The sequence below is a fragment of the Schistocerca americana genome, chromosome 5 (genome assembly GCF_021461395.2).
Source record: "Schistocerca americana isolate TAMUIC-IGC-003095 chromosome 5, iqSchAmer2.1, whole genome shotgun sequence".
NCBI lineage: Eukaryota > Metazoa > Arthropoda > Insecta > Orthoptera > Acrididae > Schistocerca > Schistocerca americana.
Window position 1 is genome coordinate 58,966,408 of NC_060123.1, and position 281,986 is coordinate 59,248,393.

A 281,986-nucleotide genomic window follows, 5' to 3' on the forward strand; every position below is an offset into this window, starting at 1 on the left:
ATATCAGTGTATCCCGCGACCAAGTTAAAATGTCGCAGCCGTCGCAATGCTTGCCTATATGCTGCAAATGATCTAAAGATTACAACATTCGAACATGTCATTTTACCACTCAGCCTCGGACTGCGACATACCTTTGAGTAGCTGTTTACTGTACAGATGTATCACATCCCTTACTAGGAGCAGACTTCCTGGCGTTCTACGATCTGATACCGAACCTAAGTCGTCAACAATTACGCGACAGAACAACGAATATGACTGCACAATGTAAGGTGAACTATACTGCTACAACGACAGTCAGAGTGACCACTGGAAACATGCAATATACACGACTAATAAACAATTTCCCATAGATCATGAGACAGTCAGTAACATCAGCACCTGTCAAACACTCGACGGTTCATCATATCCTCACTATCCCAGGCCCATCAACTTATGGAAGCTCTCGAAGTTGAGCACCAGATAAATTACAAATTATCGAACGAGAGTTTGGTAGCATGTTAGCTCAAGGTATCTGCCACTCTTGAAGCAGCAGTTGAGCAGCCCCTCTTCATGTGATACCTTAAAAGAAGAACGGTTGGCGCCCCTGCAGTGATTATCAGCAATTATATGCGAGAACCATTCTGGACAGATATCCTGTGCCACATATAGAAGATTTCTCTACCAGGATATAAAGCCAAACAGATTTTTCAACAATAGATTTGTGCAGAGAATGCTATAAAATTCTGGCTGCTGCTGAAGACGTTCCAAAGACAGCAGTCACCACGCCGTTTGGTTAATTCGAGTTTATGTGAATGCCATTCAGGCTCTGTAATGCAGTGAAGACTATTCAGTGACTCATGGACGAGATGATGCACGATATAGACATTTGTTATGTATGTACAGACGATGTACTCTTTATGTCTGCACCTGTAGAGGAAAATATGCACCATTTCACTAAGTTGTTTGGACGTTTGTGTGCACAAGGACCAATAATGAACCCATCAAAATGTATTTTTGGCGTCGAGGAAGTCCAGTTTCTTGGCTACATAGTGGATGCCTGTGGCATCCAAACACCGCAAGGCAAGGTGGAAGCCATTTGTGTGCACCCACACCCAGTTACAACTTGGCAGTTGTGGCGATATCTTGGTGTAATATATTTCTTTCAGTCGTTTGTGTTATATCATCCATCTATAACACCACCAGTGAATGAACTCTTGAAAGGTGCACACAGGCCAATAGATAGACTGCGAAGGACACGCGAGACAGACTCTGGTTTCAATGCTATCAAAACAGCAATAGCGGATGCAGCACTACTAGCACAGCAAGTACCAGATGCACCACTAGCATTGATAGTCACTGGATATACTAATGCATTTGGAGCGTTGTTGCAGCAGAGGATAAACCAGTGTTGGCAACTGCTTGGTTTCTGTACCCAAAAGCTTTCACCCTTACAACAGAAGTGCGCGACATACGATCGCGAGCTGTATACAGCCCATGCTGCAGTAAAAAAGTTCAAGTATTTTTTGGAAGGCCACCATTTCAGTATCTTTAGGGACCACAAACAGTTAACTTGCACCTTCAAAGTGAAGTCAAGCAAGGCATCGCCAAGACACCAGAGGCGTATTGTCTAGATCGGCCAATTTACAACAAATATCATACACGTTCAAGGCAAACTTAATATATACCTACTAACGCATTCTTTCAGATTGAGTCAATGGATGAGATCGAGCATACGTCACTGCACGTAAAGGCCATAGCTGCAGCTATTGGTTTTGATGTCATGAGGTGGGTACAACAAGACGATGAGGAGCTGCATACACCACTTGTGTAACAATCAGTGACACTACTGTGCACAAACATGGAATTATACTTTGATGTCACCAAGCTAAAGCCTGAGCCGTTTGATCTACAGAAATTTCGAGCCCAGGCAATGCCTGAGTCTGAGGAATCATGAAGCAGGTTAAACAATGTTTCATTTGGCTTTGCATGAACGTCGACTGTAAATTGTATGTCTGACAGAACAAAATCACACAACAGGTCAAGGCATCACTAGGTACATTTATACCACATAACCAGCGATCTGACCATGCCCACATGTACACTGTAGGCCCACTATCAACGTCTGAAGGCTGCAGCTACTGCCTTACGATCACAGACAGACACTAGAGATGGCCAGAAGCATTACCTATGGAAGACATCACTACAAAGACTGTGGCGAAAACGGTTTTCAGAGGATGGATTGCGAGTTTTGGGGTACTGTTTAGAATAGCGACAGATCAAGGACGTCAGTTTCAGGCATACCTCTTTAAGGCCCTTGCCACATTGTTATGTATCAAGCGAATAAGGACCACTGCTTATCATCCCTCAGTGAATGGCATGGTAGAACACCTGCAGTGACAGTCGAAATCAGCCCTTTGATGTCATGCAACAGACGAGCGAACAGAAACTCTATCTATTGTTTTACTAGGATTGTGAACAGCTTTCAAGCCTGACTTCCAATAAATAGTGGGAGAGTTTGTGCATGGCCAGTCATTATGTCTGCCTGGAGAATTCATCAATGATATGGGAGATGAAACCATCGCAGCATCACACTTCACTGTTAAGTCCCACATACATCAGTTTCAGCCTCCAGCACAGCCTTGGGAACGAACCAGACACCGCACGCTTGTCTTTGCAGATTTAGTCACCTGTTCACATGTGTTATTACGTAATGATGCAGTGCACAGACCACTGCAACCTTCGTACAAAGGTCCTCGTACAGTAATTAGTCGAGGCGACAGCAATTTCGAGGTCAACATCCAGGGTGTACCTGCCACAGTTGCACTTGACTCTATCAAACTGTCATTTCAAGGTTCACAGTTAACAGAAAAAGACCTAGCATGGAGAAACTTGAAGAAGGGAGGGGCAGCAACTGAAGATGCTCCCACATAGCAAGCTATAGAGAATCCTTGATGAACATTGGATGTTACCATGCAGAAAACATCAGCAGGTGCTACCATCCCGCTGCTAGAAGAACACACAAGTCCTAAGGAGAAGCCCCCGGATTTCAAGAAAGGCGTGATGTCGCCATCTGGGTGGCATGTCAAATGTAACGAGAAGTATCGCTGACATTAAGGGGGGGAGGGGGGAATTGTGTAGCGACACCCGCTGCATACGTTCCACAGTACAGAGGTGCAGATTGTACGAGAGTTCCAAGGTTCTGTGCCATATTGTTTATTCTTTGTTTTTGATTATATACACTCCTGCAAATGGAAAAAAGAACACATTGACACCGGTGTGTCAGACCCACCACACTTGCTCCGGACACTGCGAGAGGGCTGTACAAGCAATGATCACACGCACGGCACAGCGGACACACCAGGAACCGCGGTGTTGGCCGTCGAATGGCGCTAGCTGCGCAGCATTTGTGCACCGCCGCCGTCAGTGTCAGCCAGTTTGCCGTGGCATACGGAGCTCCATCGCAGTCTTTAACACTGGTAGCATGCCGCGACAGCGTGGACGTGAACCGTATGTGCAGTTGACGGACTTTGAGCGAGGGCGTATAGTGGGCATGCGGGAGGCCGGGTGGACGTACTGCCGAATTGCTCAACACGTGGGGCGTGAGGTCTCCACAGTACATCGATGTTGTCGCCAGTGGTCGGCGGAAGGTGCACGTGCCCGTCGACCTGGGACCGGACCGCAGCGACGCACGGATGCACGCCAAGACCGTAGGATCCTACGCAGTGCCGTAGGGGACCGCACCGCCACTTCCCAGCAAATTAGGGCACTGTTGCTCCTGGGGTATCGGCGAGGACCATTCACAACCGTCTCCATGAAGCTGGGCTACGGTCCCGCACACCGTTAGGCCGTCTTCCGCTCACGCCCCAACATCGTGCAGCCCGCCTCCAGTGGTGTCGCGACAGGCGTGAATGGAGGGACGAATGGAGACGTGTCGTCTTCAGCGATGAGAGTCGCTTCTGCCTTGGTGCCAATGATGGTCGTATGCGTGTTTGGCGCCGTGCAGGTGAGCGCCACAATCAGGACTGCATACGACCGAGGCACACAGGGCCAACACCCAGCATCATGGTGTGGGGAGCGATCTCCTACACTGGCCGTACACCACTGGTGATCGTCGAGGGGACACTGAATAGTGCACGGTACATCCAAACCGTCATCGAACCCATCGTTCTACCATTCCTAGACCGGCAAGGGAACTTGCTGTTCCAACAGGACAATGCACGTCCGCATGTATCCCGTGCCACCCAACGTGCTCTAGAAGGTGTAAGTCAACTACCCTGGCCAGCAAGATCTCCGGATCTGTCCCCCATTGAGCATGTTTGGGACTGGATGAAGCGTCGTCTCACGCGGTCTGCACGTCCAGCACGAACGCTGGTCCAACTGAGGCGCCAGGTGGAAATGGCATGGCAAGCCGTTCCACAGGACTACATCCAGCATCTCTACGATCGTCTCCATGGGAGAATAGCAGCCTGCATTGCTGCGAAAGGTGGATATACACTGTACTAGTGCCGACATTGTGCATGCTCTGTTGCCTGTGTCTATGTACCTGTGGTTCTGTCAGTGTGATCATGTGATGTATCTGACCCCAGAAATGTGTCAATAAAGTTTCCCCTTCCTGGGACAATGAATTCATGGTGTTCTTATTTCAATTTCCAGGAGTGTAGTTATTCCTTGTTTTGTCTCATTGACACTGATTGCCATGCAAACCTTCTACTTCTGTGAAATTAATTTATATGTGGAAATAAATCTTTTCGCAAGCTAACTACAAACCATTAAAGGGCGCACTTTGACATAAAAGGGGGATACGTTATACGAGCTCCAAGTAGTGTCCCACAAAGTTCTATTTTCAGGCACAATATACTCACGACTTTTCATCACAAACATTATCAGATGCCAAGTTCGTTTTGTTTGCAGTTGATGTAAACATTGCAATTAATAGCAAATCAACTATAAATTCAGGAAATTGGTTAATGAAATTTTCGTGGACTTTAATACCTGGTTCCTAGCCAGTGTACAGTGGTGTTTTGATGTTCAGTGATGGCGCCTATATGTTCAGTGGTTCAGTAAACCCACACAAAAATGAGACTGTGCAAATTATAAATTTATACATTCAAACAATCATTATTCATTTCTTCCTTGTATTAGATAATGTTATCTGCATTTTAAAAGTATTGTCATAGAACAGAAAACTTTTCATTCGTTTAGATAGTACACAAACTTGCCAGAGCATTACCCATTCACTGCTGAGGTTCAATTTCTCTCCTGAACCTCTGTGAGTAAGATCACGGACGTTCCTTCAGCAGGGAGAGGCGACAGGAAACTTTGTTACTGATACATATATTTCACTGGTGGAAGAACCAACTCAAATGCGATTTGGACTCTGATGGAAATGCACAAATTGACCTGAACTGAAAGGCTGCCGCCCACAACTGAAGCATTTGGGTCTTTTCTGTGATGGAGTGATTTTCTAACAATACTGTAATAGTATATTCAGTTATTTATTGTGATTTAGTGTGTGTTCATATGCATTTTCATTCGTTCTTGAAGTTTGTTTTTAAAGGAGAATGAACAGTGTTCAATATCTTTTAGAAACAGTCTCTTCTTTGATGGCCTTCAGCTCCTTCTGCAGCTGCTGCTGCTAGTGGTGAACTTTTTTTAGCTTCTGCCACCAAGGCAGCCCTCTCTGGGTTAAAACAACAGTAGAGATAAAAATTTATTAATGACCAGTTTCAATCTCATGTAGAAGTCATCTTCAGAAAATGAGCACCAAAAGAACAAAAATAGCAGATTTACAGAAAGTTTGATGAGTATAGAGTCAGAAGAAAGTATAATGAAGTAGTGTAGCATTCACCCGTCTGGCTGCTGCTGGTAGCTCCTTAGATGCTCACGGGGCAACACAATAATAAACTACTGACTGATGGCTATAGAGCCACAGGCCAAATAATGTAAGAATGTTTTGCTGAAAATGCATCATGTCAGCTTCAACTAATGTCAAACGTTTCACAAAATACGAGGTATTGATGTTATATGGAATTAATGAAATATGTTATCGCAAACTAAATAGAAATGTGTAAATGGGTAAATAGTTACAGATCCTCAGAGAAGTAGTCTTTCCTATGCTAAGATAAGTGAGCTTACAGGTTGAGGGAAGATGGAGTGCCACCTAGTGGCAATGGAACAAGTTACAAACACGTCGTTCTCATCGTTTACAGCCGATATGAAAAATAACAGAAAAATATTTTACTTTTTATATATGTGCTAGCATAGTGTGATATACAACTAGCAGTTAATCGCATTAAATCATGAAAATACTGAAACGTATAGATGTCACCGTGTAACTGCTAAGAAATGCCCTCTAGTGTGTACTAGAGGTGGCACTGTTGTCAAGGTAATGCAGAGACCAAGATGGCAGCTAAGAAGTCAGAGAAGTACACATAGAAACGCCGACTATAGTCATGGTAATGGCAAAAGTCGATATCTTCGAAGAACTTTGTGTGGATGACCCATGAGGCTGGAAAACTGAAAAGTTCATGTTAGACATCTGTAAGCTCAACACCGATGTTGTCTACTCTGTGGCGCTTTGGACTGATTTCACTTGTTGCTACATGCACTGAAGATGATTATGTAATAGGTGGAATCTATATCTGCTATAGTAAAACGACGGATTTCGTGATCGATTGCTGTTCTTTTCTCTATTATCTATATTCAGCAACCACTGCATACAATGGGATCACATGGGTTCCCATCTGATTAAAACTGAAAACCATCGTTAGCACATGACGGCGTTATCATGGGGCTGACAGAACCTTGTTCAGCGGGAAATTTGCGTACTATTTAACCTATGCCTCTGGAGTCATCAATCAGCAATTTATGACCATGCTGCAGCATGAGCATCTGAGGAGTCACCAGCACAGCCATATGGGTAAATGTTACATTGCCAATTCATTATACTTTTCTCCGATGCCATACTCATAAAACTTTCTGTGATTCTACTATTCTTGTTCTTAAAGTGCTCATTTTCAGAAGATAACTTCTACATAACTGGTCATTAAAAAATATTATGCAGTAGTACAAGTTTATATGCCAACTAGCTCTGCAGATAATGAATAAATTGAAGAAATGTATGATGAAATAGAAGAAATTATTCAAATAGTGAAGAGTGACGAAAATTTAATGGTCATGGGTGACTGGAATTCGGTAGTAGGAAAAGGCAGAGAAGGAAACGTAGTAGGTGAATATGGATTGGGGATAAGAAATGAAAGAGGAAGCCGCCTGGTAAAATTTTGCACAGAACACAACTTAATCATAACTAACACTTGGTTTAAGAATCATGAAAGAAATTTGTATACATGGAAGAACCCTGGAGATACTAAAAGGTATCAGATAGATTATATAATGGTAAGATAGAGATTTAGGAACCAGGTTTGAAATTGTAAGACATTTCCAGGGGCAGATGTGGACTCTGACCACAATCTATTGGTTATGACCTGTAGATTAAAATTGAAGAAACTGCAAAAAGGTGGGAATTTAAGGAGATGGGAACTGGATATACTGACAGAACCAGAGGTTGTACGGAGTTTCAGGGAGAGCATAAGGGAACAATTGACAGGAATGGGGGGAAAGAAATACAGTAGAAGAAGAATGGGTAGCTCTGAGGGATGAAGTAGTGAAGGCAGCAGAGGATCAAGTAGGTAAAAAGACGAGAGCTAGAAGAAATCCTTGGGTAACAGAAGAAATATTGAATTTAATTGATGAAAGGAGAAAATATAAAAATGCAGTAAATGAAGCAGGCAAAAAGGAACACAAACATCTCAAAAATGAGATCGACAGGAAGTGCAAAATGGCTAAGCAGGGATGGCTAGAGGACAAATGTAAGGATGTAGAGGCTTATCTCACTAGGGGTAAGATAGATACTGCCTACAGGAAAATTAAAGAGACCTTTGGAGATAAGAGAACAATTACATGCAGATTTAGACTGTTGTATGAACATCAAGAGCTCAGATGGAAACCCAGTTCTAAGCAAAGAAGGGTAAGCAGAAAGGTGGAAGGAATATATAGAGGGTCTATACAAGGGCGATGTACTTGAGGACAATATTATGGATGTGGGAGAGGATGTAAATGAAGACGAAATGGGAGATACGATACTGCGTGAAGAGTTTGACAGAGCACTGAAAGACCTGAGTCGAAACAAGGCCCCCGGAGTAACAACATTCCATTGGAACTACTGACGGCCTTGAGAGAGCCAGTCCTGACAAAACTCTACCATCTGGTGAGCAAGATGTATGACACAGGCGAAATACCCTCAGACTTCAAGAAGAATATAATAATTCCAATCCCAAAGAAAGCAGGTGTTGACAGGTGTGAAAATTACGGAACAATCAGTTTAATAAGCCACAGCTGTAAAATATTAATACGAATTCTTTACAGACGAATGGAAAAACTAGTAGAAGCCGACCTCGGGGAAGATCAGTTTGGATTCCGTAAAAATACTGGAACACGTGAGGCAATACTGACCCTACGACTTATCTTAGAAGAAAGATTAAGGAAAGGCAAACCTACGTTTCTAGCATTTGTAGACTTAGAGAAAGCTTTTGACAATGTTGACTGGAATACTCTCTTTCAAATTCTAAAGGTGGCAGGGGTAAAATACAGGGAGCGAAAGTATATTTACAATTTGTACAGAAACCAGATGGCAGTTATAAGAGTCGAGAGGCATGAAAGGGAAGCAGTGGTTGGGAAGGGAGTAAGACAGGGTTGTAGCCTCTCCCTGATGTTATTCAATCTGTATATTGAGCAAGCGGTAAAGGAAACAAACGAAAAATTCGGAGTAGGTATTAAAATCCATGGAGAAGAAATAAAAACTTTGAGGTTCGCCGATGACATTGTAATTCTGTCAGAGACAGCAAAGGACTTGGAAGAGCAGTTGAATGGAATGGACAGTGTCTTGAAAGGAGGCTACAAGATGAACATCAACAAAAGCAAATCGAGTATAATGGAATGTAGTCGGATTAAGTCGGGTGATGCTGAGGGAATTAGATTAGGAAATGAGACACTTAAAGCAGTAAAGGAGTTTTGCTATTTGGAAAGCAAAACAACTGATGATGGTCGAAGTAGAGAGGATATAAAATGTAGACTGGCAATGGCAAGGAAAGCGTTTCTGAAGAAGAGAAATTTGTTAACATCGAGTATAGATTTAAGTTTCAGGAAGTCATTTCTGACAGTATTTGTATGGAGTGTAGCCATGTATGGAAGTGAAACATGGACGATAAATAGTTTGGACAAGAAGAGAATAGAAGCTTTCGAAATGTGGTGCTACAGAAGAATGCTGAAGATTAGATGGGTAGATCATGGAACTAATGAGGAGTTAATAAATAGAATTGGGGAGAAGCGGACTTTGTGGCACAACGTGACTAGAAGAAGGGAGCAGTTGGCAGGACATGTTCTGAGGCATCAAGGGATCACCAATTTAGTATTGCAGGACAGTGTGGAGGGTAAAAATCATAGAGGGAGACCAAGAGATGAATACACTAAGCAGATTCAGAAGGTTGTAGGTTGCAATAGGTACTGGGAGATGAAGAAGCTTGCACAGGGTAGAGTAGCATGGAGAGCTGCATCAAACCAGTCTCAGGACTGAAGACCACAACAACAACATGTCGATTTAGACTGTTGTTTTACCCCAGTTGTATCACCAGATCGCTGTTACTCCCTTGGACTATGTTGTCCAAATTTATGTACAGCTCTCTCTGCCATCTTGGTGACTTTGTGTGTGGTCACTGGATCATTGGTGGCAGTATGTAACATGTCAGCTGTGTCAGCTGCCACATCTTTGCAGCAGCACAGACTGCTTCCCCCTCTTGAGTGGTGGAGCCGGCAGCTGCCACCTCTTCCTGCTCAGTGCTGTTGGCAGCCACCTAATGCTGACTGGCAACCTTGTGTGCCGGTCTTCTTCTTTGTTTTCTATTCTTATTGCAGCTCCAGCTCACAATATATCTGCAGTCACAGTTACATAGAACGCCGTGGAGTCGCATGTCCTCATACAGGCATGTGTGTTGTGCACTTCATAGACATTACATCATCTTTGCTGTACTTGGTAACGTGGCCAAGCCTCTGGTACTGGTAGCACTGCTCCTTCTTCTTCTTTTTGTCACAGTCTGCAGTGCCAACCAACTCGATTATCTCGCCTGCCAGGTGCTCCATGATGGTGGCAAGTAAGTGGGACGTCTTCCTCTTGGCTTCGCCCTCCTTTCCACGTCCAGACACGTTCGGGTGCATAGGCGTCGAGGAGAGTGACAGAAACGATGCGAGTTCATCAGCAGAATGCACCTACAACAGCGTGACACTGCAGGAAACATGTCTCACAGGTGCGGACTGAGTACAGAATACCAGGAGACGACTGTCACTAAAGGAGTCAGCCACAGCGAGCGCAGACGGAATAGGGAACCCCTGGAGCTGTGCAGCAGTGCATCTCGCAGGCTTGGACTGAATATGGGACACCAGGACATAGATACTGCCGCAAGACACAACTATAAGGGGCATGGACAGCATAGAGAATGCCTATAGTGGTGCGAGACTGCAAAGAACTTACCTTATGGGTGCGGACTGAATACAGAATACCATGATATGGCCACCGCCATGGGAGATTCTACAACAGGTGCAGATGGAATGAGGAACTCCTGCAGTAGCATGGAAGCGTGCCTCGCGAGTGTGAACTGAAGAGCAAACACCAATCTGGAGTGGACAGCAGATGGAACTCTAGGCACTGCCCAGACATATAGGACCCAGTCAGTCATGCAGCCATTCTCAGAGAACACCTGATGAAGACGTCAAGTTACGGCATCGAATATTCTGGAAAGACATGGCCCGCTGACAGAACAATTTATCTCAACGAGATGACATAGTTATAACTGCTTACCTGGCTGTGTCTTACAAAATCTAATCTTTCTGCTTATCCCCAAAAGAGTGGAAAAATTGTGCATTTTGCTTAGAACTCTGGGCTTAAGTCACTACCATGCTTAGTGGACGAAACACATTCTTAAGACATTCTGAAAGGATCCACTTCGAGTGTTTATACATATTTTCGCAAACATTATTTCAGCCCAAATACCAGCTATTACAGGAGGTTTTGCATGGCACCAACGGAGTAACTTACCAGACATTCAGCGAAAGCAGTCATATCCCACCACTTGAAAAAGCAAAGCCTAACAGCACGTTCGTATTTGACGACGGAAATATTTTGCTTTTTTCCACCATATGATGACTGATGTTTATTATTTGAGCCTAACATATTCCAGGATACCAAAGCACTAGATACTAGATAATGTGAACTTTATTACCACTTCCAAGTATCACAATATGAATTTAAAACATATTTACCAATCACATGTAGGAACTAACATGACATTCAATGAATTTATTGATGTATGTGGTGATCGCTGGAATCAGTTGCTGCTTAAAAGATAATATACCAGTATATACCTGTGTTATAATGTTTTAGCTTACTTATTAATTAGTATGCATGTCATGCATTCATTCTGAGAAAGTGAAGCACAGGCCAAACATGTGTTTATTAGTCGATATAAAAAATTGAAGTAATAAATACAGGTTTTAAAAGATTTACTACAGAGATTGAAAATATCAACGAGAGTCTTAATTTTCATGCTTCAGAACCCCAGATCTTGGGAGATGCTGTGTAAGTGGTAACTGTGACCTGCCATGAAACTGGAAAAACACTAGAGAATACACAAAAAAACCTCCTCATGTAAATATCGCAGAAAGAAAAGCTCAGGAAGAAGCCAATGAAAACTTTCTGTGGTGAGTTAATGAAATAAAAGCAAAGAGTGATGAGATTCAAAGAGAAAACGTACGAAGAGACGACTCTGTATAAGACTATAGAAAATGTGTGCTATCTCCAAATTGGTTTTGCATGCAGCAACACGCAACCAAATCAAATTCATATAGAAATGGAACACTATTCATCAGAAATTACCACTGCTAAAGTTAGGGCAGCTGGAGTGAGAACAGTCTCTCAGAAAGGTTTTAAGCCACAACAGAAAGTATTACACAGGTCTCATACATGGCGAATGCCTGCAGAAGAAGAGGAGCGACAGCAGAAGGAGAAGGATAAACTGTTACCAAGTTCGTTAACCATCACAGTGAAATAGATGCAACCAATGGGGTCAGCTGGGATCAACCTATTCTTTCTCCTAGTGAAGTTGTGCCACAAATTCCTCTTCTCCCCAATTCCATTCAGCAGCTCTACATTAGCTATGTGATCTACCTATTTAATCTTCAACATTGTTTTGTAGCACCACATTTCGAAAGCTTCTATTCTCTTCTAGTCTAAACTATTTATCGTCCATGTTCCACTTATGTACATGGCTACACTCCATACAAAAACTTTCAGAAAATATTTCCTGAGACTTAAATCTATACTCGATATTAACAAATTTTCTTCTTCACAAACACTTTTCTTGCCATTGCCAGTCTACATTTTATATCCTCTCTACCTCGACCATCATCAGTTATTTTGCTCCCCAAATAGCAAAGCTCATCTACTACTTTAAGTGTCTCATTTCCTAATCTAATTCCCTCAGCATCACCCGCCTTAATTAAACTGCATTCCATTATCCTCGTTTTGCTTTTATTGATGTTCATCTTATATCCTCCTTTCAAGACGCTGTCCATTCTGTTCGACTGCTTTTCCAGGTCCTTTGCTGTCTCTGACAGAATTGGAATGTCATCGGCAAACCTCAAAGCTTTTATTTCTTCACTATGGATTTTAATTCTTATTCAAAATTTTTCCTTTTGTTTCCTTTACTGCTTGCTCAATATACAGATTGAATAACATCGTGGATCGGCTACAACCCTGTCACACCTCCTTTCCAATAAGTGCTCTCCTTTCGTGTCCTTGGCTCTTATAACTGCAACTGCCCATATGGACGGATAAAACACAAAAAGATTAGGTAATATATTAATATTCTTAGATCTTCATTAGCTGGTGCATGTAGCACAGTCAAAGGCACTGACATTCAGCATAAAAAATCGTACAATTTATCACTGGAGTGACTGCAATGACCTGACAAAAATAAAAAAAATGACTATGACTGCTCACAGCATCAGCTGTCACAGGGAATACAGCTCACATGAATGAAATAATATCAGTCACTTTGGAGCTGCAAGAAAGGCACATTATTGAAAAATAATATGTTTAGACTGTGATCTGAGAACTCCACAAGCCAGCCCACAAAACAGTCATGCTTAGATGTGTCATGATACCCAGTTTGGATGATTCGTAGCAGGTTAATCTTATAGGTATGGAACAATACTCAAGAATGAATAATTGTTTCCAATATATTTTAATGGCTATAGATATGTATTCCAAATTTTCCTGGGCTCTACCTGTGGAAGCAAAGACTGAGGAAGAAGATGTGTAGGTTTTTAACCAATTGCTGCAGATGGGGACAAATTGTTGGCCTGATAATTTTCATATCGACAATGTGAGCGAATTGTACAATTTCAAGTTGGTAATGAAACGATACAGGATAAACCACTACTCAACATTCTCTCACATGAAAGCGAGTATAATGGAACATTTAAACAGAACAATAGAGAGCTATATGTAGATGCGATTTAACCTTTGTAATTCATATAAAAAGCTAGCCATTCACTCACAAATTATAGCAGCGTACAGCCAAGCTGAACGTCAAATGACTAAGATGAGGCCTGTCGATGTTAGTGATAATGAGCTTCTGAATACCGTTTACAATCGTACTACAATGGTTGCTCTATACAAACAGAAATTCAGTGTAGGTGATTTAGTGCACAATTAAAAATTAAAAAAAACTGCGTTTGAAACACACTGCATGCTGAACTGGACAGTAGAGAAGGTTGCAGTTTCAACGTACAACGAACAAACCTTAGAACTTGCTTCTTAAGGGGCAGCGAAGGTGAAGAAATTTCTGGGAGTTTTTATCCAGAAGAATTAGAGAAAAGCTCTGAACCAGACATACTTCTCACAGAGCGTTCGTAAGACAACAAGGGAACAAAACTAAAGTTAAAATGTTTCGATTTCCATCATAGTGCAACAGTTCGGTGAATCCTACTGATTAGGTATACAACAGGGTGCGTGACCCTCAGATGGCGTAGTAGCATAATATGAATGGTAGGAAGCGCATGAGAGGTGGTGGTGGTATTCTTGATAAGTTATCAGCAGAATTGCATATTCCTGAACATAACTATACAACTACTGTGATCCTCAACCGAAAATTTAAAAAAAAATCTAGTTTGCAGTGATAAGGTGATTGGTCTATTAAGGAGGCCTGCAAGGAATACGATTTATCATAGATCGTAAATCAAGGTTTGACAGAACGACACCCTGCTGACCGAATCTTAGCTGACAAAGCTAAAAATGCCAAGAAAAGGACATAGGCATAGGGCAACATATTGTGGCATTCACGGAGTCAAATTTAAATCGAGTGCTGGGATAAATTTCTGACAAATTATCTAGGAAGCCACACACTAAAGAAGTAGAAGAGAAAACGCGTAGGACGTTTGAAAAATGCATCCAATCTGTGGTGTCGGTGGCAAAAAGTGCCTTGTAGAAGAAGGAAGTGAGAAGAAGAAGATGATGATGACATGTTAAATCACCTACAGTTCTACCAATAGCTAAGACATCTGGTGGAACTATTCCAGTTCTAGTTCAAGCACTCACAGGAATATCAGCAGTTGGCTCATTAGCAGGAGAAGTGGCGGCCATAACCCGTATGGTAAAGAATGGACGATTCTCAGAGGAGCAAGTGCGGGATGCTACCAGGCATAATTGGATGACTGAGGCCATCGCTGTCGGTTAAGGACTATACTTAAAACCACGTGAGATAGTACCTGGTCCGTTTATATATATAAATAAAAGGTTTTCTAACTATAGCTTACTCTCTTACAACCTGGTTACAAATACATACCTGCTTAAAATCGTCAAAAAATTCAAAATCCCAAGATATCGTGGAGTAATTACGCTAACACTTTGTCAAAGACGATGTGGATATCCATTAATGTGGGATTGTAAGTTCAGCTTCTGCAGAAGGCTCTGGAACCCATTGTGTTTCGTATGTTAAGAAAAACTGAAATAATGAGTTCTGCTTTAATTCGTGAGGGTATTCAAGCCCCCCTAAAGAATTCCGCCATTACTTTGCCAACAGCCACGTTTTCTACAATTTTCGATGCCACCAAGACTTCGGTTCATATCTCTGAGGACCTACCCATAAAATGACCTTCCTGGTGGTTGTATAGAAACAAGCAGCATGTACATCACTATGTCATTTGAGATTTAAATGGGATTTTGTACTCTCTAATGCTAAAAGAACGATCGTCAGTATTAAGTGCGAATTTATTTCCACCAACAGATCCAAGCAAGGGCGATTGAAACATTCCATTGATCAGTCTGGAAACATATAACAGCATTCCTAATATCATGAAGTGAAACAATAACCTACATCTAGGAAACGGCAAAAGTTGTGGAAAAAAACTCCAGGCACATGCAATACTGGTGAATCGAAAGGGATTATAAAATGATCTGTAAAAGGGTTTGAGTTCTGTGAAAACATCAACACATTTAAGACAAAAATGAAAACGACAGAACAGCCAATAGTCTTTAGCTAGGAATTGTTAGTAGCAACACTACTGAGAGCCAAGTTTTGGACAATGATACTGATAAAAGTTGGATTAACCAGTGAATTTTCTGCCAGTTAGCACAGTCCATTGCGAGAGTAATAACGCAATGGATTCAAATCTTAAGGATAGATTAATTCATACAATCTATGGATTCTTCCCTACAGTGAGACCAGTATACAAAGCTGTTGAGATGCTGAAGCAGCCCAGTATATCACCCAGTGACTGTTCAGATATTACACCATCTTGAGTTGAACATTGTGGACCAGGATGGAAATCTAGTAGATTTTTGAGGAGAGGAAAACGTAATACAACTGCACTTGAAACAGCAGTATGGAGATAAACTGTAAAAACGATGAACACAGCCATCAATACACCACTTCGCACTGGAAGCACAACATAATAACACATGAGAATTACAAGTTCCTTAAATTGACGAGACTGAAAGTGTGAAATGCCATCACTTGATATAACAACCTCAGTTCAGTATGATAAGGAATCATTTATCAGGAATATTTCTCCTACAAATCTTTTACTTTGGTGGCATTCAATAATAATGATGAGATGTCGTCTCTCATTGGCTCCAAAATGATTTAACAGTTACATGCAACAGTTTCCTATAGATGGAAGGCACATTTATGAAGAACAACAAAAGCTCTGCAGCAATATTGTAGCTTAAATGTAATGCATTTGTCTTTCTCGTTCAAGAAATAAAATACGAACTTAATTGCATGGAGATCGACTGCACACGAAATGTTGGAATGTCATCAACCTACAAAGCAAATGTTTCCACATCATCATCGAACCTGAATGCTTTACAAAATGCAGTGCGGTTCGTAGGTAGATCGATGAGTAACTTCTTTAGTGTGTGTATTTCACTCCAAAATGTTTATGGGTTCTTTGACAGTAAGAGGCACATTGTCATGAATGCTAAACAGGAGTGATGGATAATAATTCATACAATCATGGAAAGTAAGAAGCGAAGAAAACTGTGTTGAATGAACTGGTGTGGAAAATGCCCCATATATCTGTATCAGAGAACGAGCACCTGAAACTTTTACATGTGCTGAGTGCAGGTGTTCAACTACCACTAAGTTTCCATTGATGGGAGCTTTATGAATATCATATCCTACCGACGACATCCAGACAGACATGAAGTATCAGTTCTACTCAAATGCCTAAATTGACTCTCCTGGCACTGCAAACAAATAGAAAGGGAAATCCATAAAAGAATTATTCCAGCATATTCGATACTTGTAATGTAACGAATGCGAGAGTTTACCCATATGATAATCTACAGTTTGTCTGTGACGCTAACAAAATTGGGCTACTCTACAACGTTTATAGAGGTTTCGCTCTTCTTACAATGTTGGTTATGAATTTGGATGCACACTAAGCCCACAGCAGTTTGGAGAACTAGTGCTAGTTGTTGTGATAGATTGCTTGCAGGAAAATGAAAGCATTCAATCAGAATCTACAGATATCCATACTAAATTTCATTCATCAGAGAATTTCTCCCCAAGCACCACTGCATACACATTATTGTTCCATGACCGCTTAATTAATTTTGGTAAACATTTTTGGAATACAGTGATCAATTAATTGTTATATTTAGATTAAAGTTCAGTCTTGATCACGTTATGTCTGTTTTAATGAGTAACCGATTTCGGTTTTTTCTATAAAACCATCATCAGACCCAAGGGAGCCAATGGGTCTGATGATGGTTTTATAGAAAAAACCGAAACCGGTTACTCATTAAAACAGACATAACGTGATCAAGACTGAACTTTTATCTAAATATACCGCTTAATTAATTATTCACCTCTCACTGGGATTATACAATGACATTATAAATCTAGAAATGCTCTATCGCACCTGAGACAGTCTACAGTGACATCTGAAAATGCAAACATCATAGTGGATTGCAGATAGTCTTTATTTAAGGATATTGTATGTTAGTGATGTTGTTAGTGTGCTGCCATCATGGAAAATGGTAGGATAATCGTGGAATGACATACAAAGATATGGAGATATCACTCTGAAACTATGACGTTACAGACAACTTAGTTTAGATCAAAGACAGTGGAAAGGTGTCATAGTTGCGTCAAGTCTTCAAGATCGCATGTGTTCAGAATCTTGTAGCCTACAACTGACCATATACTTGAGGACTCAGGAAAATGTAAGGTCAAGAGAAAAGTGGTTTTATGTGTACTTTAGATGATGTACAAATACTTTTATGGTGGGTTATCAACAAATGATACTGTCTTGTATAAAAAAATCTTTGCATTTTATTCCACTCTTCCTCATCGCATACCTCTTATGAGGGGCGGTCGAATAGTTTCCAGCCCGAAACAGTTACCATAATGTCTCACGCAAAAAACACCACCTAGTTTTACGATGACCCCTTGTGATTATGCAAGTCAAATTTTGCTGCTCCAACTTACTAGTTTTGTCGCTAGAATCAAGAACTGTGTTGTGACTGAATATCTTCATTTGAAAGGAATTTGAAGGGAATGATGCCCAAGGAAATTGCGGAGGACACGCGGAATACACTTAGTGACAGTGCTCCGTCTTATGCAACAGAAGCCAACTTCAAACGTGGAAGATGCGCCATAGAGCAGAATGCCTGTCACCATTGCCACTTATGAAATAGGGACGGCAATTCATGATACGATTTTGCAGGATCGTCGAACACCGTTGCAGCACATTGAAACCAAATTTGGAATTTCCCATGGGTGTGCTCCTGAGATTGTTGTAGATATTTTGGGAACGCAGAAAGTTTCATCTTGGTGGGTCACGAAAGACTTGAATGCAGTTCAAAGGCAGGGGCATGTGCAGTGTTGTGAAGAAACTGTCCACCAACTTGGAGCGGATGAAGACATCTTTCTTGCAAGGTATGTGACAAAGGACGAAATTTGGGTTCACAACTTTGATCCTGAGACAAAGTAATAGCCACAACTACGGAAACATCCTTCATCCCCTACCCCAAAAAAAATTCCAGGTGCAAAAATCAGCCAGCACTGGGATGCAGAGGGGTATCATGGTGGATTACTTGCAAAAGGGTGTAACTATCAATGTATCATACTATTGCACCCATCTAAGCCGTTTGAGAGAAGAGATAAAGAAGATGCGGACAGTTGGCACATGGGGTTCTTTTGCATCACGACAATGCACTGGCGCACAAAGCCCTCCCAACACTGGAAACTCTTTGTGACTGCGGGTTAGAATTGTTACGCCATCCACCATATTCTCCAGATTTGGCTCTATCAGACTTTTCTCTTTTCCCAAATCTAAAATTAGGCCTTAAAGGACGACGATTTGACAATGATGATGCAGTGATTGTTGCGGTGTATGTTGGAGTCGAAATCGAAGACATATTATTTCAATAGTTTGCAGAAGTTATCTGAGCATGCTCACTAGTGTACTAGTGTACACGGATATTATATTGAAAAATAAAGAGGTATTGTGAAATTTCTGTCATTCTTTATTTCTGAGGCTAGAAACTTTTTGACCCCCTCCTACAATCTTTGCAGGCAAATATTTATTACATGTTGTCTATGCAGTTCGTTGGGGACTGGAGATATAATTTTAGAACTCTGTTCCATATAGGACTGAAAACGACAGTGTTATATAGCCACCAGCTGCAATAGGCCTATCTGATCCTCTAAATATACAGAAAAATCCCAATCATTTAATGTGTAAACTGAGGTACATGCCTTAACTGGAAAGTTTAATTTCTCTTCTCCTCCTCCATCACAGTTTTTATGTTCAACAAAAAAACTACCTGACATGTATGTCCTAGCATTTTTTTATGCTAACAGAGACATGCCAGTTCCCTGCAGAGTGCACTGACAGATGACAGACCAGCACTGACTTTATCTACTTTGGTAGCTGCATCTGTGACCAGGTCTTCCTTGGTGGCTGAGGCAGAGACTTTCCTCCAGTAGCAGACTCACAGGTTGCTGCTGCAAAGTAAAGCAATATGCCAGTCCAGGCCTCTACATGTTGCTAAATAAATAATACTATATTCTTCGATAAGCAGAAGCTCAGCCTGATAACTGCATTTCATTGACTAAGTGTGCCCTGACAATCGAGTAAGATAACTTTTCCATCAACCACCTGCATTGATTTGTTATGATACATAATATCATATTCTTTGAATAGAGCCAGCAGTGGGGGAGCTGGGTTATATAGCGCCAATGGCCAGTGCCTATGAGCCGCCTTGCAGCAAAAGTCTGCAGGTATGGACTTGACAATGCTCATATAATGGGAGTGAACCATACTTGTTTCCTAGTGATTCAAATCCATCATAGAATCTAGATGCAACTGGTCTCCATCTACAAATAAGAGGTGTTTTTCCACGAAAAGTCACTTCTGTCAGAGAGCATCAGCATCAGCATCAGCATCAGCAGCAGCATCAGCGGTGCCAGTAGCAACAGATATGAAGCATCATAACAGGAAGTAATGACGGTGGTCCATCAGGGGCTAATAAGTGCCCTCAATTAGATTCTGGTGATACTGCAGGTAAGAAATTAAGATGATTTTTTCATACTTGTGTGTGTGTGTGCGTGTGTGTGTGTGTGTGTGTGTTTGTTTGTTGCATATATAACTGCACTCTGAGGGTGAAATATTTCTTTTGTTGCAGATGGGACTGTGCTGTCTCATTTAATGTAAGATATTTCACTAGAGGATCTGAAGGGACTAACTGGCGTTTCAGAGGATGGCAGATGATTTGGTCCTGATCGATCAGAAGCTGTATCAGGCGAATTTAGCAATTGTTTATTTGTAAGTAATCGTTTTTTTATGTTTCTCCTCCCCTCTCTCCCTCTGAATTTGTATGTGTGAATAATATAGTTATCTAATGTAATGCTGCTTCCTGCTTCTTTTAGACTTTTCCAACAAGTGTGCAGCAACGTGAATGAGTGACATCCTGTCCAGTTATATAACTGTACATTTTCATACTATATCTACCTCGCAATCTGAGATTGAAACTGACACAACACCTACTCCATCTACATCAGAGATACAACTAATAGAGCTAGTAACCTTCTCTGGCACGAGCTCATAGGGAATGATGCCACTCCGTGTGGATCAGATTCATGAGTAATACGTAGTTCATTTTCTCTGCTACAATAATAATAATTTTTCCACATACTTGCGTGCGTTATTCACTGGACATTCTTGTTCCTTTGTAGATACACTCAGTGAGGCTGTGGCCATGGGGGATGGTTTGACGCTGAAGATACTGAGATACAATTGAATAACCCATCTGAACTCAAGACTTCATTCTCCAGTGTTAGTTCATGGGAATGGCATCAATTCTTGAAGGTTAAATACATAAGCCATTCACTGTTTCTCTCTTCTTCACTAATAATTTCACACTTGCATGGATTATTTGTGTTCTTGTTTCTAGGTGCACTCAAAGACAGTTTGGCAATGGATTGATTTCACAGTTGTGGAGATGCAATTGAATGATGCATCCAACCCATGACTCCATTGTCTAATGTTACCTTGTGGGGGATGACACCAATCATTGAAGGGAAAATACGTGAGTTTTTCATATCTCCTCTCTTGTGTTACACCACCAATTTTACGCTTGGACCCATTGCTTATAAGATTTTGTTTGTTTGTTTATAGGTGCACTCGATAATAACATTGCAATGTGTGAGATGGATGTAGATCCCTGCACAGAAATACACTCCTGGAAATGGAAAAAAGAACACATTGACACCGGTGTGTTAGACCCACCATACTTGCTCCGGACACTGCGAGAGGGCTGTACAAGCAATGATCACACGCACGGCACAGCGGACACACCAGGAACCGCGGTGTTGGCCGTCGATTGGCGCTAGCTGCGCAGCATTTGTGCACCGCCGCCGTCAGTGTCAGCCAGTTTGCCGTGGCATACGGAGCTCCATCGCAGTCTTTAACACTGGTAGCATGCCGCGACAGCGTGGACGTGAACCGTATGTGCAGTTGACGGACTTTGAGCGAGGGCGTATAGTGGGCATGCGGGAGGCTGGGTGGACGTACCGCCGAATTGCTCAACACGTGGGGCGTGAGGTCTCCACAGTACATCGATGTTGTCGCCAGTGGTCGGCGGAAGGTGCACGTGCCCGTCGACCTGGGACCGGTCCGCAGCGACGCACGGATGCACGCCAAGACCGTAGGATCCTACGCAGTGCCGTAGGGGACCGCACCGCCACTTCCCAGCAAATTAGGGACACTGTTGCTTCTGGGGTATCGGCGAGGACCATTCACAACCGTCTCCATGAAGCTGGGCTACGGTCCCGCACACCGTTAGGCCGTCTTCCGCTCACGCCCCAACATCGTGCAGCCCGCCTCCAGTGGTGTCGCGACAGGCGTGAATGGAGGGACGAATGGAGACGTGTCGTCTTCAGCGATGAGAGTCGCTTCTGCCTTGGTGCCAATGATGGTCGTATGCGTGTTTGGCGCCGTGCAGGTGAGCACCACAATCGGGACTGCATACGACCGAGGCACACAGGGCCAACACCCGGCATCATGGTGTGGGGAGCGATCTCCTACACTGGCCGTACACCACTGGTGATCGTCAAGGGGACACTGAATAGTGCACGGTACATCCAAACCGTCATCGAACCCATCGTTCTACCATTCCTAGACCGGCAAGGGAACTTGCTGTTCCAACAGGACAATGCACGTCCGCATGTATCCCGTGCCACCCAACGTGCTCTAGAAGGTGTAAGTCAACTACCCTGGCCAGCAAGATCTCCGGATCTGTCCCCCATTGAGCATGTTTGGGACTGGATGAAGCGTCGTCTCACGCGGTCTGCACGTCCAGCACAAACGCTGGTCCAACTGAGGCGCCAGGTGGAAATGGCATGGCAAGCCGTTCCACAGGACTACACCCAGCATCTCTACGATCGTCTCCATGGGAGAATAGCAGCCTGCATTGCTGCGAAAGGTGGATATACACTGTACTAGTGCCGACATTGTGCATGCTCTGTTGCCTGTGTCTATGTGCCTGTGGTTCTGTCAGTGTGATCATGTGATGTATCTGACCCCAGAAATGTGTCAATAAAGTTTCCCCTTCCTGGGACAATGAATTCACGGTGTTCTTATTTCAATTTCCAGGAGTGTAGATGAAATATTAGGAAATATAATTGCCAATGATGATGATGAGGTGCTGAAATTCTGTTGGAATAATTAAGATACCTCTGATTTTCTACTTACAGACTGCAGTTTATTATTACAGACAACTGCATATATCTCCTACACACACAAATGACTTATGAATCTCACTCTTTCTCCCTTTGTAAGAGTGCGGAGGCGGCCTTTTCCGAACAGCTCGATGGCTCCCAGAAGGAGGTACTGATTCAGTGGAAAAAGCATTGTCTACATCTGAATGACTAGTGGTGTGATATTGCGGGTTGAGTCAACTGCAGATTCGTTCAGAACTTTTACCATAGGTGTCAAATACTGGGTCATTTTCCCAAAATGTAGGAAGGGGATCCGGCAAGTAGCTCTGCCATGTACTCTTCCTCAGTGTGTACTTGCATGTTATGATCCAGTAAATGGAGTTTTCAGTTTCATTTATCTTCTGAAAGACATTGTCGCTAAATGTGCCTGCATTAATGTCCAGAATACAGATAAGGGAGATGAATTTCGCTTCGCATAGTTGCTTCTGACTTGCAGTAGAAATTAACAGACAAATGCAAATTATACTAATATGTAACAGACATCTAACGATTGTGATTATTATAACTAGATTGACATTTCATTTCCGATTAAACTACAGGATCTACAAAAACCTAAGGGGAGACAGAAGACAATTTATATCCCAGTTCTGCCAATGCTATTTTACCCTTCCAATAGGTACACCTTTCAAAAGATAAAGCAATGAAATTTTTACTGCATATACACTCCTGGAAATGGAAAAAAGAACACATTGACACCGGTGTGTCAGACCCACCATACTTGCTCCGGACACTGCGAGAGGGCTGTACAAGCAATGATCACACGCACGGCACAGCGGACACACCAGGAACCGCGGTGTTGGCCGTCGATTGGCGCTAGCTGCGCAGCATTTGTGCACCGCCGCCGTCAGTGTCAGCCAGTTTGCCGTGGCATACGGAGCTCCATCGCAGTCTTTAACACTGGTAGCATGCCGCGACAGCGTGGACGTGAACCGTATGTGCAGTTGACGGACTTTGAGCGAGGGCGTATAGTGGGCATGCGGGAGGCCGGGTGGACGTACCGCCGAATTGCTCAACACGTGGGGCGTGAGGTCTCCACAGTACATCGATGTTGTCGCCAGTGGTCGGCGGAAGGTGCACGTGCCCGTCGACCTGGGACCGGTCCGCAGCGACGCACGGATGCAGGACTACATCCAGCATCTCTACAATCGTCTCCATGGGAGAATAGCAGCCTGCATTGCTGCGAAAGGTGGATATACACTGTACTAGTGCCGACATTGTGCATGCTCTGTTGCCTGTGTCTATGTGCCTGTGGTTCTGTCAGTGTGATCATGTGATGTATCTGACCCCAGGAATGTGTCAATAAAGTTTCCCCTTCCTGGGACAATGAATTCACGGTGTTCTTATTTCAATTTCCAGGAGTGTATATAATATATATGCCCCAGTTTACAAGTAAAATGAACTTAATACCTCTTATGGTTTCGAAGAAAAAAATTTATTCTTTCACTAGTAAAATTTAACTTTTTTGTACATTAATTATTATAAAACGGTTTCAGATGAACCATGCACCTTGCCATTGGTGGGCAAACTTGCGTGCTTCAGTGATACAGATAGCCATACTATAGTTGCAACCACAACAGAGAGGTAACTGTTGACAGGCCAGACAAACGTGTGGTTCCTGAGGAGGGCAGCTGCCTTTCAGTAGTTTCAGGGACAACAGTGGATGATTGACTGATCTGGCCTTGTAACACTAACCAAAACGGCCTTGCTGTGCTGGTATTGCAACCAGCTGAAAGCAAGGGGAAACTGAAGCCATAATTTTTCCCAAGGTCATGCAGCTTTACTGTGTGGTTAAATGATGATGGCGTCCTCTTGGGTAAAATATTCTGGAGGGTAAAATAGTCCCCCATTCGGATCTCTGGGCGGGGACTACTCAAGAGGACGTCGTTATTAGGGGAAAAAAACTGGCATTCTATGGACTGGAGCGTGGAATGTCAAATCCCTTAATCGGGCAGGTAGGTTGGAAACTTTAAAAAGGGAAATGGATAGGTTAAAGTTAAATATAGTGGGAATTAGTGAAATTTTGTGGCAGGAGGAACAAGACTTTTATACAAAATCAAATAGGGGTAATGGAGGAGTAGGTTTAATAATGGATAAAAAAATTTGGTGTACGGGTAAGCTACTACAAACAGCACAGTGAATGCATTATTGTGGCCAAGATATATACGAAGCCCATGCCTACCACAGTAGTACAAGTTTATAAGCCAACTAGCTTCGCAGATGACGAAGAAATTGATGAAATGTATGATGAGATAAAAGAAATTATTCAGATAGTGAAGGGAGACGAAAATTTAATAGCCATGAGTGACTGGAATTCGATAGTAAAAAAGGGGAGGGAAGGAAACGAGGTAGGTGAATATAGATTGCGGGTAAGAAATGAAAGTGGAAGCCAACAGGCAGAATTTTGCACAGAGCATAACTTAATCATAGCTAACACTTGGTTCAAGAATCATGAAAGAAGGTTGTATACATGGAAGAAGCCTGGAGATACTAGAAGGTATCAGATAGATTATATAATGGTAAGACAGCGATATAGGAACCAGGTTTTAAATTTGTAAGACATTTCTAGGGGCAGCTGTGGACTCTGACCACAATCTATTGGTTATGAACTGTAGATTAAAACTAAAGAAACTGCAAAAAGTGTGAATTTAAGGAGATGGGAAATGGATATACTGACAGAACCAGAGGATGTAGAGAGTTTCAGGGAGAGCATTTGGTAACGACTGACAAGAATGGGGGAAAGAAATACAATAGAAGACGAATGGGTAGCTTTGAGGGATGAAATAGTGAAGGCATCAGATGATCAAGTAGGTAAAAAGACGGGGGCTAATAGAAATCCTTGGCTAACAGAAGAGATATTGAATTTAATTGCTGAAAGGAGAAAATATAAAAATGCAGTAAATGAAGCAAGGAAAAAGGAATACAAACGTCTAAAAAATGAGATCGACAGGAAGTGCAAAATGTCTAAGCAGGGATGGCTGGAGGACAAATGTAAGGATGTAGAGGCTTATCTCACTATGGGTAGGACAGACACTGCCTTCAGGAAAATTAAAGAGATCTTTTGAGAAAAGAGAACCACTTGTATGAATATCAAGAGCTCAGATGGAAACCCAGTTCTAAGCAAAGAAGGGAAAGCAGAAAGGTGGAAGGAGTATATAGAGGGTCTATACAAGGGCGATGAACTTGAGGACAATATTATGGAAATTTCATTCCATTAGAACTACTGACAGCATTGGGAGAGCCAGTCCTGACAAAACTCCGCCATCTGCTGAGCAAGATGTATGAGACAGGCAAAATACCCTCAGACTTCAAGAAGAATATAATAATTCCAATCCCAGAGAAAGCAGGTGTTGACAGATGTGAAAATTACCGAACTATCAGTTTAATAAGTCACCGCTGCAACATACTAACACGAATTCTTTACAGCCAAATGGAAAAACTGGTAGAGGCCGACCTCAGGGAAGTAAGTTTGGATTCTGTAGTAATATTGGAAAACGTGAGACAATACTGACCTTACGACTTATTTTAGAAGAAAGATTAAGGAAAGGCAAACTTGCGTTTCTAGCATTTGTAGACTTAGAGAAAGCTTTTGACAACGTTGACTGGAATACTCTTTCAAATTCTGAAGGTGGCAGGAGTAAAAACAGGGAGTGAAAGTATATTTACAATTTTTACAGAAACCAGATGGCAGTTAGAAGAACTGAGGGTCATGAAAGGGAAGCAGTGGTTGGGGAGGGAGTGAGACAGTGTTGTAGCCTCTCCCCAATGTTATTCAATCTGTATATTGAGCAAGCAGCAAAGGAAACAAAGGAAAAATTCGGAGTAGGTTTTAAAATCCATTTAGAAGAAATAAAAACTTTGAGGTTCGCCGATGAGATTGTAAGTCTGTCAGAGACAGCAAAAGACTTGGAAGAACAGTTGAATGGAATGGACAGTGTCTTGAAGGAGGATATAAGATGAACATCAACAAAAGCAAAACGAGGATAGTGGAATGTAGTCGAATTAAGTCAGGTGATGCGGAGGGAATTAGATTAGGAAATGAGACACTTAAAGTGGTAAAGGAGTTTTGCTATTTGCCGAGCAAAATAACTGATGATGGTCAAAGTAGAGAGGATATAAAATGTAGACTGGCAATGGCAAGGAAAGCGTTTCTGAAGAAGAGAAATTTGTTAACATCGAGTATAGATTTAAGTCTCAGGAAGTCGTTTCTCAAAGTATTTGTGTGGAGTGTAGCCATGTATGGAGGTGAAACATGGACGATAAATAGTTTGGACAAGAAGGGAATAGAAGCTTTCGAAATGTGGTGCTATAGAAGAATGCTGAAGACTAGTTGGGTAGGTGACATAACTAATGATGAGGTACTGAATAGAATTGGGGAGAAGAGAAGTTTGTGGCACAACTTGACTAGAAGAAGGGATCGGTTGGTAGGACATGTTCTGAGGCATCAAGGGATCACCAATTTAGTATTGGAGGGCAGCATGGAGGGTAAAAATCGTAGAGGGAGACCAAGAGATGACTACACTAAGCATATTCAGAAGGATGTAGGTTGCAGTAAGTACTGGGAGATGAAGAAGCTGGCACAGGATAGAATAGCATGGAGAGCTCCATCAAACCAGTCTCGGGACTGAAGACCACCACAACAACAACTCCATTAGTTTATCAAATAATGGTACCTGAAGGTAAAAAAATGTAGTTTTTAGAAAAATCAATTTAAAGATTAATATTGGAATTCTAGTATAGCTATTGATGAGAATTACTTACTACTAATATTTTCCTGCACCATACTGAGCATCATCTGATTCATACTGATCTTTTCTTCTCTTGGTCCCTCTTCTTTTCTGTCTGGCTTCTTTCTTGCATTTTAAATCAGCAGTATCTGCTTTGCAGATTCTCTCTTTATCTGTTTGCAATAAGGATTTTGCCGTATTTCCACTAGATTTTATGCCCAACAATTCCAAAACATCCAGTTTGAAACGTCCCCTTTGAAGATTAATAATGGCATTGCTGTAAAACTTCTACGTTTCATACAGCTGAGCAAAACTGAACGTACTCAGGCATTTCTCTCTTTACTTATTCTGATCATCACTAAACTGACACACAAAATTTTAGTGCAACGCAATCTGACTTTCAATAATCCCTACAAAAGAATGGCCCTAAATAACAATAACCCATACCTTTCATGAATTAATTACCTCAGAAAAATCTTCGTTACTCGCATTACTACAATATAGCGAGCGCCAATACTGCGAGCTAAATAAAAGATTCTAACTACTGAAGGCATTAACTACTGATAGGCATAGTTAGCAAATGAAAAATTTTTGATAGAGAACAAACAATGTATTTACCTTAATAATGTTCAAAAGTCATCATATATATATCTATCAATTCATGACATCCATCTTTACAAATTCCCTTTTTTTGGCGGACACACGTCCAGATCGTACGCTTATAGCAACCTCCCAAACCTCTGGCATTTCTCTCTCCACATCAACCACTGCTGGCGGCTCACCTCCAACTGCCCAATGCTATGCACAGTTCACATCCAACTACCCAACACTACACTAGCGAATATTCCAACAATGAGTCCAACCAGCCACAGACTGCATACAGCAAACTCAGCGGTTTTCATAGATAGCACTATGTGGCGTTACGAACATAAAAACCTAAACAGCCTAATTACAAGTTATCTAATTACATCATCATTGGAGCATAAAATAGCATTTTAGACATCAAATATGAGGGTTGTAAGCTGAAAAATACGTTTTTCAGTAACTGGTTCCCAATGACATAACTCATACATTCATTTAAATTTTGGGTTTTCCAATCAAGCCATTTCTTCAACAAGATATCTTTAGAAAGGTCTCTAAATATGGGTTTAATTTCATTCATTACGGATGCAGGTAAAGAATGTTTGTGGTCATATCTGGCACTTCTCCTGTACTTGCACCAAGGATCAGGATCATTTGGGTAAAGACCATGCACTAAATTTTCATTTGTGGAAAGCATATGGAAAAAGATAGCCCATATAGCTTTTTTCATATCTTCTAAATTCCCAAACTTTCTTCTTATGGCCAAGCCATAATAATTCTGTAATCTATCTATTTCAACATTTGTCAGCCGACCTTTACCATCTATCTTCTTACCATCTTCCAATACTGTTCTTTACTTTTCTTTCAATAATCTTCTCAACCTGGACTCCATTCTCTTCTGGACATGCCCAATGCACTCTAATTTAGAAATTGTGACATTAGGACCATAGGGTTGTTCTGCACATACCTGGTCATAAGCCTTGTTGTCACCGTCCTCTAAATACTGTGTGTATCTAACACCTCTGTTTGCCACTGGACGATTGAAAATCTTGAGAAATCCTGCTACTTCCATCCCACCACTTGGACCAGTATAATTCATCTGACAGTTACGTTCATGCTCTTTCTCAATTCCACTGCCACAAGTTTTACAGAACTTTCTAAGGATCTCTACATCAATTACCTTGCCGGTTTCAAATGATGTAGCTGTCATGACACCATTTAGTGAAGTGTGTCCACGTTTCTGCCAGCTGCCATCAAAACATGCACAAATATCACCACTTTCACTGTCATCACTTTCCTTGAGTGCTTCTTCAGCTGCTTCCTTTTTAAGATGTTACAAACTCAGCAACAGCAGTACCAAAACATTATTGTAAGTCATAATTTTGCAGGAGGATTTGGAATGTCAAGTAATGCACATAAGAGTTTGCCTGCCTCCATCCCTTTACCTATAGATCTGAGACCATAAACTAGCCTTATGTTGTTCTCATATAAATTATTATTTGCCATTTTTGATGTCATTGTTGTAGCAACTTCACCACATTTTGTACAACTCAATGTCGGGTTTGACACAATCCCTTTTCAAAGATGCTGATCTCACCCAAAGATACGTCACCACCACACATTCTGCACACAGTATTATTGGAAATTTAATCACAGAACATGCTAAGTGTTGGTAACATATATATTTTACTCTTTGACATGTTCTATGTATGGTAGTTTGTTTTCTCCTTGATCTTCGTTATGTACATCGCTGAATAAATGATCTCTAAAATGCGTGTTCCTGGCAATATGGTGTATTGCGTATTTGATTAAAAGGTCAACTTTATAATCTCACAGAGGACTAATTAGAGTCAATAGCTAATAGGTTATGGGCCCAGGAGAGATTAGTGAACTTTCCATACCAAAGAAATAAACTGACAAATCAAGGTTACATAATTTTCGCGTGTGCTCAACGTGTTGCTATCGTTTATTTTATTTTATTTTATTATTTTTTTTTTGCAGAGAAACTTTCAAGATTTATTTGTTTAGCTATCTAAACGTATTCAAGATGGCTTTGTGTGGACAATCACTGTTTACTTTTGAAAAGTTGACCTGTGTGACAAACTACAACGTCAGAAAATTCACGATGGAAATGTACCTGAAACATGAGGGATTATGGGACACAATTGCTGTCACTGGTGAAGATGAGAAGAATGTACAGAAAGCGTTATCTAAAGTATGTTATATGTAAATTCATCTGTGTATCCAAAGTTCGTGGAGCAATGACTGCTAAAGAAACATTGCAAAATTTACAATCTGCATTTGAAGATAAGAGTTTATCTAGTTATATTGGGCTGTTACAATGCTTAATGAATGTACGATTGGCTTCTGAAAAAAATATGGAGGCGTATTTGTCGAAAATTATGTCACTTGCTCAACAAATTCGAGGCATTGGTAAGGAAATGGACGATGATTTTGTAGCTGCAATTATGGTAAGTGGACTTCCAGCAGATTTCCAACCATTGATTATGGCAATAGAGAATTCGGGTGTCAAGATTACTAGTGATATAGTAAGTCAGCGATTAATTCAAGAATCGACGAAACGTCAGTTTGCATCCACAAATGAGATCACAGATTCGGCGTTGGCAGCTAGTAAGCAGGACAGTAAACACCAGAAGACGAATATCCAACGTGATGTGCGAAATATCAAGCCTTTTAAGTGTTATAAATGTCAGAAACCTGCCACAAGGCGAATGAGTGTAGAACAAAGAAGAAACCAAATAAATTTTCAAATTCTGCGATTGCACTGAGAACTGAAAACGAAACTGTGTTAATGACTCTAACTGAATCTTCGCATCATAGTGATGGCTGGTGTGTGGATTCCGGGTGTTCACAACACATGACGAATCAAAGAGACTCTTTCGACACTTTCCAATCGCCCACAGAGCGACAGTAGCAGATAATAGCAATCTTCAGGCTATTGGAGAAGGCGATGTTCATTTTCGAGTTACTTGTGACGACACGTATAAACAGATAACTACTAATGATGTTGCGTATGTTCCAAGCTTTGCTTACAACCCACTGTCGGTTAGTCAGATGACAAGACGTGGATTGTGTTTATTGTTTGACAATGTGCAGTGTGGTGTATACAATAAAAGAGATGTAATTGTTTCTGGAACACCAGTAGCAACTGCAACTGAAATAAATGGTATGTATCGATTAGATGAAGCGCATCATTACGCAGATGTTGTAGAAATTGACAGTTATGAATTGTGGCATCGAAGATTGGGACATATGAATCGAGTAAGCATGCATTTATTAAAAGAAAAAATGGCTGATGGACTGAACTGGACGAACGTCAATTTAGATCCGTGTATTCCCTGCATAAAACGTAAACAGTCTCGACAACTTTTTCCTAAAACATCAAATAGAAGAGCAAAAGATCTACTTGACATTGTTTAATCTGATGTTTGTGGACCAATCAGCATAGCTTCGTGGGGTGGACCACGATACCTTCTCACTTTTACGGATGATCTGGCAAGAAAATCTTTTGGTAATATTCTAAAATCAACAACAGAAGTCTGTGACACATTCATCGAATTCAGTGCACGAGTACAAAATGAAACTGGTCGAAAAATCAAAATACTCCGAACAGACAATGCAAGAATCGGCGCATGAAGTTATTTTTAAAGACGAATGGAATTCAACATGAAACAACAACTCCTTACACGCCAGAACAGAATGGTATTGCATAACGCTTAAATCGGACAATCATTGAAAAAGCAAGATCAATGTTAATAGATGCAGGTCTAAGTAGATAATTTTGGGCTGAAGCTGTAAACACAGCAATTTATTTGAAGAATCGATCTCCAACAAAAGCTGTTAAGAATGTCACTCCTGAGGAATTATGAAGTGATCGTCAGGTAAGTCTGAGTCATTTACGAATCTTTGGATGTCGAGCATTTGTACATATACCAAAAGAGAAAAGGACGAAATTAGAAGACAAATCTAAGGAACTTATCTTCGTTGGATATTGCGAAGATTCTAAAGCATATCGTCTGATTGATCCAAATTCACCAAAGACAATTTTGAAAGCCCGTGATGTGCAAGTCATCGAAAACTCAGAGTGCACTTGGAGAAACAGTATTCCAAACAGTAGCCCAATTGACGATAATCGTATAGACAGTCGTCAACTAGCGCCAGCACCTAACATCATTGAAGAGACAACTGAACTGACACAACCTACTGAACTTGACAGAAATGCAGTTTATCTTGAATTAGCAGAAAGTGACACTAAGAAAACAGTAAATAGCAATGTACATAGTCACACAGAAGTTGCGCAGCCAGCAATGCAACCAGAAATTAGAAAATCATCATGTGAAAGAAAACTAATTATTAAATATTTTAATGATGATTTTGCTTGCCTTGCTTGTATTTCTGAACCAAATTCGTATGAAGAAGCAATGAACTGAGATGACTGTGAAAAATAGAAGGAAGCCATAGATAATGAATATACTTGAAAATGAAACATGGATTTTGACTGCTTTACCACCTGGCAGAAGGTAATTAATTCGAAATGGGTTTTCAAGGTGAAAAAAACGTCAAATTGTGAAATTGAACGTTATAAGGCTCGTTTTGTAGCGAAAGGTTATTCCCAAATACCAGGAATAGACTCTGATGAAACGTGCTCGCCTGTTGTTCGTCATTCTTCACTTCAAACCCTGTTAGCTTTATCAGTTGAATTTGATCTTGACCTTGAATGTATGGGTGTTCAAACTGCATTCCTATATGGTGATCTCGATGAAGAAGTTTACATTCATCAATCTGAAGGCTACGTGAAGAAGGGGGAGGAGGTGAACGTTTGCAAGCTGAAGAAGGCAATTTGTGGTCTAAAACAGGCGTCACGCGTTTGGAATATGAAATTAGATGTGACATTACATAAAATGAACCTAAAGAAGCCAGAATATGATTCTTGCATTTACTTCAGAATTCAGTAGCAAAATATACTCATTATAGCTGTTCATGTAGACGACTTGATCATTTCCTCTAATAGAAATAATAGGTGGAAGAAAGAATTGAAGAAAGGATTAATAAACCAGTTTAAGCTGAGAGATGTTGGTGTACTTATTTGGTGTCTTGGCATGAGAATAAAACGAAACAGGAAACAAAGGACGATTAGTATTAAACAGAGCAAATATGCAGCCAACATACTCAAGAAATTTGGTATGGAACATTGTAATCCGGTTGCATATCCATTTAAACCTGGTTCAAAGCTGCAAAAATGTGAAAATAAATTGACATATGAGGAAAACCTTGTGTTACATCGCATTCCTTATCAGCAAGCCGTAGGATCACTACTGTATTCAGTTCAAAGCACAAGACCGGACATTGGATACGCTGTGGGGGTTCTAAGCATAATCAATTCTAATTTTCGGAAAATCCAATGGGAAGAGGTCAAATGAATTATGCGATACATTAAAGGCACAGTCAGTGTATGACTAACTTTCCGAAAAAATGGAACAACTGCAATTGAAGGTTTTTGTGATGCTGATTATGCATCAGACCTCCATCAGCGGCTGTCAACGAGTGAGTTACGCATAGTGAAAAACCAGTAAGTGTAAGCTGTGATAATAGAGGTGCCATTGCAATGAGTCACAATGGTGTGCATCAGACTCGAACAAAACACATTGATGTGGGGCACCACTATATTCGTGATTTAATTAAAACAGGAAAATTCAGTGTGAAACCTGTAAATACCGATAAGCAGCAAGCTGATTTTTTGACAAAGGCACTGCCTAAAGGGGATAAATTCTAGTGTCGGATGCCAACTGTCGGCTTTGACCAATGACGTCAACGTAAGGCAAAGATGCTGCAATAGACAATCTATAAATGGAACAGATCATACTCGTGAACAAATGCATGTTGCATGCCATAAAATAATACATTTAACGTGACAATTATTTACTGACGAATTTCATTTAAACGAGTTGAAGATGACTGAAATAAATAAGAACACGAGAGCAATTACGATTGCATATATTATATTACATTTTCCACACGTACTGTAAAAACGATCTAGATAATGTACCGTCGAATAATTGGAATCGGTAACTAGAAGCAACCTATGTAGGAGGTCATTTCTAGTTACCGATTGCAATATTACTGTTTGTTGTGCAAAAATCTTATATCAGAAACGTGCTTAAAAATGATCTTGTTAGTGAACTACAGAATACGACTAGACTTTCAAAAAATGAAAATCTTGACCCACATTATTGCAACACAAAGAAATAAAACGAAAAAATGACCAAATATTGCAATCGATAACTATACTACACGAAAGTTACACCGGCTACAGTAGCCCCAAATAACACTGAGTAAAATCGATACACCAGGAGTGACAGTAAAAATAAGATAGGTGTAGTAGAAACATGGAAAAGGAAAACATAAAAGTAGCTACATAAAAAGAAACTTAACGGATATGAACTTCAAAGGAGTCAAAGAACGAGGCTGACAATAACGAAACAAGGACATAAGAAGAAATAATAAAGTTAGAAGGTCAAACTGTAACGAAAGAAGCAAAATCCTGAGTAACTAATGAAAAAAATAATAAGAAACACAAATTGCCAGGCACGAATAAGGTACTACCCAAATCAGTTCTTCCCTACCACCTGCCCTCAATCAAACGCAAAATTTTCGAATAATAAAGAAAATAAACCACGAGTCAATCACACAAACCCTTCGGCAAAGACACAGTAATACCCCTTGGCCCTGCATTGTAACCAGAAAATATTAAAACGACAAAAAACCTCCCTCCATGAAAACCAAAAAGTAGCACTCGCACAATCTGCAAACATGATGGAGGAAAGTGTAAACTGCAAGTGAGTTAGCTCGACAAATATAAACGTAAATTGAACGAAAGAATCTGTGAATACTGCAGTCGCAAATGCATTGTGCGTGATATTATAACTCAAGTGTTCGGAAATTCGGTCTAGAAATAGTGAACTACTGGTACGTATATGAAGTCAAATAAAATGGCTCACGAGTGTGATGTGCGCAATGTTCTACCACGCGGAAATACAGCCATTGGAAGTGAAAATATTCCATTTAACAAATGTGTAACAGATATCGAACATTTAAAAGAGTGTATCATAAGCATGCAAACAGCGATTAACACTTTAAAGAATGATTTAACGAAACTTCGAAATGAAAATAACGAACTGTTAGTTTATCTGAAATCGAGTGCACCAATCAAAACAAAATGACAAAAACTCTAAATAGTGAGAAAGAAAAGCAGCATGAATCGAGCAGAAGCAAAAATGCTACAGCGAAGGACTAAAGTGTTTGTGTTATGAAGTCCCCTGACAAAACCAACGGCGTTAATACAAATGAAAACTGTAAAAAAAGCAATCGACCAGTGCTTCAAAAGATGATACACAGTGATAACAAGAGACGGAACGTATTAATTCTTTCTGACAGTCATGGTCGTCACTGTGCAAAAATTATGAACAGTTCTCAAAATCCAAAACACTACATCTCTTCTGTAATAAAACCAAACGCACAGTTAAAGGACGTGATTTGTAACATAGACGGGAAGACGAAAGAATATACGAAAAATGACAGTGTCATCATTCTAGGTGGAACAAACGACATCCTAAAGAAATTTCAGGATTTCAAATGTGCCTTAACAGATTCTCTTCATAAGACAATCCCCACAAAAGTTATCTTGTGCACGATTCCCTACAGATACGATGTACCAAAACTGAACAACAGAACCTATGCTGCAAACGAATTCTCAATGAAGACAGCAAAAAATTATGAGCATGTAATGGTAGTGGATGTCAATACATTCCTCAGTAGAAGCGATTATACAAAGCATGGACTTCACTTGCGAATGGAAAGCAAAGAGAAATTATGTTGACATTTGCAACTAGCAGTAAGTGCCAATTTGCAAATACCGGCTCTAACATACATACAATCTGAAGACCTTTCAGCAAATATGACAGCGAAAACACAAGAAAAATCAGCAACAGAAATGGACTTATCCAACTCGATAGTTATGAAAGATAAACAAGCAGGCGCAAGAAAGAACTGTACTACACCTTCATCACTCAAAGAAGACACAGCGAAACAAAACTACCATCGACTAAACCAGGCTGTGACACTGGCAAAAGCATCTAATCCAAAAAAAGCAGCAGAACCAAGTTCCACACCCGAAGATATTCAAGATAGAACAAGAAGAACTGGGCACTGGAAACCAGAAGCAGTACCTACAGGAGACCCACTAAGGACATCAATAGATCCAGTGAACACCAACAATCAACTACTACCACCCCAGCAACAGGAGGAAGTTCAGCAATTCTAGTGAGAAGACATGTAAGGCGACCATGTCATCTACAAGGTTTTTTATTCCCAAAAAGCTTCAAGACCAAATTAGGATAACTAGTGCACCTATCAACACCACCTCCAGTAGCAGTCCCTGTAGCAAAAACAGAAACCACCTCAACATCGACCACTCAAGTAAAATGACCAGAGAGATGAAGAACTGCCCCTTTTCACCATCAGGACATTTTCTTACGACCAATGGAGAAAACCAACTCACGCTTCTAGATGAGAACGAAGAATTCTCACACAATTTAAATTCAGGAATAAAGGTAAGTGGTCAACCAAGTACCATCAGAACAAACCTAAAATCTCATCAGGTCACTCTTCTTCATCAGAATATACAGTCACTTAGGAATAAAGTAAGAGAGCTTGAAATCTTGCTACCAAGTGAACTCAGATACGTTAATGCACTGTGCTTAACTGAACACTGGCTGAAAGTAAATGAGCTAAAGACAGTGAAAATAACGGATTATGTGTTAGCAGTACAAATTTGTAGAAATAAGTTTACACGTGGAGGGAACTGCATATACATAAAGAAAGATATCGAATTCAATAACTTAGACAAGGTTGAATCCTTAAACACTGAGAAAGATTTTGAAATATCAGGCATAGAAATTCCAGCATTCAAGTTAATTGTAATATGTTTATATAAATCTCCAGATAACCAACTAAAAAAATTCAATACTTGGCTTGATACTTTACTAAATAAAGTAGTAACAAATCGAAAAAACAGTTCTTATATGTGGAGACCTAAATGTAGACTTTAATAAGTGAATCAATTCAAAATTTGAGCTGATGAACATATTAACAGCCAATAATTTGGAGATTACAATCCACTCCCCTGCACGTGAAACGAATCATTCTAGCACTGCCATAGACCAAATAATAATAGGCTCCAAAACAAAATATAAATCAGTTGTAATAAAAGCTGGACTGACAGACCATCATGCACAGGCTATAAGCTTTTGTGTAAACACTAATCCATCCTATAATTATATGAGGAAGACTACACACATGGGCAGAACTTTCAGTAATACTGCAGTAAAAACATTCCAGAATTATCTCCAACAAGAATCATGGGAGATAGTGTATAGTACAGAAAACATTTCTGATAAGTTTCAGACATTCATGAATTTTTAAAATATTATTTTGATCTTTCTTTTCCATTGAAAGCCAAAACAACGCAAACCACTAAAAGCAACAAGTGGATTACTAGTGGTATAAGGAAATCTTCTCCTAGAAAATGGTACCTTCACAATATTGCAAGAAGCTACAACACAACTCAGGAGTTTGATAGTTACTTTAAAAAATATAAATCTATCTTAAACAAAATAATAAAGAAGGCAAAGAAACGAGACAATGCCAAGTACATAGAAGATGCTTCAAACAGAACCAAAGCAATCCGGCAAGTTGTAAGAAAAGAAACCAAATCTTACAAAAGTAGAGTTAATAATATAGTATTAAAGGCTGGCTTGGAAAACATTAATAACCCACAGGAAGTAGCTAATATGTGCAATAACTATTTTATAAATGTAACAGAGAAACTAGCACAACAGACTTCTAATAGAAAACAGCATACAGAAACAGGGAAAAAAGTCTCAAGCAGATCAATGTTTCTGTACCCAACAAATGTAGAAGAAGTTCAGGTTACAATAAAAAGTCTCAAAATGAAACACTCTGCAGGTGTAGATGATATACCTGATTTAATTATAAAGAACTGTGGGGACTTGATTACTGAGCCTGTAACCTCTCCCTCACTTATCGACCTTAATGATAGTGAAAAATTAAACCGTGTGTACCTAATGGAAATTTGGGAAAAGCAATCGTCACCGAAGTTAATATGACAGTAAAGAGGGAGGAAAGGGTTACATCTAAATGAAAGAAAAAATGCAAATGAAACTAGTGGAAATTAATTTTGAAAAGGGGTAAGTTAATAAAGAAAGTAAATGTGCGGCCGTTACGTTAACAATTAACTAGCGGTAATTAGATATTTGAGATTTGGGGGAAATTACAGTCGCCAGTCCTATGGACAACTACTATAGTAACTGAAAAAGAAGGGTTATTACACATATAATTAGCACTAGAAGCGTGGCAACTGAAGGTTGACACGTGTAGTGTGAAAACTGAAAGTTTGTCAGAAGTAATAAATTTCGCTACACTCTGACTTAATTTAGCAAAAGAATTAATAAAACCGGAAAATTGAAAGTTAATTTAGTGACTGAAATTAATAGTGAGCTTTGTTTCTGAAGCACATCGAAATTCAGTAAAATACGGTTAGTCTTGGGCTACCTCAACAATCATTTCAAAAGCTACTTGAATCTCCGCAATTTAGAAATAATAGATTTGACTTTGAACTTGAATTAAATGATTCTGAGCAATTAACAATAGTAAAATTTAGTACATACCAAGCTGAGCTGCAGTCACAGGTAAGCTAAAATATGGTAACAAAAACCGCACTCTTAATTTGTGCTTGTGTAATCTAAATATTGGAGCCAGGTATCAATACCTTAACTGAACTTTGAAATTAAAGCAGTGAAATCGAATGATGCTGGCGTTTGAATTTCAACAACACTCGGGTTCATTCCAGAAAAGGAAGGGACCCTGCTTGGTAATTCAATTGGGACGATGAGCAACAAAGGTTCATGCTACGTTGCTGTAATTTAGTTATGAAAATGGAACAGCTTGGAAAGCTGAGGTCTGCCATACAGTTCTAAAACTTTACGTGCTTCCAGTCTTCCATGTTGGTTGATTGACGGTTTGAAGCCGTCGATCGAGGAGGTGGCGACAGTCACTCATTGTCGGCCATCGCTGTTGCAGAAGCTGGATGTTGGCGCGCCTTCTTCTCGACACGGTCACCAGGCAAACAGGCTCTTGATGTGCGCCAGCTAATGCTTCCCGTCCCCGACACCGTGTCAGAAACTATCATAGCAAGTCAAGCGCAGTTACATGCTGCCCAACCCCGAAAGCGTGGCAACTCGCAGGAGTGTCACACAACACACCTGCTCCACTGCACCACCCCAGCCAGACTCCTCTCTGCCCGCGCTCCACGTGGCAGAGTTCACACTACCAAAGATCCTAAACACTTTGGTTCTCCACACGACCTATCGATGTATTCGTTCAATAGCATAGTTTTCCCTAGGCCAGACCCAGCATATAAATACAAATAATATTCACAAAACAAACCAATTATAAATCGACATAAATGCGTATATATATATATATATATATATATATATATATATATATATATATATATATATATATATATATGTGTGTGTGTGTGTGTGTGTGTGTGTGTGTATATATATATATATGTATATATGTATACATATACACAAATAGTAAAACAATTACAATATACAAAGACACAGAAATGTTATATCTTCAGGTAACAAAATAAGGAAAAAACTTTGCAGTGCAATAGATGGAAATAGGAGGATATGCATTTCCGACGTTACAAGCCCTTAACCCACATATGTAACCCATCTTTTGCTACAGGAACTTTTCCTTCATGTTTGAAAATAGCAAAAGTAAAGCCATTATACAACAAAAGAAACAAATATGATGTTTCCAACTACAGACCACCGGCACTTCTTTCTGTTTTCTCAAAAATATTAGAATGACTTTTCAATAAGAGGCTAACAGACTTATTAGAGGTAAATGGCATTCTGTCAAAATCTCAACATGGGTTTAGAGCCAACCACTCAACCGAATCTGCAGTTCACTCCTTTCTATTAGAGGCACTGATAGCATTAGACAACAAAAAACTTACCATAGGCATATATTTAGATTTGTCAAAGGCATTTCACACCATAAATCATGACAGATTGCTACATAAGCTAGAAAATCTTGGCATTAGGGGAACAGCTAACAACTGGCTCAGCTCTTATCTTAAAAACAGGGAACAGTATGTGGAAATAGATCAAGAAAGGGACACTGGCATTAGGAAATATAATTCCAAGCTACTGACTGTTAAATATGGAGTGCCACAAGGATCAGTAATGGGACCTGTTCTGTTCTTACTCTATGTAAATGACCTAAACATAAGGAATGACAGCAGTAAAATACTTCAATTTGCTGATGATACGAGTGGTCTAATTACAGGAAACTCAGAAGAAACTCTTGTAAAAAACATAAAAGAAACCACTGACAGGCTAGCATGTTACTTTGATGACAATGACTTAATAATAGACACTGAAAAAACTGTAGCTATCGATATACACACAGCACAAACAAAAAATCTGATATCATCCAATCTAGAGCTATACTGATAGACAATTGCCAAAACAGCCTGTACCAAATTTCTTGGACTTCATCTACAACATAACTTGAAATGGAGAGCACATATTGAGCAAATGAACAAAAAATTAAGTATTTCTTGTTTTGTGCTGCGTACATTACAAAATTGTACCAGCTACAACGCCCTTCAGTGTGTATATTATGCAGTTGTACACTGACACCTCCGGTATGGGATTATGTTCTGGGGAAATTCTGGAGATGCCATCAAAACATTCAAAATTTAAAAAAAAATTATAAGAATAATGGAAGGGGTAGATAATCGCAAATCATGTAGACCATTGTTTTAAAAAAAATGATCATGCCACTTCCTTGCATATATATATTTGAAAATATAATGTACTTAAAGCAAAACTTACATACAAAACGACCACTCATTACTCAAAATCACACAATACACAGCTATGATACAAGACAAAAATTGGATGTACATGTTCAATGCGCCAACACAAAGTTAGTTCAAAACAGCCTTATCCATCCTAGTATCAAACTATACAATGCCTTACCAGATACCATTAAACACATACAAAACATTGGTCACTTCAAATCTAAACTAAAGTCATACATGGTTGATCACTGCTTTTACACAGTAAATGAATACCTAAAAAACTAAATTTTTGTGTGTTTACCCAATGTAGTCTCATTCAGAAGAACATTTGTATTTTATCTCTCTGTATATAGCATAACAACATTTATTTAAGTATTCATCATTAATTGATATATTAATGTGTGTTATTATGTACAAAGGTATATTATATATAAAACTGTTAATATTAACAAAAACATCCAAATACCTCTTGCACATTGTGCAGCTGTAGATGAAAATGGATCAATAAATCAACAATACAGTAACATAAAAAACGTAAAATAACACAAGAAAAAAGTATCAGACCCATCAACACCTAACTAACAAAATGAGGCTTGTACATTTTGCTGATTACTTTCATAAATGCAAAAAATAAACAATAACCTTTAGGAATACTCTTCCTCCAACAGTTTTCATCTAAATGGCCTTGCAACACTGAAATCCTTCTCTTTCCCCTCCTGACAGCAGATTTTACACCCCCTCAATACCCCCTGATAATTAGTACATGCCTCCATCTTATAATCTTTGAACTGAATATTGAGATTCACAACCAGTTGATGATAACCCCTTTCACCCAACCCCTCATATGAAGCTTACCCATTCGACATGACTACAGAACATTCTTCCTCATATTCTACTAAAGATGTCAAGACTTCCTTTGTCCGATTTGGTACAACCCCAAATACAACATCAACACAATCTCCTCCAGAAACTACAACTCCAAACACCCAACGCCCATCAACCTCATGCCCTTTTTCATACTTTGTCTTTCCAAAGTGTGACTCATTTACTTCAACTATAGCCCCAGGCCCCCCAAATGACCCCTATACTTTATAAAATCCCCCAGACTTCTCTACAAAACGAGAACCAGTCGACTACAGTGCCACACGAAACCCCTGCTTCGTGCATGACAGATCTGCAAGAATATTACTTCTAAATTCAGCCTCGATCATTCGAACCACGTCCCCCTGCATATGGATCTCCACATATTATTTTTTGGAATACCTCCACATGTATTCGTCGGAAGTACGTGATAACGCAACATTCGTCAAAACCACATAATTTCCACAGACACTGCACTTGCAAAATTCAGCAATGACACCCAATGACTACAAAAATTTTGTAGATAATTTACGGTTACTCATTTTCTGAACCAGAATTTTCGCAGTAAAAACAACTGACTCATCCATAATGAACAGCATGAGAAATCAAGGCCTCATAAATCATGACCACTTACAAATCACGACTACTTTCATTAACAGAAGATACCGGAAACAAATTACGAGATGGAAACAAAACAATCTACATCGAATTTTTAATGTACGCGCATAACGAGGAAATTCAGAGAAATCATTTAACGTTCATTGACAGCAATCTGTGGCACAAACAAAATAACATCACACATTACGTCATTGGTCAAAGCCGACGGGTGGTATCGGACACTAGAATTGACCCCCTGAGAGTAAACATCAGTGGTGCTGTCAAGCTGTGGGACTTTCAGACTTCACGAATCGACATCTCGAGAACTTCTGAGGCTGTTGGGAACATTCATATCTTACTCTTTGATGTTTTATATGTATGGTAGTTTATGATTTCTCCTTGATCTTCGTTATGTACATCGCTGAATAATTGGTCTCTAAAATGTGTGGTCCTGGCAATATGGCGTATTGCGTATTTGATTAAAAGTTCAACTTTATAGTCACACAAAGGTTCTAATTAGAGTCAATATCTAATACTAAGGTTCACCATATTATTTCCAAACGAATGTTCAAGTCCACAAGCTGACTGCGAGGAAATGCCTTGAAGACACTGCAGTTTCTTTCTTGATGTGCTGATTTTGTTTTTGTCTAACATTCTTGGGTCCTTTGACCCACTAACCTCATTTACCTTTACATATTTATTTACTCTGAATTTTAATTTAGGCGAGAATTTCTTTATATGCGGCATTTTTATGAAAACACGCGGAACCAAAGAAAATGCAAATCAACACGTACTTCACTCACAACATATTTCACTAAGTACAACCAAGGTTACTAAATAATAAGGTTGGGCAGTAAGGGCTCTGCTCTGCCATTGGCTGGCCTAGTGACGTCAGCATGGAAGCTAGCGCTCACAAGCAGACGACACGGCATGCGCGTTTACGTCAAGTTTTTGGCGGAAGATTTTGTTTATACCAGAAATGAGATGTCTAAACTGCTTTTCTGCTGCTAAAATATTACAGTTAAAACTGATGAGTTATATTCATTCGCAGCTTATGCCTCACACATCGGTAAAATGTCAGATCGCAACCACACTGACACACACTTGAAATTCGAAACCTCGGCTCAAATAAATCAGAAACTATTCATTTAATAGCACTGAAATGAATTTACTTAAGGGCTCGAAGTTGCACACATTTGTTTGTGAGAACAACATTCCTTCTTTCTAAAGTCGCTATAGTATTCATCACAGTAACTTTATCTGTGTCTCAAAAAAAAAAAAAAAAAAAAAAAAAAACTGTCATCTGTACATGTGCTCTTATTATGATGTTTCTTATTTGGTGACAGCTTTTCCAGAGTTTCCAGAGATTTCATATGTAGTTCTCGTTTCTTATACCGTTTGGTTCTGTCTTCCGTTGTGGGTGACACATTGACAGTCGCACTACTGCACGGCAAATTGCGCGAAGGAACTGCATCTGGCTTGAGCATTCTTTTTCGGGGCAAATTAAGCAATTCAGACTGTAAATCCCTTATATAATCTGTTTCTGCGAAATGGCGAGAACATATTCTTGCATGCAACATTCGTCAAAACCACATAATTTCCACAGACACTGCACTTGCAAAATTCAGCAATGACACCCAATGATTACAAAAATTTTGTAGATAATTTACGGTTACTCATTTTCTGAACCAGAATTTTCGCAGTAAAAACAACTGACTCATCCGTAATGAACAGCATGAGAAATCAAGGCCTCATAAATCACGACCACACTGTCTTTCCCTCAACATTTCGACAACCATAGTTTTTGTAATGTTTCATTACGTGGGAAACTGTGATACATTACGTCAGTTCCCTTTGTGCTCCAGTTGTAGGAAAAACAGCCTGTTACAGCACAGCCTGGAATTGTAAAAATTATTTTTCTCACTCACTTGTAGATTCTCCAATAAGAATTTCACAGGACGAACCATAAACTATAGAGCTGGCGAACACAATGTTGATTCCACCTGTCCACTATCGCTAACTATTTCAGTTCCGAATCAAATATCAATTACAGCAAAAACCGTTAACACTCCCGAATTCCGAATGTTTCCGCTGATGACTGAGTACCTCAGAAGAAAGAACTCAATAAAAATACTCCTTCAAACACAAAACAACACAAGAAAAACAATCTCACACAATTCGAACTGTGTACTGTTTGGCATAGCTGCTTCCACCATGACGTCATGCGCACAACTGAGAAAACACGTTGCTTTCTGCACATAGCTTTCTGCGCCCCCCTGAGTACAACCATTAACGCTCGAAAACAATAACAAAAACGATTGGAAAAACTAGTATCGATAGTAGATACAGGGTAGAAAACACTGCAGCGATAAAACAATAGAAGCATGAAATAATATACAACACAGTCTAATATAACAGTCGCGACACTTCGCCTCGATTTTGTTGCCTACAGCGCCAGCAGCGCCCCAAGCGGCTGGTAGGTTACACTGTGAGTTCGGCGCGATCGTGAAGGAGAATAGTGGTTGTTTATTTTGATTTTTACAATGGCTTTTACTGGCGGGAGCGTTTGTAGCGCAATAAATTGCACCAACAACAGAAAGAAGACACCAAAGCTGTCTTTTTTTAGGTTTCCTAAGGATCCTGAGAGGTATAACCATCATGTTACTAAACTGTATCGTCAGGATTCACTTGCAAACTATATGTGTATAAATGATGAATGTTTCGTTTTAGGAGCAGAAAATGGCTTGTTAATAGCAGGCGAGAAGACCTCATGAAGAAAGACCCAGTGTACCTGTATAGTAATATTAGGTTTTGTTCGCTACATTTCGAACAAAACCAGTTCATGAACGCAGACAACAACAAACTCGTGTGGAATGCAGTACCCACCCTGTTTGACATTCCAAATAAGCCACCTCAGCTGACGATGAAGAGGAAACTGCCACAAAGATTCGACAGTCAATCTAAAGCAGTAAAACAGTCCTATGACACAGAAGCAGCTGGTTCAGCTCACCATGTATCAGTGCCAGATTCGTGTGAATCGTCAACACAGACCTGCTTTGACGATGAAGTGGTTAGATTAAGTGCAGCTGTTCGTGTCTTGCAAAAGCGTGTGAAGTGTCAGAATGTGCAAATCGCTAGACTTCGAGCGAAACTATTACGGGACAAGGAAAGTGCCTACAGACAGCGACAGAAATTGTATCAGAAGGAGCAAGTGAACAAGGACAAACGAATGTTAAAGACTATAGGATCCCGATATTTAAAAAAAGATGCCCTTGACTTGTTGTTAAGCCAGATTAGCATGCCATTGAAAGAGAAACGTGTGATGACATTATTTTGTCAGCACCTTCTTCACTGACAGATTGTTTGAAAATTATACAAATATTTGGTTTTTCGTGAAATGTAGTGTAATCAGCTCATTATAGTGTTTTCAGCATATTCTTCCCACTATTTGGCAGTTGCTTGTCCCACTTAGAATAATAAAAAGATGAAGGTCGTACTTGTGGCAACAGGCGAAAATGACAAACAAACGCAGTAGGCCTACAGAACGATAAACGAGCTGTCGATCGTTTTTGCAAGTAGAGGTACATGTCTGTGCTTCTGACATGTGAATCTGTGTGTTTATATTCTTTTGATATGAACGTGGTAAGCTGCAATTCTGTCCAATGTCACAAGTGTTTCTTCACGAATGTGTTGTAGCTTGCCACTCTATTCATGATTTTTGTCCGTGCTGGCGCTTATTTTAGAATCATTTTTAGAAACATATATGCCTTTTGATACCACACAAACCCTTGGAGGCAAGAAAATAACTCAAATAATGCGGAAATTACGTAGGAAATGGATGTAAACAAACATTATGCTTACGACGCGTCTGACGTTCACCTTACCTACCGCTTGGAGCGCTAGTGTCGCTCCATCTGTCAAACGGCAACAACTTTTACAGCAGTGAGTGTCGCGACTGTTATATTAGACTGTGATATACAAGGAGTAAAAGAATACTGTGCATTATCTCTGCATGGCGCAAAAAGGAAGGGGTGGCATTTAAATGGCAGATTGCGCAGAGCGCTCTCGAACAAATTGTAGTATTTATATGAAACAAAAACTTTTTCACACAGGAAAGACCAGGTATTTCAAATATGCTAAAATTTAAAAATCGAAATTTGGAAGCCCACTTCCCTTCCGTCTCCTCTTAAGAGGCAGAATTTGAAATATTCAGTTAACATTTAGGGGCTAAGGGTAGATTAAAGCAATACAGAATATGATGAAGAGTAGTTTGCGAGGAAACTTTTTCAAAATAGCCGATCACTCCAAACATGGAGATTTGTTGCTATTCTCTGAGCGTCAGATGCAACTGAGCACAAAAAGTGACACTGAAGTCTTTGTTGTAGAAGCATCAACTCTTTTACTGTGAGTGAGGTTCTAGAATAGCACCTAAGTGATTGCTCTAGCCAGGATCTTTTACGTGTGGAAATGCATACCATGGCAAACACATACTTGAAGTCTGAAAATGCTCACCATGAAATGCGCTGCCCCTTCGTAGTGTACACAGTTTCAAGTGCCTCATAGGTCACATAACATTGTGTGGGTGACTCCAATGTCTGTCAACTACCATCACACAATGGCACGTACCATATAGGTGGCATATATATTTATGTACTCTTGTGACTCTAATTTCAATCATTTTGATTCACACGTTGGGGATAAACATACAAGATGACTGCTCTTTGAGCTCGAAGAAGTTGAGTCTATATAGATTCTATTTTTTGTGGACTGGCAAGACAGCCAATCCACGAGGACGGGAGGCTGAAGGGCATGCGTTTAAGCTCACGCAGGATGGCGTGAGGTCTGGAAAATGACAAGGAATTGAGACTAGCAAAAATGGTACAAAGCTGCTGGAATACTTAACTTTAATCTTTAATTGGTGGACATTGGTCTGACGGTACATGCATCACAAGATAAATAGCAATTGATAATTGCGCCTTGCTAGGTCGTAGCAAATGACGTAGCTGAAAGCTATGCTAACTATCGTCTCGGCAAATGAGAGCGTAATTTGTCAGTGAACCATCGCTAGCAAAGTCGGCTCTACAACTAGGGCGAGTGCTAGGACGTCTCCCTAGACCTGCCGTGTGGCGGCGCTCGGTCTGCAATCACTGATAGTGGCGACACGCGGGTCCGAAGTATACCACTGGACCGCAGCCGATTTAAAGGCTACCGCCATGCAAGTGTGGTGTCTGGCGGTGACACCACACTATTTATGCAAAAACATTCCCATAACCAACTTGCAGAGGGATAATGCCTTTACATGAGCAGCCAGTTGGCCATCACATCTGAGGGCTGCTGCTTGATAGAAAAGTGGAAACTCCATGTACAGACCATTGTCATCTATATCCCAGTCCTTTCCATAAGATTAGCTTGGATTCAGTTTTTCTCCCATAGACCCAAAAATAAGATGAGTCTCCTGGGTGCAGAATAAGTCAGAAAGTATAACACAAAAAACAGAAAACATTTAAATATAACATCAACTTCCCTGATAAATTGTAAGAATACTGTCAAAAGATGTGAATAAATTACAGGAAACTGGAACGGCTAATATTTACTGAATTAGTACATTGTCAGAATGAAACATAGTTATGCACTTCTAATAAATTTACCATACACAAAATACATAACCTTGACTGCTGTGACCAATGCTGTCAAAACTTAAATCTAACAGACATTTTTACTTGAGCTGGTATAACATTCCCTGTTAAGATATTCGTCTATAGAGGAAAAGGAGATGCCTATCAAAAATCCTTTCATACTCTTTAAACTGTGCTTTATCAGAAACCAACTCTTTAATGGGTGCTAGGAATTTTTAGAAAATGTGTGTTCATGAATATTGGACCTTTTTTGGACTGACGTAAGTGATTTTAGGTCTTCATGTAGATTGTTCTTATTCCTAGTACTGATGCTATTGTAACCTCCTCAATGTTTGTTTCTGTATGAAATTTAACCCAAATTTACCTCCCACTCTATAAAAACTCCACATATTTACCAAATATATACACCTACAAACTGTTTCCATGTTGTGAGTATACTTGTACAATAATTTTGGAGCAAACAGAAAGTAATACATATGGAACTGTAACTGGTCTGAATTAAACTTGTCTTTATATTATTAGCAACTGAAGTAAAACAATTATCTGGCTCTAATAGAGATTTCCACTTTTCTCGTGTCTGGACAGCATTGTGCCAGATTTCTCGAATGCACAACAGGAAACAGGAGGCAGGCAGTAGCTAAGCTAGATTTCTAATTCTAAATAAACATCCGATCTGTTGCAAACCACATGGTGCAATGTGGCAACATGTAGTGATAAACCTTCCTTAAACAGTGGTATGGGGAGAGTAAGTGTTCCTATAAAACGATATTCCAAGATGACGATTTTAGAATGAAGTATGTATTAAAAAGGCAGAGTAAAACTTTGCGCTAACTTCACACATGACATTGGTGTCAACAATACCATGCTTAAAAAAGTGAACAATGATTTGAAAAGGGCTCAATGTTAACAGAGTATTTCTAAAAGAATCAAGGAACTTAATCAGTTGATATCACAATGCATGACTCAGGGAAATGTGGTGTTCTTTCTCTCAGCTCTGAGCAACTTAACAAGCTGAAAATAATTATTCTAACAAATTAGGCGCAAAGTGCTACAGTCTTACTGCAAACCTTTTCTCTTAGAAAAAAATAATAACTCTATTAAAAAATTATATTCCTTTCGCCTTTCCATGTGTGCATCATATTCACCCTTGCTGTCCTTTACAATAAATATTCCTTCATCTCACAGATATGATCACAAGTCAACACAGCACTGCTCAACATGTCTATCATCTAGCACACTTCAATTAAGAATGAATCACACTGCACAGAGACAACGACTGTGCCATAACAATAACAAAGATAGTTTAACAAAAACAGAACATTCTCTCTGTCTCTGGTGTGCGGATCGATAACTTATATAAAAAAAAACAAAATGACATGCTCACCTTACATATCCTCCATCTTCCCTAAGTAGGATTTTGCACAAGGGTCATTTCAGATAGGAATGGGACGAGGACAGGACAAAATTTTAAACATTATGGATAGGAACAAACAAAACATGTTAGACATACAAAGATAAATATTGCTTTACAAGAATATGAATAAAGAAACTACAAGTAAAAAATATTTACAAAATCAAGAACACGAGAATGAAGTACTCAATAGAATTCACCACAGCAAGCTTATCATGTTTCATGATGTCATTGAGAACATTCTGCTCAGGACTATTTTGAAAGTTTATATGTCACGTTTTATATCGTATTAAGTAGTATTGGTGACCTACACTATTTTTGTAGCACAAAGGAAGTAGATTATAGTGTCTATATCACACAAGGCCTACATTTCCGAAGCACAGTTACATGTGGCGGTAGTAATTTGCATGATGAAAGTGGGCACAAACGACTAAACCTTCTTCAGTTCATTGGAATTATGCCACTGTTGTGAGAAGTTGTATGGAACCAGACTCAGTGAAACATAGCACAGTTCTCGGCTGAGAACCCCACACATGTGCAAACTGTAAAATCCCTAGTAGTATCTCCCTGAAGACGACTTTGGATCTGTCAATAACTGCAAAGCCATCTTGTAGTAGCGAAGACTTCCTTGCAAGTCATTTACAGCTTGTGCCAGTGAAGTACGTCAACATTTGGCAGAAGATGTTTCAGTATGTGATCAGTAAATACATTTCATCTGCCCTGGCAAATCTGAATTTGTTGTGGTGAATGGCGGATTAATTACAATTTGTTACATTTACAATATACAGTTACCAATATTAAGACAGGAGTAATAAGATTTTACATTGTTATACATATAGACTGCACATGTAGTGCAATGGTAACAACAGATTTCTATGTCTATAAAAAAAATGAGAAAAAATGATGTGGTTTCACAATAACGAATTACAGAAACATTAGACAAGTAAATCATGTGAAACAGAGCACAGTAATAGGAATGATAAGAAACAATTATTATATGTGTACAGAATGACCTACAGAAAAATCCTAAATCAATCGAAATAAATGTGTATGCATGAAATCAGTAACACATGAGGATATTGGTCACACACACATATAAGGAAGACATAAACATGTAACTAGGAAATACATGAATTCGGTTCACATCAAAGAATAGTTCATACAGTCAGTCAAATGTCAGCCTATTATTATACCTAGCATGGGTAGTAATTAGCATGTTGTGAATTCTGATTTATCCTTTAGTTTGTGCACCTCTTAATCATTTTAGCCATGATTTAATCAAACTTTCAATAAATACAGCCATTTACATTACCTCATTTCTCGTTTCTGTCACATATCACACATATTTTTATAAGTTCATATTATTTAGCTCCATTGCTCTACCTAACCGTTTCTCATATTTGCCCTACCTAGCCATATTTTATCAGATATATACCCTATCTAATCATTTCATCTCAGATTCATCTTTGTAGCCAATTTCTTTCCTCTTGTATATGTTCCTTTCTTACCTTTCTCTCTATTCTTTCTCCTTACATATCTTTCATGACCTATGAGAGCTCACTACAGTGCTATACCTAACACAATTATTATACTAATGACGCCACACAATATAGTAACATACTACCTGCATGACCCTTTTCTTTTGGCTTTGTCCTTATCTATCCATGTCATTTTCGCCTCCAAAATTTCCTGAACACCTAGACTGATTGACAGTATTGTCATGACATTGTTTCATACATATGTAAAGTTTATCTGTTAGACAAAGATTAATTTTATAGAATTCAGTAGAAGTTAAATTTTGTGTGCATGTAGCTATATAAAAATCAGAAAAAGATCATTCATTAATACAAACAAGAAAATAGACACTTCCACAAAGACAAGTCACAAAAATTCAGTGAGGCACCATTTGGTAAAAGATTGCAGTGCAGTACAGAGTAGCAATCAATGCTGAGCCAAATCTTTGCAAAACATTTTCCCTACGCAAAAGATGACAAAAACGTACACTCCTCGAATTACTGTAAAGTTTGCATAACAGTTACATGTTGTGTTGTTCTGACGAAAAAAAAGACAGTATATGGTTAGTAAAAAGGTTCAATAATTTGCATGAGATAATTATAAACTCCACATTAAAGAAATAACAGTGTTGTCTCAAGTCATGTTACCTACATTCACTATTTTCAGGTAGCCAGATCGTTCCAGAAACTTAAATTTTATGCATGTAAACACAGAAAAAATCCATGTGGTATAAAAGTTGACTATAACAATAAAGAGCCATCACTGACTCACTCTTTCTCTACATTAATAATCATAATTATTGCTTCATTCTGTTACAGGGCCTATGCATCGAGTATCTCATGATTATCATCCCACGTATTCCAACCAACATAAATCTCAGTATTCTAATATAACATTAATCATATTCAATGTCTTTGTCTCAATATACATTTCAAATAACAGTTCTCTGGTCTGTTTCCGTTCACTTATTTCCATATAAACAACATCTCGCTGCTATAATTGTTAATATTTCACTACCTCACGATAGTGTCTGAAAAACTTTCTACATCAGAAATACCTATTACTCTTCGTTCAAGACAACAACACTATTACTATCCTAACAGTCTGTATATTTCATCAAAACTGGTAGAAAAATTATATGCCTCTTCATTATCTCACTGTGTATAGCCAAAGATATTCCTCAAGTGAACAACACATTGCTGATAACGTGTGTATCCTGTCAGACTGGTTTAAAAATACTGTCAGTATTCGTTCTATTAGAAATTATTTGTTCTTATTCGGATTCTAGGTGAAATTTCGAAGTTCGTATCAGGTTTTGTTTAGCGTACGCGTCGTGGTAGCAAATCGCTCTTTCTGTTACGTGATAAATTAAGTTTGTTGCGCAACGAAAGTCTTCCGATTCTAGTCAAAAGTTGCCTGTCGCGCGACGGGAGTCGCCTTGGCACATGGTGTCATAACATTGTTTATCGGTAACTGATGCTGCGCACCGTAATGCAAGAAATATTTTAAAAAGAGGTGACATGTATTTCTATCATTTGGGCACAACTTCAGCAAATATAATTAGTCTATATATGGTTTGACACGCGAAAAGTGGGAGTATTTAGAGGGTATAAACACGGGCGATGCACTTGAATGCAATATTATGGAAACGAAAGAAGACGTAGATGAAGATGAGATGGCATATATAATACTGCATGAAGAATCTGACAGTACTGAAAGATCTAAGTCGAAACAAAACCATGTGAATAGACAAATTACATTAGAACTACTGATAGCCTTAGGAGAGCTAGCTATTACGAAACTCTTCCATCCAGTGAGCAAGATGAGTGAGACAGGTGAAATGCATTTTGACTTCAAGAAGAATATAATAATTAAAATTTCAAAGAAAGCCAGTGTTGATAGGTGTGAAAATTACCGAACCATCAGCTTAATATGTCTCGGTTACAAAATACTAACACGAATCGTTACAACCGAATGGAAAAACTGGTAGGAGCCGACCTCAGGAAAACCAGTTTGGATTCCATAGAAATGTAGCAACACGTGAGGCATTACTGACCATACGACTTATCTTAGAAGATAGGTTAAGGAAAGGGAAACCAACGTTTATAGAATTTGAGCCTTAGAGAAAGCTTTTGACATTGTTAACTGGAATATTCTCAAATTCTGAAGGTGGCAGAGATAAAATACAGGGAGCGAAAGTCTATTTAAAAGATGTACAAAAACAGATGGCAATTATAAGAGTCGAGGGGCACGAAAGGGAAGCAGTAGTTGAGCAGGCACTCAGACAGGGTTGTAGTCTATCCCTGATGTTATTCAATCTGTATATTGAGCAAGCAGTGAAGGAAAAAAAGAAAAATTAAAAGTGAGAAATAAAATCCAAGGACAAGAAAGAAAAACCTAGGGGTTTGATGATAACATTGTAATTCTGTCAGAGACAGCAGAGCAGTTGAATGGAATGGAAGTGTCTTGTAAGGAGGATATAAGATGTACATCAACGAAAGCAAAACGAGGATCACGGAATGTGCTCGAATTAAATCATGTAATGCTGGGGGAATTAGATTAGGATATGAGACATTTAAAGTACTAGATGAGGTTTGCTATTTCGGGAGCAAAATAACTGATGATGTTCGAAGTAGAGAGGATTTAAAATGTGTACTGGTGATGCTAAGGAAGCCTTTCTCAAGAAGAGAAATGCAGAAGCTTAAATGGGTAGATCACGTAACTAATGAAGAGGTTGTTGTTGCTGTTGTGGTCTTCAGTCCTGAGACTGGTCCGATGCAGCTCTCCACGCTATTCTATCCTGTGCAAGCTTCTTCATCTCCCAGTACCTACTGCAACCTACATCCTTCTGAATCTGCTTGGTGTATTCATTTCTTGGTCTCCCTCTTCAATTTTTACCCTCCACACTGCCCTCCAATACTAAATTGGTGATCCCTCGATGTCTCAGGACATGTCCTACCAACCGATCCCTTCTTCTAGTCAAGTTGTGCCACGAACATCTCTTCTCCCCAATCCTATTCAACACCTCCTCATTAGTTATGTGATCTACCGATCTAATCTTCAGCATTCTTCTGTAGCACCACATTTTGAAAGCTTCTATTCTCTTCTTGTCTAAACTATTTATCGTCCATGTTTCACTTCCATACATGGCTACACTCCATACAAATACTTTCAGGAACGACTTCCTGACACTTAAATCTATACTCGATGTTAACAAATTTTTCTTCTTCAGAAACGCTTTCCTTCCCATTGCCAGTCTACATTTTATATCCTCTCTACTTCGACTATCATCAGTTATTTTGCTCCCCAAATAGCAAAACTCCTTTACTAATTTAAGTGTCTCATTTCCTAATTTAATTCCCTCAGCATCACCCGATTTAATTCGACTACATTCCATTATCCTCGTTTTGCCTTTGTTGATGTTCATCTTATATCCTCCTTTCAAGACACTGTCCATTTCGTTCAACTGTTCTTCCAAGTCTTTTGCTGTCTCTGACAGACCTACAATGTCATCGGCGAACCTCAAAGTTTTTATATCTTCTCCATGGATTTTAATACCTACTCCGAATTTTTCCTTTGCTGCTTGCTCAATATACAGATTGAATAACATTGGGGACAGGCTACAACCCTGTCTCACTCCCTTCCCAACCACTGCTTCCCTTTCATGTCCCTCGGTTCCTCTAACTGCCATTTGGTTTTTTATACAAATTGTAAATAGCCTTTCGCTCCCTGTGTTTTACCCCTGCCACCTTTAAAATGTGAAAGAGAGTATTCCAGCCAACATTGTCAAAAGCTTTCTCTAAGTCTACAAATGCTAGAAACGTAGGTTTGCATTTCCTTAATCTTTCTTCTAAGATAAGTCGTAAGGTCAGTATTGCCTCACGTGTTCCAGTTTGTCTACTGAATCCAAATTGATCTTCCCTGAGGTCGGCTTCTACTAGTTTTTCCATTCGTCTGCAAAGAATTCGTGTTAGTATTTTGTAGCTGTGACTTATTAAACTGATTGTTCGGTAATTTTCACATCTGTCAACACCTGCTTTCTTTGGGATTGGAATTATTATATTCTTCTTGAAGTCTGAGGGTATTTCGCCTGTTTCATACATCTTGCTCACTAGATGGTAGAGTTTTGTCAGGATTGGCTCTCCCAAGGCCGTCATTGGTTCCAATGGAATGTTGTCTACTCCCGGGGCCTTGTTTCGACTCAGGTCTTTCAGTGCTCTGTCAAACTCTTCACGCAGTATCGTATCTCCCATTTCATCTTCATCTACCTCCTCTTCCATTTCCAAAGTATTGTCCTCAAGTACATCGCCCTTGTATAGACCCTCTAATTACTCCTTCCACCTTTCTGCTTTCCCGTCTTTGCTTAGAACTGGGTTTCCATCTGAGCTCTTGATGTTCTTACGTGTGGTTCTCTTATCTCCAAAGGTCTCTTTAATTTTCCTGTAGGCAGTTTCTTTCTTATCCCTCATGAGATAAGCCTCTACATCCTTACATTTGTACTCTAGACATCCCTGCTTAGCCATTTTGCACTTCCTGTCGATCTCATTTTTGAGACGTTTGTATTCCTTTTTGCCTGCTTCATTTACTACATTTTTATATTTTCTCCTTTCATGAATTACATTCAATATTTATTCTGTTACCCAAGGATTTCTACTGGCCCTCGTCTTTTTACCTACTTCATCCTCTGCTGCCTTCACTGCTTCATCCCTAAAAGCTACCCATTCTTCTTCTACTGCATTTCTTTCCCCCATTCCCGTCAATTGTTCCCTTGTGCTCTCCCTGAAACTCCGTACAACCTCTGGTTCTTTCAGTTTATCCAGGTCCCATCTCCTTAAATTCCCACCTTTTAGCAGTTTCTTCAGTTTTAATCTACAGGTCAAACCAACAGATTGTGGTCAGAGTCCACATCTGCCCCTGGAAATGTCTTATAATTTAAAACCTGGTTCCTAAATCTCTGTCTTACCATTATATAATCTATCTGATACCTTTTAGTATCTCCAGGCTTCTTCCATGTATACAACCTTCTTTCATGATTCTTAAACCAAGTGTTAATTATGATTAAGTTGTGTTCTGTGCAAAATTCTACCAGGCGGCTTCCTCTTTCATTTCTTAGCCCCAATCCATATTCACCTACTACGTTTCCTTCTCTCCCTTTTCCTGCTACCGAATTCCAGTCACCCATGACTATTAAATTTTCGTCAACCTTCACTATCTTAATAATTTCTTTTATTTCATCATACATTTCTTCAATTTCTTCGTCATCTGCAGAGCTAGTTGGCGTACAAACTTGTACTACTGTAGTAGGTGTGAGCTTCATATCTATCTTGGCCACAATAATGCGTTCACTATGCTGTTTGTAGTAGGTGTGGGCTTCATATCTATCTTGGCCACAATAATGCGTTCACTATGCTGTTTGTAGTAGCTTACCTGCATTCCTATTTTCCTATTCATTATTAAACCTACTCCTGCATTACCCCTATTTGATTTTGTGTTTATAACTCTGTAGTCACCTGACCAGAAGTCTTGTTCCTCCTGCCACCGAACTTCACTAATTCCCACTATATCTAACTTTAACCTATCCATTTCCCTTTTTAAATTTTCTAACCTACCTCCCCAATTAAGTGATCTGACATTCCACGCTTCAATTCGTAGAACGCCAGTTTTCTTTCTCCTGATAACAACATCCTCTTGAATAGTCCCCACCCGGCGATCCGAATGGGGGACTATTTTACCTCCAGAATATTTTACCCAAGAGGACGCCATCATCATTTAATCATACAGTAAAGCTGCATGCCCTCGGGAAAAATTACGGCCGTACTTCCCCTTGCTTTCAGCCGTTCGCAGTACCAGCACAGCAAGGCCATTTTGGTTATTGTTACAAGGCCAGATCAGTCAATCATCCAGACTGTTGCCCTTGCAACTACTGAAAAGGCTGCTGCCCCTCTTCAGGAACCACACATTTGTCTGGCCTCTCAACAGATACCCCTCCGTTGTGGTTGCACCTACGGTACGGCGATCTGTATCGCTGAGGCACGCAAGCCTCTCCACCAATGGCAAGTTCCATGGTTCATGGGGGGAGGTATCTAGAAATATTCCCTGTTTCAGTGAGCTACTATATATGTGGCTGAGAAAATTACTTAACTGTTGGGAATAAGTTTTAAGTACTCTGTTGGAAATGCCATCAATTCCACGTGAGCTTTTACTTTTGAGTGAATTTATTATTTTCCTAATTTCAGTAGGAGAGGTGGGTTGAATTTCAGTTTTATCAAATTGTGTAGGTATTGCCTCTTCCACATACTGCCTTGCTTTTTCTGATGAATAGCTGGTAGCTATTTTCTATACAACTGTTAAAAAATGATTTTAAAACTGTTTTCTACTTCTGACTTCTTGTTAACATACTTTTCATTGTGTTTGATAGAAATAGTCTTCCTGTGCTGTCGGTTGCCCTGTTTTCCTTTTCACAATATTCCAGATTGTTTTAATTTTATTATCAGATGTGCTACTCTCAGACATAATGCACATACTTCTGGACTTCTTAATAACTTTTCTTAATACAGTGCAGTAGTTTTTATAATGTTTCACTGTTTCAGGATCGTTACTCCTTCTAGCTATAAGATACATTCCCTTTCCTGTTTACAAGATATTTTTATGACTTTAGTAAGCTATGGCTTTTTACATGGTTTCTTACAATTATATTTCACTGTTTTCTTACAGAAACTGTTTTCAAATATACTCACAAAGGTATCACGAAGTAGGTTTAATTTTAATTTAGCATCATGTTCCCTGTACACCTCAACCCAGCATAACTGTTGCAAGCTTTCGCTAAAATTTTGAAGTGTTAAATCGTTAACTGAATGCACTATTTTGGAGGACTGTTTTGCATTACTGTATGGATCTATATCATATACTGTAACTAGCTGTCCATGGTGATCAGACAGACCATTCTTAACAGGAAAAGTTTTTATTTGGTTGAATTTATCTTGGTCTATGAAAACGTTATCTATCAGTGTCCTGCTTTCCTGTACCACCCGAGTAGGAAAATCAATAACTGATGTCAAATTGAAAGAACCAAGTAATACTTCAAGGTCAAGTTTTCTATGACTCTTTCAGAAAATCTACGTTGAAATCTCCACAAACAATAACTTGCTTTCCTTTGTCTGACAGGTAGCCCAACAAAGAATCCAAGTTTTCCAAAAATAGTTGAAAATTTCCCAGTGGGGACCTATTCGTGGCTACAATTATAAAAGTGCCTTTAATTAGTTTAAGCTCACATGCACATGCTTCTATGTGTTATTCTACGAAAAAATTTTTAGTTTCCAAATTTTTCACACTATGATTGAGTTTAACAAGTATGGCAACTCCTCCTCTCTCCATAGAGGAGCGCACACGTTAGTACCAGTTGCCCCTATTCTTTATCTGACAATACTAACACCCAACACATAGCCACAACTGCATGTTACTTTACTAATGTTATGGCTTCATCATCATTATCGAGATACATTCGATAATGGTGACGAATCCTAGGAGACTCTGCTGACACATCCTATGAAGCCATTCTCCAGCATTAGTTCATGGTGCACGACGCCGATCATCGAGGAGCGAATACACAAGTAATAGTACTACTTCTTTTCTTCTTCTTCTTCTTCTTCTTCTTCTTCTCCTAACATTACTAACACCCAAAACACACACAATTGCTTGCATGGATTGCGAATGTGATGTGTTCTTGTTAGTTTCTAGCAGTACTCGATGTGCAGGTCGAGTTGGACCAAATATTACTGGAGATAGGGGCCAGTAGGAGCCTGCTGACTGATTCGGACTCTGAGATTTTTGAACGTTCAGAGAAATACTGTAAACACCTACATATATTTTTATTTCTTCAATATTACACATGATACTCAATATTTTTCCTCCTTCTGTCTGTGCAGGTGATATAGAGAAATACTGCCTGGCAGACTTGCACCTGCAGCAGCAGCAGCAGCAGCTGGCCCACTTGTGATGGCACAGCCACGGTCAGGTGAGCATCAACAGATCAATGGAGCATCTGTGCTAATATTTAATCAGCCCACTTCGCCACTCATGATGATGATGATGCAGCACAGTCCATCGCCCACGATGACGACGAAGATGCAGCTGCGTCTGTGGATTATGTACCATTTTCTGGCTACGCAGCAACCTGTTTCGCAGATTTGCCGCTGCTGGTCGCTCTTGTATGCATCAACAGCTGTACATGCAGCAGCCCAAGTCGCTGCTGCCCATGTGTACCCACAGGCAGCTGTGCAGAAGCCGCAGCAGCAGCCAGGTCCATCGATATCTCCAGTGCTGTCCAGGCCGTCGACGTCGCAGGCCCATCTGTGGCATGGCAGAATGAATACATCTCTTTTCCTATGGTGTGGCAACGCTCTGTGCCCTGAGTCATCATGTAAGCGTCGTCGAAGCACACCACAACATCAGGCTGGGTATAGCAGCAGCAGCGATCACGCTGTTTCAGATTGCCAAGTAAGTCCTGTGGCTGCACTGGATTGCCCAGTGGGCGCTGGCAGCTCACTGAGCATCCTGCAGAAAAGGTCGACATATGTAATCCCTCCACTGTATTAAATTTAGCCCAAATTTACCTCTCACACTATACAAAATCAGCGTATTACCAAAACTATGCACCCAAAAACATTTTTCCATCATCTGAGTAAACTGTTATGATATCCTTTCAACAAACAGAACCTAATTTGAATCGAACTGTAACTGGCCTGAACACAACGCAACTGAAGTAAAACAGTTATCTGGGCCCCATCAAATTTTCTTGGTAACATTGTTGCAGATTTCTCGAAAGTACAACAGCAAACAGCAAGCAAGATGCAGCTAAACTAGATTTCTATTTCTAAATAAACAGTCAAACTGTTGCATACCATATGGTGCAGTGTGGTGCGCATAATTGTAAACCTTCTTTAAACATTGGGATTGGGAGAGTAACTATTCCTACGAAATGATAATCCAAGACAACGATTTCAGAATGAAGTATGTATTCAAAAAGACAGAGTAAAATTTAATGTGATCTTCAGACCCAACATTGGTATGAAAAATACTATGCTTAACGAAACAGCTTAGTCAATTGATATCTCAATGTGTGACTCAGGGAAGTGTGGTGGCCTTTCTCTCTCCTCTGAGCAAGTTAACTAGCTGACAATAAGTATTCTAACAGATCAGGTGCACAGTACTGCAGTCTTACCTCAAACTTCTTCTCTTCAATAAAAACGTAGCGCTTTCCGATTGGCCTTCCAGTTCTGATTTTTCATTGGTCGCTTGGTTACAGCTGGGACGACGTGGTGGGGATAGTTCAAAACCTGTGTCGTTTCTGTTCTCGCCGCAGTCTGATACACTCTTGTCTTAAGTGTGGTATGTGGAGGAGGATATTAGTGTTTAACGTCCCGTCGACAACGAGGTCATTAGAGACGGAGCGCAAGCTCGGGTGAGGGAAGGATGGGGAAGGAAATCGGCCGTGCCCTTTCAAAGGAACCATCCCGGCATTTGCCTGAAGCGATTTAGGGAAATCACGGAAAACCTAAATCAGGATGGCCAGAGACGGGATTGAACCGTCGTCCTCCCGAATGCGAGTCCAGTGTGCTAACCACTGCGCCACCTCGCTCGGTGTGGTATGTGATGGATGCATTCAGTAGTGCTGTGTTGACTAGTGATCATATCTGTTGGATGAAAGACATTTATTGCAAATACAATTTTTTAAGCAAAGAAGTATGAGGTAAGACTGCAGCACTGCGCACCTAATCTGTTAGAATACTTATTGTCAGCTAGTTAACTTGCTCAGAGATGAGAGAAAGACCACCACATTTCCCTGAGTCATGTGTTAAAATCTCAACTGATTAAGTTGTTTGATTTGTGTAGAAATTCTCTGTCAATGCTGTACCAATTGATTCTAAAATCGCCGCGGTTTAAAGAAGGTTTACCATTATGCGTTACCAAATTGCATCATATGGTACCTATGCAACACTCTGAATATTCATTTAGAAATAGAAATCTGCTTGCTCTTTGCTGTTGTGCTTTCGGAAAATCTGCAACAATGTTGTTAAGACCCAAAAAAGCGAAAATTTTTATTAGACTCAGATAATTGATTTACTTCAGTTGCGAATTTATTATAAAGACACGTTGTATGCTGACCAGTTACAATTCGATTCAAATTAGGTTCTGTTTAGTCAAAGGTTATCACTCTAAATGAAACTTCCTGGCAGATTAAAACTGTGTGCCCGACCGAGACTCGAACTCGAGACCTTTGCCTTTCGCGGGCAAGTGCTCTACCATCTGAGCTACCGAAGCACGACTCACGCCCGGTGCTCACAGCTTTACTTCTGCCAGTATCTCGTCTCCTACCTTCCAAACTCATTCTGGAAACATCCCCCAGGCTGTGGCTAAGCCATGTCTCCGCTATATCCTTTCTTTCAGGAGTGCTAGTTCTGCAAGGTTCGCAGGAGAGCTTCTGTAAAGTTGGAAGGTAGGAGACGAGATACTGGCAGAAGTAAAGCTGTGAGCACCGGGCGTGAGTCGTGCTTCGGTAGCTCAGATGGTAGAACACTTGCCCGCGAAAGGCAAAGGTCTCGAGCTCGAGTCTCGGTCGGGCACACAGTTTTAATCTGCCAGGAAGTTTCATATCAGCGCGCACTCCGCTGCAGAGTGAAAATCTCATTCTGGAAACATCCCCCAGGCTGTGGCTAAGCCATGTCTCCGCTATATCCTTTCTTTCAGGAGTGCTAGTTCTGCAAGGTTCGCAGGAGAGTTTCTGTAAAGTTTGGAAGGTAGGAGACGAGATACTGGCAGAAGTAAAGCTGTGAGCACCGGGCGCGAGTCGTGCTTCGGTAGCTCAGATGGTAGAGCACTTGCCCGCGAAAGGCAAAGGTCTCGAGTTCGAGTCTCGGTCGGGCACACAGTTTTAATCTGCCAGGAAGTTTCATATCAGCGCACACTCCGCTGCAGAGTGAAAATCTCATTCTGTTATCACTCTAGTTTACTCAAAGATGGATATCAATTTGTGGGCAATTTGTGGGAGGTAAATCTGGGAAGAATTTTATACAGAAACACATAATGGGAAGCTTCCATATGTCGGCCTCTCTGCCAGGATAGTTCGTTTGTTATTTTGGTAATATATAGTCAGATAGGGTTGGATTTCATGAAAGCAAAAAATACCGATTCGCTAATTTTACTAATGTTGTACTTCTTTTTCAGGCAATTCATTTAAAATTTTGTGTTGAGTTTGTGAAATTTTGTATTGTGTGATGATTATAGTTTTTTAATTGCGTAAACAATTGGCATAATAGTAATGATTCTATGTGGATTTCGTGCGTTATTGAGTATTTCCTTGCATTATAGTGCAGGTCTTCTTTTGTTTGTTTGGTTACTGTAGCAATTTTGTTTTTTCCCATAGCGCAAGACGACAGCGGGTGCTGCAGAATAGTAACTTGGTACAGAGTGAATAAACCACACTGAGCAATTAGCAACTACCAATAGTTTACATGTCACTGCACGAAATAGCGTGGATCCACAATTATTAAGCAATTTAGAGAACAATTATGAGACGGCAAATTCTGAAACTGAATCCGTCGGCTATAAGTCGCCACAGTTCAGAGGAAGTTTATTAAAGTAGCCTCAGTAGTGCGAAATTTTATAACTGGTAACAGACACATAAGAATCAAGTCTCTGTAAGTCCATCTTTCCAGAGAGCGTTGCGTGACTCAGCTGTTCAGTACAGAAGCTCAGGTCAAATCAAACATCTTTCAGCTGTGTAACTTCCAAACTGTTGTATTATTAGGATACTAGTTTCGGAGATTTACTATGCCATCTTCAGGTCCCTTAACCATATCAGATCGTGAAGACGATTGAAACGATTGCTATATCTAGCAGGAATCTACAGATACCAGTCTTGGACTGCTGATCCCTATTTTGAACGGAACTGAGGTTGGAATCATCCTACACGTCCGTCAGGGGGCCTGCAGCCAAAATGGTAGCCAAATAAAATAACAGTTTGGATATTAGATGGCTTGAAGGTGTTTGATTTGATATGAGAGTCAGGTTTTGTGCCAGCACAACAGACATCACCTTCATTGAACAATTATATGGAACCACACTGCATGAATCCTACAAATTTTCTAGAGTCGATTCTACAGATGCTTAAACGTAAGATGAAATGAGTAAGAAAAACGAAAAATCACTGGAAGATAACAGGAAATCACAGGGAGAAAATAAAATATCACTTAAGGAAGAAATAAAAAATCACAGGAAGAAAATACTAAATTACTCATGGAAGAAATTAAAAATGATCTTCAACCCATAATCAACAGTTTAGCAACTAGAGTATGTGACCTTGAAACAGAACACGAAAACAAACTAGCATAATGACAAGGAGAATTGTTAGCAAAAACGAGCACTAGTTCCAAGTGCAATAGCAGCAGATAAAAGTAGGAAGTGGACAGCTTAACACAATGGTAATAGAAATTGGCGAACAAGTGGAAACTGTGACATTAAATTCTAAAGAACAAAAGAACAGTTAAGCACAATTAAAGAAAAAGTTGGTGACCAGACAATGAAAATGGCAAATTTGTCAACCAGTGCAGATAGAAATTCAAATGACATGACGCCATTACCATTTACAGACACAGCAGAATATCAGTCATTAATAAATTTTAAAGATAACTCGGAGAAAATCAATGGGGAAAACTAGCACTACAGGTATGCTATGAATGAAAATGTTGAAAGTATTGAAAGAAAGCTTAACCGTGAAAACCAAACGGATGAATTTGAATGTTTACAATTCGTATTCAGAAAACTTTGGTGACAATACAAATTTATGGCGTTTAAATAATTTTCCACCAGAATAGTACCACACATCCAGATATGACAATGAATCGCTGACGTGATGCTGTAGAGAATAATCTGGTTCACATGAAAATGGAAATTTCTTTTACAAACACTTTCTGACTGTCCGTAAATTTAAAGTTTTCAGCACTTACAGTAACTAAATTGACTCCTAAGCTTGGAATGATCAGTTCCTATATTCTTTACCACAAAATTGGACATTTGAATACGAATTAGAATTTCTCTGTGCTTACTTCGAAATTGAATCTGCAGCACGAGTGCGCTCAACAGTGAGAGGCCACCAAAGCGTAAATGATTTCTACTGAGCATTTTTGTCAACCTACTGATTTGCAGGCCACACAGGATCAGGTAAGACCAAACATTATAATGTTACAGAACTTTGAACAGTCTGACTTCTCTAGCCCAGCAAAATACTTTGAAGACATGGAGCGCATCTGGTGGCAAATATTCTTCCAATGGTTCATAGGAGTTTCCTATTAATGGCCACCCACTAATGTGCTGGCATCAAGCAGCTCGAGCAGACAATGGCTAGAGGATGAGAGCTGGCTGCATATAGGCTTGTGCCCATTCTAGTGTGATATCATCAGTTTGTTGAGTCTTGCCCATCCGAGATCTGACTATTATTGTTGACTACCACCCATACGACCGAGCTACATTGGTGACCATTGCAGATCTGCTGCTGGGAAACGACCTGGATCTTCCCATAGCCTCGCCAACTTTGGATCAATCACACTAGACATAGCGGACGCAGTGATAGCTAGAAGGAATTAAATGTTCTGGAAGAGATGTATACCTCAGTTCATGTATTAGACGCTTGGACAATTTCCATATACAGAGAGCCTAGTGTGTATTATTGGATGCAGATGGTTTTGAACAGCTGTCAGTTCCAGAAACGTATTGAGGAGGCTCCAAGAATTATATTTCTGGTACTCAGTGGACTGCTCAGGTAACATATAGTGAGTACTTACTAGAACGCTGTAAGTAGAGGAGGAGGAGGATGTGAGTGAATAAAACACAGTTTCAAAAGAAGACACTATCATTTACTGATAACCCATCATAAAAGTATTTCTACATTTTCTGAAGTACAGACATAATCATTCATGTGTCCATATTTTTTCCTGATTGTCTGAATAGCTGGACATTTATAATCTTCAAGGTTCCATATTGAAGCACTTTCCCAACTTTTTCACGACCTTCGGAGTAAATAATGTTGACTTCACTTCTTCATGCTGCAGTCCATCATTGTCATACCGCTTTGTGCATTAAGCAGATTGTTGACAGGTGAGTCTTGACACTCCGCACTGCTTTAAGCGGCTTGCGTGAAGCAACGATTGTTGAGAACATTTCAAATATTCATCAACTGTTTTCGAATGCAAGAAATGCAACATCTTTGAACACTAATTGTCCACATTCGTTGTAAAAACCTTGCACATCTGTGATGATGCTCACACGTTGAGGTGCCATCTTGGAATGCCTCTGGTGTTAAGCAATACCACCACACTTAAACTGTTCGCTCCGCATTTCCTGTGAGAGGTGAATGACTAATCATAAGGTCATGCAACAACGATGTGTACACCTGTGTTTAGTGAGAAATTATCTGATTATTCATACAAATTCTGGGTGGATACCTGTAGGACGTGCCTTGATACATCTGTTTTACTTCCAGTAATCAGTCACAGCAGCTGGGGCAAATTCCTTAAGCTTACGTGTACTGAGCATGCATCCAAATTCATCGCCCTCATAGTAAGAAGAAAACAAAATATCGAGTAAATATGATACAGTATGCTGATATTGTCACTGTTCCAGTCAACTTGTAGATTATTGTATGGGTAATATGCTGAATTCAGGAACACTTTTCCATTCGTTATGTCGCATTTGTCTAATACGCTGGAATCCTTAGTTACATTCTCTCACCTGTCTGCCTGAAACCCCAGAATAATGAATCGAAGCATTTATAGTTGAACAGATATCTTAATCACTATCTTAATCGACGACTTAATCTCTTGAAGTCGTCGGCAGAGCTGAATACTTGTAAAGCTCCCACGAATGGAAACTTAATGGTAGTTGAACTCCAGAGTTTAAGACACGTAAAAGTCTCCATGATGGCTCACTTATTGTCCTCAAACAACCTCATAAGCAATTTGAGAGGTATGCAGGTACTAAAATGATTACTTTTCGATTCATCAATGGACCATCCTGCGTTTTGTAGAATATTCAGGTCCGCATTTGATGTATTGATGTTTTTCAGATTTTACTTGTCCAGTCTCCTCTGCTGCCTTAAGAATACCGTCGTAACTCTTGAAACAGAAGGCGAATGCATTACACTAAGTCGCGATGTTTGTTGCTGGAATGCCTCCATCAATCTTCATGAATGTGCCTTTCGAGTATAGGAAACTGTTGCTCGGAACTGTTAAATTATCTTGATGCAGAATTAGTATTCGTATCTTGACGTTATTATTGAATGTTGTCAAAGCGAAAGGTCTGTGAGATATGTATTCCCGATGAGTGATTCGTTCATCGTATTGAACTGGAGTTGTTTAGAGTGACACCATTGTGAGATTCGAATCCTATAGACTTAACTCATAACTCTGATGTGTTATCGCCTTGTCCTGTTGCTGCAGAGTAGTGTACTGAATGGGATGTGGTTTATTTTATACTTTATTCCCACAGTGTTGCTGCTTCAAATGAAGATGAACCGCTATATCATCTCCTCAAAAAGCAACTAATTTCGCATCCTGGATAACGATGCTCAGCTCAAGATTCTCTAATGTCTGAACAGTCACTGAAAGATATTTTGGACAGCTGTGAACCTCAGTGAGTTTGTCGCGAAAACATACTTGACCTCTTTCCAACATATAATCCTGTGAAAATAGGGAGCATCAGGCTGATAAAGGGATTAGTGACCATAAGGTCATTGTAGCCAGACTAAATACTGTAACATCAAAACCCACAAGAAATAAATGCAAGATACATCAGTTCAAAAAAGCAGATATTAAGTTCGCCTGATACCTTCCTAAGAGACAGTCTCCACTCTTTCCAATCTGTCGCTGTAAGTATAGACCAGATATGGTTTAAATTCAGAAAATAGAATAGGTGGCAATTGAGAGATATATGCCAAATAAACTAACAAGAGGTGCTGCTGATCCACCATGATGCTCAAAACAAATCAGAACACTGTTGCAGAATCAACGAAAAAGGCAGTCATCTTTCAAAGAACGCAAAACACCTGAGACTGGCAACTTAGCGTGAACTTCAATGCAAGATGCTTTTAATAGTTTCCACAAAGAAACTCTGACTGGAAATCTGGCAGAAAATCCAATTCTGGTCGTATATAAAATACACCAGTGGAAAGACACAATAAATACCCTCACTGCGCGATAAAACTGTTGATGTTAGGGGTGACAGTGCCACTAAAGCAGTGTTACTAAACACAGTTTTCCGATATTCCTTCACCATAGGGTACGAAAGAAATGTTCTTAAATTCGAATCTGAAACAATAGCTGCCAACATGATAAACTTACAAGTAGATATCCTCGGTGTAGCAAATCAGCTTCAGTTACTTAATAAAGGGAAGGAATCTGGTCCAGATTGTATACCACTCAGGTTCGTTTCAGAGTAACCTGATACAATAGCTCCCTACTTAGCAGTCATAAGTGCACTGGCACAGGCACAGAGAGACGACGAAGAACTCCTTGCCTATGTTAAAGACACGGCTTCCGCATTGCAACTGAAACTCGTCGATGTTCCGGGGGAAGATACACAGCTATACTGCGACGTTTCTCGCGGCCGACCTCGTCCCTTTCTGACGCCGGCTTTTAGAAGACAAGCCTTTGATATAGTACATGGATTGTGCCATCCCGGGGTACGCCCGACATTCCGCCTAGTATGGCAACGTTTCGTGTGGCCAGGCATGCAAAAAGACTGCCGCGAGTGGGTCCAATCTTGTCTTCAGTGCCAACGCTGCAAGATTAACCGCCATGTACACGCACCGATCGGCGATTTTCCGGATACCACCGCCCACTTTGCCCACGTTCATTTAGATGTAGTCGGACCACTTCCACCTTCGAACGGGCAAAGATATCTCTTTACAATGATCGACCGTTTTACGCGTTGGCCGGAGGCAGTGCCGGTGGATAATATCACAGCAGACACATTAGCTTCCGCTTTTGCAATGACTTGGTTGGCAAGATTTGGATGCCCACTACATATTACCACTGACCGCGGACGGCAATTTGAATCAGACCTGTTCTCACAGCTGGCCAAGTTTTGTGGTTACACCCACCATAAGACCACAAGTTATCACCCAGCAAGTAACGGAATGATCGAACGCTGGCACCGTTGTTTGAAGGCCGCGCTGATGTGCCACGAAGAAACCTGGACAACCGCACTACCAGTGGTCTTGTTAGGCTTACGGACGACTTTCAAACCAGACCTGGGGTCGTCAGCGGCAGAACTGGTTTATGGAGAAACACTGCGCCTTCCTGGTGACTTTGTAGACGCTGATGCCACAGAGACAGTTGCTACTGGCCAGCCGGATTTCTTGCGACGATTGAGGGACCATGTATCAAAGATTCGCCCTCCGAAAGCCACATGTCATGGCAAGCCGCCCACTTTCGTGCACCAGGACCTGGAACAATGTCGTCACGTCATGCTCCGCACTGAGGGCGTTAAACCGCCTCTACAAGCTCCTTATTCTGGTCCATATGAAGTGCTACGGCGCAGTGCCCACACCATGGATATCCTAGTGAATGGCAAACCCACGACTGTTGCGTTGAATCGGGCTAAACCTGCGTATGTTTTTCCTGACACCCCACTAGCGGCACCTCGTCGTAGGCGTCCACCTACAGCTGTTCCAGACACTGACGCCACATCTCCGGCGCCGGCTCTTCAACATCCGCCGCCCAACGTAGCACAACATCCGCCTCCTGCCGTTGTTCCTGCTCCTCCGACGAGGACGACCCGTTCTGGACGTCGGGTGCACTTTCCGGCGCGGTATCTCGACGCCGACGCTCCGCTTCCGCCCGGGGGGCTGATGTAGCGACGCTCCCGCGCGCTAATTCAAGCTCGCTGGTGTGTGTGTGTGTTTGTGTGCTGTGCGGTCGTAATTACTGCACACGACGTCAGTGTAGTTCCGCGCTCAGCCTCTAGAGGCGCTGTGTTTTCTAGCTTTTATATACGTTCTGTTTATTGTTATTATTCCTTGTTTTTGGAGTTAGTGAGTAGTTCCGTGCCTCCTGACTTGTGTGGACGAGTACTGTTTCCTCTCCTAACTACGCAAGTTTCCGAGGATTAAGGATCCTCTGTATAGGCCGGAAGCAAAATTTATAGCTCCGATCTGTCCATGCATGCCGGGCGTCGTCAGGTACGCGCCCGCAATAAAGATATTGTTGCTCAACTGAAGGTCTTCATTCTTCTGAATCACGTTAAGCAAAGGTCGGACAGCCACCAGTTTAGCTGAACCCGACACACTGATCAGCCAGAACGTTATGACAACTGACCTACTATCGATATAAACCAAACCAGCCGACAGCAGTGTCACCTGGCGATGAATGACTGCTAGTCAGACACAGGCAAGGTGCATGTAGTATCAGTTATCATACTGTCTGTGTGCAGAATGGAGAAGGTTCATGATCTATCTGAGTTTGATCGAGGGCAGCTTGCCTGGAGGTATGGCTTCAGCGTTTCGAAAACTGCACAACTTGTCAGGTGTTCGAGGAGTGCAGTGATGAGTGCGTTCAAGACGTGGGAAAACCAAAGGTGAAACCACGTCCAGATGTCGTGGGGCTGGGTGGCCGCCACCCCTCATTATACAGATGTCGGACGTCGTAGGCTGGGTAGACTGGTAAAAAGTGACAGGCAGCGAACTGTTGTGGAACTAATATCAGACTTTAATGTAAAGTCCAAGTGTGTCTGAACACACAGTGCACGGAATGCTACAAATGATGGGCCTCTGTAGCTGAAGACCCACGCACACACCAATGTTAACATCACGACATAGGCAACTTTGACTGAGGTGGGGATGTGCCCATCGGCACTGGACATTGGCACAGTGGTAGAGCATTGCATGGTCTGATAAATCCCGATACCTTCTTCATCATCCCGATGGGAGGACGCGAATCCATCGTCTTGCAGGAGAACAACTCCTTGACACCAGTACTGCGGGATGGAGACATGCTGGCGTCGACTCCGTTATGCTCTGGTATATATTCACGTGGGAATCCATGGGTCCAGTGAAGCTTGAGGAAGCACATGACAACCAAGGAGTATTGTACAGTGGCTGCAGACAACGTATACCCCGTCATTGTGGCGAGTTTCAGTTGATGTGCTGGCCCTCCAGCTCGCCAGATCTGAACCCAATCAAACACATCTGGCATGTGATTGAAAGCTCATACCCCCTTCCCCGGAATACACAGGAATTGTGTGTGCAGATGTTGTGCCAACTATCTCCAGCGACCTACCAAGGCGTCGTTGCTTCGATGCCACGATGCGTCGCCGCTGTTATCCATGCCAAAGTCAGACACACCGGCTGTTAGGTAGATGGTCATAATGTTCAGTTGATCAGTGTACAATCACTCTCTTTTTGCAAGATCCGTACCTAAAGACTGTAAAGTTGCAGAAGTCACACCAGCACCCAAGAAAAGAAATAAGAGTAATCCACCAAATTACAGATGCGTAGCGCTGACGTCGATTTGAAATATATACTGAGTTCGAACATTATGATTTACCTCGCATAAAACGATTTATTGAGAAACAGCCAAGAAAGATACCGAAAATATCGTTCTTGTGAAACTCAACTAGCACTTTATTGTCACGAAATAATGAGTGTTATCAACAGGGGATGTCAAATTAATTCCATGTTTTTAGATTTCCAGAAGACTTTTGACGATGGCTGGGGCGGCCGAGCGGTTCTAGGCGCTAAAGTCTGGAACCGCGCGACCACTTCGGTCGCAGGTTCGAATCCTGCCTCGGGCATGGATGTGTGTGATGTCCTTACGCTAGTTAGGTTTAAGTAGTTCTAAGTTCTAGGGGACTGATGACCTCAGAAGTTAAGTCCCATATTGCTCAGAGCCATTTGAACCATTTTTGAAGACTTTTGACATCGTTCCTAGCAACTGGTTTCCTGTTGCGTGCCTATGGAGTAGGGTCTCAGTTGTGCAACTAGACACGATTTCAAATCGGAAAGGTTACAGTTCGTAGTAAATGATGGAAAGTATTCGAGTAAAAAAAAGTAATATCTGGCATTCCCCAAGGATGTGTTATAGGCCCTCTGCTCTCCTAATCTACATAAACGATTTAGGAGACAATCTCAGCAGTCATCTCAGATTTTTTGCAGATAATACAGTCAGTTCCGTCGATAAAGTCATCAGATGATCAAAGCAAATTGCAAAACGATTTGGAAACGAGATCTATATGACTTTAAATAATGAGAAGTGAGAAGTCATCCACATGAGTACTAAAAGGAATCCGCTAAATTTCGGTTACAGGATAAAACTCACAAAAGTGAAGGCTGTAAATGCAACTAAATAATGAGGGATTACAAATAAAAATAACTTAAACTAGAACGATCACATAGATAATATTGTGGCGAAAGCAAACCAAAGACTGCGATTTATTGGCAGAACAGACCCACTAATGAAACTCCTTACACTACGCTTGTCTACTTTCTTCTAGGCTCTTGCTTTGTTGCAGGGGATCCACATCACATAGGATTGACAGAGGACATCAAAAAAGTTCAAAGAAGGACAGCTTGTGTTGACCTATAACGAATTAGAGGAGACAGTGCCACAGATATGACACGCGAATTGAGGTGGCAATCATGGACGCTATTTTCGTTGCAGTAGGATCTTCTCACGAAATTTCAATCAACTTTGTCCTCAGAGAGTCAAAATAATTTGTTCCCGCCAATTTATAGAGGGAGGAATGATCATCATAATTAAATAAGAAAAATCAGAGCTCACACGGAAAGATTTAAGTGTTTGTTTTTCTTGCAGACTGTTCGTGATGGAACAGGAATAGCTTAGAGGTGGTTCGATGGACCCTATGCCACGCACTTAATTGTGCATTGCAGTGTAGTCTTGTGGATGTAGAGGTATCCCGGGCGCACTGTATGTAAGTACCCATAGATGGTATATATCGGTTGTTGATGTACATACATACATACATACATACATACATACATTAATCCTTGTTCCATAGATCATGAATACGACATTTCGCATCGATGTGGAATGTCTCACTTTAACAGAAGTTTCCTTTAGACAAAATAATTAATTAAATTTTTCTTCATTATTTTTTTTACAGTTACTATTTCATATCTAAGATTCATCTAATGAGTAGGAGGAGTTGGCATTCAGAAAATGTTTTAATTTGCTTTTAAATGTTGGTTGGCTATCTGTCAGACTTTTAATACTATTTGGCAAATGACCAAAGATTTTTGTGGCAGTATAATTCACCCCTTTCTGTGCCAAAGTGAGATTTAATCCAGAGTAGTGAAGATCATCCTTTCTTATAGTGTTGCAGCTATGCACTTCACTGTTATTTTTGAATTGGGATGGGTTAATAATAACAAATTTCATAAGTGAATATATGTATTGCAAAGGGACTGTGAATATCTTGAGTTCTTTAAATAAATGTCTGCAAAGTGATCTTGGGTGGGCTTCAGCTATTATTCTGATTACATGCTTTTGTGCAATGAATACTTTCTCTCTTAATGACGAATTGCCCCAAAATATTGTGCCATATGAAAGCAGTGAATGAAAATAGTCATCATAGGTTAATTTACTGAGATGTTTATCACCAAAATTTGCAATAAACCTAATAGCATAATTGGCTGAACCTAACTGTTTCAGCAGTTCATCTATGTGGTTCTCCCATATCAATTTCTCATCAATGCATCATTGTGTTTGATAGAAATACAGTCTTCCTGTTCTCTTGGTTGCCCTGTTTCCCTTTTCACAGTATTCCAAATTGTTTTAATTTTATTATCAGATGTACTAATCTCAGATATAATGCACATACGTCTGGTCTTTTTAGTAACTTTTCTTGATACAGTGTAGTAGTTTTTATAATGTGTCAATGTTTTGGGATCATTACTTCACCTGGCTATAAGACACATTTTCCTTTTCTGTTTACAAGATATTTTTATCCCTTTGGTAAGCCATGGCTTTTTACATGGTTTCTTAAAATTATTTTCCCTATTTTCTTAGGGAAACTGTTTTCAAATATACTCACAAAGGTATCCCAAAATTGGTTTAATTTTTATTTAGCATCATGTTCCCTGTGCAACCCATCCCAGTCTAACTTTTGAAAGCTTTCCCTAAAATTTTGATTTGTTAAATCGTTAATCGAATGCACTATTTTGGAGGACTGTTTTGCATTACTGTATGTAGCTATATCATATACTGTAACTAGCTGTGCATCACCATCAGACAGACCTTTCCCAACATGGAAAGTTATGATCTGATTAAATTTATCTTGGTCTATGAAAACATTTTCTATCAGTACACTGCTTTCCGGTACCACCTGAGTAGGAAAATCAATAACTGATGTCAAATTGAAAGAACCAAGTAATACTTCAGAGTTAAGCTTTCTATCGGACTCTTTCAGGAAATCTACATTGAAATCCCCACAAACAATAATTTGGTTTCCTCTGTCTGACAGCACAACAAAGAATCCAATTTTTTCAAAAATAGTTGTAAATTTCCCAATGGGGTCCTATACACAGCGACAATTATAAAAGTGCCATTATTTAGTTTAAGCTCACACGCACATGCTTCTATATGTCGCTCTACACAAAATTTTTTAGTTTCCAAATTTTTCACACTATGACAGATTTTAACATATATGGCAACTCCTCCTCTCTGCTTAGATGTGCTGAAAGCTTATATACACCTACATTTACCATTTCCATAGCTGTGACTATATTATGTTCAGACAGGCATAGTACATGTATTCCACCCTCAGTTTCTAAATCTTCTAAACAAACAAGAAGGTTATCTACTTTGTTTTATAATCCCCAGATATTCTGGTGCAATATTCTAACATTATTTTTCACTGTACTGTTATGAGAATCTTGTGATATTTTAACTTCTCTAGGACCTGCCTGTCTGGACTTCTCATTAAGAATAATTTCAATCAATGTAGAATGATTGGACACTCATCTTAGCGTGAAAAGTACTCCCATGAGTGCCCCCCCCCCCCACCCGCCCTATAGCTTTTGCTACAATCACAGCCATTTGCCCTTCCTTTTTCTATTGAGATACAGGCCATGTATTGTGAAGTCCCACCTAACAATACCATCAACTGGAACGAAACCTATCATAGAATCATAGTGATATTACACTCAACACAGATCGTACAAACAGGAAGACTATCTATCCACTGGTTGATCCGAATCGTAAATTTTCTCAGTATTATTAGCCAAAACTTGGCTCCCCGAAAAACCGAGTACTGATTGTACTGAGTGTTCTTGACTAAAGCCTATTTCTGTTTTTTCATTTTGTCTCTGTTTTAAATGAATTAACTTTTGAGCATAAGTAAAATACTTTTACAGATCGTCAGTTTTGTATGAGCCAAAATGAATCTCCACCACCTTACCACTTCCATGGTGATGGTTGGAATCCTGTTATAAGTTTACAGACCAATCAGTGACACACTCCATACATCCTTGCTTAGATCTTTTTGGGGCAAGTAGTAGGTACTTAACAAAGGAAAGTGCACTTTAAAAGATAGTGTGTATGACATGACACATGAGGTTTGATAGATGTGGTGATGTGCATGTTTCTTGTTTTTATTTACTTGTCAGGAGAAACATTAGACAGAAATGTCCACCCACGTATGAAGCAAAGTCTTCATGACACTGAAAATTATAAGCAGTTGGCGGCCATAAATCCCTGTGCGAGTCAGTACATTATTCTGTTTTGTCTTAACATGTACAACCTAGTGCATTCCAATTCTTCCTGCAACCTGTAGATTTGCGATCTTACATTCCTTGTATTTCAAAATCGTCTTCAGAAAAATATTCTACATAAACATGGCATGAACTCTTGGGATTTTAAGTTTCCTGATTAACTTAGGTGATCAGTTTTGGTAAGTGGTCTGTCAGGTGGTATAGTTAGGGTACATTTTGTTTTAATAAACAACTCATTACCTTTCTTTTATGATTTCAGATACAGTCATCGTAGTGATAGCCTCTATCATCCTTTTAGGCCATTTAGATTCCTGTAGCTGCACCTGATCGGTGTTCGTATTGTTTGCTGTTTGGGCTACAGCAGCAGCGCCACCACTAAGGACACAGTTGCCGATATCCCCGCTAATACTGTAATTAGAAGCGCTATAACTCAGGCAGATATCTTAGGCATTGGCAGAACCCTAGCTGTTTTGACACAGCATCTTTGTAACGTTACTGCATACATAAAAAAATATAAAATAATGATGTGTAACCTTCCCAAACAGAAAATAAAAATAAAATAATTAAATTTGGATAGTTAAATTCTGAAATATGATAAATTTTGACGTAAGCAGCGCTACGCCATGGCCCTGTGAAATCAATCTGAATCTGTCTGTGAGAAAAAAACTTAAAAAAAAATTCTTACCTCGTGATGGTGTCGCCAGATAACGCTGTCTATATATCTGCTCGTAAATGGCACAGCTTAGTGCAATGCTGTCCTATCTATTAATACTGGATAACATTTGTCTGAGATCTGAATTACTAGAAAAGCTGACTGTACTTAGTGACACAGCTGTACAGCTGGTCGTCTGATTACTAAAGAACACATCACTATGATCTGACAAAAAATCTAGAATATTTTAATTTAGATAAATGGCTGGGTTGGGACTGGTAATAACTTAATAGCTACTTTAGTAGTTGACTGATAAAAACAATTATATTCTGAAAGATTTTTTACATTATTAATAAAGATCTACAATCTATTACATGGGAAATTGAATATATTACAAATCAGGGTCAACTGGTGCTGATGAATCACAAAAGAAAAGATCGAAACAAATTCATATTAAAATCTCAGACAAGTGAGTAAACTAGCACATGCCAATAAAAATAATAAAATTTACCTTACAATAGATGGTTGACTTAATTACCTGTTGATTTTTCATTATATAAAAAATTATTCATTTGTTCATCATCATCTCATTCCATGGTATCATTTAGCTCTGTGGCTGATCAAAATTATCATTCAGTTCCATATAATAAAATTTTACAATTTCTTCTGCAGTGTGACTTTAACAACTACTAACTATAAACTGCACTGTACCAGTGACAGACTACAACTACTATGTAATAGCAAGTGACTGCAACTGCGGCAGAGACTTCTCTGACCTGCCGCTCTATTGCAGCTCTCTTTTAACAGGGGCAAAAATATTTTATGTCTCAGGCAGTGCATGTGAGCTGTCGTTCTAGCAAGTGAGCAATACATCGAGATTACATCTGCTCCAGCAGGGTGGTGAACCCCTTACATCTTCTTATTCGTTTTTTCATGATGCTCTTTGCCACTAACACTGCTGATTGCATACAATTTTCTAAACACCCAGTAGCTCTCTCCTCCTTCTTCTTCAGTTTGTGAGGGTCATGTTCATTATGTGTTCAAAATTTTTTCCAGTACTCAGTTCAAGTCTAGTATGCATTGCTTTACCAACGACAAATGCCGCAGTACGTTGTACTATGCCTATAACCCTCTATCGACCTGAAACTTCCTGGCAAATTAAAACTGTGTGCCGGACCGAGACTCGAACTTGGGGCCTTTGCCTTTCGCGGGCAAGTACTCTACCAACTGAGCTACCCAAGCACGACTCACGCCCCGTCCTCACACCTTTACTTCTACCTGTACGTCGTCTCCTACCTGACAAACTTTACAGAAGCTCTCCTGTGAACCTTGCAGAATTAGCACTCCTGAAAGAAAGGATATTGTGGAGACATGGCTTAGCCACAGCCTGGCGGATGTTTCTAGAATGAAATTTTCACTCTACAGCGGAGTGTGCACTGATATGAAACTTCCTGGCAGATTAAAACTGTGTGCCAGAGCGAGACTCGAACTCGGGACCTTTGCCTATCTTGGGCAAGTGCTCTACCAACTGAGCTACGCAAGCACGACTCACGCCCCGTCCTCACACCTTTACTTCTGCCAGTACCTCGTCTCCTATCTTCCAAACTTTACAGAAGCTCTCCTGCGAACCTTGCAGAACTAGCACTCCTGAAAGAAAGGATATTGTGGAGACATGGCTTAGCCACAGCCTGGGGGATGTTTCTAGAATGAAATTTTCACTCTACACTGCAGGAGAGCTTCTTTAAAGTTTGGAAGGTAGGAGACGAGGTACTGGCAGAAGTAAAGGTGTGAGGACAGGGCGTGGGTCGTGCCTGGGTAGCTCAGTTGGTAGAGCACTTGCCCGCGAAAGGCAAAGGTCCCGAGTTCGAGTCTCGGTCCGGCACACAGTTTTAATCTGCCAGGAAGTTTCATATCAGTGCACACTCCGCTGTGGAGTGAAAATTTCATTCTAGAGACTCGTTCGACCTATTTGCTTCGCTTTATCTGCTGAAAATGGATTTAAAGCTTGGCATTCTGGCAGACCTTGATTAGCAGTACACACTAACTCATGCTCCTTGCACACTTCATCAGGTGGATTAACCCATTTATCACCATAAACTATATATTTTTTCTCTTTTGTTCCAGGTCCACAGAAATTGTATTCATGGAGAGGAAGTTCAACTGATAGTTAATCGAGAATGCCACCACCAGTTGTTGCACTGATGCACTTCCTAGCACTGATGTTCAGTAGTAAGGCAATGGAGGTTCTGGTACAATTTATTAATGCAGGTTGCACACATTAAGGGGCAAAATTGATTGATTTATGATCCCCTTCCCTTAACCTGTTGTTATATTAATTGATGTATGGCCCCTGGGGATAATTCATATTTCTGAGAAGTCCCCCAACACCCCCTCCTCCTCCTCTACCTCCCTCACCTCTCTCTGATATACAAAACCCTCCCCCTCGCCGATAGAAACCCATTTTTATATAAAATTAATTGACTAATTAATGAAATTGACAAATTAATTATCCCCTACCCCTCTGGGAAATCCTCCTGCAACCTCCTCTCCCTCATTCCTCATCCCCTCCCCACCTGGAAATTGGCTGGAAAAAGACTCAGTCTGCGCTAGAGAGAAAAGATCTCATAACAGGAAATTCAAATCAATGTCTCTTACATGGCAAAGGGCATACTTTTTATTTGTAAATTTCAATTCACAGGGGTTGGATCTCTCCAATGTTTGGCATGAAAAGCTCACCATTCTCTACTGTTTTGGAAGATGCAAGTCTTGTAAAATACATCGAAAAGAAGATCAATTTTTTCCTGATCACACAAAGAATACCATCACAATATTGACATCTCCATAACTCACCACAGTAATTACACTGTCACAGATCGTTTTAAACATATATGGCGATCTGGGCTGCACCATATGCTGGTGCCCAAGCCAGCCAAGAGACTGCACTACGCAAGCTTGGGCACATGACCACTGTCAGCTCCTGCATCGCAACTGGCTGTTTAAGGCTATTAGAACCCCTCAAGTTGCTACTTCCAGTGGTGTGCCACTGCTTGGAAAAATACCGCCCAACCCGTCCAAACGGGCAGACCATGGTATCTCAGAATACTGTTCTCTTTTTTGTGCCCATCCAGTCGCCATATCACCCTGCAGCCAGGGTCCCATCCATTCCTAGTAGTGTCCTTTAACACCTCAAGTGGCTACTTCCTGTTTGTGGATGCATGAATCAACCTGCCAAAACTTTTGTACCAAGATGTCCCCAAAGACTCCATTCTGATAGTTCCCATCAAATTATTGGAGTCTATATTAACCCTACCACCTCCACTTCCGGCCTCATTCTTCTACTGTTCATGTTGGGTGAGCTTGATTTGTTTCATGCCTCATGTGTTACTAGTCTGTTTGCTTCGTCATCATCTTCTCTGTGCAAAATGAAGCAATCTGCAGTGACATCAGCAATAGCAGCAGCAATGCCAGTGGCAGGAAATGTCCAAGGCAGTCGCAGGAATGGGAATTACCTGTTAAATCAATATTCACATCGACAATTGTAACTTTTTCTTCTAGTAAGAATTTCGTATTAGCGATATCAAATATATTTCATCTTATTGTTTCAGCATACATCCACCAAATTGTGGATGAGTTGGAGGTGGAGAGGTTGCAGCGGCAGCTGCAGCAGCAACGCCATAATAAGTAGTATCTACATTCTTCTTCATATATGAAGGGCTTATTTCAATAACGGTACAAGTCCATTTTTGTTCATTCTGAGAAGTTAATAGAGCACTGAAAAATCTGCAGTTGAGATACCAGAAATATTCAAGTCTATATATTCAAGTATATATTCAAGTATATATTCAAGTATATATATTCAAGTATATATACTTGAATATCTCTGGTATCTCAACTGCAGATTTTTCAGTGCTCTATTAACTTAAGGACTCTGTATCACAGAATGAACAAAAACGGACTTGTACCACTATTGAAATAAGCCCTTCATATGTAATCTGCTGCTGTTATTTACTGGTCAGCGAGTCTTTGCTGTTGTACATGATTTCGAGGATCAAACTCGATAACTGTAACTTTTTCACTAAGTGTTGCGTAGTACTGATTACATGTTGTCTTATGTGTCAGTATATGTCCAGTGGACAAACTGACGACTTGGATGCTGAAATCCGGTAGTAGCAGTAGCCTTGTAGGTAGTATGTATTTTCTTCTTTATAGTATTATGCATAAACATAATATGTTGCTGCTAGACAAAAATTTCATCATATACATAAAATTTATTGCATGTTCTTTGTTATTCTAGACGATTTCAAGGAGCAGGAGCAGGGAGGGAAAGATGTTGTGATGCCATGGAGCCAGAGCGATACAGGTAATATATACTCACTCTGCTTACAAATAACAGTGCTCTTTCTTTCCTTAAAGCAGCAGGCGATGTATGGAACATGGTACTTAATTGTGTTTGTTATTTTTCCTCTACAGAACCATCGTCCATACAGGGAATCCTTCCGGCAACTGGTTCAGGCATGTGGTATCAGACATCTCTGCAGCCACAGCCTCAGCCAGGTTGCTCACATTGGGGCAATGCTCAATCTCCTCCTGCCTCACTTTCTTGTCTGAACCACAAGATACATGCACCTCCCTGCTTCTGTGCACAACAGTCATCATCAGCAGCATCACCATCAACCAGCTGTAGTTGTAGTAATGGTAGTAGTAATCTTGTGGCTAGTGGCAGTTACCTCTCCTGTCCCTTTAGTGAAGGACATCAGAATAGTAACACCATACAGCAACTGGAATACTCGATGGTTGCAGACGCCTTTGAGGAGCGAATATCGTTCATTAAGATCGAGATTCCAGGGTACCATTATCCTGCCGCCATGCTTTCCTGTTCTGTAAACAGAGCTTCTCAAGGTTCAAGGTTGTTAATGATTTTCGGCATCCAACCATTAAAAACAGCGCTGCGCCCCGCATCAAAGTTTTGCACCCTCCCCCCGCCCCCCCTCTCCGAAACAGGCCTCTGGCATTGAAGAGACAAGCCTTAACTATATTTGGGCTTAGGGTGGGGGGAGGATGAGGTGATAACGTGGGGCACATCAATCACTGCGTGGTTTTGCTAGTCCACCTTGCGTGCTATACTGGACCAGTGTTCTGAGATGGAAGTTACAGGGTCAGCTAAAGCACTCATCATCTGAATACTACAGCCTTAACATTTATATGCATGTCTGTTATCCAATAAATGGAGGGTCAGACTTCCTAAGGATATAGCTGACAAGAAGTCATGTATTAATGTCGAAAATAAAACGCATTATGCTCGTTTTGCATGGTTAATCCTGGTTTGCGAGAGAAATTACGAGAAAAATCCGCAGTGTACATCTCAATACGGTAGATACCTTGACATTCGTGGATGTTATAACTTTGATGGTGTTGAGTTTCCCCCCATCAAGAGATCCAGGTCATACCTAAATTTGATGCCCAGAATACCGGCAATATTGCTTAAAGTTTATGGACTGTAGAAAAGCAATTCAGATGAGCAGAACGAGCTCACAGCCGTCAGACCCCTCGATTTCTCAAAATTTGCCAGTGAGCTTAAGAAGCACACAAACTTGCTGTCATTCTCAGATGAGAAAAATGAAGAGAAAGGCAATTATCATTACGTTTGGATCAAAGACATGTCCTGACTCCTACTCTCTCAACTGAGTAAACATGAACATGCAAAAGCATATTTGCATAAAGTCCCTCAGTGTGTTTTCGACAAACCAGATTTTAGCAAAGCATCGAGAAAATTGGGATTCCAAGGATCCGGTATGCCTTATTATGACTGCTGAGGAAAACCAGTTTATAGAGTTTAAGAATGCTCACCATCAGGAGCGGTGCCCATTTTTGGTGTACGCAGACATTGATTGCCTCCTCGCTCCTGTGACCAGCTGAAAAGGTGACCCCAAAACCTCACAAAAAGGCGTGTACCATATGTGGCTGCATTCCAAATTGTTTTCAAGTCCTCACCACTATAAATCTTATGTTGAGGATAATCCTGCGATTTGGCTTCTCACTGAGCTTGAAAAACTTTCATGGAAGGTTGTTAAGCCTTACTGCAACACCGTTCCCATGAACAAATCGAAGGAGAATGAAGATTTGTACAATAACGCGGTTGACTGTCATATTTGTGGGCTGCCATTAGACAGAAAAGCGAATCTCCTCATAGAGACCACTGTCGTCTTACAGGAAAATTCCGTGGCGCAGCTCAGAATACATGCAACTTGAAGTATCAGTTACCGAGGCACGTACCTATTTCCTTCTATAATTTAAGCAGGTATGACGCAAACTGTCTTGTTGAGCACTTGGCTGATTTCGGCTGGGAGAAAAATCATGTCAGTGTCCTGCATGATAGCATTTAGAAATATATTTCATTCCCCAAACGAATGATGCCAAGAATATCCTCCACTTCCACGACTTGCTACGTTTCATGCAGGCAGCACTCCTCTAACTCGTTGAAACTCTATCTAGGGAGGATATGCATATCACTCTAGCTACAGTCCCTGACGAGGAAAGGGGGTTTTCCATACAAGTATGTGGATAGTATGCCAAACTCAACGAAACCAGACTATCCAACATAACTGTATGGTCCGGCAACCTTACAAGTGATGCCATAACGTATGCAGAGTATGAGCATGCTGTGAATGTCTGAAGGGAATTCAACATCTCCACCTTAGACGAGTACATACAGTTTTACATGGACACAGACGTATTCTTGCTTGTGGATGTTTTCGAGAAATTCTGGAGTCTATGCATGACCACATATTCTCTGGATCCTGCATTTTATTACATGGCACCTAGGTTGTCTTGGGACACTATGCTCAAGAAAACACAGCACAGCATCGAACTATTGACTGTTGCTGGCATGCTTCTTTTCTTTGAGCGAGGGATCTGTGGGCGACTTTGCCAATGTGTCCATAGGCACGTCAAGGCAAATAACCCACGTATAATTCGAGTTACATAGGATACTTCGGTGTCAATAGCTTATATGGGCACGCTATGCTAGTTTGGATGGGTGCCGAAAGACGAATGCAAGGTGTTAGGTGGAAAAATCGAGAATATGGCGGCTGAGTCTGATGCAGAGTATGTAGTTTAGGCAGAAGTCACATACCCTATTAGTTTGCTAGATGCGTACAGCGATTTGCTGCTGCCTGGAGCAACTAGTACTGTTCGGAGGCTACATCTCAAAACTATTGACAAGCTGGAGGACAAGTGAAGATACGTTATTCACTATCATAATCTCACACAGTGTCTCAGGTTAGGGATGGAGCTGGTTGCAACCACCTGAGGTATCCCCTTCAAGCAATCTGTAATGCTATTGTAAATACAATACTGCCAATAATCTGTATATTGTAAAATTTTTTGTTCCATAATAATTTTGAAAAATTAAGAAAATACTATAACAAGAGTAAGCTTTTGTTAAGTGTAGTTTATCTGTTTAAAATAACCTCTTTGACATAGGTGGAATAAGTGTATTAAAACATATTTTCTAAACAATTAGGTAATATGTCCAGTACAACTAATTAATTATGTCAGTTTTGTATGTATATGCTGTCATGCAACTGTAGATGGTTCATACTTAGGGTTTTTGTAAGCAGAAGTGTAAATTGAAAGGGTCTAGGGATCATAGGTAGAATGGAACTTCTGTTCTGTGGTGGAATGGAAAAGGTGGTGGGGCGCGCATGTGAGAATTGGCACGCAAGTGGCTCACAGTGGGTGGCTGCAATGCAAGTGGTGAACACGCATTACATTGGCCAAGCACTAGAGGCCCCAAATTTACCTGCAAGACTGGGCTTTGGCCTTGGTCGTGTTCTACATGATTGGCGCAGTACGGAAATAAATTAATAGCTCAGATATTTACAGTTTTATCGTCGCCACCAAGAGGAAGACAGCTATGTACATTAAGAGCCGTACCTGCACAGTCTTACTACGCAGCACCATCTCACGTCACCTTCAACATCAGTAACAGGCAAAGTACTTTTTTTAGAAGTGTATCACAGTATGAACCATCCACCTTCAATCAGTGGAATATAAATGTTAAATATATCTTTGTGTTTAACCGTGATCTTCCTATGTCATTTACCTCAGTAGGGTCCTTACCTAAACGAATTTATTACGAGTATCCTGATGTTTATTGAAGCTTGAATAATAGTAAATTACTGGCAGTAGTATTGTTTTGGTAGTAAATTCTGAAAATCATTATTAAATACTAAAGTTTGCACGTATCAGTTTAAGGGCCACCACTTTGCGTGACTATGAGAATAAGTTTTCAATAGCATTTCTGAAAGTAAAGTAACATAATTGTTTAACTGCAGCAATCTAAACAGTAATTGTTCGTGTTGCTTCTCCATGTCAAAGAAAGCCAGACAAATATTGGTGTTAGTAAAACGTTAACAAATAACAGTCCTAAAGAAATGAAATTTAGTTGTGTTAAATAATAGTTTTGGTCATATGAATGATAGATATAAGTTTAATATTTTTTGTATCCTTGTTAAAATATATGTGTGTCTTCTTTAAATAATTACTGAAGTATAGTGATAAATTCCACAAGTAACAGAAAGTGGGATTAATAGTACTTACTGCCAAGTGACCGTAGTAAGTGAAAGTAGTTATTTATTCAGTGTCGAAAATTGAGTTCACCTTGTTGTGTAGACACTGTGCTCGATTTGGGCTGGCGGCCGTTTTATTAAGCGAAACAGTTTATTGTTATAACACGCTTTGTCTAATACAAGGTTTCCAAAAGTAATTATTCTCACTGCTTTTCCCCCAAACTATATGATTCGGAGAAAAATAGTTCGATAGTTTACCATTGGGTTCAACCCGGTTAAAATCGCTCTCCGAGAGTCGATAGTTTGGAGTGTTAGTGCTGTGTGGTTTTGTGGTGGTGTTCCTTCCGCTACTTACTGCACAGTTCTGACATTCCGAATCGCGAATCTTCCATCTTTACAGTGGTAGAACTTAAAAACGTTCTGGTACCGCACTGACGAGAACTCGAAAGTACCGTTGCAGATCCCCCTAGCTGAAGGAGTATTTTATTCTGAATACGACGATGAGAGCTTCCATGGCATGTGACTTTGGCAAAATATTGTTTTTAATTATTGAATCATTGATTTTTGATAAATCAATGGGAAATTTGAGGTAACATCGAAAAATTTAGTGTCGAATGGGATGGATGTTTTGGCGTAAGAAAATGCAGCACCAGACCTACTTTGAAATGAGACAAAATATTCAGTAACAATATTGTTGCTGAGCAGATGGCGAAGGTTGCAGCAGAGTTCACGAAACCTGTCTGTATGGTGATGTGGATACAAGACCTATCCAAACTCCACATGTACCACTTTCATTATGAGTTTGCGAAACCCCATTTCGTTGATCCTAAATTACTTTATATGGATAGATGTGGCTTCATCTATTCGATGACGAACTGAGATCCATATAATGAAATGAGGTACCATTGTAATAAATTCGACACGTTCTCATACAGGGCTGATAATCCTTACAGTACTATTCTACAGGACAAGAAGGTTATCAGGCTTATGAATGATGAGGCGAATGGATTGCTAGTTGTGGAGTTTGTAGGTCTGTGATTAAAAATGTATGCCTATCACACTTTGGAAGGTGCCACCCAGATGTGGGCTAAGGGTGTGCGTTGTGTGGCATTGAGAGCCGTCTCTGTCTAAGACTATTCACAGTGTCTGTACAATGGTGTTCTCAGAACTCTGCTGCAGACACAGCACATGGTGCAGCAAACTAATACTCGATCGAGAGGACACGATGTGTACACCATGCTACAATCTAAATTCGTCTTCTCCCATCATGATGATAAAAGGATAATTTGTGATGACGGATTTGTAACTCTCTCATTCACATACTATTCACTTGTTGAGAGAGACGGGTGGAAGACTCATGGACTGAGAGGGAAGGAATGAAACTGGGTGTGCATGTGAGCAAATAGTATGCCACTTTCATCATATTTTAAGTAACTTTGTGTGTGTGTGTGTGTGTGTGTGTGCGTGGTGTAAATATTTATTTATGCACACAATATGTGCTTCGGTAGTTTGTGTACTGTGTACACATTCGTAAATATATATGCATACCATGTATGCTAAAAAAACTGTATACATATACGGGGTGTTACAAAAAGGTACGGCCAAACTTTCAGGAAACATTCCTCACACACAAAGAAAGAAAATATGTTATGTGGACATGTGTCCGGAAACGCTTACTTTCCATGTTAGAGCTAAGTACATTTGTAAACAGAATAGATTTTTATATATATGAAAGTTGTAAATATTTCAACCAGTGAGTTTTTGTTTGTTATTGTTAAAAAAGTATTATGTGAAAAAGATTCAAATTGTAATTTCAAGAATTGAATTGTCTCTTAAGAACTGAATAAATGAGAAAATTCGTTACTGTACATCTTCATTGTCATTTACAAAAAAAAGCCTACCCAATAGTACATATAAAGGATGTACAGGAAACAAACGACATTGATTTTGAACATGAAGGTGAAGTTTAACATGAAAGATAACAAAGTATATAGAATGGTTTGCATGGGATTATGCCTACTATATAGCACAAATTGGCTTATGGGAGCAGGAGGCACGTGACCATGTCTGCTTCCAAAGACATGTAGCAAACATGTCTGTAATTATATCCCCTGTGCTTCAAGAAAACCACAGACATAGTATCTGGGCAACATTACATTCTATAGAACTATCAAAGTGGGAACGGGTTGAAAACAGTAAAAAAAGTATACAAATATTATGAGGTAAATATTCATTTATTTCTCATCCAACTTAAAAGTAATTTTACTTTTTCATAACAGACACAACACTATTTTCACACATCTGTCTGAGTCAGTGGAGAGCAGGACACCCATAGAATTCCAAGTCTTTAATGACAGCAAACTTGAAGATTCGTCACATCGATGTTATCTTCTCCTTCACATAGATGACGGCATCTGTGTGGTCAAATACGCGAAGCGACCTCACTACATCTTTATAGGTTATGCCAAAATCATCCCAGTAAATTCCACAGTAGAAATGTGTTAACCTCTTTGCACTCCATGTTTTAGCACATTTCAAGGCTTTAAAACACCTTGGTGATGTAATGTTTTCTGAAAATATCTCTATTTTCTGGTAACTACGCTCATCGTCATAGAACCCCTGAGCATCTGCAATGATGTTCACATCCTGAGATACAGTTGTGGAATGCACTGGGTATTGTGCAGCACCTGTTCATTTGTACAGTTCGTTGCACAATATCAGTGAGCAGGCAGTAGTTATTTACACAGTCATGTAGAACTAGAGCACGCATTATAGTGTATTCCAGGAAATCTGCTGAAGATTCAAATTCAGTTCGTACATGTATAGGTCCAGATTTAACTATCTCGTTCTGTTTTGAGCAGTCTATTACAATGACTGGCGCAAGCTCTGTGAATTTCTGTGGACTGAGTAAGACATCCTCTTCACAGTATGAAACATGGAACCTTGCCTACATGTCATACGCTAGACTATATACATTTTCATTCCACTGCAGGTGTAAATTATCATATGAATAGAATTCGGAGTTCAGGTAGACGCTGGTATATGTCAACCGGCAATTATAAAATTTGGTTTAATCATTTCCTATATTCCCTCTTCTATTAGTCTGAATTGCAAGTGTGATGAAACTGGACGTCTCCAGTTGAGTAGAGGTTTTAATAGACCACGTTTATCTGCTTACAGTCAGTAGCAATGGGTACTCGAAAACCTCCCATGAATGGAAAATGGCTCTGAGCACTATGGGACTTAACATCTGAGGTCATCAGTCCTCTAGAACTTAGAACTACTTAAACCTAACTAACCTAAGGACATCACACACATCCATGTCCAAGGCAGGATTCGAACCTGCGACCGTAACGATCGCCCAGTTCCAGACTGAAGCGCCTAGAACCGCTCAGCCACACCGGCCAGCATGAATGGAAAGATAACGGTGGAAATACAATAGAATTCAGAACTTTTAAAAGCTTCATACACTGCTCATCCAAGTGCAGTGATGTATGGCATTTTACATATTATTTTATTGATGGTGATCTCGTTCTCCTCTTGAGCTCCTTGAATATATGAGTTGTTATCCGTTGCACTCCTGCACTCCATATCAGAATAAGTTCCTGTTTAGCATTCAGAATAATTTACATGCAGTAAATGTCCTGTACTCTTCCACTGTTCCATCCACAGGCTCGTTTATCAACATCCGGTATTTTCTAAATCTTTCAAATCCGAGGGAGAAGCAAAGACATATATTTTAAGAGTTGATGTGATGCCTGCATTGCGTGTATGGTCAGTCTCGACCCCGCTAAGCTCATACTGTATCTCATGAAACAGGAACATTAAAGCATTATGTGTAAGGTTTGATGCCACTGTAGCAGTACCTTCCCTTTTCGTAAATCATCCATAAAGATCTATGAAACTCTTTCCCCCAAGCTAGGGCTGAGTCTCAACAGATCGCAGCGTGGCAACTGCTCTACCGAGTACAACACCCCGCCCGGTACCTAAGTCGTCTACAGACGATTCCGAGTCCCGACATCGAAATATAGACACCCATGGTCGACCGGTAGGGGCAGGGCGGCGCCGGGAACAGATCCCAGACAGCGCCGCCCGAGTGCCCCGTCCGGCAAACAAGTAGGGCCCGTACGGCGCGGCGCCACGTGGGTCGACCGCGCCTCGTAAAGTCACGTATTTTCGAGCCTTTCGACCCTCGGGACTCCTTAGCGATATCGTTGCCACAATGGCTAGACGGGATTCGGCCTTAGAGGCGTTCAGGCTTAATCCCACGGATGGTAGCTTCGCACCACCGGCCGCTCGGCCGAGTGCGTGAACCAAATGTCCGAACCTGCGGTTCCTCTCGTACTGAGCAGGATTAGGTGTTGGATCACAATCTTAGTTTCATCGTTCTCGTTAAATGTGGTTGATGCAAAAGGTTTATGCGAGAAGTATTCCTAGCATATAACATACTCGTCATATTCCACCAGCCTACTTATATTGAACAATGTCATTACACAACTTCAGGCCTTCTGATTTAATAAACTCATAGTCAGCCTGCATTATCAGCTTGCTGTTCTGTTGTGAAGTACCGCACTGTGCATTGTGCATTTTAGTTTTATACCTTACAGCCATTCTCTCTTTGTTGACAATTCAGAGATGTTGGGATCCTTGACTGGTTGAAGCTCGCCACTGATGCTTCCTGTCCGGCAAGTTAAAGGTCGTTGCTGCCACCTCCAACAGGCCCCGGCTGGTTGAAGGCTGACATTGCTTCTGGGTCTCTGCATGTTCAATGTCACTGCTGGTCCTGCTTTAGATGTAGCCGTACAATGATTTTCTCTCCACGAATGTCGACAAGTTGATTATCCTGGTCTACAATACGCAGCCCCTGACAGTCGAAAGCCTGAACTATTACTCGGAGGTAAATAGCATTGGCAGGGGTCTCCACGACCTTATAACCTGTTCCCACTAATAGGAAGAATCCGTAAATTGTATGAATCAATCTGTTGATGAGATAAGGTTTTGTTGGTGTGTTACACTCGACACGGAAGACACAGGAAGTATATCCACTGACTGGTGGGATCTGTAGACTTTATTAGAACCCTTCTTCAGAACATGCCCATTTGTGAAACCTAGTAGCCATTCTAATGATTTGGTTAAAGTCAATCGTTGCACTCGTTGTCTTTATTCCAGATTTAAATGTATTGATATTTGCACATAACGCAATCCCTTTTCCAGACCTTTTTAAAACTTCTTTAAATCGTCAATATTGTATGCACCAGTACAGGAAGTATATCCACTGACTGGTGGGATCTGTAGAATTTATTAGAACCCTTCTTCAGAACATGCCCATTTGTGAAACCCAGTAGCCATTCTAATGATTTGGTTAAAGTCAATCATTTGTACTCGTTGTCTTTATTCCAGATTTAAATGAATTGATATTTGCACATAACGCAATCTCTTTTCCAGACCTTTTTAAAACTTCTTTTAAATCGTCAATATTGTATGCACCAGTTCTATTTCCAAAATTTCTTTTCCACTATTAATTTCCAGATGAAGTTCATTGTTAGCCTCTGTGATATTCGGAATGCTGCCGTCAGTCTCCAGTCCAATCAGCGCAATATTCCACTGCCTGTTGCTTGAATCAATCGGTCGGAAGTAATTCGCGCGTAACACTGACAATCGCTCTTTTAAAGTCAGAGTATACGACATTGCATCTGAACCTCAACTAACGCATCTTAATGCACCTTCTTATAAATATGTTTCTTCGTAAACGTTAGGTGGAACATGATCAAAGGTGTCGACATAAGTAGGTACTAAAGTCTTGATAGCAATGAAAATTGTAGAACATACGTCCTTTGTCGGTGAAGCATCGTTGTAACTATTCTGGCGGCTGTAAGTCTCTAAATGCGCCGAAATAGTAGACTAAATTTGTAGTTTTCTTAATATGCTCCACTCAGTGGTTTCCTGGTCACCCAGCAACATTTAAATAGACAATTCCACATTCTCCGAATTTCCACATAGTCTTCTGTAATGTATCCCGCATAAACACACCACGGAAACTTCGAACACTGAATATTTTCCTGACAAACTTGAGCACACCTGTATTAGTAAGCTGTCCCTCAGGTAGAATGGCTAACAGGCTTTTTTTTTATTTATGAAGAGATTTAGTCCTTTCTCATATGTCTCCGGGTATAATCCTTTTCCGATGCCTGCTGCTCCCACCATCAGGTTATGTCTTCTTGCTAGCTGCTCCTGGGAATTATAAGCGTTCTTGACTGTTCTGGCAATAGCCAGCTAGTGCACCTTTCGCTGAGAGACCTGCGAGGGCTGGGATGAGGAAGGGGATAAATCTACCCGATGTCTTGGGTATCGGCAGAACCCTGGGCTGTAAGCAGTCCTTTATGCTTCAGGTCACTTTTAGCAGCATACATCGCTGTTGTTTAAACAACCCTTCTTCCTCTTCATCGTTGTCTTCTTCTTCTTCTTCAGTGCATGACGTGTAGCGTTCATAATTTGCTTGAAATTCACACCCAAGTGAGAGTGAATTTTACCACACATGGTTTTATCAACTACAAATCCTACACCAGTATACTTTCTCGCACGTATTGCCTTGGCTTTACCAGCTAAAATTCGATCTGCAGCATGACGTCCTGTGAGATCTTTATGTTTTGTGCATGCAATGTCCTGTTCCAGACATGCTTTGTCAAGCAGGTTAATGCCCTTATTGACACGAGCCAAACGTTTTTGAAGTTTTGTACCAGATCCACATTAATTAGACGCCAGAATGAGCTATTCAACGCAAAGTTTGTCGAGAATACCACTAAATATCTCGGACCTTTCCATTTCACGTTTCAGCCAGTTCTCGGTCCCAACAATAATCTGAACACTAGAACTTTCCTGGAGGGCAGCAAATTCTGGAACTTTATTACAAATAATTCGGGAGTTTACTGATAAAATTATGACAGTCGATGTGCCTTTATTCTGAACGCCATTTTATTTCCCTCGCTGCATATCGACTGACTAGTGGTCATCAGAGCACCTCAAACTACTCTCTAGCCTAAAAAATCCTCATGTACGCTTCACAAGTACTCTGCTACCTCAGTAGCTGCTTCCTTTGTGTAGAGCACCCCTGACCTATCGAGAGGAGTCCTACATATCCCCACACAATATCGCAGGTCTAGAAATCTGCGGCCAAGACCATTACACAGTCGATGAAGCGTTTGGTTGAGACCCTCCATTCAGTTCCAAACCAAAGGACTCCAGTCAACTCTGGGAAAAATGCTACAAATGGCGAGCTCTGCTCGCATCTGATGCGCAAGGTCAGCAATCTTAACCGCCTCTGCCAGCCGACCTGTACGAAATGAGGATCGCCTCGGAACACATGTGACTGGCGTTATTGGTACCCACATGAGCCAGAACTTGCAGAAGACTGCACCCTGTACCCTCAATAGCCACAGGCAAGGCCGCCTCCACATATCGGATGAGGTCCCTTTGCAGACATACCGATTGCACATTGGCTTTCTTTCCAGCCCTGAATGCTATCTGCCTAAGGGGCTCCATAATGGGCCTAACATTGGAGCTCCCAACAACTAGTAAACCCCTCCCCCAGTGTGCCTGCTCAGACCCTGCTGAAGGAATGGCTACCTGTTCACTCTCAGGGAGATTGGGCGAAGCCACGTTGGCCAGCGTCCACATTGGCCCTCTGTCTCGAGTGACGCGAACGCATTACCACCCATCACTCACACAGCAGCGAGGGCGAATCCATCATGTAGGTACACTAGGAGGTGCCTCAGAAGCAGAGCCCACTGGCAAAACAAGTGACGTCTGAGGTGACCCATGGAATGCACCAGATTCTCTGCCACTGCTACACTCTGAGGCAGCAGCCTGAAGGTAATTGACTGTAGCCAAAAGCACATTCAGCTGTTTGTGAACGGCGATCAGTTACTCCTGCGTCTGCACACAGCATGGACACATCATAGCCATCCCAGCAAGACTAACTGATGAAGTAAACTATAAAATTAGTCAGAATTCCAGATATGCAACTTGCTACCCTCGTGATGTGTCACCAACGGCGCTGATGTGTTAATGAGTTATATAGCTGGCTGCTCAGTGAGCAACTACTGAGCTACAGACTGAATGACCTTACACTTACAAAAACGCGGAATTAAACTTCTCAAACAGAAAAATACTCATGAAATTTAATAAATATACTACTAGAGAAACACAGAAAAAGATAAACATTTAACTTGCCGCTCTGTAGTTGTGTATCAGCTGAGAGCTGGAGTCTGATTGTCTTTCTAAACGGACAGTTGGTTTCAGAACAAACCAGTGTCATTGCGCCTGACTGCCACTTTCCTTGCGACTACACAAGTGATGTGCAGACCACAGTAGGCACAACAGACTGCAATCATCATTCAAGCTGCTTCATCTCATGTAGCAAAGGACTGCCCCACGTTTCACCAATGTGAGACAACAGCATTCTCTGTATCCTGGATCATCTCGGACGTCAAGACTATTTAACTGATTCCAGCTCTGACATAGGTGCGGCACCTTTGACCTTTCTTGCCACAGTACACAGCAACAATATTATACAGCTCTGTGTAGCGAACGATTTATCAGTCACCATGTAACGCCGGAAATGCATATACTCCTATTTCCATCTATTGTACTATTATTTTTTTTCCTTGTTTTGTTACCTCAAGATATGACATTTCTGTCTCTTTATATATTGTAATTGTTTTACTGTTTGTATATATATATTTATGCACTCATGTCGATGTATAATTGGTTTGTTTCGTAAATATTATTTGTATTTTTACGCTGGGTCTTGCCTAGGGAAAACTGCTATCGAACGATTACGTCGATAGGTCGTGTGACGAATCAAAGTGTGTAGGATCTTTGGTAGTGTTAACTCTGCCGCGTGGAGCGCGGGCAGAGAGTGAGAGTCTGGCGGGAGTAGCGAGTGGAGCAGGTGTTGTGTGACGCTCCCGCGAGTTGCCGCGCTTTCGGGGTTTGGCAGCATGTAATTGCGCTCGACTCGCGATGATAGTTTCTGACATGGTGTCGCGGACGGGAAGCATTAGCTGGCGCACATCAAGAGCCCGTTTCGCCTGGTGACGGTGTCGAGAAGAAGGCGCGCCAACATCCAGCTTCTGCAACAGCGACGGCCGACAATGAGTGACTGTCGCCACCTCCTCGATCGACGGCTTCAAACCTTCAATCAACCAAAAAGGAAGACTAAAAGCACGTAAAGTTTCAGAACTGTATGGCAGACCTCAGCTTTTCAAATTGTTCCATTTGCCTCGCAAAATTACAGCAACTTAGCATGAACCTTTGTTGCTCATTGTCCCAATTGCATTGCCACGCAGGGTCCTTTCCTTTTCCGAAATGAACCCGAGTGTCGTTGAAATTCAAACGCCAGCATTAAAATAATATGATTAGATTTCACTGCTTTAATTTCAAAGTTCAGTAGCTGGCTACAATATTTAGGTTACACGAGCACAAATTTAGAGTGCGAGTTTTGCTAGCATATTTTAGCTTACCTGTGACTGCAGCTCAGCTTGGTACGTACTAAATTTTACTATTGTTAATAGTTCAGAATCATTTAATTCAAGTTCAAAGTTAAATATCTTGTTTCTAAATTGCGTAGAGTCAAGTTGCTTTTGAAATGATTGTCGAGGTAGTCCAAGACTAACCGTATTTTACTGGATTTCGATGTGCTTCAGAAAGAAAGCTCACTATTAACTTCAGTCACTAAATTAATTTTCGATTTTCCGGTTTTATTAATTCTTTTGCTAAATTAAGTCAGAGTGTAGCGAAATTTATTACTTCTGACAAACTTTCAATTTTCACACTACACGTGTCAACCTTCAGTTGCCACGCTTCTAGTGCTAATTATATGTGTAATAACCTTTCTTTTTCAGTTACTATAGTAATTGTCCATAGGACTGGCGACCCTGATTTCCCCCAAATCTCAAATATCTAATTACCGCTAGTTAATTGTTAACGTAACGGCCGCACATTTACTTTCTTTATTAACTTTACCCCTTTTCAAAATTGATTTCCACCAGTTTCATTTGCATTTTTCCTTTCATTTAGATGTAACCCTTTCCTCCCTCTTTACCGATAGATTAACTTCGGTGACGATTGCTTTTCCCAAATTTCCATTAGGTACACGCGGTTTAATTTCTCACTGTCATTAAGGTCGATAAGTGAGGGGGGAGGTTACACGTGGCGACCTCGTGACAGGACAATCTTGAAATTTGAGGTTGTTCTGGACACGAATTTTGCATTGTACAAATCTCGTAACAAAGTACTGGTTACGAAATGGTCGATACGTCAGCGATAATATTAGTGTGAGGAATCCTAATTAGATTTGAGATTTGGCATTTATATTGAAAATTATTAAAATGAGTGAAGGCAACAATTACCAAAATTTGGTAGGCTTGGATAAGGAACAATCGGTCGAACAGTGGGAAACGCGCACCGGGGTACCCATTGTTCAGGGGCAGGCGGCTAGCATGAAAGACGCGACCGGCGAAACGCAACAAAGAGCAGAAATGGAATTCCAAACTTTAGAAAATGTTTCGGAATCAGAAGTGAAAATCAAATCTGAATCCCTTGATGACGAATACGGGGGGACAATTAAAGAGGAAGCCGCTACGGAAGTAAAACCGGTAGTTTCCGGGAATTTAACTGATTTATTGAACGTTTTGATTAACGAAATCAAGAGTCAATCGGTCAAGCAAGAAGCTCAGTCTGAAAAATTTGAACGGATGCTAGACAATCAGAACAAAGCTATTAACGTTGTTAACAACAATGTTGGAGTTGTTAACACAAAAGTTGATAAAATCAAAGAAGATATTGTTGTAATTAATACCGAAATCGGTAATCTTAAACAGGAAATGATAGGCGTTCAGGCGGAAATTGCGAGCATAAATACTCGTTTTAATTCTGAAATTAGCAGAATCGAGAAAAGTGTAGGAGAATCAGTTGCTCCGATCATCGAGAATAAGGTGACGGAACAAATTCAATTAGTGAAAAAAGAGGATCAAAAGAAGGTGGAAACTTTAAAGGCTTTAGTATCCGAAGTAGATACCAAAGTGACGAAGCAGGCTAACACCTGCGAAGAGAAAAAGAGGGAAGTGGAAACGCTTGCGACAACCACTTGCCAAGTGATTACGAGGGTGTCGGAATTAGAAAGGAAACTTGACGAAAAACAGAGCTATGTGCCAATCTGTGCACATAGTTCGGAGTTGTTGACGAAAGAGGAGCGGTTCGACCCCTTGAAAAAAGGCGGTATACACCCGACGGATTTCATTAAAAATTGTGAAAGAGTTTTACCCAGATCATGGACTGATGAGAGAAAAATTAACGCGATTATTGATGTGTTGGCTGGTGATGCCAAGCGTTGGGGCTTAAACCTCAACATTACGAACCTGACTTTTGACGAATTTAAAAATTTGTTTCTGGCTGAATACTGGTCAGAGCAAAAACAGCAAAGTGTCTGGCGCGAATTTGTCGTATCGAGGCCTTTCGATGCGAATTCGCGCGGTTCGATGAAGGAGTTTTGTGAGGGCTGGATCCGCAAGTTGGAATATTTGCGTGACCGCCGCTCGGAATCCGAAATAGTCTGGGAACTCTACAAGAAGCTTCCAGATGATACAAAACGATACGTAGGAAGCAATTACAGGACAATCAATGATTTCCTGGAAAGAGTGGAGGACGAGGACAATTGGCGCAATAATCGCGACAGTGGCAGAGGCCGTGGTAACAACAACGGGTACCACAGCAACCACAACAACGATAACCACGGGAATAATGCATACCGCAACCATGGCAGCAATAACAATAATGGTTCGGATCGTAATAACAATCGGTACAATGCAAATAATAACAGGAATGACGGAAACCAGTATCATACTAACGTGATACGGGCTTCACAGAATAGTAATAACGCCAGAGGGTGTGATCAGCCGCCTCAGCAGCATCCGGGGACCGTATCTGCTGGGACGAGACAGGGAAACCATTAGCCGCGCCGGTGAGGGGCCGACCGGGCGTGGAGAAATTTTGGCGGCCCAATAGCAGGAGAAAACCCAGGTGTCGTCGGTACGAAAATTCCGTGTGGAATAATCAACGGCGGGAGAGTGTGCCAGTGTTAAGAGAAAGGAGTGCGCCCACAAGTAGTAGATCAGCTGTATACACGGCAGTAGAAGGTACATTCACTGTCTGTGAGAACAATTTAAGTAGTGTTCCGGAAATCGATTATAAGGTGCCAGCTGTAATACCCACAGCGGAACTGGAGATTGAGTTTAAGAATGATTCGCAATTGTTGAGAGAAGATCAGATGTCGGATAAAACGTCCGTCATCGAGCGAGGAGATGCAGAGAGGGATGAGGTCTGGTTAAGGCAGTTCGGTCGCTTATACGACGAACTAAGAGATTATAGGGGCCTGTACGGGAGAAGTATTTATGGAGAGCGCGGGCAGAATTTGCCGCGTCTCGTCTCACAGGAAGATAGTATTTGTAAAGTGTTGGAAAGTTCTGGCCCTAACCGGCAGACTTTACCAGAAATAGTTGATGTTAATGGGGAGCACGAGCAAGATTCGTCGTGTTTCGTCCCGCAGGAGTTGAATGTTGAAGTAGTAACGGAAAGTTCTGGCCCTAACCGGCAGACTTTACCGAAAGTTGTAATGGTAGAAGTAGCCGACCCATCCGGCGCGAACATCCAGTTTAAACATTGCGAGAGTATTAAGGAGAAAGATTACGAAAATTTTAGTGATAGCCGGACACGATTGGTAGAAAACCACGTAGATTACAGTGTGTATGAGGTTAGAGCTGACGTTATACGGTCAGACGATAGCAGTGTGGGTTGCGCAGATCCAGAGGAAGTAATTTCAGATGCGACTGGGCACATTCCTCCAGGTAGATTGGCAGATGAGATCAATCTGATTAAAGAGGAATCAACGAAGGTGACAATTAGTGAATTGATAGCAAAGCAACACTCACTAGTTGACGAGTTACAGGAAAAGGTTTCGGTATTGGAGGCGAAGCTAGAGACTAAGCCTCAGGACAAACGTGTTGAAATTAAAACTGTATGTGAACAGAGGCTGAAAAAGCCGCCAGATAAGCCGGATTTAGGATCAAAGCCGGATGGTTTTTTCTGGAATGACCTGGATATAGACGAGGATTTACTGTGGGAAAATAAAGAAACAGTCGAGGACAAGTGTAGACAGATAGTAGTGTCTGTTAATATGCACGACCTACAACTAAACGTGTTGATTGACACCGGTGCAGAATTGAGTGCTGTATCTGGGAAAATATTTGAGTTACTGAAAGACAGACCTGGCATCGTAGTTATGCCAGTAACAGGAGTGAAAATTATCGGTGCTACTGGGAAGGCCAGTAAACCGGTCACAAAACAGATTTTTGTCAACTTCGAGATATGTGGGGCACGATTTGAACAAGAGTTTGTCGTCGTGCCAGACTTAACTACGGAAGTAATTATCGGGTTAGATTGGCTGTTAAAGTACCGTGCAGTGATTAACTGCGAAAGCAAAATGTTGACATGTGCGTCCCAAGATAAAACAATAGTAGTTAGTTTTGACGAGGCAGGAGACGGTGTGCATAGGCAATACCAGCCTATACACATTGTTAACTGGCCGAATGGTATTGACGTAGGTATGAATTTGAACTACTGTAATGTGAGGAATCTCGGCATTGACAATAGTGTAGAAAGTGAATTGGAAAGTATTGTAGACGGTGTGTCAAACGTAACACACGAACAAAGACGAGGCCTGTATGAAGTAATAATGAGGAATAAGAGTGTGTTTTCAGACAAACCGGGTCTTGTGGAAGGATATAAATGCAAGTTGCATGTAATTCCGCACGAACCATTCTTCGTGAGACCGTATGCTATACCGCTGTCCAAAAAGGAAGCAGTGCAACGGGAGATAGATAAGATGATCGAATGGGGAGTGATTGAAAGAAGTACAAGTCCATACAATAACGGTTTGGTCATTGTAGCAAAACGGGATGGTAGTGTGCGTATTGTGACTGACGCACGCACGTTGAATAGGGTCGTTCAACGTGAAACAGACAGACCAGAGAGTATGGAGGAGATTTTGCAACGTTTTCATGACGTTAAGTTCATGACTAGCCTCGATCTGACAGCTAGTTACTGGCAAATAGAACTCGAAGAAGAATCTAGGCCATACACCGCCTTCTTGTTTGCGGGCAGGTGTTATCAGTATAGAGTACTGCCGTTTGGACTTAATATATCTGTGTCCGTGTTCATCAGGGCCCTAGATAAAGTGCTAGGACCGGCTTTGAGTTCAAGATTAACTGTATATGTTGACGACCTATTGTTGGCCAATGCCACTTGGCATGACCATTGTGACCTGTTAGATGAAGTTTTTAGAGCATTGCGCCGTGGCGGAATGACTCTAAAGCTAAAGAAATGCGAATTTGTGAAGCAGGAACTGAAATTTTTAGGGCATGTAATTACCACTGCTGGTATTACGAAAGACCCAGAGAAACTAGAGGCAATAAAGAATTGTCCTCCACCCAAGTCTAGGAAACAGTTAAAAAGTTTTCTAGGGCTCACAGGATTTTACCGTAAATTTGTAAAAGGACAAGTGTTTAATGATGAAAATTTGAATAACCTCTTGCGCAAAAATGTTCCGTTTGTGTGGACTGACGGGTGTCAGACCGCTTTCGAGAGATTAAAAGACGAGTTGTTAAGATCTAACATACTATTTCATCCTGATTTATCGCTACCCTTCCATCTGGGAACGGATTCGTCGAATTACGGGGTGGGGGTAGAAGTGTTCCAAGAAGTTGGTAAAGGAGAGGATAAGGAACACCGGACGATAGCGTTCGCGAGTCGAACTTTATCAAAAAGTGAGCGAAACTACACGATTTCTGAGAAAGAGTGTCTCGCTATCGTGTGGGGATTCAAGAAGTTCAAGGGTTACCTATGGGACCGTAAGGTGATTATTCATACGGACCATAAGGCGCTCACTTATCTGAAGGATTGTAAACTACTTCACGAAAGACTGACTAGGTGGTCGCTGTATTTACAGCAATTTAACTATGACATCTGTTACGTAAAAGGGACCGACAATTGCGTAGCGGATGCGCTGTCGCGGTTGCCCGAGTCTAATCAAGGTCTATTGAAAGATGAGGCAGATGGAGTGGTCAAATTGTACTATTTTAAAGAAGTTGAGGGACGTAAATTAATAATGAACATTTGTAAGAATCTACGTCGTCATCAGAACGAGGATGGTTGTTTAAATATGGTGAAAACCCGATATGATGAAAAGAGTCCAGAAGGAGAGAAATTAAGGAAGTATTACAAGATATACGATCATATCTTGTACATACGTAAGGGTGAAGATAGTAATATTTGGCGGGTATGCTGGCCCAGCAAATACGTCACGGAAATAATAGACTACTACCATTTGGCGTATGGTCACTGTGGACCAAAGAAATGTACGGAAAAGCTGAGTGAAGTAGTGCATTTCAACAACATGTTAAAACGAGTTACTGACAGAGTGAAAACTTGCGATTTATGTCAGAAGGTGAAGGTTACCAACTGTACGAGTCGTGGTCCTATGCAAAGTATAAGGCCTAACGACACCTTTGAGTTACTGTGCGTGGACTTGTACGGACCTTTGCCCAAGTCATCAGGAAACTTTGCTTACATTTTAGTAGTGCTAGAAGCTTTTTCCAAGTTCATCAAACTATACCCGATTAGGAAAGCTACAGCCAAAGCAGTCTATAGCAAGCTTGTGAACGATTATTTTGTTCATATTGGTAAGCCCAAGGCGATTCTATCAGACAATGGGGCACAATTTACTTCTAAGTTGTGGAATGAAGGCTTGGAAAGTAATGGGGTCGAGGTGATCCATATTTCAGCTTATTGTCCGGCTGGGAATCCCGCTGAGAGGTATATGCGCGAGCTAGGCCGACTGTGCCGTACCTATTGCCATCACAACCATAGGGCATGGGGCAAATATGTAGCAGTATTTGAGAGAATTATGAACACCTTGAGACATGAATCGACGGGATTTTCTCCAGAGGAAATCCTGTTGGATGACAGAAGTAAAAGTTTAGTGGAAGAGATAATCAAATTCCCTCCACGGATTGACATTAGTATTGGTGTGAAAAAAGATCGTTTGCGAGAAGTAATGAAGCTTAAAGCCGATGCTCGCATACATCGTCATGACGCTAAAGCGCGTTTTGCTAAGTTTGCGATCGGAGACTTAGTACTTGTAAAAGCTCATGAGAAATCGAGCGAGATAGACAATGAAATCTCTAAATTTAAGTTTGTTTATAATGGACCATATAAAGTCATTGGTATACCTCACACAAATGCTTATTGCTTAGAGTATCCAAGCTCTGGAAAGCTATTAGGTATACGAAATATAATAGATTTGAAATTGTACCAACCTAGGATCGATTAATACCACACAATGGGTAATTTGTACAATATGTAAATATAGAGTGTAAGATTTAAGGTTTGCTAGATTGCCATGCTTTTGACTGACCAAGAGGACATTAAAGAAGTTGTAATTAATAAGTAATTAATTTTGACTAAATGATTTAAGAGAGTGTGATTATTTATCAATTGAAAAATCCAAGCTGCTAATTTAAGTTTTCAGCTGAGTCACAGTAGATTAAGCAACGTAAATATGATTTTGTAACTAGCTGTAAGATTTCATGAATATGTGTTTTACTAGTCATTGCCGATGTACTTAGACGCTGTTTTAAGTTTCAGGCTAGTACATGCGTGTGATGATGGACAGTGTTGAGTTATCCACTGTGATAGTATTAAGGGACTCCTTGAGATTACTCCGGAGTGAGTTTTTCCTAAAGAATTCAGTGAAACGGACGTTCTGGAAACGCCGTCACAAGGGCGAGTGAGATCAAGCGTGCCGCACACGCGGGCGCAACAATACTGGCGAGGCGAGCCGCTGTCGGCTCTTGTGCCGCTGTTGGCTCTTGTGCCGCTGTCGGCATTCTTTGTACTTGCGAGTACGAAAGGCGGAATAGTTTTCTTCCCGGACAGCTGATGTGAAAGAATTCTGCTGTCAATATTTATGTTTTTTGCGATCTACTGAATATTATTTTCTTGTTTAGCGTTAAGTGGAATCTCATGACGAGATATTAATTATGAAAAGGTTATGTAAAAATGTGTATTCTATGTAATTAATTATTAATTTGCGTATTTTGATCTACCTGTTTTTATGACCATGTACTCTGATTAATTTTGCAAATAGTATTCCATTTCTCATAGTGTTACGAATTTTAATGATTTTGGAATAGCTAAACCATTTTCTATATCTTCTATGAATTTTAATATGTTGTCAACCTGTTTTATTTTGTGCAAGATGACAGAGTGGAATAAGATTAGGAGTGTCCCCACTCAATTATTATGGTCTAAAAATTGATTTATGATTAATTAGACGAATGCTAAATTTTGTTGATGTTTTGAGCATATGCATTTCCGCTGGTTCTTTTTTGGGACATTTTCTGAGTCTGTTTACGTTACACGAACATCCTCAGACAATGTGGGGCACGTGTAACGCCGGAAATGCATATACTCCTATTTCCATCTATTGTACTATTATTTTTTTTTCCTTGTTTTGTTACCTCAAAATATGACATTTCTGTCTCTTTATATATTGTAATTGTTTTACTGTTTGTATATATATATTTATGCACTCATGTCGATGTATAATTGGTTTGTTTCGTAAATATTATTTGTATTTTTACGCTGGGTCTTGCCTAGGGAAAACTGCTATCGAACGATTACGTCGATAGGTCGTGTGACGGATCAAAGTGTGTAGGATCTTTGGTAGTGTTAACTCTGCCGCGTGGAGCGCGGGCAGAGAGTGAGAGTCTGGCGGGAGTAGCGAGTGGAGCAGGTGTTGTGTGACGCTCCCGCGAGTTGCCGCGCTTTCGGGGTTTGGCAGCATGTAATTGCGCTCGACTCGCGATGATAGTTTCTGACATGGTGTCGCGGACGGGAAGCATTAGCTGGCGCACATCAAGAGCCCGTTTCGCCTGGTGACGGTGTCGAGAAGAAGGCGCGCCAACATCCAGCTTCTGCAACAGCGACGGCCGACAATGAGTGACTGTCGCCACCTCCTCGATCGACGGCTTCAAACCTTCAATCAACCAACAAGGAAGACTAAAAGCACGTAAAGTTTCAGAACTGTATGGCAGACCTCAGCTTTTCAAATTGTTCCATTTGCCTCGCAAAATTACAGCAACTTAGCATGAACCTTTGTTGCTCATTGTCCCAATTGCATTGCCAAGCAGGGTCCTTTCCTTTTCCGAAATGAACCCGAGTGTCGTTGAAATTCAAACGCCAGCATTAAAATAATATGATTAGATTTCACTGCTTTAATTTCAAAGTTCAGTAGCTGGCTACAATATTTAGGTTACACGAGCACAAATTTAGAGTGCGAGTTTTGCTAGCATATTTTAGCTTACCTGTGACTGCAGCTCAGCTTGGTACGTACTAAATTTTACTATTGTTAATAGTTCAGAATCATTTAATTCAAGTTCAAAGTTAAATATCTTGTTTCTAAATTGCGTAGAGTCAAGTTGCTTTTGAAATGATTGTCGAGGTAGTCCAAGACTAACCGTATTTTACTGGATTTCGATGTGCTTCAGAAAGAAAGCTCACTATTAACTTCAGTCACTAAATTAATTTTCGATTTTCCGGTTTTATTAATTCTTTTGCTAAATTAAGTCAGAGTGTAGCGAAATTTATTACTTCTGACAAACTTTCAATTTTCACACTACACGTGTCAACCTTCAGTTGCCACGCTTCTAGTGCTAATTATATGTGTAATAACCTTTCTTTTTCAGTTACTATAGTAATTGTCCATAGGACTGGCGACCGTGATTTCCCCCAAATCTCAAATATCTAATTACCGCTAGTTAATTGTTAACGTAACGGCCGCACATTTACTTTCTTTATTAACTTTACCCCTTTTCAAAATTGATTTCATATAAGAAAAATATGTTTACTTTCATATACATAGTCATTATTATTATTATTATTATCATTATTATTATTATTTTTATTATTCTTGATTGTTATAATTATTTTTTGATTGTTATAATTATCATTGTACTACTTTTATAATCTCTATTTTTTCTGTAACATTAATACTGTATAACATGTTATATGTCCTAATTTTCTGTAGACACAAATTTGTTGAATCTGAGTATGCCTGGTTAGGTGTAAGAGAGGGCCTGAAGGCCCTAATCTTGCCAGGTAAAATAAATGCATAAATAAATAAATAAATAAATTTCCACCAGTTTCATTTGCATTTTTCCTTTCATTTAGATGTAACCCTTTCCTCCCTCTTTACCGATAGATTAACTTCGGTGACGATTGCTTTTCCCAAATTTCCATTAGGTACACGCGGTTTAATTTCTCACTGTCATTAAGGTCGATAAGTGAGGGGGGAGGTTACAACCATTTACGGCTACAAACCTAACACATTGGACCTGGGGTTCAGAATAATGATTATACAGAACTTACTGCTCTCAGATATCAGCAAACTGGTACCTGGTGCCTATTTCCTCCTCCATTCCCGGTATCTACTGGACCTTTCCATTGGCACGGTGACTCAATGCAACATGGGTCGTGAAGTCACCAGCGTCACTGACCAGACCCTCCTGGAGTTTGTGCGTACTAAATCTTCTCCAACTGAGAATCAGTGGCACATCCCAACTGATGACCATTATCATCATATGCTTGACTGCATCAACTCACTCGTTAAAACCCAACAAAAGCAGTTTCTTACCTTTGAGACCTGACTGGAATCTCTATGCCTGAAACAGGAGAAGGAAACAATATGACTAGCAACTCAGCAAACGTCTGAGGAGCTCATCATAGCACAACACCACCTACAGAACTCTCGACTGACTTCACCCATTGTGCCAGTGCAAAACTCTTCTGCTGCATCTACACTGGCCTCCAAGGAAGTGCTTCTGCCCACACAAACCTCATAGAGTAATGAGGTTAATAATACACCTCTTGCACAACTAATCTCCTCTGTCTCCCCACACTCCTATCTCCCCACAGATTGTCTGTGAGTCTTTTTTACTCAGTGCACCATATCAAATGGAATGGTGTGCAAGGTCCCCACCATGCTGGCTCTGCAGACTGACATAGCCATTGCCAGCTCCGCAGACTGACATAGACATTGCTGGCTCCTGCCAGACAGGTTTTGCACAGCCATGGTAGCAGTCAATCAACTTTTGAAAACTGAAATAGTCAGACCTTCGGATAGTTTCATGGGTTCGACTCATTAAACTAATATCAAAGAAAAAGGGTACATTACATTTATGTGGTGACTACAGGCTGGTTAGTGCATGTACCATAATTGACAGTTACCCAATGCTGAATATCCAGGACTTTATTCACTGCTGTACAGGTGTGTCTGTCTTCTGCTTCCTAGATTGAAAACAAGTTTATCACCAGGTACCAGTGAGCGTTGAAGATAGGTGAAAGACAGCAATTGTCACACCTTTCAGCCTGTTCAAGTCCTTCTTTATGTCATAAGGCCTCAAAAACGCAACCCAAACGTGCAATAGTTTTTAGATGGTATCCTGTTGAAGGTATGCTTCTATTATGCTTACCTTGTTGATTCCTCACTTTTCCCAGGATAATGATATGCATGATTCTCACTTCAAACAAGCTTTTGATGTACTAACTGCAAATGGTACCATAATTAATGATGAAAAAAGCCAACTCTGACAACCTGAGATTACTTTTTTCGATTATATTGTCAATGAAATGAGCATCTGCCACACGCCACAATGGGATGGGGAAGGAAGAGATGGACAGTGAGAGAAGGGAGACAGATAGGGGGGAGAAGGTGATGGACAGAGAGAAGGGGAAGGAGGCGATGCATAGAGGGAAGGAGGAGGAGACAAACAACTAGAGGACAGAGGAGGAAATGTACAAAAAGAAGGGGAAAAGGAGGTCAGAACATTATCTAATTCCTATACGTATTTAACAATTGCAAAGCATTGCTGGTTCGTTAATATTTACTAATTAGATGAGATGGTTTCCTCTTTTTTCACCACATTAAAGTTTTTACTCAATTTCTTCATCTGTGTGTTCCTTAAGAGGAAACATTCACAGTATCACTGAACATGTCTTTCAGCGATGACAATCTAATTCATTAAACACAAGTTTTATAAAATACAGTGTTTATATTCGTACTATGCATGTGTCTGCACCCAGTTTTCAGTAATTTTCATTCTATCCCTGGAGTTTAATTTGATTGTGTCTCTTTATCATTGCTTTGTGTCCGGCTGCATAAATAAATGTGTTTCCTTTTCCCTCCATTCTCCCTTTCATCTGACCATCCTGTCTTTACTGTACAATTATTTTCATGTCTGTTAATAGTCTACTTTCAAATAATCTTGTATAGTCCTTCAATACCTTTTCCCAATCTTGTTATTGTCCTCTGTATTGGGGATGTTTTTCAATGTTGCATTTTTAGTATAAGCTGTCGATGGATTTAACGTTCTGGGTTTGTTGGTAATATTTGTAGATTTTTAAATAGTTAATGCTAAAGGAATCTGAGATATTGCGTTTGAATGGTTCTAGGTGCCATATAGAATAGAATTTTAGCACATGACCACTGTAAAAACCATGGTTTAAATTTAGTGCCTTACTTAAAGACTCTGTAAAAGCTAATCATGCCAGTTTCATTTGTCAAAACAGTTGAGAATATCTCTAAATTTTCTGGTCAACCCCACCTTACAATGGTGTGATTTAAAAAAATATTCTGTGAGTATTTACAAGGTAACATGAAACCCACTAAATCTGTTGTGGGTTTGTAAGTTCATTTCATTGCAACATTTGAAACTATAGTGTAACTCATTAGAACAGAATAATTACAAAATAGGGAGCTAACATAAATCAAAGAGATAATCACAGCATGGAGTAATCATCTACTTGTGAAACACTAAACTTCAATTAATGCTGCTCTTCACCACTTCTCCCTTGGTCTCAACGATATCTTGTGTTGAACTGGATGTCACCCAGACTGTGTCACAATGGGTCTTATACAAGCTGCTGCTGTGTCAACAGAAGTAGCCTCCAAACCCTTGGCTGCTTATCTGAGTTGGGTGGCGGAGCAGCTATTGCATTTGTTGTGTTCATGGTGGGTGTATCTGTGGTTGAATCTGAATCAGTGTAGGGGGTGCTAGAAGCTGATTTGAGCTTGTTGACAGTGATGGTGGTTTGTGTACCTATCATGTCGACCTTGAACGTCTTTGCCTGTCCATTCATAATGGATAAGGTCTGTCGTAAAGTGGCTGCAGTGGCTTGCACACTGTGTCATCCCATACAAAAACATTATCACATCTCCAGAGCTAATAGAAAACAAAGAGGCGATCGGTCTTTTGGTCCCTCAGAGCTACAGGATGTAGCTGCCACATTTGTGCATGTAGCTTGTGTATGAAGTCTGACTGTTCAGTGTGGTCATCTAACATGTTACTAAAGAACTCACTGGACAGTTGTATTGGCTGGCCATATATATAAGTTCCGTGGTCGTGGCTTACAAATCTTCGTTCACTGATGCACAGAGTTCCGGGAGAGCGATGGTGAACTTCTCTGTCCAACTCTGTGATTTATGACCCTGAAGAGACACTTTCAATTGCCAGTGCATTCACTCCACAAAGCCATTCGCTGCTGGGTTGTAAGTTGTGGTTCTAATACGTTTCATACTCAGTAGGACAGAGAGTGATTTGAACAGGTATGACTCACATTGCCTTCCTTAGTCTGTTGTAATTCGTAGTGATACACGGAAATGGGCGATCCATCACTGGAAGCAATTGATCGCAATTGTTTCCTCGGCCTATGTCGACCATAGGGAACACCTCTGTCCAGCGTGTCAAACAATCAGTGGCAGTAAGACAATAGGTAAACCCTTAAAGTGGTGGAAGTGGTCTGACAATGTAAAGATGGATATGCTCAAACCTTTGGTACAGTGGAATTAACATACCAAGAGATGCGTTGACATGCCGACTAACTTTGTTCCGTTGGAAGGTTACACATTGGAACATGTGTTTCTAGCAATATTTGTCATATTTCAGGAGTGCTAGTTCTGCATGGTTCGCAGGAGAACTTCTGTAAAGTTTGGAAGGTAGGAGACAAGATACTGGCAGAAGTAAAGCTGTGAGTACCGGGCGTGAGTCGTGCTTCGGTGGCCCAGATGGTAGAGCACTTGCCCGCGAAAGGCAAAGGTCCCAAGTTCGAGTCTCGGTCGGCACACAGTTTTAATCTGCCAGGAAGTTTCATATCAGCGCACACTCCGCTGCGGAGTGAAATCTCATTCTGGAAATATTTGTCATGTTTGGCGACACAAAAGCTCACATCATCATGTTCGTAATGCTCCTTACTCCAGGGTGCGACACGTCATGTCAGGAGGTGATTGCCTTCTGCCAAAAGTCAACAGTCACAAATGGTCGCAGTTTGGTAGCTGCAACATAATAATACAGCAGGTGTATTTGATGCTGGCAGTGTAACACGATGGAGCAGTAGCCCTGATGGTTGCATCACAAGTCTAGCAGCCCACTGTCTGTTGTGCTGCAGTAAGAACTTCAAAACCACCATGTCAGTGATCCAAGAGAGAGCATGTGCTGGTGCGTTCATGTTTCCCATGACATGCACTATTTGGGTGGTGAACTGTTGATATATTCTAGATGGCACAGATGACGTGGTACGCTTTCCCTATCTGTAATCTCCGTATGGGCGCCATCTCTTCTTTGTGACCACACGCAAATGAAATAATTAGCTACTGCTCAATGGGCGGCAGATTCCCTCAAACACGAACAAGAATTCATGCTTTGCTGCATTCCGTTTCCCCAGTATCAGGTGGTACAGTCGAGTGTGAAGTGATGGTTCTGTTATGGTTAATATATAGTGTAACGTCGAGTGCTGCACAGATGCTAGTATGGGTGCCTGGCGTGTGGTCTCTGGGAACTGCTTGAGGAGCTCTATGAACGGAGAGTCACCAGTTACCATCCACATCACAGTCTCATCCACATGACGTACCAACCCTTGGCTTACCAGGCTGTAGTGGTGTCAAGGAGGCACCAATGACAGAGGTCAGGCAGGAGTCCATTGAATGATAGGAAGAGGTGCATTATATCTACTATGACGAATTGTCACACGAATATACGTCACAGACCTAAATCCAACATTAACATGACTTGACCATATGTTGAGATTGTGGAACCACTGGCGGCAGAAAAGTGGCAGTCATCACAGTTGTGGCGTGGCTAACAGGTGGATGAATAAACGGACATGTCGGCACCTGTGTCTACAGCTACTGTAGCTTTATATTATACTCTGTTATGAACAGTGTCTGTCATCACTGACTTTGTGTTGCATTTCCCTTCTTGCATGGTGGACTGCACTTCCAAACATTGGAGCCAAACCATCAGTGGTGCCAGTAGACTCTTGCTGATGAAGGTGAGCAGCTGTGCTTTTCTGGTGGGTGGTGGCGACGTATTTGGTGATTGATACTCTGAGTTTGTAGCAAATTTCGAAATGAGTTCGACGATCTGCGCTTGTAATGTGCTGAGAGTGTTATCTGCCTGGGACTGTGGCAACGCATATGGATTGATACATCTCTACTATGCCATCCTTGCATCAAGATCACCAGCACACACTGTTAATCTCCTACGTGCATCAGGTGGCAGGTATGATAACCAAATATTCTGCAGGATGTCTTCGTTAACAGTGTTGCTCGCTAACATGTGCAAGTGGCACAGTAGCCTTGATGGATTCGATCGCTGAGCTCTTCAGTGCTTAGTAGCTTCTCCAAGTTCTTCACCTTTGACTGCGAGACGTGAGTAATCAGGACGTTTTTGATAGTTGTGTAGCGATCAGTACTTGGCAGAATGTCTTGCACATCCGTGGCGATATGTTTGTTGAGTGCTGCGACAATGTAACTATACTTTATACCATTTGCTGTTACGTGTGTTAGGCACACTGGATTTATAACTGCATGAACTTCAGAACAGAATTCTTTTGCCAAAACAGTGGCTGTTTTACCATCACGCAATTGATTACTATGGCTACAGGAATCGCTGCAGTTGGTGGCGATTCCGATATCACAGTGTTATGGTGACGAGAACATGAAAGATGCACAAAGTGGTTAATGTGGATGTTCCTCCCTTAGCGTGATGTGACATGATATGAGGCATCAGTGGCTGTTGCATACCATGTGTCAACAACTGTTGTAGGTTTAATAATTTCACTTTATTGCAACTTTTGAAACATCGTTTAACTCATTAGGCGTTTTTTACGAAGGCAATCTGACAACAGAATAATTACAAAACAGAGATCAAATATAAAGCAAAGAAATGTTGTGTCAAAGGTTATCACTGTGTGGAGTAATCACTTACGTGCATAACACTACACTTCACTTAATGCTTCACTTCAAATCCCACACATTTGACTTAGGGATATGATGCCATCTGAAGAGATATTCTTTGATATTCTTATGGCTCTGAGCATTCGGGAGGACGACGGTTCAATCCCGCGTCCGGCCATCCTGATTTAGGTTTTCCATGATTTTCCTAGATCACTCCAGGCAAATGCCGGGATGGTTCCTTTGAAAAGGCATGGTCGACTTCCTTCCCCATCCTTCCCTAATCCGAGCTTGTGCTCCGTCTCTAATGACCTCCTTGTCGACGGGACGTTAAACACCAATATCCTCCTCCTCCTCTTATGGCTCTGAAAAACAAAATTCTTATCAATAAGATGTGAAGAGTGAAATGCGTAGTAGGCACTACAATAAAACAAGATATCATACCTTTGTTAACATCCTTTTAATTCAGTGCAAAGTAATAAAAAGTTCATAATAGCACATAGGACGTTGCTGCTGCATAAGAACTCTTAGGAACGACACTATCAGAAATATCAAGCATCAGAAACACCAAAGAGTATTTGAAAAAAATGCTTTCAATATCCTTGAAATATGAGGCATCAAGTGTAAATTTCTTAACAAATGGATTAAAAGAATAAAGAAGTGCTTCAGCGAGGTATGAAATGACATGAAGCTGGCAGAGCTAATAACTTGACTTGATGCTACATTTTTACCCAGTGATTGACATAAGTTATTCCAACTAAATAAGTGTTCCACAAAATGAAGGAAGTTATGGACACATACGGAATAATACAACCTTTGTTAATAGCGATCAGCTGTGATGTAATTTTTTTTAAAAATTGAAGCACTAGCTTTACAATTATAATTGAAGATTTCTGGTACAACGGGTATTATTGATAAGAATTTCAGTCAGAATACAAATACTGAAACTATCTGGTGGGCAAGACTTAGCAGAGCTTTTATTAGTAAAACATAGCTCGTTGGCATCCAGCTATCCTGTCATTAAGTCAGCTGTCCTTATTATCCGAAGTACCTTTGACTGATGTAAAAACTACTTATGTTCTGAAATGAGTCAGAAAGCGTTAACTGGTTAGGCAGTAGGGCCTGCTATTGACAGAAAATGAAAGAGCACGAAATTTATTTTTTTTAAATATTCTTGACCATTTCGAAGAGACAAAAGTGAGGAAAAATAATTTAAATAAGACAAAATTAATTTTTTCATTAGCAGTTTATATTTTAAGATGGATATTATTATCTACACACTTCTTCCAAACAGACTTTTCATTCTGTTTTATCTTGTAATATTGTGTTAGATATTACTTCATTGTCTCAGATATTGTCCTGTGCTGTAATTAATAATGATTTAATATATTACCTGGCAATAAGAAGGGCTTTGTGCGAATTAAATAAAGATTTCTAGAAACTTTTTGTATTCTTCAAAGAGTGCATTTGATGGGCAAGTTGAAAGGTTCTTGTGGTGAATCTTCTCCTACATCTCCTACACTATTTCCTACAATTCTGTATGAGAACCCTTTGTCAACAACCATTGGCCACCCTCTGTGACTCGAACAACTTAGTTTGTGAGAAGCTGGTTCACTTCTTGATATATCAGGGTAAATATTGCTAAGGTCATAAACTAGTCCGTTTGTAGGAAAAGTTTTTCTGGCGCAAATGAGAGGAGAGCAGCCTAAGAGATTGTATGGTATGATGGAGGGAAGGAGGGAAGGGTTAGGAGTAGAAGAAGGGGTAGGGGATGCAATGGAAGAGGGGGTGGGTGACTCACATTGGATACTTGCCTTAGGGTCCCTGTTACTGTAGTTATGGCCTTCCTGCCACTTCTCCAAGTGATTAACCAATGTGATTGGTGAAAGTGCAAGGAATCATGATGTGAATTCAGGACAATAGGTCGTTTCTTCATGCAATTTTCTTTACCAATGAGGCTACCTTTCCAGACGATAGAAACCTGAATGTAAGAAATAAGTATTACTGGGCTGCTGAGAATCTGCACTGGCTGGGGTACATTGAAAATCAGTGGTAATGTGGATTACTGAAGACTATGTAATAGGTCCTTACTTCATTGAAGAAACTTTAGTGGGTAAAGGGTACTGAAGTGCTACCAGCACTCCTGGGGTTAGTACCACCTGATATGCATAGATGTGTCTAACAGCACGATAGGTTCCAGCTCTGCACAGTCGCAGATGCAAGAATTTCTGGACAGACTGACTAGATCCCTTCGACATTGTTGCACATGCTGCAACAATACGATGCTTTAAATTCTTTCACGTCGTCAGAACTTGTACATAGTTTTCCAATCCAGAGGCCAGGAAACATCTGAGTGAGCCACAAGCGAATAGTGAGTTGCAGTAGATGGTTGGCATTTCTTCCACAGCGTTCCAAATTAATGATACTGTAAGAAGTGTTAGATTTATTATTAACGTTTCCACTGTTTTGTGGTATCCTATGACTATAAGATCAGTGAGTCACAGTCGGGATTCACCAACTCATGCAAATAAATGAGTGTAACTCTTTATAGGGATATGAAATGGAATGAGCATGTAGGCTCAGTTCTTAGTAAAGCAGGTGGTAGGCTTCAGTTCATTGGTAGAATACTGGAGAAATACAATCGGTCTACAAAGGGAATTGCTTTCGAATCATGCATGTGACTCATTCACGAATATTGCTCAAGTGTGTGGGACTAGTATTAAACAGAACTAACAAGGGATATTGAACATATACAGAAAAGCGCAGCATGAGTGATCACAGATTCGTTTGATTGAGGGAGTGTGTTACAGAGATGCTAAAGAAACTGAACCGTCAAACTCTTGCAGATAGACGTAAACTACTAACAAACTCTAGGAATATACTACAACCTACTATGTATCGCTCACGTACGGATCGTAAGGACATGATTAGAATAATTACAGCACGCACAGGGGCATTAAAATAACCATTCCTCTCACGCTTCATGCGTCGAATCAACGGGAAGAAAGCCTAACAATTGATACAATGGGATGTATCTTCTGTCATGTACATCACAGTGGTTTTCAGCGTATTGATATAAATGAAGTCATTAGTTTGCCCCACATTTTATTCACCTAACTTCTGATCTGTATTATCTTCTCAGGCTCTATCTGCAAAACTACTTTTAACCCTATTCTACTGCATTTTTTAGGTTTTCCTTTTTTGTTTGTTACAACGACTTTCGCTTCATCCACGGCATCTGTTAGGTTCTCAATTCACGTCGTGTATTAATTTGTGGACGAGTCTACCATTCGTATCGGCAGTGCCGTAGTTTATAACCTCAGTGCTCTGAGCAGTGAATACAAACTTGGCTTACTATTACTATGTAAAAAAAGAAAAAGCAAATGAGCAATGAAGTTTCTTGGTGACAGCAAATACAGCCAAAGGCTTGCACATCCGACTATGCTGACTAGCGATGACAAAAGTAGATGTTTATGAGTCAAGAAAACGCTGACAATATATAGCCTTTACATATTCTTGATCAGATGTGAAGTGCAAGCTCCTTAGTATATGTCTTGGAAACAGATACCAACCTTCAGGTTTTGTGAAACGCCTGCAGTTAAGAGTAGATCTACCTCTTATCTTCATAAAATCATCCTTTATATTTTATATGTGTGTACGCCTATATCTGTAACTATTTATTTTCATTGTATTATGATGCCAAATCCTGTACCGTTGTGAGATGATCTCTAGATGAATAAATAAATCAAATTGAACCACATATCTTAAGTGAAAACTATAATGCTCATTAAAATTCATTTACTGTTACTCCGTTAACATTTCTCAGCAAATGTATACATTGAATACTGGGCAAAGATATAAAGTAAGAGTAATAAAATCCTGGAGACCTCCATGAATAAAATAGCACTGTAGTACTTTGTATTATTAAAATCTTTGATATTAGCAATGTGTTGTCTGCTGTCATTGAGAGCAGACGGAATTCGGGGTGATTTGTTTATGTTTCTGAGTCCACTGCGGATTTTATTTAGAGGGTGGTTTAAGTTTACACTCAGGCCGTTGACTTTATAGAGTATTTGTACTCTGTAATTCTTCGAAATCTGCTGAGACAATAATGTCTGCTCACAATATTTCTGATCCTGAATTGGATATAAAAGTCAAGAAAGGTGTGAATTGTAAAGTGGTTGATTTTACAGTGTAGAATTTTTGCACATTGTGGTGTATCGATGTCTAGGTGTAGGCTAATGTACCGATAAGTATAATTAAACTTCAATATGCTTTTTAATAAATACAGAAAATTATTTTAAGATCTGACATTTTGCGAAATATATTTCATTATTGACGCAGCAACGGAGAGAATATCAGAAAATATGCACATTGTTGCCAATGAGCCTTCCTTGGCCTTTTATCGCCTCCAAGAACATGTTAGGAAAGCGTTACCACCAATGGTCGAAAAACGAGTGGAAGTCACAAAGCTTCATCATGAACTGCAAGGCCGATGCTACGATGTCGAATATGGCGTTGGGTAAGTTGTTGCACATTCAGACTTCAATTTAGCACGTAACTCCGAGGTGTAGTCTCTCAGACCGCGAAAGTACTTTCGAACTCGCAAGCCGAAATAAATTCTGGCGAAAAAAATCGTGTGAAACATTGATTCACATTTCAATCTTCTATATTAGTTGACCTTACGTTAACGCACACTTTAATGCGACTAATCTCAACGCCTGCTTTCTCTGACATTTAGTCTGATGCTGTACTGTGCTTTAATTGAGTCTTCTTCAAGCTCTTTAAGCAGAAGCTATCCAACATTATAATTAAATTTATCATGTCTATGGATTTTTAGCCTCAATTTGTAGATACTATTTCGTAAATTAGGTATTACATGCAATGGGGTATTTTGGCCTAAATGCAGCTATATAGAGGATGACTCTAGAGGTAGAACTGTTGAAAATCATAGCAACGGACACTCCATCAAATGAACAAAAGTGTAAGAAATAAATTATAAGGTCAATAAACTATAGACCAAATTGCATTCCAAATTATTCTTCAATGATGTCATTAGGAACAGTTTCCAAGTACTGAATCAGGAGGAATCTGAATGCACAAAAGAAACAGAAATGATAATTAAATCAGAACAAGGAACCAGCAACAGAAATAGTGAAAGATAACAATTTTTTTTCTTGAACAGATGCATTCAGAAGTTGACTACCCTGTTCAACATGAATATGCCACAGACATGAGCAAATGCTCTGAGTGCTCAACCGGATAAAGTGACAGAAAATATTGGTGGTAAAAGTTGCAATAATGAGTTGTTGTTGTAGGGGTTACTAATGGTGTTGATGAGCTGCTGTCAGAAGTAAGTCATCTCAACTTCATTCATTGCATTATAGTACTTTCTGACAATCTTAATTTAATTGATGTTTAGTCTGATGCTGGCCTTGTAAACTGAGAATCAATTAGCAAAATTAATTAACTATGTAAAAACAATTTTGTATCATTCATAAACATGAGTTTTGGGTATTGCATTTGTGTAAGCAGAGGTGACTACACGAGACACGGCCCACATTTAAATAGAAAAACTAAAACAAAAGACTCAAGAGATCACATACTGCTGCAAACATATTTTCTCCATGCAATGGACTGAAATATGTGAATAGAAATGCAGCCACAGTAAAAGATAGTGCCAGAACACTTAGCAGATGCAGCACAGTAAATCAGTGAATGTAAGAAATGCATTGCAGGCTGTTACAGCAAGACAGGAGACAAGAAAGCGCCTACAGCAGACACAGACAAGGCACACGAAGAGGAAAACCTTCTGAAGTGGCTACAGCCTCTTCATAAGACCACGCATCACTAGCAGTAGCATCATCACCTTCATCGTTATCTGTCGGTACTTCATAAGTCACAATCTGATAGGGATCTATGAGGATTGGGAAGCCATTGCTGCATAATGATCATGCAGTAGCAAGTGAGGAATCAGGAATAATAGCAACTGAATGCCATGCTCTAAGTGTCAGGCAGTGGTCCTCAACAGGGTTAAGGAAACTGGTATGTCAGCAGGAATGATTTTTGTTGTTATGATTACACAAAGTAAAGAAGTGGAGCCAAAAATTGTTGATCGGCAAAATGTTCTCAGTAAAAAATAGTGCCTTAGGTGGAAAGTGCGAGAGAAGTTCCATTAAGGACTTTTAGAAAGATTTCACATATATTTTATTGAAAGCTGGTGCCGCAGTGATGAATCGGAACACACATGTATGAATTATTTTAATGTAGCCTATTACTGTTTCTGTAAAGTCTTCTGAAACAATGTAATTTGTATGTAAATTATAAAATCACAAAAATAACTTTCTTTTTTCAATGTTTGACAGTATTTTGAGTAATCTACTTTAGACCTAAGAACTGATATTAGGAAGATGCAATAATACTGGCAATAAATAGATCATCCTCATGAGTTTGAAATATGTTTCTTAAAAATCTGAAGGCTGCCCTGGTTCACCTATATTAGAAGAGTGTAATTAATATCGTAATTAATATTAATGTAGTGAAAATGATGGAAGAAATAAAAGTGACAACTCACTGATACATCCACCCACATGTGCCTCTCCAGTCCTGCCACAAGCATATCTTGTCCTGCCAGAAGCAGGACTACCTGAAAAAGCAGCCATACCATATACCAACTCTTCCATAACTTCTGCTCACCATTTTATGTGAGCCAGACCACTAGCCAGCTGTCCACCTGAGAGCAGAGTGAACCAGCCAGTGGCAGAATATACTGCCAAGCACAACATTCTAGACTTCAGTAAGTGCTTCACAACCTGGGCCATCTGGGTCTTTCCACCCAACACCTGCTTCTTGATAACTATCTTTATAACACTTCCTTCAGTCTTATAACCTTCTTGGCTTTAATCTCTGCTAGCCCCATCCCACACCCATCACTACCAACTTTCTCCATGATTCACACTTAACTCTTTCTGCACTCACACTGTTCTCTCTGCAGTCTCCCTCTTTCTTAATTGTATCTCCCCTCATAATCTACTTCTCCATGTCATAGAGTGCTAGGCAAAACTACCATGACTGTGCCAGTATGAGGTTTTCCGATTTCACATACCTATTCCCTGTGCTCGCTGACTCTCCCTCTCGACCATCAGCCACAATTCTTCAACCCTCCCTCTATATCTCCATTCCCTCCACACCAGTGCACACACACACACACACACACACACACACACACACACACACACACACACACACACACACACGTGACAAATATGGCGGAAATGACCATAAACCACGATTCCAATATGGTGCATATAAAATTGTTACGTACACATTATGAGGACGAAAATACATTTAAAAAAACACACACATTCCGCAAAAAGCCCAATGACACTAACAGGACAAGCGCGGGAAATACGGGGTTTTTGGGTGGGGACAAACTAAATATAAACAAATTGAGACTCCCACCCCCATACAAAACCACGCAAAATGACGAAAAAGCCTACATCACAAAACTCCCCAAATACCACCAAACACAATATCATCTGGAATCGGACACTTCCCTTGACCCATATAGCTCAACAGCAGCTCCCGATCCTATAAATTAGGGCCTAACAGTTCCCTTGACCTATACAGGGTGTTACAAAAAGGTACGGCCAAATTTTCAGGAAACATTCCTCACACACAAAGAAAGAAAATATGTGATGTGGACATGTGTCCGGAAATGCTTACTTTCCATGGGAGAGCTCATTTTATTACTTCTCTTCAAATCACATTAATCATGGAATGAAAACACACAGCAACAGAACGTACCAGCGTGTCTTCAAACACTTTGTTACAGGAAATGTTCAAAATGTCCTCCGTTAGCGAGGATACATGCATCCACCCTCTGTCGCATGGAATCGCTGATGCAGCCCTGGAAAATGGCGTATTGTATCACAGCCATCCACAATACGAGCACAAAGAGTCTCTACATTTGGTACCGGGGTTGCGTAGACAAGAGCTTTCAAATGCCCCCATAAATGAAAGTCAAGAGGGTTGAGGTCAGGAGAGCATGGAGGCCACGGAATTGGTCCACCTCTACCAATCCATCGGTCACCGAATCTGTTGTTGAGAAGCGTACGAACACTTCGACTGAAATGTGCAACAGTTGGACTGAAATGTGCAGGGGCTCCATCGTGCATGAACCACATGTTGTGTCGTACTTGTAAAGGCACATGTTCTAGCAGCAAAGGTAGAGTATCCTGCATGAAATCATGATAATGTGCTCCATTGAGTGTAGGTGGAAGAACATACTGACGAAACTAAAATGAGCTCTGACATGGAAATTAAGCGTTTCCGAACACATGTCCACACAACATCTTTTCTTTATTTGTGTGTGAGGAATGTTTCTTGAAAGTTGGCCGTACCTTTTTGTAACACCCTGTATAGCTCAAAAACATCTCCCGATACCGATACCAACATTCACAGCCACACATTGGGATCGAACACTTCCCTTGACTTGTTATCCTTACGACATCTCCACATACAGCCGTCCCTAGTCCGAGACACCGGAACTTTAAGGAAGCCTCATTTCTTCACGACATACTGAACACTTCACGACTTCATCCAAAAATCTGAATAGTTGAAGAAATTTTATTAGAGACAACGCACTGTCCCCCATTATAACTGACAACTAAAAACTGTTGACCTTTGTCAGTCATATCCACACCTACCAAAGACATAAAAAAAGCAATTTACCAAAATTCACACACGATGCCACACTCGCAAACGAAACCAAAAAGTCACCTAACGCGCGTGTGTGTGTGTGTGTGTGTGTGTGTGTGTGTGTGTGTGTGTGTGTGTGTGTGTGTGTGTGTGTGTGAGAGAGAGAGAGAGAGAGAGAGAGAGAGAGAGAGAGAGAGAGAGAGAGAGAGAGAGACTATATTCTTTGTTATCCCGGACAACTAGGAACTGTTGGCACTATGAAAAACATTACAGCACTGAATAACACATCTTAGACTTACTAATGAAAATAGACATGGAAACCAATATACTTACACTCAACAACCAATAAAGCATTCATCAGTTACTCAGTGACATTTCTATATCTTTCTGAAAGGTTTCCCCACAGATAACTGACGAAAATTACTTTGTTAACAGGAGACTACAAATAGTTGATAACTCAGGGCATATGTCTTGAGCCAAACTCTGAAATGTCTAAATTAGCACAAAAAAATAAACAGAGACCCTCAAGTCACTACATGTATAAACAGTTACCGTGCAACTCCGAAAGCTAAGTAAATGCACAAAGACAAAATGAAAGTGCACAAAACAAATCTAAAGCCATGTGGAATATCATTAGCAATGAAACATACCAAAATCCATGTGATATAACCTGAAGGGAAAATCAAGGAAGTTTAATTAGAGATCAGAAATTAGCTGATTATGTAAGCAGACATTGCATGCAAAAAGTCAACAAATTGACTTGAAGGAAGATCAGTGATGATGAAGTTTACAGCCATGCTAATAGTTCTAACATTAATAAAATATAATGTAATTTTTCTTGGATTAGGGTCAGTTTCTATATGTAGTGCTAGTGTAATTTACAGATGTGTATCACACATTATAAATACATCATCTTTAGAAGAAGTGTTCCAAAACAAATTAGGTTACCAAAATAAAACCCCTATACAAAACAGGAGATACTGTAGAAGTGGGGTAACTATAGGACTATATCATTACTGCCAGCCTTCTCAGGCTGTCTTGGAAAATTCGAACCTCCTCTCTACGCTTCAGCACGGTTTCTTTGGAAGTGGTATTACGACAATAGCCATGGTTAAATTTGTGGGAGGGATAAATTCTGATTTATGAAGTCATTAGTTACAATGCGACACAATATCTTATTGGTACAATCAGAAGATGACAGTATAACAAAGATAGTGAAAAATCTTTGTTTACAATCTTAACTATAAAATAGGAATCAGTCAGTGGACATAACTCTGACTAACAATCAGAATCTGAGAATTAAATTCACATTGAACATACAATCACTTACAGTGGGTGTTCTCTAGGTCAATGACTTAAGACACCACCTATTCTGTTTTTATGTTAATGACAGCAGTCTCTCACTTTCAGTTCCTGCTCCCCAGACAGTATTTCAAATTGGTACTTATACAGTATGTCTAAAACATATAGTGTCTTCACCAGTCAAATATGTTTATAAAATTCAACTTTTCAGAACTGAGCCATCTTCAGTGCTGGTGCTGGTGTCCTAGGTCATACGTTCATTTATGCCTAAAATTAATTTTTCTGTAATTACCATCATTTTTAGTGACACCATTTTCAAACTATACTTCTTGCAATTTTGTGGAAGGCTTTAGATTTGTATGTTATTAATCCTATCATAATTTAAAGCAATTCAGGATCTGTTTGGAAAAAAAAGTAAACATGTAAGAACATGGGACTAATAATAAATTGTGGTACTATATATTCATGATGATTTGCTGATGAGCAGCTCATCTCGGCACAAGATGATGAAGACGTTGAATATATTACCAGGAAATAAATACAAAAATATTTAAAAAATGGGGCCTTCAGGTTGACATGAAGGAAACAAAACACATGGTAATGGGAGGAGCATATCACAGTTTGACATGGGAAGAAGGGACGGGACCGATCATGCATACTGAAGAGTACAAATACAGGGGTGAACAAAAATGTGGAAACACCACAAAAACAACAAATTACCATGTCTAATGCTGTGAAGGAAAGCATTCAAAAGAGCTTCCAGTCATCTCGAAATGGATAAATACAGTTCCTGCATAGTTTTCAAGAGAATCTTATACCATTCTTCCTGCAAAATAGTAACAAATTGAGGTAATGATGGTGAAGGTAGATACTCATTATGTACCCCTCTCTCCAAAGTAGACCTTGAAGGCTTAATAATAATGAAATCTGGTGAATCTTTCTGCTCACAAAACTAGTTCAGGACAAAGCTGCCATGTGGACAAAGGCCCTCTCATCTTGAAGCACAGCATCACCATTTAGGAACAAACTTTATGCCATGGGATGGACATGGTCAGCCAAAATAGTCACATAATCTGTGACGGTGAAACGGCCTTGCAGAGTAAGGTACAGCTGCCCAAATCATGACCAAACCACCCTCTTCCCCTCCCCCATGTCTCACTCTTGGGATGTAAACTCAGCTAGAAAATGGAAGCTGTGTGAAATGAGATTCGTCTGGCCAAATGACATTATTGCATTGCTCCATAGTCCGCGTTGAAAGGCATCAGCATTACATTTTTGTGTTACAGGCAGCAAATGATGAGTGGTTTAGGAATTCTTGTTCACCCTGCAAGTCCCTGCTTGTGAAGCTCCTCTTTTTTGTGTTGTTTTTATGTTGACAGGGTTCACAAGTACAACTTCAGTTCTGAAATTACTTTGCAGCAGTTGTCCTCTTATTTTTCATTACAGTCCTTTTCAATAACCAGCTGTCACCATCACTCAACAACAGTTTTGTCCATGTTGTGACTTAACGGATAATATTTTTTCTGCTTTCCCTGTATGCAGTACAGGTCTTTGATACTGTGGCTCTTTGAAATACCTAACACCTTGGCTAGTTTTGGTTACAGAAGCAACCACCATACAAGCACCAATAATTTGCCCATCTTTGAATTCACTTAGCTCCTTCATAATGCATTGACAACTACACAGAACACTGTTCTGACCATGGCTGACACTTATCAACTATTGAAGACATTGCATAGGTCTCATTTGTGGTCATATACAACAGTGCCATCTGCAGGTATGGATTGCATCCGCATTTATATTCAAGCATGCATTTCTCATGGTGTTTCCATATTTTTGTCCAACCCCTGTACCTGGGAGAAATATCACACAAGATGTTAAACAAGATAAGGAAATTATTTCAAGAACAAATTATGGAAATTTCACTATTGGAACATTAAACAGTATTTTATGGAATCAACAGAGTTGAAAGGAAACTAACAAAAAATTGTGAAAACAGTTGTTAGAAGCATTGTGGCATACGGCTCAGGAGTACGGACAGTTAGATACCGTTCGATTAAAAGATTGATAGCAACTGTGATGGGCTTTTGGAGAACAGCTGCAAAGATATATGGATGGGGAAATGGTCAGAAATGAAGTCATTAGGAAGAAAATGAGTGTCACAAGCTTGGGTTTTGATTTTGTGGAAGAAAAACAGTTCATATGATATGAGCATATGAAAAAGATGTCCGAGGAAAGATTGCCATAACAGATCATGGAATGGAAACTACCAGGAAGCAAACAAATAATAAACTTCTTGCAAACAATATATAATCTTGGAACATTTGTAAAGGAATGATAATTTCATATTGTGAAAGGGAGACTGGCATCACTTCATGAACATTAGTAATGACTGAATAACTCTCATGTCATTTAATCACTCTAAGCCCCATCATTGGAATCATTTTGCAGCCTTTTTGAAAAATTCAGTTTTGTTACAGTATTGATTTGGATGCTTGTCTTGTTACACTGCTCTCTCTTGTATATCTTTGAATGTATGGTAAATCTTGTCTGACACCATTGATTTCTCCTGCTTATATTAACTTATTTTTCTTTTGTAAGTTCTTTCACAATACTATATCCCTCTCTTTTCCAGAAGGTGATAAGTGTCTTAGCTTTTGTATATTAGTGTCAGCCTCACGGTGTTTTTGTCATCTTTCATTTTTTGTGGTTGTAATGGTCCATGTATTGTTTTTTGTTATTCACATTTGTTAACCCACTAATAGTGTGCTGATTATTTGTAGGGCTATAAAATCTATGGAAGGTGCTGAGGAAAGTTTTGACAACATACAGGAATTGTTAAAAAATGCAGTTTTCCTCAAGCAGCAAATAAAATATGAAGAAGCCAGAAGGTAAGATTTTATTTTAGTTGACACACACATGGGATGGTGTAGTTTTTCTTTTGTTAACTTATTGCTTTTAAGTAACACAAATCTTAATTGTATGTGCAGTCTGTATTATTCCAGTATAGATCGGACATTCTTGTATGGCCTGATTGCCATTGAAAAATATGACTATTGTAAATCATAATATCTCCAATGAATGCTGAATGGTTGTTGACATCCCATACTGCAAAGACCCAAGTATCTTTATGAACATAATTATGCTTCATTGTAGTCACACTTTTAAGCAAATCTTGTGTAATAACTTCAAAGATGACAGATGGAAAATTTATAAAGTGGTCATGTATCATCTCCAGACTTGGAAGGTAGTAAATATGTTCCCTGTAATTTTTACATTTTTTTCCATTTAATGCTTTTAATCTTATTGTAAAGTTTTTAGCACGTTAATGATAGATGGGGGCATGGCGATTAATAGCATGCAGCATATAGTGTTTGAAATACCAGAACATATTTGTAGCAGTAGTCTGATACATTTTACCAATTTTGTTGAAAGAAAGAAATGAAAAATGACAGGTAAAGCTGTACTAATTTGAATTTGTTACTGCTGTTTGTTAGTCTTTATGGATGTTACTTCAAACAGGTGTTGTATGCTCCTTAGTAGCTGTTTTCTAGAATAATTAGACTCTGGCGATTGTCTACAAATAGTGTGGTTTCTGATTGTTATGTACCCATTGGCAAGATATTATGTAAAAGTAAAATACATATTCAGTTTGCTTTGAAAAAATATATATAAAAAAACAACAAGGAAATGGCAAGTGGGGATTGAGTGAACAAGCAAGATGATGAAAAGTGATCCAGATCTAAAAAAAGTCTGTAATTGTTAGGTTTTGTGTACATTCCCACACTTGTTGCTTCAATGATTCCACCTGTTTGAGCACTGGAGACATTATTTTTGAGTCTGTGGCACTATACTTTACAGTATCATAGGTATACATCTGGACTGTGAAGTGTGTGCCATTTCAAAAGTCTGTCGTGTTGGTTTAAGTCAAGTTAGTTAAAACACTTTTTACTTCTTGTTTTATTTGAAAAGTTTGCAGCTAATAGTGGTTTGTGTCCTGTTTAAGTAGACTGCTGAGTGATATTTTCCTTTAAAATTTTTTCCTTAGTGCATAAAATATTGCATGTTTAGTGATTGTTCTGTATATTATTGATATTTTGTTGCATGTTTTGTTTCTGTAGGCTCCCTTCACTTCACTAATGCCTCTTTACCAGCCTTGAACCACGTACAGCTGTACTTGATAAGGTAATGATTGCCATGGGATTTGTGTTAAGCACTGTGATTAAAAGTGTTGTTGTTTTTACACCATGTAATGTGTAACTGAAATCACTAATGTCTTTAAAATTGCACTTGTCCAATTATTATATACACCAATGCTTGTGAAATTTGCAACACAGAGGATACACATGATTGATATAAGCATTATGCTGCACTAAAGATAGTATAATGGTGTGACTGCAACTCAGGATATCATAGCAGAGAATCATAGAGCTTGGGGAATGTTTCTCCAAAGCACTAGCAATGCTTAAAAAAAGTTGCTGACCAACTGTATCCCAGACATATTTAATAAGCAATCCATGTAGTAAATGGTGACAGTGCTATCTGCTATTCTTAGTAGGCAACTTCCACATTTCTCATTACATGTGGACAGGCACTGTGCTGCTGAAATTCAGTGTGTAGAGGAAGACCATTTTGGCCTCTAAACATCCTCGATGTAGGTCTGGTGGCCAGACATCACTTTGTCAGACAGCACCTGATACACAGTATATGACAACACACATTGTATTCTATGCCTCCTGTCATCTGTGGGGCTTGTAAATGATATTGTTCAGTTGTGTGGACTGCTATATTTTGCCCAATTTTGAAGTGTTAAGGAAGACTTGGTCATCAATATAGGGAGTTTGAACCAGGATTTGTTTAAAACACTACATTTTGTCTCTCAGTTCACACAGTGGCATTCATGTGCCAGTTGGAGTTTGAAGCATTTTTGATTTATGAACAAAGGAATGACAAGTGTACCATGAGTCCGGCTCATGGCATATGCACTGAACTGTAGATGTGGATGAGTCATTACTTGTTGTGACGCTATGGTGCCGAGCTGACCCCTCAGGTCAGAGCGATATGCTCAGGTATCGCCACATAAATGATGTGGCTTTCATCTCATTCTGTAATGATATTGCGTCACATGATATGTGCTTTTCACTGAGTATGACCCACTCTTGTTCACCAGTTCCACACAAGTGACACTCTTGTATGAGCATGTCCTATATGAACAAAACTGTAAGAAACATTCCTAGTCTCTCAAGAAAAGGATAGGACACAGCTATAGGCAGCCACTGTCCCTCACATTTTCAGAATTTTAACTGTTCATCCTAGATGTTGCAATTTTTACAAACATTAATGTAGTCTGCAGCTTTCACTTAGTTCTTAAATCACTTGTTTGGTTTGAAGTAGTTTTTATTTAATTTATCAATTTTTTTAAAAATTGTGCATGATGTTTTGTGTGCTTAATTGACTGTTTTGAGATAACATATTTTTTAAAAAATGTGTTTGCTTGTTACTGAAAAAAAATCAGAATTATCCAGAGAAAGACGAATATTTTTAGTAACCTTGTGCTAACCAGAAGTCTTTTGGTTGTTTTGTTGGGCATAGAACAGTGTAGTATTTGAATAAATAAAATAATTGAACCTTCAGTTGTATGCACATATTCAGAAACATTGCCTTTGTTGCAGAAGTTAATGTAGTTGTTGTTGAGGTCTTCAGTCCGAAGACAGGTTTGATGCTGCTGTCCATTCTACTCTATCCTGTGGAAGCCACTTCATCTCCAAATAACTACTGCAGCCTAAATTGTTCTGAATCTGCTTGTTGCTCCCCCTCTACAATTTTTATCCCCACACTTCCATCCATTACTAAACTATTGATAGCTTTATGTCTTAGAATGCGTCCTGTCAACCAACCCCTTTTTTTATTTCCCCAATCCTGTTCAGTGCCTCCTCATTAGTTATGTTAATCTTCAGCATTCTTCTATAAAATCATAATTCAAAAGCCTCTACTCTCTTCGTATCTAAACTGTTTGTCATTCTTGTTTCACTTGCATACATGGTTACACTCCAGCCTTTCAATGATTTAAAGTGCCACAAGTAAAGGATGAAATAGGCTGGACCACCAAGTGGTGCTGTGTGCACATCAGTCAGAATTTCAACATAACATACAGTCACATCACACAACCCAGTATCAGATGAGGAAAGTATAGTTGCGAGGGACCACCCGTCTTACAAAAAGTGTGAATATACAAAGTTTGTAATGTTATGCATAAGCAAGCTTGCTGATCAGCCACCTAGATTTGATATTAGGTGAGGTGAATTTGTTTGTGAAGCTATATGGCCCCAGGGCCAAGAGTGTGTCACGGTCGGGTGGGCTGCAGTGGCTGCTGCAGGCAAGCCAGATGCAGGGGCATCAGCAAAGGGTCGGATGTGGATAAAAGCCAATATGGGGAATTCTGATGATGGACAAATTTCTTAAGAGGACAGACAATGCTTCTAGAAATGATGGAGTGTCAGATAAGCTGAAAGATGGTTTCTTACAGATCTTTGAGAATGTATAATAATTTACAGTCAAGTATTAAAACAAACCTGAATACATTTGCAATCTCAGAAAAATTAGTAGCATCCACTGGCACACCAATATTCCAATATCTTTAAAACTACGGAAGTTAATATTTCACAGCAAACAAACATTTTCGCAATGAATTTCTGAACCATCAACTTTTAAATGCTTCATGCGATTTCAACATACAATATCTCAGATGACAGTATGGCAAGATAGCAATCATCTCTGAAAGCTATGTATCTGCATCTATTTTAGTTCTTGATTTAATACATTTTTTACATCTTTTCATTATGCAAATGTTTGTCAGAACATCATATCCTCCACAATTACACAGCAAATGAATACAGCTTGAGTACCTCTGAACAGTGTACTACTTTGCCAGTAACTTTATTTAAATATTAATTACAACTGATAATATAAAATCATGATAATTTAAGACCTTCATAAAAGAGTGCTGAAATATGCTTCTAACAAGCAGGCCTAAATAATTGTTTAAACAATATTAACAACAATCTTTTGTCATTTATTGTGAGTGTAATTGTGCTAGAATATTGGATTATTTATTTATGGACGAACTTTATTTATATTTATTGTGAATGATCCGAGTGTGACCAAATGTTTATAACATTTCTTTGTTTGAATGCTGGTGTGATATATACTTTAGACTGGGAAGTGGTCAGCTTGAGTCATATGATGTCTGTAGAACTTTAGAACAATGTATTTGGTGGATATGGCCTTGAGCCAGTGGAAAAGCAGACATTAGCAGAACGCTATGGGAGTCAAGTGGAGACTGGGGCTTTTCGAGTGAAGAGCTCAAGGGAGAGATTCTGGGCACTTTTATGTGAATTCTGGTAAGAGGCGGACCTGCTTGTGGTAACAAGTGGTATTCTATCACGGACGTGTTGGGTTCTGTGCAGTGAATGGCTGCTACCAGACTTTAACTTCTGAAGGGATTTTATGATTTGAGAGGTCTGAAAGTTCTCCAGAGTAGGACTCTGCATTATGGAACTGAGGATGGACACACTATGAGTTAGCATTCTTCTATCACATGTGATGGTTTGTAAATCATCAAGCTGAATCCTGAACTGTTTTGAGATGGTGTATATTTCATGTATTGTGATTACAAAATGGACTTAGTTTTCAAGTATCTTCGATTACAAAAGTTTTGGAGATTTTGCTACCATTCTCATAATGCTCCCAATGTAACTTTGCTGCATTTGATAATGATATTTTCTGTCTCTATTTTAATTGAATATTGTAGTACCACTTCCCATGTATTTGAGATGTCCTTTCTTGAATAAACATTACTCAACATAGTTCTCTGTCATCTACATCAGTTATAGACATTAGAATGGAAAATTTGTTATCAAATTATTCATATAGCTTTTATTTTGTATTTCTGTGTATTTTATTAACTCACAGTTCTAGCCAGTGACTGCAGGATCACAGCTACAGCTACATTTGCAGTGAATTAGCTGTGTGGCATGAAAGCAGACATGTGTAGTTCGAACCTATTACCACATTGAGCTATCCTTTTTTAAATAAAGCCATGCATAATCCAGGTGCCTAAAGTATGAGTAATCACAAGTAAAGACGCAGCTGGTTTGATCATATGGGAGGCTGTTTAGAAGAGCAACTACTCTAACATTAACCATTAGGTAACATCACAAGTTCATATGGTAAAGTTTGCAAATGAAAAGAATAGGAAAAGTGTCATTCAGATATTTCAGAATATTATTTATTTACTAAAGAAAATACATACGTATACATATAATATAATATTTAGAAGGCAGTATGAAGTGTCCCCCCTTTTTTTTTTTTTTAAAAAAGGAAAATAATCCTAAGTTGGTGATGTGCTGTTGGATCGTTTTTAGCAAGGGGTTGGTGTTCCTCAGGACAGTGTTTAAAGTGTTAGCCTCTTTGCTGTACAATGCTCCTTGTTTGTGGATGATTTTGCAGTTTTATATTCCTCTTCCAGTGTTGCAACGCCTCCTGTGGGTCCGGGGGTTAGAACAGGCCCAAGGTATTCCTGCCTGTCGTAAGAGGTGACTAAAAGGAGTCTCACACATTGTGACCTTCATGTGATGGTCCCCTGTAGGGTTTTACCTCCATTTTTTAAAGTTTTCCCAAAAGGTGAGCCAATTGGGTAAGGGCGCCTTACATGGTGCATCGTGTCCATCATGCACTGAGACCTATCGCATCCTTCGCCGATGTGGATCTGCACTTCTGCTCATTCTCCAACTGTTGGACAAGGTCACCCTCCTGGGTACATATTTTTCCAACTGTGCAGTATTGTTTTGTACGGTGATGATGATAATAGACTTGTTTGCTTTGTTGCACCTGAAATCCAGTATGGAAGCCAGTCTCTTCTGGAAGGGCCGTCATATACCCTGTTGGTTGTAGCCCCCTGACGACACAGGGATCATTCTGCTAATGCCTGCACCGTTAACTCCCCACATATACTGAGGAGTAGATGCATCGGGACCCCCGGCAATGGCCATCCTGCCAAGTGGTCTTTGCTGCAGCTGGATGGCGTCTGTGGGGAGGGCCCCTGGTCAGAGTGGGTGGCATCAGAGTGGATGACACATGATGAAGCATAGTACATCATCTCTTGCTGGTGGTCAAACACCAGTAGTCTCTAAGCATTCACAGGCTCAATTCAGACCCCAAATCAATCCCCTCCCTGGCCACATCATGGGAGGAACGTTAGGCCAAGGATGGCAGCAGCTCTTATTCTCCCTAGTACCTTGTATGTTCGAGAGCTGATGAGGAATCTTTCATGATGATGAAGCCTCAGTTTTTTGTTGAGCATTTAGACAGCAAGTTTGGGGACATGGAGGGCTTGTCCAAAATGAGATCTGGGTCGGTCTTGATCAAAACAGCATCCTCTGTCCAGTCACGTGTATTACTTGCCTGTGACAAGTTGGGGGTTGTTTCTGTAACTGTAACGCCCCATAAGAGCTTAAATATGGTCCAGGGTGTCATATTTCAAAGGGACCTTCTTTTTCAGTCTGACAGTGAGCTGCACGCCAATTTAGAGCAGCGAGGTGTACATTTCGTTTGGTGTGTCCACCGGGGTCCGAGGGATAATCAGGTGCCAGTGCCTTAATCTTGGCCTTTGAGGGTGATACATTACCCAAGAAGGTCAAGGCAGTGGTCTACCACTGTGATGTAGAGCCCTATATCCCTCCCCCAGTGCACTGCTTTAAATGCTGGAAGCTCAGCCATATGTCTTCTCACTGTTCTTCCAGCATCACATGTCAGGATTGCGGACACCTATCACATCCCAATACTCCTGTGTCAACTGCGGAGAGCACCATTCGCCTTGCTCAACTGACTGCCGAATTCTCCAGAAAGAAAGGAAAATGATGGAGTACAAGACCCTGTACTGACTGACCTACACTGAGGCTGAGGATGTAGGCTACACTGAGGCCTACATCCTGTACCAATGACATCGTCTTATGCCACTGCTACAACATTTCTAGCCTCACCCCAACCACCGGGGATATCAGTCCCCACTTCTGCGCTGGAGTAACGTAAGTGTTTTTGGTTCCTCTCGCTAGGAAGGGGTCTCTTGGGTCACTCCCTTCCCAGGGAGTTTGTAGTTCTCCTGTGCATCCGAATCGCCGTCTCCTTTTCCCACTCATGGCTGTTCATCTCCCACATTGGCGACCCAGGTCAGGGCTTCCAATTGCAGTTTGTGTCCAATCCCTTCTTGCCAAACTGGAGTCCTTGTTTTTATCACCTATACTTGAGGTCCATTCACGTACACCTCCATGGTGCACACCTCAGCTGCGGCTTCGCCTGGACCTTTCACATGGCCCTAAGGACTCAGTTAACCCCGCGGCTCTCTGCTGCCACTTCCTCTCGATTCTTGACATATACCGAGGCCATGAAGTGGTTTACACTGATGGCTCGATGGCTGATGGTCACGTCAGCTTCGCGTATGTCCATGGAGGACATATTGAACACCATTCCTTGCCCAATGGCTGCAGTGTTTTCACTGCTGAGCTGGTGGCTATCTCTCGTGCTCTTGAGCACATATGTTCATACCCTGGAAGTCATTTCTTCTGTGTGCTGTCTCCTTGAGCAGCCTACAAGCTATTGACCAGTGCCACCCTTGTCATCCTTTGGCAGTGACCATCCAGGAGTCCGTCTGTGCCCTGGAATGGTGCGGTTGTTCAGTGGTGTTTGGACCCCAGGACACGTCAGAATCCCAGGCAACGAACTTGCCGACAGGCTGGTCAAACAGGCTACGCAGAAACTGCTTATGGAGATCGGCTTCTCTGCAACTGACCTGCATTCAGTACTACACTGCAAGGTTTTGCAGCTTTGGGAGACGAAATGGAATAACCTCAGCACTCTCAACAAACTGTGTGCTATTAAGGAGACTACGAATATGTGGCAGTCCTTCATGCGGGCCTCTCGCAGGGACTCTGTGGTTCTGTGCCGGCTCCACACTGGCCATGCTTAGGTGACATATGGCTACCTCCTGCGCCGTGAAGACCCACCTCAGTGTCGGTGGGGCGCCCATCTGACAGTGGCCCATATCTTGGTGAGCTGTCCTTCTTTGGCTGACACCTCATCGGCTAATTTAGTTTTCGTTTTATACGTGACGGTGGGTTTTATCATTCTGTACAAGTTGTTGTTGTTGTTGTGGTCTTCAGTCCTGAGACTGGTTTGATGCAGCTCTCCATGCTACTCTATCTTGTGCAAGCTTTTTCATCTCCCAGTACCTACTGCAACCTACATCCTTCTGAATCTGCTTAGTGTATTCATCTCTTGGTCTCCCTCTACGATTTTTACCCTCCACGCTGCCCTCCAATACTAAATTGGTGAACCCTTGATGCCTCAGAACATGTCCCACCAACCGATCCCTTCTTCTGGTCAAGTTGTGCCACAAACTTCTCTTCTCCCCAATCCTATTCAATACTTCCTCATTAGTTATGTGATCTACCCATCTAATCTTCAGCATTCTTCTGTAGCACCACATTTCGAAAGCTTCTATTCTCTTCTTGTTCAAACTATTTATCGTCCATGTTTCACTTCCATACATGGCTACACTCCATACAAATACTTTCAGAAATGACTTCCTGACACTTAAATCAATACTGGATGTTAACAAATTTCTCTTCTTCAGAAACGTTTTCCTTGCCATTGCCAGCCTACATTTTATATCCTCTCTACTTCGACCATCATCAGTTATTTTGCTCCCCAAATAGCAAAACTCCTTTACCACTTTAAGTGCCTCATTTCCTAATCTAATTCCCTCAGCATCACCCGACTTAATTAGACTACATTCCATTATCCTTGTTTTGCTTTTGTTGATGTTCATCTTATATCCTCCTTTCAAGACACTGTCCATTCCATTCAACTGCTCTTCCAAGTCCTTTGCTGTCTCTGACAGAATTACAATGTCATCGGCGAACCTCAAAGTTTTTATTTCTTCTCCATGAATTTTAATACCTACTCCGAATTTTTCTTTTGTTTCCTTTACTGCTTGCTCAATATACAGATTGAACAACATCGGGGAGAGGCTACAACCCTGTCTTACTCCCTTCCCAACCACTGCTTCCCTTTCATGTCCCTCGACTCTTATAACTGCCATCTGGTTTCTGTACAAATTGTAAATAGCCTTTCGCTCCCTGTATTTTACCCCTGCCACCTTTAGAATTTGAAAGAGAGTATTCCAGTCAACATTGTCAAAAGCTTTCTCTAAGTCTACAAATGCTAGAAACGTAGGTTTGCCTTTCCTTAATCTTTCTTCTAAGATAAGTCGTAAGGTCAGTATTGCCTCACGTGTTCCAGTGTTTTTACGGAATCCAAACTGATCTTCCCCGAGGTTGGCTTCTACTAGTTTTTCCATTTGTCTGTAAAGAATTCGTGTTAGTATTTTGCAGCTGTGACTTATTAAGCTGATAGTTCGGTAATTTTCACATCTGTCAACACCTGCTTTCTTTGGGATTGGAATTATTATATTCTTCTTGAAGTCTGAGGGTATTTCGCCTGTTTCATACATCTTGCTCACCAGATGGTAGAGTTTTGTCAGAACTGGCTCTCCCACAGCCGTCAGTAGTTCCAATGGAATATTGTCTACTCCGGGGGCCTTGTTTCGACTCAGGTCTTTCAGTGCTCTGTCAAACTCTTCACGCAGTATCATATCTCCCATTTCATCTTCATCTGCATCCTCTTCCATTTCCATAATATTGTCCTCAAGTACATCGCCCTTGTATAGACCCTCTATATACTCCTTCCACCTTTCTGCTTTCCCTTCTTTGCTTAGAACTGGGTTTCCATCTGAGCTCTTGATATTCATACAAGTCGTTCTCTTATCTCCAAAGGTCTCTTTAATTTTCCTGTAGGCGGTATCTATCTTACCCCTAGTGAGATAGGCCTCTACATCCTTACATTTGTCCTCTAGCCATCCCTGCTTAGCCATTTTGCACTTCCTGTCGATCTCATTTTTGAGACGTTTGTATTCCTTTTTGCCTGTTTCACTTACTGCATTTTTATATTTTCTCCTTTCATCAATTAAACTCAATATTTCTTCTGTTACCCAAGGATTTCTACTAGCCCTCGTCTTTTTACCTACTTGATCCTCTGCTGCCTTCACTATTTCATCCCTCAAAGCTACCCATTCTTCTTCTACTGTATTTATTTCCCCAATTCCTGTCAATTGCTCCCTTATGCTCTCCCTGAATCTCTGTACAACCTCTGGTTCTTTTAGTTTATCCAGGTCCCATCTCCTTAAATTCCCACCTTTTTGCAGTTTCTTCAGTTTTAATCTACAGGTCATAACCAATAGATTGTGGTCAGAGTCCACATCTGCCCCTGGAAATGTCTTACAATTTAAAACCTGGTTCCTAAATCTCTGTCTTACCATTATATAATCTATCTGATACCTTTTAGTATCTCCAGGGTTCTTCCATGTATACAACCTTCTTTCATGATTCTTAAACCAAGTGTTAGTTATGATTATGTTGTGCTCTGTGCAAAATTCGACCAGGCGGCTTCCTCTTTCATTTCTGTCCCCCAATCAATATTCACCTACTATGTTTCCTTCTCTCCCTTTTCCTACACTCGAATTCCAGTCACCCATGACTATTAAATTTTCGTCTCCCTTCACAATCTGAATAATTTCTTTTATTTCATCATACATTTCTTCAATTTCTTTGTCATCTGCAGAGCTAGTTGGCATATAAACTTGTACTACTGTAGTAGGCGTGGGCTTCGTATCTATCTTGGCCACAATAATGCGTTCACTCTGCTGTTTGTAGTAGCTTACCCGCATTCCTATTTTCCTATTCATTATTAAACCTACTCCTGCATTACCCCTATTTGATTTTGTGTTTATAACCCTGTAGTCACCTGACCAGAAGTCTTGTTCCTCCTGCCACCGAACTTCACTAATTCCCACTATATCTAACTTCAACCTATCCATTTCCCGTTTTAAATTTTCTAACCTACCTGCCCGATTAAGGGATCTGACATTCCACGCTCCGATCCGTAGAACGCCAGTTTTCTTTCTCCCGATAACGACATCCTCTTGAGTAGTCCCCGCCCGGAGATCCGAATGGGGGACTATTTTACCTCCGGAATATTTTACCCAAGAGGACGCCATCATCCTGTAATCATACAGTAAAGCTGCATGCCCTCGGGAAAAATTACGGCTGTAGTTTCCCCTTGCTTTCAGCCGTTCGCAGTACCAGCACAGCAAGGCCGTTTTGGTTATTGTTACAAGGCCACATCAGTCAATCATCCAGACTGTTGCCCTTGCAACTACTGAAAAGGCTGCTGCCCCTCTTCAGGAACCACACGTTTGTCTGGCCTCTCAACAGATACCCCTCCGTTGTGGTTGCACCTACGGTACGGCTATCTGTATCGCTGAGGCACGCAAGCCTCCCCACCAACGGCAAGGTCCATGGTTCATGGGGGGGTCTGTACAAGTATTTGCCCCATACCCAATCTCTCTGCTCGTCTGGGGAACTGTGACCCATCATCCGGTGGCAGCTCTTGATGGTACATCAGGATGTAAGTTCCTCATTGCTCCAAATTCACCTTTGTATAATACTGTTGCTTGTCCATTTCCAGAATGCCTATTCTCCCGTCATACACAAGCAACAAGGCCACTTGGTATTTGCACGCAGCATGTATTGGAGTCACTTGGTGAGGGCCATGTTAAACCCCAAACGAAGGGTTTAATCACCTGCAGAGGCCAGAGTAATTTTAGATTTAGTGCAGTAATGGAGATGTTACACTCCTTCATATGTTTTTAATATTTTGTTTTATGATATGTTAACTGTGCACCCCAACTGAGTAGCTGTGTTTATGGATAGGTCTAAACAGGGAGATGCCATTGGTTGCTCTGTTGTTGTTTTCCTTGATTGTGCTATCAAGATCTGACTGCCTCAAGTCTTTACTTTCTTTGACGTGAAATTATATGTGATCATGTAGGCACTGGAGCAGATGCAGATGAATGCTAAATTCTTATCTGTTCTGATTCCATGAGTGCCCTTCACTCTCTACGGTGCTTGACCCAGCAGATAAAAGTGTCCATTATACAGGATGCCCTCCTCCAGCTACAAAGGCTTGAGAATGAGGTGCCATTCTGCTGGTTGCCAGGGCATGTGGGTATTGCGGGGAATGAAAGGGCAGATGCAGCAGCCAAGGAGGCATGTTACATGTTACACTCATTGGTTTAGTGTTCCATCCGCCTGCATGCTATCACCTCACTTTTGAGGTGCACAGTTATGTGCCGATGGGCTGCAAGTGACAGACAGTAAGCTGCATCTAGTAAAGTCCATAACTCAGCTGTGGTCTACCTCCTTCCAGTTACACAGACAGAAAGAGGTCTTCCTTACTCGTCTTTGAATAGGCTATGGTCTTATGGCGCCTGGCTTTTTGCTCTGGTGAGAGGACCCTCCTATGTATGGTGCTTGTGGTTTGCGACACATTTCACCAGACTGTGTTCTATTTTCACACTAGAGGGCAGTTGTGGAATTACTGACAGATCTGCTCTCTGTTTTAAGTGACACTCAAACAAATGTGGTTAGAGTTTTAAGGTTGTCATGATATGTCTGACATGTTTCCTAAAATTGTAGCGAGATGTTTGTAAAGTATTAACAAGGTGACAGGCTCACACATGTTTTTGTGAGTAGTCAGCCAATCACATTTCCCTATGGTGTTATTTTGCTCCTCTGACATTTTCTTTATGTTTTAATCCCAGGTATAGCACATTTCACCCTTTGTCCGTTGTCTTATGGTGTGTGAGATGGAGTGATTGTGTCGTTTAAAGTAAGTGTGTGTGTGTGTGTGTGTGTGTGTGTGTGTGTGTGTGTGTGTGTGTGTGTCAGGATGCTGACAACCTCACTATTGAGCACCCATAAATGCCAAACATGCACAGTACATTTTTCTACTTTATTCTGCTGTCTAATTTAAAGGTATAGCACAGTACATTTTTCTACTTTAAACTGCTGTCTAATTTAAAGGTATATTTTTCCCCTCAAAACAGCTGACTTTTTCAGTTATGAAGCACTTTTCATTCCAATGACTTTTTCATTTATAAGTGTGCTTTTTCATACATGCTGCAGTTATTTTTCATTTAATCTCCCCCCCCCCCCCCCCCCTCCCCTCCTCCCTCACGTGAAATTTAAACAATGAACTCACTAATTGTGACTAACTGGGAAATCCCAGTCTGAATTAATGGAAGTCACTCTTGTTGGAATGATTTCTAAAATAGTTATTTGATGCTGTAATTAGGAATTAGCATACAGTGATTAGAGAAAAACTAGACAAACTGTAATATTATGCGAAATGATGTACAGTGTAATTTAAAAGTAAGCCAGTAGTAAACAATGGGATTAACCATACTAAAGTTGCAGTACATGTTCAAAGATTAACACAACAAAAGCTTGATATATACACTAATGCACAAAAATGTTTATGCGCTTATTCAAAATAAAAGTTTGCACTGTACTGGAAATTTAAATGTGACATTTATTGTAGAATACAACCTATTTTACCCATTATTTTATGCTGTTGTCTTGATCTACAAAGTTAAGGTCCAAAGCAGCAAGAGAGGTGCTACTACCTGATGTTGATAACAAGCCAATATTTTCATTGTCAAAATTTGTTGATAATGGCTTGGAAGGAGTACATATTTGTATTTGAGACTCTCTCATACATTATTCTTTCATTGCTTGTCATCATATCTCATTTAGTGTAAAGCAATGCTTTTGATAATCCAGCTTAATGTCAGTAAAGTTGAGAAGTCTGATGACAAATTTCCCTCTTCTAAAACAGTCTTCTTTACAAACTGAGATGTCTGCACTGAAGCTTTCACCACACACTTTTCTGTTACACATATTGTGCCATCTCAATGGTGGTCAGTTTTAGTGTAGTGATCTGTCTCTGTTTTCCAGGTAAATCATCCTATTTTAGCAAAAAAACACAAAGTTTTATTGCAATTTAGCACTACTGCCATAACACTGTGGGCAGGAACACCAGAATGGATGTTATCAAGCACTTTCATTTTACCTTAGTAACTTAACAATTTTTGTGTACTCCTAACATTATACTTGCTTACTTTATTGAAATGTGTCACACAACAGCAATCACAAGATGGGATTTAACATATATCATAATGTGGGCTTCAACAAGCAAACTGAACTGTTTTTTGCAACCCTGTGACCCACAGTGAAACATGTATCATTCACTATTGGCCACGGCTGAAGTAAATGGGAAGTGAAGGTATGCATTCAACATTAATAAGTCTGCATCCAACCCTCACAGTTATCAGATAATAAAGGAAGCCATGAAATAATACTGAGCACAAAGTCCATTACTATAACGCAAGTGAGTGTAGCAAGAAACTTCTGATGTTAACAGATAACCACCCAGTACACCATCAGTGTTGCAACTTTCTTGCCGAGATTCCTCAGTGGTGGTGGTGGTCCATTCTTTTGATAGTCTGTGTGAATGCTGATAACCGAAATGCACTCTGAAATGTTTAGATACTGCATTCCATTCTTTGATGTCCAGGTTGAATCAATCTTGAGCCATAATTTAAGCCATTGGTAAAGTTAAACAGAACAGCTTCATTTTTCATTCCAGTCTTCAAAAATCATATGGTAATCAAGATGTCTCATAAGCTGCCACTGCCCCCCCCCCCCTCCCCGCCCCCTCCGTCCAATTCAATTTTCCTCTCTCACAAAAACACACTGAGCAAGGTGACACTGACACAGTAGTTAGCACACTGGACTCGCATTCGGGAGGACGATGGTTCAATCTCATGTCTGGTCATCCTGATTTAGGTTTTCCATGATTTTCCCAAATCGCTCCAAGCAAATGCCGGGATGGTTCCTTTTAAAGAGCATGGCCGACTTCATTCCCCATCCTTCCCTAATCTGATGGGATCAATGACCTCGCTGTCTGGTCTCCTCCCCCAAAACAACCCCAAACAAAAACACATATGTTATGCACACATGACAACCATCTCACCATCTCAGGCAGCTTGACCAGAATTCTGTGTTAGGTGTGCTTGCTTGTGTGAATGAATGTGTGTGTGTGTGTGTGTGTGTGTGTGTGTGTGTGTGTGTGTGTGTGTGTGTGTGTCTGTCTTTCTTTTTCTGATGAAGCTTGTGGCCAAAAATCAATGCATAAATGTTTTTTAACTGTGCCTATATGCAGCTTAACTTGTCATCTTTATGGTAAGCAGTAATCTGTCTTTTCCTTAAGTTGCACACATTGCTCATAAATTGCAGGAGGTTTAAGTTACTGCCCAACAATCATAACCAAAGTAGAGAAGTAATTTTGGGTCTTCTACAATGATTCTCTTTCTGCATCTGCAGCTACATATACACTCTGCAAATCTTGTTGAATGCATGACAGGGGATATTTCCTATTTTATTACTTATTAGGGCTTTTTTGTGTTCCATTTGCATATGTGCCATGGGAAAAATGGTGTGTTAAATGAATCAGTGTGTACTGTAATTAGTCTAATCCCTATGATAGTGATACATAGGATGTACTAATCTATTCCTGGAATCATCACTTAATGCTGAACCTGTAAACTTTGTAATAGGCTTTTGTGGGATAATTGGCATCTATCTTAAAGTGCCTGCCAGTTCATGTTTTTCAACATCTCAGTGACACTCTCTCATGGGTGAAACAATCCTCTGACCATTCACATTGCCCTTCTTTGCATGCGTTCAGTACTCCCTGTTAGTTGTATTCAGTATGGTTCCCACACACTTGAGAAATATTTTAAGATGGGACACAAAAGTGTATCGTAAACGGTCTCCTTTGTAGATTGATTGCATTTTACCAATGTTTAGCCAGTGAACCAAGTGCTGCCATGCGCTCTATCTATTTATCAAGGAAGATCACCAAACAGCCCTAAATATTTGAGATGTTATTTTATTTTGACTACCAGTTTCAGCATTTCAGTATGCCATCTTCAAGCCCCATCCAGATGTATCGATATTGGCGTACCGGCGCCATCAGTGTCTGGACATCATGACTTTGTTTTCGAGTACTCCCTTCTAGTTGTTGTCAAGTCTTCAAAGGAAACACTCAAAAAGTGAATTCACAATATCCAGACACTGATGGCTCCACTATGCTAATATCGATACATCTGAATGTCTATCTATGAAATACATATGGGGCTTGAAGATGGCATACTGAAACGCTGAAACTGGTAGTCAAAATAAAATAAAACAATATCTCAAATATGTACAGCTGTTTGGTGATCTTCCATGATAAATATTTGACCAGCTGCTGTCCTGGGTACACAATAATTCGTTATACCCAGATACTTGTGTGAATTGATTGATTCCAGTATGAATCATTGATACTGGAATCATAGGATACTATGTTTTTTTTTTTCAATTTGTGATGTACACAGTTTTAAATTTCTGAGCATTAAAGCAAGTTGCCAATCCTTGCATGACTCTGAAATCTCATCAAGGTTTGATAGCTGCCACATGTGGAAGATGTGCCCCATTGCTGCTCCACAATTTTTGCATTTTTGACTGTGGTAAAGTGACACCGCCGTGTTTATCTTTGGCATGCAAGTGTAGGGTGTGTGTCAAAATCAACGAAGTAAGAAATCCATGCAGTTTTGCACATACTTTTACATATGTAAACTGACTTCAGGGTTTTCCATTGTGGTGGACTGCATGTGCCTGATAAGTGTGATTTAAATTTTATATTCTGTCATTCTTTTGTTTATGCTGTAAAAGACTTTCAGAGTAATAGTAAATTTTGTACCAATTTTTTCTGTTGTAATGGATGTCTCATTTTGGCTGTTAATGACTTCAGTTCTGATAGACTAGTGGTAATAATTGCAGCAGATTGGACTCTTTAATTAAAAGATGATCAGAAAGCTTAAGTTAAAGATAGTTTTTTTCTTGTTCTGTAAAATATTGTGCCAGGCATAATGCAGGCCAACTCAGGCACAGGATGAGTTAGTTTCAGTTCATAAGCACCTGGAAATTAACACTGACTACTGTCAAGTGATTGAGAGCTGCTGTGAATAGGTGTGTTGGGAGGCCACCAAAGAGTCATGTATCAGAGGTACCAAAGGTGTCTCAACTACTGTCCTCTCTTGTGGATACTGTCTCTTCTGCAGGAAATACAGGGTCTATCACTACATGTCCTCTTGAACATGAATGGCTGAGTGGCATGTCAGTGGTAGGTCTAGGTATCCTGTACAGGTGAGGCAAGGACTAGGGGCAATTCCTGATATTACAAACGTCCCCCTAACTAGTAAGTTTGAAATGCTGTCTTTCACCGAAACTTAAACTGAGCCAGTGAGACCCACTTAATGTATTGGGAAACATGCTGAGTCATGTGTCAAGGAGAGGCAAACACAAAAGGGTTGGAGTCTGTTAAGCACATGTGGTCCAAACATAAGGTGAATAATGGTACACCATAGGGAAACGGCAGCAAGGGTTGGGAAGGAGCACCATATGTATTCAATGTATATGCATTCAACATGCTGAAGAACTCATTGAGGGAACAGGGTGTAACCAACTGCAGATTGTAGCACCTGTTGGGGCAATGGTGCGTGCCATCTGGGATGTGAGATAATATTTGGATCATTCCTGTGACTGACAGGGAAGTTGAGAATACCAGCCTTACTCATGGAGTTTCAATGATGCTCACAATCAGCAGCATTGTTCCTGGTTGTGACAAGCTATGTCGTGACTTCCTAGACTTTAGACCATAGGTTTGCGAATGTAAGGTACCCCTTGATGGGTCGGGTGTGCACTACACATCAGAGCTTGCTAACCAGGTAGCTGACTGTGTCTGGGTTGCACACAAAGATTTTTTTAAAGTTAGATGACTCTCCATCCTGCCCAGTTAATGATAACTGTAGGAGACCCAGAAGTATCAGTGTAGGATTTTAAAAAGTATCCCTTACTGATGAGAGCATTAAAATCCTAGGAGTTAACTGCTAAAGCATTCACAATAAAGTGCCAGAGCTTGGAGCACTCATAAAAAGCAGTGAAGCTCACACAGTACTTGGTACAGAAAACTGGTTAAAACTTGATGTTGACAGAAGTAAAACTTTCGGGAAATTTTTAAGCATGTATTGGAAGCATAGGCTATAATGGGAAATGGAGGTGGTGTATTTGTTGCAGTAGATAAGAAACACAAACCCTTTGAGATAGAAATTGAAGCTGCAGGCAAGATTATTTGGGGAAACATTCAGTATCAGTGGTGGGCATAAACTTACAACTGAATCTATTTTTGGTTAAGATTCAGATCAGACAACCCCCCCCCCCCCCCCCCCCTCCCCCGTCCCCTCCCCTGTATCCTTTCTTCCCCTCCCAAGCATATATCACTGAAGTTACAGAATGCAATTGGATCCTTCTATTCACCATCAGACTCACCTTCTGATGTAATCAAAAATTTTAGAGAAAACCTCAGTTTGCTAGCAAATAATTTTCCTTCATTATTTAATCATCAGAGAAGTCTTTTGCCGTGCAACAGAAAATTGGGATAATTGCAGTTTTTTTAGTGGTTGAAGTGACAAGACATCCTGTGAAACATTACCAAATACCTTCTATGCAAACTACCGCTGATGTTGGAAATATAGTTGCTGTAATGGCAAAAAACAGATCTGACATCTTTGAGGATGTCTACATTGAAATTAGTAACAGTGACCATAAGGCAGTTGTAGCAACAATGGTTACTAAGGTACAAGTAGAAGGGTTTATATGCTCAACAACCTATGTAACATAATACATGTACATGGAATTTGAAACATTTAGCTCTGGAGAGAAGCATGTAGAAGAATTGTGACTCAAGTTTAAAAGAATACTTGACCAAGCACTTGATGTACCTAGTAGAACAGTTCATGATGAGAAGAACCCTCCATGGTATAACGGTCATTGTAAAAAACTTGTAAAGAAATAAGACCACCACATAATCAGTGTAAAACAAAGCAGAGAGCTATAGATAGACGCTGAGTGAAATGCGTTTGACTGTCAAGAGAGCAATGTGTGAAGACTTCAGTGACTAGCATAACAGAATATTATTGAAGGATCTTTCACATAACCCAACAAAAGGTTAATGACATGTAAAGGCTGTCAGTGATGTCCAGTCACTGATGTCCAGTCACTGATGGATGAGACAGGAATCAAAACTGAAGCAAAAGCCTGCATTCCATGATCAAACACCTTTATGGGAAGGATCTATTAAGAGAAGTTAAACTTTTGGAAGGCATGTGGAAGAAGAGATCTCATTTACTTAGTCCTATAATCTTTTTGCTGCAATGCAGGTGCATCTTGACAATACCACATTTTGTGAGGGTGAAGAGAAACTTCATTTCAGCAGCTGCACATTGGATCTGTGATCGCATACAGTCATCGCTGCTGTCAGAGGGCATCCATCGCACACGATGTGACCTGTGAACTGTAAGTTAATGGAGCTACACACTTTCCTCTGTAATAAGTTGTGTTGCGATATTCAGGACAAGGTCAATTGTTTAATGTACTGAACCAAAGAAGTAGATTCTATAGTGTCAGTTAATGGACAGGAGGGGAATTTCAACAGACTACAGACAAGAGTGTAGCTTCCCTAGCTTGAGATGTGAGTCATACTGTTATTAATACATTGACAGTGTTCTGTCTTTCTGTCTAAGATGGAAATAGATGTGACATGCTTCCCAAAGAGGAAACTATGCGGTTTCACCTTCTAGAATACCAATGGAAGACATTGTTGCTGCTATTGAAGCTGGAATCAGTTTTTTTCCTGCATCAGCTCCAGGTGAAATATGTATAGCAACAGCTTGCTTAGGAGAAAACACCGAGCACTAACTTAACAAAAGGCGAGATGAGAACTCTCAGAGATTTAAATTGTGATAAAGACATTCTAATTCTTCTGACAGATAAAGGAAATGCTACAGTGTTAATGGGAAAAAAAAAAACCAGGACTTACTAGAACCAGGAAGATGCATAGCGGGAGATTAAATGCCTTCTATTCTTAGGGCAACAATTAAACTAATAAAGGCTTCTTTGATTTCTCCCATTGACAAGAAGGATCTCATCAAATCATAAACATTGTTACCAAGACTGCATCTATATCTGCATGACGTAATGTACTCAGCAGGCCACCATAGGTGCATGGTGGAAGGTATTGTGTACTGCTACTAGTCTTTTTCATCCCTACTTTGACTCACAAATAGAGTGACAGAAAAATGACTAAATGTCTGTCCATATATCTCTGTATGAACCTGATTCCTCGTGTTTTATCTTTGTGGTCCCTACATGAAATGTATATTGGTGGCTGTAAATCATTCTCTTAGTCAGCTTCAAATGCCAGTTCCCTAAATTTTCTCAGTAGTGTTTCTCAAAAAGAAAATTACCTTCTCTCCAGGGATTCCAATTTGAGTCCCCAAAGTATCCTGTAATACTTGTTTGCTGGTAACAAATTTTCTATAGCCAAGATCACACAAATACCTCTATATTGTTGACAACTGGTTTCAACAGACTTTACTGTGATCATCTGGTCTGTAACATAGTGCATGTACATGGAAAATATCTGCTGTCGTGGTTCATATTGTAATATTTGAGAAAAAAACAGAGGGTGGTTTTTTATTTTTTTTATTTTTTTAATTTTTTATTTTTTTTTACAAGAAATGGAAACTGTACTTTTACATTCCTTCAAAAATTTTTGTTACAAAATTTGTTCATTGTGTGTTAGAACCTCATACCAAGTTGTCTTTTAAGTGGATAAAATGTAGCACATTACGCAAAGGTTTGTCAGAAATAAAACATTTTATTTCTGACAAACCTTTGCGTAATGTGCTACATTACAATCAAACAACCACTTGTGCAGATCTGTTTAATATTCCCCATTAGTCCTATTTGGTACAGGTCCCACACACTTGAGCAATATTCTAGAACTGGTCACATGAGTGATTTGTAAGCAATCTCTTTTGTAGACTGATGGCACTTCTCCAATATTCTACCAATGAACTGAAGTCTGCCACTTGCTTTACCCATGACTGAGCCTATGTTGTCATTCCATTTCATAATCCCACAAAATGTTACACGACTCATTGGTATATTAGTCATGGGAAAACTTGCCAATCTTTGCATCACTTTGAAATCTTTTTGAGATATGACTGAATATTTATGCAGCTTCTCTCAGACATTCATTATAGATGATTGCATCATCTGCAAAAAGTCTGAGGTTACTATTAATATTGCCCGCAAGGCCATTAATATATGACGTGAACAGCAAGTGTCCCCACACATTTTCCTGAGGCACACTCAAAGTTACTTCCACATCTGATCATGACTCTCCGTCTAAGATAACTTGCTGTGTCCTCCCCACCAAAAAGTCCTCAGTCTAGTCACAAATTTCATTTGACACCCCATATCATTGTACTTTTAGGTGTGCTACTGAGTCAAATGCTTTTCAGAAATCAAGAAATGACACATCTACCTGACTGCCTTGATCCAAGGCTTTCAGTATGTCATGTGAGAAAAGTGTGAGTTGGGTTGCACATGATTGTGTTTTCGGAATCCATGCGTGGTGGCGTGGAGGTGGTCGTTCTGTTCCAGATACTTCATTATGTTTGAGCTCAGAGTATGTTCTAATATTCTACAACAAATGAATGTGAAGGATATTGGATGGTAGTTTTGTAGATAACATTGTTTGTTGTATGACAGATTATATTTAGAAGAGAGTCTAACTCAGCCACAAATTCAGTATACAGTCTGATAGGGATTCCATTGGGCACTGGAGCTTTGTTGAATTATACTGATTTCAGCTGTTTTTTAATTTCACTCATCTTTTCAGTGCTATAAGGATTGAAGTGAGACAATTCTCCTAGGTTTTCTTTTGCAAAGGAACATTTGAAAACTGAATTAAGCTTTCTATCAGTATCCTTCATACATTCTTATTACTATATGTATGATAGGTAAGTTTTTGTATTTACTCTGCTACTCTTTATTTCTGTTTTGTCATGGTGTATACATGCCAAAACAGCAAAAATGCCATGCAAGATACCCGATACCTAACACATGTTGCTTTGCAAAGCACCAAATGTGACGTGCATCTAAAAAAAAAAAAGAGTTGGGTATGGCGCAAACATAACAGGAGCACAGGCAACTGGAAAATGTTTTGTATAGACACAGCAGGCAAGATAAGGGAGGTGGGCTGAGGGTGCAGGTTCAAATTACAGTAGCTATAGAATATTTACACACAATACAGTTTTAGAAATAATGGAACATTGAAGTATGGATGGCAGGGGAGGGAGGAGGGGTTGGCTGCAGGTACCATGGACACTGACAAACTGGAATGTACAGTGTGTAGATTCAGTAGATACCATCAAACAACTAAGTATGTATAAATCATCCATTATAGAATATTAAAGCATTGTGATATAATTATTCCCTATGGCATAAAATGAATAAATTATATAGTGACCCAGGTGAAACTAAAATAAGTGCAATTAACATGACAAGCATAATTCTACCATTTCCTTGGACAGATCTAAACTTTGATAGGTGACCAACATACAAATGCTATCATTTAAGAGCACAAAAGTATCAACAATTGAAAATGTAAAAATGCAATCAATTAAGATAAATGTCTCAGCAAATCTTTACACTGGGAAATATGTGGGGTAATTGTAATATAACAATACATATAACAATATTATAGAACACAAGGTAGTGGAGCATAATATAACATGATGCCACAGCTCATGTACATATATGTGAACAAAAATTTTTTATAGCTGTAACAAAGTCGGAAAGGTGTAGTAATACGACAACAAGGATATAAACTTATCTATCGGTAGGAAGCTATGGTAAGTACTTATTCAATTGAAATACAAATAAAGGTTAACTTCATGCTAAAATGAGAATCACACAAGTAAGTTATCAAGAAGTAAAGTACCACGAACACAAGTGTAAACTGTGTGGTAACATAGAAGGCAAGGAAATGGACACAGCATGACTTGACTTAATTCCTTTGGCCCCTTTGGGGGCATAGGACATCCAGGAGAACCCGCCATCCGTCTCTGTCTTTGGCCATTTGCCTCAATTCTGCCCAGGTCTTGCCAACTCTTTTTGCTTCCCCTTCCACTGTCCTCTTCCATGTGCCCCTTGGCCTTCCTCTCTTCCTTGTTCCCTGGGGATTCCATTCCAATGCTTTTTTCTTGATGGCTCCATCTGGTTTTCTCAAGGTGTGCCCCAACCAACCCCACTTTCTCTCTCGTATATGGTCTTTTGTAGGTATCTGGTTTGTTATTCGCCAGAGCTCCTCATTACATATGTTCCATGAATTTACTCTCATTTCCTTTGTTTTGCCTGTATTTATCTTGAGGCCATGAGTCTCTGCTTCTACTTTCAGCAAGTTTAATTTAGCTTGCATATCACTCAGCCTTTGAGCTAATAAAACTATGTCGTCTGCAAAATTCAAATCCTCCGGACGTTCATGGATCCCCCACTGGATTCCTTGTCTCCTGCCTGCTGTGACTCTTCTCATAACAGAGTCTAGAACAAGTAGAAAAAGTGTTGGTGATAAAAATGCAACCCTGCCGGACTCCAGTTGTTACTTTTATGGGCTCTGTCATATTTCCCTTGTGGAGTACGCAACATTTGTAGCCATCTTTTATGATGTTTAAGATCTTCTGTGGTATGCCATACTTCCGCAACACCTGCCAGAGCGCTTTGTTTCACGGAATCGAAGGCCTTTTGAAAGTCAATGAATGCCAGGTACATGGTTGCTTGGAATTCTTTGCTTTGCTCTAAAATGATAAAGAGTGTTAATAAGATCAACACAACTGTGTTGTGCCCTAAAACCTGCCTGTTCTTTACGCAGTTGCTTTTCAAGGGATTTTTTAATTCTGTTTAAAATAATTCTGGTGAGGACCTTATTGGGCACTGACAACAGTGTAATACCACACCAGTTGTTACAGTCTGACAGATTTCCCTTTTTTGGGAGCTTTACCACCAAACCATTTTTCCACTCCTTTGGAGATTTCTCTTCAAGCCAAATATGCTTCAGCAAAGGATGTAGCATTTTAACAGTACTTTCAGTATCGGCTTTTAAGAGCTCCGGTGCTATGTTGTCTAGGCTTGGAGCCTTTGCATTTTTTAGTGTTTTCAAGGCCATCCTAATTTTGTCCATTGCGGGGCACTGCAAATTTATATCTTGATCTTCTTCGACTTCGTCTGGAATATCTCTTACCTGTTCCTCTTGGTTGTCTTCACAATTTAACAGTTCCTTGAAGTGCTCCTCCCATCTCTGTAGCTGTGCCTGTTGGGTTGTAAGCATCACCCCATCCTTGCTCTTAACTGGTCCTTCATGTCTGAAGTTCTTCATTGACAACCATTTGGTAATATTGTAGAGCTGTTTCATATTTCCTTCTCTTGCTGCCTCTTCTGCTAATTTTGCTTGCTCATCTATCCATTTCCTTTTATCTCGATGTAGCCATATTTTCACTTTTTTGTTTGCCTCTGTGTAGACTTTATTGCACTTCACTCTTCTTCGCTCTTGTCTTACAAAAATTTAACTTCAGTTTTAGTTCTTTTCTGTGGCTGATTTCATTCCATGTAGCATCGGAGATCCATTCCTTCTTTTGATGTGCTTTAAATCCTAAGATTTTTCCTCCCACGTCTAAATAACAGTCTTTGATTTTTTGCCAACCTGTTTCAATTCCCTATTCCATAAAGTTTTCTTCAGAGCAGACCTGGTATCTGTTTTGTAGTTCAAGGGCAAATGTTTCTTTGTTCTGTTGGTCTTTTAACCTTGCCACATATATTGTCTTGCCCCTGTGATTGAGCTTGGTTCTATTTGCCACTATCTTCAGTCTGAATTCCGCCAAAACTAGGTGGTGGTCACTTCCAAAGTCTGCTCCTCTTCTATTTCTGACATCTAACAGAGAGTGTCGGAACTTGCAGCTTATGACTATGTGGTCTCTTTGATTTTCAGTAATGTGTTATCTCATGTTCAGCGCACATGTCTATCAACAGTTCACCATTTACATTCCTGATCCCCATGCCATGCACGCCCATGATATGTTCAAGCCCTTCATTTTCTGAACCAACTTTTGTGTTGAAGTCACCCATTAAAATTTTTATATCCCTAGAATTTGTTTGTCTAAGGACTCTGTTAAGCTGTGTATAAAGTGCATCTTTTAATTCTCTTTTAGCCATTTCAGTAGGTGCATAGCATTGAATTACAGTGACATATCGCACTTTTGTTTTAAAGCATGCGGTTATTATCCGTTCTGAGACTGGTTTCCACTCCAGTAAGCTCTTCTTGCTGCTTTTTGGTTAGTAAGAGTCCTACACCATTCCTATGCATCACGTCTTCACCTGTCTGACCCGCATACAGCAACACTCCGTCATTTTGTGTTTGGAATTCCCCAGATTCTGGCCACCTTATTTCACTTAGTCCTAATATATCTAGTCGATAGTTCTCCATCTCTTTTTCGACCTGTCTTAGCCTCCCTGCCTCTCTCAAAGTCTTTACATTCCAAAAACCAATATGGGTTTTCCTTTTCAGGCCAAGGGTCATATCCTTAAGACCCATCCGGCTGTTTCTCCTTTTAGTTTCTGTGATATGTGTTTTTTTGGTGGTGCGGGTTATCAGCCCACAGCCTCAGAGTGTCCTGGCGGGTCTGCCACCTCATGGCCTGGACACCAACCAAGGTTTTATTTCAGGGCCTTACCCCTTGTCTTCACCACAACTACAGAACGCTATCCATCCCTTCGCAGTAAGGTCTATGTGCATCAATGTTGTCCTGGTTTCCAAGGATCTTCCACTGTCCACATTAGGGGACTGTGTCTGCTGCCACACAATCACAAGAAGGAAAAGGAAAGGAAGGGAGTGTATAGGATACGACAGGACAGGACAGGACAGGACAGGACAGGACAGGACAGGACAGGACAGGACACGACACTAGACAGGACATTGTGAGACACACTTTGTCTGGATCCTCTATGGAGACCTGTCCGGCTTGGGAGGCCCTGCTGGTAGTTACACAACCGCCGGCATAGCCCTCCATTTCATTGGATCACACAAACCCCCTCGCCCACACGGACAGTGTTTTGTTAAGGCGGTGTCTCCTGAGGGGGGACACAGCATGAAGTGTATCCAATACAATGTGGTAAATAACATAAACCAGTGCACTTTGAACAACATGTCACTTGTGGAAGTATTTGTGACAAAACTTAACATAAGCAAAATAAATGGATAATACAACATGGAGAAGAAGAATAGACACCCACTTTCGTATGTAATGTTCAATTACAAACGTAAAATGACATATGGTCTTAAAAGGATAAAGATACTATAGCTAGGTAAAATTAGGTTATGTTTTAGAGGCTTGTCTAGTACAGATGTGAGTAAACAGAGATATATTCTGATAAATACTTAGATAAAACCAATACATAGAATAAAAATTATTTGACACTTTGAGTGCCAATCATGTCAATTGACGGGATGCGGGAATTTCTGTAGAGTGCTGATCACGTCATTTGACGTGATCTGCTTTTTCCTGCTTTTAAATACGAAATCACGTTTATTGACGGGCTCGATCGGCCTTCATTGCCGTACTTACTACATGTAATGTCTAAAACAGCCGACAGATCACCTACATTTAGTTCCTCAAATGGCCAATAGATCGCATTCGCTGTATGAACCCACGCGGTTGGAAAGTGGCATCTGCTCGTTGAGTACGTAAGTAAATGGACATGGCTTCACACTCTCTTGCAGATGATGAAATTTTGTGTGAATTGGAGAAAGAATTTGTTGATAATGAGAGTGGGGATGACAACATCGACAATTCAGATGATGATCCTGACGTTGTCCAAGAAGAATTGCATCAAATTTCAAGTGAGTATTTCAAATTATGATTTTGTGTTATACCACTGCTGAACCAATTGTTTACATTATTTCTTCATTTTCTGAACACCGAAAATGATTTTCTTCTTTTTAGGTTCAGAGAATGAAGAAAGTGATCCTATTATGGATGTAGAACCACAAAATATCCGTCCTGACAACAGTGAAAGGAGGCCAAGACAAAGGGGCAGCCCAGCAAGATATCATACTGGGTCTACAGAGGAGTGGACTGATATAGACTGTTTTCCAAGTATTGACATTTTTAGTGGGGACCATGGTGTAACAAATTTATGTGGATTAGATGCCGACTCTTCAGTTCTGGATTTATTTTCATATTTTGTGGACAGGGACCTTCTTGCTCATTACAAAGATCAGACAAATCTTTATGCTAGACAGAAGCTAAGGCAACTGACAAGTGGAGGTCGGCTCACTCCTGCATGCAGGATGTTTGGTTGGACAGGCGTCACTTTAGTGGAAGTAAAAAATTCCTGGCTTTAATTTTCCACATGAGCATCAGCCAAAAGCCCTTTATAGAAGATCATTGGAGCCAAGATCCTTGTCTGTCTTGTAACTACTGCCCAAATCTGTTGACCAGAAACAGATTCCTACAGATTATGTCAAACTTCCATTTGAATGATAATTCATTGGAAATCAAGAGAGGTGAACCTGGGTACGACCCATTACACGAGGTCCACCCTCTAGTTGAAACCATCTGTTTACAGTTTCAGCAGGCGTACCTGCCTGACCATGACATAATGGTTGATGAAGGCATGTGTAAATATAGAGGCAGAATTTATTTCAAGCAGTATCTGCTACAAAAACCTAGCAAATATGGCATGAAATTATGTATGCTCTCAGAGTCTAACTCTGGTTATATTTGGAATTTACAGATTTTCTGTGGCAAAAGCAATGTTGTGGTTGACATTGTGAAAAATCTACTTGGCACCCTAGTGGGTAAGGGGCATACATTATTTACTGATCGTTTTTATACAAGCCCTATTCTTGCAAGAGAATTAGAAAAGTAGAAGACAGGCCTTGTTGGAGCTGTTTGAAGAACAGGAGGGGGATGCCTCAGGCACTGAAATCATCTAACATACAAAGAGGTGAGCAGATTTTCTGTAGGAAAGGGAATGTTTTAGCTGTATGTTGGAAAGATAAAATAAATGTATACATGCTAAACACCAGACATCAAGCTGAAATGATATGTTATGAAGACAGAAGGGGTAAGGAAAAAATTAAACCTACCTGTGTTGTGGAGTACAATAACAAAAAGATTGGGGTTGATCTATCTGATCAGAGGATGTCGTATGGGGATTTTGAACACAGAACAGTGAAATGGTGGAGAAAACTTGCATTTCATTGTTTCCTTATGTGTTTGGTGAATGCGTGCATTCTCCACAATAAGGTAAAAAGTAAGAAGATATCTTTGTCTAAGTTTGTGAAGGTATTAGGTGCATAACTAACAATATGTGAAGACACTCCCAGACGACAATCTGTTGGTGGACACCTAAGTAGACTATCTACAGGAAAGCATTTCCTGGAAAAAATACCACCTCCACCAGGTAAAGGAAGAATCCAGAGAATGTGCAAAGTATGCTCAGTGAAAGGAAAAAAGGAAACAGGAAAGTCTACAAGAAGAGACACGACATACCAGTGCAGCAAGTGCAGAATCACAATGTGCAAAGAACCATGTTTCAGAATATATTACACGAAAAAACATTATACTTTGTGAATCTATTATGTAACAATTTATAATAATTATGGACTTAGGATACCAGTTTTCCATTAATTGATGTAAAACTGCAGATTATGAGGAATTAAATGTCAGTAAAACATGTTTTTCGTTTCTGTAAACTTTTGTATATTTTGTAAAAGCTTACAATCATTAAAAATATAAGGAAAAAAAAACTAAATGGTCAAAGGAGCTGTATATACATTTTCTGGAAGAAGATGATGCCGGCTTCCATAAAAAGTTAGTACCACAACAAAATGTTTTCTGTAAAACAAATGTACAATATTAGCAAAAAATGCTGGCATTCTAAGAAATGGCACAGTTTACATGGCCGGCAGCCAAAGTGTTAAGTGTTTCTTATTTCCTGCTGGTTCACACAGAAATAAGATTATATGGCTGTTGTGACCCAGTTACATAGATGACTGCAAGAAATAACATTTTTAAAAGAGAGATCATATAGGCACACTCATGTGAAATAATCACCAACCAAAGACACAGCTTGTGGTGGGTAAGGGACAAAAGCCACAATTAACAGTTCAAAGTTTGGGATCGTGCACTATATTCATATAGACACAAGAAGTATTACTTATGATATACATGTGTTAAATCTAAATGAAGTGAAATGCAATGTAAATGTAAAAATGGATATGGGAAACCTAATATTGTGTTGGACCTGCTGTCCCGGAAGACTCCTGCAGAGATATTGAACCATGGTGTCTCTATAGCCATCCATAGTAGCGGAAGATTTTCATATCCAGGACAGTACAATAAAATTATTTACAAAATCAAACATGTCTGCAACATATACACACGATTTTATACAAGTCAAATAGGTTTTGAGGCCCAGAAATTGGCAGTCTTGATTGCTGAAAAATTTGCTGCGACCAGGTTATCAAGTGTGCAGGATTCAGGAAACATTGGGCAGACCAAGAGGTGTGCATTATCTTTAGATTCTTTGCATTCGCAGGCTGCATCTCCAGAAATGTAACCACATAGTTTCAAGTTTTTTTTTTTTTTTGTGTCGCCTCACTCCAGCCCGCAGTCTGTTCAGAGTCTTCCACATCTGATAGGGTAGTTTGAAACCAGTAGCAAGCTCTTCCTTTAGGTTTTGGCTAATATTTCCAATTATTTTGTCCTGCCACAGCTCAATTTGACGAGTGGAAGGTGAAGATGTAATTGCAGGAAACTCTTTCTGGACTTCAGCCTTGAACACGGTGCTTCACTTCCAAACATGGGGTGCTGAGGATCGTTTTCCTGTTTTTTTCTTTTCAACTTCTACTGCTGATCTTTGTCTTATCTCTGGGGGTGCTATGCCTGCCAGCTGGTAGATTTTGTTGACTGGAGTTGGTCGTAGGCAATCTGTTATGATGCGGCCTGTCTTGTTGAGAGCGGTATCAACATGCTTGGTGTGTGCAGAGTTCCATCAGACTGGTGCTGCATATTCAGCTGTGGAGAAACATAAAGCTAGAGCAGGTGTGTGTAGGACATTTTGTTGACCTCCCTATGAGCAATTAGTGAGCTTGCATATTATATTATTTTGGCTGCAGACTTTGAGCTTTGTTTTCTTGCAGTGATCTTTGAAAGTGAGTGTTCGGTCAAGCTTTACTCCGAGGTATGTAGGGATGTATGTATGATGTAACTGCATTCCCCTCCAAGTTATATCCAGTTTTCTTCTAGCTTGTCTATTTCTCAAGTGTTATCAGCACAGGATTTTGTGCATGAGCTGACATTCCAGTTGAATGATCTGGGTGAGCAAATCAATTGCTCAAATTGTCCAGAATTTTCTTCAAACCAATCGCAAATAGCTGTGGCCTAGTGACATGATTCATATACTGAAGAAAGATGATGTCATGAAGATTGATTCCTCAGATAAGCTTACGACTTTGAAGTGGAGACACCTTCACTCAATGAATTAAGTAAAGTAGGTTAAGGGTTCATTGAAGACAAAATTTTATCTAGCGTGGTTAAGGATGAAGAGATTACCAAGAAAGATGTTTTAACCTTAAAACATGAAGCACAGTCATTTATTATGAAAATGATTAAAAGCATTTTTGAAAGATCTCTATTGTAGTAATCCTTTGTACATAATTCCGATTGTCTTGATCCAAAAGCTATTCTTGCAAATAAAGGTGGTTGCAACAAAAAGATCAAGTTAATACTGAAAAGTCTGGTTAAAAGTGACATATTTCGACAGAATATTGTGATTCTCTCCTATTGGAGTTTGGAGATTTCATTCAGCAAATTCCATGTCAAGAATGTAGGGATTTTGAAATTAAAATTTCAAGATTGGATGAGTTAAGAATATGTTTTCAAGAAGTTCCAAAGAAATCTGGAAAGCTTTTGGGATTATTTTAATCTGTTCACATCATCAGACAACAGTAGATAGTGGATTCTCAATTGACAAGGCTCTAGAGGTAGAGAATTTGAAAGAAAGTTGCTATGTGGCAAGTTAAAGACCACCTTAAATTTTGCTAGGTAGTGCAAAATGTACAGATTACTGAGGGTATGTTGGCATCTGCATTTTCTGCAAGAAAAAAATACATGGCTTTTCTTGAGCAACAAAAACAAGTGGAGAAGGCCAACACTCTATCAGAGAGAAAGTGCAAATTGCAAGAGGAACTGGAAGGTTTAAAACAGAAAAGAATGCACCTTGATTCTAACATTTCTTGATTGCCCAAATCAGCTGATGAACTTTCAGAGATTGTGGAAAAGACAGGGATCATTTATTGCCGCTCACAATCTGATGCACTAAGGAAAAAGGCTCACAAAAAGAAAGAAGAGCTTCAAGCATTAGGCAGCCAGATTAAGGAAAAAACTGCTGTATTTAAAATCATGTTATGATTTACTGTTTTTTGTCTATACTGTGGCTTTTTAATTAATTTTTTTTTTTAGTGCTTATAAATTTTTCTGATTGACAATTCATTCTTAATTTCATTAAAATTCACAAATTTGGAATTACTTATTGTGTGATAGAAACTGCAGAGCGGCTATAAAATGTGACAGTCTTACTTAAACTGCTTTAATAAGGAAAACATTTAATGAAGATCAAGCAGATGTGCAGTGAAGAATATTGTTCATACGTTGTTAAAGAATTTGTTTCTATTAAGTTGATACTGTTGAATGTTATTGCTGTGACACAACATTGAAATTGTCATCTATTTGTGCATGGTTTTTTTCTTCTTGGCCTCACTACAGCATTAAGTGTAACTATTGCCAGTAAAGAACAGGTGCTTAAAAGTCTTTAATTTTTATTTTGTAAATACAGTATGAACCCTGTGCATGAATATACATTCCTAGGAAGTGGGTCCAATACATCACTGATATTACAAATGAAAACGTAAAGATATACATATCACATTATGTTCCCTTCCAAATTGTTATATACCATATTTTATGGACTATAAGAAATACTTTTTTCTTCAAAAAATTGCCTCCAAAATTCAGCTGTTTTTTATACTGGAATTTTTAATATGAAAATGTCAAGTGTTTTTAAAATTCCCGCCAGTCTTAACAATGGCCAATAAAAAAAGCCACATGAAGCGTATATCTATCTGGCAACATTGGTGTAAACTGGCAGCAGCAGTGCACTGATCGACAGACATGATTTGTAGGGATTCGTAAGCTTGCTAACACTTTCTCCTTCCCGCATCGCCATCACGAACCCAGAATGCTGTCCAGCCTGTGATGCATCATTGCAGTCTACGGTGCCAGTGAACTTGAATTGAAAGTGATTTGTGTTATTGCTAAGAATATAATATTTTTGTTGGTAGCTAGTTTTATATTGAAAAAAGAAAAGTATTCACATGATGCAGGCTGTAAATTGAAAGTAATAACATATGGAAGAAGACATGGAAACAGGGCAGCTGAGCGGCGTTTCGTTTGGCCCTCCACCAACAGAAGGGGGTATGGGGAATTAAGGAAAAAAAAGATATTCGGGGTTGGCAGTCTAATGAAGAACTGAAAAACATGAGGAAGACTAAATGTGCAAATAGAGGACTGAATGGAAAATGGCCAAAAACTAGAAGAAGATGTATTGAAATGGATTCGAGCACACTGTCAAAATGCCATTGGAATTAATACAAAACTGATTCATTTACACACTTGTAAGCTAGTTCTATGGTGGAACTTAACAGACTTTAATGGTGGAACTTAACAGACTTTAATGGTGGAATTTGTTGGTGTTACAGGTTTATGAAATGTCATGGACTTAGCATGCAAACCGAAAGCAGAATATCTCAGAAAATGCCATAAGACTATTGAGAGAAAAGAATATCTTTTCACCACTTTATTTTTCAACATTGAAAGAAAACCAATGTGGAACTAAACCAAATAGCGCATGTGGACAAAATTCCTCTGACATTTTATGTGCCAGGTAACAGAACTGTTGCTGTGAAAGGTTCTATAACTATTATGTAAAAACTAGTGGGCATGAAAAAACTACTACACTGTTGTCTTTTCATATTGTGCTGACGATACTGTACTTAATTTAGTGATCATCTTCAAGCGTGAAACAATGCCAGAACCTTCTGAAATACGACCAGGTGTTGTTGTTCATGTACATGACAAAGGCTGGATGGACGAGCCTGGTATGAAATTATAGACTAACTCTTTGTGGAAGAGAAGGAAAGGTGCTTTATTGAAGAAGAGTTCTCTTCTTGTCATATATCAGTTTAATAGTAATTTGAAAAATTTCGTGAGAGAGAAATTGACACAGAGAAATACATGCTGTTATTCCGGGAGGACTTACATCACAATTGCAACCTCTTGATCTCTCAATAAATAAGCCATTTAAAGTGCATATGAGAGAGGAATGGAACAAAAGGATGATGAATCCAGCAGGTATTCACGGTGTTAGTGTATTCATGGTGTTAGTAGCATCTCTAAAAGGATGCAAATCGGGTTTGCTTTAAATACATGCCATAAATATCTTGAGCATTAGTTACCTTTGAGACTGGACGTGGCGAGCTGATGTTAGTCAAGAATGCCCTTAAGGTGACAAACATGACATTATCAACACTTATTGAGTTTGAATGAGATCATGTTATAGGTATATGAGAAGGTGGATGTGCCTTCTGCGATACTGTAGAGAGACTTGGCAGGAATGCAGCTGCTGTACATGATTACTGGCAGTGGTGGTTACTAGAATGTTCTATCACAAGAAGACTGGACTCCAGGTAGCCACATGGCACTGCTATGAGGGGAAACCACTGTGTTTGGCTTATGGCTCTGGGACATCGTTCTGGGTCAGCAGCAGCAGCAGTTGACACTACAGTGACACAACAAGCTGTTATAAATTAGTTACTTCAAGGACAACTCTGTTGATTGAGACAGTGTATAAAGCAATAGACAATATTGCTATTAATACCTCTAACTACATAGGTGCGCAAGTCACCCTGCATGGTCCATCAGTGTTCTGCGGTGGAGTTCTTAACTTTACCATTACCAATGATCATACCCTGCAGCAAGGTAACGGATGGGTAACCTTGGCCCTCGTCCGTGGACCTAAAGTCGACAAAGTTGCAGGCCTTGAAAATCTTAACAGCCGTGACATCATCGCATACCGGACATTTCTTGTCGCAGAGGCCTACAATAGAGACATGGGTAAATCATATTACCTGCCATCAATGCTGTTCATTCTGAGGACCAGGAATCATAGTAAAATAAATGAATCCGAATCTGTGTCAGTGTGGGTTAAAGGTGCTGACAATTGTAAAAAAATTAAACTCGTCAGTGACCTTGCCCATTATTATAGAAATTAAATAAAATCTTTCTCTTCCCTATTCCTTACCATAAAAAATTATTAATTATAATATTGTGATTCTTGAGTTTCTCCTGGCGTATTTGATAATCAAAATATCCACGGGTGTGCTGCCGGTCTATAATGTCCAACGGGCACAATATTTCGGCGAACATACATGTCGCCATCATCAGGTGAACTGACGGACTGAGCTCCTGTGAACGTGCCGGCATGGAGATCCGTACGCTATGGTTGCTCAGAGCGAACTGGGTTCGGTCGCGGCGGTGGCCGATTTAAATACCCTCCGCCCGCGACGCGCTCCCTCCGCCGTCCGCGCCCTGCGCCACGGTCGCGCGGTGGAACAGATTGCGACGGCGTCTGAGATGACGTCGGTGTGATGGCTCTGTCCGCCGTGGTCGTCACAACTATACCTTTGCTCGATTTACTCTTGATTAACCCAATCGCTGGTTCCCAACCCTTGCTAAGATTATAGCCACAGTCACGGTTTATGAGGTGCGAATTTCGATGGCCTCTCTAACAACACTGTCCCAGTATCTCGACGTCTGTACCAGAATCCTCGCGCGGTCATACTCCATGGCGTGATTTTCCGACAAACAATGTTCAGCGACCGCCGACTTGCTCGGATACATTAGTCGAGTGTGCCTCTGGTGTTCATGGCATCGATCCTCGATGGTACGCATCGTCTGACCAATATACGACTTGCCACATTGACACGGAATCTGGTACACGCCGGCCTTCCTCAAACCGAGGTCATCTTTGGCGCTCCCCACCAGTGCACGAGTTTTATTTGGAGGACAAAACACAGTTCCGACCCGGTGTTTCTTCAGAATGCGGGCGATTTTCCCCGAGAGTGTGCCTGTGTATGGAATAAATGCAGTGCCTACCTCCTCCCTTGTGACTTCATCCATCTCAGCAGGTTGTGCTGCAGTGGTTGGGTGGAGAGCACGTTGAATATGCCACTCTGAGGACCAATTTTTTCGAAATACAGTTCTCAGATGTTCCAATTCCTGGGGTAGACTCTCTGCGTCAGAGATAGCGCACGCCCTATGTACTAGAGTTTTAAGTACCCCATTCCTCTGTGAAGGGTGGTGGCAGCTGTCTGCGTGCAAATACAGATCAGTGTGCGTTGTCTTCCGATACACCCCATGAGTTAGGGTGCCGTCAGCCCTTCTCTTGACCAAGACGTCAAGGAAAGGTAATTTACCCTCCATTTCAGTCTTCATAGTGAATTTGACGTTTGGGTGTATGGAGTTTAGATGTGTAAGGAAGTCAAGGAGTTTATCCATACCATGTGGCCAGATGACAAACGTGTCGTCCACGTAACGGAAAAAGCAAGTAGGTTTCCATACGGATGACGACAGGGCTTCCTCCTCAAAGTTCTCCATGTACAAATTTGCTACCACCGGTAAGAGTGGGCTACCCATGGCGACTCCCTCCATTTGTTCGTAGTATTCTCCATTAAAAATAAAATACGTGGAAGTCAAGACATGCCTAAAAAGTTCAGTGGTCTTCTCGTCAAACTTCTGACTAATCAATTCTAGTGACTCTCGCAGGGGTACCCTCGTAAACAAGGAAACGACGTCAAAACTCACCGTTATATCTGACTCATCCAACCTGAAGCTATCAAGGCGTTTAACAAAATCCACAGAATTACGGATGTGATGAGGGCATTTACCCACGTAAGGACTTAATATTCCCGTCAGGTATTTGGCCAACAAATATGTAGGTGCCCTGATGTTGCTGACAATGGGGCGTAATGGTACCCCCTCTTTGTGAACCTTCGGGAGTCCATATAGTCTAGGCGTGTACCGGACCTTGGGGTAACAATTTCTTAGCGTCACCCTCGGGTAAATATGCGTCCTTGAGAAGCGCCCTCGTCTTGTTCTCCACCTTCTTTGTAGGGTCAACGCTGATCTTCCGGTAGGAATCGTCATTTAGCAGGCTCTGCATCTTATCAGTGTAGTCCTTATGGGAGACAACAACTGTAGCATTGCCTTTGTCTGCCGGTAAGACAACAATTTCAGAGCACTCCCTTAGATCACAAATGGCCGCCCTCTCTTTACTGCTGATATTTGACTTCATCGGCTTGGATTTCGTCAACGCACGACAAGTTTCACGACGTATTTCCTCGGCTGATTCTGGCGGAAGTGGAGCTGCAACCTGTTCAACAGCACTAACAATTTCTGCGACCGGAGTGAACTTGGGGGTGGGAGCAAAGTTGAGACCTTTCTGCAAAACCGAGACCGCATCATCACTCAACACCATGCCACTCAAATTGATGACAGTCTTTCACGGAACCTGCAGAGATGGTTTGTCAAGGAGACGTGAGAACTTAGCTGTTTGACGTCCCGTAGCCTTCTTATGGGCGGAATCAGCTGACACCCGGGTGACACCATCAATCCAATCCCAGGAACAAGAAGTGAACTTACTAGCCAGTTGCAAATGTAGTTTGAGTAATTCCTGTGAGATAAACTCAAGGCTCTGGCGGGTGAATTGCACTCTCTCACGTACCAATGCGAGGCTGGCTCGTTTCTTGATTCTCTTAGCTGCTGCAGAATCAATGTGATGCATAACCTTAGCAAAATTTGGAACAACATTCTCAGAATGACATCTCTTTAGAGAGGCAAGAGTACTTAGCAAACGACATCTACGGTGGCGCAACTTTTCAAATTTCTTCATGCTGCGATACATCTCCTCCCCATAAAGGTGTATGATGTGATTCTTGAGTTTCTCCCGGCGTATTTGATAATCAAAATATCCACGGGTGTGCTGCCGGTCTATAGTGCACCAGATTCCGTGTCAATGTGGCAAGTCGTATATTGGTCAGACGATGCGTACCATCGAGGATCGATGCCGTGAACACCAGAGGCACACTCGACTGATGTATCCGAGCAAGTCGGCGGTCGCTGAACATTGTTTGTCGGAAAATCACGCCATGGTGTATGACCGCACGAGGATTCTTGTACAGACGTCGAGATACTGGGACAGCGTTGTTAGAGAGGCCATCGAAATTCGCACCAATGATGATCTCATAAACCGTGACTGTGGCTATAATCTTAGCAAGGCTTGGGAACCAGCGATTGGATTAATCAAGAGTAAATCGAGCAAACGTATAGTTGTGACGACCACGGCGGACAGAGCCATCACACCGACGTCATCTCAGACGCCGTCGCAATCTGTTCCACCGCGCGACTGTGGCGCGGGGCGCGGACGGCGGAGGGAGCGCGCCGCGGGTGGAGGGTGTTTAAATCGGCCGCCGCCTGATTGATCCCAGTTCCCTCTGAGCAGCCATAGCGTACGGATCTCCATGCCGGCACGTTCACAGGAGCTCAGTCCGTCAGTTCACCTGATGATGGCGACATGTATGTTCGCTGAAATATTGTGCCCATTGGACACTATAGACCGGCAGCACACCCGTGGATATTTTGATTATAATTATAATATTCCATCAGCCACATGTGAGATACACTATGTGAGTGCTGACCTTGGTCGTTACGCAACCGCTTATTGCTCTATGTTTACAAACATGACAAGCCAAATGAGACGTGATGTGTGTATTCCACTGACTCCAAACCACCACCATTTGCGACTTCAGTGGTGTTGAGCGAGAGCTTATTGGAGGGCAGGGTGAAGGTATGTTGTGTTTCCTGATGAAAGCTCATTCTGCCTTGGTGCCATTGATGGTGTGTGTTGAGTTGAGGGCCTGCAACCAACCTGTTTGCATGCTAGACGCACTGGGCCTACAGCTGGAGTTATGGTCTGGAGTGCTATTTAGTATGACAGTAGAAGCACTCTCATGGTTATCCCACGCGCTCTGATTGCTAAATTGTATGTCAGTTTGATGATTCAACATGTGCTGCCATTCATGAACAGCCTTCCAGTGAGTGTTTTCCAACAGCATAATGCTAACCCATGTACCACTATTGTAATCCAGTAAGCTCTACAGGGTGTCAACATGTTGCCTTGGCCTGCCAGATCCCAGAACTGTCTCCAGTCGAGCGGATGTGGGACAAAAATTCTGGCATCATCCACAAACAGCATTAACCGTCCTTCTACTGACTGACCCAAGTGCAACAGGCATGGAACTTCATCCCACAAACTGACATCCGAGACCTGTACAACACAATGCATACACATATGCATGCTTGCATTCAACATTCTGGCAATTATGCTGGTTATTAATGTACCAGCATTTCACATCACTTGGGACAGAAAGCCTGCCAAACCGGTTGTCAGGATCAGCATTTAGCATGAGCTCATGGCATCTGACATCATGGTATCTGACATCATGGTCCGTCTGATGAAGCAACACGTACAGTGACCTAGGAGGGCAGAGTATTAACAGAACGACACGCGAGAGACATGGCCATGGCCACCACCATCACAGTGCAGAGTTTCTGATGGTACATGCCTTTCACACCACTGGTGGCAACCTGCTTACTAGAAATCACTGGAATGGGCACAGAGCTGATGCAGTGAATTATGCCAGCCTGACCCAGCTGCTGTATTCAGCACATTTTTTGTCAGCTTGCTAAGCCACCAGCCTGTGCCAAAGATACAGTGACAAGATGTATTCAGAGAAATAAAAGAAATGATATTTAATACAGGTTTATCAGCCTTCAGCCTGACAAACATGGTTGCCAGCCCTGGAGTAGCCAACCTGTACAAAACCAACAAGAAAGGTGAGCAGTTGTGGAACAATGTAAAGGACCTATGCCAGCCACTTGCCACAGCAGATGTATAGAAAAACCCTGCACTTGTGGTCAAGTGTACATAGGAACAACAAAAATAAGCATTATCACTTACCTTAAGGAACTCAAGAGCAATTGCCACCTGGGAAATTTGGATAAATCAGCAGTAGCAGATTATGCACTGAGAATGGGGAACGCCAGATTTGTTTCTGTGATACTGTAGTTTTATCCAGGGTGTAATCATTACTTTTTTAGGATGTACAGTGAAGCCATAGAAATTCAGAAGCACAAAAACAATTTAATAGTAAAGTAGTAAGGTAGAAGTTGGGCAAGGTGTGGGCTTCAGTGTTAAATAAAGCAAACAGCACAAACTCTTCCCCACTACAAGCTCCGTAGCATTCATTGGCATGACTCTGTGATCTTAGGCAATGGCCTGATGATGTTATGAACCAACTGTTGCTTAATTTGAGTCTTTAACTGCTTTCTGAGTTATTAAAGCCTCAAATGACATCTCCAGCATTGGAAGACAAAACATTAGGCTAAGAATTATAACAAATATCACCAATAATGCTCAACTCTTATTTTCAGATGTTCCTTTACAAAGGAAAACCCAGGATTACTACTGCAATTTTAAGTCTTGTATCACTGAAAAGAAGAATGAAATAATATTGGTTTCACAAGCTGAGACATTGTCACGAATAAAACAGTGACCCATATATACAATAAGTTTCATTTAATTTACGTTTATGGTCACAAACTTTTTGTTAACAGATTACCGGTTTTGGTGTATAATGACCATCATCAGATCTGTTTTATAAAAACAAAGTACGAGGGTGAGTCAAATGAAAACCTTAAATTTATAACAACAAATCGAAATTTCGCACCGTTATCCTGTAAGTTGGTAAGTGTGCTTCAAACAGCGTGGAGACTGGCCTGTAGGTGGCAGCGTAGTGCAGATGCACACATACCGTCGCAGTATCAGTATAAAGATGGCCGCCCCACTTGCGACTTGCACCAGGGAAGAACAGCGTACTGTTATTCGGTTTTTGTGTAGTGAAGGTGTGAAACCTATTGAAATTCATCAGTGAATGGAGGTTCAGTATGGTGATGCATGTTTGTCACAGCAGCAAGTCTACAAATGGAGTAGGAAGTTCGCAAATGGTGTGACTTCAGTGGAAGATGCTCCTCGTCCAGGTCAGGCACAGCGAGTTGTGACTCCACAGAACATTGCAGCAGTTGAAGCCATAGTGAAGGAAAACCGCCGAGTGACACTGAGTGACGTTGCATCATGTTTACGGATTAGTCATGGGTCAGCACACTGCATTGTGCATGATGTGCTCCAGTTTCACAAAGTGTTTGCAAGACGGGTGCCATGGTAGCTGACTCCTGAAATGAGGGAACGACTTGTTGATGCTTGTGAAGAACTTATTCGGTACTTTGAATGATAAGGTGATGGCTTCCTTGCAAGAATCTTTACTGGTGACGAAACCTGGGTTCACTTCCACCAACCGGAAACGAAGAGAGCCAGCAAGGAATGGTGCCATTCCTCATCACCAAAACCAAAGAAGTTTTGAACAGAACCATCAGCAGGGAAGGTTATGCTGACTCTCTTTTGGGACAAAGAAGGCGTCATTTTGGAGCATTACTTGCCTAGAGGGACCACTGTCACCAGTGCATCATGCACGGATCTCTTAAAAAATCATCTGCGGCCTGCAATCAAATCAAAGCAACATGGATTGCTGTCAGCAGGTGTCCTTTTGCAACATGACAATGCAAGGCCCCACACTGCCCGTAAAACAGTTGCAACAATCACGGACCTGCATTTTCAGTGTCTTCCTCATCCACCATACTCACCAGACCTTGCCCCAAGTGATTTCCATATGTTTGGACCACTCAAAGATGCAATGGGAGGAAAGAAGTTCCGTTCTGATGAAGAGGTATGCCACGTGGTGCATGAGTGGTTGCGCGGACTACCAAAAATTTTTTGCTAAAGGAAGTTATGCACTTTATAACTGCTGGAGGACTTGCATTAAGCATGGGGGAGATTATGTTGAAAAGTGATACAGCTTTGTACCACTTCTGCACAATAAATAATATTTTAAAAAATATTTAAGGTTTTCATTTGACACACCCTCGTACATTAGGACTTTGTTTTTATAAAACAGATCTAATTGTTGTAACTGCCAAGTAACTACCTACTGTGTGAATGACAGATGTATGGAAAGCAGATGTAAGTCTCAAGTCTGTAAATAGTGGAAGTTTAATTTTAAATCTTGTACATAATCTGACTGTTCTTAACTGAGGATCACTGAAATGAATAATTTACTTTAATTTTTGACAACATTCGGTTGTAATAGCCAAGAAACTAGCAAATGTCTGAATGCTGGATTTAATGAAAGCAGATGTAAGTATTAAACCTGTAAATATTAGAAGTTTAAATTTAATTCATGTACATAATTTTACTGTTTATTGACTGAGGATCATTAAAATTAATGAAACTCAAGTTTTTCTAATTACATTTTTGTAATGTGTTTAACTGACGTGTTCCACACCCAGGAGGATTCCCTCTTTTATGAGTCTATGGAATGAATAATTAATCTAATCTGATGATGGTCATTATAGACCAAACCCAGTAATATGTTAACAAAAAGTTTGTGACCATAAAAGTAAATTAAAGGAAACTTATAGATATTGGTGTCAGTGGCATTGCGAAATGAATGAAATCACTAAAATTGAGCAAAGCTCCAGGGCCCGATGGAATTCCTGTCATATTCTGTACTGAATTTGCAGCTGAGTAAGCATATCTTTTTAATTATTAGATTCCTCAAAAAAGAAAAAAAAGCCTATGCCCAGTAACTGGAAAAGAGAATAGGTGACACTCATCTGCAAGAATGGTGGCAGAAGTGATTCACAAAACTACCATCCAGTATCCGTGGCATCCACTTGTCATAGAATCTTAGAACAAATCATAATGAGGTATCTCAAACAGAATGACCTACTCCAAGCCAGCCAGCATGGACTCCAAAAACATCAGTCAGGTGAAACCCAACTCATTATTTTCTGACTTGACATACTGAAAGCCATTCATCAAGGCAAACAGATAGATGCAGTATTTCTTGATTTCTGAAAAGTTTTACTCAGTATAACCTCTATGCTTATTATCAAAAGTAACATCAAAAGGGGCATCAAGTGAAATTTGTGACTGGATTGAAATTTTTTTGGTAGGGAGAAGGCAGCAAATTATCTTGGATGGAGACCCATCGACAGACATAGAAGTGTGCCCCAGGGAAGTGTGTACGAGGCCTTGCTGTTTGTGTTGTATATTAACGACTTTGTGGACAATATTACTAGTAACCTCAGACTCTTTGCAGATGATGCAGTTATCTATAATGAAATACTGTCTGAAAGCAGCTGTACAAGTATTCAGTCAGATGTTGATAAGATTTCAAAGTGGTGCAAAGATTAGCACCTTGCTGTAAACGTTCTGAAATGTAAAACTGTACATCTCACAAAATAAAAAAAAGTAGTATCCCATTACTATAATATTAAAGAGTCACAGAAGGAATCGTTCAACTCATACAGTTACCTGGATATAATTACTTTCGAGGGATTTGGAATGGAATGATCACATAGGTTCAGTCATGGGTGAAACAGATGGCAGACAGTGGTTCATTGGTAGAATACTAGGGAAATGAGATCAGTCTGTCATGGAGACTGCATACAAAACACTTGTCTGACCCGTCCTACAATATTTCTGAAGTATGTGGGACTTGTACCATATCGGACTAACAGAGGAGACTGTATAGATACAACGAAGATCGGTGCAAATAGTTACGCGTTTGTTTGACCCCTGGGAGATTGTCATGAAGGTAATGAAAGAACTGAACTGGCAGATGTCTCAAGCTAGACACAAACTATCATGCGAAAACCTACTTAGAAATCTTCTAGAACAAATTTTAAGTGATGAGTGTAGGAATGTGTTACAACCCCCTACATATCACCATAGGGACCACAAAGATAAGATTTAGACTAATTACAACACTTTCTGTGCTCCATATGTCAATGCAATGGGAAGAAGCCCTAATAACTGGTAAATAGGACCTACCCTCTGCCATGTACAGTCGCTGCAGAGCGTAGGGTTTGCAAAACATTTCAAGGGGTTCGCCAAAACTCTGTTCCGTGAGTGTGGGTTTCGATGTTAGGCCCATTACTGTTTCCTTAGTTTGTGCGGCATTGTCATGTCTGTGAAAATCTACAATGAGTCTAAAAAGTGTTTGGTGCTATAATGATAATAGTTATTACTATTATTGTTATTATTATCATTATTTTAAAATTAAATAAACCTATAATACCACTTGTGAAATATGTCTACATTATTTTCAAAGTAAATTAATATTTATCATGAATGCTTGATTTACAGTTATGTAACAACACTGGAAATACATTTGATGTCACTACAGTGGCAGTTTAGTCTGCCAGATTCTTTGTGTTCTAACAATACTAGCAACAGTACCCCAACCCCTCTAAGGAGTGGTTACATGGCTGTCAGGCATTTAACTTTCAACAATAGTCTGCTTCTTCTTTCCGCGTGGCAATTGCAGTAAGTTGTCTGTTGTGTATCAGAATCATTTCTATTCGCATTGAAATGAATAACTAGTTGAAAAGTGGAAGTTTGGAAGGGAAACAGGATTTAACAAAATTACAAGAACGTGTTGTGTCAACTGGTCATTTAGCTTCTAGTGATGTGTGTCAATCCAATGAAAGTGAAGCATGTGTAACACAAAGAGGGTATGATCATAATTACAATAGTTTTGAATTTTCATATAAAGTGACAATAGCTGTCAAGACCACAGTGAGTTGTTTGTGGCAACATTCTTGCTAACAGTAGTCTGATACCTTATCTACTTGAATGCCATTTACAACTTAACACCCCACCCACATAAACAAATCTGCTGATTTTATACATGGAAAGCTAACGAGTGGAAGAATGAGCCGGCCGGAGTGGCTGAGCGGTTCTAGACACTACAGTCTGGAACCGCGCGACTGCTACAGTCGCAGGTTCGAATCCTGCCTCAGGCATGGATGTGTGTGATGTCCTTAGGTTAGTTAGGTTTAAGTAGTTCGAAGTTCTAGGGGACTGATGACCTTAGATGTTAAGTCCCATAGTACTCAGAGCCATTTGAACCATTTTTGGAAAATTAATTTATCCAATTTTGTATCCACTGCAAAGAGTGACAATGAGAAAGCTCTTGAAGTGTTGTGTCACATCAGCTACAGAATTGCTAAAACTGCAAAACCTCATTCAGAAGCTGAAGATTTAGTGGGGCCATGTATAAATGATTTAGTACAGTGCGCGCTTGGGGAATCTTTCACAAAAAAGGTCAGTGTGGTACCATGTGCCAGTCCTTCTTTTCAGTTCACCACTGATGTTGCCAGTTTAGCCATTTTATTACTTTTTGTCTTTTATATTAATGGGGAGTTTGTAGAAGAGAAGCTACGATTCTGCAGACCCTTAAAAGAAAGAGCTACAGGAGGAGATATATTTAAGTTAATCGACACATACTTCCATGAAAATTCAATAGACTGGACTTGCTGTGTTGGCATTTGTTCCGGTGGTGCAAAATCTGTGACAGGGTTCTGTGCTGTGTGTGCTGACAAAGTGAAATTGGTAGCACCGAATGCTTTTTAGACTCATTGTTGCTTTCACAGACATGCTCTTGTTTCTAAGTGCTTGTCTGATGGTTTGAAATCTGTGATGGACACTGCAGTGAAAATAATTAATATTAATTAAGACTTGCCCTACAAATTCCCCCATCTTTGCATTGCTTTGTGAGGAAATGTGTTTATTGTCTCTCACTGAAGTTAGGTGGCGGTCTCAAGGTAGAATGTTTCCAGACTGTATGAGCTTAAAGATGAAGTTTATGTTTTTCTTACCAGCCGTGCCTTTCACAAAGCAAAGTGTGTGGAACATGAAATCTAAATCTACATCTACATGGATAATCTGCAAATCACACTTATGTGCCTGGCAGAGGGTTCATCAAACAACTTTCACAATAATTCTGTATTATTCCAATCTTGAACAGTTCGTGGGAAAAACAAACTCTGTGTCTTTCCGTGTGTGCTCTGATTTCCCTTATTTTACTATGGTGATTGTTTCTCCCTATGTAGGTCAGCATAAACAAAATATTTTTGCATTTGGGGGGGAGAAATTTGGTGATTGAAATTTCATGAGAAAATCCCACTGCAACAAGAAATGCCTTTGTTTTAATGATGTCCTGTATCATGTCTGTGATGCCGTGTCCCCCATTTTGGGATAATACAAAACATACTGCTCTTCTTTGAATTTACTCCATTAATCCTATTTGGTAAGGATGATAGACCACACGGCAGTACTCCTAAAGAGGATGGACAAGCATTGTGTAGGCAGTTTCTTTAGTAGATCTGTTAGATTTTATGCCAATAAAACACAGTCTTTGGCTTCCCTCCCCACAACATTTTGTATTTGTTATTTCCAATTTAAATTGTTCATAATTGTAATTCCTAGGTATTTAGTTGAATTTACAGCCTTTAGATTTCATTGTTTTGTGGTGAAACCAAAGTTTAATGGATTCCTTTTAGTTCTCATGTGAATGACCTCACACTTTTCATTATTTAGGATCAACTGACAATTTTTGCATCATTCAGATGTTGTTGTTGTTGTGGTCTTCAGTCCTGAGACTGGTTTGATGCAGCTCTCCATGCTACTCTATCCTGTGCAAGCTGCTTCATCTCCCAGTACCTACTGCAACCTACATCCTTCTGAATCTGCTTGGTGTATTCATCTCTTGGTCTCCCTCTACGATTTTTACTCTCCACACTGCCCTCCAATACTAAATTGCTGATCCCTTGATGCCTCAGAACATGTCCTACCAACCGATCCCTTCTTCTAGTCAAGTTGTGCCACCAACTTCTCTTCTCCCCAATCCTATTCAACACCTTCTCATTAGTTATGTGGTCTACCCATGTAATCTTCAGCATTCTTCTGTAGCTCCACATTTTGAAAGCTTCTATTCTCTTCTTGTCCAAACTATTTATCGTCCATGTTTCACTTCCATACATGGCTACACTCATACAAATACTTTCAGAAACGACTTCCTGACACTTAAATCTATACTCGATGTTAACAAATTTCTCTTCTTCAGAAATGCTTTCCTTCCCATTGCCAGTCTACATTTTATATACTCTCTACTTCGGCCATCATCAGTTATTTTGCTTCCCAAATAGTAAAACTCCTTTACTACTTTAAGTGTCTCATTTCCTAATCTAATTCCCTCAGCATCACCCGACTTAATTCGACTACATTCCATTATCCTCCTTTTGCTTTTGTTGATGTTCATCTTATATCCTCCTTCCAAGACACTATCCATTCCATTCAACTTCTCTTCCAAGTCCTTTGCTGTCTCTGCCAGAATTACAATGTCATCGGCGAACCTCAATGTTTTTATTTCTTCTCCATGGATTTTAATACCTACTCTGAATTTTTCTTTTGTTTCCTTTACTGCTTGCTCAATATACAGATTGAATAACATCCGGGAGAGGCTACAACCCTGTCTCACTCCCTTCCCAACCACTGCTTCCCTTTCATGCCCCTCAGCTCTTATAACTGCCGTTTGGTTTCTATACAAATTGTAAATTGCCTTTCGCTCCATATATTTTATCCCTGCCACCTTCAGAATTTGAAAGAGAGTATTCCAGTCAAAATTTTCAAAAGCTTTCTCTAAGTCTACAAATGCTAGAAACGTAGGTTTGCCTTTCCTTAATCTAGCTTCTAAGATAAGCCGTAGGGTCAGTATTGCCTCTCGTATTCCATTATTTCTACGGAATCCAAACTGATCTTGCTGTTTGGTCTCCTCCACCAAATCAACCAACCAAACAACCATGTTCCATTATTTATTATTTTTCATCTCTTTGTCACTGCCACTGTCTTCTTCCCTCTCAGCATAAAAAAGTGCAAATATGTTAGAATGTTCACCCTTTTTGTGCTCTGATAAGAGCATTTTTCAGGTGACTCCATGCATTTCCCTGCTAGAGCATGGCATGTCACTCTTTTGAAAAGAACTTTATGGGTCAGTAAACAGAGTGTATATGCCTCAAGACAATTAGGTAATCAGGAAAAAATGCATGAATTTCATCGGAGAAAAACCTGGGAATTTTTTAGAATTCCAGAAATGTTTTAGTGTTTTAATTTTCAGTTAAATTTTGTAATTTTGAGTGGTAAGGACTTTAGCCTGGTACTGCAGAGTAATACATCAGCAGTAAAATATAAACAAGTGAATGTCATCAGAATAAAACTTTAGTTGAAAAGAAAAAGCATCATTTTCAACAAAACACGGTGCACTCACAAGCATCTGCCGACAGCAAAATGTGTCGAAGGCTTTAGGACAAAGACTATGCAGCACTTTGTGACAGGAAACTGCTTTTGATAAGTGTGATATCACAACTGTTTAAACATTTGTAACAGTTTTGAGACAGTATTTTGAATGTTTATTTGAGAAGTGTTATTTTCAAAGTAAATGTCCTTTTAAGCAAGGTGAATTATGCTATGTGTGAGAAAGTGCGATGAATTTCTCAAATCATGGAGCATTTGACTCTTATTCAAAACTTGACATTTTTAGGGACAGCCACTTAGAACAATTTCAGGCCCAAAAGGCAAGCTATTTATGCCATTATTTAAAATTTCACTGGCACATTTATATTTGATATATGCAATTTCACGCACAATTGTCTTTTCTGTAGAAATGTTGAGCCCTCAATAGAACAGGTATTCAGCTAGGTAAGTCACAAAATGGGTGCACAGCATTGAAATTTATAATTGTGCTTGTCAGAAATATCCATCTGCTGCAATTTAAGCTGTGCTCTTAGGATCCTGCATAACAACACCCTTGGAAAAAACAGCAAGACATTTTTAATGACCAATATTGTACATGAAAGCTTAGCTTTTCTTGTAACTGTACACATACTAATTTAAATCATTAACTTTTCTAATTTGTGTGTTTGCACTGCTTAAAAGTGATTTTGCTATTGGCTGAGCATATCATATGTCCTATGCTCTGAATATCTGCTGTCATTGGCTGGTGGGATCACATGACATGAGTTATGTTGATTGACAAAAGTGCATCACACAGTGCAATCTTGATTGCAGTGCTTCAGAAGCTACCATGCTGTATTTGGTGGAATTCCTATTTATGTGTCCAACAACATAAGGAAAAGATAGATTGCTACTCACTGTAAAGATTCCACATTGAGTTGCAGACTGGGACAGCAAAAAGACGACGACACACTATCTTTCGGCTAAAGCGTTCTTCAGAAATGAAGCACACAGGCATATTCATTCGCACAAGCAAGCTCACTTCAGGCACAGATGACCACCATCTTCACCAGCTCAGACAGTTCCAGCTGCTGAAGATAACAGTCATGTTTGTGTGATGTGTGCTTGCTTGCGTGAATTCTGCTTTTCTGAAGAACGCTTTGGCTGAAAGCTAATATGTTTGTGTCTTTTCATTGTACCTGTATGCAACTCAATATGTCATCTTTACAGTGAGTAGCAATCTGTCTTCTCTTTATGTTGTTGATATAACCTGGAGTTTCCATAGTCTTTCATAATATGAAAATATGCAGTGTGCATGTTACCATACATCAAAGATCTTCCCAAAAGTGTGTTTTTTATGGATTTTGTTTTGTAAAGTGCTGGGAAGTTCTATACTGGTGTATAAAACCTTTACCATTCAAAGTATTGATGGGTTTTACAGCTCCAAGCAAAAGTATATTGTCACTTAACATGGAAAAAATTTTCCATTTGAGGTAGGTGAGCCCTGGCAAATCCCATTTTTATGTGAATCATTCTAGAACATATTGGTAAGTGTGTCATTGCACATGTACCAACTTAATACACTAATAAATCATTCCCTAAAAATAGTCTAATTACTCATTTATCTGAGCTCAGCTTGTTAACCGACTCCCAGTTTAGCTTTCGTAACGGGTTCTCCATGAATAAAGCAAAATTATTTGGGGTCCAGCTGGATAACACATTAAAATGGCATCAAGACAGCTAAGCAAATCAAGAAGCTCAGTTCAGCATGTTTTGTCTTTAAAAGTGTCTAACGGCTTTGTCCTAAAGACAAGGTCATTGGCTTATTTTGTACATTTTCACTCTTTGTTGTCTAACGGAGTAATTTTCTGGGGTAATTAACTTATAGTAAATAAAGTATTTGTTTAGAAAAAGTAACCAGTAATAATATTGTGTAAAGTAGATAATAATTTACCTGGAACAAGCATGAACAACCCTGAGAGGGCATCTGGAAGGGTCTGTACATTGGCCTCTGACAGGCAATCTGTAGGGTACCTGCTGTCCCCTAGTTGTATAGGGCTTGCTTTGGCACATGGGGCTCAACCTGATTCAACATTTGTTTTCCTAGTGGCTCATGAGATCCCTATGGAATGACCTTAGTTTGCATTGTCTCCTGACAGGACAGGTGTACTGTCAGGAAGTACTAACACCCACCCACCCTACAATGAGAGCTCGTTGCTCGGTCCATGGGCAATGTCTCCAAGTTATAGTAACATGTCAGTAGTCTGCCATAACACTTTGATCGTAATTGAGAGAGCAGAGGAAATATTTGAGCAGGTCTCCCCTTTCTATTTTCACAAGGTGTTAGAGGACATTGCTGGAAAAAGTGTTAAACAACTTTGGCTACCACTTGCCCCAGGATTCGAATTGTCGAGCAGCTCATCTATTTAGAGAGTATCTCCCTTTTGAACTCAAGTCAGATGATACACTCTTCGATAGCTATGTAATCATCTTCAGTACTTTTAGTTTTCATCCCTAGTACTTGGTGGACTCAGTTTAGTGTGAAGTGGCCACAGATTTGCATTCGTCACCATTTTTCATTGTGGATCCACTTGCTGATTTGGACAATGGTCAACAGGAGATCGCAAAGAGGGATGCTTCAAAGGGCAGTTGGTTGCGAAATAGCCAGCAGATCATCTTCAAGCAAAATAAATGTGCCCAGGAGACGGTGGACCATATCACCTGTGTGATCCAAGTAACTGCCGCAAATTCCATTTCCCAGTCTAGTAACCACCTCAGATGACAGCCTGTTCCTTGGTGAAACAAAGAATGTCACTCAGCATTCATGTCCAGATGTGCAGCTTTTCAGCAGTTCGAAAACCATCCAACTGCAGGAAATCTTCACACGTTTAAGTCTGTGAGAGCACAAGTGAGGCAAGTGACAAGAAGAGGAACTCACGGAAGCAGTTTGCGATTTCCGTTAATTGGTCTACATTCACTGCACGAGTTTGGGACTCAATAAGATGGATTTCAGACAAAGGCAGTACACCTACCCTTACAATCTTGTTGAAAAATGTAGTGTGGCTGGAGGGGTCTAAAACCTAGGCTTAGGTTGTAGCTAATCATTTTTTCACTGTTACTGCATTATCCAGGCAAACTCCTTAGTTTCAGATGTTGCATAGGCCTGTGGAGATGAAGAGGCTCTGCTTTTTCTCATAATATGAGGAGGTCTAAAATCTTCCATTGCCCATTTGAGAATTGGAATTAGGTCTCTCTACAGCTAGAGACACTGCTCTGGAATCAGAGAAATCCATTATGCCATGCTCCATCATCTGTGCCCTGGAGCCAAAGTCAAGCTCCTTTCTTGTTTCAATCAGACCTGCTTTGACTGATAGTACCCTGTCACTTGGAAGGAAGCAATATTAATTCCCTTATGGGAATCAGACAAATGTTGTGTCAGTCCTAATAGTTACTGGAGTGTAGTCCTTACGAGCTGTACGGATAAGATTCTCAAGCACATGGTCAACCACTGCCTCATCTGCCTCCTCAGATCCTGGAGTCAGCTGTGCCTCCTCATGTAGCTTCAGGAGCTACCGTTCTGCCTTTGACAACTTAATTCTACTTTAGATGGCAAGACAGGATTCTTTCTTGCTCCACAATCATTTAGTTGATGCATTTTTTTTTTTTTTTTTAATCTTGAAAAATCATATGATACCATCTGCAGCTATAACATCCTTCACCAATTTTGTGAATGGGGTCTACGTGGATGTCTGCTGCTTCTTGTGCAATCCTTCCTTGAGGGCAGGCACTTTTGCTATTGTGTTGGTGATTCCTTGTCTGACCATTTTATTCAGGAGAATGGGGTCCCCCAAGGCAGTGGTTGTCAGTGGCAAACTGTTCATAGTGCTTGGATGGCATGTCGTCTGCAGTCAGAAGCCTTGTTAAAAGTTCTTTGTTAGTGGATGACTTTGCAATCTTCTCCTCTTCTTCCGATTTACCATGACAGTGAGACATAATCAGCTGACCATAACAAGGCTTGAAGCTTGGGCTAAAAAAAACTGGTTTTGGGTTCTTGCATGAGGAGACTAGGTGTCAACCTTAACTGTGCTTGATGCAGTTTACACCCACCACAGCTTACACCAGGGCCAGTATTCCAAATTTTGAGGACCATGTGTGCTTTTTGAGCCCACTGTTTGACTCAAAATTAACCTGGTGCCTGCACCTGAAAGACCTTCTGATCAAAGGGTGTCAAATCATTTAATATTTTGAAATGCCTCAGTGGAAGGCATGGGGAGCTGACATGTCCCACCTCCTTAATTTTCATAGGACATTTATCAGATCACAGATTATGGTTGCATGATTTATGAATCAGCTTATATTTCCTACCTCAGGATGTTACAAGCTGTCCACCATGAGGGCATTCAGATATTGACTGGAGCCTTTTAGACCAGCTCAGTTCAGAGCCTGTGTGCAGATGCAGGTGAACCAACACTCCGGATTCAGTGACGCCTCCTTCTGGCTCTACAGGTCCTGAAAATCTTGTTATTACCTTATTCATTGACATTTAGTGTGGTGGTCCAACCCAACTTTGAGCAGCTGTCCAATAATCACCCCCATGCACCAGGCCATTAAGGTTACATGCTGCTGACTATCTCAAAGATCTGGATATATCAGAAATCTGTGCCGTGTGTTGATGTGCTGTCCTCTTGTATGCCGTCATTATCTGATGGACGATTTATGCATCAATGGGAAAGTAAATAGCTGGAGGCTGTGGTTAAGTCGCTCAAGTTGATGCTTCAGTGCATTTCACAGGCCCTAAGTGGTTTAATGCCTGTACTTGTATTCCAAATTAAGATTTTGCAGTTCTGCTTTCTACAATTTTAAGTATGTATCACAGTTTTATCATTGTGTATAAGGATGGTTCCCAGCAAGGGAATGCTGTCAGTTGTCCAGCTGTTTTCTCTGACAGGTTCTTCCAAGTGCACCTTCTAGAACAATTTACAAATTGTGTTGTGGAATTATATAACATTATGATGATCCTGGAATGGCTTTAAAGGTATTACAGTACACGATTTCTTGTCTGCTATGGCTTGCTCAATGTGCTTGAAGTGGTCCCCCAGTTGTATTCAGTAGACCCGTTGATTCATCCTATCCCATGACACCTTACAGCAGCTCCAATGCTGAGACAAGGTGGTGGTCTTTTGTTTGGTACATGGGCACATTGGGATAAAGGGAAATCACATACCTGACAAAGCAGTTGAGCCTTATTGGGATGGTGCTGTATGGTAATGTGCTGTCCTCTTGCATACTGTCATTATCTGACAGAAGATTTATGCATCAATGGCAGAGTGAACAGTTGGAGGTGGTGGTTGTCACTCAAATTGACCACACAGGCATGGCGAACTTCATACCAACCACACTGATGGTGCTACTCCCCAGACTGCTGCTCATAGCACCTTTTTGGCTGTTGCTCTAATGATCATATTTCCTGATCTCATGGCTTCGCTACATTAGTCACCACATGACAACCTATGTGACAGTGACCACTTTCTGATGACGTTGTCTCTTCCTTGTTGCTGCCATGCAAACCAGTTACCATGTTGAGTGCAAGTGCCAATTGTATGCCTCTACTGTTGCCTTTACCCCTCTATCAGATTGCATGGATGAGGCTGTACAAAATATTTCTGATGTGGCACCCATATCGTTAGAACTGCTGTTCCCATTTCTGCAGTTCCCCTCTACCACTGGCCAGTGCCATGCTGTACCAAAGACATTGCAGTAGCTGTTCAGGATTGCCGAAGAGCCCTGCAGCATTTCAGTTGATACCCTTTGCAGACCAACCCTGTGGGGAGTACCAGTTCATCTGGTATCGGTCTTCTAATTGACTGTGATCTGTATTCCCACAATGGTGATACTCCTCGTCACTTCAGTGCTGCTCATGGGACAGTTTTAAGTGGCGTTGTGCTAAGGACCACTATATAATTAAATGCAGTAAGAAAAAATGCAGGGGGTGTTACATCAGCTCCCCGGGGAGCTATGCCTCATCATCCCCAGTGTCGACCAAGCTGTGTAATCTTCAGGGCCACCAAATATCCACAACTGTAACAGTAACAGGTGTCTTTCTTCAGGATGGTCTCTGTACTGACATATTGTCTCTTGTTGAACACCTTGCGACCCACTTTGTGTCAGCTACCTTCTGGACAAGTAAGCAACAAATTGAAGACATCCTTCTCCCTTTGCCTCGTGGAATTCCAAATTATGTAATTAACAGTCCATTGACTGGAAATTGCTTGAGGCTCTTGCCTCATCTCACGATATGGCCCCAGACTCAGACTTCATTTACATTCAGATGATACAACATTTTAATGTTACTCATTGGCTCCATCTCCTTGTGATCTTCAACAATATTTGGCTTGATTGTCTTTACTTTACAATAATGAGATATTATTATCATTCCAATCCTTAAACTGGGCAAACACTCAGCATTGATCAACAGTTACCTGTTTCCCGGAGGGATGATCAACAACCAACCATGGCAATCCGACAAGCTTTTTCAGAATGGCAATGCCTGATTGCAGTCCTTTTTGACACACGTAAGGCATAAAACACTACCTGGTGTCATTACATTTTACTTACCCTCTATGACTGGGGCTTTCAAGGCTCCCTACCAGTTGTTACTCATCAGTTTTTATCCACCAATTGTTCAAGATTAGAGTTGGTACTTCACTCAGCTCTCCAAGGATCCAAGAGAATGACGTCTCTCAGGGCTCTGTGCTGTCACACACTGTTCCTCATCACCATTAATGGGCTAATGGCCTCTGTTGGGCCACAGGTCACTCCTGCACTGCATGTTGATGACTTCTGCATTTGGTACAGCTCCTCCCAGGGTTTCCATTTCTTTCATGCAGAAATGTCGGTCATGCATTTCTGTCATCTTACTGTGGTCCTTCTTAACCAAGAACTATACTTGGGTACCCAGTGCTTGTATGTTGTCACACAGTCCTAATTTATTGGGCCTCTTGTGTAATAAAAATGTGACTTGGCTGCCCCATATTCATCAGCTACAGACTGACTGCTCACAAAAGCTTGACACTACCTGCTTCCTTCCACACACCATTTGTGGTGCAAAATGCACTACTATCCTTCATATCTACCAGGCTCTGGTCCAACCACACATGGACCGCGATTGCCAGGTTTAAACCTTTCCAATCTACATTCGTACTACATCCATCATTACAATTTTCTGCTACAGCTCCAAAGTCGGACGATGTCCAACATGTTTCCATTATTGTTCTTACTATCTGCTCCATTGTTGGAATTCTCTAGACAATTTGAAGCATGTTGCATTCATATGTTTCTAGTATGATAAAGGCCAGTAAAAAACATGTAAGTGATAATACTGAGATGATACCGATGATGTTGATGACATTGCCAGATGGCTTCCCAAAGACATTGAGGATGAACGTGAATTTAGTGATGAAAGTAATTGGGAAGAAACTTCTGCTATGTGCAGTGATATAAGTTCTAGTGAATCAGAATGTACTGATGCAGCGGATAGTGATGAAGAGAGACAACCTGTAGCAAATACCTGAAAGTTAATCATAATGACAGTGGTCATCTCATGAAATTTTCCTTTTCTGTTGTGCAACAATGTTTGACAATTCCTTACTGTGTTCGACCAAAATCTGAGCTTGAATATTTTGAACTCTTCTTCACTGACAATGTTATTTGTGAAACTGGGAATGCTACAAATATGTATGCAAAAGAAAAGGTACAGTAAGTCACTCCACTTACAAAATGCTCAATGTGGTACTCATGGAGGAATGTTTCATTAGAAGAATTGAAGGCTTTTCTTGGTGTAATATTGTTTTGAGCATGGCCTTGAATTTGAAGACAGAATTAGTTGACTGTATTGCAGAAGACTGGCTAGAACAACTCCATTTTTAAAGGAATTTTTTTCCTCTGGTTCTGCCCTCCCCCCACCCCACCCTAATATTTTGCATGCTGCATTTAGTTCCAACTGTCACCACTCAGGGTTGTCAACATACGAGAGGGAGCAAGGTGGAGAATATTAGTTAGTACATTGACAGTAAATGCTAAGAACTTTATGTATCAAAAAGAAATGTAGAAGAAGAACACAGTATGTTTCAAGGGAGGAATTCTAGTGTTACAATCCAAACATGCCCATGAGTTTCCTTTCTGTGTGATTCAGAAAATGGTTATGTTTCTCTCACATTCCATATTATAGAAAGAAACTACAGAAAGTCTAATTCATCATGATCTACCTTGTACAACTTGAATAGTGGTTCATTTTTCAAAGAAAGTGCTAGCTTGTGCAGGCAGTCCTGGCTATCATATCTTTATGGACAGGTTTTACATAAGCTTTCAACTCGCTTGTCAATTGCGCAAAATGAAATTTCATCTAACAGGTAGTACATTCATGCCTTCTAGGTGGGATTTTCCATGTGATTTGAACAAGACAAAACTTGCTGTGTATGAGTTATGTGCCTATCAAAGTGAGATAAAAATTATATGCCTTTCATTTCGTGACAAGAGGATAGTGACTATACGGAGTACATTTTTGCTCTTCAAACCCAGTTGATCATTGGTTATAGGAAAAAGGAACCTGTCCAGTTTCTGAAACCCACTGTTATTTTGCAATACACGAGTTTTATGGGAGGAGTAGAAAGGGTTGATCAGTACTGTGGTTGCTATGGTTTTACAAGGTGGAAAAAATTATTCTGCTCACTGATTGAAGTTGATTTAGGGAAAAGTTATATTTTTTACTCAATAGACAAAAACAAATGTGGAGAACTATTGCAGCCTCACCTTTCCTGGAGAAGAAATCTAATGAGACAGCTAGTTGACCAGTTGAGAAATGCAAATTCAAAGAAAAGAAGAAGACCACCATCTGACGTGAAGAAAACTAAATGGTAAGATGCATTTTAAAATGCAAAATGAAAAAAAATTAGAGAAGGATTGCATGGTTTGCAGCAAATGCAAGGAGAAAGGAGGAAGAAGAGAAACAGTTTCCCCACTGTGAAACATGCAAGGGGAAGCTGGGACTTCACGTGGGAGCACCATCCAGAAAAAAAAAAAACATAAACAAACAAACACCGATGTAGTTTCAAAATCTAGTTTAAAAGAAAATAGTGTTGTCAAGTGACATTATATTGCATTTCATTTTTTTTAAACAGTACTTGAATAGTGTCTGAGAGAGAATATAGGGGGCATGCATAAAATATAATATATAATGGAAAAATGATTAAAAATTGCTGCTTAAATAATTAAAAAAGAAATTTTGAAAGAATAATTGAAAGAAATTGGAAAGTACTCATATCTTGAGTGAACTTTAGCTGGCATTAAGGTCAACAGACCTTCAATATTCAAAACGTTATTAGATTAACTTTCATAAATTTACGTACATTCTTTTCCTGTTACTGCTATTGTGCATAGCGATTGGTATGACAATACTGGATCCAGATCACACCTCCTCTTCTCACGCAAATTCTTGTTTATTTCGTTCCTCTTGATGTAGGATTCTTGGTGTGGGTCAAATCATGAACAGAATTTGAATGTACGAATAAACTTTGCTTTCCTAATATCTTTGTATAACACTTCTTTAATGTACGGGTGGAATCACATTTTTTTCTTTACAATATTAACTAGGCAGAACTCGTCATGTGTCTGACCACTACCACATATAGAGACAAAACAGTTGAAGATTAATCAATTGAAGAATGTATCACTACTTGTTTTGTTTGTATGCCAATATAATCTATAGTACAAAGTTATAGTTATGTTATACATGTATATATCTTATATGTATAAAAAGAAAAGAACGAGAGGGAAAAAATAATATGAATCTTTACAACTGCCCCCCCACTATGCACTGGCGTCATATGGAGGTGCACAGTGTCTGAGCTTATTTCTGTTTTTATGGGTTGACAACTGGTCAGTATGGGCATAGCCTTTATTTTTCGGCCATTGTAGTTATAGAATATGGTTATCAATTTATATGAGCATGTCAGCTCCATTAACACATACATATTTAAGTTTTCCTTCATAACAAAGTGCTTTGCTGTAACTGCATAGTCCCATTATTGTCAATCGGTATCTGCCCAGTGTTTAGCTTCTGAAGCATGCGTGCACCTTGACATCCGTTACCATCCCATCTCACTTTCACATGTTTAATATAAAGTCAGAGTGCCCGTGTCGTGCATTCACATAGCCTTCACTGTACAAATTTGTGAAGCTTGTGTTCAGCGGCGTGATCCTTTGTGAAATCTTCGATGTGGTGGCAACTGGTTTCCATATCAGCAGCCCGAGGAATGTATTTCACCTCCTCACTCGCACTTATTCAGTGGGGACACCAACCGTACATCTGACATCCGCCGACAAGGTAAGTTTCTTGCCGCTTCTACGACATTATTGAGCACAGAAAATTCATGTTTTTACGAGATTGTTGAGCACAGAAAATTCATGTTACTTGAAGTATTATCATTTTTAGTTCATCGTGCGTACACCCACATATCTCGCATTCACACTTAACACTTTGTTGGCAGGTTTTGTATGTTTTTGCGGTTTGTTTTTGAGCGTCTTACATACCGCACATTACAGAAAATTTCTGTAGTGTCCTTTCCACATACTACACACATAACAAAAAATAAATAAAATAAAATAAAAATAAAACTACAAAAATAAGCATATCCTGTTCATCTGCTGACATGCTGTTATTGTTGCTTATATAGATCATGGTATGATTGTCATTTTGTTTTAGTACATTTCGTTAAATTATGATTTCGTTACATTATGATTTCATTACATTGTTCAGTTCCAATTATATGAGTACATTCTTTACTCTTGTTTGTTTTCACATTCTTTACATAACAGTTCGTACAATAATATATTCTTTTTTATGGCATAAACTGACATACATTTCATTTCAATTTACAGTGACTTCTTGTTGGAGCATATTTATCAGTTTCAAAGAGTTAAAGGAGTAAACAGTAGTTGCTACAGCAGATTCTATTTACTGCTCAAATAACTACGCGTGGCCTCGCATCTGTAGCATTCTCCAGGGTGGATCTACACACTACAGGGTTGAGGAAATTTCACAGAAAGGCATTTATGTGCTCAGTTATGTCTCATTACTTGTCTTAATTGTGATCCCAAGAACAAAATAGTTTGTTGTTTATAGACACAACGTAAACCTGACAATACCAATCATATTGAATACTTATTCAGTGTTTAAAGTGTAGCTCAATATTTAATTGTTATGTTCATTGTGTAAAGGATAACCTTTTCATATGCTGAGGTACACAGAGTTGTATCATCAATACTATGTGTTATGTACAATGAGCATAAAATAGTGTTTATATAAGTAGCAAATGTGTATAAAAATTTCAATGTAAATCAGCTGTTTGACACTTTCATGGGTAATTGATGCTCACAATAGTTAGGTGCTCCACCTTAGTTCAGCATCGTGATATGCGACGTACTGCAACTGTATTCTTCTACACATATTTTCACACTATCACATTCATACATATCATAAACTTACAACTATATTTAATTGCGGTGCAGTCCTTTCTTATGTTTGTATGGTACCTAACATGTGACAAATCTTTCTTCACTTTAGGACGTGTCGATACATCGTTACCCGGAAGAAAAAAAGCTTAATACTAACTTAAAACTAAATTATCATAGATACGTGTACAGTGGCTTGATGGTGAATAATACCTCTTTTATATATTTAACCACGTATTCATTTACTTTAGTGTGCAGTCATGCTATCACAAACTCGTTTAATGTCGTGTGTGTGTGTCTACTTACCTTATAAATCTGAAAGATAAAGTGTATTATTAGCATGGTGCGACCTGTTATTCAGTTTGCCACTTACATTGTACTCACTTGTTTACCTGCAGCAAGAGTTTTCTGGTCCCTCAATTATAATACTTTCTATACTTAGAAATATATAGCTATAATGTACATAGCAGCGTAGCTTCAGTAAATATCTCATAGTTTAGGATCCCTTTCTGTGTATATAATCCCTTAGCTTATCTTTATGTGTATTGTGTAGATAGTCGTAGTTATAGTATAGACTCTCCCTTAATTTTCTATGTCCCTATTTATCCAGTAGGCTTTAAAGATGCTAGTGCAGGCAGTAGCTTATAGGGTTTGATTGTTTTGGGTGCTCCAACACCTTAAGCTATGTTTGTCTGGCGTGCATGTGCTTGCGGTTTGTTGACTAGCTTTCTCCCCAATGTGCATGCGCTGCGTTCCTCTGTTACCACTAATGTCGCGGTGAGTTGTGTATTGCAGTGTGCACTACCGTGCGTTTCACAAGTTCATTTATCATTTACAACTGGGCTACGCACAAGGTGAAGCTTTATGTTTTAAAGTATCATCGTATCTAGACATATAAAAGTAAAATTCTCCCTTGTTACATCCACTCACCTTACCGTTTACACATTTGACATATAAGAAAAAATACAAACAAGAATTTCCCTTATCAACTAACAACATAAATTCTGGAATGTGATTTTCCAGCATCTTAAATGTAATTTTATTATACATATATACAACTTAGAGAGTATACAGCCCTTTTTCAATATATAAATGTTTTCGAGTCTTTGTGTGGGTAAAGGCCCTTGTCTCTACCTGTGTTCGTGTGTGCCAATCTGTATGCTACCGGGTAGGGGATTTTAGTAATTATGTATGGTCCAGTGTATAGTAATTGCCACTTACAGTTCAGTTTTCCAATTTTTGTGGATTGGGATGTATTCTAAGTAACACCTTTTGTCTTATGTAAAACTGTGTTGTACGTTTCAGCTTTCTGTCGTAAATTCCTTTCCTATATTTAGCCCAGGTTTCAAGGTTGATTACTGTTTGTTGTATTTTAACATCCAGTGATAACTCTGTTATCGGTATTTTGATGTTTTCAAAATTGGTTTGACATTGCTTGTCCCATAACCAAGGTCTGTTTTTCTAGAGAAGATTGAGTAAAGCATCACTGTTCATAAGTTGGTTAGGGATGAATTTCCTGAAAAATTACACTAGGCCTAAGTATGCCTTTAATTGTCTCTTGTTTTGAGGATCAGGGCAGTTCCTGATGGCATCAAGTATTTTAGGATCTGGCAGTATGCCAATCAAAGAGATTGTGTGTCCTAAAAATTTTACCTTCCCTCGTCCGAAATTAGATTTCTTGAGATGTTCTGTTACTCCATATTCGGAAAAATGGCTCAGTACTTGTTCAATTAATCTTAAGTGTTGTACCCAAGTGGTTGTAGCGACCAAAAGGTCATCCACATATATTGTTACCTTACTCAAAAGTTCAGGCCCTAGCACCCTGTCCAGTGCAGAGATAAATACACCTGTACTTATGTTCAATCCAAATGGTAATACTTGAAATTCAAAGCTCCTGCCCCCACATACAAAGGCGGTATACTTCTGACTTTCTTCATGTAGTTTTATTTGCCAATATGAAGACCAGAGGTCGATTATAGTCAGAAATTTTGTGTTATGGAATTTCATAAGCTGTTCCTCTAAATAGTCTGGACGTGTTCGGACTGGTACAATAATCTCATCACTGTTACGTGCATAGAGGACCAAGTGCACCTTGCCATCTGGTTTACTCATGGCCAACATAGGACTACAATAAGGGGAAAATGATGGTTGTATTATGTCCAATTCAAGCATCCTGTTCATCTGTTTCCATACTGCTTCCCTCTTTGTCCATGGTATAGGGTATGAGGTATAACAAAACGTTTTGTGAGGATACACTTCCATTTTGTACACGAAATTCTTAAAAATACCTGTTTTTTTTTTTTAATATATGTATATAAGCAAGTATCATTTCCCTAAGTTTTACTTTCTGTTCTTGAGACAAACACTTTGATTCACTTACCTTTGTGCTTATTGTATCGACATTTACTTCTTATACTGATGACTGTTCATTATTGTATGTGTTGACAAACATAACTATGGGATTTACCAATGCAATTTCAAAGTGTGAATAACTTCAGTTTTACATCTAGTAGTACTTCCCCTGATTGGGTGTATTAAAAATAATTTGTTATTTACTGTGAAATGACATTGGCCTTTTCCTATATCAATTTGTACTTGGTATGTCTTAAATATATCCATACCAATTAAACAACCAACTATTAATTTCTCTACTATCAAAAAATTGCATCATACAGAATACTGACCTAATTGTATGGGAATTAAGGCTTGTATTTTGACTCCTTTCGATTTCTGACCAGTGATAGTTTGTACTTCACAATTTTGCACTGACAGTGTGGGTATATATCCACGTGTCTTCAATTCTTGAAAGAATCCCTGTGACATCAAATCAGTTATAGCACCTGTGTCAAGCACAATATTTGGCCTTGCCCTCTGTCAAGTTTTTCTGTGTACCCTCATTACTTTGATACAGATCATCTCTCACATCATTACCGTGATCGTATCTGATAAAGCAAGTGACGATCAAGCTCGTGCCCCAACTCCCCTCCAAGTTCACAGAACGGGGGCCTACCGTGACTGGTTCAAGTTTTCCGGCATCGTGGTGGCATCAATCTCTGGGTTGGGCGTAACTTCCACTATGTGGACTGTTGGTGTTTGATTACGCCAATTAGTATCCGGAGAGGCACTGGACTGAAATTCTCTTTGCCTATGCGTGTTGTTTGGCATATGTGTGTTACTTTGGTGGCCTAATTATGATGTCTATATGTTATTCAAAAGTCTGTTATTGTTTTGCATTTGCCAAGCGATCGACTAATTAATGCCGGTAGATTGTGTCTGTAAATATTGTACAAGCTGGCCATACACTACTCGCTCATTGTAGTTGTTTTTGCTAAATCTTTGCCCATTTATTTTATATCCACCTTTGTATTTAGGGTTTTCTCCATTGCCATTATGATTACAATTACCATTACCATAGGTCTGTGTGGGGCAAGGTTGCCATCTGCATTGTACTATGAATCTGTTGTTTACTTGTTAGGCTGAAAATCTCTCTGTTGCTGTCGGCATATTAACAGGCTTGGGTTGTACTAGTCTTTCTTTGTATATCAAATCTATTGAGTCCAGTACAGATAGAAAGTATTCAGTGTCATGTTCCGGGATGGTAATGAGTTTTTCCTTAATGCGGGCAGGAAGACAGCTCTTTTAAATTTTCAGTATTTCTTCTTGAGTTACCGGGTTCATCCAGTATCTGGTTTTATTCAAATATTTTTCAAAATAGCCCCTTAAGCTTCCATACTTGCTACTGAAAGGATCCAGGTTGAATACTTCGCGTCTGAGCCTCTCTTGTATGGTCTCAGACCAATAATTATCCAGAAATGCTGTCTCAAACTGTTCATAATAGTGGCAACATTCTGCTATGTCCGTAGCCCATAGCAGAATGTCAGCCAGTGTATATTCAACAACAAATCTAATTTTCTGGGCTTCGGTCCAGGTACGAGGTAAAACATTTCGAACTGCTCTATGAAGACTACAGGGTGTGTTCTTTTCCCTTCAGAAGTAAATATCGGAAATTGTCGATGCCTAAATAATCCTTCATCTGCAAGTAATGTTGACAAACATGCCGCGCTGTCAGTGACAGGCATTTTAATGCTCGCTCATGGCGTAGCGCATGGCAACTGCGCTTACTCGACAGGTGCAATTGCTGGCAAGTGTTGTTGCATTATGCAACCATTGCTATTTTTCTTCAGTGGGATAACCCCATATTGTGGGCAACCAGTGAAGGTATCTAACTTCTCTAAAAGCATAGGTTTGTTTTTTGTCTTATGTTGTTTTGGAATGCCAGTAGTTTTAGCGTCACTGCCTAGTAACCTATCCTCTGCTTCCTTTAAACCTGAATCAATTTTAGCTAGAAGTTCACTTTCTTTCTATTTTAGAGCTGCTTCTACAGTATCTACATAAATATTGCTTTCTGACACTACCTTTTCAGCAAGGATGCTGCCCTTATCCAGCATCCCGGCTTCAGATTTTTCAGTTATTTCCTTTACATCTGCACATAACTTATCTCTCTGTTTTTTGGTCAATTCTGACTCTAAACCTAACTGATCTACTCTTAGACTCAACTTGTATATTTCTGTAGATAGGTTTTTGCATATGTCTTGCATCTCACTGACTGTGTTTGTCACATTTTTTACCGACACATCCACTTCGGATTGCGTCTCCTGGATTTGAGAATATGCTTCACTAATATTTTGTAACTCACCTGCTAGTTGTTCTTGTTTATAGTCTACAGATGTTACTTTTTCTGATAGTGTATTTATATTTTGGGACATGTCAGTAATTATTTCTTGCTTTAGTTGTTTACCGAGCTCTGTTAACTTACTGTATAATTCGCCAGATAATTCAGTGCGTATAGTTTTGCTCACCTCATTGAACTGTTGACTAATACAATTCTTGAAATCTTTAAATGCCTGGTTTTGCTGTGCAAACTGTTGTGTTATTAGTTGCATGAGCTGTGTCAAAGTATGTGTCTCACTAGTATTTGCATTGCTTTTGTGAACTTTTTCCCGTTCTTGTGTTTGCGACGTCGTGAGCAAATAATCAAAGGAATTTTTGCTGTTGTACCCTTTAGTTTCACTATTTGAAAAAATGTTTCCTGGTGAGACCTGAGAAATTGTCTTATCAAGCATAATAAAAGTGACATCATGATTAGTTATATTACCAGTGTAATTATTTTTTAATAGTGGGACACCAACCTGGTTGTTTTTGTAGCCATCGGCCAGTCATGAGTTGTCACATTAACTTTCAACTGTAGCCAAGCTCAGATTTCTGACATCTTGGTATATTGCATTTTGTAATGAGTTTTTAGCAATGGCCATTTCCTTTGACTCCATTGTGAACAGTGTTTAACAAAATTATGAAAAAAAAGATTTTCAAAAATGAAATTTTGTTTGTATCGGTACTCTTAAATTAACCTTTAGAGACCCGAAGTCAGAGTTATACATTAAACTGAACAAAACAAGCTTTAATGTGTTGGTTGGCACCACTGATTGTAAAATATTCATGAATAACTTTTTTTATATATTTACACATTGTTGCAGGCCATGTATCATATACGATACATTGGGTTGCTAACAAGACAACTGCCACACAGTGAAGAAATAAATGTTACTTTATTTTTGCTTATTTGCATGACATACAGTCCTCCTCATGCTAGAAAATGCACAAAATTGTTACAATTGTCTCATTATTTGTTCTTGTTGAAATATAAATTGTTAAAAATATAATAAATAAAAAACTACAAAAACTTTTTACAAATTTTTAAAAATGTTCCAGGATATTCTTATGAAGTATGAAACTTTTTGAAACAGTTTCTTTCCGAAATAAAGCACAAAAGCACCATACATTCAGAACATCTCACATTCATTAGCTTTGAACAACCCATTCCTCTGCATCTTGATCTGTTCTTTTTTTGGTACCCATTTCTGGCATGTGCAAAGCACATTTGTATCTTTTGGCCATTGGTGGTATTGGCTGAACTAATCTTCTCTTCATTTCATTGTCCTCTCCCCTTTCTTCACTTTCCTCTTCATCACCTTACTTTTCATATCTATCTAGGTTGTTTGTGTTTCTTTCAGTGGTGCTGAACATAAGATTTTCAGCAATAATCATCTTGAAGGAAAAATAAGATAATATTTGTTTCCTTTGCCATTTCTCTTCAAGTGCAGCATTCTTTCTTCACTTTCCTCTTCATCACCTTACTTTTCATATCTATCTAGGTTGTTTGTGTTTCTTTCGGTGGTGCTGAACATAAGATTTTCAGCAATAACCATCTTGAAGGAGAAATTCGATAATATTTGTTTCCTTTGCCATTTCTCTTCAAGTGCAGCATTCTTATATTCAATATATGATGCAGCAATAGCAAAATCAGAAAAATGGTGCAGTACCCTCATTGTCAACTTCTTCGTTCTACCTCTCATGGCATATTTGCTAATGACCCTGTCCATAAGGTCCACACTGCCCATGTGAGAGTCATACATCTTTACAGCAAAAGGGTGAGGAATCTGTATGTACTGACCTTGCTGATTGCTCCACCTTCAACAGGTTTCCACAGGATTTACCCCACAGTAGATGGAAGCGAAATGAATGGCACGATTATCGTGCCATTTTATAATTACAATTGCATCATAACCTCTCACCACTTGGTCGAAACTTTCTCTTCACTCACGTTTGAGAAGTCCCATCTTTTTTCCAGCCAATGCTTTTTGGTATCCTTGAGGTAATCATTGTTCCACATGCTCGAATTGCTCTGTGATGGATGAGAGAACTCAGAAGAGGCAAAGAAGTGAAATATCAGTCCATGAAAACCGTCGTTCCTGCTGACAATGTATCAAACAACTTCAATACAACTTTCCCTCCAGTATCTAATTTTTCAGGCATAGGTGTCATCTCTGAATTAATTGGTCTCTGTCCACCCTCATACATAAAAAAATCTAAGGTTAGTCCACTTGGTGAATCCATTACAAAATTTTTCAGGTCCACAGGTTGAGGTTTTCTTCTAACATGTTGTTTCATGCGGACTTACCCATGGAACGGCACCATTTGTTCGTAAAAAAGAAAACATTTTTGGATGAGGATATCGCATACATGCTTTTCTAATCATTGACAACATTGGTCTTACTTTCCAGTGTCTGTCAGTTGTTTTTTCACTGTCTCTGACAGCCTTGTCATCAACAATCTAGAGAGATGCTCTCAGGCAGCAGAAACAATCTCTGCTGACATTTTCTGCAACCATTGGATATCTAGTATGTTGTTCTCAACACATCCTAAGCTTAGAAAAGCCAAGAAGTGAAATCACAATACTTGCAGCCCAGTATTTCTTGATCTCATCCAGGGTGGTGTTGGGAGATTTTCCATGTGATAAAACATGCTTCATGTTTGTTTTTTTCTACCATATTACTGAAGAAATCTTCATTTAAATACGTATTAAAATATTCAGATGGTTTCCTAATGCTTGTACTGACAGATTCTACATTAGAACTTGATGATGTTGACGTCGTGGCTGTTGAGATACTGGGTGAAAATCTAAAATAAAAAAAAAAGTACTGCTTAAAAACGATTGTTTTGCAATAATTAACATTCATACCTATTAAAACTACTAAAATCATTATGTACTCTGTTGTGTGGCACCAGCATTTTGTTGTATCTTTAGGTGATGGAGTTTCATGAGCTTTGGCACTACTGAACTTTCACTGTCTGAAACTTCATCATTTTCTTAGATGTTGTCAGTTGCGATCCCTGAATGTGAACTTCAGCATAATTATCATCACCATTGTCATCAATTTCAATGTCAGAACAGTTAGCGTCAAAGATTTCATCCAGAAGCTGAGCTATTTCTGAATAGATAGACCTGTCAATAATATTTGGATTTTCATTTTTAAATCACATTTGCAAAGTTTCATTTGTATAGAAAGCGTTGGAAATGCCTATCCCATTACTAAAGTTGTGAAATGCGCACTAAAAATAATAAAATAATCTTGAAACAATGAATGAACAATATAAAATGTAGCTGACCGCTATTTGCTCACAGGCATGATACATGTACTAAAATATGATTTTTCAGAAGTAAATTTGTCTTTCACGTCACTTTCTTTGGTAGAATTTTAGTCAGGGAACTGTTAACAATATTTTAGTACTGCTTTAGAAGTAAATAAATGATGAATTAAAAATACTAACCTTTCTCTCTTGAAGCCATGCTTACTCTTCCAAAGCACACTTGTTACTGACCGCTCCTGACACCTAACGGCCATTCTGAGAACTATGAGTAGGCTGTCTACTTGTTCTGCGGAGTGTATCAAAACGATACAGTTGTTGCTTTTACAAAAAACGGCACACATTGTGTAGGAACATCATTTGAACAGATTTTCTGATGATTAATTTTCCTTGTAGTTTATAATAGACGTTTGCAAATGTTTGTACTGAATATCAGATACACATTGTATGCTAATTTTTTGTGGTATTATGAAAAACCCCGAGTAGCTGAATTAAATGAAACTTACAAATGACTGCTTGAGAAACAGATTTAGTGAGGTTGTTACCTGAATTAATATATGTCTGAATGAGTGCCTTCAGTTCAAGCATTCTTCCTTTAAGGTTATCTTCATGTATCATTTGTCATTAGCGTTCTATACAGCTCTATGCTAAATGTCTACATTTTCCATGCAGGTTTGTCCTAAGGCTGATTAGTAGAATCTTTTCCCCACTGAACCCATTCTGTTGATTTTGACAGTTTGGTGTCTGTTATGATTACTGGAGTCTTCATTGTATAACATCACATGAATGCTTCAGTTAAGAGTGTGCAGTTAATATCCCACAATAGATATAACTGTTAAAATTAGATATCAGAGGGTCCAATCTTGTGGACAGTTCACAAACCAGATGACATCCTTGGAACCCTTGGCCACTCTGCATCACCAATCTGTGATGGTTGTCGCACAGTGTGTCTGACTTCTGAAGTGTGCAGAAATAGCAATTATTGGCATGTAGATAGTCATTAGTTAACTTATATAGTAGTATTCGGAAGAAAATACCATATAAAACTCTTGAGTTTTGCATAATTGTCCTGCGGGATGAGAAAAGTGCACTTCAAATTATTTGCTCAGTCTAACATACCCTTATTAAATACAAAGATATGAATTGGTACACAATTGATTGTGGATTATATTTTTGTAATGTTGTAAAAATAAGGTGTTGCATGTGACCTTATCTGCATTGTTTCACGCTTAGCTTCGTGACTACTTGGGTGGTGTGCTGTAGTGCATCCAGATTTTGGAGACAGTTCAAAGAACATAAGCATGTGTGAAGAAGTAGGGCATACAGGCATTGATATACCATCTTCAACAACATGATCTGACCACTTGTTTGTTTCATTGCAGACTTATCGTAAACAAAGCCATTCCTTGTACTGTAATACTGATGAAGATTGTTCCACTTTATATTAATGATAAATAGAGTAAAGAGGGGGATAGGTTGGGGAAGTTTAGAAAGGAACATCTCTCAAACACCAGGATGAGAAGATACCATCTGTTGTGAGGATTGGGCACAAAGATGAAGGGCCAGGCATCAAGAGAGTGGATGGTTTGTCCAATCTTATCCTCACAACAGGTGGGTTCCTCTTTCCTCTCAGAGGCAGGAAATAGTAGTTATGAAAATTAGAATACTTCCCTGACCTTTAATATGCATTGTCTATCAGCTGAATTACAATTTTTTTTCTTGAAGATGAGTGCTAGCTAGCTGGTAAGTATCCTAATTTTATAATTTTCTCAAGTGAATTTTCTATTGATTCAATGACTCTGTAAAAGCTTTCCTCTCCGTTTTGGCCTCATCCTCCAGTGTCCTCTTCCATGATGTCCTTGGTCTTCCTTGTTTCCTTTTACCCTGTAGGTTCCAGCGGAGAGCTGGTCTCTACAGAACATCCTGGTTTTGGATGGTGATAAATTTGTCTCTTGTTCAGTTCCAAATGTCTTCATCAGATACCACATTTGGCCAAAAGATTTTAAGAGTTATCTCAAGACATCTATTGAGGAAGACTTGCAGACTCTTGGTGATTGTAGGGGTAATCTTCAAAGTTTCACATCCATACAGAAGCACTGCTTTCATGTTTGTTCTAATTATTAGGAATTTAGTTGTTATGGAAACATCTAGTGCCCTCCAGCGTGGATACAGCTGGATAGAAGTCCCATTCGCCTTTTGGATTTTTGATCTGGCATCGGCAACTGGCCCCCTCCCTCCCCCCGCCCCCCTTCAGTAACTACGCTCACAAGATATGGGAACTCATTTACCTTTCCAACATCCTGGTTCAGTCTCAGCTTTCCCATATGTCATGTTCTGATTTTCATAATCTTCATTTGACATCATTAACTTTCAGACCAACAATCTTGGCTTCGTGTTCAAGGTCCTGCAGCTTTCCTTTTAGTTACTGTGGTTCTGTGAGAAGATGCAGATGTCGCCAGCAAAATCAAGATCTTTGAACTGCTCAGCCAGTTCCGCTTGTATCCCTCTCTTCTTCTCCACCACTTTTCATTTTTACTTCATCCAGCACTGGTAAAAATATAGTTGGAAATAAAACATGTCCTATGCGAAATTCAGGCTTAACTGGAAAGGGTTCTGTAACTTTACCCTTGTGAATGACTCAGTATGTATAGTTGTAAATCTCTAAGGTAACTTATAAAAGTTTCTCTGATATCACATACTTTCTCAAATGTTTCCACATATGACTTCCTTTAATGTAGTCAAAAGCCATTTCAAAGTCTACAAAGAGAATCTAAAGACTAGTGATGAGTTCTTTTGATTGATCAATAATGACTCAAAGGATATTTACTTTATCTGTACAGGAATGGTTACATATAGAACCAGCTTGCTCGTTTTTTACCTCCATTTAACAGCAGCCTTATCACAGAATCTAATGAGACATACCAATAGTGCAGATATTCTTGACTTCTGAGGATGCCAATGCCACAGCAGCTTTTAGTAATGCACAGAATTTTACCTTCAAATGTTATCAATCATGAATTGCTATTTATAGAGGAGTTAGGAGCAGAATGCATCAGTGTCGGAAAACCTTGAGCTGTGAGTGAAATGCAGAGTTTGTAGACTATAGTGTGTGGTGTATACAGGGTGAAGCACCTGAACCCTGCACTACAAATTTTGTGGAAATGGAAAGTACTATTGATATGTGGTTTTCACAGAACGGATTGTTAGTCAGGCTGTTAGCCAATAAACAGATTGTAATAATACTCATGAAGTGTATTTTTTATGCAAACATCCTGTCTTTGCATGGTGATAGTTTTGTCTATTGTTTGATTCTAGATGTCTTCACTGTATATAAGAGTTGGACAAAAGATTTTAAGAATTTTCCCAATACATCTATTGATGAAGCAGTGCCTGTTCACATCAACAAACAAAAAGGAGGGTAAATTAGAATGTCAGTGGTGGTGGTTGCAGGATTCTAGCGCAAGTCATTTACAAGATATTGGATTTTGAGAAATTTCCGCGTGGATGCTTTCTTGTGCCATTCAGTCTGCATAGTTGCTAGGTACAGTGTTGTTATTTTTGCTTACAGTGTGCTTGTGTGTTCCTTGAGTGCACTGTAGCTTGTTAATCAGTCAGTTTGTGACAGTCCAAACAGTATGTTGTGAGTCGACGATGGAATTTTCCAATGCAGAAAAAGCTGATGTGTACATGGTGTATCGAGACTGTAGGAAGAATACAGTTCATTCTCATATGGTGTTTGTGGCAAGATACCCCAATAGACATCGACCATTTCAGCACTTATTTATCAACCTCTCCAACCAGTTACGTGAAAGTGGTAATGTAACACCTAGACAATGTAACAGAAGGAAACAAGTGTTTTTGCTGCTGTTGCAGTTGATCCGCACATTAGCTCTCACACAATTGAACGACGAAGTGGCACGAGTAAGGCAAGTGACCAAAGCATATTCAATCAACATAGGTTCCATCCCTGTCACATCCTCTCCATCAAAAGCTGCATGGAAATGATTATGAGAATCATATTAACTTCTGTACATGGGCATTAAGACAGGATACTCCAGATGTATCATATATTTTGTTTGTAGACAAAGCCACATTTATCACTCATGCCCAAGTAAACTGCCAAAACATGCCCTGTTGGTCTGTTGACGGTCTCTGAAGGCTTCATCAGGTGGAATGTCAGCATCCCTGGAATGTAAAAATGTGGTGTGAGATAGTCAACCATCACTCATAAGCCCATTTTTCATAGAAAGAACACTGAACATGCACAAGTATTGCAGTCTCCTAACAGACCATCTTGCACAGATGCTAGAGGACATTCCTCTCCAGACTGGGAGGAACCTGTGGTACTAACATGATGCCTGTCCAGCCCATAGTGCGCAAAGTACTATTGCATATCTTCACAAATTGTTTCCAAATCATTTGATTTGATGCAGAGGAACTATACGGTGGCCAGCCTGTTCCCCTGATTTGACGCCTGTAGCCTTTTTTCTGTGGGGAAAGCTGAAAGATGTGTCTACTAGGACATACCAACTACACCTGATGATATGCAATGATGTATTACTGCAGCCTGCTTGGACATCTCTGCTGAAATGCTAGAATGTGTGCAGCAGTGGAAGCATGTATTGCCACTGCCATTGGTAATTTTGAACTCATCCTGCGATGGTCAGTTGTCTTATTACTGGTCAGAACATATAATTAGTGTATACACTTGTATTGTTCTTTAGTGTGCACTACTACAGGTAGTGTACAAGTGTCGGTGTGGGAACTTCTCAAAATACAATATCTTGTAAATGACTCACACTAGACTCCTGCAACAAACACCACTGACATTCTGATTTACCTGCTTTTAGTTTGTTAATGTCAACAGACATTGTTCCATTTAAAAAAAGTGTATGTTTGCACAAAAAATACGCTTTCTAAGAATTATTACACTCTGTTGACTGGCTAACAGTATGAACCTCTGACTACCAGTCCATTATGTGAAAACCGTATGTGAATAGCACTTTCCATTTCCACAATATTTGCAGTGCAAGCTTTAGGGAATGCACCCTGTATAAATAAAATGGTGATTGTTGTAGGTTTTCTAGGTACATGTATTTGATTATGACCTAATAATGCTTGTGGCATCCTAATATTGCAGGAACTATGGTGTTTTCAGAGTACAGCAGCCAGAGGAGGTGATTTGGAGCATCTGCTGAATTGACCATAGGTTGTCTGAAATTAAGACACATGATTGAAAATTTAAAATTGGCAGGTTTTCATTTATATGCAACCAAGTTATACTGAATTTAGTATGTGTCATATGAAAACTATGTATGTGATTGCATCTTAAAAATCTGAATGACAGAAAGTAAATTGTGCATGGATACAAATGTTTGCAAAAGAAAAAGATATTTGCTTTTAGAAACTCAGTAAATACCTTTTGTAAAAGGAACGGCCGTTCTTCTTCTTTGGTATTAGAAATACAATAAAGTGGCTTTGTTTCAGTAAGAAACTGTGGACCTGCAATTTTTGAATAAACATGCCAGAAAGCTCATTTTTCTTCCATGAGCGTGTGGATGGGCCCTGAGTCATTGAGGAATTTTATCTTCCCTTGTGCCGCAATTCTCTCCCCCGCCCCCTTCTTATCCTCTCTTTTCTCATAACTTTCATCTCCAATCTCTTATACCAGAATGGGTATTTTAATGTGGACTGAGTCTATGCAAGAATTAAGATTTTTGACACTTTTCTACTCCCTTAGCACTCAGCTTATAACCACTTTTGACTAATCACATCTGCTCATGTTAGTAGATTTGACCTTTCACTTTCCAAAATTTTGTTGTCAGTAGTGTAGGCTGCTTGGGGAAGGTCACCTGTTGTGGCACACATGCCACCAATTACTCACTATCTCCTTATTCCCTTTGTTTGTGAGATATGCTCACATGTCCAAAACCGAACACAGCGGTTGGCCAATTTTGGGAAGAGGGGAGAGTTGTCAAAGACCTTTACGTCTGTAGTAAAAAGGAAGAAGGAAGGAACACTGGGTGCAATGTCCTGTTCACATTGAGGTTATTAGAGACGGAGTATAAGCTCGGATTGTGTTAAGGTTGGGAAGGAAATCAGCCATGCCCTTTCAAACGGACCATTCCAGAATTTGTTTGGAGCAATTTAGGTAAATCGCATTTTTAGCCCCCAAACCAAACAATGATCAGAACTGTCAGCTACACGTAACTCATAGCAGTATGTGCTCATAATATTTTAAATATAGGTACTCCTTGCAAGGGTTATCCTGTGAGACATCCTTTGCTGTGGCAGTGTGGTGTCCACGGGCTGACTCCAGTTGTAATACATGGTACTGAGCTGAACCGTGCCCAGTGAAGAGACTCAAACTGCCTGAAATGGGTGGTCATACACCCCATCAGTATCACCTGACTTATCAGTTTGATAAAATTCAGAGGTATAATACCAAGGTATTTGCTGCCTTAGGTAAATCACGGGAGGAAAACAGTTGAACAAACAAGGAGATATGTACCAACCACATTACTTGATCTGAACCAGAAGAGACCACTTCCTTAACATTAAACCATTATTCTTCATAAGACAATTCAAAGACAACTGTAGCAGAGGCTCCTCAGTAGATAAAATGAGAAGCAGATCTATACAAATCAAAATGTCACCTTCTGCCCAGTCAGTGATGCTGCTGTCTTGTAACAAACTTGTAGATATCCTAGTCACAATTACAGCCCATAGGAGTCTCAATATTGTGCAAATGATAATTTTACTTCGTGACCTTTTACTCCAAATTATGGGCTGTGTCTATAGGTATTAGCTTAGAAGCAGTCACAGTCAGGGTGTAGCAGCTGCAGACAGTATCTTTGTGTATGTGAGTTTTTGTTGTGTGAATGTGTGAGGATTCAATTTCTGTGGAAGAACTTTGTCCGAAAGCTTAAATATTGCTAGCATTCTTTTCATTGTGCCTCTCCCATGTGGTGAATAGAAATCTATCCTTTCCATGTTGTTGTTAGCTCAAAGAAACACTTATTTAGCATTTAAAGAAAAACATGTACTGTAATTCCTGGAAGCTCCCACCACTCCTGCCATAAACGTGCAGCAGTTTTCCATTGTATGGTGCATATCAGTTACATTACCTAAACCTTCCTTTCAAACAGAATCACAGACTGTCAAGTTTATTACTTTCACTAATGATTCTAGCTCTGATGTGATTGATAATATTCTGGAAAATAAAATATGTAAGAGCACACCACTTTTGTATACTGGCCAACAGGAGCCAGTCAGTAGTTAAAAGACCTGGTGCACCATTCTGTATGTTGGCAAAATGTCAGATAACAGCCCTAAAGAGTTAGTCCCACTATTGCATACATGCATTTTACAATGGCAGCAGCATATCTAAATTATTATTCAGTAGTAAAGACAAAATTATACTTTTAGCATAGAGTAAAATCACATGCAAACACCGCAAAAGTACATGTCGGTCAGTTAGGCAGAGCTGTAGCAGTTAAGGTAGCAGAACATGAGAGAAAGAGAAAATTTGGAAAAAATGGATTCAACTTCAGTGGAAGCTCTTTTTACACAAAATGGTCCATATGATGCGGGTTGTGAAATTTTACCTACTATTAAGAAAAACAGAATGATGGCACTACCATAAATACTTGAAGTTGTTAAACATTTGACACAGAATGGCAGCTTAGTTTTAAATGGACCTAACAGAATCTTCACCTCCACCCATTAAATTTGGTTTCATTTAGCAAATGTCAGGTTACAACTGTAAATTTAACTTTGTTTTCATCTGATGTTAAATCTAAGAAGTCCCAAAGAAAACTTCATTTTTCCATCTTTGTAAAATGTAATAATTTCTGTGTAATGTGAAATGTAATACTTTCCTTGGCAAATGCTCTGTATCTCATTTTATGTATCACCTGTATCAATAATATCTATGTGAGTCACATGCCATTTATCATTGTGATGTTATCACCTGCTGATGACCTACAAAACAAAAAGCTGGTCCATGATCGAATTGATAATTTACGGAACACCAGGAAAATGTTTCCTATTTGATATTGTCATATTCTGGCATGAACTACAGAAAATTCTGGTGGTGGTGGTGGTGGTGGTGGTGACAATGACAATGATGATCAATAATACTATGATTGTGGAAAATGTCTTAAATATTGCAAAATTTTAATTGGTTCCTGTCATCGCAGGCTACAGTTTGACTAAATGCTGGTTTTCTGGGAATTTTCTGAGAGTCACTGAAATCATTAGCTGCTGTATAATTTTATGCATTGGCACCAAAACGAAATGTTGGACAGTACCAAAACATACGAATAATAATTTTCACACATTTTAGATTTGGTTCAGTGGCAGTGCATATTTTAGAGAAAGTTTCTAACACATGTTATCGAGCAAGGTGCCGCAGTGGTTAGCTCACTGGACTCACATTCGGGAGGATGACAGTTCAAACCCATCTCCGGCCATCCTGATTTAGGTTTTCTGTAATTTCCCTAAATCGTTTCAGACAAATGCCAGGATGGATCCTTTGAAAGGGCACGGCCGATTTCCTTCCCCAATCGAGCTTGTGCTCTGTCTCTAATGACCTTGTTGTCGACAGGACGTTAAACACAAATCTCCTTCTCCTCCACATGTATTATGACTGACACTTGTAAGCTTCTGTATCCATGATGTATTATTTGGTCTAATTTTGCAGCCATGCTTGGGCTCACATAAGCAACTAATGAAGTCACTTGGAATATTTTCGTGCCTAAAGTTTGGTTTCTTGTTTTTGGCTGTCTGTCATGTGCGTTATTTGAAATGGCTCTTCAACAATTGACACAGGGATCTTCTTACATCTTTCAACAGGCAAGCAAATACTAATTTTCTGCTTTATATCATATTGCAGAGTTAATGACTATAAAAACATTATTTGTACCGTAATAGTTAAGAAAATCTTGATAATATAACTGCCATCTTTTCACAGTCACTAGTTGTTGGCTAAATGGTGGAGTTGTGTGACACTGCAGAGGTTTGCCTCAAATGAAAGACACATTACTTCACGTGTCCAATGGATATATTGAATTGTAATTATCATAAATATATTTAAATGTTAAAATACAATTTTTTTCCTGTAGTTGCTCAGGTGGAAAGGGTAACAACTGTGCTACCAGCAATATTTATAACACTTCAGTCTGTGTGTCTTGCTCTCTTTCTTCAGAGATGTGAATGCCAACTGAATGACTGTCCAGATCTCCTTATTGTGCCAGATACACTTCAGTCTGTGTGTCTTGCTTTCTTTCTTCAGAGATGTGAATGCCAACTGAATGACTGTCCAGATCTCCTTATTGTGCCAGATATTGAATTTCGATTCTAAGATTTCCTCAAACTGTTTACCTTCCTGCTGGCTTCATTAGCCAGCTCCTCCTCTATATTAAAGCAGAAAAGCACTTTCTTTTTGCATTATATGTTCTTGTTTCTGCCTTGAAATCTATGGAAATAGGTCTTTTCTTCTTCTGTACCATAGTTCATTCTTTGTCCCCCGCCCCTTCCTCTCCTCAATCTTTACAGTTGTTTATCCTACTCAGCTAACATCTGCTTTATCTGTTTTGAGAAGCCTATCAACTATGTAGTTGCTACCCTGACAAATGAATGTGTTAAGCAAATACATATGGAATGCTTCACACCAAAACAAGCTGTGCTAACCAGCTACAAGCAATCCACAGTATCAAATAACCTCCCAGTGTTCAGAGAGTGATGTGTGTGCACTGAAACGGTCACCACACAATCCCATTCAGAGGTCATTAATTTGTAAAATGGTTGTCGCTTTACATTTTCTACCCATACTGCACAAGAATATGCAGTACCTTACACGTACTAAGAGTAAATAAGACCATCACACAAGAACGTTGTGAACATGTTGAGTATTAGATTGTACATTAAGTTTCCTGATCCCATAAAGGCAATAAAGGATAGAACTTATCAAAGGACACAGTTTTACTGATTCCATAATGTGATTACTCCAATCAAATGCAATAAATAGTTGTTGAATCTTACAAGAAAAGACTACAGTGTCAACATTTATGTGTAATGTTTAATATTATGTCATTAGGCAATAACTTTTTTCTGCTTCTATTATATTATCCTCATTTACATCTGCCATCCACATTCACAACTGTGAAGTGCGTGGCAGTAGAGCTTAAAATTGTATCACATGCACAGGGTGTGGCAACAAAGGGGGAAGACTTTAAAAAAAAGTCTCTCAAGCTGGAAATTTAAATCTTTTATTTGTTTGACATGTATTTGGTATGCTGGTACAAGAGTGGAAATTAATAGTGTACCTAGAAAGTTGTATTTTGAATGTGGTATCACTCAGATGATGTCCTTGGTTTCCCACATACTGTCGGAATCTGAGTGTGAATCCACGTATGACATTGGCCTAGCACATCCAGCAGACAGTTGTTTATTTTGAATTGACTCCTTCAAATCTTCTCTGATTCTTGGATGTTTTTCCTGAAAAACTGGAAAAACTTTGGAATTGGGGTAACACCAAATAGATTATAAATCTGGTGAATGATGAGGCCAAGGAACATCATCACATCTGCTGATGAGATTCCAGTACATGTGAGTCTAAGAAAATCTACTGACACTGCAGTGGTATAGCTTGGTGCACCATCCTGTTGAAAGGAACTTCACCTGAATCGTAAGCACTGAGTTTAGGCAGAGAAAATGTAACTAGCATGTCAACGTAATGGGTAGAGTTCAACGTAACCATGTTAACATGTCCGTCTTCAAAAAAAGTAGGGTGCTGTATGCAAAACTGTTCCTTATTGTTACTTTTCATGACTGGAGGGGGGTTTCAAGAGAATGGTGCAGGTTTTCCTCACACCAGTATTTGAAAGTTCTGCTAGTTGTCAAAACAACTAAAGTGGAAATGAGCTTCATCATTCATCCATAAGTTGTGAACTCTCTGTTCCTTTTCTTTGTCGACATTTAACATTACTTGCCAAAAATGTATGCTGTTATTGTAGTCTTGAAATAGGAGTACTTGCACAACCTTCATCTTTCATGGATGGTAGTGAAGAGCATTCTTTGTAATCCATCTCACTGATAGGTTGCTGAGACCAAGTTCTGTGTTGTGCTGTCTTGCTGATTTTTGTGAACTTCATCATAAACCTTCGTATACATGATCATCATTCTCTAGGACTGGCTTGTTTTTGTACTACTACCCGTGACTTCAAAGTTTCACAACTAAAAACAGATAGCATTGGAAGATGGCATGGGAGCCCATGGGGGTAAACAAAACTCTCAACAGAAACCATGCTGAGCTCCAAAAAAACTATCTGATATTTTGTAATATGGCTTTACAGCAAATACAAGTTGCACACTTTACCGATGCTCCATGCCTGCTAAAACTTCGAACTGTCTACACTCCCAGGGTCAAGTTCCTTACTCCCATAATCCTCTACCATGGCTGCCAGCCAGTCCTAAAATCTTCCTGTTTGACTACCTCACACTGTCCTACAGTTTCTTCCTGTTCCTGTGCAGGTAGAATGTTTGAATCTCTATATGTGCACTTTAATCAGTCTTACCTTGGTTTGCAGTCCATACAGGAGTGGTACTCATGGACTGTGGTACAATCTTTGATTCTTCATTAAATATTTTCACAAACAGGCTAAAACCTGCATTTGCAGGATAGTTAGCGTCTATCTTAGGGAATGGAGATTTGATTGTAATTAGACTATTTGTACTAATCTATTCCTGCAGTAGTTACTCAGAGATGTAGAGGCTTGCACAGGATAGAGTAGCATGGAGAACTGCGTCAGACAAGTCTTTGGACTGAAGATGATGACGGTGACTACTAATTCCACAATCAGAAACAGGATATCACTATGTCAACCAACTGTTGCTTCATTGCATCCTTGGACAGCCTTGCTATAACTGTCAGTATCAGATTTTAACACTATAGCCATTAATTCTCCTCAAACTATATCTCCAGTTCCTGTGGACTCCACATAAGGCTTCCTGCCTAGAGAAAATGTGTGATAATTGCAGAGATCAAAGTAAAGTCTTCTGTGTGACAGTTGGACTGCAGAAGAGATGAGTCATTATTGGACTGCATGGTTCAGCATGGCATTCTCTGGATGCAGTCCACTATTAAGGAGTCAGGTAAGCTGGTGAGGTATATGGACAAAGTGCCACCCAGTTGCATCTCTGCTCTGCAGACACATTTAGGATCTTTGTTAGTATTGAAATTGACTGCTCATATAACAATGAGTTATTAAAAGTGCCAACATGTGAACAGTTTTAAAATGTGTTCTCAGTAAGCCACACCATGATATAAATGATGCCTGTATTTCTTAGGAGATAGTAGTGTGTGTGTGTGTGTGTGTGTGTGTGTGTGTGTGTGTGTGTGTGTGTGTGCGTGCTGAAAATATGCATTCATATTAACATATATTCTTTGTAAAGTGAAATATGTGGAAGTGTATTAATGTTCTATGCCATTGCAACCCATTTGTTTGTTCATGTGAAATTGTTGAAATGTCTGATTTGGTTGTTGTTACTTTGTTAATCTTGACTAACAAGACATTGGCAACTACACTCTGATATCTCTCTCTCTCTAATTGAAAAGGAATTTATATTCACTGTCTTACTTCTTTTTAACAGAAACAAAAAAGAGCCCTCATCTGTATACAAACGCTTATCGGCACACATTACTCTTGACCTGCCTGATCTGCCAGAAATTTCTGATGCTTTGCGTGAAACAGCCAACCGTGTGGAATCCATGATGGCTCATGCCAGGCATTCAGCTGGTGCAGAGCTGCAGAGGTCTCACACGGTTCACCACTGATGACAACCGCGTAAGTAAAATCCATAGAACATCTGCTGTTCTGAGATACAAGAAAATGAACAGGAGCAGTGTTCTCCTTGAAGAGTTTTTCTGATGCAATGTTCCAAACTGTTGCAATATGAAGAGGATTTTCTGAACTAAGAGCCCCGTTAAAAATACGCTAATAAAATGTAAATTTTTAACAGCCCTTGTACTACCTTAGTACAAGAGCTGTTGAAAATTTATATATATGAGTGGTCAAGGAAGAGTGGGGGTGGGGGGAGGAGGTGGCTATCTGTTATTCAGTGACAATGAGACTTGCACTGTTGTAATTTCAATCAACAATTGAGCATTTTCCTAATGCTCTGTGAGCTTTGCAATCCCTCTGGTGAAAGTTTGTGCCTTTGTGGCTGTAACATAAGCTGTTGCAGCCATATACATGAGATAGTATCACAAACACAGAGGCATGTTCTTACCTTTGCACTGTATTGTCATTGTTTCTACTCCATTGGCCACCAGGTTAGCTGTGGCAAGCTCTGACAGCACCCTAAACAATCCAATAAAAACTTGTGAAACTTCTAACAGTTAGTGTACCAAAGTGTTCTGTGCCACCACTGTCACTACAGAAAGAATAATGGCAAACCAGTACCTAGAAACATAAAGGAGGGGACTCTCATACCCTCTAAACATACTCTGCTAGGGCTGTCAGGCAAATGTGAGGGGGGCTCATCTGCAAAAGCAGTGAATTATGTCTGCCAGAGGGAACCAACCAGTCTGACCTTAAATGCTGTGAATACTGTACACTTACAGCCTTGGCAGGAAGATAGAGGGACAGAAGAAGACAAACCTCAGCAGTAAATGACTCCCATACTCCAGTGGAATATTAGTGGATTAAGAATTCATTTGGAGGCATAGGTGAGAGCCATATATGTGTCTCCAGAAGATTCATCTTAAATATAATAATGTCCCTGCTCTTGACAATTATAGGACAAGTATGTGAGTAGAGGGCCAAAAGCAAATACCATTCTCAAGTATTCTCCACCTGTACACCAGTTTGCTCTATAGAATGAGCCTCTTCACAAAATTATCACACAGCTCATCAAACAAGGGAAAGGCAACCACTGACCTATAGTGAACTGATGGGCAGTGCACAGACACATGTAACAGAAAATGGTAATCACACTAGCTTTCCGGCTCTTGTTCTTTTTCTAGCAAAAGTACTGGAGCTCACACAGAAGACACCAAACACATACTCCCACAGCTGTGGTGAAACTGATTATTGGTTATTGATTGCAGTTCTTGGGGAAATGGAGGTGGTGAGAGGTGGGCGTAGTGGTATAGTGCGAGGTAGTCTGTCAACAGGTGCCTCAGTGGATGGACAATAAAAAGAAAGGAATTCAGAGGATAGAGCAACCCGTCATACCTCCCGGACCATGCCCTGCTGACTTACTATGCCTTCCACATCCCTCAAAACTTCTTCCACCCTCCATGAAACACACTGCTCCTGAACATCCATCCCATAACACTGTTGCTAACCTTCCTGTCAAAACACTGACCCCTGCTGAAGACTCAGTACTTTATAAAGGCCTCATCTTTAGCTGAAAACCTGAGTTCAGTCATGCTGGATATGTAAAAGACCTTCTTTCCTTTACTTATTCTTTATAGTGGAAACATTTCTTTACCAAGCACCCAACTGACAAGAGCCAACTGAAACCACACACGGAACCTTGCTTAAAATCGTTCCAACCATGATCCTCCTCCCTTTCCACCCACACATCCCCTGGAAGGCTTTTAAGAAATTCCATACTTCTAACCTGACCTCACCTTCCTTTCCTAAATCCCTCCCCAGTGAGTCCAACATCGCTCCTATGAAACACAGCCATCCATAACCTCAAAACCAATCCAGACCTTATCATCCTTCTCACAGATAAAGGCTGCACTAGTGGTCATAAACCATAGTAACTATGTGACTGATGGTCTCTGCCAACTTCCTGACACCTTTGCATCCAAACCTTATGACCATGATCCCTTGCACAAGTCTGTGATCTCCAGCAACTCCCCAAGGTTAGGTCCATCCCAAAATCTGACACCTAAATCCATCTCCCTCCCCGTGCTAGAATCCCCCCCCCCCCCCCCCCCCCGCCCGCCCCTCCCACACTCCTGTCTTTCACCTACTCCACAAACCCAACCCACAAGTCTCCCCACTTATCATCCCATTGTGGCTGTGTACAATGTTCCCGTGGAATGAATCTTTGCCTTTGTTCATCAAACTATTGTTCATAACATCCCATTCTACATTCAAGACACCTCTCATTTCATTCACTGCCTTTCCACAGTTCGTATACCATTATCACATTGTTGGTCATTATGCTCCTGTCCACACCAACATCCCCCATGCCCAAGGCTTTGTCACCATGGCTATGTCCTCTTGACACCAAACCCACCATCTCTGTCCTAATATTTCAGCCAATCACATCCTGATCCACAATTACTTCATTTTCGAAGACCAAATCTGTAAACAGATTTGTGGTACTGCCATGGCTACTTGCATGGCATGTGGAGGAAGCCTTCCTGTTCAGTTAACACGTAAACCCCTACACCCTTCATTGATGACATTTTCATGATCTGGACTCATGGCAAGAACAATCTTTGCTCTTTCTTCCATAATAATAACACCTACATCCAAATCCACTTCATCTGGTCCTTCTCAATTCAGTGAACCACCTTCCTAGATATTGATCTACTCTTTTCAGATGGCTCCATAAAGATATCTGTTTGTATCAAGGGCACCAGCCATCAGCAGCATCTCCACTTTGACAGCTGTCACCCATTCCATGTTAAAAAGTCTCTTCCTTGCAAGCTCACCTCCTGTGGATCCCACATCTGCAATGGAAAGCAGAAATTGTCAAAATATACTGATAAGTTTGCCAGAGCCTTTATTGAGAGACAATATCTTATCCAGCCCACCATAAACAGATCTCTTGTGCCATTTCCTCCTCTGACATCAACAAAACTGTTAACCATCCACTGACTAGCACTCCTCTGATTTCCCAGCATCACCCTGGCATTGAAAAGCTCAGATATATCCTTCAATAGAACTTCAACTACCTCTCCTCATGGTGAGGGATATCCTACCCAAGATCCTATTCAAAGCCCCCAAAGTAGTGTCCCACTGCCCACTCTCATCTGAGACTATGTTGAACACAATGTTAAATTGTTAATTATAGACCTAGCTATTCTTTCTGAATCAGATTGCTCCCTTTGCTTTCTTCATTTGCCCTTTCAGCAAATTAAAGTCTAGTCTTCACTTTGTAGTTTGACTCATCTTTTTCTTTTTGTCAAAATTTTGCAAGTATTGTGGGTCATTTGGGGAAGGGCACCTTGGATGGCAACCTATAGCACATGATGATTGCCTACACATTCGCAGCACATGGACAACTACTCCTGCCAAGAAACTAACGCACTAGTCATTCTAACATTGTTGGACCATCACGTACTCTCTTAACTGTAGCTCTGTGCTGTCACAGAGCTTCCACAGTTAATGTCTTTTCTATTACCTTGCACAGTTTACTCATTGTTTTCTCTTCTGTGGCAGTTTTAATGCATAATGTGTTATTTGGCTCTGTGTGCAATGTCGAGTTTTTGTACGTCTTCCAGAAGAACATACCCTGAAAGACAGTTGTCAAGATGGGTATGCCACAAGGCAAACTAGATGCTGTATTTGAAAATAAGAATGGCAAGGAACATGTGGACTGTCACCAGCATGATCTGTTCCCAAGTCTTCAGGACAACTGAGAAGACAGTCCATTCCTGGTAGAGTGAAGAATGCTGTTCCAAAATCAGACATAGGTGTGATTCCTCATAGAGGTTAAAGTGAAAACTATCATTTCAGGTTGTGAGAGCAAAATGCAATTGTGCAGTAAAAGAGAACAAAAAGACACTGATGCAGGCATTCCTGAATCTATAAACTGTTCCATTAAGCTGTTGATTGTATGGTAGATCATCAGGAGTACTTCCGAGAAAGATGCTAGGTGCCCAGTTAGTGCTGTAATGAAGAGTGGTATTGCACAGACCACCAAATGAGACATTGTACAGACTATGGTGAGTCTTTTGCTCACATTATCATTCCCACCATTTCATCAATATCAATTGACTTCTAAGAGAGAGTGTTGACTTCAGTTTTACCAACCATTAAATTTAAAACTACCATTTAGCAGTGTGGGTGTATATATTGGCATTCTCTGTGATATGAAATATGTAACCAGGTCATGACAGCATTCATTGCAACATGTTGTGAAACCTCAGCAGAAATGCTAACACAGAAAGAAATGATTTTTGTTTCATTCAGTTGGCTCCATAATTAAGTTCATGTCTTTAGTTCAAGTAGACCATGTATGTCAGAAAGCAAGAAGAATGTTTTCGGGTGGAACTTCAATTATCAAGACAAGATATTAATGAAATTACTTAATTTATGATGAAAATGAATGTACATGATTCCAGGTGTAAACTATTCTTTCAAGACGGTGTTGTAATTTCCATGCAGCAACTGAAAAATATTTCAAAACATTCAGGAATGTTATGGGACAAATTACAGGCTGACAAGAGCATACACAGGATCTGAGCTTCTGAAGAAGCACTTGAATTTGATGAAATAAGCCAGCACAGTATCTAAGATGAAATTGGTAATAAAAGGTGCTGTTGTTTAGCAAGATATGTTGCTTTAAAACTAAGAAGTAAATATGCCTTTATATATACAAATATAAACTAACTTTGGGAGATGATGGTTCATGTAATATATTGTCCCGATACAGTGTGTGAAGGATCATTGACAGCACAAAGTGAAGAATTTCTGGGGTGCATAGAGATAATACAGGAGTGTTTAGAAATTTTCATGGGCTTCACAAATTATGAAATAAAAGCAGATACTGGGGAAAAAAAGTGCCAAACTAACAAACGTATTTTCAGAATAGGTTTTTGGTAGATTTATTTGTACATCACATAGTGGCCTCTCAATAAAAAAATTACTGCACAGCAAGGGCAGAAGAAGGCACAGACTTAAGAAGTTAAGGTAGTATATCTAAACAATCCTCTGCAGACAAGTTGCATATTTTATTCAAGCCCTAACAATAAAACTTTTGTTAAAGAAAGATGTTCTTAAGAACATTTGCATTTGGGCAGTTTAAAGACAGAATTAGTTAGGAAATTGTTCTGATAATATTAAGGTGTAAAAATAAAACAAAAAACTCAGGTGCCATATATCGTTGAACAACTATGGCTAGTTCATGTCCCAGAAGGCCGATAGCAAATTTTCTCTATTTGTGTGATTGTATATACACAATTTGGAACCTTCACTATTATAGTACTTCACTTCCCTTCAAAGTCCAATTGCATGCTTTGCTTTGAGGGGCGGGAGGGAGACAGATGGGGGAGATGGGAAGGGCTCATGGTAGGGAGTCCCTGTCATCATGGATTGCCAGTGAAAACTTGAGTTTTAGTATGACTTCAGTGGCCTACAAACTTAACAAAACTCATGCTAAAACTGGAGAAGGTTGCATTACTGTATGGAAAGCTATGAGGAAGAGACCATCCATGTACATTACCGCACTGTAGTAGCAGAAGGGTCAAAGATGGGAAAGAACTCAAAGCTAGACGATAGTACATCCAGGAGAATGAGTTAGACAGACAGTCATCCAGCTCAGTCTAGCCAGTCATTGCAACAGAGATCTGGAATTGATGCCTCATTATTCTGATGAGGTCACAGTCAGTTTAGCTGCTGTATTTCTGCTAGCCTTGGGATTTGTAATGGAATTTCAGGAAGCAGACAGAACAGTGACAGCCAGCCACAGTCTCTGTGTAAATTATTGGCCACTCTTGTGGACACAACTCAGTTACGACAACCATTCCTGTAGTTGAAACTTGTAGATTAAACAATGAAGCCAATTGTATCTTCACAGTTGATTATAAATTTTCCCCATCAGCCTCCAATCCTGACTATATACCACAGAGATTTTCGTCTGATCAATTCAAGCCTCCCTTTCACTTTGGTCAACTGGCTGCAGTCCTTCACATGAACATGTGGTGCTCCATCTCAAGCAATACCTACACCTGGAACACCACATCTCTGTGCATGCTTCCCTTGCTGTTGAACCAGAAAGTCAGAAGCCATTGTGAGGCAATGACCAGTAGTGTTCTGTGAAACCTACTGTCCGGCTGTGTTGCTCCTCTGCCTGATCACGAATACAGGGTAAAGTGACATTGACCCGTCACCCTCAAAGCTGTTTTCCTCTGTCCCATAGCTTTCTATTATAGTGAGAGGGTGCATCAGTTTGTGGAACTCTGCTGATCATGTACACATAAAAAAAAAAGTTTTCCATCACCTTGGTTCCGAGAGTTCTGAAACCTGAACAGAAAACTGGAATAGAGAGCAACATAAACATCATTTCTGCCCTTTTTATCACTCATGAAAACCACACATTGCAGGTTGTACCACTGTACAGTGAGACCTTCAGAGGTGGTGGCCCATGTCACTGTACACACCGGTACCTCTAATACTCAGTTGCACGTCCCCTTGCATTGATGCATGCCTGTATTTGTCATGGCACACTATCCAGAAGTTCATCAAGGCACTGTTGGTCCAGATTGTTCCACTCCTCAACAGCAATTCAGCATAGATCGCTCAGAGTGGTTGGGGAGAAACATCGTCCATAAACAGCCCTTTTCAATCTATCCCAGGCACATTCGATAGGGTTCATGTCTGGAGAACATACCAGCCACTCTAGTCGGGCAAGGTTGTTATCCCGAAGGAAGTCATTCACAAGATGTGCATGATGGGGGCGCGAAATGTCGCCCATGAAGACGAATGCCTTGCAAATACGCTGCCAATATGGTTGCACTATCAGTTGGAGGATGGCATTCACATATCGTACAGCCGTTATGATGCCTTCCATGGCCACCAGTGGCGTACGTCGACCCCACATAATGCCACCCCAAAACAGCAGAGAACCTCCACCTTGTTGCAATTGCTGGACAGCGTGTCTAAGACGTTCAGCCTGACCGGGTTGCCTCCAAACACGTCTCCGACGATTGTCTGTGAAGGCATATGCGGCACTCATCGGTGAAGAGAACATGATGTCAATCCTGAGCGATCCATTTGGCATGTTTTTGGGACCATCTGTACCGCGCTACATGGTGTCATGGTTACAAAGATCGACCTCACCATGGATGTCGGGAGTGAAGTAGCACATCATGCAGCCTGTTGCACAAAGTTTGAGTCATAACATGACGTGCTGTGGCTGCATAAAAAGCATTATTCAACATGGTGGCGTTGCTATTAGGGTTCCTCTTTACCATAATCCGTAGGTAGCGGTCATCCATTGCAGTAGTGCCTCTTGCGCGGCCTGAGCGAGGCATGTCATCGGCAGTTTCTGTCTCTCTGTATCTCCTACATTTCCAACAACATCGCTTTGGTTCCCTCTAAGATGCCTGGATACTTCCCTTGTTGAGAACCCTTCCTGGCACAAAGTAACAATGCAGATGTGGTCGAACTGTGGTATTGACCGTCTAGGCATGGTCGCACTACGGACAACACGAGCCGTCCTTCCTGCTGGAATGATTGGAACTGATCAACTGTCGGACCCCCTCCATCTAATAGGTGCTGCTCATGCATGGTTGTTTACATCTTTAGGTGGGTCTAGTAACATCTCTGAACAGTCGGAGGGACTGTGTCTGTGATAAAATATCCACAGTCAGGAGTTCTGGGAACCGGGATGATGCAAAACTTTTTTTTATGTGTATATTTCAATACATCGCTTTCTAACTGAGAGCATTTAGTATTCTGACGAAAGGGCAGCAATAAATTTAAGTGGTGACCTATGCTCTATTTTAGCTGGTGATGAGATGAGTATGATATGCATTTCAAAATTTAGTGAATTGTCCAGACTACAAACTCTTATACTGATAGTTTCAGTGTGTTGTAGAGTGGTAGATTCATCAATTTTTAGTGTAGCAATCAACCAGTCATATGCATCTACTGTAATTTTAATACTTTCTTGTTTTAGCTCTGTAAATGCTAACACTGTAAGACCTTTAACCACATTCATCTCATCCACCTTCCTTATGGACACTAAAGACCTCAATTTTGTGCCACAAAACAATTCTATAGCCACCTATAGTTTAAGTGTAGATGATTCCAGTACTTAAAAATAAATTCACTCTATATCTCAACAAAATGTTAGTTCATAAGATTTCACTTATTTATTTCACATATTTATTTCATTGGCTTCATCTGATGTAATGTCATTATTGTGGTCCTCTCTTACAAAGCTTCATTCTTCATTTAGAAAGCTTTGTTTATTTGGTGCATACCATTAATGGAATACATATAATAGAAGTGGCTTTCAGGATCTGTCACACTATTATCAGATTCATATTCACTGTTAAAAATGATTTCCCTTACCCTCCAAGCTCACGCTGTACAGAACATACTTCATTCCAGTATTATGACAAGTGAAATTCCAGGTTGGATACATTATGCAATAATTAGGGTAGGCAACCAAGGACTTCCAAAAGAACAGTGGGTTCCAGATCAACAGACTTGAAGAATGTATAAGCTGATTAACTTTACAGCTATCACACTTCTTTTAGTGTGGTGTACAGAATTACATACAGATGTGCCTATATGCTCACCTCGACAATGTTTGTAGTGGAACTAGATAATTGCTGCACTAAAAGTAGAAGATGAACAGGAACTTAAATGTTAGTGACCTAATACAGTCTCAAAGAGTGCTTTGTGTGACCTTCATTTGTCTACAGGTGGGTGGCTATATTTTCTCATTTTGGAATACTTTGTGGCAATATTGATGTATTGTTTAAGAGCAGCAAGGTTAATTGGAGCATCTTCAGGCAAATGAAATGAACTGAAGGCACCAAACAGTGGCACGGATCAAGAAAGAGATTGAAAGTTATTATACAGCTCTGAAGATGGTGTGTTCATAAGAAATGAATTACTTTGAATAAGATCAAAAGAAATTGTTTTGTATGAAATGTAGTGACAAAATATCTAGAGGATAACTTCATCGTGCTTGGGGAAAAACTAAACAATGGAAAATCCAGGATGGAATGTAACAATATTATGAGAAGGAAAGTTGCTACTCACCATATAGCAGAGATGCTGAGTCACAGATAGGCACAACATAAAGACTCTCACAATTATGGCTTTCAGCTCTTAAGGCCTTTGTCAACAATAGACCAATACACACACACACACACACACACACACACACACACACACACACAAAAACACACACATGCACGCACGCACGCAAATGCAACTCACACACATGACTGCAGTCTCGGGCAACTGAAACCACACTGCGAGTAGCAGCACCAATGCGTGATGGGAGTGGTGACTGGGTGGGGGTAAAGAGAAGAATGGAGCGGGGAGGGGAGGGATGGTAGGGTGGGGGTGGCAGACAGTAAAGTGCAACAGGTTAGACTGAGGGTAGGGGAGAGATTGGGGGGGGGGGGGGGGGAGTGGAAAAGGAGAGAAATAAAAACACTGGGTGTGGTAGTGGAATGATGGGTGTGTAGTGCTGGAATGGTGACAGGGAAGGGGCTGGATGGGTGAGGACAATGACTAATGAAGGTTGAAGCCAGGAGGGTTATGGAAAAATAGGATCTATTGCAGGGAAAGTTCCCACCTGTGCAATTCAGAAAAGCAGGCGTTGGTGTGAAAGATCCATATGGCACAGCCTGTGAAGCAGTCATTGAAATGAAGGATATCATATTTGGCAGCATGTTCAGCAACAGTGTGTTCCACTTGTTTCTTGGCCACAGTTTGTCGGTGGCCATTCATGCAGACAGAGAGCTTGTTGGTTGTTATGCCTACGTAGAATGCAGCACAGTGGTTGCAGCTTAGCTGGTTGACCATATGACTACTTTCACAGGTAGCTCTGTCTTTGATAAGATAGGTGATGTTAGTGACTGGACTGGAGTAGGTGGTGGTGGGAGGATGTATGGGACAGGTCTTACGTCTATGTCTGTTACAGTGGTATGAGCCATGAGGTAAGGGATTGGAAGCAGGGTTTGTGTAAGGATGGGTGAGTATATTGTGTAGGTTCGTTGGACGGTGGGACACCACTGTGGGAGAGTTCGGAAAGATAGTGGACAGGACATTTCTCATTTCAGGGCATGGTGAGAGGTAATCGAAACCCTGGCGGAGAATGTAATTCAGTTGCTCCAGTCATGGGTGGTACTGAATTACGGGGGAATGCTCCTCTGTGGCCAGATGGTGGGAGTTTGGGAGACTGGAAAGATAAGGCACAGTAGATTTGTTTTTGTACATAGTTGGGAGGATAATTATGGCCAATGTAGGCTTCAGTGAGACCCTTGGTATATTTCTATAGGGACTGCTCATCACTGCAGATGTGACGGCCATGGGTGGCTAGGCTGTATGGAAGGGATTTCTTGGTATGGAACAGGTGGCAGCTGTTGAAGTGAGGTATTGCTGATGGTTAGTAGGTTTGATATGAACAGAGGTACTCATGTAGCCATCTTTGAGAGGGAGGTCAGCATCTAGGAAGGTGGCTTTTTGGGTTGAGTGTGACCAGGTGAAGCAAATGGGGGTGAAGCTGTTGAGGTTCTGGAGGAATGTGGGTGGGGTGTCCTCACCTTTGATCCACATAACAAAGATGTCGTCAATGAATCTGAACCAAGTGAGGGGTTTAGAATTCTGAGTTTTTAGGAAGGATTCCTCTAGGTGCCCCATGAATAGGTTGGCATAGGATGGTACAGTGCAGGTGCCCATAGCTATACTGCGGATTTGTTTGTAGGTAATACCTTCAAAGGAAAAGTAATTGTGGGTGAGGATATAGTTGATCGTGGCGACTAGGAAGGAGGTTGTTGGTTTGGAATCTGTCAGGCATTGGGGAAGGTAGTGTTCAATAGTGGTAAATCCATGGGCATTATGGATGTTAGTGTACAGGGTGGTGGCATTAATAGTGATGAGCAGGGCACAGTGTGGTAAAGGGACAGGAACTGTGGAGAGTCGGTGGAGGAAATGATTGGTATCTTTTATATAGGAGCGTAGGTTCCGGGTAATAGGTTGAAGGTGTTGGTCTGTTGTTGTGGTCTTCAGTCCTGAGACTGGTTTGGTGCAGCTCTCCACGCTACTCTATCCTGTGCAAGCTTCTTCATCTCCCAGTACCTACTGCAACCTACATCCTTCTGAATCTGCTTAGTGTAGTCATCTCTTGGTCTCCCTCTATGATTTTTACTTTCCACGCTGCCCTCTATGAGAGCAGAAATTCTATCAGTGGGGTCACAGTAACTGGCCACCATGAGGCATCCTGGATCATTAGGTTTATGGACTTTAGGAAGCATGTAGACAGTAGGAATGCGGGTGGTAGGGGTGAGCAGATAGATGGACTGTGGGGAGAGGTTCTGGGATGGGCGTAAGGATTTGTGTAGTGACTGGAGATCCTGCTGGATTACTTGAATGGAGTCACTGTGGCCAGGTTTGTAGGTGGAAGTATCTGACAGCTGGTGGAGTTCTTCCGCCAGGTAATCCTTGTGATACAAAACAACAGTGGTTGAGCCTTTGTCCGCAGGTAGGACTATAAGGTCAGAATCAGTTTTTAGATGGTGAACTGCAGTTATTTCTGCAGATCTAAGGTTAATTTGCATGTTGAGGGTTTTGGGGAATGGTGGTGAGGCAAGGTTTGAGGTTAAGAAATTCTGGAAAGTTAACATGGTGTGGTTTGAGGGCAGTGGGTGTGGGTCACGTTTGGATGGAGGAGTGAACTGAGTTAGTCAAGGTTCAGTATTGGTCTGTGGTTGAGTCTGATTGGTAGAGTTGGTGGTGAAAAAGTGTTTATACTGTAGGGACCGAGAGAAGGAGAGGTCTTCCACAAGTCCGGCATGATTGAATTTGGGAGTGCAGCAAAAGGTGAGACCTTTGGAAAGGACTGATATTTCTGTGGGGCTAAGGCTTCTGGAGGAAAGGTTCATGACTGTTTTTTGTAGGCCTGTTTAGGTTCTGGATTCTGTGTGGTGGTGGAAAGGAGTTTTTGAGGGTGGGGTAAGTGTAGTAGGTCTGTAAGACAGGATTTGTCAGCTATGAGAGGATGTGGGGGAGGTTTGGAGGTTGTTGTAGAGGTGGTGGACAGTGGTACTCCAAGGCGGGAGTAGGAAGTGAGCAGGATGGAGAGCTTTTTGAGGTGGCATTGTGCATGTTGCTCAAGTTCCTGCAGGGCAAGAGTTTCAATGTGTGTTATGGGTTCCAGGAATTTGGGATGGCATAGCAGGAGAATTTTGGGGATGGAGAGAAGGTACTGCAAAGAGGTTTGGGCTTGGTTGATGTGGTTTTGCAGGACTATGTTGGTGAGTGCTAAGGATTGGCAGAGTCTGAACAGGTGGAGGTGATTGTGGAAGGAAGGTGACAGCCAGAGTTGGGTAATATGATGGTAAGGCCATTAGGGGGGGATTCCATGGGCCAAGCAACAACACAGGGACAGTATGTGGGACTGGGATCTGGCTAAGGATAAGGAAACTTTTCTGTATTGATGCAGATGGAAGAAGCAAGGATCCATGGTGGTGGAAAGATGCGAAAAATTGCATAAATAATGTAGAATTATGTCCAAAAAATTTCACAAAAATACACCCAAATACATGTGAAAATTCGCAAAAAGGATTGAATGGATGCAAAAGGTGGAAACAAGTTGAAATCTGAGGGAGCCGATGATAGCCAAAGGCAAAAACTCACTAAAAGTGGCAAGAAGTTACAAGGATCTAAGTAAAGAATAACTAGTAAAATTGTATATATTACAATGGGTATCAGGTCTGAGGATGAATAAGTGTGAAGAAGGGGGATGGCAGATGTGACTGGATGCTGGAATTAGTGGGTGCGAACTGGGATAGAATGGAGAAAGTGTGGTGGTTTGGGGAGAGGTTCGTAGTATGAGATACAAGATCGTGCGGCACCAGAAAGCTGCAGGAGCTAACATGCAAAAATAAGGGAAATGACGCAGGAAGAGTGATCAGTTTGAAAGTAAAGGATTAAGTATATCGGCGGGAGTAATGTGGGACGTAAGATACTGCATCAACAATCAGCGTGGTCTTGTAGCCATCTGTTGTACGTGGCCGAGATGGTTGATGCAGTGTGGCTCATAAGTAGAGGGTGCAATGTGGTTTGTAAAGTGACAAGAGAAACATAGGAAAGAAGAGAAAGAAGAACGTACAATGAGTATAGTGATGCAAAAGAAAACAGTGACAAAAGAGTGAGTGCCACTTACAACTTGAAGTTTTGTGTGACCTCAATTTGTTAGCCAAAACTAAACAGTTCATTACTGCTGATTCTGAAACTCTTGCTGCTCTTAAGTCTGATATTTCTCACATTTCATAGAACCTCCCATTTCTCCATTTCAGATGGCATTGCACACTGAACTCATGGCGGTATAGCTTTGATTTTATGTGGTGACTATGTGTTATCCTGCTAAATCTGTGATCTACTAATACTGTTCACTGGATGTAATAGTAGCTATAATGAAGTGGTAGAACAGTGTTAAGGCTTTTAAATTTTTGTTTGATTAGAATAATATTATAGAATTAAAAGTAAATAAAGTAATATTAATGTTTCCATTCAGATATAAGTATTTGAGTAAATATTTTTGGAAGTGTTTTTCAGTTTTAAGTAATGCTCTCAAAAAGTAATGAGGTGATAGAGAGTTCTGATGAATGTTTTAGGAAATTTAAAGTATTAAGTGAGGACAAATGTTGATGATGTTAGGACAGCAACCAGCCACAAATTTACTTTGAGTTCCTTTATTCAAAGGAAACCGTTACCGGTTTTGAATTGTTGTGGTTCATCATCGGACGGTTTACACACTTTCTTTCTGACATTTGGTGTGTTTTTATAGATATAAAATAAATAGATAGATATAAAAACACACCAAATGTCAGAAAGAAAGCGTGTAAACAGTCTGATGACGAATCACAACGATTCGAAACTGGTAACGGTTTCCTTTGAATAAAGGAACTCAAAGTAAATTTGTGGCTGGTTGCTGTCCTAACACCAGATTCAGATTCAGATTCTTTACTGGTCATTCAGAATTATTACATGCAATAGACTTCATCAGTTCACTTAACCTATTAATTTTACAAAATAAATGTATACATATTTAAGTTGATATTGGGCATTTCTAAAAATTCTTCTAATGAATAGAATGGATTAGCTAACAAGAAGTTATGAACATTGTCTTTAAATAATTTGCCAGGCTTGATTGACCCATTTTTAGACAATTTGTTATATATTTTAATTGTCATATACTTATGACTATTGTTAGTTTTAGCTAATCTATTTTGTGGCAACAGCAGAGAAGTACACGTTCTTGTATAGTAGTCATGCCTTTCATTTGTTACACTTAAATTAGGTAGTTCAGCAAGTATGTGGTTAACACTGTCAAGAATATATAAATTAATAACTGTTAAAATTCTATATTTAATGAACAATGGTTTACAATGTGTTCTGTTATCTACCTTGGCCATTACTCTGATTGCTTTCTTATGGATCACCATAATTTCATTTATTTTTCTGCTGTTTCCCCAGAGTATTAACCCCTACCTTAAAACAGATTGAAAAAAGGCAAAGTACGCTGTCCTTGCATACTCAAATGTCACACAACACATAAGTCTCTTCAACAAATATATAACTCTTGACAACCTAACCACTATGTGATCAACATGAGAGTTCCATGTTAGACTGTTGTCAAGTACAATTCCTAAAAACTTTGACTTTTGTTTTTCTATTTTTGTAGTTTTTGATAGACTGAACCACATATTCTGGGTCTTTTCCTCATTTAATAGCAGACCATTGGCATTAAACCATGATGTTGCATTTTCTTTTGCCAATTTCATATCACTTACAAGTTTATCAAGTACATGGTTTACAGATAGAAAAGTTGTGTCATCTGCATACATATATGTCTTTACATCTATATTTCCTGGTAAGTCATTTATGTGTACAACGAAAAGAAGTGGTCTCAATTTAGACCCCTGTGGCACTCCGTGTTGAACCTCGAGTATGTTTGACAGATGGCCTCCTGAACTCACCACCTATTTCCTTTTATTGAGGTATGATTTGATGAGTTTTAAACTTTTATCCCATATTCCATAGTACTCAAGTTTACAGAGCAGAAGTGAGTGGTCAGCACAGTCAAAAGCATTGCTCAGATCACATAAGGTTACCTGTGTGTGCGCATGGTCCTCAAATGCTGCTAGAATGTCTCTGGCTAAGAGCTCTATGGCATGTATAGCTGACCTTTCTTTTCTGTAACCAAATTGTGATGCACTTAACATACCATTTAGTTCTAGGTACTCATACATCTGCTTACGTATTATGCCTTCAAAGACTTTTCCTAGTACTGGAATTAGTGAAATTGGTCTGTAGTTTGCAGGATCTGATTTGACACCCTTCTTAAAGACTGGAGTTACCTTGGATAGTTTGAGAGGATCAGGAAAAAACCCTTCTACGAGACACAGGTTTATAGAATATGTTAATGATGCTGGAATGTAATGTATGATTTCTTTCAATAGATTGTTTGACATATTAAAAATATCTGTACTGTATGAATTTTTCATTTCTTTGACTATTTTAAGAACTTCATGTTGGCGTACCTCTTTGAAGTGTTTCAATGATGATCTGGCCCTATTATGATTTAGGTTTGCTCTCGTAAGATAATCTATACATGTTACATTGGGTTTACTGATCAGCTTTTTGATATCATCAGCACAGCTTACAAAATATTTATTGAATGTATCTGCTGGTATTGGGACTGTCTTGTTGAAGTTTCTGACTTCACCTTTAACAGTATTAATTACTGTCCAGGCCGTTTTGCATTGGTTTTTACTATTTTTTATGAAATTTGTGTTGTATCTTTGTTTCGCCAATTGCAACTCTTTCTTATACAGTTTCTTAGTGATTTTTTTGAGATCCTTAATTTCATTAGAATTGTTTACTTTGGCAAGGCACTTCAGCAGCAGTAGCTTATTTTTTAGATTCTCCAGTTCTTTGGTGTACCAAAATTTACCCTTTCTTGTTTTATGGTATTTCTTTTGAACAAGATGGGCTTTTAAAATACCTGTTAAGTAATTGTGGAATGTTTCATAAACTGTTTGGGCACTGGAATCACAGTTTTGAAATAATTTGTCCCAGTTTGTTATGCTCAGCTGGTGTGTTAGTTTTATGAGATTGTGTTTTGTTAATATTAAGGTATTAGATTTTGTTAACTTTTGTGCAGCCTTGCTCTACTGTTAACATGGAGTGGTCTGAGAAAACAAATTCCTTTACCTTGGTGGAGTACATATCACGAACAAAGTTGACAAAAGCATTATCCAAGCACGCTTGTAGTCTTGTTGGTTCTGAATTTACATGATGGAAGTTGTGCTGCCTTAGCATATTCAGTAACTTATTTACACTGGGTTTGTTACATGTTACATAAAAGCTTGAATTAAAGTCTCCCCCAATTACAGTTACATACTGTTTCCATTTCGTTATGTAGCAGAGTACACTGTCTAAATTATCTAAAAAAAGTTTTATCATCTGAGTCAGGGGAAAGGTAGATACATATTATGATAAGTTTCATTATATCACATATGATCCCAGTAATTTCAAAGTGTTTCTCTACACATGCCCAACTAAGGCCATCAACATTTGTCTTCAAACAATAGCCACGGTCTCCAACATGTCATCATATGACAAAATTGTATTAAGTGAGGGACTATTAGTAGTATTTTACATTTAACAAATTGCAAAATGTGCTATATTTACATTTATTGCTTTGTTTTTCATGTGTTTCATTTGCAATGACACTGTTTTAATGTATAGTGTTAGTCTTTCTTTCTATTCATTTCCAGATACAGTGTGAGCTGACTGTTTGTTCTGAAGTATCATCTTCTTTATTGGAAGTCAGACTGTCAAAACACCCAGATGAAAATCATGTGAGGAGCCTTGCTTATCAGTAACACCTCAACATTGCTCATTGCTTCGACAGTATGACACAATATTTTTAATATTTATTTTGCTGGTGAAAAAGAAGAAAACCATCTCGCCACCTCGCAGAAGAAATGTAATACATGTTACAGTTAAAACAGTCTAAAGATGATTTCTAATTGTGATTCAAGTATTTATTGGGATCAATAACAGTAAACCTGTTGTATATCATGTGCTTATTTGATAAACAATGGTATGAAAAGGATAGATGCTACTCAGCATATAAGAGAGAGAGAGAGAGAGAGAGAGAGAGAGAGAGAGAGAGAGAGAGAGAGAGAAAAAGAGTTGTTTGGCTTATATCTGATGGAGGACTCACTCGTATAGCTAATAATATCTAGTGGCCTTTTTTCTTTATACCTGTGTGTCACTCAATGCCTCCTCTACGTGGTGAGTAGCAATCTGTTTTCATATTGTTGTTATTCCATCCTGGATTTTCCATTGTTTGAAGCCCTTATTTGATTCAGTTATATTACAAACTTTCCCAGTGACTGGCCAACTCCCTTCTTGTTCTTCTCTAGTGTTTTCATTTATTTTACTCCATTTGTGTCGGTTATACAAGTTGTCTCAAAAAGTAGAACTAAATAACATATATGAACAGCTTAGCCTTAGAAAATTCACAAACTCCAATCTTTTTATATTCTTGTTTGAAGCCCTTATTTGATTCAGTTATATTACAAACTTTCCCAGTGACTGGCCAACTCCCTTCTTGTTCTTCTCTAGTGTTTTCATTTATTTTACTCCATTTGTGTCGGTTATACAAGTTGTCTCAAAAAGTAGAACTAAATAATATATATGAACAGCTTAGCCTTAGAAAATTCACAAACTCCAATCTTTTTATATTCTTGGTGATTTTTGTAAGATGGGAATTAGACATATTTCTGAGCTTAACATTTCGTTTCCAATTGCTGGAGACATCTGCAGAGGTCAAACTGCTTGGTTAATTAATATTCAGACTTGAACAAGATCAGCAAGCCAAAGTGTCTACACATAACCACTCTACAGTCCAGGGGAAGGGGGAAGTTGTTCTCCTACCACCTCATCACTTTTGGAAGTTTCTTTTCTTTTCTTTAACATTTGGCATTGCATTAAACTGCTTCTATTGGCTGGAATAGACACACACAAAATTTTCTTAGTTTGTGAATCATTGCATGCTAGAAAGCATTTGTATGTATAATTCAGTCTGGATGCTATGGTATTTGACTTGAAAAGTACCTTTTGCCTCTGTTTTACAGGGTGCGACAAGAAGAGCTGTCAGTTTTTAGTTAATAGCACTGCATATTACACATCATTTTTATTTTTACATTGCCTGTGGGTTGCAAATTTAGTATCTATGGAGCTGTGCTTGCACAAGCACCATGCATTTCTGATGCAAATATTATTTTGAAGTGGTGATTCTTGCATTGCAACACTGTTTCAGTTTCTTTAGCCCAGTGGGTTTCAAACTTTTGTGAAACATTCAACTCGAAGTGTGAGGTTAATAAACTTAAGTTCGAAAAAATGAATAAGAATAGTTATTTCTTTATTAACTGTTGACATAACCACATTTTAATCAACTTTTAATGTTATTACATCTTGTTCTTGCAACAAAACCAGTGGGAAGGATGCACTTTTTTCTACATCATCAGCTCTTCAAATACTGGCAGAAGACTGTAAATTGCAACTCACATCTCTTTTTCCACATTCACTTGTAATCTATATTCTGTATTGATTGCTGCCAATGCTGAAAAGCCTACTTTGCATAAGCTGGATGTTGCAAATGGTATCAAAACTCACAGGGTCTTGTTACCTGCTTGTGGATAATCCTGCTTTGCCAAGCTCCAAAACTCACAGTGATGAGGAAATGAACATGGATTTCAGTGTGGTATGTGGAGAAATACCAATAAATTGCTGTTGTATTTCAGTGGTCAGTATTGATAGAAGTTCTGCACTGAAAGGCTCCTTGATGCAGTTGTGTTGGTCAATTTCTTGTGGAAAGTGCTTCAGAAAGTTATCACGGAATTCAGTTAAATGATCCAGAAATGCAAACTTCAATTCTTCACTTAGTCGAAGTCATTGTCTTCTAAAACCCTTTGAAGAGCAGGAAAAACATAATGTATATTGTTACTGTCCAACTTATTCTTCCAAAATTCTTCAGAAATGTCACAAGGATATGCCATCTTCAAAGCAAAGTCAATGTTTTTATTTTATTTTATTTGGTATGCGTATTCCATAGATCCGTACATGCGAGTGATTCGCCTGGATGTGGAACGTGTCAATGCAATTGTACAAATACAATTAATGCTACAGAATAGCAATATAATTCAATGGTATAGATATTACAAGCTGTCATTAAACTAGTATAGCAATTCTCAATATAACATTATAACTATAACATTAACACTATAACATTAACATAATATTGTATCATCCATCTAATAACTAAGAGACTAAATACATCTATTATTAAGGGAGGGCATTACTTCTGGAAAAGAATTCATCTAACGAGTACAGTGGATGGTCGAGCAGGTATTTTTTTAACATACCTTTGAACAGCGTTTCATTTTCTATTGTACATTTAATATAATTAGGCAATGCATTAAAAGTCTTTATAGCCGCATACTTTACTCCCTTCTGCACAAGTGTTAAATTTTTTAGTTCAACATGTAGATCATCTTTACCTCTAGTATTGTAGTTATGGTATGAACAATTTGTTTCATACTGAGCATAGTCTTTATTAACTACATTCATTAGAGAGTATATGTACTGACATGTTGTGGTCAGAATACCTAACTGTATAAAAAGTTTTCTACATGAGGTTCGTGGAGGAACCCCACACATGATTCTGACTGCTCTCTTCTGAGCAGTTAAGATTTTTTTTGAGGCTGGTGAATTACCCCAGAATATTATTCCGTAACTCATTAATGAGTGAAAGTACCCAAAGTAAGACGATTTTAAAATGTTGATGTCCCCAAAATGAGTAATTATTCTTAGAGCAAAAGTTGCTGATGAAAGCCTTTTTAGAGTAAGGGACACATGCAGTTCCCAGTTGAGCCTACTGTCAATGTGAACCCCCAGGAATTTAGTGGATTGCACCTGTTCTAGTTCCTGGTTGTCATGAGCAATTACTATACTTTCTAGAGTTTTATTTTTTGTGTGGAACTGTATAAAATTAGTTTTTTTAATATTAACTGAAAGAGAATTAATTGAAAACCAAGCTGTAGCTTCTCTGAGTATATCATTAACATCAGTCTCCAGATCAGCAGTAGACTGACCATCAACGACAATGCTTGTATCATCAGCAAACATTGTGAATTCACAATTTTTACTAATGGACAGGGGTAAATCATTAACATATATTAAAAACAGCAAGGGTCCAAGGACAGATCCCTGGGGAACTCCATGCTGAATTTTGCCCCATTCAGAATCCACTAGATTAGGAGATCCTTTGTTGCAGCCATGTAGAACCACCTTTTGTTTCCTGTCTTGAAGATATGATTTTAGCCAGTTACCTATAGGCCCTTTGATTCCGTAATGATAGGCCTTCTCCAAGAGTATCTTGTGGTTTACACAATCAAAGGCCTTGGAAATATCACAGAAGACACCAACTGGTGACTTCTTACTATTAATAGACTCCAAGACATCATTTGTGAGTGAATATATGGCACGCTCTGTGGAAACCCCTTTTTGAAAACCAAACTGTCTGTGGTTAATAATATTAAGTTTATCAAGGTGTGCCACAATCCTGTTATACACTGCCTTTTCAAGAACCTTTGAGAATGTTGTTAAGAGAGAGACAGGACGATAATTTTTTACATCTGTAGCATCGCCAGACTTGAAAAGAGGTCTCACAATGGCATATTTCATTCTCTCTGGAACAACTCCCTCATAAAGAGACATGTTGCAAATGTGAGCAAGTACTACACTTACAACATTACTGCAGGCTTTCAACAGTTTATTAGAGATGTTATCTATACCTGAAGATCCTTTACTTTTCAATGAGTGAATTATTTTTTTTATTTCATTAACAGTTATGGGTGTTACATTTATATCATTAAAACATTGTGGGAGGTTAAGTTTCAGAATATCTAAAGCTTCTCTTAGGTCACCACTGCAACCTATTTGAGAGGTGACACTTAGAAAGTGGTTGTTAAATGTGTCTGCTATCTGTTTACTATCAGTTATTTCCAAATCGTTAATTTTTAGGACAGCAGATTTTTCATTGTCAGATGGTGCAGTACCTGTTTCCCTCTTTATTACATTCCAAATCGTTCTGATTTTATTGTTTGAACAGTTAATTTCAGATTGCATGCACATACTTTCTACGAACTTAGTGGAACTCAAATGTTTCTCTCGAACAAGGTAGGAGTAAGGTCAACTCCTGAAGTCATACACTCTTTTCAAGACATTCCCTTATCAAAACCAGTGAGAGCTACCATAATAAATTAGAGAAATGTGCTCATCCACCATATCAGTGCATATTTATTGAAAACATCTCAACTTAAGTGGCAGATTTTTTATGGAGTTTACCACTTTCGCCACTGATTGAAGAACCTCATGAAGGATAGAGCTCATGTTTTTTGATGCCAGTGCTCAGTGTGAATAAAACAGTATGTTCAAAGAGCATCAGGGACCTCTTTATGGATCAGAGCTATGAATTCTGTGTAACTGCCAGCCATACTGTGATCCCAGTCTATATACATGCCTATATGATTTCTGCAGTTAATATTGGTTTCTTTCATAAAAGGATATAGTATTTCAAAGGGAACTGTTGCTTTTGTTTTGAGAGCCATTTTAGTGCAGAAAAGATGAAATTTGTTGATCTTTATAAACTGTACGTAACAAATTAGATCTGCACCATTGTGGTTTTCTGAAGCTTCATCCCACTTAATAGTGAAATAGTCATTATCTCTAAGTTTTTCAACCAACTGATCATTAATGTTATCTGCCATATCACGTATTTGACAATTAATAGTGATATTTGACCAAGGCACACTTTCCAGTTGCTTGGCAACTGACTCGCCTATCATAGTAGATACCACACCTAGAGCAGCTGGTAAAATTTCTTCCTCTATGGTGTGAGATTTACTTGGCAGGCATCTTTGTAAGATGAAAGGAGAGACTTTGTAGCCTTAGTGAAAGTAGCTAGGACTTTGAAACAAATGACGCACTGTGATCATTCTTCATTTCCAGTATTGCGAAATTCAAATAACTGTCATAACACTTCCTGTGCTTCCTTCTAAGACACAAGTCTTTAGAACAGCATATAACATTTGAAATATCCCATTTTGTAGTTTAATTTAAAAATTTGTCAATTGTAATGGATAAATACAAATCATAGAAGACAAACAAAAAAAAATGGTCTACATTTGACGAAACTAATATTAAAAATATTGTACGATTCGCCTATCATCTATCATGCTGCTATAGTAGAAATACTTACCTGCCTGCCCAGTGGACATCACTACTAGTACACACATTATTCCTTTACTCAGAATGTAAATAAACCAAATTATTATTTTTATGAAACGATGCCAGTTTGTGGAAACCCTTGCTCTACCCTTTCAGATTGTGTCACAGAGAATGTGCTTTCATCCAATAACACAATTTTTTATGGATGAAAAACTTCAGAAAACCAGATTCAGTTCCAAAACCAAAATCAATAGATTTTGAATTGCCTGCCAGATTACCAGGAAAAATTGAGAGAATAATACGAGCAGCGTAGACTGATTCTTACCGGCCGGCTCATAAACATCCTTCTGCTATGCTGCTCTCTGATCACAGGTACGTGCAGAATCCGTTATAATGTACGTTTTCACCCTTGCAAGATGGCCATCATTCTGCAACCAAAGGCTGAAGATGATGCAAGATGCATAACATTTTTCAGAATAAATGCTTGAAGAGATGACCGATGAATTGGTTCTCACAGTCAGCAATGAAACTGATTTCATTTTTCTGATTCTGTTAACAGCCAGACCTTCCATTGTAGTTCAGACAAAAACCCTAAAGATATGCAAGAACATCCTCCTTACAGCAACAAAATGACAGTGTATTGTGGGTTTGTGAAGAATTATGTAATTGGGCCATAGTTCTCTTTTTTTTAAGGGAAATGGCAGAAAAATAGTGATAGTGACTGCAGAGCTTTACTTGTTAATATTTGAAAATTTATTGGTACTCAAACTAAGAAGGAGACACTGAAATTGCTGTAACTACCAATTTTGCATGCACTCTGCTTCATAGTTCTTGCATGAAGTTTGTGCTGGATTCGGCCATTAGAGAGCACCGGGTCTGCTAATATGACAGCAGTTGAGTGCGCAGCCTGCCGTCTGTACCCACTGTTGCAATTAATGTCTATATAGGCCAGAGCACAAGGCTCTGCTGGCTATTTATGTACTGCTAATTGTAATGTATCTTGACTGACGTGTGTGTACTGTTGGAGCAATAAATTACAGCTTTCTTGTGTTAGAACACTTTTTATCAATGAGTACAGTATTCTGCTCCACATGTTCCACTTCAGTCATTAATCCTTTGAGTTTAATTTCCATGGAGGCAGTGCTTAAATCTCTTCTCAAGCAACAGCAGGTGCTGGCAGTTGCTATTTCCAGCTTAACGATGACACTGACACAACCTGCTGCCCTCCCGACAACATATCTGCTGCTGGTCGCTGCGTATAACGATGCAGCAGAATCCCGGGATGCCACCTTTGGCAACATTTTCAGGCATCTGGGGTAACAGTTATAAACCTGTGCAAGGCTCTTTTTTTGTCATGGGATTCTTCTTGTGGATCTCAGTTATTGTGTCAGCTCACCCCCTTACAAGAACTTTCAAGTCATTCTTTCAGTCAGATGTGTGGGTTACTTTCTACCTATCGCTGTAAACATACATTATTTCTGCTTATGTGGAGTTTTACTGTTTCCAAAAGTGGACAGAACAGTCATACAGGGCCTGGGCTGTAGAACGACATGGACTTAGCTGTCATCATCATTTTGTGACAAAAGTTCATAAAGAATCCTATGCCAGTCAGGTGGTTTTTGATGCAATCATACTTTTTGCTCCTGATAAGGAACTTCAAGATCGAGCTCTATAGTTTGAAAATCCTACACTTACAAAATTATTGAACATAGCTCGGTCATTTGAAATTTCATGGATTGCGGGTAGTCAAATAGTAGCCTGGTCCGAAATTTCAGAAATCAGTTTGTCTCACCCCTCTCAGCCATCAATCACTGTGCAATGGAATGTAGATGCTATTGCAGCAGTCCAGCAGATGTCTCAGTGTCATATAGGTAATCAGCATTCAGAGCAACATCAGTCCGCATCACAACAGCAACAGTCTAGTGCTCTGCTGCTTTCGTGCCCCTACTGCTTCATTCAACATGAACAGACTGCTCATGTTCAAAGCACTGTGCAATGTGTAGTAGGTGCAATAAGAAAGAACACATTGGTTTTGTATGTAACTCCTTTCCAAATGTGAGTGAGAATGCAATGAACATGGATGTGAACAGTGTGTCACAGCAGTGATGGTGTCCCAAAGAAAGTTATATGTTGAAGTTCGGTTGTTTAACAAGTTATTGGAAATGCAGGTGAACAAGGATGCAGGAGCAGCAGTGGTGGTGAATTCTCAGACTTGCATGGATTTGGGTTCTCCCTCTCTGGCTCTAGTATCACGGAAGCTGGTGAGTTATAACAAACAACAGATTCTTGGGCAGTTTTCTGCACCTGTGACTTACAAGACTGTGGTTCACACACTAACATTTGTAGTTATGGACAATGCTTATACGGAAAATCTGTTTGGTTTGAACACTTTTAAACTGTTTGGATTCTCCATCAATGATGAAGTGCATTTGTTTTCTGATCAAATTCCATATCAAAAGTTAGATGCTTTCTGTGTTCAATTTTCCCATCTTATTTTGTAATAGACTGGGTCGTGCAACAAAATTTCAGACTCATATTACAATGAAACAGTCCACCCATCCTTGTTTTTTCTGGGATCAATTAAAAGCAGGACTAGATCGTCTTCAATCCCTTGATGTTATTTGAGTGAAGTTCCAGCTCTCAGCTGATACACATTTACAAAGCGGCAAGTTAAGCGTTTATCTTTTCCCTCCTTTTCCTGATACTATATTTCTAAAATTTCATGCATATATCCATTTAAGAGGGGGAAGCTCGCATTCTGTAACTGTAAATCTGGGCAATCTGTAGGGTAGTTTTCATTTCTTCTGAACAGCCAGCTACATAGCTCATTGAGCTACTAACGTCCATTGGTGATGCATCAGGTGGATAGCACGTAACATATCTACGATTTGTCTGCTTTTATAGTTTACTTTTTCAGTTGGCCTTGCTAGGATGGGTAGGATGTGGCCATGCTGCATGTGGATGCAGGAGGAACAGGCTGCTTTCTGTGGGCAGGTGCATGCACTTTTGACTCCAGTCAGTCATCTTCAGGCTGCTGCTTCAAGGTGTAATGGTTGCAGAGAATCAGGCTCATTGCTTGGGGCACCTCAAGTGTCGCTTGTGTCACATACGGGCTCTGCTACTGAGGCACCTCCTTGTGTACCCGACACAGTGGATCCACCCTCACAACAGAGTGAGTGGCGGGTGGTAGAACGTTTGCATCACTCAAGGCAGAAGACCAATGTGGAGATTGGTCGTCTGGCCTCAGCCATTCATCCTGTGAGTGGACGGGTGGCTGATGCTTCAGCAGGGTCTGAGAAGGCACACATGGGAAAGGGTTTCCTAGTTATTGGGAGGTCCAATGTTAGGCACTTTATTAAGCCCCTTAGGCAGATAGTGTTCAGGGCTGGAAAGAAAGCCAATGTATACTCGGCACATCTCCTGGGTGGCCCCATCTGAGATATGGAAGTGGCCTTGCCTGCATCTGTTGAGCATACGAGCTGCAGTCATCTCCAAATTGTTGCTCACATCAGCATTGATGATGCCTGTCATATGGCTCTTAGGCCATCCTCAGTTCATACAGGCAGCTGGTGGAAGAAGTGACGGTTGCTGGCCTCACACGTGGGGTACAAGCAGAGCTCACAATTGGCAACACTGTTCCCAGAGTTGATCGGGGTCCTTTGGTTTGGAGCCAAGTGGAGTGTCTCAGCAAAAGGATTCGTCAACTCTGTGATGGTCTTGGCTGTAGGTTTCTAGACTTGTATTATTGATTGGGGACCTGTAAGACTCCCTTTGATAGGTCAGTGGTGCACTGCACAAAGGAAGCAGCTACTCAGGTAGCAGAGTACTTGTGGAGTACGCAAGAGGGTTTTTTAGATTAGGCGATAGTTTCAGGTAGTCTGATGAACACTCGCCAATCGATACACAGCAAGAGAAGTCAGAGCATTTTAAGAGTAAAGACACTTTGACTGTAAAAATTTTACTAGTAAATTGTTAAAGTGTTCATAATAAAATTCCAGAATTTACTGCTCTCTAGGAAAGTTTTCGCACTCAGATTATTCTTGGGACTGAGAGCTGGCTGAAACCCAAAGTGAAAAGCTGTGAGATATTTAGCAAGTCATGGAACATATATCAGAAAGACAGATTAGGGGTGATAGCAGGAAGAATGTTCATTGCAGTTGACTAAGATGTTGTTTCTATTGAGGTCGAAGTTGAGTGTCAAAGTGAAGTTGTCTGGTCACATATAACTGATTGAGGTGAAAACAAGTTAATTGTAGGGTGTTTTTACCAGCCATCCGATTCTGCTGTGACAGTTCAAGAGTTATTCAAAGAATGTCTATGGTCAGTAGCGCGTAAATACCCAGATCGTGCATTGCTAGTTAGAGGCGATTTTAACCTACAGAGTATAGAATGGGATATCAATGGATTCGTTGCAGCTGGTACAGACAGACAGTCATGCAAAATACTTTTGAACATGCTTTCTGAAAACTGTCTTGAGTAGCTAGTTCAGCAACCCACATGGAATGAAAATATCTTAGACCTTGTAGCTACAAATACGCTGGATCTTATCAGTGACTGGGGATTAGCATCTCAGGTTACAAAAGTTAATAATCCAGTCAAGAAGGTTAGGAGAGTATTTTAGGTAGAAAGAGCAGATAAGCAGTTGTAAGCATCTCACTTGGAAAGTGAAGTGACATCATTTAGTTCCAGTAAGATGGACATAGGGGAATTATGTGCAAAGTTTAAGCAGATTGTAAATCGTGATCTGGAGAATTATGTGCCTAATAAGTGAATTAAGGATCAAAAAGACCCACCATGGTTTAATAACTAGATGTGAAAGCTTAGGAAACAGAGGCTGTTGCACGCTTGGTTCAAAAGAGAATGCACAGATGATGACAACCAAAGGATAGTAGACATTTGTGCATTGTGAAAAGATCTGTGTGCAAAGCATGAAAGTACTACCACAATCATACATAAGCAAAAGATCTGTCAGAGAACCTGAGAAAATACTGGTTGTATTTAAAATTGCTAAGTGGGTCTAAGACTTCCCATACAGTCTCTTGTTGAACAGTCAGGCGTGGCACTTGACAATATCAAAATGAAAGCCAAAGTTTTAAATTTTGTGTGTAACGAATTGTACAAACATACCATTGTTTGACCATAAAACAGACTTCCATATGGATGACATAGTAATAAGCATCCCCGGCATAGAGAAACAATGAAGGAGCTGATGGAGCTGAAGACAGATAAGTCATCTAGTCCAGATGGAATCCCAAGTTGATTTTTCAAATAGTACTTTATGGCATTGGCCCCTTACTTATCATGACTCTCTCCCCCAGTACATAGTCCCAAGTGACTGGAAAAAAGTGGGGGTGACTCCTGTGTATAAAAAGTGCAGAACAACAGACCTGTAAAATTATAGGCCAATATCCCTAAAATTTGTTTACTACAGAATCCTTGAACATATTCTCAGTTTGAATGTAATAAATTACCTTGAGACTGACAAGCTTATGTCCACAAATCAGGGTGGTTTTAGAAAGTGTCACTTGTGCAAAACTCAGCTCCCCTTTTCTCACATGATATACTGCAAACTACAGATGATGGGCAACAGACAGATTCCATATTTTTAGATTTCCAGAAATCATTTGACATGGTGCTGTAATGCAGGCTGTTAAAGAAGGTATGAGCATTTGGAATAAGTTCACAAATATGTGAGTGGCTTGAAGACTTCTTAGATAACAGAAGCCAGTATGTTACCTCTTACTGTGCAGAACTAGATGGAGAATTTAGCTGTATTAGACTAAATGTAGAGAATACTATAATTGTTAGCTTATATAGATCACCAGGAGGATATGTAAATACATTTTTCGAAAGATTTGAGCTGCTTATGAGGAAAATACTAAAATCTAACATAAAACTAATTATCTGTGGCGATTTCAACATTGAAATGGCCAATAGTGATGAACATGTTACTAGAACATTTTTTAATATCTTAAGATCACTAAATTTACAATGTACGAATCACCCACCAACATGGGATAAGGCGCGCTTAGATAATATTACAGTAAATTTTTCTAGAGATATGTATGATGTCAGACTTGCCAGTGGAGCCCTAGCTGATCATGAACCATTGATTTTAACATTCTCCTGTGATCAGTTGCCTAAATCAAACAAATCTGTCAGAATCAAGTCTAATGCCACATGGGTAAGAGGGCAGAAATATGAGTATATTAATTTATTTATTGACAGAATATCTGATGTTAACTGGGACTTTGTATACAACACACAACCTGAGAAGGGTGCTGGTGAAATCGTGTTTAACAACTTCCTGGAAATATTCATAGAGTTATGGTACTCCCGCTCACCATTAATCAAAAGTAGCCCTAAGCATAAACAGAAAAACAAACAGCTAAAATGGTATACAGATGAGCTAGCTCTCACTAGGGAGGAGATGCTCAGACTGTACAGAATATATAAAAATTCTTGGAAACAAGGACCTGAGCTAGATAATACTTCTTATAGAGCTTATCTAAAATGTAGAAAAATCTACAAAGACAAACTGTCCTTGGTCAAAAAACAAGCATGTGAACATTACATTGAAAGTGCTCCCAACAAATGTAAAGCAGCATGGGAAATCATCAACCAATATAATTCACAAACCCATACACAAGATGCAATGCTGGTCCCAGAAGAGGTAAATAATTACTTCCTAACCTCAGTGAGCAAGCTGAAAAACAAAATCAAGCAAAATGGCACTTGTGCACTAGATCATCTTGGGGCTGTGCCCCATAGGATGTATACTTTCCACTGGAATGTTGTCACCCCAGAGGATATTGTAAAAGCTGTGGCAAGGTTCACCAACTCCAAAAGTATGGACTGTTATTGGTTTTCTAACTATGTAATGAAAAAAATAATACACCTTATCTGTCAGCCTCTTTCTTTCATTTTTAATATGTGTTTAGAATCTGGAGTTTTCCCAGATGCACTCAAAACTGCTAAAGTGATACCAGTCTTTAAAAAGAGAGATAAGCATCTGCCCCAAAACTATCGACCAGTTTCTATTGTCGCAATTTTCTCTAAAGTTTTTGAATATGTATTTTATAGTCAACTAAATAAGTATTTTGATAAGCATGATCTCCTCTCCAACAGACAATTTGCATATCAACATGGTAAAAATACCACTACTGCTGTCACTGAAGTTGTTAACCAGGTGTTAACTGCATTAGAAAATAAGGATCTAGCATCAGTCGTACTTTGTGATCTTAGCAAAGCCTTCGACTGCATACCATCTAACACCCTACTTTCAAAACTGGAATTTTATGGCATACACAAACCATCTTTGAATGTAATTGAATCATACTTAAGTAACAGGAGACAGTTTGTATCAATTAAAAATAGATGCTCCTCACTGAAGGAAGTTCGGACTGGAGTGCCTCAGGGCTCGGTCCTAGGTCCTTTTCTGTTCATCATTGCAATTAATGAGTTACCTTACCATGTAGGAGCAAATTCAATTGTGTGTTATGCAGATGATACAACATTGCTCAATACACACCATGACACAACAGAACTGCATCAGGAAACACAGGAAAAACTAGAACTAGTAATGGATTGGCTTTCTTCTAATGAACTCCTGTGTAATCCTGATAAATCACAAGAACTAATTCTGGGTTTAACTACAGCTGTTGAAAGCAAATCAGTAAAATTGTTAGGATTCCACATTGATTCAAAATTAAACTGGGAGGAACACGTTAGCCATATCTGCAAGAGAATAGCAAGAGTGTGTTATCTCTTCTGGAGACTGACAGATGTAGTCACTGATGAATATCTCAAGGTGGTATAATTTGGCCTCTTTTCAGTCACACATTTCCTACGGCATATTGTTATGGGGACATTCTTGCTTTGTCAGTGAAATTCTGAAAATTCAAAAAAAAAAAGTAATCAGAATAATGAGCAAAGTTAAGCCCAAGGAACACTGCCGGCCCCTCTTTATCAAGCACATGATATTAACTTTTGTGAATCTATACATCTAAACAGCACTGCTTTATGTCGAAAGCAACTTAAATGAGTTTGAGACCAGAGAGAACATACATCCCCACAACACCAGAGGCAAACTGGACTTCGACATACCAAGACACAGGCTCACAAAGACTGCAAATTCACACAAAATAATGAGTTTAAAACTCTTCAATAAACTTCCAGCATTTGCTCGGTCACTGACCAGTAATATTTTCAAGAGTAAGGTTTATGACTGGTTACTCAAACACCCATTTTATAAGATAACAGAATATTTTGAAATAATCATTGACATCAGTATATAAGAATATTCCTAAAAGAAAAGGAATTAAATTGTAAAAACTTTACTGTAAAGTTATTGTTAATTGTATATTTAATGTTCAGACCTATTCCGCTGTAAGTGGTCAATGGTGAATATACTGAATACTGAATACGTTGCCCTCAATGCAGAGTGTTCATCAGAAATAAGGGTATCATCAGGAGTCCCTCCAGGGAAGCGTAATAGGATCAGTATTATCCTCTATATACATAAATCATTTGGTGAATATGGTTGACAGCAATCTACAGTTGTTTGCTGATCATGCTGTGGTGTACGGTAAGGTGGTGAAGCTGAGTGACTGTAGAGGGATACAAGATGACTTGACAAAATTTTTAGTTGGTGTGATGAATGACAGCTGTAAATGAATAAAAATGTAAGTTAATGCTGGTGGGTAAGAAAATCAAACCCATAATGTTCTGGTAAAGCATTAGTAGCATCTGCTTGACACAGTTACGTCATTTAAATATCTAGGCATAATGTTGCAAATCAATATGAAATGGAATGAGCATGGAAGGATTGTGGTAGGAATGACTTTGGTTTATTGGTTCATCTGTAAAGGAGACCACATATAGGATGCTAGTGCAACCTACTCTTAGGTACTGCTCGAGTGTTTGCGATCTGTGTCAAGTCAGATTAAAGGAAGACATCAAAGCAATTCAGAGGCGAGCTGTTAGATTTGTTACTGGTAGGTTTGAACAAGATGCAAGTGTAACAGAGATGCTTCGGGAACTCAAGAGGGGATATCTGGTGGGAAGGCAACATACTTTTCAAGAAACACTGTTAAAAAATTTAGAAAACTGGCATTTGAAGCTGTGCAGAATGATTCTGTTGGGTCCACCATAAAATGCACATAAGGACCACAAAGATAAGACATGTGAAATTAGAGCTCATCTGGAGGTATATAGACAATCATTTTTCTATTGTTCTGTTTGGGAATGGAATAGAAAAGGAAATGACTAGTAGTGGTATGGGGTACCTTTCATCACTTGCTGTAATGTGGATTGCAGAGTATCGATGTAGATGTAGGCCTCTTTCTTCAAGTGAATGGTCAGCGTGACTGGTGCATCTCTTAATATACAGTCAATCATTGATACGTATCCTGAGCCGTGCCCTGATGAAATCTTGGAAAAATTATTGGGGGGGGGGGGGCACTATTTTTCAAATATTGACTTGGCTGAGGCATATTTACAGCTGCTGCTCGAGAGGAATCCAAATACCTTCTAGTTATCAATATCATATTTTGGCTTTTAAATGCCAGTGTTTGTCTTTTGGAGTGGCAAGTGCAGCAGCTAAAAGCAAATTATTGAACCAGTTCCAGGCTGCATCACCTATTTAAATAACGTAGTAGTGTCTGGTGCCTGTACAGAGGAACATTTGCAGAAACTTTGTGCTCTTTTTTCTGTTTTACAATCTGCAGGGTCATGTGCTCTTTTTTTGTGTTTTACAATCTGCAGGGTTAAAGTGCAATTTGGACAGCACACACTTTTTCTGCCATCCGTTATTTATTAGGGTTTTGAAGTGTTGTGTGCTGGCAATAAACCATTGCAACAACATAGTGATGCTATTGCCACATCACCACACCCCACATCCATCAAGGAATTACAGGTATTTTTAGGCAAAATTGCGTAATACCACAAATTTGTATTGTATGCTGCTGCTGTAGCACAAGTGCTCCGTGCTTTATTGTGTAAAGATGTTCCTTTCTACTGGTTCATGGCTTGTGACCAGGCATTCAAGTTGTTGAAATCTAACCAGCAATCATCCCCTTGTTTGGTCGCTTTCCAGCCTGGCCAGCACCTTTTGTTAGCGACGGACATGTCTCAGGCAGCACCGTCCTTGCTCATAAAAATGTGGATGCTGAAATACATTTTTGACCTATGCTGCAATATGAAAATGCTGACACCTTATCACATTTGCTGATTGGTCCAGATCCATAGTGTGATAAAGAGATATTACTTTGTTTTCATTTAGATGTGAAGCTCAAAATGTTATTCATGGTTTCCCTATTATGAGCACTAAAATTGCGGGATCATGTTTTAAGTAAAGTTGTTTCTTTTGTGCAACACATCTGGCTGGACAGACCTCTGGGCTGTGCTTCTGATCCTTTGAGAAATTATTTTGCTTTACAAAATAGTCTTTCTGTTTGTTTGAGATTGACTGCTGCTACAGAACCAAGTCGTAGTTCCATCTGCTCTTTCACATGAAGTTATGCATTTATTACATGTGAACCACTGGGGTATGTCAAATACAAAAGCATTAGCATGCTGAGACATTTTTTGGCCAGACATTGATGGGGAAGTAGCATGAGCTGTTGCAGCCTGCACACAGTGTGCCACCCACCAGTCAGCTCTCCATGTTTTTTTGTCACTGTGGCCAGATTCAAAGCAGCCTTGGGAATGAATTTGTATAAATTTTGTGGGGCATTTATCAAATTTCTACTAGCTGGTTGTGATTCATGCTTATTCTAAGTTTCCGTATGTAGTGCACTGTCTGTCTGCTTCTGTGGTGGCAACAATTTCAGATTTGTCAAAAATTTTTGCAATGGAGTGTCTTCTGGGATACAGACAATGGCTTCCAGTTTATACCTCAGGAATTTGAAGATGTTTGTTAAAAGAAAAAGAAAAAAGAGTGTTGTTTGCCATGTCAGTGGCTCCTTCTTTCCACCTTCAATTGAACAGGGAAGCAGAACAGTTAGTACCAACAGCAGAACAGTTAGTACCAACATTTAAGATGCAGAAAAAAATGTTTCAGACAGGTCATTGGAAATAGTTATTGACAGGTACCTCAGTTCTTAAAGGGTCATCCCTGTTGGCAAAGCTGCTGCATGATTGTCAGCCCTGGACTCTGCTACATCTGCTTCGACCTATGACAGGCCATCTGCGAGCAACGATGCCACAACACTTCCAGCCTGGCACAGCTGTTTGATCACCTGGGTTTGGCTGCTGGCCAAAATGGGTGCCAGTGGTAGTGAAGAGTAACTGTGGCTGATGCATCTGCATTGGCTGCGTGGCTGAGGGGAGGGCATCGTGACACATTGACCAGCTGTGACCTCACTTGGTTGGCTGTGCTCTGGGTGCACCTCGGACACCCCCACGTCTGACCAGCCATTTCCTATATCGTGGCTGCTGCTCTCTTTTTCTCCACTGCCACTGCCAATGTTTTCACAACTGCTTCCTCTGCTGTGGATGCCCCACTCATATGCCAAGGGTCACGGTGGGACCCCAGCTCCTATGCTGTTGCAGCCGATGCCTCTGCTGCTGCTTCCACCTCCATCGCCACCTGTGCCGGCTGTTCCACTGACTTCATGGCAATCTCCTTCCCTGGGGTTGGACTCAGGCATGGAAATGGAAGCTGCACCAGCGTCACTTTCCCTACTGTATAGTCTATCACAACAATTAGGTGCTGCACCTGTCAGCACTTGCCCCACTTCTGATACTACGCACCGGTGGAAGTGCATTGCGTGACTTAACAACCTACGACGACCACAAAAAAAATGCACGTGAGCATAGTGCTCACTTCTTTGTAAGGCAAGACACACAAAACTACCAGACCTGTGTGGACCACTTCATAGTTTACACGTCAAGTTTGTGCTGGATTTGGGTGCTAGAAGCCACCTGGCATGCTAATATGATAGCATGACTGCACCCCCTGCAGGACATAATGTCTACATAGGCCAGAGCATAAGGCTCTGCTAGTCACATGTGTACTGCTAATTGTATTGTACCTTGTCTTCTATGTGTGTATACTGTTCAAGCAATAAATTACAGTGTTCTTGGGTTAGAATGCAGATCACAAAATGTAATTTCAACAATATGAGGCAACTGCTCACACAGCTAACATTGTGATGAATTGCTAGCCTAATTTCTCCATGCATACTGGAGGTACTTAAAGAGGCCATTTACCAGGAAATCTAAGCTGTGCCAGAGCAAATAGATGTGGTCATTGTGGAGCACTGAAATGTATAGCCTACAGAAAATTCAGAAAAATTTATATTTTTATAATGTGACAAGAAGGGTTAGAAAACGTTCAGAAACTTGTGACAGATGTCAGAAAATAAAATTTAGTAATGAGGCTGTATGCAAAATGTTCCTGCCAAAAACAGAATTGGAATTAGTCGAGGTGAATTTTTTTGGGGCAGTTATCAAAATTTAAAGCTGGTTTCTCAACATTCATCAAACTTTACCTATTAAGGAAAGCTAGAATTAAGAGCTTTATGGTAAAATATGTAAAGACTATTATCAGAATGTAGGGAGATCCAAAGCCATACTGTAAGGTGATGAGGCAGAATTCACTTCCAAAGCATTGAAAAACTTTTTGACCAATGAAAACTAAAAACACATTTTAATTTATGTATATTTTCCAGCTAGTAATCCAACAGAAAGGTATGTAAGAGAGATAGGTAGGTTGTTTAGAACATATTGCAGTAAAAATCAATGTGGGTGGATAGACTATGTGAGGGATTTCGAAGACATTTTAAATAGTTAGCATTCTGCTACAGGATTTTCTGCTTATGAAATTAGGTACAACAAAAACATTCATTTTCAATGAACTAATAGAGTACCCTGAACGTAAAAGCTTACAGGCAAGGAATGAGAAAGTACATTGTTATGTGATGTGGAATGAAAAAGTTAGAAATCTGTTTTCTAAATATATAAAGTGTGCTATATGATTTTTATTGTACAGCAATGTCATTATTCCCTCAGGGAAACATATTTTATTTGCACATTAAGAGTGTGGCAACGTCTAGGGCCCCAGTCCTGTACCATTTACTTCTGTAATTTATTCTTCTGATGGCACTGTTATTCTCTGACTACTCTTTTGCTCTATCCTTGCTGCTGATGTCTGACATGTAATGACAATTTTCATTTAATTGATACTGTGGAGTTATGGTCGCTTTGCATATTTGGGAAAAAACATTTTAAGTCAACTTCAATTTCTTTCTGTATTTATGTCATCTTATTGTATTCTGTGAGTTTGACAACTACACAACTATGTACTGAAAGTTATGTCACAAGCAGTGTTACACATGTAAGACACATTTTCCTTAGTATTAGAAGAGTTTGTTGAAGAAGTGGATTGTACGCAATGTTTATAATCTTAAGGTTATTAAGAGTTGCTGAGAGGGAGATACTTTGTTTAAATATCACTATCTGAGAATTACTTTGATACAGAACACCATATTATAATGAGAATATTGCTGTAATAATAATAATAATAATAATAATTTTATTGTCGTTCAGCTGATTACAGCAATAGACAAAGTCAAGAGCATATATTTCTACATAAACTACTATATCGAAGTGAATTGGTTTACATAAAATAGGTACACGTTAGAATACAGTATTTTCATCTTCAAAGAATTCATCAATGGAGTAAAACGGATTGTTCACTAGTAGCTTGTATAATTTAGCTTTAAAGATATTTACAGGCAGTTCTTTAAAGTCAGCACTTAGTCTATTAAACATCCTTAGTCCAAGAACTAGGTAAGAGTTATGCGATTTTGATAATCTATGATATGGTACGTCTACAGATGTTCTGTTTCTAGTATTATGGCTATGAATATCACTTCTCAACACAAAATTAGACACATTGTTTCTAATGTACATTAAAACATTGTAGATGAATATGTTTACTACTGTAAGACACTGCAATTTAATAAACAGAGGTTTACAATGTTCTATTTTATCAGAATCCGTTATTATTCTTATTACTTTCTTCTGTAAAAGTAAAATGTCATTTACATGACAGCTACTACCCCACAGTAAAATTCCATAAGAGATGATGCTTTGGAAGAAGGCAAAATATGCTGATCTCACATAGTCATTGGGAACATGTCTTTTTAAATTTCTAATTAGATAAATCACTCTTGAAAGCCTAGCCAATATATTTTTAATGTGTGGTTCCCACGTCAATTTATTGTCAATAGTAACACCTAAAAATTTAACAGTTTCTAATTCCTGGTAGTTAGGAATCTCTCTGAGGCTAAAGTAAAGTGTCTGGGTTTTGTTTTCATTTAGCAAGAAGCCATTAGCTTTGAACCATAATGAGGACTGAGCAAGGGTATTTTCGGTCAGTGTTTTCAGCGTACCTAGATCAGAGCTTTTATGTAGAAAAGTTGTGTCATCAGCATACAATATTGTATGAGATTTTATGAATAAGGGCAGGTCATTAATCATTAGTATAAACAGTAAAGGTCCAAGCACCGACCCTTGAGGCACTCCGTACCTAACATTAACCAAATTTGATTTCTCCCTACCAATGCACACAACTTGTTGACGGTTCTCTAGAAAAGACCTGAACATATTTATACTGTTGTCATCAAAACCATAGTAAACTAGCTTATTCAGCACAGTGTCATGCTCTACACAGTCAAAGGCTCTGCTCAGGTCACAAAATGTAGCCTGGGCATAGTCCCTAGCCTCGAACACATCTAGGACTAATTTTACGAGGGAGTCCATTGCATCTGTTGTGGATTTACCTTTCCTAAATCCAAACTGTTTATCACTAATTATATTTAGTTTACCCAAGTAGGCACTAACTTGCTCATACATAATCGTTTCTAAAATTTTTGAAAAAACTGGGGTCATGGATATAGGTCTGTAGCTAGCGGGACAGTTCTTTTCCCCTTTTTTGTATATGGGCACAACTCTAGAAATTTTTAGTATGTTGGGGAACTTACTTTCAACTAGGCATTTGTTAACACAAAAGGTTAAAGGATAAATCACACAATCAATAACATCTTTCAACAAATTACATGACATATCATAGTAATCAACACTAACTGAAGGTCTGAAATTTTTCACTATTTTTAGGATATTATTTGGGCTCACTTCTGTGAAAGTGAAGGTGCTTGGGGGAAGCTTTTCAAAGCAGCTGTCCATAATACTAAGTGCATTTTCAGGTGGTTTGATTATTGAACTACTAATTTCTTCAATGGACTGAATGCAATATTTATTAAATTCTTCTGGGGTAATGGCAATTTCCTCTTTGTGTTTAGTGTGTGCAATGGAGTTTATTACACTCCAGGCCTTCTTGCATTTATTGTTAGATTTTTCAATGTTTACTATGTTATGCAGTTTCTTTGCTTCATTTATTCCCTTCCTGTACTTGCATTTAGCTTTAGCATACAGGTCTTTATACAGTTCTGATTTACTGGTTTTGTACAGACTGGAATACAGCATAACAGTATTTTTCAGTTGCCCTAGCTGTGGAGTATACCATTCCTTCGTTTTCCTTTTCTTGTAATTACTACTAATATTCACTGTACATTTTTTCAGAGGGATGCTATTTTCAAATACATTTAAAAAGATGGAGAAAAACTTTGTGAATACAATATCAGCTGAACAGTGTTGAAGCCTAATAAAACATATGTCCCAACTGAAATAAGTGAGGGCATGTTTAAACCTATCCATCCTCTCTCTGCTCACTGGTCTAGTAATCACAGTTTTAGATTCTGGTTTGGTGCAGTCTGAAGTTACATTATTAAGACTAAGATATACTGCATCATGCTGTGGATTCATGTTACATATTATATGTACATATTGTGGATAATTTTGTGGTTCAGTTGTAATGAATAGAAAGGAGATGGATACTGTTTTGAACCAATGCATACATATTTCATTTGAAGCTACTACACCACAGAGCCAAAGAAACTGGTACACCTCCCTAATATCATGTAGGGCCCCATTGAGCACGTAGAAGTGCCACAACACAATGTGGCATGGTCTTGACTATTGTGCTGGAGTGAATTGACACCATGAATCCTGCAGCGCTGTCCATAAATCCGTAAGAGTAAAAGGGGGTGGAGATCTCTTCTGAACATCAAGTTGCAAGGAATCCCAGATATGCTCAATGATGTCCATGTCTGGGGAGTTTGGTGGCCAGCAGAAGTGTTTAAACTCGGAAGAGTGTTCCTCGAGCCACGTCGTAGCTATTCTGGCTGTGTGGGGTGTCACATTGTCCGGCTGGAATTGTCAAACTCTGTTGGAATGCACAATGGGCATGAATGGATGCAGGTGATCAGTCAGGATGCTTACATATGTGTAACCTCTCAGAGTCATATCTAGATGTATCAGGAGTCCCATATCACTCCAACTACAGAGCCTCCATCAGCTTGAACAGTCTGCTACTGGTATGCAGGATCCATGGTTTCGTGAGGTTGTCTCCATGCCCGTACACATCTGTCTGCTCAATACAATTTGAAACAAGACTAATCTGACCAGGCAACATGTTTCCAGTCATCAACAGTCCAATGTCGGTGCTGACAGGCCCAGGCGAGGTGTAAAGCGTATTTTTTGCCAAAAAACTGCTGAGTGTCTGGGAGACGATTAGGAAGAAGTCGTTGGGGGGTTTTATCAATATAATGTGTGAAACATGCTTACATGAATGAGCTCTACATTGTCTGTGTTACACACAGTATTAACAGTGAGCCACGCGGTTAGAGGCGCCATGTCACTGATTCCGTGGCCCCTCTCGCTGGAGGTTCGAGTCCTCCCTTGGACATGGGTGTGTGTATTGTTCTTAGCATAAGTTAATTTAAGTAGTGTGAAGACTAGGGACCGATGACCTCTGCAGTTTGGTCCTTATTAATTCACAAACACACTAAAAGTGATTTTAACTGAGCTGTATGTACATAACCTATTACGTTACTGGAAATATCTTATTTAATAAAAGACATAAATTATCTATGTTTTGTGGTACAAATACAAAACCTATGCAAAGGCATATTGAATAATATGCAGAACAGATTGTCTGAGTGATTTAAGTCGCAACAATTTGTGAAATCATTTAGTCAATACTCTTGTCAGATAACACATTTCTACTTTCTTGTATTTATGAGTTGTTCACTGTTCATGTTTGTAAGATCAATGATCAGTGATCAAGGACCAGGATGAGTGGAGAGCTTTTGTTTTTTATTATGCCCTTTTACTACACTTGTATTTCACATTTTACTACAGTAAAGGCACATAGCCTCAATGGCACACTAGTAAACTCATAGTCAACTTCATTTGTTTATTGAGAGATGCATTTGTATGCAAAATTTCACTTTATTTTATTTTGAGAGATGCGTAATTGTAAAACTTACCTAAATAACTAATGGTAGATCACAGAGGTGTTGAATTGCAAGTTTGCTACTGAGCCATGATGTGTACACTTTCAGCATTGTTATGCCAAAAGATTAATTGTATGACAGACACGTTGGATGCTATTTACACAGTATGTTTGAAGGAATTTGAAAGGAGGTTTACATTGGATAAGTTATTTATGAAATTGCTGACAGTAAGTGATGAGATAGATTGGTGAATGATATTTGTTGCCTATCTGTAATGTAAATTGGTTGAACAGAATTGGCATATAAATTATCACTTGTAGAGATGAATCACATCTGGCTGGGTTGTTAATTGTATAATTAGAACACTGAACATAATGATTTGTCATTATTTGAAAGTATGCGTAAGTGTGAGGGATACTTGCACAAGAGTGTGTGCACGCACAGTAATTCCTGTCACTGAAGAAAAAATTTTTATAACTTAATATTTTGATAGTTTATAAGTTTGTGCATTACTTTACAGAGAGAGGAAGTGTAATTTTTAGCAGAATGAATAGACAGGCATATGAATAACTGAAAATATTTTGTCAGTGTACACACACACATTAGTTCTCATGCCATCTAAACAATGTTTTAGCTTGTCCTCTGTCCTGGAGGTGGTATGAAGGTACATGGTACCCACAAATGACATTTGGGGAAAGTTATGCACCCATATTGGTAGAAGTGAAAAATCTTGTCTTACTAGACATCTGTAAAACCAGATGTGCAATGATAATGGAACTTGAGAATATTTAAAATAAACACTCTGTCGTGTCACTTTGAGCATCAACAGTCTATAATCCGGTTCTAGTTCCTTGTACACTATTTTGTGTATGTTGGACTGGTGAAAGTGACTAAAAGTCAATTGTATGTATTTGCAGAGATTATTGAGTACAGACTGTGTGCCTGGGAGTACCAGAGGAAGAGACTGAGAAGAGGTGTTACCATAAATGGACTGAGATCTTCTCAAGCAGTGAGACAAGTGTTTAGCACTAAAGATAGTATATATTTTATAATTTCATGTAATTTATTATTTCTTTTTCAAATAATATGGAAATGGACATAAAAAATAGATGATTTCCAATTTGAATCTTTTTGCTAAGCTATGCTTTGCACATGTACTCACAGTTTTTACACAATAATTTGATCTGAAACACTCACATTTACACTTTATGTTCATGGAACTATGTCATCAACTTTGTGTTGTGCTATATTGTAACTTGTGGCGAATTATTTGTTTGTACAGTGTTTCTGGCAACTGACTGAAGTCTAATTTTAGCAGAGTATCTTATCTAATTCTCATCTACAGTACTCTGGGTGGTTGTTGTAACGTAAAATATATGATTGTATATATCAAAATATATCAAAATATATCAAAATATATATCAAAATATATGATTGCTAAGATAAGTATGACATGAAATGTAGACCTCAAGCCAGGCTGCCATGTTTACAGACTTACACAAATTTTGTAAAATTATTATTTCATTTATGTGGTTATTTGAAAACTCGACAGATTATATTGCTTCATATTTTGTCTTCAATTTCATTTAAATTTTATTGTGTGCGAAAAGATCTCTGTTCTAGTTTGACTGCTACTGATTAATACTTAAACGTAAATAATAAACAATCCTCATTTCGTAGTTCTAGAATACTTTTTAAAAGAAGTGAAACTAGCTTTTTGTGTGCATTTATGTAAAGAACTTTTGTACATGTTAGAAACGTTTTCCAGCCAATAACTTATATAAGTGATTTTGTAAAATGTATTGTTTATGAATATATTTTGTAAATTTTGGTGCTAAAAAATGAAGAACCAAGCAATACTTATTATTCCAGCATAAAAAGAAGAAATTACTGTTTAGTACTCTGCTACCAGTTCATCAATGTCAACATGATTTCGATTGTAATTCTCAATTTTTCTGTCTGTACTAATGGATGACATCATCTGTAATTTTTGAAATGATATACAAGCAGCAGCAAGTCAGCCATGAGGGAGCCAGTTGTGTTATAGTTTTTGCACATGAAAACTGTGCCAACGGAAGCAATGAATATGTAATTGTTAAAGTGAGACTTTGTGTGTAGCTGATTACTTGAACTATCTCTTGGCATACCCAGTCATTAGCTATGCTGTGAAAAGCTTGAGAAGTTGCAGTAAATTTGGTGCAGCAGATACTCTCAGTTCTTTTACACCTACTGCAGCATCAGAGTTCACCATAAAATGAAGATGAGTATTTTCTACTAACTGTTACACCCTCAAAAACAATGTATTAACTTGAGATAAATTGAGATTGCACCCAGTTGCCCTGGTTTATTTCAAACTATCTTCTAATTTTGCAATGGTTTCTACCAGATAGGTAAAAAGTGCAACATACAATGTCTTTACAAAAACGAATTCTCAGCTGTGGCGTTTGACTGGGTTACAGGCATGGACAATGTGTACCCAACAGTTTCGTTCAGCAAGTCGGTGCATTCACCAATACTTCAAACTGTAAAAGTCATCTGCCTTTCTTTCATTGAACAAGCTCTGATGTTGCGTTCCTGCTGGTGATGCAAGTATACGCTTTGAATGAACTAAGAGGCCAGAGAAGAGATTGAGGTTGGTTAGACAGCAAATAAGTATCAAACTTCTCTGCTGAAAACAAGCCGTATTGTTGATGTCCTGTCTCCTCCAATTGAATTGGTAAACATAAGTGTCATATTCATAATCAAAGCAATCACACAGGAGCAATTATTACAAAGTATTTGTCCTCACAATGTGCTCTGCAAAATATGACACCAATGGGAGGTAAAACATAAAGGCATCCATTACTCCCCCAAATTCAATGACAGCTGTACAAAATATACTGCTACATGTCTACATTTACATCTATACTTTGCAAATCACCATGAAGCGCATGGTGGAGGGTATGTCCCATTGTACCATTCATTGTGGTTTCCTCCTGTTCATTCATGTATGGAACACGGGAAGGATGCCTGTTTGAATGCCTCTGTGCATGCAGTAGTTATTCTGATCTTGTCCTCGCAATCCCTATGTGAGTAATATGTCAGGTGTTGTTGTATATTCCTAGAGTTGTCATTTAAAGCTTGTTCTTCAAACTTTGTTATCAGACTTTCTCGGGATAGTTTACGTCTGTCTTTAAAAGTCTTCCAGTTCAGTTCCTTCAGTGTCTCTGTGACACTCACCCATGGATTAAACAAATGTATGGCCATTCATGCTGCCCTTCTCTGTATATGTTCAAAATCCCTCATTTGCCCTATTTGGTATGGGTACCACACACACGAGCCATATTCTAGTTCTAGTTCCAGTTGCATGAGTGATTTGTGAGCAGTCTCTTTTGTAAATTGATTATACTTCCCCAGTATTCTACCAATAAACCAAAGTCTACCACCTCCTTTACCCACAGCTGAGCCTGTGTGATCCTTCCATTTCATATCATTACAAAGTGTTATGGCCACGTACTTGTATGGGTTGGCTGATTCCAACAGGGACTGATATTATAGTCACAGATCACTATGTTGTTTCAGTTTGTGAAGTGAACAGTTTTACATTTCTGAACATTTAGAGTAAGTTGCCAATCTCTGCAACATGTTGAAATTTTATCAAGATCTGCCTGAATATTTATGCAGCTTGTCTCAGGTAGAACTTAATTATAGATAACTGCATCATCTACAAAAATCCTGATTTTGCTATTAATATTCTCTGCAAAGTCACTAATGTGCAGCATGAACAGCAAGGGTCCCAGCACACTTCCCAGGTGCACACCTGAAGTTACTTCTACATCTGACAATGGCTCTCTAACCAAAATAACATGCTGCATCCACACTACTAAAAACTCCTCAATCCAGTCACAAATTTCACTTGATGCCCTGTATGGTCATACTTTTAACAATAAGCGTAGGTGTGGAATTGAATCAAAGCTTTTTGGAAATCAGGAAATAACATATGTACCCGTTAGCCTTGATCTAAAGCTTTCAGTATGTCATGTGAGAAAAGTGTGAGTTGGGTTTCACATGATTGATGTTTTCATAATTCATGCTGGTTGGGATTGAGGAGGTCATTATTTTCAACATACCTCATTATGTTGGGGCTCAGAATACATTCTAAGATTTTGCAACAAATCGATGTCAAGGATACTGGACGGTAGTTTTGTGGATCACTTCTACTACCCTTCTTGTAGAGGGATTTGCCTTGTGCTTTTTTTTCCAAGAACTGGGCATGGTTCTTTGTTTGAGGGATCTCTGGTAGATTATAGTTAGAAGAGGGGCTAACTTGGCCACAAATTCAGTATAGAATCTGATATGGATTCTATTGGGCCCTGTAGCTTCCTCCAATTTTATTGATTTCAGCTGTTTCTCAAGACCACTCATACTAATATTTATTTAATTCATCTTTTCTGTGGTACGAGGATTAAACTGGGGCTATTTTCCTGGGTTTCATTGTAAAGGAACATTTGAAAGTGGAGTTAAGTATTTCAGCTTTTGCTTTGCTACCCTCAATTTCAGATCCTGTCTCATTCGCTATGGACTGGGCTCAAACGTTAGTGCCATTAACAGGCTTTACACATGACGACAATTTCCTTGGGTTTTGTGAAATATCATCTGATAATATTCTCTGATGGTAGTCATTGAAGGTATCATACATTGCTTGTTTGGCAGACAAATGTGTTTCATTCAGCATCCCTTTATCTATAGCCCTAACCTTCGTTTTACACCTATTATGTAGTAATCTTTGTTGCTTTAGAAATTTCTTTACAGTGACTGTATACCATGGAGGTTCCCTCCTGTTATGAACTGTTCTACTGGGTACATATCTATCCAGTGCATGGTCAACTATTCTTTTAAACTTGAGCCAGAGTTCCTCTACATGCTTCTTCCCTGTGCTAAAATATTCAAGTTCCTCACTGAGATGTGACATTACTGATTTTTTTGTCTAGTTTACTAAACATATACATCATTCTGCTTGTTTTAGTTGTTTTTGGTAATCAGTGTTGCCAGGATCACAGTTACATGACTCTCAGAAGCTATCCCAACACACCACTTCACAGCAGCTGCCAATTGTTTGACAGTAGTGAGGGTGATTTTCATCTGTTTATGAATGTCAACCAACTCATCCTGTGTTTGAAAACAACGTCCACAGTGGGGCTAATCAGTGTTGCCAGGATCACAGTTACATGACTCTCTGAAGCTCTCCCAACACACCACTTCACAGCAGCTGCCAATTGTTTGACAGTAGTGAGGGTGATTTTCATCTGTTTATGAATGTCAACCAACTCATCCTCTGTTTGAGAACAGCGTCCACAGTGGGACTGTGTTTTGGCTGGTGCAACATGTTACAGGGCAATGAACAGATGTATTGATGTAATCCACATGTAAACACCATTATTGCTTTGTTGCCAAGTGATTTGAAATCTAGTGTAACAGCAGAATTCAGGGAGTGCTGTAAGGATGCTGCAGATGACAACCAAACAGGTTCTGCCATGAAAAGAAATGGCACCCCAGACTATCACTCCTGGCTGTCAGGTTGTATGGCGGATGACAGTTTGCCATTTGCCATTGTTCTTGAAGGTGAGAGGAGAAATGGCCACATGAATAGAGAGAACGTGATTGTAGGTGGAAGATATGTATGCAGAGTGGCAAAAATTGATTCTCAGATATTCTAGAAGGTAGACGTATGGGTGCTTCAAGCAAAAACTAAAAAGTAAGATGCAGTCTGAGAGGAGAGACATCGTTTGGTCCCAGAGGAATAGACTCATCCTGAAGTGAGAGCGACACAAAATAGCCCGTCAGTAAAGCTACTGTTTGGATAAGAAATATACACATTAAAAGTCTTTAATAGCTGCATTGAGTGAATATAAGTGTTTGTGGTAATAAAAGTATTTCACTTATGTGTGTTATGAAAATAGACATATTTGAGATCACAGGTGGGGAGAAGTTTACAAAAAGGGATAGTGTTCTCTTGTTTGTGGCAGAATGTAATGAGGGTTGTGCAAACTCAGATCATGTGGCTGGTGGCTGTCAGTTACATGTGGAGCAATAACCAGATAATTAAGCCCACTGATTATCTTTTAATCTGTTGAGCTAAGAAGTTGCTAATTCTGTATAAGAATTTGAGCTAATATGCAAATGTGTTTTCTGTTAAGGCAACACAAAAACTTGTGGTAAAAATTGCTAGTCTCCTAAAATGTTTTGAGGTTAATTATAGCTGTTAGTAAACTCGGAAACAGAGCTAATTTATGATAATCTTTAATGGAAAACTAGATGTAACACAATATGTTAGAATATCTGCTACAGTAATTAAATCAGAAACACCAATTTACTGCAGATTACTTGTAGTTTATGCAAAGGACAATGGTAGCCTCCAAAAATTCCCCAACATGCATATTTATTTGCATTTGATATACAATGAACTTCAGGGGCAATGCATTCTTTGGCAATAATTGTGAACCTCAAATGCTGATTTGCTACAAAATTAGTTACATATCCAAAACTCTCATACAAGTAAGTTACAAAAATATACTTATGTAAGGGTGAGCATCCAAATATTCTCAAAAGTAATCTCTTTTGTAATTAGAAAACGATTGTCTTGTATGAGAATAGGCCTACTGTTCTCAAAAATTTTTAAAGAGCACAATTAAATTTAAGCATGCAATTGATGGTAATAGTCGAGTTTATTGCAACACTTTCCAATGTTCAAAATTTCACAATATCAATGGGTACTGATACAAACAATGAAAGATTCTGCAAAAGTGACCCGAATAGTAAAATCTACAAATTTTGCATGGATTTTCACTTATCTGTTTCTGTGCACACTTCTACACTGGCATGCCAAAGAAGAACACTGCAGCACAAGTTTATCTCCATCAAAATTGCTAAAATGTGCACCACCAGCAAACTACATCTTCTGCCTGTTGCAGCTAACAATGCTGCTTGTGAGTTTGTACACTTGACGTCAGGTTTGAAGTGCTGCTTCGCACCATTTACCAAAAGTTTCCCCACTCCTATGATGTTACCTGCTAAATCATGACAATAAGGCCATCTGTGATTAAAACAAGACTGAGAATATCTGCAGCAGAATAGATAGCACAGACCTACTTACTAATAGACTGGAAAATGAACCAGCATAAGTGTTATTCCTCAGATCTAATTCGGTAAATATTGTTGCCATTGAAAATAAAACTTTTGCTTGCCAATGAAAGTCATTTCCTATGAAGCTGTACATGTTTTACTTTGCAGCATCAGATAAAGCACTAATCTGGTTATTGCTCCACACGTAATTGACAACCACAAGCCACATGATCTGAGTTTGCGCAACCCTCATTACATTCTGCCTCAAACAAGAGAACACTATCCCTTTTACTTCTCTTCACCTGTGATCTCAAATATGTCTATTTTCATAACACACATAAGTGAAATACTTTTATTACCACAAACACTTATATCTACTCAATGCAGCTATTAATGACTTTTAATGTGTATATTTCTTATCCAAACAGGATCTTTACTGTCGGGCTATTTTGTGTCGCTCTCACTTCAGGATGAGCCTATTGTGTTTTATTTGTAGTTTTTGCTGGAAGCACACATATGTCTACCTTCTAGAATATTTGAGAATCAATTTTTGCCATTCTCCGTACGTATCTTCCACCTACAATCATGTTCTCTCTAGTCATGAGGCCATTCCTCCTCTCACCTTCTAGAACAATGCCAAATGGCAAAATGTCATCCGCCATACAGCTTGACAGCCAGGAGTGATAGTCTGGGGTGCCATTTCTTTTCGTAGCAGAGCCTGTTTGGTTGACATCTGCAGCATCCTTACAGCACATGGCTGCCTTGCACTCCCTGAATTCTGCTGTTACACTAGATTTAAAATCACTTGGCAACAAAACAAAAGTTGCATTTACATGTGGATTGTATCAATAAATTGCAAATTTTCTACAGCATATTTGCCAAACGATTACACATTAAGTTACCTTTCCCTCAGCTTAAATTATTATGTAGTACTGTGGTCATACATGAGTGTTATCAGGGAATAAAATTTTTTCAAGAGAAAGAGCTTCACAAATTTAGCAAGTCAATAATGTCTTGATCCATGTCTGGCCCTTATGCAAGCATTTACCTTTCTTGGCACTGATGACAGAATTGTTTGATGACCACCTGAGGGATATTATGCCAAATTGTGTCCAACTGGTGTGTTAGATCGTCAAACTCCTGAGCTGGTTGGAGAGCCCTGCCCATAATGCCCCGAATTTTCTCGATTGGGAAGAGATCTGGTGACCTTGCTGGCCAAGGTAGGTTTTCGCAATCATGAAGACAAGCAATAGAAACTCTCAATGTATGCGGGTGGGCATTATCTTGCTGAAATGTAAGCCCAGGACAGCTTGCCATGAAGGGCAACAGAATGGGATGGGGAATATTGTTGACAAGCCACTGTGCTATAAGGGTGCCATGGATGACAATCAAATGGGTATTGCTATAAAAAAAAAAAAAAATAAAATAAAATAAAAAAAAAAAAAATGGCACCCCACACCATCACTCCTTGGCCTGGACTCTCATTGACTGAAGTAGAATTGTCTTCAGTTATGAGTCCCACTTCAAATTTAGTCCTGATGACCAGTGAAGACATGTCTCAAGATGCCCTGGACAGCAGTAGGATATCAACCTGACTGTCATCTGCCATATGGCCCGACAGCCAGGAGTGATGGCCTGGGATGCCATTTATTTTCACAGCAGGCCCCCTTTGGTTGCCATCCATGGACCTTTACAGCACAGTGGCACATGGATGATATTCTATGCCATTTTTTGTTGTCCTTCATGGCAAGCCATCCTGGGCTTGTGTTTCAGCAAGTTACTGTACAATCACACACGGCAAGAATATCTACTGCTTGTCTTCATGCTTGCTGAATCTTAACTTGACCAGTCAGATCTCTCCCTAATTAAGAATATTTGGAGCATTATGGGCTGGGCCTTCCAACCATATCAGGATTTTGATGATCTGATGTGCCAGTTGGGCAGAATTTGGCATGATATCCCTCAGGAGGACATCCATCTTCTTTATTGATCAATATCAAGCTGAATAACTGCTTGCTTAAGAATCATAGGTGGACCAACATGTTACTGACTTGCTCAATTTGTGAAGCTCTTTGTCTTGAACAAATCATCCAATTTTTCTAAAATTGTAATCATTTGTTCGCCTGTACACGTACACCATGTCTACCAGTTTCTGTCCTATTCAGATTCCTTTGTGATAAGTCATTTTCTTCCTTTGTAGCTTATATTTGTCTGGTTTATGTAAGTTGTCTGGTGTTTTTGATGAATGTATGGATTGTTCATTCTCTTGACCTGTTATATGCTGTCGTTTTGATTATGCATTGAACTATTCATAAGTGGCATTTCCGGACGACTTATTCCAGAGGTACACATATCACTGTAATAACAACTTCCATAGCCTTTTGCCTGTGTCACATAAGTCCTGTCATTTTCCTGCTTCAGTATAACTGACTTCATTACCATACTGTGGTGACAAAGGATCTTGAAATTAGACAGTTTACAAATAACACTAGATTTAGGTATGTAGAGTTCATGAAAAAAAAAAATCTCTATTTGATCTAAAATCCACTCAGAGTAAAGGAATATATACACTATTCATGTTGTCTTTGAGTTATCCATTGGTCTTTAAGATTCTGTTCAGCCAACATAAAAAAATGTACTGATTAATATTTTGCGATATTAACCTTAAAAGAATTACTTTGTGCTTCTGTTTGCACATACAGGGGCAGAGTCCAGACTCATACTTCTTCATTCCATGAGCCAACCTCTCAGACTAACTACTTTTGTACCTTTTCTGCAGATGCTAAACATTTGCCACACTCCCTAACTGATGAGCATTCTCACGCCATCTGTGATTCTGGGCTCAGCAGAGATGGGCAAGTGTAAGATTTAACACATTGTAGCTGTATCAGTATTGAGTGTAGCTTAATACAGAACAGATTATAGAAAGTTCAGAAAAGAAGTGACTACAATTTGATCTATTTTTGCATTTGTCCTCTAGCCATTCTTTTTTTGCCAGTTTGCATTTCCTGTTGAATTCATTTTTTAGATATCAGCATTCTCACTCCCTTGTAGGCCTACATCTTTTAAGAATATGTGTTTTGCACCATTACCTGCTTGATCTTGTCCTTTAATTTAACACTATTTTCATCCCCTGACTTGTATACTCCATCATCTTCCACATTACTTTCTATTTTCTCCAGTTCATACTGAACATTGTTACTCATTTCTTCTACATCTACATCTATATCTGCCACTCTTCTGCATTACAGCTCATATGCTGATATATACTGTCTTAGCGGCCCCTTATCAGTTAGAGGGTCCGCACAACAGACAAGCAAGGTCGACTGCCAACCTCCCTTCCAGAGCTAAGATCAAAACATGGATGTAAACACCAACAGACTTTCTGCATAAACACGGAACTACTTTGTGAAAAGCCATGTGACAGAGGTCCACCAATTGGAACTAATCTGACTACGTGTATCACTCTGCCAAATTGGAATTGAAAGTGCACCATGAGAGTCAGACCGACAGTGTGTACCTACAGCTAGGACAGCTCCGGCCAATACCTATGCTGGCTCTAGCATAGTAAACACTCTCCATAGCCTGCAAAAGAAAGGTGTATCTTTGTAATTGTGTAGAGTAGTATTTTCATTATTATTTTCTTTTCATTTTCTTGCATTATTATCTGGCCCCGTCACCACAAGAATTGTGCTTCTTGTCATTCTTGTGTTTGAAAATTAGTGCATGCCAATAAGGTGTTTTTTTGTTATAATAAAGTGTGTTTAAACTTGATTGTAGTTCTTTCCTGCCGACCGCAGGACACTACATATACCACTCCAGAGGAGTCTGTGTATCCCTACATCTTCTGACTGACAAGTGGTACTCACCACCAAAAATTGTAAGATAAGATGCCATAGTAAAAGTGCAGTTATAGTATGGGGTTGTCATTTTTATTTGCATGTGGCAAGTCATGTAGGGGGACAGTGCATCTTTAACAGGGGACGTCAATTGCAGCAACCTTGTGAAAGGAAATACCTGCTTAGACATGAAGATAGAAATTCCATGAATTGTTGGTCTGGTATGAAGATGTGCATGAACAATGGAGATGAAGCTGTGTGTAACTCATTTGTTGATCTATCTGTGAGAAGTCAATGTATGATTCAAATTAGACTTCTTACCATATTTGATGATAAAGTAAAAATGTAGTATGTTGTTGTTGTTGTTGTTGTTGTGGTTTTCAGTCCTGAGACTGGTTTGATGCAGCTCTCCATGCTACTCTATCCTGTGCAAGCTTCTTCATCTCCCAGTACCTACTGCAGCCTACATCCTTCTGAATCTGCTTAGTGTATTCATCTCTAGGTCTTCCTCTATGATTTTTACCGTCTACACTGCTCTCCAATACTAAATTGGTGTTCCCTCTTTAATACTTTTTTGTGGTATTCAAAAAATTTAAAAAATCTCTCTCATACCGACCTGATTTAGCTTCACTGATCAGGATAGTAAAAACATGCGTATGTTAAGGGAATTTTCATTCACAAAACAGGCTTATCGCATTCACACAGTTCAATACTGTTCTATCCTGATTAAATTGAGCTTAACTTAAATTCCATAAGGCAGTGAAGCAATTTCGAAGTCTCGGTGTGACGAAAATTGTCAGTCGATCTCCTGAAAACATTTGTAATAATTATTAACTTTCGGTGATCACATGGGGAAGACTGGAGATCTGCTGGTAAGACTGTGTTAGCCTATTTATTTGAAGTAACTGGATATCTTGAGCATACAAAATGGCAGGTTCGTCCAGTGTAAATCAGACGTTCCCCACTGATCCCGTGCAACACAGCATAGTAAGCAGACACTGTCACTAATAATCATTTAAATAATACGTGAACACACTTACTTTAGTTTAGTTCATGTATTAAATTCCTTCTCATACAGAATCTCATCAAGATGGTGACTAGCTCAACAGTACATACATATACATCCTCCTTCTTTCACGGCTAATCGGCAAGCACTGCCTCATTCTTTTCATAAGAGAAAACAGATAGCAGAGAAGCTATTCCATGGAGTAAATGGACGCTCCAAGGAATAATAGGGCTTGAAACTACATTGCATTGATAATCATCATATATTAAAGTTTAGGAATCGGTAAGATAAGAAGAGATATTTTGAGATATGTACTGAGTTATATAATTTATAAAATTTCTGAAAATATCGCAGAGAGACCGCTGCAAGAGACATTACACCTTGATGTCTCAGAACATGTCCTACCAACCAATCCCTTCTTCTAGTCAAGTTGTGCCACAAGCTCCTCTTCTCCCCAATTCTATTCAATACCTCCTCATTTGTTATGTGGTCTACCCATCTAATCTTCAACATTCTTCTGTAGCACCACATTTCGAAAGCTTCTATTCACTTCTTGTCTAAACTATTTATCATCCACATTTCACTTCCATACATGGCTACACTCCATACAAATACTTTCAGAAATGACTTCCTGACATTTAAATCTATACTCAATGTTAACAAATTTTTCTTCTTCAGAAACGCTTTCCTTGCCATTGCCAGTCTACATTTTATATACTCTCTACTTCGACCATCATCAGTTATTTTGCTCCCCAAATAGTAAAGCTCCTTTACTACTTTAAGTGTCTCATTTCCTAATCTAATTCCCTCAGCATCACCCAACTTAATTCGATTACATTCCATTACCTCGTTTTCCTTTTGTTAATGTTCATCTTATGCCCTCCTTTCAAGACACTGTCCATTCCGTTCAACTGCTCTTCCAAATCCTTTGCTGTCTCTGACAGAATCACAATGTCATCAGCGAACCTCAAAGTTTTTATTTCTTCTCCATGGATTTTAATACTTACTCTGAACTTCTCTTTTGTTTCCTTTATTGCTTGCTCAATATACAGATTGAATAACATCGGGGAGAGGCTACAACCCTGTCTCACTCCCTTCCCAACCACTGCTTCCCTTTCATACCCCTCGACTCTTATAACTGCCATCTGCTTTCTGTACAAATTGTAAATAGCCTTTCGCTTGTTGTATTTTACCCCTGCCACCTTCAGAATTTGAAAGAGAGTATTCCAATCGACATTGTCAAAAGCTTTCTCTAAGTCTACAAATGCTAGAAATGTAGGTTTGCCTTTCCTTACTCTTTCTTCTAAGACAAGTCATAGGGTCAGTATTGCCTCATGTGTTCCAACATTCCTACGGAATCCAAACTGATCTTCCCCGAGGTCGGCTTCGATCAGTTTTTCCATTCGTCTGTAAAGAATTCGCGTTAGTATTTTGCAGCTGTGACTTATTAAACTGATAGTTTGGTAATTTTCATATCTGTTAACACCTGCTTTCTTTTGGATTGGAATTATTATATTCTTCTTGAAGTCTGTGGGTATTTCGCCTGTCTCATACATCTTGCTCACCAGATGGTAAAATTTTGTCAAGACTGGCTCTCCCAAGGCCGTCAGTAGTTCTAATGGAATGTTGTCTACTCCGGGGGCCTTGTTTCGACTCAGGTCTTTCAGTGCTCTGTCAAACTCTTCACGCAGTATTGTATCTCCCATTTCATCTTCATCTACATCCTCTTCCATTTCCATAATATTGTCCTCAAGTACATCGCCCTTGTATAGACCCTCTATATACTCCCACCTTTCTGCTTTCCCTTCTTTGCTTAGAACTGGGTTTCCATCAAAGCTCTTGATATTCATGGAAGTGGTTTTCCTTTCTCCAAAGGTCTCTTTAATTTTCCTGTAGGCAGTATCTATCTTACCACTAGTGAGATAAGCCTCTACATCCTTACATTTGTCCTCTAGCCATCCCTGCTTAGCCATTTTGCACTTCCTGTCGATATCATTTTTGAGACGTTTGTATTCCTTTTTGCCTGCTTCATTTACTGCATTTTTATATTTTCTCCTTTCATCAATTAAATTCAATGTTTCTTCTGTTACCCAAGGGTTTCTACTAGCCCTTGTCGTTTTACCTACGTGATCCTCTGCTGCCTTCACTATTTTATCCCTCAAAGCTACCCATTCTTCTTCTACTGTATTTCTTTACCCCATTCCTGTCAATTGTTCCCTTATGCTCTCCCTGAAACTCTGTACAACCTCTGGTTCTTTCAGTTTATCCAGGTTCCATCTCCTTAAATTCCCACCTTTTTGCAGTTTCTTCAGTTTTAATCTACAGTTCATAACCAATAGATTGTGGTCAGAGTCCACATCTGCCCCTGGAAATGTCTTACAACTTAAAACCTGGTTCCTAAATCTCTGTCTTACCATTCTGTAATCTATCTGATACTTCTTAGTATCTCCAGGGTTCTTCCATGTATATAACCTTCTTTCATGATTCTTAAACCAAGTGTTAGCTATAATTAAGTTATGCTCTGCGCAAAATTCTACCAGACGGCTTCCTCTTTCATTTCTTAGCCCCAATTCATATTCACCTACTATGTTTTCTTCTCTCCCTTTTCCTACTCTTGAATTCCAGTCACCCATGACTATAAAATTTTCCTCTCGCTTCACTACCTGAATAATTCTTTTTTATCTCATCATACGTTTTATCAATTTCTTCGTCATCTGCAGAGCTAGTTGGCATATAAACTTGTACTACTGTAATAGGCGTGGGGTTCGTGTCTATCTTGGCCACAATAATGCGTTCACTATGCTGTTTGTAGTAGCTTACCCGTACTCCTAATTTTTTATTCATTATTTAACTTACTCCTGCATTACACCTATTTGATTTTGTATTTATAACCCTGTATTCACCTGACCAAAAGTCTTGTTCCTCCTGCCACCAAACTTCACTAATTCCCACTATATCTAACTTTAACCTATCCATTTCCCTTTTTAAATTTTCTAATGTACGTGCCTGATTAAGGGATCTGACATTCCACGCTCCGATCCGTGGAACGCCAGTTTTCTTTCTCCTTATAACAACGTCCTCTTGGGTAGTCTCCGCCCAGAGATCTGAATGGGGGACTATTTTACTTCCAGAATATTTTACCCAAGAGGACGCTATCATCATTTAATCATACAGTAAAGCTGCATGCCTTGGGGAGAAATTATGGCTGTAGTTTCCCCTTGCTTTCAGCTGTTCGCAGTACCAGCACAGCAAGGCCGTTTTGGTTAGTGTTAGAAGGCCAGATCAGTCAATCATCCAGACTGTTGCCCCTGCAACTACTGAAATGGCTGCTGCCCCTCTTCAGGAACCACACGTTTGTCTGGCCTCTCAACAGATACGCCTCTGTTGTGGTTGCACCTATGGTATGGTTGTCTGTATCGTTGAGGCACGCAAGCCTCCCCACCAATGGCAAGGTCCATGGTTCATGGGGGGAAATGTAGTATAACTTTCCTTAACACCAACGAAATTGCAGTCGGAACATGAGTACAAGGAGAATCTTGCAAGAAAACTTGGTTAAAAATAGTAAAGGTGAGCAAGAAGTAAATTAATAACATTGTCACTCGTCACATAGAAGACACACACACACACACACACACACACACACACACACACACACACACACACACCCCTGTTATAGTCTCATCTGGACACTATGGATCTATGGAGGCAGTAACCATTTACACACACACCCCTGTTACAGTCTCATCTGGACACTATGGATCTATGGAGACAGTAACCATTTGTGTGTGATTTGCTACTGTATGAGTGAGTGGGATACTACTTCTGAGGAGGGGCTTTGTCCAAAAGATTAAATATCTCTAATATTCTTTTTCATAGTGCCAATGTGCAACTCGCCACCTCTGTGTGGTGAGTAACAGTCTACTCTATCCATATTGTTAAATTAATAATAATATATTCCACAATGTCTGCCAAACACCAGACTTGACACCCACAGTGTTAATTCCTTACCATTCTGATCAAATCAAATCAAATTTTTATCATCATTTATCATACAGTCAAAGATTGCGACTTGTCCATTTTAAGATTAACATTCTTAGTAATAAACTAATCTAAGGTGACAATTCATATGTATTACTGTAAATGGTTATCATTGTTTTAAAAAATCTATGGGCTACAATATATATGTTGTTACTTTTTAGAGAGATACTGTATTACATGGTCATCATTCAAAAAATCTGCTACACTAAAGTAGCATTTACTTTTAAATGCTGTTTTCTTTATGTTCGATAAGATCATCACATTTATCAGTCATTTCTCCTCATCTGAATTATGAGCAGATGGTATAGTATATTGTGCATTAGTGTATCCATATCTCGTGTGTGAAACTGAAGTACGGCGATAGGATTCAGTCAAGCATATAAATAGAGTATTCATCCATTACAAAAAGAGTGGCACTGAGAAATCTGTGCAGTCTTCATTATAATGAGGTAATGTAAACTGATGCACAATATTAACACTTTTTTATATATCATCATTATCTATATTACTAAACAGCTAACCAGTTTGGCCAAACACTTGTTTGTGCTTCAAAAGAGGGCAATAAGGATAATCAGAGGTATGACACACAGATAATCATGTAAAAAAGTTTTCAAGAAACTAAAAATCATGACTCTAGCACGTATCTATACTTATGGAAGTATATGTTTTATGAAGGCACACCAGGAACATTCTTTGTTAAACAGTCAAGTTCATAACTACAAAACGAGAAATAGAGATGACTTTCATAGGGAAAGACACACAAAAGCTGTGTATCAAAGAAGTGTTCTTTATCAGCCAAATATCTTATTTAGTGCACTACAAAAGGAAATTAAAAGTATACCAAAGTTCCACATATTCAAAAAAGAACTTAAAAATGTTAAGTTTTTATAGTGTCGAGGAATACTTAAATCACCAGCATTCAATATACAGTAGCTTATTTCCTTCATCGTAATGACCCAAAATGCTCATTGAAAACTGAATTGTATTCATCTATTATTCTATTTTAGCATATTATGAATGTTGTCATGCATATGGTTTCATGTTGTGGTGACTACCGCACACATCGATCGCAGCCGACGCATAAAATTCGCGCCAACCACAGAGATTATTCTCCACAATTTGCACGGGAGTCACAGAGAAGAGAGCCGTCAACTGTGATTCTCATACCTACCTTTTTACTCTTTGTTGTTGATTCTCTTTTTATGTATTCTCTTACTTGACAACTTGTTATATGTGAAATAACAAAGAGAAACTTGAGTTCAGACTCCGTTAGTTTCCGATTTCTAACTGTGTTTGCGTGGGTACACACTACTTACACAACATTGGTGACCCTGACTGCAAAACAAACAGCAGATACGGATATGGACACGCCAGCAGTATCAAGACTAGTGGTTCACGTACCACCCTTTTGGCCACACAACCCAACACTGTGGTTCGCACAGGTGGAAGCAAGTTTCACGTACACGGGAATAACTGCAGAAACAACTAAGTTTTCCCTCATAGTAAGCCAACTCAATCATCGTTATGCAACTGAAGTTCAGGATATCATAAAAGATCCTCTGACAGAGAATGCATATGAACGGTTAAAGACTGAACTGATACGACATTTAGCCGTTTTTCAAGAAGATAGAATCCAGCAAGTATTGATGCAGGAAGAAATCGGTGACCGGAAACCTTCACAGTTCCTTAGCCATCTCCGGAGCAAGGTGGACCCCGGCACAATTCCAGACAGCCTTCTGCGTACCCTGTGGAGTTCCCGCCTGTCACCGCAGGTAAAAGCAGTCATTGTCACGCAGAACGAGATGTCACTGGACATGGTAGCAGAACTCGCCGACCGCATACTGGAAGCGATCACGCCGAACACACAGGTCAGTGTTGTAGACATACCTGTCAGCGTAGCAGCTGCATCTACTACGGTGTCTCGGGTGGATTACGATGCACTAACCACCAAGGTCGACCTCCTATGCACACAGCTCTCGAAACTAATGTCAAATGGCTTCATTGTCAATCAGAGAAGCCGTAGCTGATGACGACATGGAAGTCGTTCTGCATCGCAATCTACAACTGAAAACAGACAGACCATTTGTTGGTATCATAGTCGGTATGGAGAGCAAGCACGTAAAGGCATTAGCCCATGCTCTTTCTCCAAATCGGAGCAGAAAGGGGCAGTAGACACTACCTCCTACCTTCCTGCATCTCGATGCCTTTTTATAACAGATCGTGCGTCAGGCAGGAAATTTTTAATCGGCACCGGTTCAGACCTCAGTATACTACCAAGGCAGTCCTTGCATTGTTGCCAGCTGCGCACTTCATTTAACTTATCCGCCGCCAACAGTTTGCAGATTTCAACATACGGATTACAACAAGAGAATCTGAACTTGCGACTCCGTAGAGATTTTAAATGGAATTTCACGGTAGCAGACATCACAGAAGCAATACTAAGAGCTGATTTCTTATCACACTTCAGACTTTTGCCAGACTTTGCCAATGCTCGCCTGATAGACAGTCTCACCAAGCTATCAACGGCTTGTTATTATCGTGACACAGGTTCTACCAGTATTAAGTTAATTCAAATGGCAGACGCAGAGTACTGCACAATCCTAGCGGATTTTCCTGAATTAACGAAACCGCCAGGAGCACTGCAGAAAGCGTTGCATGATACAGTACACTACATAAAAACCACGGATTGTGTCTGTGCCTGTGTCATGTCGACCTAGGAGACTAGCACTGGAACGCCTTGCTATAGCTAAAGCGGAATTCGAGCTAATGCTTAAAGAAGGAATTATACGCCCGTCATCCAGTCCATGGGTGTCAGCCTTACACCTCGTAGCAAAAAAGGGTGGAGCCTGGTGTCCGTGTGGCGACTACAGAGCACTGAACACCAGAACTATTCCGAATCGTTATCCTGTACCTTTGTTAAGGGACTGCAATCACACGCTGCACAACACCACAGTCTTTAGTGTGCTAGATTGCGCAAGGGCCTATACACAAATTTCTGTGACACCAGAAGACGTACCAAAGACCGCCATAATAAAACCCTTTGGATTGTTCGAAAGTAATTTCATGATGTTTGGTCTGCGAAATGCCGCACAGACATGGCAACGTTTTCTGGATTCTGTATTACGAGGATTGCCCTTCTGTTTTGCCTACCTGGATCACGTTCTCATATATTCTGCAAACAATGAACAGCACAAGCAGCATTTAAAAGAAGTACTCCAACGCTTAGAGAAGTTTGGAATAGTGTTAAATACAGTGAAATGCCCGTTTGGTCAACCTGAAGTGGAATTTCTAGGTCATCGCATATCTGCTACAGGTTCAGCACCCTTACCCGGAAAAGTTGAGGCTATTCTACAAATGCCCAAGCCTACTATGGTCAAAGAATTAAGAAGATACCTAGGCATGTTACATTTTTACAGAAGGCATCTACCACGGACAGCTGAGCAGCAGCCACCGTTAAACGCGTTATTAGCCGGCCCAAAGGTTCGCAGCAATGCAACCATACAATGGGATGAGGAATCTGATGCAGCATTCGAAGTGACACGTCAGAGCCTGGCTCAGGCCACACTGCTGGCACACCCTAAACTAGAAGCACCTTTGGCACTGGTGGTGGACGCTAGCCAGTTTGGTGTTGGTGCAGCCCTGCAACAATTGGTGGATACTGCATGGCAACCTCTGGCATACTATTCGCACAAGTTGTCACCAGCACAACAACACTGGAGTGCTTACGATAGAGAACTTTTGGCTATATATTTAGCGATCAAACACTTCAGACCACAAGTCGAAGCTCGTGATTTCGCAATTTTTACCGATCATAAGCCCTTGACTTACGCATTCAAGAAGAACAGTGACAAATGCTCTCCAAGGCAGTATTCTCAATTGGAGTTCATAAGCCAATTCACCATAGATTTATGCCACATCTCAGGTTTAACTAACGTGGTAGCTGATTGTTTGTCACGAGTATCCAGTATAACACAGCCTGTAACTATGGCAGAACTAGCGCAAGCCCAGCAGGAAGATGATGAGCTAAATACCCTGTTGAGTGACAACACGGCATTGAAGTTACAGCTAGTTGACATGCCCGGGGAAGACGTACGACTACATTGTGATGTACAACATGGTCGATCGCGCCCTTATGTTCCAATCACACATCGCAGAAGAGTGTTTGATTGTCTCCATGGCCTATGTCACCCCAGTGTTCGAGCAACTACCAGACTGGTTCCCAAAAGATTTGTATGGTCAGGAATAGACAGCGATTGCCATAACTGGACTAGATCTTGCCCACGCTGTCAACTATGCAAAGTGAGCAGACACGTGCGCCCTCCAATCGGACAATTCCCGGATGTCAAGGCACACTTCTTGCACATTCATTTGGACGTCGTAGGACCTCTTCCACCATCAGATGGTAATCACTACCTGCTAACAATCATTGACAGGTATACACGCTGGCCGGAAGCAATACCTACCGATAACATCTCGGCGGTAACTCTGGCAACGGCATTCATGTCAACTTGGATATCGAGGTTCAACTGCCCACTCCATATAACGACTGATAGAGAATCACAGTTCGAATCAGAACTATTTGCTCAGTTAGCAAGATTCTGCAGGTACTGCCATCACCACACCACCGCCTACCATCTGGCAAGCAATGGGATGGTAGAAAGATGGCACCGTACCTTAAAAGCAGCCCTCATGTGCCACAGTACTAAATGGATGGAAGCATTACCCATTGTACTGTTAGGTCTTAGGACGATCTTTAAACCTGATATGGATGCCTCCCTGGCAGAGCTGGTCTACGGAGAAACAATACGTCTGCCCGGAGAGTTCGCTGACGACGCAGGGGTACCAAATGCAGATGACCAGTCAGAATATTTACAAGGATTGAGAGAAACGATCAAGAAAATCAAACCTGCAAAAGCATCCAGACATGGAGCCCCGGTAAAATTCATGCACAACAATTTCAAAACTTGCACGCATGTATTGTTATGCACAGATGGCGTCAAACCACCACTACAACCGCCAAACACTGGACCTCATCACGTGATACGCAGAGATGCACACACCCTAGATATAGTACTGAATGGGAAACAAGCCACCATATTGCTTAGTAGAGTGAAACCTGCTTATATACTTCAAGACACTCCGGCGATGTCAGTGTCGTGCAGCGATCAGCACAAGACAACGATGCAGAACCCCACTCCACTACCTCCGCAGTCAATAAAGCAGCAGCCTCAATGCACCACGCATTCTGGCAGACAAGTGCACTGTCCTGCCTGCTACAGAGAGGAACATCCGAGCTCCGCTCTCACCAAGGGGCCTCATGTGGCGACTACCGCACACGTCGATCGCAGCCGACGCGTAAAATTCGCGCCAACCACAGAGATTATTCTCCACAGTTCATACGGGAGTCACAGAGAAGAGAGCCATGGACTGTGAGTCTCATACCTACCTTTTTACTCTTTGTTGTTGATTCTCTTTTATGTATTCTCTCACTTGACAACCTGTTATATGTGAAATAAATAAAAAGAAACTTATGTACACACTTCGTTAGTTTCCGATTTCTAACTGTGTTTGCGTGGGTACCACCTACTTACACAACAATGTTATATGTAATAATATTTCATTTATGGACATATAATTGTAAATCTTGTCATGTCTTATTTTATATGTAAGGCAATGTGTGACAAACCCTATATCATTTTTATAATGATGAGATACAAGGATGCTAAATAAATAAATAAATAAAATAATTATAAACTTAATATTGCATGGTCCTACTTGCAGGTTGGCTATATAAAAGCTTCCAGGGGCAACAAAAATTTCAGGATTTCTTAAAAATTTTAAATGGTGTCATAATCTTCTCATTAAGAGGTATAATCTTACATTGAAAGTTTAACACAGTCAGACAAATAGTACAGTTACAAAGTGTGTGTACGTCTTGAGGCAGCATGACTCACAGTGTGCAGTTTAGCCAGGCTATTTTCATACAGTATTTGAGAATGAGAGCACTAAGCAACATCCAACAAACTCAACTCATAATTTCAAATCTTTAAAAATGTGCTTACTACATTTTTGCTGTTCATGGAGTAAAACAACAACACGATATTTCAATTTATTACTTCCTTACTACCACTGAATATACCCGTCAGCAAAATTATATCATTGTATGACACACAATTCAGGAGGTATGTCACCATAAACATTAAGAAGAATGAAAAACTAGCTTAAAATGGAGTGCAAGTTACCCAGACTATACTCAGCTAGTGTTTAACAATGAGAGACCTTAGTGACTTCCGACAAATTTTGAACAAAATTTCAAACATTTTCTAACTTTTTCTTTCTTTGTGCGTCGCATCATATATTTAACACATTAACTCATTTGCAAAGGAATAAGATCTTTAGATAACTGGGAGAAGAGGGTGCAGGTTTATTCATACTTTTCTAAACTGTACAATAAAATTTAAAATCAAGCAGTGCAATAATGTAAAGAAAGGCGTATTTATTCAGCTATAACACTAGTGGATGCTGTGACTATCACTTGCCAAGGTATATCAAATTTCATCACAGGATGGTTCAGTTGGCATGAGAGAGTTACAGAGATGCCTAGTAAACTCCACTGGCAAATACTACAAGAGAGGCATTGTGGAGCATGGAGGGGTTTACTACTGAAATTTTGAGAGAGCTAATTCCAAGAAGAGTGGGACATGTTACCTTCTCCCACACATCTCAAGAAATGACCACAATGAGCAAATTGGAGAAATTAGGAGTTAATATAGAGGTTTACTGACACTCATGTTCTCACTTGGCATTTGCGAGTGAAATTGGGAAGGGGGGAGGTCAAACAGTGGTACCAGAAGTACCCCTTGCCACACACCATCAGGTGATTTCCTGAGTGTTGACATAGATGATGTAGAAAAGGTGCAGATAACAATTCATACTGTATGCAAATCTTCCTAGGTACTGACCTTAGTATTGTTGGAGCCTTAAATACTGAAGCAAACTTCTGTAGTATAATGTACATGAGGTTTTCAGATACATTACATTCATGTTGTTTGTTGTTGTGGTCTTCAGTCCTGAGACTGGTTTGATGCAGCTCTCCATGCTACTCTATCCTGTGCAAGCTTTTTCATCTCCCAGTACCTACTGCAACCTACATCCTTCTGAATCTGCTTAGTGTATTCATCTCTTGGTCTCCCTCTACGATTTTTACCCTCCACGCTGCCCTCCAATACTAACTTGGTGATCCCTTGATGCCTCAGAACATGTCCTACCAACCGATCCCTTCTTCTGGTCAAGTTGTGCCACAAACTTCTCTTCTCCCCAATCCTATTCAATACTTCCTCATTAGTTATGTGATCTACCCATCTAATCTTCAGCATTCTTCTGTAGCACCACATTTCGAAAGCTTCTATTCTCTTCTTGTCCAAACTATTTATCGTCCATGTTTCACTTCCATACATGGCTACACTCCATACGAATACTTTCAGAAATGACTTCCGGGCACTTAAATCTATACTGGATGTTAACAAATTTCTCTTCTTCAGAAACGCTTTCCTTGCCATTGCCAGCCTACATTTTATATCCTCTCTACTTCGACCATCATCAGTTATTTTGCTCCCCAAATAGCAAAACTCCTTTACTACTTTAAGTGCCTCATTTCCTAATCTAATTCCCTCAGCATCACCCGACTTAATTAGACTACATTCCATTATCCTTGTTTTGCTTTTGTTGATGTTCATCTTATATCCTCCTTTCAAGACACTGTCCATTCCATTCAACTGCTCATCCAAGTCCTTTGCTGTCTCTGACAGAATTACAATGTCATCGGCGAACCTCAAAGTTTTTATTTCTTCTCCATGAATTTTAATACCTACTCCGAATTTTTCTTTTGTTTCCTTTACTGCTTGCTCAATATACAGATTGAACAACATCGGGGAGAGGCTACAACCCTGTCTTACTCCCTTCCCAACCACTGCTTCCCTTTCATGTCCCTCAACTCTTATAACTGCCATCTGGTTTCTGTACAAATTGTAAATAGCCTTTCGCTCCCTGTATTTTACCCCTGCCACCTTTAGAATTTGAAAGAGAGTATTCCAGTCAACATTGTCAAAAGCTTTCTCTAAGTCTACAAATACTAGAAAGGTAGGTTTGCCTTTCCTTAATCTTTCTTCTAAGATAAGTCGTAAGGTCAGTATTGCCTCACGTGTTCCAGTGTGTCTACGGAATCCAAACTGATCTTCCCCGAGGTTGGCTTCTACTAGTTTTTTCCATTCGTCTGTAAAGAATTCGTGTTAGTATTTTGCAGCTGTGACTTATTAAGCTGATAGTACGGTAATTTTCACATCTGTCAACACCTGCTTTCTTTGGGATTGGAATTATTATATTCTTCTTGAAGTCTGAGGGTATTTCGCCTGTTTCATACATCTTGCTCACCAGATGGTAGAGTTTTGTCAGGACTGGCTCTCCCACGGCCGTCAGTAGTTCCAATGGAATATTGTCTACTCCGGGAGCCTTGTTTTGACTCAGGTCTTTCAGTGCTCTGTCAAACTCTTCACGCAGTATCATATCTCCCATTTCATCTTCATCTACATCCTCTTCCATTTCCATAATATTGTCCTCAAGTACATCGCCCTTGTATAGACCCTCTATATACTCCTTCCACCTTTCTGCTTTACCTTCTTTGCTTAGAACTGGGTTTCCATCTGAGCTCTTGATATTCATACAAGTCGTTCTCTTATCTCCAAAGGTCTCTTTAATTTTCCTGTAGGCGGTATCTATCTTACCCCTAGTGAGATAGGCCTCTACATCCTTACATTTGTCCTCTAGCCATCCCTGCTTAGCCATTTTGCACTTCCTGTCGATCTCATTTTTGAGACGTTTGTATTCCTTTTTGCCTGTTTCACTTACTGCATTTTTATATTTTCTCCTTTCATCAATTAAATTCAATATTTCTTCTGTTACCCAAGGATTTCTACTAGCCCTCGTCTTTTTACCTACTTGATCCTCTGCTGCCTTCACTACTTCATCCCTCAAAGCTACCCATTCTTCTTCTACTGTATTTATTTCTCCCATTCCTGTCAATTGCTCCCTTATGCTCTCCCTGAATCTCTGTACAACCTCTGGTTCTTTTAGTTTATCCAGGTCCCATCTCCTTAAATTCCCACCTTTTTGCAGTTTCTTCAGTTTTAATCTACAGGTCATAACCAATAGATTGTGGTCAGAGTCCACATCTGCCCCTGGAAATGTCTTACAATTTAAAACCTGGTTCCTAAATCTCTGTCTTACCATTATATAATCTATCTGATACCTTTTAGTATCGCCAGGGTTCTTCCATGTATACAACCTTCTTTCATGATTCTTAAACCAAGTGTTAGTTATGATTATGTTGTGCTCTGTGCAAAATTCGACCAGGCGGCTTCCTCTTTCATTTCTGTCCCCCAATCCATATTCACCTACTATGTTTCCTTCTCTTCCTTTTCCTACACTCGAATTCCAGTCACCCATGACTATTAAATTTTCGTCTCCCTTCACAATCTGAATAATTTCTTTTATTTCATCATACATTTCTTCAATTTCTTCGTCATCTGCAGAGCTAGTTGGCATATAAACTTGTACTACTGTAGTAGGCGTGGGCTTCGTATCTATCTTGGCCACAATAATGCGTTCACTATGCTGTTTGTAGTAGCTTACCCGCATTCCTATTTTCCTATTCATTATTAAACCTACTCCTGCATTACCCCTATTTGATTTTGTGTTTATAACCCTGTAGTCACCTGACCAGAAGTCTTGTTCCTCCTGCCACCGAACTTCACTAATTCCCACTATATCTAACTTCAACCTATCCATTTCCCTTTTTAAATTTTCTAACCTACCTGCCCGATTAAGGGATCTGACATTCCACGCTCCGATCCGTAGAACGCCAGTTTTCTTTCTCCTGATAACGACATCCTCTTGAGTAGTCCCCGCCCGGAGATCCGAATGGGGGACTATTTTACCTCCGGAATATTTTACCCAAGAGGACGCCATCATCATGTAATCATACAGTAAAGCTGCATGCCCTCGGGAAAAATTACGGCTGTAGTTTCCCCTTGCTTTCAGCCGTTCGCAGTACCAGCACAGCAAGGCCGTTTTGGTTATTGTTACAAGGCCAGATCAGTCAATCATCCAGACTGTTGCCCTTGCAACTACTGAAAAGGCTGCTGCCCCTCTTCAGGAACCACACGTTTGTCTGGCCTCTCAACAGATACCCCTCCGTTGTGGTTGCACCGACGGTACGGCTATCTGTATCGCTGAGGCACGCAAGCCTCCCCACCAACGGCAAGGTCCATGGTTCATGGGGGGGTACATTCATGTAATCTTACAAATATAGTAATCTCTGACATGGAGGTAACAAAGTCAAGCTATAATAGAATAAATAATGCTACAATCAACAGAAATGTGAAAGACAGCGTTAACTAGAGGAATGTTGATTTTCATTAGTTGGATTACTATTTTCAGTTGTTAGAATACACAAGCTTTGCTGTAGCAATAATAATAACTAAAAGGTATGAACAGAATCAGACTCTCGATAGTGCCAGCATCATTGGAACATGGTGTACCACTTGACTGCCTTCAGGATTGGGCAAAGAGGGCTGAACACCAGCGGTCACACCAATAAATTTTAAATACACTTTATTAAATTCATCAATTTCCTTGACAGTAAAAATTAACATTGCAATTAAAAAATGTCAGCTGAAGTTCAAAGAATAATTTTCAAATCTGATGCCATGGGACACTTCACATGCTAGACTGGTCAAGGAAGTAAGACATCATCTCACTCTAAAAGACTGATGTAAAACCCGTAAAATGCATATAGTAACAATGGAGCACACTAACACTTTACACATCATAATTGATCACAACAAGCTTTCTTTCACAAACTAATTAAATATGCTTAATGGCAGTCAATGCTATGAATTTTTCTTACAGTGCACAAGCATTCAAAAGGGAGCAAGCTACACACCGTAACCAATTTTCAATCAGTTCCAAAGGCAACTTAAATGTGCACAAAAATTAGTAAATATATCAGAATTTGGGGAATGCACATATGCTCAAATAACAATTAGAACAAATGCTTTGAATTAAATAAAGATCAAGTTCTTTAACAAGATGTGCTAAACCCCAAACAACTTGAGTGGCAAGACAGTAAACAAGAAACCAGATGTGGCCATCCACTTCATTGTATTAATGGAGCCTATGGTACAGTTTCACAACCTAGAAAGAATGACAGCTCCTGTCAACATGCACAGAAAGGAAGCAAAATTTATTTACCCTATTTCACAAGTTACCCAGATCATATAGTCCATATACATGAAGCACAGGCAGTGAGTCAATTACAGAATTCTTTTATAAACCACACAATTTAAAAGGGAATGCTTCTTAAAAAAAAAATGTAATAATTACAGTAACCAGAAATACACTTTAAAGGAGGCTGAGTTGCACTGCATACAAATTTAACAATCTTAAACATGCTTGTCCAGCCCCAGAGAACCAAATTTATGTCAGTCAGTAAATTAGGAGCAGAGTAAATAACGTCATTGGTTGAAACCACAGAAAAAATTGAAAGAACTCATTGCACAACAAACTGTCTTGCCCTAAGGCTACAACATGTGACATAATAAACGTAACTGTGAGGGAAGTTCCAAATAATGCTCACCCATAATGGGTGTCCAACAGGCTGCCAGAGGACACAGGCTGATATCAGTATAAGAGCCACTTTCTCCCAGTGGTTGAACTTCTTCACAGCTAACTGCTGCCCACAAGGATGTTGTTATGACGACAAACACCATGCGGACCACTCTGTGCAACTGGCTCCACTCTTTTCCATCCAAGTTGCCATGGCCAGGATGCCCCATGTCCACAAGGAAGGACTTCGGCGACGAATCACAGATCTAGAATATGAGGCCACTTCAGTCAGCACAAGAGTAAAATTGTGACCCCCTCCCACCTCTGCTCCTCAGTGAACCTCACTGTCTGATGGCCGAACTTCAAGAGAGTGTGGCTACTGCCACTGCAGCCCTCAGGCTGCCAGTCACCCTCAGGCCAAAGATGAATACTGTTAACAGTGTGACATGACCTATTGATTCATGGCCAGCTCAGTCAGCACCTTCAAAAGTAAGCTAGCAGAGGGGAGGGGTTACACCATTTATCAGGCTAAAGGATTTGAAATCAAATTGGATGAATTTTATACAACCATGCTGAGGCAGTACTACTGGAGAATATCAGGCAGGATTCAGAGTAGGCCATTCAACTCAAACTTAAAGCTAATGTTGAGGTATCACAGAATTTGTAACAAAAATTTAGTCTGCACATTTGTTGATGTCAAAAACATCTACAACCCAGTTGACGCATATCATTCTTCCAAATATTAAAAGAACAAGGTCTGGACCTGAAAACAGTTGTAATCATGAAACAGACAATGACAGTTACAAAGTCCAAGGTTATATTAATGGAGGAAGTCTCACACCGCTTCAAAATCAAAGTGGGAGCAAGACAAGGAGATGGGTTGTCTTCCACTCCCCCCCCCCCCCCCTCTCACCATCCCCCTGAACTACCCTTCAGGAAGTGATACAAGAATGGCACAAACAGAAATCACTCCTGCAAATTGACAAAACAATCACTTTAGACAGAGGCAAGTTACTTACAGATTACTTAGCATTTGCAGATGATTTAGCAATATTAACTCAGACCAAAATCAGATAAACTCTTGAAGAAAGCAGCAGAAAAAGTCAGTCTCCAGATATATTTTGAAAAGATAGCGTACATGATCTGCAGCAAAAAAGCACCAAAACTCATGGAGACAAAATGTAGCAAAATAAAATGAGTTCCATAATTTAAATGTCTTGGTGAAACCACTCAAAAAAGGTATATCTCAGCACATAAAACTAAGACATTAAAATACAGTAATTTAACCAGAATGCCTCTATGGATCAGAAACACCAATATAGAACAGGAAAACAGACTTTGAAAACAGTGAGAAAAATGGATGCAAAATCACAAGAAAAATTTCAGGCCCAAACCTTGGGGATGCACAATATCGAATCAGAAACAATCAGGAAATCAAGCAATACACAAATATCCATAGTGATATTAGAAAATGCAGGTTAAGATTCTGTGGACATATTAAAAGAATGATCATAGACTTACAAAACAAATAGAAAATTTTTTCAATGAAAGAGGTAAAGCAAAAACAAACATGATGAATTGGGTTGGCAAGATCAAATTGATCCAAGATCGGGAGGAATTATATGAGAAGATCTCCAAAATTGTGAACTCTTCAGGTCCAAAATTCATGAATGGCAAGCTGACCAGGAAGAGAAACCAACCAATAATGTGGCTACAGTGTAGTCTGAAGGGAGAAAGGAAATGCACAGGAAGAGAATAAGGGGACAAAGGAAGGCAAATAACCATCTCTAGGCAGTTTGTGTAGTCTGAAAAGGTGTATTTACACATAATAAAAAAATATGTACCAGCTAGACATAAGATGTTTCAGGTATTTTTATAAATAAATAAGACAGTTTCATAAAAATTAAGGTTTATGGTGTGCGGTAAACTAATGATTCTTGTAACACTAATGCTTGTAAAGACTGTACTGAATTTTGAGAAGTATTATAGATTGCTGTAATTACTAGCTGTGGCATTAAGATGTGTGTGTATGACATTTCCAAAAGTCATCATACTGATGACTCCACTATAGATAAAAAGAAAGTACACACACACACACACACACACACACACACACACACACACACACACACACATATCTCTATAAATTATCAGCAAGATTTCCAGATCTGTCCCTGATGGTACCTTGGGGGACCAGCTTGGACGTCAGCTCCTCCTCAGTGTAAGTATCTAGGTTATCAAGAGGGCTTATACCACCAAGTTCTTTGTATGAGGGGTGTTCAATAAGTAATGCAACCCATTTTTTTGGTCTTGGTCAATTTCAGTCAAAAAATGTGGAATTTGTTCTGGGACATCATGGAATATTCCCACTCCAACCTCTGTACTTTCGTGAAGTTCCAATAGGTGGTGGCACCATATATAGCCTTCATAATGGCGTCTGCATTAGAGAGGCATTGAGTTTCTTTTGGTGGAAAACCAGAGCATTGCAGATATTCACAGGTGCTTTCAGAATATCTACGGATACTTGTCAGTGGAGAAAAGCACTGTGCTTCATTGGGCGAGATGTCTGTCATCATAACAAGGTCACACAAACCGAGTGCCTGCTGGCTACACACAGCTGTGAAATTGAAGGAATGACTTCAGAGTGTTCATCATGCAAACAAAATTCTCCTTCTCCATGAAAATGCAAGGTCCCACACAAGTCTGCACACCCAAGATGAGCTCACAAATCTTCATTGGACTGTTCTTCCTCATTGACCCTACAGCCTGGATCTTGCACCTTCCAATATCCATACGTTTGGCTCAAAGAAGGATGCATTCTGTGGGGAGCAGTACATGAATGTTGGGAGGTTATTGATGTGGCAAGGTGCTATTCTGACGTTGACTAGTAGAGCAGGGTATTGTGCTGGCATATAGGTGCTCTGGTAAGGTGGTGTAAAGCAGTGCTATTGAACAGAGATTATGTTGAGAAATAGGATTTTGTAGCCAAAAGACTGGAGAATAATGGTGTGTATTGGAATCATAAATAAAAATACCCAACTTTTGGAAAAAAATGTGTTGCATTACTTATTGAACACCTCTCGTAAATTTGACTTGATTTTGTAATCACTGAAATAACACTTCACATCCTCTCAACTTGTGAATTTTCATTTCCTTTACTATTCACCTTCTGCTTTGCTTGCTTTGTCAGGCAGTGTATTATTTGAGATGAATGATTTCCATCTTTTCAAAAAATGATAATTTTTTATTATATACAAACATCTGTCTTTAGCAGTAACTAATGTTACCCTGAAAATAGAAGTTTTTCATAAATTCCCATTTTATATATTTGCTTTCATTATTATCTGGTTCCTCCATGATTTTTCATAGAATAAAGTATCCTTAGATCCTCCTCGGTGCTCTGTATTGTCTTGGTAGCTCCATGTAGTACCTGTTGTGACACAGGGATGCCTGCTAAAGAACTCCATCTGCCATTCGCTGCTCAAGAATGAGTTCAGATACTATTTTTTTATTTTATTATTTGTCTGAGGTACTCCTTGGGTCATGTATGGCAGCTGGAGTTCTTTCAGAATCTCATTAACATAGAAATAACATATTTTGGGTCTTCTTTGGTTCCGTTTCATTATTATTAGAACTATAATGAAACTACTTGTACAAATGCTTGCTCATTTACATATGACTCAGAGAGTTTTGCAGCTCCATTGTTTACAATACAGTTTCAGAATTTAATTCACCTGAATTCTGTACCCTCACACAGTGGGTCAAATCTTTGTCGAGCCATCCATGTCTAGGTTTTTTATTGTTTCTCTAAATGCATGAAGAAAGATGATATGCCCACATACCATCTCCAATCTCACTCTGTCTGCTCTCATTAATTGTTTCTAATGACATTGTCATCAGTGGGACATTTTATCACAATCTTTCTGGTATAAAATTTTCTCTGTGTTCTTCAGCATCACATTCAGGTTGAAACTTTGCCATACTCCAAAACTAAACAATACATCAATATTGTTGACAATAATACCACCACACATGGATCACAGCATCAGCCTCAGCACTTGCTGCAGCCAAGCCAGGCTGACCCTGACTGATCTCTGCCAATTGTGATGTCATGGCCTCCACGTTGGACAGTGACTATCACACAAATGTGACAACCTTTCTGCACCTGGCAACCACACCCCCTACAACGCCATACCTGTATGGGGACAACTTAGCTGGTTTCACAGACAATTTGGTGACACTGCGCATAGGTGTCGCCTGCCTTGCACCTTGCACATGGTCCACAATAGGTGCACTGGACCATGGAGGATATTCAAGTTGCCTCATCTCACACCATGGCAATGAATAGTCTTCCATGCTGCTGCTGCAGAATGGCAGCAGACTTAACAATCTTTACCACTCATGCCAACAATATTATCCCATCAATTTGGGCCCTGACCATGAGTACTGCACTCTGACCATTCCTCTTTCATCACACGGTAGTTCTGCTATACAGCTCCATTTGATAAATGACTCTTTGATCATGGCTCTGAGTTTTTTACACTGGATCTAAATCTCAAAGATCTGTTCATATGTAACTTCCTCATTGCAGATGTCTGTGAACCTGTACTTGGTGCTGATGTCCTTTGATATTTCTGACTACTACCAGATTTGGTTAGCAGTACATTGATTCACCGAGACAGCACCTGGTCTATTGCCTGCATCAATACCCATGCCCTTCTGGCAGCAAACCATACCCTTGCCATGTTTCATTTGGACTACACACTGTGCCACATTTCATTGCATGATCATTGTCAGTATCTAAAAGACTGCATTACATCACTAGACAAAATCCCAACATGTCCAGTTACTACATTTTGAGATATGACTGGATTCCCTATAGCTACAGCTGGAAAATGATGCAACAAGCAATTCACAAGAATTTGGGGGAACTCACCACAGCATGGCATCAGCTACACATTTATTACACACAACACTCACCTCCACTCAATCACGATCACTTCATCATACCATCCCAACCTGGTCTTGACACTGTAATGGCAGTGTCTGAGCAAGTGCCTCTCTCAACACAACCTTCACTCATCAACAAGGTCAGTAACATGCCTCCTGCTGAAACTCCATGTGTTCCTGCTCTCCCAGTCTCTCCCCAGATGTTGTTTGCACATTGTGCTATCAGAAACAGAATGGTGCATAAGATTACCCTCATGCCAGGCTCTCCAGTCCACCACAGGCCATACAGATTATCAATGGACAAGCTCCACACCTCTAAGGCAGCAGCTGATAATCTCGTAAAAGCTGAGTTTTGAGATCTTCAGATGGCTCATGGGCTTCACCCACGAAAGATGAGAGACTGTACATTTATGTGGAGACTGCAGGCCCATTAATCCTCACATGATAATTGACAGTTACCCAATAACAAACATTCAGGATTTCACTTATTATCTCATGGGTGTTTCTGTTTCCAGTGTCCTTAATTGTAAGCAAGCGTATATGCAGATACCAATGAGTGTGGAAGATGTTTAAAAGACAGTGAGTATCGTGCACTTCAGCTTATTTGAGTTGCTGTTTTATGCCATATGGCCTTAAAAATCCAGATCAGATCAGTCAGTGATGTACTGATAGTATTTTGTTTAAGTCCTCTTTCTGCTACGCCAACCTTCACAACATCTTCATATTTTTCCCAGACAAAGGCATGTATGAATAGCATCTTAAACAAGTTTTTGACCTAATTGCTGATAACTGTGTCATGATTAACTAAGAAAAATGCCAACTTTGACAAACTGAGTTTATTTTTTTGAAAATGTCGTTTATACTGCTAGTATTTTCCTAGGCCACAGAGCACAGAATGCATCCATCAGCTGCCACTGCCACAGGATTTTCAAGAGTTATATTGGTTCCAAGGGATTATTAATTTCTATCACCATTACCTTCTGCAGGTAGCCACCATTCTGGCCCTGCTCACAGATGTCCTAGTGGACAATAATGCCTCTGGTATATGTAAGCTAGCTTGGACCTTCTACATGCAGCACATCTTTCACCAGCTTAAAGACTGCCTTGCACATACAATGACTGTGGCACACCAACTTCCTCACGCCCAACTCACTATTACATCTGATGTGACTGACTTCACTACTCAGGTAGTTCTCCAGCAGGAAATGGCAAATGTACAGCTACCACTTCAATGTTTCTTGCATAAACTGATAGCTTCGCAACATAAGTGATCCACCTGTGACTGTAAACTTTTAGTGGTTTATGAAGCAGTTTGCCTGCTCAGAGATGATGTGGAAGGCAGGCAGGCCACTAGTATTTAAATGGGCCACCAATTGCTACTGAAACAAAAATCTGTCAGAAGACATGTGCCGCCTGTGATTCCATCACCTGGACTCTATTGCACAGTTTACCACCGACGTTCACCAACTGAAAAGAGTGGACAACATTGTTGTAAATTGTCTGTCATGGATCAATGCCATCTCCACACAAATTGAATAATAAAGTTTGTGAAGGCACAGCTGCAGGACCAGTAACTATAACACATCCATCTCGCTAATAACCTAAAACTTCAACATCACTTGATTTTGGGTGCAACTAGACAGATCTTGTATGATGTGTCACAAAGCTAAACTAGCACCCTTGTCCCTCAGCTGCTTCAGAGAATTATATTCAACCAGTTGCATAACGTCCTGGTTTCCACCCAACAACATGCCTCATCACAGATTGCTTTGCATGGCCGAACATTACAAAAGATTGTAAAGAATGGACATGTGCACGCATGCCAAGCCAATGGGGTAAATTGGGGCACCACCTGAAACTGTCTCTTGGCCTGTTTGAGACTCCAAAAGGATGTTTCCAACTGTTTATTTCAATTTGGTAAGACCACTCCCCAAGTCCAATGGTTACTGATATATTCTTTTGGTCTTCGGCCATGTAACACAGTGAGTAGAGGCTGTACCTCTCAAAGACATCATGGAAGATTCAGCAGCCAGGGCTTTTGTTGATATGTGGATTTCTTGGCTTGGCTGCCTGGTGCCTATAAGCGCCAATCAAGGCTGGCCATTCAAATTGGCCCTTTTCAGTGAACTATGCAATTTTTGCAGCACTCATTAATATTGGACATCTGCCTACCACCCACTGAGAAATGGCCTCATCATATGGTGGCACTGCACCTTGAAAGTAGACTCATGTGCCGCAGAGGCCAGTGGACTGAAGCCCTGCCTTGGGTGCTCTTGGGTATGCACTTGACACATGAACATGACTTAGGGCTACTCTGCAGAGATCCTGTGTTGCGAAACACACCTATCACCAGCTGGTTTCGTATTGGTCATAGCCATAGATCTACCTCCCATCAACACGTGTCAAATTCCATATGGTGCACCTTCACGTCCTTCCTCCACAGCCTCACAGTGTGCCAAAAATCTTCATACACAAGGTGCTGACTGATGGTGATTTTGTTATGCTCTACAATGACATGATCCAGTTGGCAGCCAATGCACATGGGCCCACAAAAAGTGCTTAAATGAGGGGTACATACTTTCAAAATATTACTGAACAGCAATGATAAAACAGCTAAGCCTGTGTGGACACTGCACAATGACTTGTCTACTAACAATGCATCACTTCCCTTGTGCCAGCCTCTCCCACCTCCTGACAGCACACACCGATGCTCCCAACAATTTTGATGTATGCCTTAGTGTCCAAAATTTCCTATCAGATGACCTGAGCATAAAATTAGTTGACAATTTTCTGGTAGTCAAGAAGAAACACTTGGAAAGGCATTCCAAGGATGACTTCATCCCTGTCGCTTCACACATACCTGTAATCTGCTATACGATGTGCAGTCAGTCTCTGTTATGTCATGGCTATCACCGGATAGCTACCTCATTACCACTGCAACCAGAGTACCACATCCACTCAACATCTCTTCTGAGGATTCCAGCACTTCCACCCTGCTGGATGAACCCATGGGCTCCACTCTGACAACCGATGCCTATGATCAGTTTCACTAAGGCTGGACTTGATGACCTTCAGCACATCTTCTGGACTATCACCTCTACATGGTGACATGGAAACTGTTCCCAAGCATGGACATTCATGCTGGCATAAAAACCACCTTGAATGATATCTGCAATGTCTATGACCTCACAATGTCTCTCCTGTCACACAGGTGTCATGCTGTTTCAGCATCGTTGGATAACATCGGTACAGCAGTCATCTCTTAAAGTGCTCCACACTTCTGGGGCAGTGGGCATTGGGGGAGGGGGGGGGGGGGGTAGGAGGAGGAGGGGAGGGTGGAGAAGGAGGGACCTCTATGGGGCACCACAGAATATTAACCTCTCTGACTATCAACTATTCTCTCGTGCAGGTGATCTCTGAAACAGTGAGTGCACTTTAATTGGTTCTGTCCCTTCTACATCTACATAGATACTCCACAAGCCACTGTATGCTGCATGTCAGATGGAGCCATATGCCAGTACTTGTCATTTCCTTTCCTGTCCCACTAACAAATACAATGAGGGGAAAAAAACAGTCTGTATGCCTCCATAAGAGGCCTAATTTTTTGAATCTTATCTTCATGGTTCTTATGCACAATGTATATTGGCAGCAGTAGAATTGTTTGGCAGTCATCTTCAAATGCCAGTTCCCTAAATTTTCTCAGCAGTGCTTCTTGAAAAGTACATTGTCTTCCCCCCAGAGAATCCCAGTTGAGTCCCCGGAGTATCTCCGTAATACTTATGTGTTGTTAGAACCTACTGGTAACAAATCTAGCAGTCCACCACTAAATTGCTTCTATGTCTTCCTTCAACTCAACCTTGTGTGGATTTCAAACTCTCAAGCAGTAATCAAGAATAGGTTGCACCAGTGTCATATATCCAGTCTCATTTGCAGGTGAACCATTCTTTCCCAAAGTTCTCCCAATAAATCAGAGTTGACCATTCATCTTCCCTACCACAGTTTTCACATGTTCGTTCCAGCTCATTTTACTTTGCAAGTGTTATGCCCAGATATGTAATTTTGCGGGCCTCTCCTTTTACCTTTATTATATACTGGAATCACCTGCCCTTTTTTCCAGTCATTTGGGATTTTGTGCTGGGTGAGAATTCACAATAAATGCAAATGATTTAAGGAGCCAGTAACATAGAGTACTCTTTGAGAAACTGAACTGGGATTCCATCTGGACCTGGTGATTTATTTGCTTTCAAATCTTTCAGTTGTTTCTCTATGCCAGGTATGCTTATTACTATGTCATCCATAAGGCAGTCTGTCCAATGGTCGAGTGATGATATGTTTGTACAATTCACCTGTGTGGACAATTTTTCAAATGTGAAATTTAAAACTTCAGCTTTTGTTTTGCTGTCTTCAACTGCTACACCATACTGGTCAACAAGAGATTGAATGGAAGCCTAAGACCCACTTAGTGATTTTACATATGACCTGAATTTTCTCAGGTTCTCTGCTAGATCTTTTGCTGAGGTGTGACGGTGGTAACTGTTGTATACTTCATGCATAAATCTTTTCACAGATGCACAAATCTCTACTTATCTTGTTCTCATTTATATGTTCCCTTTTGAAATGAGAGTGCAACAGTCTCTGCTTCTTCGGCATTCACCAAATTTCATTATTAAACCATGGTGGCCTTTTCCATCCTTTATCCTTTACTAGGCACATAACTTTCACAGTTTACAATCTGCTTAAACTTTGCCCATAATTCCTTTACATCCATCTTAATGTAACTAAGTGATGTCAATGTCTTGTATTATGGTTATTTGTGCAATAAAGAGAGTGCTATCTCATATTCGGATGTGTTATCTCTCACCATGATCCTATCCCAGGGTAGGAGACTAGAGACATGACGACTCACCTCAGAATTCTGAGACATTTTTCCTATGGCATAATGATATTACTGCCATGTCAGTCTTCTGCTAACCATGTGAAAATGTTTTCTGTTCTTGGTAATAAGGTTATGAATAGGATGCTCACGCTAATATAAATTCAAGAGTGGTGTCAATAGAAAAACTATGGCCACAGTGGCACTAGTAGTGGCAGAGACAAAATGTTTTGCAATCCAATTGAGAAGGTCTGGTGAGCAGAGAGGCCAAACCACCAGACCATCTCAATTGATACATGTTGTTGTTGTTGTTGTTGTGCTCTTTAGTCCAGATATTGGTCTGATGCAGTTCTCAATGCTACTCTATCCTGTCCAAGCCTCTTCATCTCTGAGTAACTACTGCAATCTACATCCCTCTGAATCTGCTTAGTGTATTCGCCTCTTGGTCTCCCTCTACGATTTTTACCCTCCACTTTTCCCTCCAATACTAAATTGGTGATCCCTTTATGTCTCAGAATGTGTCCTACCAACTGATCCCTTCTTCTAGTCAAGTTGTGCTACAAATTCCTCTTCTCCCTAATTCTGTTCACTACCTCCTCATTGGTTATGTGATCTACTCATCTAACCTTCAGCATTCTTATGCAGGACCGTATTTTGAAAGCTTCTATTCTCTTCTTGTCTACACTGTTTATTGTCCATGTTTCACTTCCATACATGGCTACACTCCACAGAAATACTTTCAGAAAAGACTTCCTAACACTTAAATCTATACTCAATGTTAACAAATTTCTCTTCTTTGGAAACACTTTCCTTGCCACCAGTCTACATTTTATATCCTCTCTACTTCAACTATCATCAGTTATTTTGCTCCCCAAATAGCAAAACTCATTTATTACTTTAAGTGTCTCATTTCCAAATATAATTCCCTCAGCATCACCTGAATTAATTCAACTTCATTCCATTATCCTCGTTTCGCTTTTTTTGATGTTCATCTTATATCCTCCTTTCAAGGCACTCTCCATTCCATTCAACTGCTCTTCCAGGTCCTTTGCTGACAGAATTACAATGTTGTTGGCAAACATTAAAGATTTTATTTCTTCTTCATAGATTTTAATTCCTACTCCGAAGTTTTCTTTTGCTTCCTTTACTGCTTGCTCAATATATAGATTGAATAACATCAGGGATAGGCTTCAATGCTGTCTCACTCCCTTCTCAACCACTGCTTTCCTTTCATGCCCCTCGACTCTTATAACTGCCACCTGGTTTCTGTACAAATTGTAAATAGCCTTTCACTCCCTGTATTCCCTCCCACCTTCAGAATTTGAAAGAGAGTATTCTAGTTAACATAGTCAAAAGCTTTCTCTAAGTCTACAAATTCTAGAAACATAGGTTCGCCTTTCCTTAACCTGTCTTCTAAGATAAATCATAGGGTCAGTATTGCCTTGTGTGTTCCAAGATTTCTACAGAATCCAAACTGATCTTTCCCAAGGTCAGCTTCTACCAGTTTTTCCATTTGCTTGTAAAGAATTCATGTTAGTATTTTGCAACCACGACTTATTAAACTGACAGTTCAGTAATTTTCCCACCTGTCAACCCCTTCTTTATTTGGGATTGGAATTATCATATTCTTCTTGGAGTCTGAGGGTATTTTGCCTGCCTCATACATCTTGCACACCAGTTGGAAGAGTTTTGTCATGGTTGGCTCTCCCAAGGCTATCAGTAGTTCTAATGGAATGTTGTCTACTCCCAGAGCCAGGTTTCAACACAGCTCTTTCAGTGCTCTGTCAAATTCTTCACGCAGTACCATATCTCTCATTTAATCTTCATCTATGTCCTCTTCCATTTCCATAATATTGCCCTCAAGTACATCACCTAAGTACAGACCCTCTATATACTCCTTCCACTTTTTTGCTTTCCCTTCTTTGCATAGAACTGGTTTTCCTCCTGAGCTCTTGTTATTCATACAGGTGGTTCTCTATTCTCCAAAGGTCTCTTTAATTTTTCTGCAGGCAGTATCTATCTTACCACTAGTGATATGTGCTTCTGCATCCTTACATCTAGCCATCCCTGCTTAGCCATTTTGCACTTCCTCTCGACCTCATTGTTGAGGCATTTGTATTCCTTTTTGCCTGTTTCATTTACTGCATTTTTATATTTTCTCCTTTCATCAATTAAATTCAATACCTCTTCCGTTACCCAAGGATTTCTGCTAGCCCTCATCTTTTTACCTACTTGATCCTCTGCTGCCCTCACTATTTCATCTCTCAAAGCTATTCATTCTTCTTCTATGGTATTTCTTTCCCCTGTTCTTGTCAACTCTTCCCTCATGTACACTCTGAAACTCTCTACAACCTCTTGTTCTTTCAGTT

At 39.9% G+C, this 281,986-nt stretch overlaps 2 protein-coding genes and 1 non-coding gene across 4 annotated transcripts; all 3 read left to right on the forward strand.

Moving 5' to 3' along the window:
- The first annotated feature begins 59,300 nt into the window (after positions 1-59,300).
- Positions 59,301-69,096, forward strand: LOC124615658 (lysine-rich arabinogalactan protein 19-like). The gene is made up of 2 exons (XM_047143680.1): positions 59,301-59,487; positions 68,555-69,096. The coding sequence occupies exons 1-2, from the start codon at positions 59,301-59,303 to the stop codon at positions 69,094-69,096; spliced, it is 729 nt and encodes a 242-aa protein (XP_046999636.1).
- Positions 69,097-77,428: 8,332 nt separating this feature from the next.
- Trnas-cga lies at positions 77,429-77,503 on the forward strand. Its single transcript has one exon. It is a non-coding gene; the product is annotated as a tRNA-Ser (tRNA).
- Positions 77,504-113,539: 36,036 nt separating this feature from the next.
- On the forward strand, positions 113,540-243,517 carry LOC124615413 (BLOC-1-related complex subunit 8 homolog). 2 transcript variants are annotated; one of them, XR_006979787.1, is made up of 6 exons: positions 113,540-113,754; positions 113,936-114,113; positions 122,377-122,484; positions 202,192-202,385; positions 219,263-219,474; positions 243,067-243,517. XR_006979787.1 is itself a non-coding variant. In XM_047143280.1 (5 exons), exons 1-4 carry the CDS (start codon positions 113,703-113,705, stop codon positions 202,373-202,375), a joined length of 522 nt encoding a protein of 173 aa, XP_046999236.1. In that variant the 5' UTR covers positions 113,540-113,702; the 3' UTR covers positions 202,376-202,385; positions 219,263-219,564. The 2 variants fall into 2 exon arrangements, 1 of the variants encoding a protein (XP_046999236.1); XM_047143280.1 differs by lacking the exon at positions 243,067-243,517 and having other exon boundaries at positions 219,263-219,564.
- Positions 243,518-281,986: the final 38,469 nt, after the last annotated feature.

Bases quoted from the DNA above. Each gene is read 5' to 3' on its own strand.
- LOC124615658 (XM_047143680.1), top strand. From the start codon at position 59,301: ATGACGACGAAGATGCAGCTGCGTCTGTGGATTATGTACCATTTTCTG. The intron at 59,488-68,554 runs GTCCATCGATAT...GTGACTTTGTAG, and splicing joins GAAGCCGCAGCAGCAGCCAG to ACGCTGATGCCACAGAGACA.
- LOC124615413 (XM_047143280.1), top strand. From the start codon at position 113,703: ATGTCTGCTCACAATATTTCTGATCCTGAATTGGATATAAAAGTCAAG. The intron at 113,755-113,935 runs GTGTGAATTGTA...TTATTGACGCAG, and splicing joins GGATATAAAAGTCAAGAAAG to CAACGGAGAGAATATCAGAA. The intron at 122,485-202,191 runs GTAAGATTTTAT...TCTTTTTAACAG, and splicing joins AAATATGAAGAAGCCAGAAG to AAACAAAAAAGAGCCCTCAT.